This window comes from Ambystoma mexicanum, chromosome 1q (genome assembly GCF_040938575.1).
Source record: "Ambystoma mexicanum isolate Mex_15411 chromosome 1q, UKY_AmexF1_1, whole genome shotgun sequence".
NCBI lineage: Eukaryota > Metazoa > Chordata > Amphibia > Caudata > Ambystomatidae > Ambystoma > Ambystoma mexicanum.
The window spans coordinates 1549156448-1549433944 of record NC_090922.1 but is presented as its reverse complement, the minus strand read 5'-3'; the positions used below and the strand labels follow the sequence as shown (position 1 = coordinate 1549433944).

Sequence of the window (277497 nt, the reverse complement as noted above, 5' to 3'; positions counted from 1 at the left end):
TATAGACACAGGCATGCATACATGTGTGCGTTCCGCATGATGCATTGTAACACATACACCATCCATGTGGGTCATGCCTGACTGGACTCACATACAGCCCCATCATGTCCCTGCACACACACTGCAACATGCCCTTTTTTAAATGGGAATGCATGGCCACTTACCACTCGACTCCAGACGGGCCTACATCCTGAGGATCTGGTGGTGAAGCACCGGACGAATGTGGTCCAGGACCCTCATCTGATGGGTGGTAAGCTGGACCCGGCACCCCACTGCATCCGCTGCCTCCAAGAGGTGCCAGGTCTTCTTGAGGGTCCTGGACTTGTAGTCCTCCCAGCGCTTCTGGACATGTTTGATGTCGTGGGGTGCCACCCCCTCCGTGTTGATGGCACCCACTATGTCCTTCCAGATCCTCTTCCATCCTTCCTTGTCGGCGCGCGATGGTGTGAAGGATTTTGAACCAGAGGAAACTCTGCCTCTACAATCTGGTTAATGGGTCTCATGTCCAGAATTAAATGCCACGACCCCTCTTTTGATTTTTTTTTCAGATACACTGCGGTATTACATGGTGACTCTGACGTCACCAAAATGCCTTATTCCATCATTTTAATGTTGAAGAATATTTGTACTGCACACTATCACCACTGGAGTGGTGCCCTGGTTCTCTGCTGGATCTGAAACAAAAGGGGGGTAGGTTAGGGCGTGTTAGTAGGACAATGTTTGGAGAAGAGCAAGGGAGCTGTGAAGTACTGTAGGCAGCTTCAGTTTGGTTAACAGCATTCGCCGAGCTTATAGGTGTGGTATTCAGTTCTGAGTCTGTTGTGTGCTGTTGTGTGAGGGTCTGTGTGGTGTGTTTTTTGTTGCAGTGTGGTGAAGTGTGTGCAGGTTGCTGCAGTTTTAAGAGGTGTGGTTGTGTTTAGTTAGAGTGTGAGAGGTGTGTGAGGAGTGGTGAGGTCTTTAGAAGTTTTCTGGGGATGGTTAGCAGCCTTGTTGTTAGGAGAAATGCATACTCCTATTGTGTGTCTTTCGGGATTTAGAGGAGGTTGTCTTCCTTTCAGTGATTAAGTATCAGCATGATAAGGCTGTCTCATCTCTCTGTCGTTATGTTACGTTAGCTAGTCTTTGTGTTTCTATCTTTGTATTTGGACAACCCTACATCCCAATTTGTGGTTGGTGCAAACTAGTCCTTTCGGATCGATTTACTTGCAACCTATGCCCGCACCCTATGCTCTTTCTGAGTGGGTAAGGTTGGAGGTAGTCCCTTTGTGTTAGGCATGTTTGCTATTTGTCTGTCCTCATGGGGTTGTTGCTTGTGTTCTGTAGCATCTTCTCTCTCGTTTCTTGTAGGAGTTCCTCTTAGTCAGTCCTAGGTGTAGGTATAGGTCATGGCTGATATAGGGCCTCATCAGGACTTTGGCGGTAACCCTTAAATCCGGCGGTCGCGCTATTACCGCCGGATTTAAGGATTTCGCCCCAGCTTTGAGCTGGGGCAAATCCGCTGAAAATTTGTGCTATTACCGCCGGCGGGAAATCAGCCGGCGGTAAGAGCGCTAAAATTCCCCATTGAGCCCAATGGGAAATGGGACATTCCTGAATGGGCTCAATGGGGAATTACTTTACCGCTGAAAACCTGATCCGGCGCTATTAGCGCCGGGGTGTTCGGCGGTAGGGCTAATACCGCCGGCGGTACTGCCAAAGTCGTGATGAAGCCCATAGTCTTAAAAATGTCCTGGTCTGCCTCTCGAGACATATTATACTGCCTTGCTTGAGGTAACATTGCTCCTGGTTACAACTTAATCTTACCTTCTCCACCCCCTTCAACAGGCCTACGTCTTAGGTGCCCGTAGTCCATAAAGAGGTTGGCACTGTTTCCATGTCTTCATCAAAAAATGTGGGAAACTGCTGCACTATCACCATTCGCTGTGGGATTTCCCTTCTTTCTATCTTGATCCAATAAGTAATGCTCATTTCGAACACCACTTCATCATCTGATGGATAGTCTTTAAACATATCTTTGTCAGTGGCATCAGTCAATCTGTACCCTTGACCCAAAGGCAATCACTGTTCTCCAGGGCCTGCCCACATCATCAAATCCTTCGAGCATGGCCAATTCACCTTACACTATGGCTGCCTGCAATTCTAGGGGAAATAATATGTCCCCCCTCTTCGTCCATAGGTATCTGTGGCCTGAACAGAAATTCGTCATGCATTCTCATAATCTTGCCCACTAAACCGGGTAGCTATGTTTACAAAATGCATATCCCATAGTGAAAAACCTCCGGCTCTAACGTTGTTCCTCGCAGAGCTATTTGTCCTGTAAATGCCATGATAAATGTGCCCACATTTAAATAATGTATTCCTGGCGTGGAACACACTATGCCTTTGTCAGTGAAAGAAATCGTCATATTTAGCTTCGACATTAAATCTCGGCCCAAAATATTAACTGGTGTCTGCCTTGAATACAATAATGGGACAGAGATATCATACTCTCCTATAGAGAGTGGCAATTTCTCAGTGAAAGGAACTCTACTTGTAGCTCCAGAGAACCCTTGAGCATTCATGGCATTTCCTGACAATGAAAATGTTCACTCTCGTATACATGAGCGAGTTGCCCCAGTGTCTACTAAAAAAGAAAATGATATGACTCCTATGGTAACACCAACCCGTGGTTCCTCATGAGGATTTGGTGTCACGGATAGTACTGAACACATCAAGTCAACCTGTGAGCTGTCCTATGTGGGTAGATGCTTATTCCCGTACTGGTAAAAGGATTCCCTCCCACTACAGTGACACCCCCTACTCTAGGAGTCAATAACTGTCCTGTGTTTGCACTCTGCTGTATCTGCATGGGTGTGTGCTGCGACTGCCCTTGCAGTGGATTCAATGGTGCATGCTGTGGTTGTACAGCCTGTTGCATTTGCTGTACTTTTGCTTGATACACTGATCTTGGGCGAACCCATCCCTACTTCGTGGGCTATATGCTGAAGGATAAGCTGTCCTCCCTCTTGAGAATTGCCCATTGTGTACATAACCTTGGCTCCAAGATGTTTGCACAATGTGCCCTGTAATTCCACATGTCCAACACACAGGAGGGAGTCTTCTAATTTGCCCTCCCTGCATGCCTTGAGTATCATTCTGCATATTCTGAAAACCAGCATGGTTATTCTGAAAGCCTCCTTGATTATTCTGAATGCCTCCTCTTCCTCGGAAACCTGTTCCCCTGCCTCTCAGCATGAAACTATTCCCTGCTTGATCCAATTGTCTTTGATTGCTGTGTCCCCAGCCCCTCTCTGTTTGTCAACATCACTCCTTCTATAGCATTTTTTGACAATTTCTTCTGAACTTACTTGGCTTCCTCAAGTTTTCTAGCATCTTCCGTCTTCCGATTTTTCTCATTCAACAATCTGCAATAGTGCGCAATGGTCAGCTGTATTTCTGCCCACAGTTTTGCTTCCTGCTCTGGTAGTCTCTGACACAGACTATGATAGATTACAGGTATTGATTTCCCACAAGGCTATTGAGTTTCTAAAGACCACCGTACCTTAAAATTCTGAATATAAGCAAGTAGGTCTTTCGCCTTCCTGCATCTTACATGCCATAATTGCACCCCTATCCGATGCATCAGGATATTGTACTCTAAGCACTTTCCAGACTATCACTCTGCAATCATTAAACAGTGCTCCATCAAGCGTTGTGTTCTGTGCTGTGATGCTTGAGTATCCTGCTCTCGTCCAAATGTCGTCAGCCGTTTCCTCAGGGATAGTTGCTAGAAGACCCTTAATATCCCCTATAGCTAAAGTATTTCCTCGTCTCATTCTTTCTAATTCATTAATTCATTTCCCTGCCCCTGCTGTCAAGCTAGGCTATTTGCATAATAAATTATCTTTATCCATTTGGATATACTGCTTCTGGCCCATCCTTTCTCTAACAAATGGAATAGCGAAATCCTAAAATTGCAATCGGCTCCCATTGTCTGTCTATCCATAGTAGGGACAATGGTTCCTGATTGCCTTCTTCCTGGTAATGACCTCAGTCTGCTCACATATGGAAGTGATTCCCCCCTCTCACTATGAGATCCCCTTTTCAGTCTCTCTGGGTATGCCATAGGCTCTGCCATACTTTCTTCAGGTTGGTACAAATCTGACCATCTTACTTCCTTATCTGTCTTGAAACATCCCTCAGGACCGCATGCACTGACACCCTTCTCACGGAAGATTTCCCTGTCTTCGTCTGACATGTCGTGTCCCCAAATAGTATGGCTATCATCTTTCTCGTCTCTGTTTAGAGTCAGCCTGTCCAAAGATAAGGCTCGATGCTTGAGACTAAACAAGCTTCCTTTCTTGCCTCGTGACTGGGCAATTTCAGATCAAACTTCTTTCCCTCTGTTCCTTAATTCACCTTTTGTCCTTATCTCCTGATAAGCTTTTTCGATTCTGTCTCTGATGTTTCCTATCATAAAATTCTCCTCTAGGTCTACCCTGAAGGGTCCTGGTATTGCTTCTCTTGGGAGAAACTCCTCTATGTCGCCCCATAATACTACTGGACTTGGTTCCATTAGCTCTTTCTTGATGCGATCAATATCACGTGCCTTCTGCCTTCTCTTTCATTTCATTTCCTCATCAAATTCCGTTTGTTTCTTTGCTTCCCCTCTAACCCTTTCCCCTTCCTTTTTTTTCGATTCTCTCCTTTCATTTGCCCTAAGCACCTCTTCGTCCCTTTGTCTTTGCATTCTTTTATCTCTTGATTTCTGTTCTTCCTCTTCGTCCCTAATCTATCCCATTCTTCGATTGCTCTTTGACTATTGTCATGTTTTCTTTGCTCTTCTGCTCTTTCTTCCTTTCTTAACTGTTCTTCCTGATACATTGGTTCTCGTCTTTGTCTACTCTTTCTTTTATACTCGTCTTCCTTCATTCGTTTTTCTCATTTCCTGTCTTTTTTATTCTGATCATCTTGATCTTCCTCTTGCCTTACTTCCTCGATGCTATTCTCATTAAGTTTGAGCAATATCTGACCACCCATCCATTCGTTTTGTATAAGCGCTATGTCATCAGCTTTGATTTTTGTCCTTTCCATCTCTTAATTCCCCATTCTATGTCTAGGGTCACACTCGGCCGTTCACTTTTCGCTTTGTCCTGGAAGTCTTTAGAGATCACTTGCCTTTCTGGAGTGCTGCTATAAGCTGCTATAAGCAGGCGGTTAATGCATCAGATTACTATATCCTGTCGCTGCTTTTAATTCCCTTAATGGATACAATCCTTCATCTTTTGCAATATCGCCATTTACTTCAGGCGCGGTAGGGGGAGCAGACTGCTCAACAACCCCCTCTTTACACTGCTTAAGTATCCAGTCTTCAGGCGGGGGGTCTTCCCGTTCCTCCAGGTACATCTTCCAAAGCTCTAAGCTGGCTAACCTTTTCTGCAATTTCTTTCCCCTATATGCAGCGTGCAAATATGTGGTCATGTGCTGCAAAACCACTTTTGACAGTGATCCCACTTGTGGCCATGGCATGAACATTTTATCTGCTGTGCCCTTAACCCATTCTGCAATATAGTGCTTAAGCTTGGGTGCGTGTTTTGCCAGTTGCTTACATAGGTGCATAAGTGATGTGTCATCCCCCATCATGACAAGTACCATTCGACTGTCGATACTTACCGTTATTTTACACAAAAACGCTTTTCAGAAGAACAATAAAATAAGAGCGTGCACCAATCGTCACTGCTCCAAACCTCTATGTCCAACTTTACTTCAGTATACCTATTCAGTCGATACCATCAACGACTAAATAAATAAATAATTTACTCTCAACCTCTTAACACAACCCATTACTGTGCCTGAGAATAAAAGGGAGTGTGGCATGATCTTATGTTTTGGTTTCGGTGTAGCTCGAACCACAGTCTATTTCCATATGACCATGTGACCGGAGAGCATGTTTTCGAGCTTTTCGCTGCATAAAATACTATTAAATGATGAACTCTCAGCACCTCCAGTGTTTTTCCATTTCACCTCAAACAGAAGTTTGTTTCTTTCTCACGTTCATGTAGCTTCTTGACAGACAACTAGGCTATCGGTGGCCTCGACTCTTGGTGCTGGGACAGCCAGCCTTTTTGGATTCTCTTTCACCATCAGCTATATTCAACTGTGCCACACTTCAAGCCTTTTCCATTTACAGACTTTAAATTTGCTAAAGTGCATTGTGAAACATCCAGATTCTATACATTCCTATGAGTATACAATGGCACATCACGCAATCTATTCACTAGTTAGCCAGCCTCAGGGTGACTTCTGTACAATTGTGAAATGATTTTGCATTTTCTTCAGTATTTCTTCACATGAGCATCTTCATTTTGATCGTAAAATGTTGCTTTACTTTGACTCCTCATTCTCAGATCTTATAGAATGTCTATATTCTTTCTTCATTTGTGTCTTTTCTGGGTGCATCAGCTCTGTTTTGTGTGATGTCACCTGTCTTTTTTCTCATTCATTTTCATGCTTCTTCCGTGACTCTTTCCAGAGGACCGTTATTTCTTCGTGAATGTATATAGGGTTTTCTTAATGGATACCTTGTCTCAAGGATTCTTTGCGGTATAGGCACCCTCACTGGTAATGCGCATGTTGCAATTTCCTGTTCCCAGCATATAGGCAACTTGGGGGCATAGCTTTTAGCAGGGGTATTTGACTCCTCCTCTACACTTTAATGAAATACCCATGGGCTGCCTAAACCTAACTTGAAAGCATAATATTCCGAGACGTGAAAATCCAGTTATTCAAGTCCACCAAGATGAGAGACGCAAAATGTTTGCTGGAAGCGTCCAGGATCGTAATGGCCTGTACTTGGATGGAATGGTTGGATCCCCTTTTTTAAAAATAGGAATAATTTAGGGCGGAAATATTTTCTGTGTTACCTGTGCACCAGATGTTTGGTTTTGCTGCTCCAAGTTGGTTCCAGGAAGATTGCAGCACTGTGCCTTTAATTCCAACTACCAGCTACATAAACTCACGCCTGCGTGAAGTGCGGGTGCAAAGTGAGAGCGGAAAGTGTTTCCGTGTTTTGGGAGTTTGGGGACTGGTGCTGTTTCAACACTGGAGCGATAACTGTGAGCAGTCTAGGAACACAGTGGGGCTCATTACAACATTCGGCACTGTTGTTTCTGGACCAGCAAAGTACAAGTCTGCCCGGCAGGTCTGACTTGCCGGGTGGAACGGCACCCGCCTGCAGACTTTCACAGAAGCACCGGCATCATTGTTAATGGTGCCGGTGCTTCCAAGGTCTCCACTCCCATAGAGTCCTATGGCACTCTATGGGACTGGGGATCAAGTTTTTACTGGCGCCTAATTTACTGGACCACCAAGGTTGTAATGCCCTGGTGTTTCCAGCAAGTCAGGCGCCAGTAAATCATTACGGTTGGGAGGCTACCTGCTGGTTTTACCAACACGGTGCAGGCCAATCTTTTTAATCATCAAAGTTTTATTAACATTGAAACTCCTGAATATATGCTTGAGAGCTGACTGATTCTGGCAATTCAATGAAGAGTAACTCGGTTGAAGCAGTAAAGTTACTTTGAGATCAGCTTGACCGGGCTGCAAAGGAATTGTGTGGATGTGTTGTTTCTGGTGAAAGCAACTCATGACAAATTGTCCATGCGTTGGATGGACGCGGACATTGATGTGAACTACAAAGTAGGGGAGTTTGAAGCACATTTTGGGAGATGTGTGGGTAAACGTGGGTATATATGAGAGGACTATATTTGCTACTGTTGCATATGTCGGCATTTTTTGGTAATCAGACAATTGCAAATGTTGATGACAAACTTTTTACAGTACTTTTTAGGCAGAATGCCTGCTACAAAAAGAAAATATCAATTAAAGAGTGCCACCAGAGCACTGTGCAGCTAGAGCACTGTGCAGCCAGAGGACTGCGCAGCCAGAGTACTGCGCAGCCGGAGCACGGTGCCGCCGGAGCACGGTGCCGCCGGAGCACGGTGCAGCCGGAGCACGGTGCAGCCGGAGCACGGTGCAGCCAGTGCACGGTGCCGCCAGAGCACAGTGCCGCCAGAGCACAGTGCCGCCAGAGCACTGTGCCGCCAGAGCACTGTGCCGCCAGAGGACGGTGCAGCCAGAGCACGGTGCAGCCAGAGCACTGTGCAGCCAGAGCACTGTGCAGCCAGAGCACGGTGCAGCCAGAGCACGGTGCCGCCAGTGCACTGTGCCGCCAGAGCACTGTGCCGCCAGAGCACTTTGCAGCCAGAGCACGGTGCCGCCGGAGCACGGTGCCGCCGGAGCACGGTACCGCCGGAGCACTGTGCAGCCGGAGCACAGTGCCGCCAGTGCACGGTGCCGCCAGAGCACGGTGCCGCCAGAGCACTGTGCACCCAGAGCACTGTGCACCCAGAGCACGGTGCCGCCAGAGCATGGTGCCGCCAGAGCACTGTGCAGTCGGACATTGACTATCGGTGTAGGAAAGACACTCAGTAATAAAATCAAAAGCAAATTGCAATCCAAGGGGGCAGCTGTGGCCTTAATACAACCTGTGTGCAAAAAAAGAGGCAAACCATAGGCCGAGGAGAAATCACTGACCTTTTAGAACCGACTATACATAAATCTTCTCCTCTCACCTTTACGAATACGCCCCTAATTGCATGTCACCATCGGAAGCTCTGACATTAATAGAACATCAGAATTGGACCCGATAGATAACAATTCGCTCTTAAACTTTTATTTGAGTCTGAGGCGCGATACAATCATAAAAAATACAATAGCCCCATTAGAAATGATTGTGAATCCTATTGAGCTTACTACTATGGACATCCAGACTCAGCCAGATCGCCGGATTTAGTTAAAATGGCAGCATGGAGGGGTCACCATTCTCCACTGCAGGTTCATCGGGTGAAGATGATGACAAGGAACCTGAACATTTAAGAATTGTAAAAGCATTGTTCACGTTGTGTTAATCAATGTATAGAGAACAGCAGTCACTCAAAGAGGGCCTCATTAAATTGGTTGATGTGATTTTGTGTAATACAAAATGGCTACAGTTATTTACAGCTATTGAAGGCTGACCAAATAGGGGATGAAAGAAAGAAACTGAATAGCAACACAAGTGATTTCTCTTATGCAGTATGTAGGGAAAATGACTATTTTAACATTACACAAGGATATGTCAATATCCCGTGTGGCTATTGCTGAGGAGGAGAGTCAGAGAATTACTAAAGATTCCCAGGCAGTGAAAGGAAAGAAATGTTTGAGTAAAAATAAATCATGTAAAAATAAGATGCAGGAATGAGTGCTGAAAGATATCTCAGACTTTAATTGAAATATCCTCAAAGGCTGTACAATGTAAAGAAACACACAGAAATCCAATTGGTTGAACAAAAATTCAAACTAATAAATAAATAAAAGGGAAAATAAGAGTAGGCAGCAGGGTCCTTTGGTAGCATGGTTAAAGAATAAAGCATGTACCCGAATAGACACTAATCAGGGAGGCGATCTCAACAAATAGATGAAAAGAAACAGCCCGAAGATGAAAAGGAGTCGCTAGATTGCACGGAGGATGAATAAGATTGCACAGAGGATGAATAAGATTGCACGGAGTATGAATAAGATTGCACGGAGGATGAATAAGATTGCACGGAGGATGAATAAGATTGCACAGAGGATGAATAAGATTGCACAGAGGATGAATAAGATTGCACGGAGGATGAATAAGATTGCACAGAGGATGAATAAGATTGCACAAGGGATGAATAAGATTGCACAGAGTATGAATAAGATTGCACAGAGGATGAATAAGATTGCACGGAGGATGAATAAGAATAAGATTGCACAGAGGATGAATAAGATTGCACAGAGGATGAATAAGATTGCACGGAGGATGAATAAGATTGCACAGAGTATGAATAATATTGCACAGAGGATGAATAAGATTGCACAGAGGATGAATAAGATTGCACAGAGGATGAATAAGATTGCACAGAGTATGAATAAGATTGCACAGAGGATGAATAAGATTGCACGGAGGATGAATAAGATTGCACAGAGTATGAATAATATTGCACAGAGGATGAATAAAATTGCACGGAGGATGAATAAGATTGCACAGAGGATGAATAAGATTGCACGGAGGATGAATAAGATTGCACGGAGGATGAATAAGAATAAGATTGCATGGAGGATGAATAAGATTGCACGGAGGATGAATAAGATTGCACAGAGGATGAATAAGATTGCACGGAGGATGAATAAGATTGCACAGAGGATGAATAAGATTGCACAGAGTATGAATAATATTGCACAGAGGATGAATAAGATTGCACGGAGGATGAATAAGAATAAGATTGCACGGAGGATGAATAAGATTGCACAGAGTATGAATAAGATTGCACAGAGGATGAATAATATTGCACAGAGTATGAATATGATTGCACGGAGGATGAATAATATTGCACAGAGGATGAATAAGATTGCACAGAGTATGAATAAGATTGCAAGGAGTATGAATAAGATTGCACGGAGGATGAATAATATTGCACAGAGGATGAATAAGATTGCACAGAGTATGAATAAGATTGCACGGAGGATGAATAATATTGCACAGAGTATGAATATGATTGCACGGAGGATGAATAATATCGCACAGAGGATGAATAAGATTGCACGGAGGATGAATAAGATTGCACGGAAGATGAATAAGATTGCACGGAGGATGAATAATATTGCACGGAGGATGAATAAGATTGCACGGAGGATGAATAAGATTGCACGGAGGATGAATAAGATTGCACGGAGGATGAATAAGATTGCACGGAGGATGAATAAGATTGCACAGAGTAAGAATACACTGGGCCTCATTACGACCAACATTACGACCCAGGCGGTAAGTTACCGCCTGGGTCGTACTCTTACCAATGTTTACACCATGGTGGATGGCGGATTTACCGCCCCATTTACCCTTCCCCATTCCCATTTTTGCCCCATAGGGCATAATGGGAGTGGGGAAGGCGCTAATTACGCCACCGTAAATTACGGTGGCGTAATTAGCACCATGGCCCCTTAGCGCCATGGATTTTAACGCCTGCAAAAAGCAGGCATTAAACTCACCATGGCGCAAAGGGACCTCGGAATCAGGCGTTAAGGGTCGGCGTTAAGTTAACCCCTTAAAGCCTGACTCGTAATGAGGCCAACTGAATCTGCGTTTGATCCTCAAATCCTGCTTCTCTCGCACTGGAATTTCTGGAGAAAAAAACGAATCATTGAGGCTAGGCACAGACAATGCAGGCGTGGAGTTCGATGGATTGCAGATGGCAAGGGAGATCTGCGCAAGTCAACTGTGGTGATAGCAGTGGACTCCATTTGCGAGGAGTTGACAATGGGCCTCATTACGACCCAGGCGGTAAGTTACCGCCTGGGCCGTGACTTTACCACCATGGCGTAAACTACGTTTACGCCATGGTGGTTGGCGGACTTACCGCCCCATTCCGAGGTCGGCGGGGCGGTAAGTCCCCAATCCCCATTTACCCTTCCCCATTCCCATTTTTGCCCCATAGGGCATAATGGGAGTGGGGAAGGCGTTAATTACGCCACCGTAAATTACGGTGGCGTAATTAACATCAAGGTCCCTTACCGCCATGGTTTTTTACACCCGCTAGAAGCAGGTGTAAAATCCGCCATGGCGGAAAGGGAACTCGTGATTGGCGGTAAGGGGTCGGCGCAGCTAACGATGGCGCTAACCCCTTACCGCCAGGGTCGTAATGAGGCCCAATACGTGGCTCCACCTCTTTTGCCCCATCCGCAATCACTGGCAGATTTGGCACCCCATCCCCATTGTCACCCCCTTGTGAAGCAGGGAATGGAGAAGTTAATGAGAAATGTTTCCCCAGGGGATTGGAGAGGCGAGCTCTGCTAACAATTCCGCCACTTGAGAAGAATGGTTGTTCAGTTTCCAATTAGCTTTATTGTTTAGAGAGGATTGAATGCGCGCAATGGCCTGCGATAACCTTAGGGCCCACATGGAGCTTGACATTGTCTTGGGAGTTTCAACCCCTTCATTTCCCTTAGGGTTGTGCAGCAAATGACTCATAGGCACTTGGGAATTCTTTCTGAATGATGACGATCACCTCGAGCCCCTCATTCTCCAATGGATCGATCGAATTAGTCTCGGCCCTCGATGATGTATTGGAGGGCGGGGGTACTCATTTCAATAGATGTGATGCATTTGGGGATTGAAAGCCCAGTCCCTTTCCTTCCATTGGGGGGACGGGAACAGACTCTTTTGCCACTGGGCTTCCCAAAATGTCCCCTCCTTCAGGGTTCTGAGGTAATTGTGGAAAGGCAGCCCCCCCACCCCTCCACACCAAGCATCTCCTCATCGGTAATATCTAGGTGGGAAGTCATTGATGTTTTAAGTAGTTCAAAGAGTGTTGCCTTGTTAAAAGCTGTATGGGACGATAGGGTTTTGGGGGGCCAGTGGGGGGGACTCACCTCTCTGTCCGGGTGTGCGATGGATGTGATGGCTTGATCATCTATTCGGGGTGTAGAAGCGGGGGTAGATAGACACTTCCCTTTGGATTCGGGTCTGTCGTCTTGTTTGGGCTCGTGTCAAATCTGGGTCGACATTTTCTTTGTGCCGAGATCACTAATGCCAATGCCCATAGCGGAGCAGCCGGGATCACCTCCCGCCACCAACTGCCACTAACTGCTAGGCTCAGCAGACTCTGCGGCACTCCGTGTCTGAAGGCAGGTTTTGCACTGCCTCCTTGCAGTACCAACAAACAGCCAGAGAAAACAGACTGCAGCACCAGCACATTCTTGCCAATCCTACTGATTTAGGCAGTAGACTACCGCTTTTTAAGCTGTCCTACCACCTACATTTTGGGCAACAGATGATACTGCTTTTTACAGTGGCAGGTAAAGTATGTGATTCTAAGCCAATTCATTTGACTGTGCCGCGGGCGGGTAAGTGATACATTTGAGTGATGGGCTCATATCAATCCATTGACCTGACAGATACATGACTCTGCCCTGCACTCTTGACAGGACAGACCCTAGGGTGCACCACCAGTGAAGGCAACTAGCAGAGTGTACCACCAACACACAGCATCTGCCTATCAGACTGAGGAGGGTATCAATCTCCATGTCATTCAGTCTTCACCTTGCACTGCAGGAATACATATGTACTGCCCGGGCTGCTGCTACAGAGCAGTGGCAAGCGTTGCCTTACCAGTTAAGTGTGATTACCTTCTGTAAAGTTGGTTAATTGAATGCGGTGTTAACTTGCCAATCACAAATATACATGTTAAACATTTGAGCATCTTTCCATGTTGTGCTGTTTATGGGTTGTACATTTTAGAATGCTCCAATGGTGCCAACAATGTATGTTTTGTAATTTCCTGGGATGTCATTGTTATCCTAAGTATTATTTTTGAAACTTAAAAAATCCTACATATTTTTGGTCATAAAGTGTTGGCAGGTATGCCACGTTCCGACTCCACTAACTGCTAGACTCAGCAGACTCTATTGCAACCTATGGGAAGATTAATTTCTCGCACTTTCTGTGGTGAAATCTTCCTCCCACATGCCCAGAATGTTGACATTCTCTTTCAGATAATTGTGTTGATATTGTATTGTGCTGGGGTGACTTCTGAGTCTGCCCTGGGGCATCACTGCGCATGCTCTACCCCGCCTCTCCTTACTGCGCATGCGCAGATCTCATAGTCAAGCAGTGCGCATGTCTGTGGCTATCTCCATAGATCATGATGGAGAGCTCAGTGATCTCCGTGAGGGTCTGAGTGAAGATCCTGTTTCATCACCGCGCATGCGCTTTCACTAACCCCTATATGCGCGTGCTCCGATCAGGGTTTCTCAGCACTGCGCATCATGGTTTATAGAAATAATGCATTTTGGATCATATTAGTGTCTCCTCTGATGCCTGCCTTTCCCGTACGGATGATTTCCGAGTCTAATTTAGTAGTAGTGCGTCAATGGGCATGCTACTCTCAGAACCCAATTTCTGCGCATTGCGCACTTTTGCAGTGAGAACATGATATGATGGCATTAATAACGCGCCTATACAAGTGTTTCGAGGCGCGACGAGGCAATGCAGTGGGCAAGAAGTGGCAGGTATTGGTTGAACAGCCAGGGAGAGTGGTTAGACCCCTCGGGAACACCACAGGTAGAGATAAAGATAGAGGAGAGGAAGGCCCCAAGTTGGACCTGGGAGGGTTGATCAGAGAGAAAAGAAGTCAGCCAAGCCAGGGCCTGATCAGTGATACCCAGGTTATCACGGAGACAGTTGAGCTAGATGGCATGGTTGACCGTGTCAAAGGCAGAAGAGAGACGAGGACGCAGGGGGTGTTGGAATCAAGGTTGGAGAGCAGGTCTACACAGATTTTCATGAGAGCAGTTTATGTGCTTCTGGCAGCTCTGAAGTCAGACTGATGGTCATGGAGGCAACCAACAGATTCGTTGTGAAGATTAAGCTGGGAGATGGCCAGCTTTTCCAGGTGTTTGCCCAGGAAAGGAGTGATGGAGATTGGGCGATAGTCGGCAGAGGGTTTCTTAAGAAGAGGGTGCACAGGGAGTGCTTCAGGGGGAAGGGAAGACTCCAGTGGCGAAGGAGTGGTTGCAGAAGTCAGCCAGAGCAGGAGTTAGGGGATCTATGTGGGCCTTCATGATTTTGGAAGAAGAGTGGTGAACCTGTTTTGATGAAAAATTCATAGACCAGACTTGTCTAGAAATCTCGTCTGGGGATAACAGGGGAAAGGCAGAGAAGGAGGGAGGAGAGATGGCCAAAGAAAGGCCAGAGGAAGAGCAGGGAGTAGAGGTAGGAGGGGGAGAGGAAGAGAGAGAGCCAAGATGTCCTGAGTTTTAGAGATGAAATGGGAAGTCAGAACCGTGCAGAGGGCTTGGCAGGGGACAGCAGAGGTAGAGACTGCAGCGTGATTTGCCAGCACCTTGCAGATTTTAAAGAGTTCGGCCAAGTTGTTAGAAACCGCACAGACGCTGGCTTGGATGTGAGCTCTCTTCTTGATGCGGACAGAGAGCCGGTATTGCCTTTGGAGCAGGCGGCAAACCAGTTTGCCAGAGGATGTACGGGAAGCACGCCATTTCCTCTTAGCCACCCTGCACTTGCATTTGAGGGTGACGAGGTTTGAGTCGTACCAAGAGTTGCACTTGGCTTTGGGCTTCAATCGGATCCTCGTGACACGGGCAAGAACATCAAGAGTATCAGATATAGCAGAGTGGAGCATGGAAAGAGCTGTGTCAGGGTGTGAGTCAGCTGAAGTGGGAGGGGAGTGAGAAAGTGGCGGCAAAAGCCTCAACTGACACACGCTTCATGGTTTGGATAACCGAGAAGGTGGGTGGCAGTGCTGGAGGTGGCTTGGCCTGAGGGGTAGAGAGGGTGAGCTGGGAGGAAATGTTAAAGTGATCACTCCAGGAGAGAGGAGTGGTGAGAGGGACAGAAAGGGGAAGGTCTGAAGAGATCAGAACATCCAGAGTGTGCACTGCAGAGTGAGTCAGGCCAGAGGGGAGAATAGAGAGTGAGAGAGAGTCATAGATGTCACAAAAGAGTCCAGAGGAAGGACAGGAAGCATCCAGGTGGATGTTAAAGTCTCCAAGAAGGAGGAGGTGAGCGGTTGAGACAGGAGGGAAGAGGTCCACCCACCCAGAGAGGAAAGAGGAGATCTGACCAGTTGGCCGATAGATGGTAACCACAGGAAGGGAATGGCCAGGAGAGAGAGAGAGCCTGCAGATGAGGCATTCGAAAGAAGAGTAGGCCTACGTAAGAATGACAGAGGCAGGAATCCACTCGGGGAAGATCAGGGCTACAGCCCCTCGGGAACAGTTGGACCTGGGTGCAGAGAGGATCTTGTGGCCGTCAGGGAGTAGAGTGTCATAGCTTGTGACAGAGCTGGCCGTGAACCATGTCTCGGTGAGACCGAGGATATCGAGGTCAAGTTCTTCCAGGAGGCGGCAGATGTCAGAGGAGTGTTTGACAGCTGAGCGAGAGTTAAGAGTGGCAATATAGAGAAGGTTGCGGTCCTTGAAAGACTTCCGGGGAGGGAAACAGATCAGAGGTACGCACTGCGGAGGTGTAGAAGAAGCCTGGGGGGGCAAAAGAGGAAGGAGGAGAGGGCAAGGTAGCCAATCAGAGGGAGGCAAGGAAGCCAGGGGGAGGAGAAGAGGGGACAGCAGGAGCAAGAAGGAAGTTGTTGAGGCGTGTTAAGCATCTATCAAAGAGGAGACGACTTGCCTGAGGGCCTTGGACCAAGACAGTACCATTCAGGTAAACATTTATGATGACCTTAGAGGAGTCGAAGGAGGTCAGGAGCGCCTCACACCGGTAGCCACCATTACTGGAAGAAGAGAGAGGAGAAGCACAGATACCATATGTAGAGTTAATAACTCTGTCGAGGGAACGACAAAGAGGATGTCGGTGAGGGTTTGCCTAGAAGAGGAACTGGTATAGGTGTCAGCGAAAGGGAGGCCTGGTTTGAAGACCAGGATTTCCCTTTTAAACTTCTTCCTACCAGATTTAGAGTGGAGAGCAGGGTAGTCGATAGAGAAGCAGTTGGAAAAGATAGGAGAGACAAAGAACACCATAGAGTAGGTGGGGAGAGAAGGGAAGAGGAATGGGGGAGAACACTACAGAAGGACACAGGGAGTGGCGCAGGCAGGCTAGACAGAGAGAGACAAGAAAGTTGGACAAGATGACATGCGCTCCGACAATGGTAGAAAGTTTGCTAGTTGAATGCCTTGCTAAGAAATCAGAACCCCAGAGTGGCACCACTTTCACAATTTAGTTTAGATACTGGAGATAAAACACACCTAAGTCTGAGAGTCCGTATAGGAGGAAAAGGCCTACGTTTCACAATGCAATTTCAAATACTTTCAGAATACAATTTTGTTTTAACTACTGGAGAAACACACCTAAGTCTGAGAGTCGCTATGTGGCAGGGTTGTCCAGGTAGATAGCAGGCTCTATTCCTAACCTGGGCAACTCCTAACTTGCTTAGTCGCTGCTGGTTGACGGCTGGTCACTGGCTTCCCATGCAGATACCTGCAGACACGATAAGGAACTGCCTCTGCAGGAGCTGCCCTGTGCCTTGGGGCCCTTTGCATAGGCAGGGAGCTGCCCTGGGGAGTTCGTTAAGTGGAGCAACCAGGCCAATAGGGGGAGGAGGGAGGGGCAGGAGGAAGGAGGGGAAGGGAGCCTAGGTGGAAGAGGATTGGGGAAAAAGAAGGTGGCTGCCAGGGCTGGGGGCCTCTCACACCTTTACAAATATGGGCAATCAAGACCCTGGAGGGTCGGAAAAAGCGCAGCACTCACCTGGAGGACCAGGCCGAAATGCTGTTCTCGTGGATGTGCATCGTCTTTTCAGGATGCAGCCTCCCTTTCACCACCCACCATTCACACCTCTTAAAGAACGTGCCCAGCTACACATACCCCTCTCGTTGCCTGCAAACAAGGCGGGGCCTGCAGCCATTCATACGCAGATTGCTGTAATGCAGTGCTTTGTGGCTGCCTGGGAGTGGGTACAATCTATTGAAATAAATAACCCCGAATCCAGCACCTTTAGATAGCTCAGTCCGCTGGTGCACTGGTTTGCTTTCCTCTGGGCTCTGGTTCGAGTCCCCTGTGTATAGTTGAAGTAAACAACAAAGTATTATTTTTAAGTTGCTTTCCTGGAACAGTATTCTCAGTTGCATAAAGTATGGGAACGATGAAGGATTGCACAGGAAAGTAAGGGAATGGCATACCCTTTAGTTCTCGCCCACTTTGACCTCTGAATGGAGGGGGTGTTATAATAGTGGGGGCAGGAGGTGGAGGGTGAGAAACACAACTCTTTCTTTAAACATTTCAACAATATATTTTCTCTGTCATGTAAGTGAATGGGGTATTTAATTAAGATCGTTCTTATTGTACCTGAATTAATCATAAGATAATGTTTGCTTTCTCCAGACCTGAACACTTTACTGTTGTGTCCTCGTGTTCAGCAAAACGTCAGGATCACAGGCTGCAAAAGGTAAACAACTTATGTGATATATGTTTTTCTCTCTGATCTTAGTGTCTGAAGTGGCTTGTTTCCTGGCCTACGTACTCGTGCCCTCATTGTCTCCTCTTCCCTCTCTGTACAGTAACCCCCCGCCCCACCTATCTTACCCTATCCGTGGACTAGTAACCAAAACACGCCCTGGAAATTCTTTTCATAGAAGCATAACAAACAATCCCAACCCTCAAGAGAAAGTTTGAATGAGAGCAATAGTATGGATTTCAAATATGTTTAACTTATACTGGGTGCCCCTTAGAGACCCATTTCTCTTTCCACTCAATCAAACGAAATGTAGAGATCTAAAAATCTGTCATCTTACAGTCAAGACTTTGGGCCTCATTCCGAGTACGGCGCTAACCAATGGCGCTATTAACGCCTTGGTTGACGCCGTACCCGGACCGGCAGCGCCTTGGTGGTTGGCGGAATTACCGCCCCATTCCAAGGTTGGCGGGGCGGTAATTCCCCAATCCCCATTTACCCTTCCCCATTCCCATTCTTGCCCCATAGGGCATAATGGGAGTGGGGAAGGCGTCAATTACGCCACCGTAAATTACGGTGGCGTAATTAACATCAAGGTCCCTTAGCGCCATGGTATTTAACGCCTGCTAAAAGCAGGTGTTAAAAGCACCATGGCGCTAAGGGAACTCGGAGTATGGCGGTAAGGGATTACCGCCACCGCTCTCGTTAGCGGTGGCCGCTATCCCTTACCGCCATGCTCGGAATGAGGCCCTTTGTGTGTGCAATTTATAAATGGTCACTAATATATATATACTATTTGAGTAAAGTCACACTCTATATAGGGGGTCCCAAAATGTGAGTTTTTACCCATAGACGCAATGGAAAAATATTTGGTCACACCTACAGCTGAAACCGCTGAATGGATTTTCACCAAATTGGCGGCAGGAGCAGCGGCCTGGTCCCGAAATCGTGCTTTTGTAAATTTGTCGTCCAGTAGTTTTTTTCAAAATGACCAAAAAGTAGGTAACTTTTTTTGGGATATCTGGGTTCGGTCTGCATACTCACTTCCCTTTTCGGTCCACGAACGGGCCTCCGATTGATACAGGGGCCAGCATGAGGTCTGCGGACATCGGACGCTCCCACTGATTGGATGGTGAAAAGCATGAGGTGCGTCAGAATTTTGGAAACACCCGCCCTTGTCTGCGAACATCACAGTAAAAACATATAAAAAAACACAACATTGCACTTGTCAAACTTATCAAACAATCTCTGGGGAGATGAGGGTGGTATGGGATATGGTCTTAAAAAAAACAAACAACTGGTGTTTTTCTTCCCCGATGTCTGCTAACGATCCAGGACATTCCTGTGATGTCCGTGAACATCTTGGATGTTCCGGGGCTTCTATGCTTATTTGTGAATTACATGGTTGGTGAAAAGCAGATTTTGGATGGCTTATAACTTTGGCGCCACTCAATGAAACTGCATGACATTTTGGAATTTCATTCTAGCCCTGATTCTGAATGATATTGGAAAGTGTGGTGCTGCTTTGTGAAGAGTGAACAAAAATTAGAGGGGGTGTTCCAAATATTGTAAAGGCTTATAATCTGGTGCCATTTCACAAATCTGTACAAATGTTTGCAAAAAGGTTTTAGATCTAGATATAAATGTTTTTGCAAAGTTTGGTGGGATTATGTCAAGAGAGGGCAACATTAGAGGGTGGGATCCCAAAATATTGTGAATGCTTAGAAATGTGGGGCCATTTGACTAATCTGCACACAAGTTTGCAAAAAGGTTTTAGATCTAGATATACATGTTTTTGCAAAGTTTGGTGGGATTTTGTCAAGAGGGGGCTAAATTAGAGGGAGGGTCTCAACATTGTTAGATGGCTTATAACTTTGTTGCCAATTGACTAATGTTGACACAAGTTTTCAGAAAGATTATAGGCCAACCTTGAATGTTTGTGCAAAGTCTGAATGGATTTTATCAAGTGGGGGCTAAGTTATATGACTATTGTATGTACATACATTTTTACACTTTTGAAAAAATAAAACATGGACAGATTTTCAGCAAACCCATGTAAGGAGCATTGGCAAGGACCTGAAAGCATGCTATTGCACATGTGTCCGTGCATTATGTTATGTAGGGGCTGTCTGTGTAATGCTGTCTTGCTGTGAGCCTGTGATGTCACATGGAGTGTCACTGTGTGGATGGTGGAATGTTTATCTGAGGGTTCCATACTGAGGCAGTTAGAGCTCCCCTGCCTGGGTGATGGGGCCAGTGCTGATATATTGATATATAGTCCATACTCTCATGTATTTATCCTTCCTGTAATTGTGTCCTTAAGTTCCTGTAATAAACCTAAGAAGTAACACAAGAAAGCCTGGAAGTCACTTTACAACATTGGCGACGAGGAGGTCTTTCAAGAAGAACCTGCGCACATAATAAGAAGTTGAAGTCTGAAGGAGCCTGGTGGGTGTTTGTTTGTTTGTTTGTTTGTTTTATTCGTATTTATATAGCGCACAACAGCCCGTGAACATCGTGGCACTTGTTACAGGAACAAAGCTTAGTTACATACAATATAAAATAGACATTTGTTACATATTCGGCAATTGAGTGCAGAGGTGCAATATATATACAAGGATTACATTCTAATATATTACATGTGAGTTTATATTACAAATGACATGTTAGGGGCACAGGCAATGGTAGAAGTATTAGTTAAGGAGAGTGGTCTTAAGTTTATTGTGGAAGACAGAGATGGAATTTTCAGCTCTGAGGGTGGCTGGGAGTGAGTTCCATAGTTTGGGCGCAATGTAAGAAAAGCCTAGCCCTCCCGCTGTGGCTCTCTTAATGTGTGGTATGTGTAGCTGGCTGGAGTACTGAGTTCTGGTAGGGCGCGTGGATGTGGTTCTTGATATGGCTTCAGATAGGTATGTGGGAGCAGTGTTGTTGATGCATCTGTGCGCGATAGTAAGGATTTTGAGATTGATGCGGTCTTTGACCTGTAACCATTGTGCTGTTTGTCTGGCTTGGGATATATGGTCTCTTATGGGGATGCTCATAGCAGCTCTTAGGGCATTGCTTTGTGTGGTTTGTAGTCTGTGGATGTTTTTAGTGGAGGTGCCAGCTAGGAGAGCGTTGCAATAATCGAGTTTGTGGCCTATCGTTGCTCTGGCTATTGCCAAACAGTTGGGAGCAGACAGGTAGGGTTTAATGGCATTGATAAGTTTGGTGCTGTAGGCTGATGCCGAGGCTATGGCGCTGACATGTTTGTTCATCGATGAGTTTGCGTCAATGTAGACACCTTAAGTCTTAACGGAGGACGATATAGTGATGGTGGAGTTATCTATGTTAAAGTTGGCGTATTGGTGGTTTAGCTTTGTTATTGTGTTCTTCTGGCCTAGGATAAGGATTTCAGTTCTTTCCCTGTTAAGACATAGGCCATTGACTGCCATCCATGCTTGGATGGTTGCATAGATGTCGTGAAGGGCAGTGGCGTCTTGGTGATAGAGACCCGATAGAGGTATGAGTACTTGTGTGTCGTCTGCATAATTGGTATATGCAACACCCAGTGCGTCAAGTAGGTCGAAAAGGGGTTTTGTGAAGAGGTTATAGATGGCGGGAGCTGTGCTTGATCCTTGGTTGACACCGCAACTGATGGTGGTAGGGTCGGCGTTAGCTGTGTTGGGGAAAACCTTCATGGCTCTACCTTTGAGGAAGGATATGATCCATGATGCTGCTTGTTTAGAGAAGTTTGCTGCCTGAGTGAGATGGGTAGTTAGTGTTTTGTGGTCTACCAGGTCAAAAGCTGCTGATAGATCGAGAAGGAGGAGTAGTGCAGGTTTTCCTTTGTCCATTATATGTGCAATTTGATTTTTTAAGTCAAGCAGGGCTGATTCTGTTCCATGCCCCGCTCGGAAGCCAGATTACCTTTTACCCAGTATGGAATGGGCTTCAATGTATGATTGTATCTGGTTATGGGCTGCCTTATCCAAGATTTTCGGAAGGAACGGAAATGTCGTTATAGGCCTGTAGTTGTTGGGCTGCACTGGGTCAAGTGTTGTTTTTTTGAGGAGGGGTCGCACCCACGCTTCTTTGAGACTATTTGGTACAGATCCTGTTTTGAATGATGCGTTAATGAAGGCAGTAATCAAGGGGGCTAGTTCGTTAGCACACACCTTGATAATTTTAGGGGGGAATATGTCTCCTTTGCAAAGAGATGGTTTGAGGTTTTTGATAAGTTCAAGGACCTCGGATTCGGTAGTATCTCTGAAGGCGAATTGGGTGTGTGTGTGGTTACTACTCTTTGCTTGAGTTAGGTGGTTGGCCTTTTGTTTAGGGAGGGCTTTGCAGTGGTTGTGAATTTTATTTTGGAGGAGCTTTATTTTATTTAGCATAGCAGACTGGACGCTGTCGCACCAGGCCTTGTCTTTAATTATCTCGTCTGTGGTTGCTGGGGGTGTGACTAATTCGTTAAAGATTGTGAATATTTCTTTGGCTTGCGAGTTTGCAATCCTCTCGTTAAAATAGTTTGATTTAGCTGTGATGATAGCTTTTTTATAAAGTAGTGCTATCTGTTTGAAGAGACTCTTATTGAGGTCACTAGCCTCAGTTTGCCAGTTTTTTTGTGATTGACGCTTTTGTGCGTGTAGCGTCTGGAGTTCGTCTGAGAACCAAGAGTTGCAGTGAAATGATTTTTTTTCTTTCTTGCTTTCAAGTGGTGCTATTGAGTTTATGGCATTGGTGAGAGTGTTGTTGAAGAAGTCTGATAGCACATTGGGATCCTGAGAGAAAGGGGGTGCTAAGCAAGGTGAATTGAGGTGGGGTCGGAGGTTGTCTGCATGAAGTTTTTTTGAGCTTCTTGTTGTTGCAGTTGGCACGTGAGTGAGAGATTTGGGGATAGGGGTAGTGGGTGTGAGGAATTCAATGCAAGTGTGGTCTGTCCAAAGATAGGCAATGTTGAGATAATGTTGGAAGCACAGTTGTGATCCATGACCCAGTCGAGGGTGCAGCCCTTAGAGTGGGCTGGGGTGAGTACTCCTTGTGAGAATCCTAAGTCTATTAGTTCTTTTGCTAGGGTTGCGGCAGCTTTAACTTTAGGGTCATTATATCCTAAGTTTAGGTCTCCTAGTAGGAGGATCTTAGAAGAATTTTTGATGTTGTTACTGAGACCGTGAGAGAGGTGCTCTTGGAATACGCTGGGAGTCCAGGAGGTCTATACAAGATGTGGATATTAATTACATTGTTTGGAGAGAGCGTAAGCTTAACTTAGAGGATATCTGCGTTTCCATCCCATGTACTAGGGTCTGATAGCCTGATGGATAATCTAGTCTTGGTGGGTAAGGGCGACTCCCCCTCCAATCCTGTCCGGTCTGTCTTGTTTTATGATGGCATAGCCTGGGGGAAGGGCTAGTGCAATAGCTGGGCAAGATGCATCATTTAGCCATGTTTCTGTGATGCTTAGTAGGTCAAGATCGTGGGTAGATAGTAGGTCATTTATCTCTAGGGCATGTGCAGGTAGCGAGCGTACGTTTAGTAGTGCACATTTGAGAGGTGGGTATTGTGTACCTATAAGTATGTTTGTATTAGGGAGCGATGTTGTGTGTTTGTTGTGGTATGCTGTATTGTGGGGTTTGGTATGTGGTAGTGCTGCGGCAGGTTTAAATGGTGATGAAGTCGAGGCAGTGTTTTTGCCTGTGTTGGTTTGATATGTTGGCGTAGAGCGGGTCCCCAGTCTGGAATTTCTTAAGGTGATGGTCGTGGGTGTTAGGGAGAATTCTCTGTTTAGGCTGAATTTCCTAACCTAGTGAGTCCCCCAGCAGCTTTGCTGGATTTCTGAGTTTGTTTTTTTCCATCCTGCCAAGAGTGAGACTCTTTTCTCCTACTCTTGGACATGAATGTGGTTAATTCCTTTGAATGTCCATGTATTCTATGGGCTATGGGGTCTTTTACTCCATAGGGTCTCATATGTTTTGCTATGTGTGTTACACAGCACCCTCCGTGCCGTAACACCGGGTCATCCTAGAGGACCCCCACCATAGACTCCATACCCTGGGACTGACTACTGTCTCCCAGGGCATGTAAAGTCACCATTGGCTTTACTAGACCTAAATTTACTAACAGAACTAGTACAAATCATCCTATTGTGGACATACTGTTAGGGGTAATTCGATTACCCCTGGGTCTGTTATTCGAGGGGGCACTGTCCCGTCCCCCCTCGTCGAGTTTTGGCTGGTGGCAGTGGAAACTACTTGTTATATTCGACCCCGAATATAACTCTATGGGATTCTTCCCATTGTTGGAGGTTAATACTTTTTCTCGTTAGTCTCTAACATACCACCGGTTTATTTGTCTTAAACAAATCTATCGGTTAGTATTTTCTGCCAGAACTCGGTTTTTAAAATGGCGTCTGTGTTCGTCTCTGTGACTCCTAAACCAAAGGTTGAGCCCTTTGTTCCACTTTTGGCGGGCTTTTGCACAGAAGCTCTACAAAGTGGTGCCATTCTGTCTGGGTACCACAGGGGGTGTGGGAGGGGGTTTAGGCACCCTGGACTGAGTTGCCTTGCCAACTTAAGTCGCACTCTGGTGTGATTGGCCCAAGTGGTGAGCCGTTTTGATTGACAGCTAGGCTGAATGAATGGGGGGTTTTCTGCATAAAAGCAGGGATTTTGGGACTGGATCTTCAGAAGTCGCCACAGGACCTAAGAATTTGACGAGGGTAAAGCTGAGCAGACCTGCAACGACGACACCTCCGGTGGAGCCCTGCTGAACCGAATCACCACTGCCCGACGACAGAGGAGATCTCCCAGCCGGAGAGTCTTCTTCCCCTGACTGGTGGGCACAACCAGTCCCCCTTTGCTTTTTCTTCGCTTCCAGGGCGTAGTGGTCGAATTGCCCGTGCTGAGCACCCCGGCAACCGGATAGCCACTAGCCCATACCATGACCAAAAGGTGGTGCCTTGTGAAGGAGCACTCCACGGCTGGTCTCTTCCCTGGTGGTGCAACGATCTTCAACTTTCCTTCGACGACGAGATCATTTCTTCTCTTGGCAAAGCCCCGACTTGCATCCACCACCAGGAACAACTGCCCCCGCCGGAGCTGTCTCTCCACATACAAGGTACCGTGTCCGCCTGGCTTCCCTCGTGACGGGTAGCGTGAGGTGTCTTAATCCTCGCCTCTCCATTGGGTCGCCTCCAAGCTTTCTTAACTTTCTGTTCTGAACTGGTCCAGTCTTTCAATAACAATTTGCGACAAAGACTCGAAGTGCATTTCCACTGTGATACTTTTTTGGGACATATCGTCTTGCCTCTCTCCAAGTGGGCCTGGCCTCTGAACTTTGCGGTCTACAGTAGACCCTGCCTTACTTGCCTTGTATTTGTTCGTAAAAGTGTTGGTACCGAGTTGATTTCATACCCTGCCTTTTCTCTCCCATCCTAACGAATATTAGAGTGCCATCTAGGTTAAAGCATTCACCTCTGTCTGCAAATAAGTGGTGCCGTTGAACCTAGACTTGTCGAACTATTGCTAGGGGGATTGATTTACTTATAGTAATTGTAATTGAAGTTGTTTGCCGTATTAGTGCCAGAGTGTTTTCCATAGATGTGTTGTTATAAATAAATACCTATATATCTTTACACTCGAGCTCTGTTCCGTGTTTGCTGTTCTACTGTGTAAATTGCCCTATTTTGTATACTCCACATACTGCCTAACTTTTCTTGAGAGAGGTCTGACTGCTCAGCCACAGCTACCAGGTGAATCTGAGTGGTACAGACAGCTACCAAGCGGGTTTACTGCCAACACCTGTAAGCCTAAATCTTTTGCAGTGGTCCCAGAGGGAACTGCACAGGTTTTCCGCTTAACACTGGTGTACAGCGGTGGGATTTGTATCGAGTATACAGTTTAGAGTGCTTTTCAACACTTTAGGATAACTAACCACAAAGCTTAGCACTAAAAAGCAACTTTCAAAAAACATGTCTACTATGGAAGTTTACAGTCAAGAGTCCTTGTCAGGTGAAAATACTGAGAGTTTGAGAGCTCTCTGTAGACAAGAGAATCTTTCGGTAAGAGGCAAGAAAGTAGAACTGATAGCAAGATTGCTGGAAAAACAAAGTCTGGGTACCGGTTCAGAGGAGCCAACTTCTCCAGCAAATGTAGATAACAGTAATGGTGTTGATCTAAATCAAAGTTCTGATGATAGCGATGAAGAGGCTGAAGAGGAAGGAGAGGCTAACGAAACTGTCTCCCCTGCTCCTCTGTCTGCCTTACCAGCTGTACCTACAGGGCCTATAACAGGTCCCACAAGCCCTTGAACTAGAACAAATGAAAATAGACTTGGAATTCAGAAGGATTACTGCTCAAACTGAACAGAAACACCAAGAAATGCAACAAATTCTTAGGCTCTGAGAAATGGAGCTCAAGCATGAGTTAGAAATGAAAAAGTTGTCTGTCGAAACTGCTTCTGTCTCTGGCTCCTCTAGAAGTTCCAGTCCCAAAAGACCCCGGATGCCGAAGGAATTAATTGGTATGTATGAACCAAAGTTGGATGTGGTGGATTGGCTGAGTTTGTTTGAGTACAATCATGGGCTCCAGAACATCACAGGTAATGAGTTGCTTACCTGGTTGTTCTCTAGGCTCCCCCCTGTTGCAACTGATGTGGTAATGGAGTTGGGGGAGGAGGATAGGAAAGAGTATGAAAGTGTGAAACTACCTTTGATAGCTAGATTTGGGAAGACCCCTTCCCAGTATCTTAAGAGATTTAGAACCCTCAAAAAGCATGATGGTACCCCTTGGGCTACCTGGGTGAGTGAAGGGTTGAAAAACCTAGAGGGATGGATTAAGGGTTACAAGGTGAACACTTATGAGGGTATGAAGAATCTTTTTATGTTGGAGTCTATTTATGATGCCTGTTCTCCTGAGCTCAGACAGCACTTGGCTGAGTCGAAGGAATTGGATTCCCGGAAGCTAGCTAAGGCTGCTGACTTGTGGGTTGCCAAGAGGGCTACTCATAAGGATTCTGGGGCAACTCAGAAAAATGATGAGGGAAAACAGCCTAAAAAAGACTCAAAAGAGAATTCTAATAACTCAAATTCCAAAGAAGGCCCCAAACAAAACCAGAAGGGTAAGCCATAAGGAAAACTGCAGCAGAATAGTGTGCCTTCTGGTGCCAAACTGGGAGGAGGCCAGAACAAGCCACCATTCCAGAAAGCATTCAGTAAATGCTTTGTTTGTGGCTCGACTGACCACGTGAAAGGAGATCCCAGATGTAAGGGTAAACCTTCAGGGGTCCAGCTTGTCTCCTTAGCCTTCGCTCCAGAGGAGGAAGTCCAAATGGCAATTGGAAACTTTCTACTGCTGGCTGATGAACCCATTGGAGTCTCAGCCAGTGTTTCTTTAGTGTCTGTGGTGTTGTGGGAACAACAGAATTTAGATGTCTATAATTCTATCCCCGATAATACTAAAGAGTATTATAAGGACAGTGGGGGTCATTACGACCCAGGCGCTAAGTACGCCAACTTTACCACCATGGTGTAAACTATGTTTACACCATGGTGGATGGCGGATTTACCGCCCCATTCCAAGGTGAGTGGGGCGGTAAATCCCCATTTCCCATTTTCCCTTCCCCATTTCCATTTTTGCCCCATAGGGCATAATGGGAGTGGGGAAGGCGCTAATTACGCCACCGTAAATTACAGTGGCGTAATTAGCATCATGGCGGGTTAGCGCCATGGATTTTAACGGCTGCTAAAAGCAGCCGTTAAAATCAGAATCAGGCGTTAAGGGTTAACGACGGCGTTAACCCTTAACGCCTGGGTCGTAATGAGGCCCAGTGTCCAGGTGAATGGTCAGGAGACTCCTGCCATTAGGGACACTGGGGCCAGCATAACTGTGGTGGATAAATAGTTTTTTCAGGCTGAGGATGTTGCAAAGGCACCCAAACGCCTCACCAAGTTAGCTGGAGGGCCTTTGCAGATGCTTCCCCAATTACCAGTTCTCATCCAGTGTAACGACATGACTGTGAAGATACCTGTCAGCATACAGAGTGAGGTACCGGGATGCGTTCTGTTGGGTAACGATTTGAAAACTCTCTGAGTTGTGTCGCATACCCCCAGACCTCCTAGTAAACGGTTACAGGAGCTAACCAGACCTGCAAGGGAGAGAACCATGTGAGGAACTCTCCAGGAGATGATGAAGAAAGATATCACTCCTGCTCCACTGGAATTGTCAGCTGTTGTCTCAAAGAAATCAGAAGCGAAAGGGAAACCTAAGACTTCTATACCAAAACCAGCAGCCAGCATTTCCGTGCAGCTAACAAGTACTTTCCCGCGGTTGTCCAAAGTTACACCCGTAACTCCACCTCCAGCTGCGGCTGAGAGGGAGGTACAACCCTGTGTGGTAGAGTTAGACTCTGAAGAAGAGCTAATGGAAGGCCAGGAACTCATTGGAGATCTGGATCCTGTTGACCATCCTGAGCTGCAGTCGTACTGGCAGAAGGTGGACCCAACCGGGCAGACTTCAGTAAGGGACAGAGGGAATGTCCAACTCTGGAAGGTCTTCACCACCAGGCAGAAGCTCAGGCTGAAGGGCAAGAGCCTGGGAAATACAGGTTGCCTTGGGAAGATGGCCTCTTCTACAGTGAACCGACCGAGTCTGCACCTGGAGACTACAAACGACTTGTAGTACCCCAAGAGAACAGACCACAGTTCTTGTAGTTAGCCCACAAGATTCCTTTGGCTGGTCACTTGAGTTTCAAGAAGACCAAGGAAAGGCTATCTCTCTAATTTTATTGTCCAAAGATAGTGGCCGAAGTAGAAAAACACTGCAGGAGCTACCACACCTGCCAGACCTCTGTTAAGGTTGGCGCCAAGAATGTGGCACCTTTAGTGCCTCTCCCAGTTGTGGGAGTCCCATTTGAGAGAGTAGGGATTGACATTGTTGGTCCCCTTGATCCTCCAACCTCCTCAGGCAACAGGTTTATACTTGTTGTAGTAGACCATGCTACTAGGTTTCCTGAGGCAATTCCTATGAGGACTGTTACAGCTCCGGGTGGCTAACGCCCTTCTTGGTATTTTTACCAGGGTCGGGTTTCCTAAGGAAGTAATCTCTGACAGGGGGTCAAACTTTATGTCCCACTACAAGAAAGCCATGTGGAAAACCTGTGGAGTTACGTACAAGTTCTCAACGGCGTACCACCCACAAACCAATGGGTTGGTAGAACGCTTCAACCAAACCATGAAGAGCATGATAGGTGCTTTAGAAGAACCCCTTAAACGAAAGTGGGACCTTCTACTGCCATGCCTTCTCTTTGCTTATAGAGAAGTGTCCCTCAGGAGGGAGTAGGTTATTCTCCCTTTGAACTTCTTTATGGCCATCCCGTCAGAGGTCCATTGGCCCTGATTAAGGAGGGGTTGGAGAGTGCTCCTTCCCCCAAGCCAGTCAGAGTGACTGACTATGTGAAAGGTATCCGGAGGAGAATGTCACACATGATGACAGAAGCAAGCGATAACTTGAAAGCTGGACAAACCTTGGCCAAGCACTGGCATGATCAAAAGGCTAACATGGTTGAGTTCACTCAAGACCAGCTAGTTCTCGTTATGATCCCAACAAGGCAGAGGGCCTTGCAAGACAAATGGATGGGACCCTTCAGAGTTGTGGGTAAACTCGGAGAGGTCAACTATCTGGTGGACTTGGGCAATCCCAAGGAGGCTCCGACAGTCTTCCACACCAACCGACTCAAAGCGTATGTCTCGAGACCTGATGTAGGAGCGTTGCTTCTAGCATCATCCGAGGAAGGAGAAGAGAGTGAAGCTCTTCCTGATCTCCTCAGAGGCTTACCTTTAGATGAAAAAATTGAAGGAGTAAATCTCTCTTCAAATCTGACACCTGAGCAACAAGAAGAGTGCAAATCTATGTTGAATCAGTTTGCCTCTCTGTTCTCACTTTCACCAGGCTTGACCCCTTGGGGCCAGCATGACATACTCACTGGTGACTGTCTGCCAGTCAAAAGCAGAGGATACCGAATGTCAGAAAACGTACGAACCCACATCAAAGGTGAGGTCAGCAAGATGCTTGATCTCGGGGTAATAGAGCCCTCTACTAGTCCATGGTCTAGCCCAGTTCTGTTAGTACCAAAGGCCGGATCTAAAGAACTTAGATTCTGCGTGGATTATAGAGCTCTTAATGCAGTCACCAAGACTGATGCCCACCCTTTGCCAAGAACAGATGAGTTGGTGGATAAACTTGGCGCCGCCAAGTTCCTCAGCACATTTGACTTGACGTCAGGCTATTGGCAAATAGCCCTGACAGACCATGCCAAGGAGAAAACTGCATTTTCTACCTCCGTTGGCTTATACCAGTTTAAGGTAATGCCTTTCGGACTGAAGAATGCACCTGCTTCATTTCAACGGATGCTAAACCAGGTTCTGAATGGGATGGAGGACTTCTGCATGGCATACTTGGATGACATAGCAGTGTTCAGCAATTCCTGGGAAGAACATGTAACCCACCTAAGAGATGTTTTGCAGGCTCTTGGACGAGCCAATCTGACCATAAAGGCGAGTAAATGCCAAATTGGACAGAGTAAGGTAGTCTATCTTGGACATGAGGTAGGAGGTGGAAAAATAAGGCCTTTGCTCGGTAAGATTGAAGCTGTGCAAAATTGGACAACACCTACTACTCAGACCCAGGTGAGAGCCTTCTTAGGACTCACTGGGTATTACAGGAATTTAATTGAGAACTATGGGACCATAGCTTCTCCTCTGAATGTCATCTCCTCGCCCAAATTTCCTAAAAAGGTTAGATGGAACGAGGAGTGCAATCAGGCTTATGAAAACCTGAAAAAGGCTCTTTGCCAAGCCCCAGTACTCAGAGCTCCTGATTACCGCCAAACTTTCATTGTGCAGACAGATGCTTCAAATGTAGGAATAGGTGCAGTACTCAGTCAACTGGATGGGAAAGGTAGGGAGCACCCTGTTTGCTTCATCAGCCGCAAGCTGAAGGATCCTGAAACAAGGTGGGCAACAATCGAAAGAGAGTGCTTTGCTATCGTGTGGGCTCTGAAGAAGTTTAGGCCATACTTGTATGGTTCTACTTTTGTCATTTAGACTGACCACCAACCCTTGAGCTGGTTAATGCAAATGAAAGGGGAAAACCCAAAACTACTGAGATGGTCGATCTGCCTGCAAGGGTTTGATTTTACCATTGAGCACAGGTCAGGGAGTCACCACCAAAATGCTGATAGTCTCTCTAGGATGTATGTCATCGACTAGAGGTATGAGATTCATCCAGGAGTGGATTAAATCCTCCTGTCCCTTAGTCTGGGAGGGGGGGCGAGTGTTAGGGAGAATTCTCTGTTTAGGCTGAATTTCCTAACCTAGTGAGTCCCCCAGCAGCATTGCTGGATTTCTGGAGTTTGTTTTTTTCCATCATGCCAAGAGTGGGACTCTTTTCTCCCACTCTTGGACATAAATGTGGTTAATTCCTTTGAATGTCCATGGGCTATGGGGTCTTCTACTCCATAGGGTCTCATATGTTTTGCTATGTTACACCGCACCCTCCGTGCCGTAACACTGGGGCGTCCTAGAGGACCCCCACCATAGACTCCATACCCTGGGACTGACTACTGTCTCCCAGAGCATGTAAAGTCACCATTGGCTTTACTAGACCTAAATTTACTAACAGAACTAGTACAAACCATCCTATTGTGGACGTACTGGTAGGGGTAATTCGATTACCCCTGGGTCTGTTATTCGAGGGGGCACTGTCCCGTCCCCCCTCGTCGAGTTTTGGCTGGTGGCAGTGGAAACTACTTGTTATATTCGACCCCAAATATAACTCTATGGGATTCTTCCCATTGTTGGAGGTTAATACTTTTTCTCGTTAGTCTCTAACATACCACCGGTTTATTTGTCTTAAACAAATCTATCGGTTGGTATTTTCTGCCAGAACTCGGTTTTTAAAATGGCGTCTGTGTTCATCTCTGTGACTCCTAAACCAAAGGTTGAGCCCTTTGTTCCACTTTTGGCGGGCTTCTGCACAGAAGCTCTCCAAAGTGGTGCCATTCTGTCTGGGTACCACAGGGGGTGGGAGGGGGTTTAGGCACCCGGACTGAGTTGCCTTGCCAACTCAAGTCGCACTCTGGTGTGATTGGCCCAAGTGGTGAGCCACCCCGCTCATCACTTAGCGTGTTTTGATTGACAGCTAGGCTGAATGAATGGGGGTTTTTCTGCATAAAAGCATGGCTTTTGGGACTGGATCTTCAGAAGTCACCACAGGACCTAAGAATGCCATGAGGGTAAAGCTGAGCCGACCTGCAACGATGACACCTCCGGTGGAGCCCTGCTGAACCCACTCACCACTTCCCGACGACAGAGGAGATCTCCCCGCAGGAGAGTCTTCTTCCCCTGACTGGTGGGCACAACCAGTCCCTTTGCTTTTTCTTTGCTTCCAGGGCGTAGTGGTCGAATTGCCCGTGCTGAGCACCCCGGCAACCGGATAGCCACTAGCCCATACCGCGACCAAAAGGTGGTGCCTTGTGAAGGAGCACTCCACGGCTGGTCTCTTCCCTGGTGGTGCAACGATCTTCAACTTTCCTTCGACGACGAGATCATCTCTTCTTTTGGCAAAGCCCCGACTTGCATCCACCACCAGGAACAACTGCCCCCGCCGGAGCTGTCTCTCCACATACAAGGTACTGTGTCCGCCTGGCTTCCCTCGTGACGGGTAGCGTGAGGTGTCTTAATCCTCGCCTCTCCAATGGGTCGCCTCCAAGCTTTCTTAACTTTCTGTTCTGAACTGGTCCGATCTTTCTATAACAATTTGCGACAAAGACTCAAAGTGCATTTCCACTGTGATACTTTTTTGGGTCATATCGCCTTGCCTCTCTCCGAGTGGGCCTGGCCTCTGAACTTTGCGATCTACAGTAGACCCTGCCTTACTTGCCTTGCATTTGTTCGTAAAAGTGTTGTTACCGAGTTGATTTCATACCCTGCCTTTTCTGTCCCATCCTAAAGAATATTAGAGTGCCATCTAGGTTAAAGCATTCACCTCTGTCTGCAAATAAGTGGTGCCGTTGAACCTAGACTTGTCGAACTATTGCTAGGGGGATTGATTTACTTATAGTAATTGTAATTGAAGTTGTTTGCCGTATTAGTGCCAGAGTGTTTTCCATAGATGTGTTGTTACAAATAAATACCTATATATCTTTACACCCAAGCTCTGTTCCGTGTTTGCTTGTTCTACTGTGTAAACCGCCCTATTTTGTATACTCCACATACTGCCTAAATTTTCTTGAGAGAGGTCTGACTGCTCAGCCACAGCTACCAGGTGAATCTGTGTGGTACAGACAGTTACCAAGTGGGTTTACTGCCAACACCTGTAACCCTAAATCTTTTGCAGTGGTCCTAGAGGGAACTGCACAGCTTTTCTGCTTAACAGTGGGTGAACAAAGGAGATGTCTGGGAAGTGTTTGGGTTCTAAGTCTATGAAGTCTGACTGTTGGAATGGGGGGCTGAGACTGTGTGCTGTTATCGACTGGTAATATGACGTGTGAGTTCAATGCAGTGCCGTGATTGTGGTGTACCAGGTGTGGGTGAGGAGGAATGGGGGCCATTATTGTGAAGGCTAAAGCGATGGTTGTTAGAATGGTTAGTCTGAGTGTGGCACAGGGAGAGAAGGTGAGTGGCTCTTTATTGTGAATGGAGTATGGTAGCTTGGGCAACATGATAGTGGGGGAGTCACTGAGGTGAGTGCGTGCAGCAGGTGTGTGGCGAGAGAGATTAGTGTGATAATGTATCTATTGGAGTGGAGGAACAGTGGTGGAAGACTGCTCGGTTGGAGTGGGAGGGCTTGTCTGTATAGCACTAACAGCGCTGCCTAGAATCTTTATTCAGTGCTGGCAGGAAATGCTATGTAGTGGTAGGTCATAGATACATTTATACCAATGCCTAGATTTGAATTTCAGAGTATAGGCAGGACAAGCTAAGTATTGTCACAAGTACAGTGCCTAGATACGAATTTCAGACTATAGGCAGGACATGCTAGGTAGTGTCACAAGTACAGGTTTAACATTTCTACAGTACCTAGATACAATTTTCAGCATATAGGATCAAAATGCCAGTAGTGGTCGGTAACAGATGCATTTATACCACTGCCTGGATACAAATCTAGGAGTATGGGCTGGAGGAATTCAAGCGGATAGGAAATAATAGTGGCAATCCACTCGGGCAATCGAGAAGGGGCTTCCTTTCAAATGTTAAATCGACCTGCTGGTTCACATATGTGGCAGTGGGCATCTAACACAGTACATATTTGTCAGGCATAGTGTCGTAAGCAAGTGTTATAGGCAAGTGTACATCAGGGATGAATAGCAATAAACGTCAGGCGGGTTCAGTCTAGTGGCCGGTATTCTAGCTCCAGATAGATGCCGTGGGCCAGTATGTTAAGCTTTTTCGCTTGCCGGTATGTTCAAGTGATGGAGGTTATGGAACACAGTCGAGCACTTTGGCTGAGCAGTTTTACTGTGATTGGGTTGGAATGGGTGAGCATCCGTCACATGGCTGCTAGTGCCCGCTCAGTAGAGGGGCATAAACTGGTCACACGAGCGAGTTAGGGAGTGTGTGGAGGTACGAAGAGGCAGCGTACCGTTGCCTTGCGTCGGTTGCGCACGGTCAGCACCGACTTGTCCTGACTTGGTCACTGTGAGGGGGTCAGATGTGTATCAGTAACAAAGAGCATGGCGGCATTGGCACGAAGGCTGTGGTCTGGCCAGGTGTAGGTGAGGGGGAACATCGGCAGGTTCATGGAGACAAATGGGCAAATAGACCGGAGCAGGCTCCAATCACACACAGGGCAGTAATCTCAGCGGACACTGAAAGGATACTAAACATTCACCACATTACAGGGCCAGGCACCTGCGAGAAAGAGTTTGTGCGGAGCTGATGGGTGGTGGAGGGGGGAGCCAGGGCTGGCTGTGCACGGCCCTGGGGAGAGTGAGAGACAGGCCTTTTAAAAATCATTCCTGGGCTTAGCAAAACATGGCGTTCGGGACGGCACAAAATGGAGTCTCAGTGTAAAGTCTTTGGTCATTCCGAGTTGGGTGGTTAGGGGTTACAGGTGCCGGTAAGGATGCCGGTGCCGGTAACCCCTTACCGCCCTATTCCGAGGTTCCCTAACGGGACCCGCTAAGGACGTCTGGTCCTCAGCGAGTCCGGTTAGGGAACTAGGGCGCAAATAACAGGCTCGCTATTTGCAGGCCCGTTATTAGCGCCTTCCCCATTCCCTTTGAGCCCTATGGGGGTCGAATGGGAATGGGGAATGGTTTTCAGAATGGGGAATTTCCGGGTCGTTCTAGGTTGGAATGACCCGGAAAGTCCCCATTCTGTCTACGCAGACCCGGACCCGGACCCGGGTTTGGAGGCAGCTATGGTGCTAATAGCACCATGGCTGCCTCCAAACTCGGAATGACCCCCTTTGTCTCTTGCTTTTGTTTATAATTTTAGTATTAAGTCTGAATTAAGCACGCAGACAAACAGGGGGGGGGGGTAGTCTCCCACCTTTAGTTGACCCCATTTTACGCTGGAATGTCAAGGAGGGTGGGAAGGACCACCTCTCCCTAACATGAGTAGGAATAGGTGTAGGAGCTGTGCAAGGGTACATTTTGAGCTTATAAGTTCCTAGATCAGTAGTAAATGCAGTTCAGAACTGTCCACAAAGTACGTACCTGATTGCAAACACGTCAACATGCCCCACGTGAGGTCACGTGAGACGGTCCGGAAAGTCTGCGATGATGTCAGAAGTTTGCGCATGTCGACAAACTCAAAATCCATGGAAAAAGTTGCAAAAAGTGTATGGAAGTGTTAAAAATGATGCCAAAAGGTGGGAAATGGCAACGTTTTAAGGTGACATTTTGTAAATTGGACAAAAATGTGTTATATTGGTGTAAGTATGAAAGTAGGAAGTTGGAGGAAATTAGCATGCGCTGGTGAAAACCCATTTAAATCACTGAAAAAACTTTGTTAAAGGGACGTTATGGTTAAGTTACACTAATAACCTATGAAATTCACTGAAAAAACTTTGTTAAAGGGACATTATGGCTACAAGTAAAAATGAAAAACCTCAGAAGTCAGGCAGTTATGGTAAGCTAAGCAACCATAACTCGCGCCACCACCGTGCACTGCTAAAACTAACACCCAGGACATCAAAAATGACATCACAAATGTCATTGATGACATTGCTGATGTCATCACATGTGAAATTAATTTTGCTGAAAAGTCCCTACAAAGTCCCTGTTTATTTGAGCGCGAGCAGCCGGCGATAGTATAGACATGGGGATGGATTCTAATAGGTCTTTTAGGCCCTGCTCTTCACCCTGTTTTTGTGCTTGATAGAGGGCTCTGTAAAACTGCACAAACACCTCATTAATGGCCTGCTCCGAGTGGCGCTGCACCTGGTGTTCATCCCTAACACCCACTATATGGCACCGGCCCCCTTCTGGTCTTACCATATTAGACAGAGTTCTTCCCGGACTCTCTCCTTCGACCTATCGTCTCGCTGCAGTGGGTCTGGCAAAATACTTAATTTCCCTGTCTGCCAACTTCCAGAAATCCTCTAATTGAGTTTTAAATGCAGCTAGCTCCAGGGTTTTAAGCTGGTCTTTGTTGTCTGCTATGTCCCTACGTATAGTGCGCAGTACCCAAAAATCACGTGATATAGCCATGCACCTAATGTATACCTTGAACATTTACCATAGCACTGGAAGTTGGGGCAGAGAGCGGCAATGCGGTGGGCACCAAGTGCCAGGTATTGGTTGAACAGCCAGGAGGAGAGGTTAGACCGCTGGGGAACACCACAGGTAGAGATGGAGATAGAGGAGATGAAGGACCCAAGTTGGACCTGCGAGGGTCGATCAGAGAGGAAGGAAGTCAGCCAAGCCAGGGCCTGATTGGTGATACCCAGGTTATCACGGAGACGGTTGAGCAGGATGGCATGGTTGACAGTGTCAAAGGCAGAAGAGAGATAAAGTAAGATGAGGACACAGGGGGTGTTGGAATCAAGGTTGGAGAGGTCTTCACGGTTTTTCAGGGGAGCAGTTTCTGTGCTTCTGGCAGCTCTGAAGCCAGACTGATGGTCGTGGAGACAACCAACAGATTCAGTGTGAAGATTAAGCTGGGAGATGGCCAGCTTTTCCAGGAGTTTGCCCAGGACAGGAGTGATGGAGATTGGACGATAGTTAGCCGGGCAGGAAGGGTCGCAGAGGGTTTCTTAAGAAGAGGGTGCACAAGGGAGTGCTTCAGGGGGGAGGGGAAGACTCCAGTGGCGTAGAAGTGGTTGCAGAAGTCAACCAGAACAGGAGCCAGGGTGTCAATGTGGTCCTTGATGGTTTTGGAGGAACAGGGATGCATTTGTTTTTACAAGACTTTCATAGATCAGACTTGTCTAGAAACCTCGTCTGAGGAGAACAGGGGAAAGGCAGTGAAGGAGGGAGGAGAGGTGGCCGAAGAAGGGCCAGAGAAAGAGCAGGGAGTAGAGGGAGGAGGGGGAAAGGAAGAGAGAAGACAGGATGTCCTGAGTTTTAGAGATGAAATGAGAAGCCAGGGCTGTGCAGGGGGCCTGGGAAGGGACAGGAGATGTAGAGACTCCAGCAGGATTGGCCAGCTCCTTGCAGATTTTAAAGAGGTCGGTCAAGTTTTTAGATGCCGTGGAGATGCAGGCATGGATGAGGGCTCTCTTCTTGGTGCGGACGGAGAGCCGGTATTGCCTGTGTAGCAGGCGGCAGGGCAGTTTGTCAGAGGATGTACCGGAAGCACGCCATTTCCTCTCAGCCACACTGCACTGAATTTAAGGGTGACGAGGTCTGAGTCGTACCAAGAGTTGCACTTGGCTTTGGGCTTCAAGCGGATCCCCATGACAGAGGCAAGAACATCGAGAGTATCAGATATAGCAGAGTGGAGCATGGAAAGGGCTGTGTCAGGGTGTGAGTCAGCCAAGGGGGGCAAGGGGGTGAGAAAGTGGCAGCGAAAGCCTCATCTGACACACGCTTCATAGGGTTAGCAAGTCTGTGTTGAGTAGGCACATCCGATGGTGTATCTGGGTCTGATTACTAGTTTGTGGTGGAATTCAGCTGGCGTGGACTCCACCCCATCTCCACCATTCACCAACAGTTGGGGGTGATTGGTATGTTAGCCTCAATGTATGCCACAGCCTCCTCTGGAATCATAAAAAACTAAATTTTACCCCAGTGCTGTATGCAAACCTTGCCGGAAAAAGCATTGCATAGGAAGTGGCCATCTCACAGAGCATGCACTTAACACCCATGAAAGATTTTCGTTCCAGCTGGGCTGCAGCAGAGAAATCCAGGTAGATGTGTATTGTCGTGTTTTCATAATTGAGAGGACCCTTCTCCCTGGCAAGCATCACGGTCCTGGTAATTCAGGAGCTTTGCAATAATTGCCCTGGGGGGGGGGGGTGGGGCTCCAGGCAAGCCTGTACAGTTGGTCTTCTATGGGCACATTCAACAACACACATAGCGGAAAAGCTCTGGTCTCCAAGCAAGTCTTTGAGCAGTTTTTCAATAACCATTTCGATTGTGCCGCTGCCAAAGTCTTCCAACCGTCCCACGATGCGTATGTTACTCCTCCTTGATCCAGACTCGAGGTCGCTTTAGATAGGGCCTTCTTTAGGTCTGTGGCAATTGTCTTCACCTGGGACTTAATCATATGAACATCCTCAGCTGTCACAATTCACGTTTCAGCCTCCATCATTCTGGCCCATACACCTTACATTTTGCAATTGAGGGTGTTTATGTTTGTTGGAATGCCATCTAACTTGTCCGTCATGGAGGCAAAGCCAGCTTGCATGCTTTCCATCAGCTATTGAACGTTTGGGGCATCAGCAGGCGGATCCATGTGGCTCGCTGTCACCTGGGTCGCAGGGGATGCCTCTGCCTGGGGCTGGCTAGATTGACACACAAATGCCTCTATTTTATTTTGCTTCCTCTGGCTGACTCCCCCCTTGGTCATGGTTACGGGTGTAGGTTTGTAGATGGGCAGGCAGTTGCAAAAGTATGGGGTCTGACATTTCAAGAGGTCCTCTGCCACAAGCAGTACAATGTGAGGCATCAGCATCACCTCACTGATGATCCCCAACAAGGGTGAAACACGTGTATGGGGTTGCTGGTGGTACTCTCGTTCAGATTGGAATTGCCATTGTATTTCGGTGCTGGACTGCCCCTGGGCAGGACAAAGACTGATATGCAAATGGATATTTCCCATCTGTGAAAGGCACAGTGAGTAAAAGCTGTGGCTGCGAACTCTCAAGTGGTTAATAACCACTGAACAGGTTATCATGTCTGTTCTTGCGAGAGAGGGGCGCCCGCTACCATTGTAATACTATTTGTTAAGGAACCTGGGATTGGTAACCCTAGGTCTCCTGGGGCAACCAGACGTGGTCTCCCTCTCACTGTGCTTAGAGAGGCATCAGCTTCACCTCACTGATGATCCCCAACAAGGGTGAAACACGTGTATGGGGTTGCTGGTGGTACTCTCGTTCAGATTGGAATTGCCATTGTATTTCGGTGCTGGACTGCCCCTGGGCAGGACAAAGACTGATATGCAAATGGATATTTCCCATCTGTGAAAGGCACAGTGAGTAAAAGCAGTGGCTGCGAACTCTCAAGTGGTTAATAACCACTGAACAGGTTATCATGTCTGTTCTTGCGAGAGAGGGGCGCCCCCGCTACCATTGTAATACTATTTGTTAAGGAACCTGGGATTGGTAACCCTAGGTCTCCTGGGGGCAACCAGACGTGGTCTCCCTCTCACTGTGCTTAGAGAGGCATCAGCTTCACCTCACTGATGATCCCCAACAAGGGTGAAACACGTGTATGGGGTTGCTGGTGGTACTCTCGTTCAGATTGGAATTGCCATTGTATTTCGGTGCTGGACTGCCCCTGGGCAGGACAAAGACTGATATGCAAATGGATATTTCCCATCTGTGAAAGGCACAGTGAGTAAAAGCAGTGGCTGCGAACTCTCAAGTGGTTAATAACCACTGAACAGGTTATCATGTCTGTTCTTGCGAGAGAGGGGCGCCCGCTACCATTGTAATACAATGTGATGCCCAGTTCCAGTCTGCCAATCTTCTAGTCCTCCCCCTCAACGTTGCTTGGACTAGATGATACAGCCACCAACAGCTTGCCCGTGGTCCTAATCTGCAGCCCCAAGTAACACCCACTGCAAAATCAGGAGCAACTTCAGAGCATGCGTGTACCTGGTGTCCCCGCAGCTGGGCCAGTAAATTGTGCCTCAACTCAGAGATCCAGCCTGCCCGCATACGTTTGTGTCACTGAGAGGGCAGGGGGCTGTGTCAAGCATCCGGCTCACACGATAGCCCTTCCAACAAGCAGCTGTGTAGCGTCTCAATTGCATGCCAGACAGTCTAGCTGGAGCGTTTCCTCGCCCGCGTTTTACTCTGGTGGAGGGCCACTGGGGTTCTCCTTCCACACAGGCATATAAAGTAGCTGGGATATGTGCAGCACCCAGCTAGAGCGCAATCTCTCTGCCTGTGCCTCTTTCCCCACAGCAGCCACGGACCTTGGCCTCCTTTGCGTTCCCCACCAGGCGGCAGGAGTCTTCGCACCGCACCGGTCCCCAGAGTCGGCTGCCACGTCACCAGCCTGCAGGCCACTCAGACCATTTTACTGAGAGTGGCAAGGCACACCAGCCCCCGGGAACAGATGTTCACCAAAGTTTCAGGACACAAGCAGTGAGTCTCCCAGCATCGGTGGCACGTATTATATCACCCCTCCGACCCCTCTAAGCGGAATCCACAGCACATTATGCAAGCGGCATGTTCCGGTGCTCAGGGAAAGGCAGCCATCTTATGGCTGCTCAACAGCGCCCCCATTTGTAGAACATTCTTAAGTGGCAGTTGGTTTGTGGAAGTTGACTATGTTGATAGGCTTTCATATAGAATCTGTTTAAGGTATCAGGTAATAAAATTGCAGCAAAAATGTCACCAGTAAAAATAATTGCGGCAAAAATGCTGTGGTTTGACCCGGTAAAGGTGTACCCCATTATACCATTTAAGGTGAGCGGGCGTTACATGGGTGTCCCCTGCTCACCTTAAATGGCATAATGGGTCCAGGGGTTGCAGGGGTGTCCCCTGCACCTTTTAAATGATCGTGGCAGCAAAACCACAGCATTTTTTGCCGCAATATTTTGTATACACGGCCATTATTCCCGTGATTTTAAGACATGGAACCTTGTTTAACTGATTAGTGGATATTTGTGTGACTGTAAGCAGGCAATGAGGGAGTGTTACAAACATAACAGTAAAAAGGGTAGACGGGCTGTCTTCTGCGATGGTGTGCACGTGCAATCCGGGTTTTTAATGATGCACGGAGTGGAGAGGGAATAGTGCAGAGACTGAGGATAGTCATAAAGGTGCATGGATTATGGTCCTTGTATGCTAGAGAAATGTGTTTGGGACAGAAAAGGATTTCTGTGCTTTTTTCTCTTTCTGTACTATGCAATTGTCTATTATTCCCATTAGCATAGTATAACATGCTAATGGGAATGTTGGAGAATCCTGAGTCAAACATCTGTACCGAAAAATGTAAAGTAGATGGAGAATTATTTTCATGAAGATGGAGTTCATTTTACAGATGTCAGAAATGTGTTTTTTCTTTACAATGTTAGGATTGCATTGAAAACGTTCCTGTAAGAAAATTGTAAGGGAAGATTTACAGTGTACAGTAATACTGTACATAAAAACAAAAAAAAGGCTAAACGGTATTTGTTAACAAACCCCAAAAAACAAAGGTTCTTCTGAGAGCCACCACTAAATAATAAATAAATGAAATTGAGTTTAACCCCCCCAACTCCTTTGAATGGCGGCCCTGATGATTAACATATTCTCTTAACCTGATTGTCACCCACAATGTTTTTTGTCCTTATGTTCTTGGATGATAACATCTTCAGAATAAATAAAATACTCACTATTTCTACTGCATGTCATCTCTGTCACATGACATGTTATCATTGGAGCAACACTACTCTGCCAGCTATCGGGGTGCCTGTCCCCAACAAATGGCACTCTATTATTCAAAGTTGTGTTAGTTACTATGTGAGCAACTAATGCACAACATTGTTACTGAGAACCCGTCTGCCTGTGACATGTGATGCCGGCAACTGTGAACGTGTTGAAACTAATATTGTGCTTCTCCTTTTACTTCAATAGGTGATAGATGGCCCAGAACACGCAACAACAGTGATTGTTAAATTCCCTGGACTATTAAAGAGCAAAGCTTCAAACCAGCATTACAGACTGATGATGGCAACAGTGTTTGATAATGATGGCAAAAGTGTTTGAAAACGATGGCAACAGTGTTTGAAAACGATGGCAACAGTGCTTGCTAAGAATAGCAACAGTGCTTGATAAGGATACCAACAGTGCTTGATAACGATGGCAACAGTGCTTGCTAAGAATAGCAACAGTGCTTGCTAAGGATAGAAACAGTGCTTGATAAGGATACCAACAGTGCTTGATAACGATGGCAACAGTGCTTGCTAAGAATAGCAACAGTGCTTGCTAAGGATAGAAACAGTGCTTGATAAGGATACCAACAGTGCTTGATAATGATAGCATCAGTGCTTGCTAAGGATACCAACAGTGCTTGATAATGATAGCAACAGTGTTAGATAATGATGGCAACAGTGTTAGATAATGATGGCAACAGTGTTAGATAATGATGGCAACAGTGTTTGATAATGATAGCAACAGTGCTTGATAATGAGAGCAACAGTGCTTGATAATGATACCAACAGTGCTTGATAATGATAGCAACAGTGTTAGATAATGATGGCAACAGTGTTAGATAATGATGGCAACAGTGTTAGATAATGATGGCAACAGTGTTTGATAATGATAGCAACAGTGCTTGATAATGAGAGCAACAGTGCTTGCTAAGGATAGCAACAGTGCTTGATAATGAGAGCAACAGTGCTTGCTAAGGATAGCAACAGTGCTTGATAATGATAGCAACAGTGCTTGATAATGAGAGCAACAGTGCTTGCTAAGGATAGCAACAGTGCTTGATAATGAGAGCAACAGTGCTTGCTAAGGATAGCAACAGTGCTTGATAATGATAGCAACAGTGCTTGCTAAGGATAGCAACAGTGCTTGCTAATGATACCAACAGTGCTTGATAATGATAGCAACAGTGTTAGATAATGATGGCAACAGTGTTAGATAATGATGGCAACAGTGATTGCTAAGGATAGCAACAGTGCTTGCTAAGGATAGCAACAGTGCTTGATAATGATAGCAACAGTGCTTGCTAAGGATAGCAACAGTGTTAGATAATGATGGCAACAGTGTTAGATAATGATGGCAACAGTGATTGCTAAGGATAGCAACAGTGCTTGCTAAGGATAGCAACAGTGTTAGATAATGATGGCAACAGTGATTGCTAAGGATAGCAACAGTGTTTGATAATGATAGCAACAGTGCATGCTAAGGATAGCAACAGTGCTTGCTAAGGATAGCAACAGGGCTTGATAATGATAGCAACAGTGCTTGCTAAGGATAGCAACAGTGCTTGATAATGATAGCAACAGTGCTTGATAATGATAGCAACAGTGCTTGCTAAGGATAGCAAGAGTACTAGCTAAGGATAGCAACAGTGTTTGATGTGCAGAAAAGAAAAGGTTTTTGGTTTTGCCTATTATTTCAGAGAGAACACATACGAGTGCTAGTTTATATACATTCAGAGTGTAAGGCTAGTTTGTTTCAATAATTGTTTTGAAACACCAGTAAATTTAACATACCACTATCCATGCGCTGAATATTTTAAAAGGTTCAGTCAGAGGAAAAAGTGTGTTTGTCACCAGAAAGGATCTACAGATGAAATAGCTCACCTGTGCCCTGAATTTGAGGAAGGGTTCAGTGAAAAGGTTTCACTGGACAAAATAAACTGACGAGTAACCTTACATGTGCACAGAATGTGGAGACGTTTGCCATCTGAAGAACATACGTATTGCCCACATCAAGACCTAGGTGAAAACCCTTATCGGTGCACTGAATTTGAGAATACTTTCCATTTGCATAATGCATTTATCTGCCAACCACAAGTACATACAGGCCAGAGACCTCATGTGTGCACTGAATGTGGGAATGAGTTTCCTGATGAGGGACATCTTACTCACCACCAGAGAACACATACAGGTGGCAAACCTCATGTGTGCAGTGAATGGGAAAGGGTTTGCTCAGAAGGGACATCTTATTCACCACCCGAGAACACATACAGGTGAGAAACCCCATGTTTACATTAAATGTGGAAAAGGTGTTGCTAAGAAGGGAAATTGTATTAAGCACCAGAGAACACATACAGCTGAGAAACCTCGTGAGTGCACTAAATTTGGTAAAGGGTTTGCTCAGAAGGAACCTCTTATTAGCCTCCAAAAAACACATACAGGTGAGAAAGCTCATGTGTGCACTGAATGTGGGAAAGGGTTTCCTGATGAGGGACATCTTACTCGCCACCAGAGAAAACATACAGGTGAGAACCCTCATGTGTGCACTGAATGTGGGAAAGGGTTTTCTCAGAAGTCAGATCTAACTATCCACCAGAGAACACATATAGGTATGAAACCTCATGAGTGCACTGAATGTGGGAAAGGGTTTGCGCACGAGGAAGGTCTTATTATGCACCAGAGATTACATACAGGTGTGAAACCTCATGTGTGTACTGAATGTGGGAAAGGGTTTGCTCAGGTGGGACATCTTATTAGCCACCAGAGAACACATACAGGTGAGAAACCTCATGTATGTTCTGAATGTGGGAAAGGGTTTGCTCGGGTGGATAGTCTTAGTATCCACCAGAGAACACATAAAGGTGAGAAACCTCATCTGTGCATTGAATGTGGGAAAGGGTTTGCTGATAAGAAAGATCTAATTAACCACCAGAGAACACATAAAGGTGAGAAACCTCATCTGTGCATTGAATGTGGGAAAGGGTTTGCTGATAAGAAAGATCTTATTAACCACCAAAGAACACATACAGGTGTGAAACCTCAAGTGTGCACTGAATGTGGGATAGGGTTTGCTCAGAAGGGGCATCTTATTAACCACCAGATAACACATACAGGTGAGAAACCTCATGTGTGCACTGAATGTGGGATAGGGTTTGCTCGGATGGATAGTCTTAGTATCCACCAGATAACACATACAGGTGGGAAACCTCATGTGTGCACTGAATGTGGGAAAGGGTTTGCTCGGGTGGATAATCTTAGTATCCACCAGAGAACACATACAGGTGTGAAACCTTATGAGTGCACGGAATGTGGGAAAGGGTTTTCTCAGAAGGGAGATCTTAATAGCCACCAGAGAACACATACAGGTGAAAACCTTATGAGTGCAATGAATGTGGGAAAGGGTTTGCTGAGAAGGAACATCTTGCTAGCCACCAGAGAACACATATAGGTGAGAAACCACATGTGTGCACAGAATGTGGAAAAAGCTTCAGTCTGTGCAGTAACCTTATTAGGCACCAGAGTAAACATAAACTTGAGTATTCATTTCAGTGTACCTAATATGGGAAATACCTCTGTGCACAGGATGTTCTTATCCACCAGGAGGGAGGACATGTGGGTGGTGAAATCTCTTCTGCAATTGAAAATTCAGAGAGGAAGCAGTGATTCTTCAATAGGACAGCATTTGGCTATTTACTAAAACTGTTATGAGCCTGCCTCCACAGCTGTTCCCAGTTTCCTTTAGCACGCAAATAGTGGCTAATTATGGTTGAATCTCTGCTGGTTGAAAATCATCCCTTCTGGAATATTCCGAAAGGAGGCTGTACCATCTGTGTTAAGGTACCCATCCTATGGAACACTTTGCCTAAATTAATGTGCACCAACATTTTGAAAAAGCTTATAGACTCAGTCGTTGAATCAATGACTATAGGCCCTCATTGGATATATGGCGCAAACTGTTCCATGATTTGTAGAGACTCTGTAAAGAACAAATGCATATTTTATTTTACATGAATTGTTATATGTAGTGAAGCGTGAATTACAAAGATGTTGCATTTTCTATTACTTTAAAAAGGGCCTCTATTGGGAATGAGAATTCAATTTTTACACCACTACAACATTCCAAATGATGCCCTCTATCACAGTCGGAGAAGGTTGTATTCTCACATGGCTAATTAGACTAAGCTTGGCACATCACATGGGAAAAGGCAACGTTTATCAGGGAGAAAACATGGAGAATGGAATCCATAAAACTGGAATTTCCAATATTTCTATGAATGGCACACCTGGAATGCCCTGCGCGCTAAACGCTGCAGTCTTCCACTTTTACAACAAATTGTAGGGCACTAGACTCTTTTCCGGGTCCCCTCTAGTGTCTTACACTATTGCCTATCTCTAGTGAAACACCTTTCATCCCCAGCTCCCCTCTAGTGTATTAGACTATTGCCTATCTCTAGTGAAACACCTTTCTTCCCCAGCTCCCCTCTAGTGTCTTACACTATTGCCTATCTCTAGTGGAACACTCTTCTCCTCTCGATCATCTCTAGTGTATTACAATATTGCCTATCTCCAGAGGAACACTCTTCTCCTCAGCATCCCCTCTAGTGTATTACACTATTGTCTGTCTCTAGTGGAACACTCTTCTCGATCATCTCTAGTGTCTTACACTATTGCCTAGCTCTAGTGAAACACCTTTCATCCCCAGCTCCCCTCTAGTGTATTAGACTATTGCCTATCTCTAGTGAAACACCTTTCTTCCCCAGCTCCCCTCTAGTGTATTACACTATTGCCTATCTCTAGTGAAACACCTTTCTTCCCCAGCTCCCCTCTAGTGTCTTACACTATTGCCTATCTCTAGAGCAACACTCTTCTCCTCAGCATCCCCTCTAGTGTATTACACTATTGTCTGTCTCTAGTGGAACACTCTTCTCGATCATCTCTAGTGTATTACACTATTTCCTATCTCCAGAGGAACACTCTTCTCCTCAGGACCCCCGCTAGTGTCTTACACTATTGCCTATCTCTAGCGAACACTCTTATCCTCAGCATCCCCTCTAGTGTATTACACTATTGCCTATCTCTGTGGACACCTTTCTGCCCCAGCTCCCGTCTACTGTCTTACACTATTGCCCATCTCTATTGGAGCACACAATATTAGTAGATAGTTGCCTGGCCTGGGGTCAGCATGTGGAGATACAATTGCATAAGGGAGGCTGCATGGCCACTCTCAAAGCACAGTTTTAAAAGAAAGAGCATGGAATAGATGTCAAGTGTCACATTCACATGTAAGTTAATGAATTAAAAAAGGTAACATTTTATGAATAGAGTAGAAAGGGCGAATAGAATTCTTCACTGAGTTGTTAGACAATAAACCCATGCACATTCGGAAATGAAATGGTGCCTTTTAGTCTAAAATGAAAGTGTTGTGGGTGTAACAATATCATAGCCATTATCTCTGAATTACAAGAAGGAAGAGTGAACACAATTGTTTACTAAATAAAATTAGTCCTGGATAAGCTGACACGTCGAATGTAAACCTTACCTGTGTTCATGAACTGAATGAAATGCTGATTAAAAGAATATTGAACTTCAGCTTATATGTAAAAATACATTGTTAGTAGTACCTCCATTTATATGTTAAATCTTTGGAATAAACTTCTTCCTGGAACACAGGCACGTTTATTTGTTTTAAGTAGTGTGGTGGCCATCCTTTACTTTTAAGTACTTTAGATGTAAAATACGCACAACATCTTCCCCTGGTTCCTCTTCCCTCAATTCCCTCCCAACCTTACTTTCTGACCTCTCCTGCAATAAAAAAAAGGTTCCTTTATGAACCACCTCTCACAATTAAAAAATAGACTAAAAGAAATAATCTTATAGACTCCATGTACTTTACATTTCTCAAAAAAGTAGATAGACTCAATAAGATTCTCCAACAATTACCGGGTCAACGGGGTAGTAATACCCCGGTGATTCCGGCAATCACGAAGGCGGTAATTCACTACGAGTCTGGCAGCAGCCTGCCGGTTTTTTCGGCACGGCTTCCGCCGGACTCGTAATGAGGCCCAATGTGTGAATGCAGTTCATGCGCCCAGCTTCTGTGGGTGCCCCTTTCCTGTGAATGCTGCTCCTGCACCCAGCTTCTGTGGGTGCCCCTTTCCTGTGAATGCTGCTCCTGCACCCAGCTTCTGTGGGTGCCCCTTTCCTGTGAATGCTGCTCCTGCACCCAGCTTCTGTGGGTGCCCCTTTCCTGTGAATGCTGCTCCTGCACCCAGCTTCTGTTGGTGCCCCTTTCCTGTGAATGCTGCTCCTGCACCCAGCTTCTGTGGGTGCCCCTTTCCTGTGAATGCTGCTCCTGCACCCAGCTTCTGTTGGTGCCCCTTTCCTGTGAATGCTGCTCCTGCACCCAGCTTCTGTTGGTGTCCTGAATATTTGATTGAATTCTGAAACCTTTGTGTTGAATGCAGATCCAGGACCCAGCTTCTATTGGTGTCCTGAATATATGATTGAATTCTGAAACCCTTTGTGTTGAACGCAGCTCCTGTGGATGTCCTAAATACCTCATTGAATTCTGACCCCTTTGCTGTGAATGCTGCTCCTGCGCCCAGCTTCTGTGGATGTCCTGAATATTTGATTGAATTGTGAACCCTTTTCTGTGGTTGCATATCCTGCGCCCAGTGTTAGGGAGAATTCTCACCCAAGTGCTAAATTCCCTCTACCTTAGAGTCCTCCAGCTCTTTTGCTATATTTTGGGACTTTGAACTTTTCATTTTGATGTGTATTTTACTTTTGTGTTCTTTTATTATGTAGTTTTAAAACAACTCCATAGGCTTCTTTTTCTTGTGTGTCACCCAGCACCTTCAGTGCAGTGGCCCAGGGAAGTCTTTCAGACTTCCCAAGGTTTAAATACCTTCTCTGGGACTGACTACTGTCTTCCAGAGCATGTAAAGTTAAATTGGCTTTACTAGTCTCTTTAAATTTACTGACCCAGCACACACTATCTTCCTATAGAGTGCTGGAGGGGTTGCCTAGCTTCCCTGATTCAAAACACTCCTGTAACAGTCAAATGTTACCCTTTGCTACTTTATATGGCTGGTGGCAGGGGTTTAGATCAACTACCGTGATTTTTCCCGACTGCTAACAACGGTAGCAAAAAATCAGGTCAGCCATATTTTTCAATATGGCGCCCATACCTATCTGTAAAAACTGACTCTGATCATCTTTTTTCGCCATTTCTTTTAGGAAAGGTGTAGGGAGAATTCTCTGTTTAGGCTGAATTTCCTAACCTAGCGAGTCCCCCAGCAGCTTTGCTGGATTTCTGGAGTTTGTTTTTTTCCATCCTGCCAAGAGTGAGACTCTTTTCTCCCACTCTTGGACATGAATGTGGTTAATTCCTTTGAATGTCAATGTGTTCTATGGGCTATGGGGTCTTTTACTCCATAGGGTCTCATATGTTTTGCTATGTGTGTCACAACGCACCCTCCGTGCCGTAACACCGGGGCGTCCTAGAGGACCTCCACCATAGACTCCATACCATGGGACTGACTACTGTCTCCCAGGGCATGTAAAGTCACCATTGGCTTTACTAGACCTAAATTTACTAACAGAACTAGTACAAACCATCCTATTGTGGACGTACTGGTAGGGGTAATTCGATTACCCCATGGTCTATTATTCGAGGGGGCACTGTCCCGTCCCCCCTCGTCGAGTTTTGGCTGGTGGCAATGGAAACTACTTGTTATATTCGACCCCGAATGTAACTCTATAGGATTCTTCCCATTGTTGGAGGTTAACACTTTTTCTCGTTAGTCTCTAACATACCACCGGTTTATTTGTCTTAAACAAATCTATCGGTTGGTATTTTCTGCCAGAACTGGCGTCTGTGTTCGTCTCTGTAACTCCTAAACCAAAGGTTGAGCCCTTTGTTCCACTTTTGGCGGGCTTCTGCACAGAGGCCCTCCAAAGTGGTGCCATTCTGTCTGGGTACCACAGGGGGTGTGGGAGGGAGTTTAGGCACCCTGGACTGAGTTGCCTTGCCAACTCAAGTCGCACTCTGGTGTGATTGGCCCAAGTGGTGAGCCACCCCGCTCACCACTTAGCGTGTTTTGATTGACAGCTAGGCTGAATGAATGGGGGTTTTCTGCATTCAAGCAGGGCTTTTGGGATTGGATCTTCAGAAGTCGCCACAGGACCTAAGAATCCGACGAGGGTAAAGCTGAGCCGACCTGCAACGACGACACCTCCGGTGGAGCCCGCTGAACCGACTCACCACTTCCCGACGACAGAGGAGATCTCCCTGCCGGAGAGTCTACTTCCCCTGACTGGTGGGCACAACCAGTCCCCTTTGCTTTTTCTTCGCTTCCAGGGCCTAGTGGTCAAATTGCCCATGCTGAGCACCCCGGCAACCGGATAGCCACTAGCCCATACCGCGACCAAAAGGTGGTGCCTTGTGACAGAGCACTCCGTGGCTGGTCTCTTCCCTGGTGGTGCAACGATCTTCAACTTTCCTTCGACGGCGAGATCATCTCTTCTCTTGGCAAAGCCCCGACTTGCATCCACCACCAGGAACAACTGCCCCCGCCGGAGCTGTCTCTCCACATACAAGGTACTGTGTCCGCCTGGCTTCCCTCGTAACGGGTAGCGTGAGGGGTCTTAATCCTCGCCTCTCCATTGGGTCGCCTCCAAGCTTTCTTAACTTTCTTTTCTGAACTGGTCCAATCTTTCTATAACAATTTGCGACAAAGACTCAAAGTGCATTTCCACTGTGATACTTTTTGGAACATATCGCCTTGCCTCTCTCCGAGTGGGCCTGGCCTCTGAACTTTGCAATCTACAGTAGACCCTGCCTTACTTGCCTTGCATTTGTTCGTAAAAGTGTTGGTACCGAGTTGATTTCATACCCTGCCTTTTCTCTCCCGTCCTAATGAATATTAGAGTGCCATCTAGGTTAAAGCATTCACCTCTGTCTGCAAATAAGTGGTGCCGTTGAACCTAGACTTGTCGAACTATTGTTAGGAGGATTGATTTACTTATAGTGATTGTAATTGAAGTTGTTTGCCGTATTAGTGCCAGAGTGTTTTCCATAGATGTGTTGTTATAAATAAATACCTATATATCTTTACACCCAAGCTCTGTTCCGTGTTTGCTTGTTCTAATGTGTAAATTGCCCTATTTTGTATACTCCACATACTGCCTAACTTTTCTTGAGAGAGGTCCGACTGCTCAGCCACAGCTACCAGGTGAATCTGTGTGGTACAGACTGCTACCAAGTGGGTTTACTGCCAGCACCTGTAAGCCTAAATCTTTTGCAGTGGTCCCAGAGGGAACTGCACAGGTTTTCCGCTTAACAAAAGGTCCTTCTTGTGTTTGTCTCTGTCCGCCAAACCAGCTTTGGTCCCTTTGTTCGTTGGCCTTTGGCGGGCATCAGTGCTGAAGCCCTTCTCTGGCGCCTGAGTGTCTGGGGTGGACAGAATGTGAGGGAGGTGCCCGAAACTCCCTGTGCTTAGTCTCCTAGGAGACCTGAATGCACTCTGGTGTGACTGGCCGGCTGGCTGTCCGGCAAGGACAGTGACCCTGCTATGTGAGTGACAGCCAGGCTGAAATAAATGGGAGAAAACTGTTTAAAAGCAGGTCTCTGGGACTTGGAAAGCAGAGTCGGCCACTGGAACGTAACAACCGAAGACGAGTTGAAGGAAGAGGACTGCTGCAACTCCTGGACGACCGGTGAAGCCCTGCTGCATTTCCAAATTGCCTAAAACTCCATCGACAGAGAAGCCCTTCAAGGTTAACTTCTTGCCTTGAGTTTGGTGGGAACAACCAACTCGCAAGCCACCTGACGCCCCACCCAACTGGTTAAATTTTCATCAGAGTGCTGTTGAAAACCGGATAGCCAGAGGGAAGAAAACCAGCTCCTGGACTTTAAGGCACTCACACCATAAACCAGCGTCTTGCTACAGCTTTTGGCCTCATCCCTGGAGAGTGCAGGAACCTCCCGACGTCTTCCTTCTTGTCCCCATGACTGAAGCTCAGGAACAGCGAGATTTGCTCGAACTGCCAGGAACAACTGCCTCAGCTACAGCTCTTCTTCACTAACAAGGTACTGTGCAAATGCGGTCCGGAAATCTTTTCGGCCAAGGCGCACGTTTGTGGAAACGTTCTCAACTTCGCAGGTTTGTCCTTCCCTAAACATTCGTCAAACTTTTTGCCTAGCCAAATTCTTCTAATCTCCGTGGCAAAGACTTAACCGTTATCTACCAGAACTGTGCTATCTTATACAAAGGGCCTCATTACGACCCTGGCGGTATGGGGTTAACTGCGCCGGTAGAGCTGCCGGCGCCATTAACCCCATCCCGCCTCATTACGAGGCCCGCTCGCGGGACCCGCTCTGGATGCCTGGTTTTACCAGACGTCCTTAGCGGGTCCCGTGAGTGGCCCAGCATGCTAACAATGGGCCCGTCATTAACAGGCCCGTTGTTAGCATGCTCCCCATTCCCATTGAGCCCTATGGGGACTCGAATGGGAATGGGGATGTACCGGGTCCGGGTTTCCTGGATGGGGAAATACCGGGCCCTCCAAGGTCAGAATGGCACTGTATTTCCCCATTCAGGTAACCCGGACCCGAGTTTGGAGGCCCAAAGACTCTGAACCATTGACTTTGGCCCAGGCCTATTGAGAAGAATTGCTGGTTGGATTTACTTGTGTGTTCTACAGCACCCTCAGTGCAGTGACACAGGGGTGTCGTAGCGACCCCCAAAGATAGACTCCATACCCTGGTACTGACTACTGTCTCCCAGGGCATGTACAGTTACCATTGACTTTACTAGTTAATAGTTATGAACAAAACTAGTACAACCCATCTTACTATGGAAGTACTGGGAAGGGTTAATAGTTTTTCCCTGGTATTCATTTTCGAGCGGGTACCGTGCAGTCCCTCTCTCCAAAGTTTCTGGCTGGTGGCAGTGGTTACTACCGTAAATATTCGACTGCAAATATTTACCTCTGGGACTTTCCCATTGTTCGAGGCTACCACTTTTACTGACAGCCTCTAACATACCGCCGGTTTAGTTTAATATTAACTTTACTCCGGTAGGTTTTTATTGCCAGAACTTTAACATTATTTCTTTCTTGTGTCTTTCTCTGAAATCCTAACCCAGGTCGGGGATCCTTTGTTCGTCCTTTTGGCGGGCTTCTGCACAGCAGCCCTCCTCTCGGCGCTACTGAGTCTGGGGTAGACAGGATGTGTGGGAGGGGGAATAGGCACCCTGAACAGGGTTACCTAGGCAACCCAAGTCGCACTCTGCCCTGATAGGCTGGGGGGTTCTCCCGCCAGGAGAGCCACCCCACTGTGTGAGTGACAGCTAGGCTGTATGAATGGGGGTCCTGCTGCATAAAAGCAGGATCCTGGGGACTGAAGGACAAGACGTCGCCACTGGAACTAAGAAGCCGAAGAGGAGAGAAGCCAAAGACATCTGCAACGACTGAACCACCGGTGAAGCCCTGCTGCAGATCCTCACCACTTTTCTCCAACGACTCGACAAGATGTTCACCTGCAAGAGTCTTTTTCCCTTGAGCTGGTGGGGCCAACCTGTTCACCAATCGCCTCCCAGGACCTGCCTTGGTCGAATCGCCAGTGCCAAGCACTAGGAGACCGGATAGCCAGGCATCCGTCCACCACGACCTTGATTTAAAGGAGCGTACCTTTTATTCCGTTTTGGCATCACTGCGGCCGGCTTCTTCCTTGGGCAGTGCAGAGATTCGAACCTTCCTCCACGACGAGAGCCTCTCTTCCTCTGCAGGAACTGCCAGGAACTACTGCCACCACCGGAGCCTCTTCCACTATTCAAGGTACATTGTTCTGCCAGGCCTCCCGTTTCGATGAGTATTGCTAAAGGTGTTTTAAATCCTTTACTTACCTTCTGGGCTGGCCACCTTTTTGTCTAACATTATTTTTCTATGTCCTGCAACCGCCTTTTTCAACGTTTAACAAAGACTTGACTGCAGCTACTAGAACATTTTGCACCTAGGCACTTTGCCTTGTGCCACTGACTCTGGCACAAGCCTCTTTACTCTGGCTAGATCTGTTACAACTGCCTTCTCTAGATTGTTTCTCATCAAGAAATGTGTTGGTGCACCTGCTGAAACTCTTATAACCACCTTTCCTTCCCCTGTATGTATTGCTAAAGTGCCATTTTGCTCGGTTTTCACCGAAGTATTGCTGATGCTAAAGTACTGCCTTGCATAACTTGTTCACAATCCAATTGGGAAGTGTTGCTGGTGTGTTTAGGAGTCTAACCCTGTATAACTTGTTCTTTCCCTCCCTCTGAAGAAATTGTTAGAGTGCCATTTCTGCTGGTTTTCACTGTGCCGTTTTGCTCAGTTTTCACTCTTGCTCAAACTTGTCTACAATTTAAATAGGGAGTTGTGTATACTTTTCAATACTGTTTTAACTTACTTTAAAGATAGTGATTTGTGTGTAAACTTAAGAGTGTAAAATAAATATATATTATTTTTGATACAACGCTTTGGTCAGTGTTTCCTTGTTCCATAGTACTGTAGTCCTAATGTGTAAACCCTGAATACTGCTCATCTCCCTCTTGAAATAAGTCTGACTGCTTAGCCACAGCTACCAACTAAATCTTTGTGGTACAGACTGATACCAAAGGGGATTTATTGCATATACCTGTAGTCTTAATCTTCTGTAGTGCTCCCTAAGGGAACTGCACAGGATTCTGCCTAACACCCAGCTTTTGTGGGTGCCCCTTTCCTGTGAATACAGCTCCTGTGCCCAGCTTCTGTGGGTGTCCTGAACATTTGATTGAATTCTGACCCCTTTCCTGTGAATGCAGCTCTTGCGCCCAGCCTCTGTGGGTGCTCCTTTCTTGTGAATGCAGCTCTTGCACCCAGCTTCTATGGGTGCCACTTTACTTTGAATGCAGCTCCTGTGCCCAGCTTCTGTGGGTGTCCTGAATATTTGATTGAATTCTGACCCCTTTCCTGTGAATGCAGCTCATGGGTCTAGCTTCTGTGGGTGTCCTGAATATTTGATTGAATTCTGACCCATTTTCTGTGGATGCAGCTCATGGGTCCAGCTTCTGTGGGTGCCACTTTCCTGTGAATGCAGCTCCTGTGCCCAGCTACTGTGGGTGTCCTAAATATTTGATTGAATTCTGACACATTTCCTGTGAAAGGAGAGCCTGCTGTTTCAAGATCTAAAACTAAATCTAAGAGGAAGCGTAAGCATGTACAATGCTTTGCCACAACCCCCCCAACTAGGATAGCTGAGACCCCTCTAGGTCTAAGGGATTTCTTTATAAGAACGCCTTTAAAAAACTATTGTAGGTTCAAAAGTAATGTGTTGGTTTCAGCAGGTTATTTCTGCTAGCATAATTGTATGAGGCTCCCCCAACTGGGTCTTGCTTCCCCTGACTTGCTGTGAGCCTGTCCAAAATAAGTCTGCATTAGGTCGTTGCCTACCTAGAATAACTGAGTCATTCAGTAAAGTGTAACATTGTTTTTTGCTTTGCCTGTGCTGTTTAGACAGACACAAAAGAGTCGTAGGTTTATACCTGCCCCAAGTTGCTGATAGCTCCTTGAAAAAGTATAAGGGTTTTACTTACCTTGTGTTAGCTGTGTGCCATCCAAAAATAAGTTACCAGAGTTATTGCTTATCTCAATCTGTGTTTCACTGATCTCAAAAGCACCTGCAATTGAATATTACATCCTTAGGTTTTTACTCACCTAGTATAACTGTTATCACAAAAGCAGTTATATGTTATATGTTTTTACTGTACCTAGAATAAGTCCCAGGAGGATAGCTCAGCGGCAACGTGCTCACCTTGGAAGCAAGACAAAACGGAGCAACACTGGTTCGATCCCCGGGTCCGCCCTTAGAAACCTCTGGGTTTTAAGTGCGTTATAACTAACCTATCATAGCATATCATATCAAGTGTTCCACTATTCACAAAACGTATACTGTCCAGTTGACTGATTATATGATTTGCTGCTGAGTGTCATGGTGCAACTGGTAGGGTCTACTACCCTTGAATTGCTGAATGTAATCTGAAAGTAACCATTGGTTTTTCCTCCCAAGAAACGATGTGACCTATACCGAATGTGTATGAAAAGATTTTTACTTCCCTAGAACTACTGTTAGGTGTTCCAAATAAGGTTTATGCTTTGGTCTGTGTGCCTTCAAGCATAGTATTGTGGTTACATATAATGTGTTAGTACTTGTTTACCCCTAGATTTATCTGGGCCTACTTTTATTTAATTTTACATACATAGTGTTTCAGTGTTTCTTTGGACCATTTGTATTACAATTTAATTTGAACTGATTCTACAGCCCTCTCTCCCTCCTAAGATAAGCCTGGCTGCTCTGTCTACTCTACCATGAACTTAGGTGGTACAGCCTTATACTAAGAGTGGAGTCATGTACTGCCTCAGTTGAATGGTTTTACTAAACCCTTAGTTGGACTTCAGAAAAATGGTCCTAACATATCATACGCCCCAACATGTGATAGTGTTTCTCCAAATCTTTGAGGGTAGCAGACACTATACTGTCGCCTTCTGACTTGCCACCACCCCGTTGGGTCCCCAGCAGCTGTCCGGCACCCTGTGTACCTATTGTTGTGGTCCGCAAAGTGTTCTGGCTCCTCCTTCGGGGGCGCCTGTAGTCTACCACAGGACCTTGCCAGCTCTCTGGGTCTTCCTTCCATCTGCCGTGTCTCCACAGTTCAATTTTCCTCCGGGCAGCATGGCTTTTCCTCCACACACTTCTCAAACTTTATGAACACCGGGAGCTTTTCTCCGCCAGCTCGCCATGTGGTCCTTCCACTTTGGACCAGCCCTGGTCCTTCCTGCTCCCTTCCCGGTGTCCCGGTACGCCAGTTACTTTTCTGTTAGATCATTCGGAAACTTCAAGGCCTAAGAATGACTACTGTTTTCCCTTGCCCCCTTGCCCCCTTCCTGCCTTGACGCGCTTTGAAGCACTTCACTTGTGTATAAGTGCTGTACAAATAAACAATGACAATTACAATTCCTGCACTGTGTTGCTGTTGCGGTTCCTCCTGGGAGGGCGTTAAATGACTTCTTCCTGAGTCGCTCTTCCTTTTCTATTCTACTTGGACCTCCAGATGGGACACCATCCCTCAGCCCCCCTCACCTGAGACACCCCCCCACAGGCAGCCCTCCTCTAGATGGGACACCCCCCACAGGCATCTCCCCTCACCTGTGACACCCCCCACAGGCAGCCCCCTCCAGACGGGATACCCCCCACAGGCAGCCCCCTCCAGATAGGACACCACCCTCCAGCCCCCTCACCTGTGACACCCACCACAGGCAGCCTCCTCCAGACAGGTCCCCACCCCAGTCCCCTCACCTGTGACACCCCCCCACAGACAGCCCCCTCCAGACAGGACACCCCCCCAGCCCCCTCACCTGTGACACCCCCACAGCAAGTCCCCTCCAGACAGGACACCCCCCACAGGTAGCCCCTTCCAGACAGGACACCCCCCACAGGGAGCCCCCTCCAGACCGGGCACCACCCCCATTCCCTCGGCTGTGACACCCCCCACAGGCAGCCCCCTCCAGATGGGACACCCCCCACTGGCAGCTCCCCTCACCTGTGACACCCCCCACAGGCAGCCCCCTCCAAACTGGACACCACCCCCCAGTCCCCATCACCTGTGGCACCCCCACAGACAGCCCCCTGCAGACGTGATACCTCCCACAAGCAGCCCCCCCATACAGGACACCACCCCCCAGCCCCCTCACCTGTGACAGCCCCCACAGGAAGCACTCTCCAGATGGGATACCCCTCACAGGCAGCACGCTCCAGACAGGACACCACCCCCCAACCCCCTCACCTGTGACACCCCCCACAGACAGCCCCCTCCAGACGGGATACCTCCCACAGGCAGCCCCCTCCAGACACGACACCACCCTCCAACCCCTTCACCTGTGACATCCACCACAGGCAGCCTCCTCCAGACAGGACACCACCCCAGTCCCCTCATCTGTGACACCCCCCCACAGGCAGCCTCCTCCAGACAGGACACACCCCTAAGCCCCCTCAACTGTGGCACCCCCACAGGCAGCATCCTCCAGACAGGACACCCCCCACAGGCAGCCCCTTCCAGACAGGACACCCCCCACAGGGAGTCCCCTCCAGACCGGGCACCACCCTCATTCTCTCGGCTGTGACTCCCCCCACAGGCAGCCCCCTCCAGATGGGACACCCCCCACAGGCAGCTCCCCTCACCTGTGACACCCCCCACAGGCAGCCCCCTCCAGACTGGACACCACCCCCCAGTCCCCATCACCTGTGGCACCCCCACAGACAGCCCCCTCCAGACGCGATACCTCCCACAAGCAGCCCCCCCAGACAGGACACCACCCTCCAGCCCCCTCACCTGTGACAGCCCCCACAGGTAGCCCTCTCCAGATGGGATACCCCTCACAGGCAGCCCGCTCCAGACAGGACACCACCCCCCAGCCCCCTCACCTGTGACACCCCCCACAGGCAGCCCCCTCCAGACAGGATACCCCCCACAGGTAGCCCCCTCCAGACAGGACACCACCTCCCAGCCCCCTCACCTGTGACACCCCTCACAGACAGCCCCCCCAGACAGGACAAACCCCACAGGTAGCCCCTGCCAGACTGGAAACCACCCACATGCAGCCCCCTTCAGATGTGGCACCACCACCCATCCACTCTGCTGTGACAACCCCCTCAGGCAGCCCCCTCCAGATGGGACACCATCCCCCAGCCCCACTTCACCTGTGATACCCCCCACAGGCGGCCCCCTCCAAATGGGACATACCCCTTAGCCCCCCTCACCTGTGACACCACCCAGAGTCAGCCCCCTCTAGCCAGGACCCCCCACACGCAGCCCCCTCCAGACTGGCCACCCCCACAGACAGCCCGCTCCAGACTGGACACCCCACACAGGCAGCCCCCTCCGGACTGGACACACCCCACCAGCAGCACCCTCTAGACGGGACACCCCTCACAGGCAGCACCCTCCAGACGGGACACCCCTCACAGGCAGCCCCCTCCAGATGGGACACTACCCACAGGCAGACCCCTCCAGATGGAACACCCCCCACAGGCAGACCCCTCAAGACGGGACAGCCCCCACAGGCAGCCCCCTCCAGACGGGATACCCCTCACAGGCAGCCTGCTCCAGACAGGACACCACCCCCAGCCCCCTCACCTGTGACACCCCCCACAGGCAGCCCCCTCCAGACAGGATCCCCCCACAGGCAGCCCCCTCCAGACAGGACACCACCTCCAAGCCCCCTCACCTGTGACACCCCCCACAGGCAGCCCCCTCCAGATAGGATACCCCCCACAGGTAGCCCCCTCCAGACAGGACACCACCTCCCAGCCCCCTCACCTGTGACACCCCACACAGGCAGCCCCCTCCAGACAGGACAACCCCCACAGGTAGCCCCTGCCTGACTGGAAACCCGCCACATGCAGCCCCCTTCAGACGTGGCACCACCACCCATCCCCTCTGCTGTGACACCCCCCTCAGGCAGCCCCCTCCAGATGGGACACCATCCCTCAGCCCCACCTCACCTGTGATACCCCCACAGGCAGCCCTCTCCAGATGGGACACCCCCACCGTCAGCCCCCTCCAAATGGGACATACCCCCACCCCCCTCACCTGTGACACCCCCCACAGGTAGCCCCCTCCATACAGGAAAACCCCCACAGTCAGCCCCCTCCAGCCAGGACCCCCCCACACGCAGCCCCCTCCAGACTGGCCACCCCCACAGGCAGCCCCCTCCAGACTGGACACCCCCCACAGGCAGCCCCCTCCAGACTGGACCCCCCCCACAGGCAGCCCCCTCCAGACTGGACACCCCCCACTGGTAGCCCCCTCCAGACTGGACACCCCCCACTGGTAGCCCCCTCCGGACTGTACATACCCCACCAGCAGCACCCTCTAGACGGGACACCCCTCACAGGCAGCACCCTCTAGACGGGACACCCCTCAAAGTCAGCCCCCTCCAGATGGGAGACCACCCACAGGCAGACCCCTCCAGATGGAACACCCCCCACAGGCAGACCCCTCAAGACGGGACACCCCCCACAGTCAGCCCCCTCCATACAGGACACCACCACCCAGCCCCCTCACCTGTCACTCCCCCCACAGGCAGCCCCTTCCAGACTAGACACCATCCCCCCACAGGCATCCCCCTCCAGATGGGGCACCACCACCCAACCCCTCTGCTGTGACACCCCCCACAGGCAGCCTCCTCCAGATGGGACACCATCCCCCAGCCCGACCTCACATGTGTCACCCCCCAACGGCAGCCCCCTCAACATGGGACAGCCCCCACCGCAGCCCCTTCCATATGGGAAACCCCCCCACAGGCAGCCCACTCCAGATGGGGCACCACCACCCATCCCCTCTGCTGTGACACCTCGCACTGGCAGCCCCCTCCAGCCAGGACAACCCCCACAGTCAGCCCCCTCCAGACTGGCCACAGCCACAGGCAGCCCCCTCCAGACTGGACACCCCCCACAGGTAACCCCTCCAGACTGGACCCCCCCCCACCAGCAGCACCCTCCAGACGGGACACCGCTCACACGCAGCACCCTCCAGACGGGACACCCCTCACAGGCAGCCCCCTCCAGATGGGACACCACCGACAGACAGACCCCTCCAGATAGAACACCCCCCACAGGCAGATCCCTCAAGACGGGACACCCCCCACAGGCAGCACCCTGACAGTCAGACACATTACCACTGCAACTCATGTCTGTTGCTCACCTAAACGTCTGTGGTGTGACAGCACCATGAATTGCAACATGAAAATGTATCCGGCAAATCTGAACTGGAATCACTGGAGGTCAACCCATGAGTGGAGCATTTGCTCACACACCCTTCCCGGCCTTGATCATCCCCCAACATACACATGACAAGTAAGTGCAAAAGCATGTGTTTGCTGCGCATGCCACATTGCCAAGGCATCAAAGCACAGTGATAGAATGCGTGCACATGACAGAAGCAAACATACCAAAATTTGTTGCAAGAGCCACAAACAATGGCCAGGCGTGTCACAGCCTGAGCATGTGTTAGCTAAGTGGCAAAATACCTGTCAGGGAACTATCACATGACCAGTCCATGCATGGGTGATGGTAGGGCAGTCAGAGAGAACATGACTCACAGAGACTGGTGAATTGTGCAGCCACTCAGGATAATCAAATATGTGTCACTACTGATTTCCACTGGTAGAGGTTGACCAACACATGAGAGAAGGCATTGTGTGACTGCACATGCTGTTGAAGGTGTATGCATGACATGTGTTTTACACAGCAATAATAAAGTAATGGGCTATGAACGTGACCATGGAACACCCACACAGTGAGCCCACCTCCCTCCACCCCAACCACACTGATATCAACCAGAGAGTGATGCAGCACAGGTCAATGCAAATCCAAATATACAGTGTACTCCTATTCATCTAATGGACACACCACCACATGTTAGGCACCTGTGCATCCTGCCATCCGCAACCATCCCAGCAACAACAATACACAAGCCTGCACGCAACAAGATGCATGACTTGCAATGGAGAGATGCACTGGCTGAAAATAGAACTAGCAAACATGTCGACACACAAATCTACTGCACAAAGCGTGGAATTCACCAACAGAATGATATATATTGAAGAAATATGTACAGAAAAAATCTTCAAATGAAGGTAAAAATAGTCCATGTAAAATATGTTCTAAAAAGAAATCCTTAAGCCTAAAGAACTATATACAGTAAAATCGGAGAAGGAATGTCTGAAAATTCTGGATAAAATAATTAATAAGAAAGGAAACCTACACCTAAATAACTATTGACACAGGCAGCGGGCTAATCCAACTCCTCCTTGCCAATCTCACTCAGGCTCTCTACCAGGGCTGAGTCCAGCGCCACGTCCTCACTACTCAGGCGGAACTCCGTTCTTGCCTGGAGGGTCTCCAGCATCTGTGTCTCTATCACCTCGGCTTCCCTGCAAGTGGCCTCCATAATGGCAGCCCACCTCCTCGCCCGGCCGCAGCACAATCCCAGCCCTGGCCAACACAATCCTCGCTTCCCGAGCCCGCTGCCTCTATGCTCCGATCTGCTGCCCAAATCTCCGGAACACGGAACAAAATCCTGTCCCTCCGGTCCACGGGTTTCTCCTGCCTCACATTGCGCACCTGCCCCCTTTGGATGCTGTGCCCTGAGAATTGTAGCCTCCTCCTGATTGCCATCTGCTGCCACAGTGCCCAGTGCCTGCTTTGTGTGTACGCTCTCTGGCTGCCTGTTGTTGGTTTTGTCTCAAGGCAGCATTCTCTTGTTTGAGTTGTTGAACCTCTGTGGCCAATGATTGTACTGCAGCTATCAGCTGCTGGATCTGCTGTTGCTGTTGCGGATCCATCCTTTGGAATTCTCTGTTTCCGATCCAATAGCTTAAGGGCAATCCGACAAAAGTGTTGCGCAGTCTTTTTGGGCGTTGCCACTGTTACTGTTATGTTAAAATCCCCAATTTATCTTGTTATATTAATATCCCAAACCAAATGGAACAGAAGCAAAGAATCACCTACCTGGAATGTGTGTAAGGTAGGTTCTTGATCCGATTGAGGTTTGAAGTATACATCTGATTGAGTCAGTGGACTCAATTGTTTCCCAGCTGAATTAAGAAATCCCCCGAAACCCACTCTGTGGCCCGACACACAGGCTTGGCCACCGAGTGGCTCACAGGGAAACCCTCACAGGGAATAAAACCCTGCGAAGAGCTGCTGGGGTGCGTTGTCTCCACGAGATGACCAGGGGTGAAATGGAGGTCACTCTCTAAACTCTAGTCTAATATGCACTGATCAATGACTTGATAGGAGACGAGAGAAAGGAGAGAGTTCAGTATAATGTACTAGCCTGACACCAAGTGAAAATCTAAAGTTAGAGATATTGGGGTTTTACCACTGGAGGTAGTATGTCAGAACAGTCTAGTTGCTGGAAGACGTGTACATTGGGTGATAAGGAGAACTGAGGGACAATCAGAATAGAGTAAAGAACAAGTACAAGAAAGGAACAGTATTAGAGGAATAATAGGGGTGAGCAGAGTCCTACCAGCCAGACACTTACATGAAAGTTCTCGACTGTTGAACGCAGAGACACAGCTTCCCACCTGGAGCTTTCTTTCAGAGCGCGAGGGACTGCTCGGAAAGTGAAAGTAAATTGCCTTCCGTGAAAAATGATGTGAATGAAGGCACAGAGTGGATCGGGGATAATGCGGTCTTATGTGGGGAAACCTGACCTGGATTGTAACCACAAAACGAAGCCGAATATAGTCGCGCACACAAGGGGCGTGGCTTGTTCCTTTCAGTTTCTAATGTCCCGTGTTGATCTAATGCAACGTTCTGAGGAACAATCAGAGTAAAGAATGAAATAGAAAGGATATAGGAAGTGTAGATAGAAAACGTTTTAAAGTTATATGGAGTATATAAGGTGGCAAAACGAATCCTATACTCACGCAGCGTTTGTATACTCCTATGAGAGTAGCAACGCGGTGATCTCCTGGGATTCCCTGCTGATATGCAGGAAAGGAAGTGACCTCAGCGCCCTGCATTGCATCCTGGGAAAGAATGACTGGTCTGTTGATTGTGATGTGGCCACATTCAGGGGCGGCCATGATGGAATATGTCTGATGCGGGCAATTAGCCTTAATGATCATTACACTTCCTCTCTGAATGGGCCAACCTCACCTCTTCTCTCCTGACGTTCACCTCAAAGCTTCTCCTCCTCAGAGACCACAACATTCATCTTGACTCTTCACATGCGGCCACTGTACACTCCCGTGAACTCTATGACTCTCTTTCTCTCAGCATTCTTCCCTCTGGTCTGACTCACTCAGGCAGACACACGTTGGATGCACTCATCTCAGCAGACATCCCTATCTCTAACCCTCTCACCTCTCTCCTGGTCTGACCATGCTCTCCTCTCCACTCATCTGCAGTTCCTGGGTTCCCCGGCTCAGCCTCCGCCCGCACTGACAGTCTCCTTCTCTGTCATTCTACCGATGAAAAGAGTGTCAGTCACTGCTTTTGCCACCACTTTCACCCCCCCTCCTGCCCCTGCTACTGACTCTCCCACCAACATAGCCCTCCCTAACCTTCACCTCTTCATCTCCAACACCGTTGACATCATTGCCCGTCATGAGGATATCCATGAAGCCTGCCTCTAAGCGCAACAGCTGGTATGATTCCAACCTAACTTCTCTGAAACACAAGTGCAGAGTTGCTGAACGGAAAGGGCAGGCCTCCAGCACATCCACTGAAAAACTGGCCTGTCGCCTGTTCCAAAGACAATACCGTCTCTCCATCTGCTCCAAGAAGAGGGCCCATATCCAAGCTCACATCTCTGGGACCACCAACAATATGGCTGAATTGTTTAAAATCTGTAAATAACTCGCCAATCCTACTGCAGTTTCTACCGTTCCCCTTCCATCCCAAGCCCTCTGTACTGCAATGGCCTCCCATTTCACAACCAAAACCCAGGACATCCTGTCCTCACTCTCCTCTACTCCCCTCCCTACTCCCCCACCTGAACTCAGGCCTCTCTTGGCCTACCTCGCTCCCTCCCTCCCCTTTACTCATCTCCTTCTTGCCTATAGCCCCGGACGAGGTCTCTAAAGTTTTCGGCTCTATGAAAGTCTCCCCCAAAAAGGTGCTCAACTGCTCCTCCAGAACTATTAAGGACAATATTTCCTCTCTCGCTCTTGCCCTGGCTGATTTCTACAACCACTCCTGCACCACTGGATCCTTCCCACTATCACGCAAGCACTCCCTTGTGCACCCTCTCCTAAAAAAGCCACTTGCCAGGCCCTCCTGTCTGGCTAACTACTGCCCTATCTCAATTAACCCCTTTCTGGGCAAACTCTTGGAGAATTCGGTCATCTCCCAACTGATCCACCAAACTGGATCTGTTGGCTCTCTCCATGACCATCAGTCTGGCTACAGAGGATCCTGAGACACAGAACATGCTCTCTTGAACACGCGGGAAGACCTGCATTTCGGTGCTGGACTGCCCCAGGGCAGGACAAAGACTGATATGTTTGGGATTTTTCTCCTCTCTGAAAGATAGTGAGCTAAAGACTCTGGGTAAGGCTCTCGTAAGCAGGACTAATGGCCAGCAGAGGGAGTCCCAGGGCCCCCCTTGTTTTTGCATGATTTAAGTAACTTTGGGTCTCACCCTAAGTTATTAGGGGAATCCAGATGTGGACCCCTTGCTCACTATTCTTAGAGAGGCACAGCTCCACCCTACTGATGAGGTCGAACCAAACCGAAACATGTGTCTGGGGTTGCTGTTGGTACTCTTGTTCAGAGGAGAATTGCCTAGCATTTCGGTGCTGGACTGCCCCAGGGCAGGACAAAGACTGATATGTTTTGGATGTTTGCCCCCTGTGAAAGATAGGGAGCTAAAGAATCTGGATAAGGCTCTCGTAACAGGGACTAATGTCTGACACAGGGACTCCCAGGACCCCCCTTGTTTTTTGCTACCCATACATAATACAATGAGATTCGACATGAAGAATGAGAAGTAGATTACATTGTTCATATTAGCAATCAAGTGAAACAGCATTCAGTGCAGTTGAATATAGGCCCCGCCGTTCCCCAATGGTTAGCAGAAAACACATAGTACATCCAAATCATGAGGCAAGACAGTAGTCAACACAAAACATTGATGTTTGTGTTACGTAGAAACATTGTCATGTTTAACAAATACATAAAAAATCGAAAGGGTTGGAGAAGGAGCACCAGTAGAGAGGGAAAAAGAAAAGATAGGGAGAGAGAGAAAAACAGAAAAATAAAGCAATATGATGGTCAAGTGCACATATCATTGATAAAACACATAAGTTGTCACAAGCTCTTTATGTGCCATGACCAGTGCCCCACGTGCGAGCCCGTCATCTATTAGACCTGGGGCACTACTAAATCACCAGGAAACAAGATCTAATGTTCACACTACACTGTTGTGTCCTAAGTGATAAAACGACTGCGTTGTCAAAGGATATCGTGGGTGTTAAGTGTATCTGCTAATTACAATCTTCCCTGTATCACTAAATGCCAACACCCAGACCACAGTGTGACCCCCTAGTCTGAGTGCCCGACGTTTGTATCGCTCTCCTGGCAGCTACTACTGTTTTAAAAATATATATATATATATATATATATTAGTTTATTACAAACTTTTAAAAGCGAAAAAAACAGCACACTCAAAAATCACAACATAAAATCTGTTATGCCCTAAGACATTCGAACATCCTTATTAGTAAGTTGGTATAATCAGTTCTTGCCTTTTTCTATATTTCCTTTTTTGCTTTTATTCTTGATTCTCTCAGGACTTCAATGTTTCCTCTGCTTTATTGCAGAATCTACATACAAGTTCGTTTCCCACAACTTAATTCCTCACATTTTTGATTTCGTTAGTGGGGAAGAGGTTCAGTCTGAATTTCAGAAAAGTTGTTCGCATTTGCTTACAAGGACATTTTTCCATATATTTTGGCAAGCTGTTCATTGCTTTTGCTTCTGGTGCTTTATTCCTCACACGCCTGTGATCAGCTCTCTGGTAGATGGTATCAATCCAATCTTGTTGTACACGTTTTCTTTTGACGGCATTTGGATTTTGCACCAATGTTTTTTTGTCCGTTTTTAATTGCTGCAAGATCTCTTTACATTTTTGTTGCCATCTACACAGCAGTAACTCGCTCTCCTGAGACCCATGCGTCAGCCTGAATTGGGGTAGATCGAAGGCTCCTAGAGTCTTCCTATACAGGGCAATTATATTCCAGGCAACCCTTGCATTAATAGACATTAAGCTCAGTTCATAACGAATACATGCCATTGGAAATCCTTGTGGGAGCTGCAGGATTCTTTTCCAAAATATATTTTCACATTGTGACCAGATTCTGTAAGAGCATCCAAGCATACTTTCTGCTCCATGGATTAATGCTGGGACAACTTTGCTCTTATAAAAGCTTATCAGGGCTTATATGAGAATTTTCCGTACTTCTGGATCACTGCACCTTGAGCTGCCAATTTCTACATTTGCTAATGATTTTTTTAGTCATGGGCATATCATTGATGCTTGAGTTCACAATAGTTCCCAAGTACTGAGTATATAGAACTCATTCCAACTTCGCTTTTCCCAATGACCATTGAAATCTTTCGTTTTTGCCTTTAGATCGTTTTAGATTTTTTAAGATCAAGATGTCAGATTTTGCAATGTTGATTTCCAGGCCATAACGATTGATATAGTTTTTCAGGGCATTTAGTTTCCACTGAAATCCTATCAGAGTTACATCGAGAAGCCCAATGTCATCGGCATAAAGTATCCGGCTGATATGAGTTCCATTTAATTTTGGTGGAAACGAGGGCACAGCCTCTAATGCCTCTCGAACATCGGCTATATAGAAGTTGAAAAGTGTGGCTTCAAGGGTGCACCCCTGTTTCACTTCTTTCGATGTTTTTATCGGCGCAGAGAGATGCCCATTTCGGTCCAAGCAAATTTGAATTTTGCTGTCAGAATATAGTTCTTTTATGGCCAAGATTAAACTGCCAGTGCAACCTCTTTTCTCCAATTTGGACCATAATAAGCTGCGATCTACCCCATGAAAAGCGTGTGCCAAGTCTGCAACGCCAGGTAGATTGTAGTACCTTTTCTGATGGCTTCCATTTTTAGGATGTTAAGGATGAAGAGGTTCAAACCACAGCCCACTCCTCTGATGAATCCTGTTTGTCGGATATCAAATGCACCGGTTGTCTTAATTCAAGATGTTAGTTGGGCCATGATTACTTTATGGGACGAGATCCAGTTTTTATATTGCATCTGTAGTTTCTTTTTCATCTTGATTTGATTTACTCCATGGTTTTTGCTGATGTTTCTGATGCTTTTTCGCAGTTCTCTTTTTTTGTGACAATTTCCGGATCGCACACACGTTTCATGAATAGCAGTTTTTTCGACCCCATACTTCGTACTATGTGACAGTATTCTATGTGGTCTTTTTTTGCATTCACACCAGTAGTCCTTAGTTTGGAAGTCATGTTAGTGATTTTCATGCTATCCAGTCTCAAGCGGTTTCGGCCTTGTTCCAGATTTATGTCCTGCTTCCATAGATCTGCAGGATTGATGCTTCCTTGTCTCCAGGAGATCTTGACTAGGTTATGATCACTTTGCGGCGTCTTGATAACTGTTAAATCAATGATTTCACTAGCCATTGTTTCAGAGACAAAGAAGTAATCAAGGATGGATTTTTGGTTTCCTCTTTCCCAAGTTGTCATGGGAGGTATGTCTCCTTGTACATTTCCATTAATTAGGTGCATACTTCTGGTATCCATTTCTTCCATCCATATATTTTTCAAACATTTTAAGGCCTTTTTACTGTTATTTTTCTGCCTTAGATGCATTTTTGTTCCAGTTAAGTCAATATTCAAGTCTCCGCACAATAGGATGTTAGGATTCACTTGTTTACTTAAAATTCTAGTCTACAAATTCTGAGCTCCCGGTGGCCTGATGGTTCCAATAAACATGAATGATGTAAACCTTTGTATTAGCCGTCCCTGCTTTTGATTTTGTTTCCACCGTAGACAGATGAGTATATGGTGATGGATTATATGAGTTGGTTATTTGGAATCCACTATCCCGCTTGACTAAGGTGAGTAGGCCAGACATTGGTATGCCTTTTCTCTCTAGTATAGCTGTGTTTATCACTATCGCAAATCCATCAATACATGGCATTGTTGACAACCAAGTCTCTTGCAGACAGATAATATTGCACGATTTCAGATCATTAAAGGGCGCATGTAACAGGTGGACAAAGCCCCTAGTATTCAAAGTACTGAGTGTAGTTTACAACCGCTGGGCAGGGAGTTAGCTTTCCAAGTTGCCATTTAAGGTTTCAGCTACCCAGCTCCAGGTGTCATCAGATTGTTTTTTTTGTAGCAAGATCTTTGCGGTTGCTATAACTATTTGAGTCTCCCTTACTAGTTTGGAAAGTTATTTTTATTTGTTTTCTCATGGTTTCTGAAGGATAGCTAGAGGGGCTCTCTTCAGATACACTCATGGTATGGAATTCCTCCTCCGGTTTCTTCCTACTTCCTCCGATTTGTTCTGCCTTTGGGAGATATTCTTGTCTGTCCAGCTCATAGTTTGTAAATCTCTTTCACCAGTATGTGCTTTGAATGATGCATCATCGCCAGTGTTGTTCACTTCAAACATTCAAAATCCTACTTTAAGGATATCTTGTTTGCAATCTAAAATTAGACTGCAAATGGATCTAGAGTACATAGGGAGTAACACTCGGCCGAGAGTGTCCTCCTGGATGAATTCAACTCTTTTTATGTCATTGGACTTTATGGACTTTAGTGCCAGTTCGTGATGGAGCAATTGTAGAACATTTTACCTATTGAAGATTAGCCCATCTCCAGACTTCATGACCCGCTCCAAGACTATATAATATTCATGATATTTCATGGAGTTCTTATACGAGTTTGTGCGTGGCGTTTTATCCATCACGCTGTTGTCTATTCTCCAATTTGTTCCATTGAGCTCGTCATCTTCTGGTTTGCGAGTATTCGTGACTTTTGAATGCTCTTTAAGTGAGGGATCTCTTATTGCAGTTCTTGAGTTATTTCTCTCAGAGTACGTTTGTTTACTGCATCGTTCTTGTGTGTTTTTTTTTTGCGGTCTTTGATTGTACAAAGAAACTTTTCTTCGCAATTTGGTGGATTCTCAGTATTGTTTTGTGTCATATTTTTCTTGGGTGAAGGGGAGACAGAACAAACACATTTAGAACCTATGGGGTAAGCCAGAGCCACTTTTAGTTGTGATATGTCTTCCACGTCCGTCTCCTCGTCAGAATACAAAGGCTGATTACTCCACCTCCTCATCCTCGTCGACAGTGCTGTTATAAGTCGACAAGTTCATCAAGTCCTCAGTGGTTATGTTCTCTTCACTTACAAGTATAATATGATTTCTGTGATTATCCTCCATGTTAGCATCTTTAATTTCAAACTGTTTGGTTAGAGCCGCGGCTTCACCCGGATGGCCATGAGGCTTTTGCTCTATACTTTGGATTGTTACATTTAGGGATTTGATGTTTCTAAAGATCTCAGATGTGTTCTTCGCGTTCATGTTTTTTTGTTTGGGCATGTTTTTTTGTTTTTCTTTTACATTTCCCTTGTTTAGTTGAATTTTCCATCATTTTTGTGCAATTGGAGTTTTTGTTGTTGTGTCTTCTCGAATATCGAATAGGATTCTTTAGATTTTGTTGGAAGAATATCCTCTTGTACCTTAGCAATGCCCAGATCCGTACGCAGACCCTCTGCGGTTGCGGACATCGATGGAGTCGGCTCTTGTGATGAGCCGGCAGGCTTTTCGATAGACAGTAAGAAATCAGCTCTAGCCATCTCAAGGGTCAGTTGTGCAGACATTGGTTCATTATGGCACACCGCCTCCTCATTCATTAGAATAGGACCAATGACCGGTAGCCGATTAGAACTACTGCTCGAATCACTATCATTAAACCCATTAGGTGACAACTTTGAGCTAATGTTTCTCCCAGGACTTGTTCCTCTGCCTTTTGTCTTTCTATTTTGACTTGCACCATGTCACAACTCAATCGGTCAATCTTAGCTCTTGACGCCTGTTCTTTTTTTAAGATTGCAAAGGCTTCACGTGCGACCTCGGCGAGTAGTCATTTGTCTTCACAATTATTTTTGAGCGTGTCTTTCAGCATAGTGATTGAGATATCATTTTTAGTCTGACTGACTGAATTTTGATGGGTCATTTCTATTGTCAACCTCTGTTTATTCGTTTTTACAAGTAAACATACATTAATACATGTAAACCAAGAGAAACAAAATGTTTGTAAGTACGAAACTAATCGGGATGTGGAAAAGACATGTAGGACAGTGATTCCCCCTTAGTGTGTCTCCGACCATAGTTCTTGCTTGCCGTGAGGATCATTGACCAATTCTCCCAAGATTGGCTGAGGGACCGGGGGGGGGGGGGTCGCCGCAGGAGCTGCTCCAGGATTTCCTCAAAGCGGTGGCCTCTGGAAGGGTTGGCCAAAGTTTGTCTTTTGTAGGCTGCACATTCCAGGCGACAAAGTTTGGCGAGTGTAGTGACCATTCGGTGTCTGTCAGCGGTTGAATTGCTTTCCAGTGAGTGAGCAGCAGTTTCCTAGCCGCGAACATGATGAGGGAGATTAGTTTGTTTGTGTGGGTCTTGGTGCCAATCTGTGCCATCGTCCCCCAGTACCATAGCCAGTGGGGAGAAGGGAACATCTGCTCCATCTATTGTGTTAAGTGTCCGGCTCACCCGTTGCCAGTGTGTAGCGATCTTTGGTCATGACCATAGCAAGTGGCCCAGGGTCTCTATGCCCTCACAGTTCCTCCAGCATTTGTTGGTAGGGTGTATTCCCAGGTCATTTCAAGTAAATTAATTTCCAACTTTGTGATTTTTGTATTCAGAAAGGCTAACAGAGTGTTTTGGTCTCTGTAGTTTTCATTGAGTTGCTCATATAACTTTGTGAAAGGGGCCACCGCAATGGACGTAGCAGACATTAGGTTTGGCTTGAGCTCATTTACCACCCTTTCTATCATTTCAGACATATAGGGATTATCTTTTTGCGTCCCAAGCTGCATTTGGCTTTTTCATGATGGGGGCCGTCTTGGTTTCGTGTAATGCCTCAACCTCATCTCTCCATCTGAGGAGGACGATGATTCTTCGGTCGAAGATGGTTGATCTTTTATTTGGCTATCCTTATTCTGACCAGCCATCCCCTTAGAAGCTAGCCCTTTATTCTGTAGTTTATTGGTTGGCTTCCCAAGTCTTTTCTGTGAACAGCAGATCTCAAGCTCAGAGCTGGACTCAACTCTCCCTCTTTTCGAGGGCTGTCCTTTTCTCTCTTGGATGACAGCCTCTTCAGTCATACTGTTCTTTGATCCATCCATGCATTCCTGCTTCTCAGAGGTCTGTTCTTGTTCTGTGTTACTTTCTTTCATTGAGACTGACATTTGTCTTTCAATATTGTTCACTGTTTTAAAGGCCTTTGAATTCAACAAAACCTTTGCATTTAGAAGAGCCAGATCTTTAATCAGTTGATCGGCAACTGCAATTGAGTCGCAACAATTTTTGGTGTGAGGCGGAGTTCGTTCGCTCACTATTAATCATTGCGTTGTTATTTTCCTCCGTGATGGCCATGCCGAATGCCTCAGTGGATGCCCAGACTAAATCGTCACAGGACACTTGTAGTTGAATAGCAGAATATCTCTCATCGTTATCTGGCCTCGGTCCATCTGCGTCATTCTTGGTGTGAGGCTCTGTGATGTTTTTATCCAAAAAGGTGAGTTTGTTTTCAAGTTACCAACTTCTCTGCTTACCACAGCATTTAATCACTTGTGGCTCACCTCACCACCATCAATCAAAGAGGTGAAGTTGAGGTTGTGATTACTGCTCGTCTCTTTTTGGGAGATTTCATATTCGAGATTCCAACCAATTAACACATCGGGAAAGACTTCATTTGTCAATGCATCTGCGCGAAGGTTGCCACTTTCACACCTCTCAACGACTTTCCATGCGAATATCCTCAGCTGCGGTATTATATTCTTCACACACCTACCCCATGATGGCTCAAAGGTTGTCGATGTAGACTGGGGTACCGCACAATCAAAGGGGGCAGGGACAGGTGTTCTCTCCAACCAGGCCATTGCCTCGGAGACACTCATTACAGCGCATCTCATACAACTTTCATTCAGGTTATTGTGCAGCTTTTTATTTGAGTGCGTTGTACGAGCCGCTCCAATGGCACACTTACCCCTTGGGCAGTTCATGTCCAATGCAGCTATTGCGCTCAAGCTTACAGCTAAAGCGTCCAAGCGCGTAGCTCCGGAGTCGCCAATATTTAGGGTATTATGTAACTTTGAGCTATTAGCGTTCGAATTACAGCTCGGGATTCTAACGTGCTTCTCCTGCACAGATCTAATTTCCAAAGCACTGCTCTCAGCAAGTGAGTTACTACTGGAGTTGTGTGTCATGGTATGCAAACAAGCCACCTCACTTACTTGTTTAGATGCATAGCAAGACACCGGCTTCTCGCTGAAGTGCCCCGGCAATGTTGGCGGTGCTTGATCCGAAGTCGCGTTGCTTCGCTTCAGCTGAGCGTGGGTTAGCGGTTGCATGCCAGTTCTTTTCTCCATGGAGTCCCTTGTCCCACACGCCCCACACGGAACACAGGGAACACTCCTGCCACACTCCACGATGCTCCGCATCTGAGTGTGTATTTTGAAGTATAGACTCCGCCTTCTCCACCACAATGGAAAAAACACTGCTTATCGTTCACCTCAAGCAGTGTACCGAACACAGGGAGCACTCCTGCCACACTCCGCGATGCTCCGCGTCTGAGTGTGTATTTTGAAGTATAGACTCCGCCTTCTCCACCACAATGAAAAAAACAATGCTTATCGTTAACTTCAAGCAGTGTACCGAACACAGGGAACACTCGTGCCACACCCCGCGATGCTCCGCGTCTGAGTGTGTATTTTGAAGTATAGACTCCGCCTTCTCCACCACAATGGAAAAAACACTGCTTATCGTTAACTTCAAGCAGTGTACCGAACACAGGGAACACTCGTGCCACACCCCGCGATGCTCCGCGTCTGAGTGTGTATTTTTAAGTATAGACTCCGCCTCCTCCACTGCAAACGAAAAAACACTGCTTCTCGTTCACCTCAAGCAGTGTACCGAACACAGGGAACACACCTGCCACACTCTGCAGCTACTACTGTACTGTGAGTAGCAGAGGAAGCTCTTATAGAGCTTTTCAAGTGCCCTCTCGTCCAAACACCAGAAGTATAAGCTGCTTCTTAGTAATAAGCACATTGCCCTTCTTTTATAATTCCCTAAATAATGGGTACTTGCTTGTACTCTACAGCATAGTAACACACATAGGGCCTCATTACGACCTCGGCGGGAGCCATGCCGCTATTGGCGGCATGGCTGCCGCCGAAAGAGCATCCGGGTCCGGGTTCCCAGAATGAGGAATTACCGGGCCATTCCGAGTTTGGAGGGCCCGGTAATTCCTCCCTCCAAGGACCCTGACCCGGACCTTCCCCATTCCCATTTCAGCCCCCATAGGGCTGAATGGGAATGGGAGAGGGAGCAAACACCGGGCCGATTACGAGTGGCTCGTTGTTTGCTCCCTCTTCCCCTCGCGGGACCCGGTAAGCACGCCTGGTTTTACCAGTTTACTGGTTTTACCAGGCGTGCTTACCGTGTCCCGCGAGGGAACCTCATAATGTGGCGGAACGGGTTTAACGGGTCTGCATCCTTTTGCGGCACCCGTTAACCCGTTCCACCAGGGTCCTAATGAGGCCCATAGTATAATAGTTCCATGCAAACTGGTTACAAAACATGAGGAAAAAGCAGAAAGAAAACCATGGGCCTCATTACGAGTTGGGCCATATCTTGGCGGTAAATCGGATGTATACTAATTGACCTTTTCACAATTGACTTCGGGAGATTTGACCTCGGGAGAATTTACCTATTTTAGAAGGTCAATTAGGACACATATGCGGGGGAGGCAACCCCCTGAAAACCCCCCACCCTATCCAAAACCTGCTGCAACCCCCCACCCAATCCCCTTATATTATTTATAATACAAAACCAACCCAATACATATATAAAATAACAAAAATAATATTTAGTTCAATTGTGTAAAAGGTCAATTTGGGTAATACCGGTAAATCTGCCGGAATACTTACCGTGAGTTGGAGGATTTACCTCCAGGATATTTCTGGAGGCAAATCCTCCACTCCAGGCCCAAACCCGTAATTTGGCATAGTGGTAAAGTTGGCGGTAACCAAACTCGTAATGAGGGCGCATGTGTGGTCTGAGAAAAAAAATGCCTTTCTGCTTCGACTCATCCACGCACATGAAAGAGGAGTCAGCCTGCCGCTGAGTCTTTTGTATATGGAACCGTCAAAACAGGCCCAGAGATCCCCTGCGTGTCAAGAGTTTTGCCTGATAGCAGGAATATGCCTGATGCCGCATTTTCCTCTCCCGAGTCCACTATGACATGATATAATAGGTTATCTCTAAAGATATCGATAAAGATGAAGTGGTTGTTCCCTATCTCTGCCCCCACCAAGGGTTCCTCTTCTGGGTTTAGGGTCATTGACAGGACTGGACAGGCAAGTGCTATCTGTGGGAATTCCTAGTCAGGATAGGTGTCTGTTCCTGGGAACGAAAAAGGGTTTCCCCCCCACCACTGTAGCACCTTGGAATGGGACCACCGTACCATTGGGTGCGCTACCGAAGGCATTTGCGTTCCCTGCCAGCTGCATGTTGGGGTGGGGCTGGTAATATTGCATTACCTGTTGGCGGTGTCACTGTGGGGAGGGCATGAGATCTGTGGGGGTAATTGAGTGTAAGCTTGGTGAGTCTCGTATGGTATCAAGGTTATTCTGGAAGGCAGTCTTTGAGGGGTTCCTTGGGGTGGTGGGCCAAAGTTCTGTTGGTCATAGCGACATCCCCTACCTTGTCTACTCCTGCATTGCCTCGAGAAATGCCCCCACTTCCCAAAAGTCCAACATTGCCTGTTCCTTCTCCTCTAGGTCCCATTTCCTCAAATCGCCCTACCCTTGATCCTCTGAGCCCACCTCATCCTTGCTGCTGTCCTCCTTGCAACAGCGGTCCCTGGAATTGTGGGTTTCCATCCCACTGTCCTTGTCCTCGTTCAGCCCACACTGCGGTTATTCTAGCATTGGTGAAGCTAGGGGTATGTTGTTAGGAAAGATTTCATAATTATATGTCATTTTTCCTTCCATGTGTCAACCCCCAAACGTTTTCCTGCTGTTTAGACACCATTGACTGACTTTGCCAGAGAAGCACAGCCTTCAGCTGCACTCTTCTGGGCTTTTACTCACTTTTCATGGGGACACTGACATGCCCTTAAGGCAGTCAGTACTGGGAGACTTTGTTTCCCTTAGTCCTTTCCTCATGTTGCAGCTTTTGTGCAACATGTAACAAGTGTGGAATGTATCTTACCATACAGCACACTTGGGTCTCTAGTCATTTCCAAAGGCCCTAGAAACGTTCGCTGGACTTTTTATGAACTGTGCAGATGTGTCATGGTAGCTATCTTTTCGCATTATTTTTAACCCTTTTCTGTCATATTAACCGCGTTAAGCGCGTTTGTTACGAACAGGTGGCCTGGCTCCAAAATTGCCATGCCACGAGGTTCTTTGTCCAGTCCTTTGGCCATCTTGCCCCTTCACCTTCCCCAGGTCGAGTCGACCCGGGTGAGTGCTTATTTGGACATGCACTTTCCCGTGAATCCCAATGCTTTCGTGGGCTTCTGCATGCCTTGTGTGTGTGTCTCCAGGATGTGGGCTGGGATGTCTGTTCCCAATACACATCCTGGGTGCCAGAGAGTCTGGAATGCCCTGAATGCCTGGGACCACCCTGGTCCGTGATTGGTCAACGTATGGAGTGTGTGTTTGTGAGCAGATCTCCCATTGGGTCCTCTCCATTTTGGCACCAAGGGAACTTTGGATAAGAGGAGGCTGAAAACACCACTACCATGTCGATCTCCTGAGTTCACACCGAACAAAGGATAGGAGCCAAGTATCCTGCAACAAGAAGCCAAGTCGAGGAAACGCTGGTGATCCGCTGGAAGGGTTGGCACCCTGAGACCGCTGTCGTCCCATGGGACCCCTTTGCATCTGGTCATCCTAGAAGGTCTGCAAAGATGCTTCGACCCATTGGAATAGTGGGACCAACTATCCTCGGCACCTTCATCAAACCCTACAAGTAAGCCTCCTCGGAAGCGTCCCTGGGCCAACCAGTGGGATGACCAGTTTATGCAGGACCTTTGCTCTGTCAACGCTGCCGTTTCAAGGAGGCCCTCGAAACTTGGTATACTGCTAGCTCTGTGTCCATGGCACCCTCACATCGAATTTCGTACACTTGGCATTCCCAGGTCTGAAGTGAGACGAGTGCGCCAGTACCGGAGTAAACGCGGTTACCGTGTTGCCCTGCCATGGCAACGACCTGAGCAAGTTCTCTGCAATTGTGACCCTCTTGCACCCAAAGCCTGCTGCAGTGAAACTGGAGCGATTCCTCCACCCGGAGTGGAGAAATCGCCACTGTCCCATTTGGGAATCATTGCTGTATCTGGAGAACTACAAGGTGCAGAGACTTCCTTTTTGCCGCATTCGAACCTGCCTGTCACAATGTGCAAAAGTTCCTGCCCCCTGAGACTCCTCACCTGGTTCTTCAGCAGGGTTTGAAGACTTCGGTCTCCTTCTTCTCTCCGTTTGTAGACTTTCTCTTTCTTCACTTGACTGAATAGTCCTTCTTCCCTTCCTTCGTTCGAAGAGATAGGGGCGGTCTCCCCCCGAGGCCACCTTGCCCGCCTATAGATCTGGCAGTCAGGTGGACCCAGGGGAGTCCGCTCCTCAAACAGGGAAAAAGCCTGATAAGGCAGAAAAAACCCTGTGTTTCAATTGGGGCTCTTGATATGTCCGATGTGAAGACTGGAGAGGCTGGCGTAGTCCGGTATCAGTTGTAAATGCAAGCTCAAGGTTTGATCCTTATAGATGAGGGTTTGGCCACTCTCGGGAAGCGAAGAGAAAATCCAACCGGAGGCTAAGGAGTAGTTAGACGCAAAAGAATCCTGGACCAAGGTAAGAGAGGAAATAGAACGAGAGGCTACGAGCGTGAGAGAGTGAGAGTGTGTGAGCGCGAAAGAGAAAGAGAGGATGCGAGTGCGAGAGAGAAAGGGGAAGTGAGAGCGATAGCGAAAGAGAACGGAAGAGCGAGAGAAAGAAAGAATGAAAGAGGGATAGACAGAGAGGGAAAGCGAGCGTCAGAGAGAGAAAGAGTAATCGGCGCGGGAGTGGCACGGGTCAGCTGACACCGAACACACCGCGAAAGAAAGATAGAAAATCCAAGCAGGTACAACAGGGAGGAACGAGAGAAGAGGAATCAAGCGAGGGCTGACAGAAGTAGAGAAAAATCGGTCAAGACGCTAAGGATAGCGAAATAACAGATGAAGCAAAAGTAATAAGATTCGCTTGACGGGGCACTGCAAGCAGACGAAAGTCAGGAGACTAACAAAGCGAGTTGCAACGCAAGTTGCAGGGGGGCGTGGTCTCCTATTATACCTGCCGGTCCTAGACGACTAGACCGTCAGGCGGACCGCTGTAGAGACTCAACACCGCCTCCATCTTGCCCAGAGTTTCCACGGCCGCGGTGTGACAGTATGCCCTCTCTTCATCGACTCTCCCCCAGGTTTTCCCGGATGTAGGCGATGGAACTGTCTTAAAAGTTGTGGGGCGTGAATATGCCTTCTGGGCTCCCAAGACCGTTCTGCGATCGAATACCCCTTCCACTGCACCAGGTATTGTAGAGATCCATGTCGGTAACGTGAATCCACCAGCCTCTCCACTTCATATTCTTCCGGTTCTGGTTCTTGGAGTTTAGAAGAGGGTATATGACGGTTCATGGGATCAGGATGATAAGCCTTCAGAAGGGAAGTATGAAAAACGGGGTGAATCCTTTTCAGCCTGGATGGAAGACGTAATCGAAAAGCCACAGGGTTTACTTGAGACAAAATGGGAAAAGGGCCTATAAAGCGGGCTGAGAATTTCCCTGGATGAACCCAACGTGGGAGATATTTGGTTGACAACCAGACCTTGGTTCCCACTTCCCATTCGGGGTTTTGAGATCTCTTTTTATCCGCATATTTCTTGTATCGAGCTCTACTTGCCTCCAACTGCTGAGTAGCATCCTTCTGGATGGATCGGAGCTCAAACAGGCGTTGATCTACCGAAGGGACTGAAGTTGGAGGTATTCCAAAGAGAGGTATATGTCTCGGATGATATCCGTAGGTAAAGTAGAAAGGGCTGCAACCAGTTGCCGAATGTACAGTGTTGTTGTAGGTGAATTCTGCTAGAGTTAGAAAGGATTTCCACCTATCTTGTTCCTGATGGCAAAAACAACGGAGATATTGTTCAAGGGTGGAATTTAGGCGTTCTGTCTGTCCGTTGCTTTGGGGATGATAACCAGAGGATAAAGCTCTCTTTATTCCTAGAGTACTACATAAAGCCGACCAGAATCGGGATGTGAATTGGGAGCCCCTGTCGGACACTATGGTCCGAGGTAGACCATGCAGTCTTACTATTTCTTTGAGGAAAACTTCAGCCGTTTCGGATGCAGATGGCAGGCCAGGCAAGGGAGAAAAATGAGCCATCTTGCTCAAAGTATCCACCGTAACCATGATAGCCGTTGATCCCATTGAAAGAGGGAGATCCACGATGAAATCAGTGGAAATGTGTTCCCAGGGTTGTGATGGTAGAGGTTCTTGTTGGAGTAACCCCATGGGCCGATGAGTAATGGGTTTATTGGCCGCACAAACCGGACAAGCCTTCACGTATGTTCTGACGTCCTGGTCCATAGTCGGCCACCAGAAATATCTGGATATCAGATGGAGGGTTGCTTCTTGGCCCTTATGTCCTGCCGAAGGGAGATCATGGCACCAGAATAAGGCTTGTGTCTGAAGTTTCTCAGACGGTAAATACAGTGATCCTTGATGAAAGAATAGTTTCCCTCTCCTTTCCATACTGGTCCTATGGTCAGAAGAGACACCAGGGAAATTAGTCGAACGCTCAACTTCTTGTATGAAGGAATTGATAATTCCTAAGATTCTCTTACCAGGAAGTATCTCACCCAGGCTCTGTTCTTCCTTGGGCTCCAGACTGCGGGACAGAGCGTCAGCTAAGGTATTCTCCTTTCCTGGAAGGTAGGTTATTTCAAAGTCGAACTGGGAGAAAAAATACGCCCAGCGGGCGTGACGAGAATTACGGCATTCCATCTGTTGCAAAACCTTGAGATTCCGGTGGTCCGTGCGAACCAGAAAGGGATGGGCAGCCCCCTGCAGTAAATGTCTCCACTCTATACATGCCTGACGAATAGCCAGTAATTCTCGTTCCAGAACAGAGTAGTTCCTCTCACTCGGTGTAAGAGTTCTGGAATAGTAGGCCACCGGATGTTCTGCTCCATCCTTGCTTGCTTGTAGGAGAACAGCTCCTATGGCACCTCCGGAAGCATCCGTCTCCACCACAAAAGGAAGAGACTGATTTGGTTGCACTAGGATGGGAGCGGTGGTGAAAGTCTTCTTAAGTAAGAGAAAGGCTTGATCCGCCTCCTTATCCCAATCGAACTTCTGACCCTTCTTAAGCAAACGGGTTATTGGTAGTACAATATCCGAGAAGTTGGGAATAAACCTTCTGTAAAAGTTAGATAGTCCCAGAAATCTCTGAATATCCTTGGGATTCCTGGGAGTAGGCCATAGGAGAACTGCCTTAACCTTCTCCGAATCCATCTGTACTCCTTCCTTAGAAAGGATGAATCCTAAATAGGATACTGAAGAGGTTTCGAAAACACATTTCTCAGGTTTGACCAGTAGTTGATGTTCTCTCAGCCTTTGAAGGACCTGCGTGACGTGTCTTCGATGTTCAGAGAGGGAGGAAGAGAAAATCAAAATATCGTCTAAATAGACAACCACAGAGATGTATAACATGTCTGAGAAGATCTTGTCAACAAACCTTTGGAACACGGCAGGAGCATTCACTAGTCCGAAGGGCATTACCCGATACTCAAAGTGTCCCATGGGAGTCCTAAATGCCGTCTTCCATTCATCTCCTGCCCTTATTCTCAACAAATGATAGGCTCCTCGAAGGTCTAACTTTGTAAAGATAGAGGCTCCTTCCACAGCTTCAAGTACCTCCTTGATGAGAGGCATGGGGTACCTATCCCTGATGGTCATGCTATTCAGCCCACGGTAGTCTATACACGGCCTTAATTCAGTGGTTCCCTTCTTGGGAATGAAGAACATTGAGGCTCCTGCTGGGGAACGGGATTCTTGTATTAAACCGTTTTGCAGATTGGCATCCAAGTACTCCTTCAAGGCTCTTCTTTCCGGAAGGGACATAGGATACATACGACCAAAAGGAACAGATGACTCGGGCTTTAGGTCGATACCGCAGTCCTCTGCTCGATGTGGGGGTAAAGAACGAGGTAGCCTGTCTTCAAAGATTTCAGCATACTCCTGATAATGCGGTGGAATCGTTTGGACCACTGTAGTGCATGTCGATTGTGCTTTCCCCTTCTTCATCAAAGGAGAGGGTTGTGGTAGACATTCCTTTGAACAATACTGTGACAAAAAACAGACGGTATTTGCGGACCAATCAATCCTGGGATTATGTTTCCGTAGCCAGGGTATGCCTAGGATGATTGGGAAATGGGCTGCTCTTATAACATCAAAGACAATCCGTTCTTGGTGTTGAGACAAAGACATGTTAGCCGGAACTGTCTCCTTAATGATGGGACCGGATGAAAGGGGTACACCATCGACTCCTTCTACAGGCAAAGGGCAGGCCTTCTGACGTAGGGGTATGCCTTGTTCTTGAGCCCACTGGATGTCAATAAAGTTACCGGCCGCACCACAATCCAACATAGCTAGTACTTCAACAGATAGGGAGGATTCAAATGTTAGACGCACAGAAAACACCATAAGACTGTTGTTATCCGCAGAGGGATCCTGGTGAGTAGAATTGCAGGGATTCCTTGATCCTGCCCGGTTCCTTTCCCTGCTCAAGACCGGGGAGGCGCGTTTCCCGGACGTCTCGGGGGCACATCTGGACAGGTTCGGAGCAAATGTTTCGAAGATCCGCAGTACATGCAGAGACCCAGGTCTCTGCGTCTCTTGCGTTCCTCGGGGTTCAAAGGACCTCGGGTTGTTCCTATTTGCATAGGCTCTTCCTGTTGTGGTCTGTTAGGAGAACCTATCGAGGGATTCCCTCCTATGGGATGGAGTCTGAATCTCCTTCTTTCCAACCTTCGTTCATGCAATCTGTACTCCAGTTGCAGGGATAAAGTCACCAACTCTTGGAAGGAGGTAGGACGCGCCATTCTGGCCAGCTCATCCTTGAGTTCATCCTGTAAACCTCGGCGAAAAAGGGTCTGTTGAGCCGAATCTGGCCATCCGGAGTCTGTGGCCAGTTTGGTAAAGGTAGAGGCATAAGTCTGTACATCTTGATTGCCTTGACGGAGATCTAGGAGGGTTTCATAAGAAGAATATTGGACTTCTGGTCTCTCAAACCTGGCACACAACAGTTGAGTGAACTGAGCGTAATCCGCTAGCGCAGGGTCTGCGAGTGTTATCAGTGGGGTTGCCCAAGCCAGAGCGTTACCCGTAAGGTTGGAAACAAGAAACCCTACCTTAGTTCTATCCAATTCATATGCCCTGGGCCGAAAAGTGAAGTAAACCATACAGGCATTCAGGAATTCCTTTAGGTGTTTCGGATTACCATCGTACTTCCCAAAAGAAAAGGTCAGAGGAGGTAGATCGCCTCGGGATTCTTCTCGTGTCGCAACCTGTTGGCGTAAGTTAGCGTTCTCGGTCCGGAGATTCTGTACCTCGGCCTGAAGGCCCTGAATAGCTGTAACCATCTCCTGGAATTGTTCTAAGGAGGCCATGCCGGTAGTTGGGCGTTGCAATCTGTCACAATGTGCAAAAGTTCCTGCCCCCTGAGACTCCTCACCTGGTTCTTCAGCAGGGTTTGAAGACTTCGGTCTCCTTCTTCTCTCCGTTTGTAGACTTTCTCTTTCTTCACTTGACTGAATAGTCCTTCTTCCCTTCCTTCGTTCGAAGAGATAGGGGCGGTCTCCCCCCGAGGCCACCTTGCCCGCCTATAGATCTGGCAGTCAGGTGGACCCAGGGGAGTCCGCTCCTCAAACAGGGAAAAAGCCTGATAAGGCAGAAAAAACCCTGTGTTTCAATTGGGGCTCTTGATATGTCCGATGTGAAGACTGGAGAGGCTGGCGTAGTCCGGTATCAGTTGTAAATGCAAGCTCAAGGTTTGATCCTTATAGATGAGGGTTTGGCCACTCTCGGGAAGCGAAGAGAAAATCCAACCGGAGGCTAAGGAGTAGTTAGACGCAAAAGAATCCTGGACCAAGGTAAGAGAGGAAATAGAACGAGAGGCTACGAGCGTGAGAGAGTGAGAGTGTGTGAGCGCGAAAGAGAAAGAGAGGATGCGAGTGCGAGAGAGAAAGGGGAAGTGAGAGCGATAGCGAAAGAGAACGGAAGAGCGAGAGAAAGAAAGAATGAAAGAGGGATAGACAGAGAGGGAAAGCGAGCGTCAGAGAGAGAAAGAGTAATCGGCGCGGGAGTGGCACGGGTCAGCTGACACCGAACACACCGCGAAAGAAAGATAGAAAATCCAAGCAGGTACAACAGGGAGGAACGAGAGAAGAGGAATCAAGCGAGGGCTGACAGAAGTAGAGAAAAATCGGTCAAGACGCTAAGGATAGCGAAATAACAGATGAAGCAAAAGTAATAAGATTCGCTTGACGGGGCACTGCAAGCAGACGAAAGTCAGGAGACTAACAAAGCGAGTTGCAACGCAAGTTGCAGGGGGGCGTGGTCTCCTATTATACCTGCCGGTCCTAGACGACTAGACCGTCAGGCGGACCGCTGTAGAGACTCAACACCGCCTCCATCTTGCCCAGAGTTTCCACGGCCGCGGTGTGACACTGCCAGCGAAGTGGACTGTACTGGCGAAGCTTGGGTCTGCCTGTGTTGGGGACTGGTGAGTAGTCCTTACCCCAACCGGTGGCCCCTAGCGCAGGAGCCAATTTTTACGTACGAGTGGCCCCTGAAGTGTCCTTTCGTTTCCACAGCTATTGCGAAATAGTGACTCTATCCCGCACTCTAAAACTGCCTCTGCCCTCAAGTGGAGATCCTTACTGAATAGTGGGAACTTGTTCTGCATTGTCTCATCCAGCTTCCTGAGCTGCTAGAGACCATTGAAGAGACCCTATCCTGCCCATTGGCACAAGCGCAAGCATGTACTATTGAGCACAAGGCTCCTCTCTTCGTAGGGCTTTGACTGCCTGTTGGTTAGGTGTATTATTGATGTGGAACTGGGTCTAAAGATTACCTGCACTGCCTGTTTTCTTCCCCTCTAGGTTGTCAACATATTTTGGGCGTTTTATCCTTTAGACCCTCCTGGTCTTGTATATATATATTGTATTGATTGTGATGTGTTGGTTTAATTAGTGTTACTGTGATTCTTTGCTATGGTCTAGGTTACAAAGGCCTTGTAATAAATGTGTCTATATTTTTAATATAACACCTGTCTGGAGTAATTTGTAAGTGTCCTTGCTTTGTATGCTCATTGAGGTCTTTCAGTCACCCTCACCCCTTCTGAGACTTAGGGCCTCATTACGACCCTGGTGCTCCCGTAATTAAGGGGGTCGGTACGGGACAGGCCCCCTTCATTATGGCAGCGCCTATTATGAGTTTCCCTTTGCAGGACCCGGATCAGGCGTCTGGTAAAACCAGACATCTTTTCCGGGTCCTGCGAGGGGAAGAGGGAGGTAACAACGGGACACTTGTAATGTGCCCGTTGTTACCTCCCTCCCCATTCCCATTGAGCCCTATGGGTGCTCAAATGGGAATGGGGAATGGTTCCTGCAAGGAGGAATTACCGGGTCCTCCTATGTCGGAATGACCCGTTAAGTCCCCATTGCAGGAACCCAGTAATGGAGCCCGGTTTGGAGGCCCTTAGTCTTGACTGCCTGCCATAGCTCCATGTCCAGAGGTTACCCTGTTCCAAGAAACTAGGTTGGCCTTCTGAACCTCTGCTCCTCCAGAACAGAGTTCAGAAATTCTTCTTAACAAATGTCCTCCCTCCTCTATCAGTGTTGTCGTCCGTCCCGATACCATCACAGTTACTTTGGCTAATGTATTATTTACCAGTTTCGCTTCCTCTGCCTCTTGCCTCTGAAGTGTTTCTTTCTCGCGCTCTTTTATTCTCCTACAATGATGGACTATGATGTTTTGAATTTCAGGCCACTCCTTCGTCTCGACCTGTATGATTTTGTTGAGGGGCTTCTGTACTTCTTTGGGCAGGGCCTGTTTTACTATAAAATAGAATAAGGGTATTGACTGGTCCCAGGCGTTACCCGTTTCTGCCCTGCACTTCTCTTGGATCTTAAGACTGACTTATGCGGCGTCCTCATCGTCACGCATTGTACATTGCACGATGGATTGAAAATCTGGCATGTCTGCGAATGCTCGCCGCAGCGCATTACAAAACTTTGCTCTGACCTTGATAAACGATGAACCATTGTGGAGGTCGTTGATCAGTGTTACTCCCGGGTACTCCGCCTTTACCCACACATCGGCAGCCTAATCCCCAACTATGGCCACCAATAGGCTTTTCATATCCCCTCTTGCTAAGTGTACTCCAGTGGTGTGCTTTTAAAAAGCGTATATCGATATCCCCATGCCTGCTGTGAGGGTCGGGGGTGTCTTTATTAGTTTATTCTTATCCATCGGTGCATCTCCTTATATGCACACACTAAGTATATGCGTCTCTAATTCATACAATATGGTGTTCATGCCAAATTTCTTACCAAGGCCCACTCCCCCCGGTACATCGCACGTCTATCTATGGGACCCACTTCACTCTAAATTGCATGGGGAGTGGAAAATGCTCATTTACTTCCCAACAGATTTGAAAGGATCGCGGTTATCATTCCGGAACGCTTCATTTTTGGGGAATCTTGAAGCTTTTAAGCTTTTAAGATTTAGCAGGTTAATAAGCCAGTTCCCAAAATAACCTATTTGGGACCTTTTTGGAGCCTTTTCAGAAATGTATACACCCTCAAGAAAACAAGGACACTCTTACATGCCCAATGACATTACTGCTCTAAAGTTGAGTCTACCCTCCTGAGGAACCAATGGATAATATTGGAGAAACACGTGCCGAGGGATCATAAGAGGGACCATGAGACTAATAAGCTTGTCTGATGTGAAGTAACATTTGAGAGTCCAAGAGATTATTTTTGTTATGCAGAGAAATTCGAGATATTATATGAAGAGGACATAATTGTCTGTTATAATAAACCAGCAAACTGTGAAATTATTATTGCATTCAACGATTATTCCTTTGACTTCAACTTTAAGCATTGAGGCCCATTATTAAGGTGATTGCATTTGTCAAACCAACAAAATCGTGGCCTACCCATACCTTTCAATGAGAAGGGAGGCTAGAGATCATGGCCTGTCTGTACCTTCCCATGAGAAGGGAGGTTAGAGATCATGGCCTGCCTGTACCTTCCCATGAGAAGGGAGGCTAGAGATCATGGCCTGCCTGTACCATCCCATGAGAAGGGAGGCTAGAGATCATGGCCTGCCTGTATCTTCCCATGAGAAGGGGCACTAGAGATCATGGCCTACCCATACCTTCCCATGAGAAGGGAGGCTAGAGATCATGGCCTGTCTGTACCTTCCCATGAGAAGGGAGGTTAGAGATCATGGCCTGCCTGTACCTTCCCATGAGAAGGGAGGCTAGAGATCATGGTCTGCCTGTACCTTCCCATGAGAAGGGAGGCTAGAGATCATGGCCTGCCTGTACCTTCCCATGAGAAGGGAGGCTAGAGATCATGGCCTGCCTGTACCTTCCCATGAGAAGGGAGGCTAGAGATCATGGCCTGCCTGTACCTTCCCATGAGAAGGGAGGCTAGAGATCATGGCCTGCCTGTACCTTCCCATGAGAAGGGAGGCTAGAGATCATGGCCTGCCTGTACCTTCCCATGAGAAGGGAGGCTAGAGATCATGGCCTGCCTGTACCTTCCCATGAGAAGGGGCACTAGAGATCATGGCCTACCCGTACCTTCCCATGAGAAGGGAGGCTAGAGATTGTGGCTTACCCGTACCTTCCAATGAGAAGGAGCGCTAGAGATCATCGCCCATCCTACCTTCCCATGAAAACGGAGGCTAGATATCGAGGCTTACCTGTACCTTCCAATGCAAAGAGGGAGCTAGAGATTGTGGCTTACTCATACATTCCCATGACAAAGAGGGCAACAGATCGTGGCATACCCATACCTTCCCCTGAGAACGGAGGCTAGAGATCGGGGCTTACCCGTACCTACCAATACAAAGAGGGAGCTAAAGAATGTAGCCTACCCCTATCTTCCAATGAGAAGAGGGGCTTTTGATTGTGGCCTACCCGTATCTTCCTATGAGAAAGGGCGCTAGAGATCGTGGCTTCCCATGAGAAGAGGAGCTAGAGAGCATGGCCTACCCGTACCTTCCCGTTAGAAAAGGCGCTAGAGATCGTGACCTACTCGTACCTTCCCATGAGAAGAGGCGCTAGAGATCATGGCGTACCCGTATCTTCCAATGAGAAGGGAGGCTAGAAATGTTGTCTTACCCGTACCTTCCAATGAGATACTCTTATGCGACCCATGGATTTAGGTAAACACTTGTACTCATTATGTGTGTTTCTGGGCACCTGTTTGTTACCCACAGAGTAGGGTATGCGCTGGTGGCAGCTGCACGCTGACTTGGCAGTGGCTTTGAGTGTCCTCCATTTTTGGGACACCCAGGCCCTGCCATAGGAATCATTGGATTCCTTAAGGATGACAAGATGGCCACTTTCTATTGCCTTTGACCTTGTTTCACAAATTCCTGGGGAACACTGCCTCTGTTCCTTCCCACTGACTGGCTGTTGGGTGGAAATACCATATATGGCTCTGGGGCTGCCTCCCATCAGACTGACTTGAGCCTTGCCAGGAGCTGTGTGTTGTGGGTACACCTTATGGGTGGGCCCTGTGTGAATGGAGTCTGACGTGTACTCCAATTCTGTGTTGTGTGTGTCTGGTTTCTATATGTGTGAGGCAATGAATGAGACAGCCCTGACTGAAACTGACAGGAGTGCAGTGTAGTGTGTTGAAAGTCTGGGTACTTGCCCCAATCCACATTGTTTGTTATGGGTGTCTTGGTGGAGTGAATGGTCTGGACGCCTGTGAGCCTGATTGGCTGCCTGCCTGCTTGAATGCCCTTCTGCATGATTGGCTGACTGAGCCTGACTCAGCCAGAGTGAATGGGGAACAGATGTGTATATCTGGGGACCTCTTACTTACCATTTTGTTCAGAAGCTAAAATGGAAGCTGAAGAAAGAAGAAGCAGTTCCTTGAAGCCCAGCCGGAGGAAAAGTCTTCTGCTGCATTTTGTTCACAAGATCTGAAAGCTGCTCTGTTCTTCCAAGGACTGATCCAGAGAGGACCTGCAAAGGGTACCTCTCCTAGAGCTACGAGGGACCATTGCGCAACCTGCTACTCTTCATCAGAAGTACCCTGGAAGCCAGTCCTGTGTACCTGCCATCTGGAGGAGGGGTCTTTGTGAGTCCTAAAGAGGAGTGTCGGGACATCTCGAGTCGAAGCAGTCCATTGATGTCGGCCAGGGTCCGCAGGTGCGTTTTGTGACTGCTGGAAGCTGTTGCTGTCTACCGCTGCCCAGAAGAGGGGGTACCCTGGCATAGTGCTGCTGAATACCCATAGCTGAGAAAGTTCCAAACTGCCTAAGAACATTTGAAAGGACATCCTTGCAGAAACGACTGACTCCTTTTTCCCCAGAGTCCAGAGTCGCTGAGTTAGGAAGAATGTCTGTCGGTGGGTTTCCTGCCACCAGAAGCTAACAAAGACATCCTGAGAGTCCAGACTTGCTGAGGGTCCGAGGTCCACTTCAGTGGTCGAGTCCAGGTCAGCAGAAGCCGTCCAGATGTCTGTGCTGTGACTGCAGCACCGAAGAACTGAAAGTCAGAAATCTGCGATATTCTGAAACCCAACACCAAAAGTTACCTACGCGTCTGTCGCCGCCAAAGCCATCCAAGGGTCCAAGGGGTCTTACTCTCATCTGCCAAGCCTTTAAGAAGCCCACAGCAAGTTTAATCTTCACAGGATATGAGTTCTTCGAATTTTCATCAGGAATAGGCTCACCCACTGACTCTGACAGCCACAAATAAGGTACTTTACCTTCAATTATCGCTGAGTTACGTGCAGGCGTAATCTGCACTGATGTATTTCAGTAGCTTGCCCGCATGAGTAAAGCTGGGCCAGGCCAATAATGAATTCCGTTTTCTAATCCTCACTAAACTGTCTATCAGTTTTATAAAAGGATCGAGTGGCTTCAAGCCACTGCAAATAATGTGAGCAAAATGATCCTTAGCTATTAGAATAGTTACACGAGTTACTAAGGTGAATGTTTATATGTCTCACTGTTAGGCAGAAACCTGTGCAGTTCCCTTGGGGAACACTGCAAAAGATTTAAGACTACAGGTAGAGCAGTAAACCCCTTTGGTAGCAGTCTGTACCACCCAGATTTACCTGGTAGCTGTGGCTGAGCAGTCAGACTTCCCTCAAGAAGAGTTAGGCAGTATGCAAAGTATACACAATATGTACCAAAACACAATAGCACAAGCAAACACTGACCAGAGCTTGGTTTCAAAAGTATATAGTTATTTATTTAAAATACACATAAGTTAAAAACACTCTAGCAAAAATATAGTAAAAGCACTTCAACACAGTTATAATGAAAGTAGATTCAATCCTTTCTCCTATCTAGACAACTCTAGGTAAACACCACTTAATTAAAACAGAGGTGAGTGCTTAACGTTAGATGACACTCTAGTAGTTTCCAAGAAAGGGAGAGAAAAAGCAGAAATAGGTTAGACACACCACTCTAAGGTCCAGAACACTTGCAATAGGCTTAAAGAAGAATAAAGTCACAGGTGAGCAAAAGTCACTAGGCAGGGCCCACTCTTAGAGTAGCCGGAGCGAAAATGTGCCCAAGATCACACTGTTAGTTAGAGATTCAAAGTCTTGCAAAGAGTCAAAAAGAGTTTAGAGTGGCTCAGAAAGTTTAGCCAAAGTGTCCCAGGCACTCCCAGGTTCGAAAGCCGGGGACTAAATCTACCCCGTACAGTCGGTAGCAAGGGAAGCCAGGCGGAACACAGTACCTTAAGCGGAAAGGATCCTCCAGCGGTGGCAGTTGTTCCAGGCAGTGGCAGCAGGGCTCGACGTCGGTCAGGGGAGAAGAAGTTCTCGCTGAAGAGCAGAAGAAGAGGGTCGTTGCACTGCCCGGGAAGAAACCAGCCGCGGAGTCCTCCGGTTAAAGGGTTGGTACCGACTTTCGCGGTATGGGGGTAAAGTGTGGTATTCCGGTTGCCGGGGTGCTTGGCACAGGCAAGGCGACCACGAGATACCTCAAAGAACGGAAAGAAGGCGAAAACTGGTTGTCCCCACCAGTCAAGGGAAGGAGCCACTCCGTTAAGAGTTCTCCTCGGTCGTCGGGAAAAAGTGGTGAGACGGTTCAGCAGGGCTCCACCGGGTGGTGTCGTCGAAGCAGGTCGGCTCAGCTCTTCCCTCGTCGGATTCTTGGTCCTGTGGCGACTTCTTAAGTCCCAGTCCCCAAAGCCCTGCTTTTATGCAGCAAACCCCCATTCACCCAGCCTAGCTGTCACTCAAACATGCTAAGTGGTGAGCCGGGCGGCTCACCACTTGGGCCAATCAGGACGGAGTGCGACTTGAGTTACCAAGGTAACTCAGTCCAGGGTGCCTAAATCCCCCTCCACCCCTCCTAAGTACCCCAGACAGAGTGGCACCACTTTGGAGGGCTTCTGTGGAGAAGCCCGCCAAAAGTGGAACAAAGGGCTCCACTTTGGGTCAGAGTTACAGAGGCGAACACCAACGCCATTTTAGAATCAAGTTTTGGCAAAAAGTCCCAACCGGAGTTATAAAAATAAATATATAAACCGGCGGTATGTTTAAGGCTACCGTAAATAAATAATTAAATGTGTTAGCCTAAAACAATGGGAAATCCCATAGGGAAATATTCGCGGTCGAATATAAAAAGTAGTTTCCACTGCCACCAGCCAAAACTCGATCAGGGGGGACGGAGACGTGCCCCCTCGACTAACAGACCCTGGGGCAATCGAATTGCCCCAGCCAGTACGTCCACAATATGATGGTTTGTACTGGTTCTGTTCAGGATTCAAGACTAGCAAAGTCTTTGGTGACTTTACATGCCCTGGGAGACAGTAGTCAGTCCCAGGGTATGGAGTCTATGTTGGGGAGTCCCTAGGACACCCCTGGGTCACGGCACAGAGGGTGCTGTGTGACCCACATCACAAAAATACATGAGGCCCTATGGAGTAAAAGACCCCATAGCCCATTCAACACAAGGTTTAACCAAGAAAACACACTTCAACATGTCCAAGAGTGAGGGTAAAAGAGTCTCACTCTTGGCAGGAGAAAAAATTAAACCCCAGAAATCCAGCAAAGCTGCTGGGGGACTCACTAGGTAGGGAAATTCAGCCTAAACAGAGAATTCTCCCTAACACTCGCCCCCCCCAGACTAAGGGACAGGAGGATTTAATCCACTCCTGGATGAACCTCATACCTCTAGTCGATGATATACATCCTAGAGAGTCCATCAGCATTTTGATGGTGACACCTTGACCTATGCTTAAGGGAGAACTCAAAGGTTTTCTTTTGCAAGCTAAAGGACCTACAAACCCTTTGAGGAACATCAGTCTTTTTGTTATAGGGGATCTGGTTGACCAGTCCCTCAGAAGTTGGTACAACTTCTGAACCTATGTTAGGCTTTTTCAAGGGGTCCTTATAAAGGATTCCCTGAGATCTAGAGGGGCCTCCAAGGTTCCTCACCACCTCTCTTGTGGGAGCAGGTTGGGTCTTAGGCCTCTTGGTTGGAGGGGTTGGGGTTAGGCACTGCACCTGCTTCCCCTTCCTCTTAGATCTACCCTTACCTATTTTAGGAGTTTCCCCCCTAACATTAGGATTTGAGTTGGGGTCTTCAGTAGAAGGTCCAACAGTCTGAAGGTTTTTGGCCTTAGACTTTTCTTTTCTGGTTTTCCACCAGCACTGAGAATTACCAGTTCTCTCAGGTCCAGATAGGGGCCTAGTTGGTCTATCCACCTCTTCCTCAGAAGCAGGGGGAGTCAGAGACTCTGAGACTAGGGGAACAATGATGGAGCTTGGTTGGGGCACCCATGTTCCTAGCATACTATCCTGAAATGTGCCTGGGTTAGAGGTCAACTTACTAACACCAGGGCTTGTAGTGGGGTTCTCAGTAGAGGGTCCCACAGGCTTGGAAGGGTCCTTCAAGGTAGCCTTTCTAGCCAATTTGGTTAAGTTCTGCTTCTCCATACTGGGAGGCCTGGGGGTATGTGACACTACTCCTAGAGTTCTTAGGTCATTCCCTAACAGGACCTTCCCAGGTACCTCAGTCTGAACACTGACAGGGATCCTCACTGTCATGTTGTTACACTGAATGAGGGCTGGTAGAATAGGAACCATTTGGACAGGGCCTCCAGACATCTTAGTGGGACCTTTGGGTGCTTTGGCCACATCCTCAGGTTGAAAGAAGCTTTCATCCACTACTGTTCTGCTGGCCCCAGTGTCTCTCCTGGCAGGAGTATCCTGGCCATTGACAAGAACACTGTCCACATAATACACCTTAGAGTTAACAGGTAGGGAGTTATACACAACCCTATTCTGGGGACTAACCAGACCCATAGGCTCTAAGTTTACAGTTGCTTGAAGACCCAAGGGTTCTTCAGCAAAGAGTTCAAAGTGGGCACTAGCCATCTGTACTTCATCCTCAGGAGTGAAGGCTAAGGAGACTGTGCTGATCCCTGCAGGTTTACCCTTGCACTTGGGATCTCCTTTGATATGGTCAGTACCCTGACAGACATAGCATTGTCCAAATGCTCTCTGGAAGGGTGGCTTGCTCTGACCTCCTTCTGGCTTGTGGCCAGAAGGTACACTAGCCTGATTCGGTTTACCCTGGGGCTTACCCTGGTTATTTGGTTGTTTGTGGCCCTCTTGGGTATGGGAGGTATTAGAATTCTCTTTGGGGTCCTTTTTAGGCTGTTTCTCCCCATCCTTCTTCTGAGTTACCCCAGAATCCTTGTGAGTGGCCCTGTTGGCAACCCACAAGTCAGCAGCCTTAGCTAGCTTCCTAGGATCCAATTCCTGTGAATCAGCCAAGTGCTGTCTGAGCTCAGGAGAGCAGGCATCATAAATTGACTCCAACATAAAGAGATTTCTCATCCCCTCATAAGTGTTCACCTTGTAACCCTTAATCCATCCCTCTAAGTTTTTCAAACATTCACTCACCCAGGTAGCCCAAGGGGTACCATCATGCTTTTTGAGGCTCCTAAACCTCTTAAGATACTGGGAAGGGGTCTTCCCAAACCTAGCTATCAAAGCTAGTTTCACACATTCATAGTCCTTCCTATCCTCCTCCCCCATCTCCATTACCACATCAGTTGCAACAGGGGGAAGCCTAGAGAACAACCAGGTGAGTAAGTCATTTCCTGTGATGTTCTGGAGCCCATGATTATATTCAAACAGAGACAACCAATCCAACACATCCAACTTAGGCTCATACATACCAACCAATTCTTTAGGCATCCGGGGTCTTTTAGGACTGGAACTTCTAGAGGAGCCAGAGAGAGAAACATTCTCAACAGATAATTTCTTCATTTCTAAGTCATACTTGAGCTCCATTTCCCTTAGCCTTAGTTCTTTGTCAGTTTGAGCATTCAGTTTCTTATACTCCAATTCTAGCTTCATTTTCTCTAGTTCAAAGTACTGAGGACTAAATGTGGGACCTGGTAAAGGTCCAGTAGGCACAGCAGGTAGAGCAGGCAGAGGCCTAGGGGGGACAGTTACAACAGCCTCACCCTCCTCTTCTGACTCTTCCTCAGAATCATCAACATTTTGCTCCATGTTAATTTCAACACTGTCATCTACAGTTGCTGGAGTGGTAGGTTCCTCTGAACCATCACCCAGACTTTGGTTAGCTAACAATCTTTCAATCAGCTCCATTTTCTTGCCCTTAGTCAGGAGATCCTTATGTTTACAGAGCACTCTTAAACAATCAGCAGTTTTGGCTGCAAGGGACTCTTGACTATAGCTTTCTATAACTGACATGTTAGAGGTTTTACTTTTTCAGTGCTAAGCTTTGTGGTTAGTTGCACTAAGGTATCTAAAGCACAATAAAATGTATACTCAATACAAATCCCACCGCTGTACACCAGTGTTAGGCAGAAACCTGTGCAGTTCCCTTGGGGAACACTGCAAAAGATTTAAGACTACAGGTAGAGCAGTAAACCCCTTTGGTAGCAGTCTGTACCACCCAGATTTACCTGGTAGCTGTGGCTGAGCAGTCAGACTTCCCTCAAGAAGAGTTAGGCAGTATGCAAAGTATACACAATATGTACCAAAACACAATAGCACAAGCAAACACTGACCAGAGCTTGGTTTCAAAAGTATATAGTTATTTATTTAAAATACACATAAGTTAAAAACACTCTAGCAAAAATATAGTAAAAGCACTTCAACACAGTTATAATGAAAGTAGATTCAATCCTTTCTCCTATCTAGACAACTCTAGGTAAACACCACTTAATTAAAACAGAGGTGAGTGCTTAACGTTAGATGACACTCTAGTAGTTTCCAAGAAAGGGAGAGAAAAAGCAGAAATAGGTTAGACACACCACTCTAAGGTCCAGAACACTTGCAATAGGCTTAAAGAAGAATAAAGTCACAGGTGAGCAAAAGTCACTAGGCAGGGCCCACTCTTAGAGTAGCCGGAGCGAAAATGTGCCCAAGATCACACTGTTAGTTAGAGATTCAAAGTCTTGCAAAGAGTCAAAAAGAGTTTAGAGTGGCTCAGAAAGTTTAGCCAAAGTGTCCCAGGCACTCCCAGGTTCGAAAGCCGGGGACTAAATCTACCCCGTACAGTCGGTAGCAAGGGAAGCCAGGCGGAACACAGTACCTTAAGCGGAAAGGATCCTCCAGCGGTGGCAGTTGTTCCAGGCAGTGGCAGCAGGGCTCGACGTCGGTCAGGGGAGAAGAAGTTCTCGCTGAAGAGCAGAAGAAGAGGGTCGTTGCACTGCCCGGGAAGAAACCAGCCGCGGAGTCCTCCGGTTAAAGGGTTGGTACCGACTTTCGCGGTATGGGGGTAAAGTGTGGTATTCCGGTTGCCGGGGTGCTTGGCACAGGCAAGGCGACCACGAGATACCTCAAAGAACGGAAAGAAGGCGAAAACTGGTTGTCCCCACCAGTCAAGGGAAGGAGCCACTCCGTTAAGAGTTCTCCTCGGTCGTCGGGAAAAAGTGGTGAGACGGTTCAGCAGGGCTCCACCGGGTGGTGTCGTCGAAGCAGGTCGGCTCAGCTCTTCCCTCGTCGGATTCTTGGTCCTGTGGCGACTTCTTAAGTCCCAGTCCCCAAAGCCCTGCTTTTATGCAGCAAACCCCCATTCACCCAGCCTAGCTGTCACTCAAACATGCTAAGTGGTGAGCCGGGCGGCTCACCACTTGGGCCAATCAGGACGGAGTGCGACTTGAGTTACCAAGGTAACTCAGTCCAGGGTGCCTAAATCCCCCTCCACCCCTCCTAAGTACCCCAGACAGAGTGGCACCACTTTGGAGGGCTTCTGTGGAGAAGCCCGCCAAAAGTGGAACAAAGGGCTCCACTTTGGGTCAGAGTTACAGAGGCGAACACCAACGCCATTTTAGAATCAAGTTTTGGCAAAAAGTCCCAACCGGAGTTATAAAAATAAATATATAAACCGGCGGTATGTTTAAGGCTACCGTAAATAAATAATTAAATGTGTTAGCCTAAAACAATGGGAAATCCCATAGGGAAATATTCGCGGTCGAATATAAAAAGTAGTTTCCACTGCCACCAGCCAAAACTCGATCAGGGGGGACGGAGACGTGCCCCCTCGACTAACAGACCCTGGGGCAATCGAATTGCCCCAGCCAGTACGTCCACAATATGATGGTTTGTACTGGTTCTGTTCAGGATTCAAGACTAGCAAAGTCTTTGGTGACTTTACATGCCCTGGGAGACAGTAGTCAGTCCCAGGGTATGGAGTCTATGTTGGGGAGTCCCTAGGACACCCCTGGGTCACGGCACAGAGGGTGCTGTGTGACCCACATCACAAAAATACATGAGGCCCTATGGAGTAAAAGACCCCATAGCCCATTCAACACAAGGTTTAACCAAGAAAACACACTTCAACATGTCCAAGAGTGAGGGTAAAAGAGTCTCACTCTTGGCAGGAGAAAAAATTAAACCCCAGAAATCCAGCAAAGCTGCTGGGGGACTCACTAGGTAGGGAAATTCAGCCTAAACAGAGAATTCTCCCTAACACTCACAAATTAAAACCATGCAGGGGAAATATACACAATAATACGTAGTAACACTGCTATGTTTATTTATTTACGAATACTTTGAAGTTTTTCCTTTACTTACATTGAATTTTGTTTTTTCTTGTTTTTATTTTTTCCCTCCCCATTTCCACCTGACTTTTTCTCCTGTTCTCTCGCTGTGTTTACCTTCTCCCCCAGGCCTTCTCTGCAATTAGATTTGCTTTTGTCAAATAATTACTGCATCAATTATTATTGTATTTACACCCTGAAGACAGCCTAGTTAGGTTGAAACACGTGTTGGCGTGACAAAGTTCCTTTACATGATTGTTTAATTGACCTTTGTAACAATGTATGGAATCAATATCATCGCTAATTGTTTTTTGTTGTGGTAACAATGTATGGAAACAATACAATTGCTTACTATCGTATCTAAATACAGGCACTTTATTTCACATACTCATTAACTGTCTTTTATACTTATTTGCTTACTGCAAATCCCATTAAGTAATACGACACTGTTATATATCATGGTTGTATGAGCGCAGTATGTGTGGCTAGCATCTTTCTCAAATACAGTTTATTTATGGGTGATAGTGGAAAGTCACCAGCCCAACCACACGGCTGCAGCCGCCCCTATACTGCACTTATTCACTAAGGTTCATTTTCACGTTAGTGGTGTGCATTTACAACCCCCCAAGGGGCTCCCTTTCCACAAAGCTTATCACTTTAATAGCTTTCATATCCAATGTTGTCATGAAGTCCCCTTGTTTCAGCAATGGGATCACCTCCTGCAGTGTTACCATGCGAAACTTCTGGGGCTTTATGAATTTGTTCGCTAGGCGCAGGTCTAGAACAGGACGCATGGTGAGATCCTTTTTGGGTACAAGGAAGTACACTGAATAGATCCCCTCATTTACCTGAAGAATCAGGGCGGCTTCTATAGCGTCCTTTCCCAGCAGAGCTTCCACCTCTTGGATCAGGATTTGCAGATGGTCCGGTGAAAGGCGTCGTGATCGCGGCGGTCTGAACTGTGTAGGTCGGGTGAGTTCCACACAATAACCGTGGGCGACCGTCTTTAAGACCCACTGGTCTGAAGTTATCTCCTCCCATGCCTTGAGGAAAGATGTTAATCGCCCCGACCGGGGAGACATGGGAGGGGACCTGGACTTGGTGGTTATTTCTGACCCGAGGCTGAGGCTCCCCTGGGATTGGGGTCTCTGCCTCTACCTCTGCCGCATTTCTGACCCCTTGGGGGGTAGTAGGTAGGGCTTCCGGAAGATTGATTCGTGTTGAAGTTACCCGTGCCGTAGTTGTTCTGACCGGCACAGGTTTGTCCTCGAAAGGACCGCCGAGAATTATTGCCCCTCTGGGAGGAGGGTTTCTGTGTAATCTGCTGCAAAGACTTAATAGTCTTGTGCTTCTTCTTGGCAGTCTCCAACGCTTCATCTACCACTTTCCCGAAGAGGTTAGTCTCTTTAACGGGTTTGTTAATAAGAGAGGCTCTCAGGCCTCTCAGGCCTGAAGCCCAAAGTGCGCAGCCATGCGTGTCTTTTTAGAAGAGTACCTTGTGCAAGAGACCTGCCGTTTCTGCAGTGTCCAGGGTGTTCTTCACCACATTCTGATTAACCAGTTTTCCCTCCGCAACAATGGCGAGAAGCTTTCTTTTGGCTGGTTCAGGAACCTCTTGGAGGCCTTCTTGGAGCAAGTTCCATTAGGCATCAGCATAGCTTGCTAGCAGCGTAGTGTTGTTAGCAACCCGAATGGTATAAGCAGCTGCTGACGTGACCCGTTTGCCTAAGGCATACAATTTCTTGGACTCCTTGTCCGGAGGTGACTCTCCCGTGGCAAGGGGAACACCTGCCCTCTTAAGAGTGGTGGTCACTACCAGTGAGTCCGGGATGGCATGCCCTTTAATATACAGAGGGTCGGTGGGAGAGGGCCGAAATAACTTTTCGACTCTCAGTTTCACTGCCCTTGTCTGGGCAGGTGTGACTAAGGATGGAGCTATCTGCCTCTTAAGAGAGTTAAGGAGGGGAATGGATTGACTTGCCAGAGCTTTTTCTTCAATAATGTCCTCCACAAAATCCTACTCAGGCAAAGCCTCTTGAGTGGCAATCTTGAAGAATTCTGCAGCTTTTTTCAACATGGAGTTGAAAGCCATTTGGTCATCCACAGGGGAGGCCTGGCGAGCCGGGGTGGAAGGAGGAGAATCAACACACAAAATATCAGAGTCCTGATCTTGATGTGACCAAGGATCCTGATCCTGCTCTTCCTGCTGGGTTTCCTCCCAGTTGTCCGTTGCTGTTGATCTTCTTCTTAATTTTAAAGAAAAGAGGACTCTTCTTCTTCAGTGTAGATGTCCATATATGTGTCCATCTGGACCACGTCTTCTTGATGGAAAACTTGGGGCTGAACATCTTGTATTTGAAGGTTAGGGTCTACCCGAGCCTTTTTCGGTGGAGGCTGATCAGAAACACTGATACACTGCTCCAGCCGATCCACACACCCCTCGAATTTCTCTGTAGTCCATTTAGAGGATCCAAATGGACCTAGATGAGAAGAAACAACGTTCTCCGACCTATGGTGACGAGAGGAGCTTCTCAGGGCATCTGAGAGGGGCTCTTGGCTATCCTCGTAAGTTTCATCGGAATCGCGGCCCAAATCCGTCAAAAACGTTTCCGCGGATTGGCCCATAACTTTCGGCGGAACTGGCATAAGGACCACTGCTGCTGCGATCCTACTGATGCTCTTTCGGATAGAAGCCGAATCGTCGTGAGACAAAGCCTCCGATGATGCGTCGGAAGCAGAAACACCGTCCATGGTACCAGAAGGCCCAGCGGCCGGTTTTCCGGGTAGAGGCCTAGCCGTAGTTTTCGGGCCTAAAGAGGCCTTGGAAATCATCGAAGTTTCTGGTGCCGAAACATCGGCATGTGTAATTTGGGGAGTAGCGCCCTTATTATGTTTTGTTTGCCCAGTCGTCAGACGCTGTTGCAGATGCAGGGAAGGCTTTGGATCTGAACGATCCGAGGGAACCGTCGAAGTTTTCGACGGGCCCGTTGCCGCTTTCGCTTTTTTTTAAAAAGGTGTCCAAGATGGCGTGTGGGTTGTGTGTTTAGCGTGTTGCGATTGTACGCCCCTGTCGCCGGGTGTGGTCCCTGTAGCAAGACCGGAGTCAAGCCTGGTGTGAGGAATCTGATTTGGGGTAGAGGACAGCGCTTCTTGTCTTCCAGGAAGCGATAAACTACATTTCCCATCAGGCGTTGGGATGCGTGTAGTTCCTCTTTTGCGCGGTACGCCAGCTGCTCATTAGCAGTAACTTGCTGCCGCCCGTGCCTCGGTGCAGGTAATTACAGATTATCAGCACGGGCGGCGGCAGCTGAAGAAGCAAGGGCATGCACGGACGCCGAAGGACTTTTGGAGCTTTCCCCGGGCCGCGACGGTGATTAGCAGACTAAACAGGAGAAAAGCAGTTGCGGGCCGTGGCGGTGAATCAGGCTCCTTCCCAAGTGTTGGGCATCGAACTTCAGGGTCCGGATGTCCTCGTGAGGCATCCGGACCATCAGTTAAGTTTTGTACAACATTGTTCATGTTTTACAGTGTGCTTATTTTCGCTTGTTGATTTATGATACTAACACGGCGGTGAGTGTGTGATGAAACACGCCATGTGGATACACGCCATGTGTGAGGAAACACGCTATGAATCTCACAGAACTGACAAAACAGGGCACTGGGAAAATAGGAGACTATCCTTTAAAGCGCACTTGTTTTGGATTCATTCTTTAGGGTGCACACAGCACAAGGGCATGTGTTTTGTGTGTTTGTGCTAAACCCTTATTTGTTGCTTCATTGTGCCCAGCGGGCCATGAGTCTTGTATCTTCATGAAAAGGGACACACCTTGGTTTGTGCCATTTTGCTCATATGCAACCCTATGTGTTTTCAAGAAGTATATGTCCCAAGGCGCAAGTTATGTTATGTTCAAGTTCTATGTTAAGTGTATAATCCTATGTTTTGTGGTGTGCAAATTGGAGTCTTTTAGGACCACTAATGAGGTGCACTACTGTGGGTATGTAGCAGGTTCATTACATGTATAGGACGGTAGGCTAGGTGTTCAGGAAGTAGAGGTACAGGTATAGGAGTATTGCGTATATTGTATGTACTTGCTTGTTTTTGTTCCCTTCCTTTCCTTTGTCACTCCATCCCCTTTCCCTAACTCCATCTTCCCCTCATTGGCTGCCACGTGGCTACCTGTGATATCAGTTTCAGGTGCCCGTGCCAACCACAGTGGGAAAGGTCAATCTTTTTGGCTTCTGTGGTTTGGAAGAGGGGATCGAGACCCCTATTTTCTTATAAGTTTGACACCTGGAAGGGTTGGGGACGGGCGTGGCAGACCTAGAAGTGTCCACCTCAAGGTCTATAACATCCGCATTGGACGTTTGGTCATCCGAAGTACCCCCGTCACTTTCGGCTGGTGTCGCGGTACGGGAGGGAGGCTCCACGCGTGACATGCCGTACGCACCCCACTGCTTTACCCGGCGATCCTTAAGGGTTTTAGGCTTAAGGAGTTTACACGCCGAACACCGCTTTTTGTCATGCTCTAGGGGGAGACAGGCGTTACATGTCCTGTGTTCGTCCTTCCAAGGATATCTGACTCTACACACAGGGCAGAATCTAAAGGGAGTCCTTTCCATAGCAAAAGGGAAGGATGACCATACCGAAAGGGAAAACAGTGGAAAGGAGGAACCAATATGGCCACACCAAACCCACTCTCCCAACTGTATAGATCGGCCAGAGGGCCCGACCACGTGGAAATCCGGACGCCGGATCTTAGGCACCGAAACCCACAGCCGTAGACGATTCCCCCGTAGTCTTCGTCGAAGATGTTCTTATTGGGCGAAGTGACTTAACGGGGAATAAACCGACAATTCGGTAAAGATAAACAATGTCTCTAGTAAGAGCTCCGCTATAGGGCGACCAGTATCTGGGCAGAAAAAAACAATCTGAGCGACCTCGGCGCGTGAGGGATTTTGGGTACTACACACGTCACGATAGGGATAGTGTTACAGACACGCCTATGCCGACGTCCCCTTTCGGTCCCCAAAAGACAAGATGCAATACTCTGCGGTTACCACTGGATGTCGGACCATATGCACAGCATTTGATTCTAAGCAGATTAACAAGCATCAGAACTAACATTATTACATTTAATCAAAATAGAAGGAGAATAAGATCTAATAAATGGAGTCTGGCAGGGACAAAAATTGAACGGTTCTATCTATCAAGCACTTCGGATATAATCTTTGTAACACCTCCCCCATTACCATGTGGAAAAAGGCTGTAATGGATAACATTAAACCCCTCTGCTCACATATGAAGATTATACATGCTAGGTATTGCCCATTTTTAAATGTCAGATTAATAAATCAGGGCTCCTGGAAAAACCCCATTCTGCCCAGGAGGGCTTCATGAGAAACAAAGATACAAGTGAATGGGTCGGTGGCACTGGTGCACGCCCTTAACTGTTCAATCACCGTTAAAGCAGAAAAAAATTGAGTACTGCACCTGGATGTATCAAATACTGTTTTTTATATGTGACAGCATCTATTTTTGTATTGTTTTTGGTACAGTGCTAAACATCACAAGTTTCAAAGTAAAGTCATACAGTTTTGAGGTCTTGAAAGACAATGGGAAACTAGCCCTGCTACTACTCCTAGACCTTTCTGCAGCCTTTGATCTGGTCAATCACCAAATCCTATGCCGACACTTTAATTCTGCTGCCCACTTCTCTGACTCAGCCACGGCATGGATCAAATCCTTTCTGAGTAACAGATCTATGAGGGTCTTCTCACCCTCTGCAGCCGCTGACCCTGCTCCAATTCACTGTGGAGTCCCTCAAGGTTCCTGCGTGTCACCAACACTCTATAACGTCTTCACGAAACCTCTCTTTGATGTACTTGACTATCTGGGTGTCTCCTACACTAATTATGCTGACGACACCCAGATACTCATCCCCATCACTGGCGATTACATGGCTGATACCAAGGCCTTGAACGACGTCTATGTGGTCATCCAGGCTTGGATGGCCCAACACGAATTATGTCTTAACGACAAGACGGAGCTCCTCATCTTGGGCTCCTGGCAACGTCTCAACAAACTAGATCCATCCTACCAGTCATTCATCATAGATGGAAATATCATTAAGGTCTAAAAAGACACAAAAACATTAGGTTTCTATCTTGACGCCACTCTGTAACTGTCACGACAAACAAATGCAGTTAGATCAGCCTCTGCTTACACCTGTAAACGTATTGCAGCTTGTAGACCTTTTCTGACTACTCCGAACAGCATCACCCTAGCCAGAATGCTCATCATGTGAAAAATTGACTATTGTAGTGCCCTCTACTTGGGGACTAGTCAAGGGAATTGAATAAACTACAAATCACCCAGATCAATGCCATCAGGGCAGCTCTAAACATTCCCAGAAACCACCACATTTCTGAAGCCAGAACTAACCTACACTGGTTACCTGTCAAGCAGAGAATCTCACTGAAAACACTTGCCCTCACTCACAAATGCCTGGCGAACAAGGCCCCCCTCTACCTCTGCAACCAACTCTCCCTCCACACTTCCACCCGACCTCAAAGAACCGCCCAGACCCACTGCCTATCGATCCCAAGGTTCAAACATCAAAAAGCGGGTGGCGTGAGCTTCCCTGTACTAGCATCTAAGCTATGGAACACTCTCCCTGCTGCCGTGAGATCCGAGGACTCATTTAACACCTTCAAGTTGAAAGTAAAATCATGGCTCCTTGCTCAGAACTGAGACATTCCGCTATTGCTCCATGCACCACAGTTCGCAGTCACCTGCTTCTGCCTCTGACTCCATGTTAATTTATGGCATATTCTACTAGCCAAACTTGTTAAGACTATGACCGTCGTCTATTCTCCCTGTTATAGTCTGATCCCAATGCAATGACCCCTGCTCGTTTTACATGTCTGCCTTTATATCTTATCACTACAACTACTGCTGTAAATACTTGTATGTAATTATGTATGTAAATAATTGCAAAGATTTGCGCCCTGATGCCCCTGGGCCGGATGGTGCGCGTTACAAATAAATAAAATACAAAAATAAAAAATGTACATAAGACAACAAAACATCAGGTCAAAAGTTACTTAAACAGTGAACAGAGTGCAAATCGCTACTGTCGATGTATAGCGACAGGGGTAAAAAATAAACGATTGAGACAAATATACAGAATGGATTTGTGTATAAAACAGTGTAGAAACATTGGTAACACTGTTACCACGAGCAACAGGCCATTCAGGTCTGCTGGCACTTCCAGAGCACTTCAGGGCCATTGGGTGCTGGGGCATGGCACCAGCAACAGGCCATTCAGATCTACCGGCACTTCCGGAGCTCTTCAGGGCCATTGGGTGCTGGTGCAGGGCACCAGCAACAGGCCATTCAGGTCTACCGGCACTTCCAGAGCCCTTCAGGGCCATTGGGTGCTGGGGCAGGGCACCAGCAACAGGCCATTAAGATCTGCCGGCACTTCCAGAGCCCTTCAGGGCCATTGGGTGCTTGGGCAGGGCACCAGCAACAGGCCATTCAGGTCTGCCGGCACTTCCAGAGACCTTCAGGGCCATTGGGTGCTGGGGCAGGGCACCAGCAACAGGCCATTCAGGTCTGCCAGCACTTCCAGAGCCCTTCAGAGCCATTGGGTGCTGGAGCAGGGCACAAGCAACAGTCCATTCGGGTCTGCCGGCACTTCCAGAGCCCTTCAGGGCCATTGGGTGCTGGCGCAGGGCACCAGCAACAGGCCATTCAGGTCTACCAGCAATTCCAGAGCCCTTCAGGGCCATTGGGTGCTGGGGCAGGGCACCAGCAACAGGCCATTCAGGTCCACCAGCACTTCCAGAGCCCTTTGCGGCCATTGGGTGCTGGGGCAGGGCACCAGCAACAGGCCCTTCAGGTCCACCGGCACTTTCAGAGCCCTCAGGGCCATTGGGTGCTGGGGCAGGGCACCAGCAACAGGCCATTCAGGTCTACCGGCACTTCCAAAGCCATTCAGGGCCATCGGGTGCTGGGGCAGGGCACCAGCAACAGGCCGCTGCCAAAGGTCAATTGTATTGGGGGTTGCACAGTCTCATCCAGTGGGTAGCGGCACCCAGCTCCCACCTCCTTGCTTTCTGTGGTCTGCGGGTAACAAATCAGCCATACCATATGTGGTGTCCTTGATGGCACCTGTTCATGTTCAATCAAAAAAGGGTTCTAGCTCCGAAGCAGGGCAATTGCTTCTGTCTGTCAGCTCGGCACTTCAGCATAGGTTGGTTCATGTCAGAGGGCCAGTTCCAGCCACAACAGATTTCCTAGGCCATCAGTATTGTATCCGTAAGCAAGAGCTATTCCTTCGGAAAGGTCAACTAATCATTCCCAAATCACTGGAGGGGACTAAGGGGCTGCACCTTTGTTATGTTGAGTCGTGCAAACCTCTTCAGCCAGCATTCCGCTGTGGTCCATCCACATGTTCACTTCCTTCAGGCGGAAAATGTGTCTTTCTGTCATGTATTACTTTCAATCTAGCCGGGTACATGAGCATGTATTTGATGCCCGTTTGTTAGGCAGAATTATATGCAGTACCCTTTGGGAACACTACACACAATTCACTATTATTAAGCAGTTAGAAAATCACGTTACTCATGCACTACACCGCACCCAATAGATTCTGTACAAGTTAGGCTCAAAATGAAGTGTGAGCAAAATGGCACTCCAGCAATTTAAAAGGGAGGGAAAGACAAAGGTTAGGCAGAAATTGAGCAGCACCAACAAGTTAATAGAGCAGGGCAATCTAGAAAAAGGAACTACAATGAGTAAATCAGATTCAGGGGACCTGGCCCAAAGTCAATGGAACAGAGTCTTTGCTCAAGATCACACAGTTCAGGGCGGTTTGCAGTTAAGTCTTTGCCAAGTGTTCAGAACGAAGTTTGTCAGACGAAAAGTTACTTTAAAGAATGGAGAAGGACAAGCCCTCGGATTGGCGAAAGGTTTCACACGCTTTCACCGCGGCTGGACGAAACGAACGACCGGATTTGAACAGTAACTTAAATGAAGAAGAAGGCTGTAGCTGAGGCCGATGTTCCTGGCAGGTCCTGCAGGCTCACGGGTCCTGAAGCGACTGTCGGACTGACACGAAGTAAGAAGACTGGAGGGTCCTGCACTGCCCAGGGAAGAAACCAGCAGCAGAGCAAAGCAACAAATAAAAGGTGCGCTCCTTAAAACGCATGCAGGGTCCGCTCCTCCTGGCTATCCGGTTCACTGTAGCTCGGTACAGCAAATTCGACCAGAGAAGGGAGACCTGGCGAGCAGTTTGGTGAACTGGTTGTTCTCACCAGCTCAAGGGGAGAAGATTCCTGGAGGATCTTCCCTGTCGTTGGAGTATGAAGATTGAGACCTGAAGCAGGGCTTCACCGGGCAGTTCAGTCGTTGTAGGGGTCCTCCTCCTTCAGCTCCTCTTCGGTTCTTTTGTTCCAGTGGCGACTCTGACTTCCAATCCCAAGAGACCTGCTTTTTATGCAGTTTTCCCCCATTCACACAGCCTGGCTGTCAATCACACAGCAGGGTGGCTGTCCCGCTGGGACAGTCACCTCAGGCATCATGCTAGAGTGTGACATGGGTCTCCAAGGAGACCCTGTGCAGGGAGTCTCAAACACCTCCCTCACATCATGTCCCCCTCAGACATTCAGGCGCCTAAGGAGGGGTTCTGTGCAGAAGCCCGCGAAAGGACGGCGAACAAAGGAATCAACCCCTGTTTGGCACGCAGAGAAGAACACAAGACTTTTACAAAAAGAAATGGCGAATAAACCCATCCGGAACCGTACAAAAATCCATATGGACCAGCGGGTTTAAGTTCGAGGCTACTAAGATAGCCTAAAACACTACCAGGGCTATTTAAGATAACCGCAGTAGGAAATATAGGCGTAGTTACCACTGCCACCAGCCATAGTTACCACTGCCACCAGCCAAGTCTTAATGAAAAGGGAACTTAACAATGCTCCATGAGAAATAGACAATAAGGGATAACTATTAACCCTTTCCAGAACTCTATGTAAGATAGTTTGTACTGGGTCTGTGAGATTTAAGACTAATAAAGTCAATGGCAACTTTGCATGTTTCTAGGAGACAGTAGTCAGTCCCAGAAAATGGAGTCAGAGTTGGGAAGTCTGAAAAAGACAACCCTGTGTCACTGCACTGAAGGTGCTGTGTAACACACTTTAACATGATGATGCATATGGAGTAGGTGAAGCTCCACAGTCCAAGAACACAGCAAAACACATGTAAGAGTGGGGAAAAAAGGCTCACACTTTTACCAGGTGAAAATAAAATCCTAGAAATTCAGCAAAGCTGCTGAGGGACTCAGTAGGTAAGGGAAATTAGCCATTCTGGAGAATTCTCCCTAACCCTTGCCCCCCACCCCACACCCAGACTAAGAGACAGGAGGATTTAATCCACCCCTGGATGATTCTCTACCTCTGGTCAGTTAAAAACATCCTAGAAAGACCATCAGCATTTTGGTGGTGACATCCTATTCCCAGGCTCAATGGTGAAATCAAACCCTTGCAGGCAGATAGACCAACTTAGAAGTTTTGGGTTTTCCCCTTTCATTTGCATTAACCATCTCAAGGGTTGGTGGTCAGTTTGAATCACAAAAGTAGATCCATACAAGTATGGTCTAAACCTCTTCAAAGACCACAAAAAAATATTGCTGCAGTCTGGGCATGTGAACATTTCCACAACATTCACGCTCTATGGTTGCCCACCTTGTTTCTGGTTCCTTCAGTTTCCTACTGATGAAGTAAATGGGGTGCTCCCTACCTTTCTCATCCAGTTGACTAAGGACTGCACCTATACCTGTATTGGATGCATCTTTCTGCTCAATGAGGGTTTGGTGGTAATCAGGAGCTCTTAGGACTGGAGCTTGACAAAGGGCTACTTATCAGGCCGTGATATGATATATGGGATTTATAACGCGCCTGTACACAAGTATTTCAAGGTGCGAAGTGGTGGAACTTTCTCAAAGGCAGGCGAGTAGTAAGTGGCCAAATAGCTAAAAACAAAACATGAACAAGTATCGGAAACATATGGAAAATGAATGTCTCCTGATTTATTCTTTTGTACTAAACAAGTAGGAAAGACTCAACGAGCCCTACCTGGAATCCTGCGTAGTGACCCTCACTGGGCACAAGGAAATAATCCTTTATTTTTATGAGTTCAAAAAGAGGACTTCCCCCTTCAAACAGGGCATACAGATAATATACTACTTCTGTGTGAGTGGTCAATGCATAAATACAATTTCTTATCATATAGATGGCTGTACTTACCTTTGCAGGTATTCTAGTCAGGTGTATGATATGGCTAGAAAAAGGCCACCAGAACATGAGGCATTCTCATGATTTCAATTGTGTTTCAAGACGCACGCCCGCCCCCCATCTTTTACCGCTATGAGAGACAGTATCAATGTGCAGGAGACTGAATCAAAACTTTAGACCTGGTGCTCAATATTTCAGAAGCAAATTACCTCCCTAATGAATAGCAAGTGAAATACAGGTAGCCTGTAAGTGGTAACTTACCACAACTTTTTTGATAGCTTTGCAATGCACCATTATCTGAGTGTGTGTACCGTCATCATAGTTATGTTGTAAACATGCGTAAGGAAGCTGGCATGTAAGAAACAATGGACCTCATTACGAGGTATGCGGTAGAGGGATAACGGGGCCGGTAGGGATGCCAGCCCCGTAATCCCTCTACTGCCCAATTACGAGGTCTCCTCGCGGGACCCGCCAAGGACGCCTGGCTTTACCAGGAGTCCTTAGCGGGTCCCGCGAGCAGACCAGGATGCAAACAACGGGCCCGTCATTAACGGGCCCGTTGTTTGCATCCTCCCCATTCCCACTGAGCCCTATCGGGGCTCGAATAGGAATGGGGATGTACCGGGTCCGGGTTCCTGGGATGGGGAATTACCGGGCCCTCCAAGGTCGGAATGGCCCGGTACTTCCCCATTCTGGGATCCCGGACCCAGTACCCGGAATGGGGGAAGCCATGCCGCAAAAAGCGGCATGGTTACCTCCTTCCTCGTAATGAGGCCCAATGTATCAAGAATAAAAGGCTGTTACACCGGCATTAAGCAATGAAAGATTTTATTGTAGATCTCGATCTATGATGTAAATCTGCATAAAATAGAACAGCATTCTAATTGTGTAGTACAAGTGTGTTAAAATGATATGATAAATGCCTACCAGTTCATAGATGTGTCTATTCAAGTTTATCATTTAACCCTATAGTGTGGCTTTTATTAAAAAAAAAAAATGTTTTTAATTAGTTAGATTGCACTCTGCTACAAATGTGTCATTGTCAACGTTTTTCTTAAGATCTGTCCAGTTCAAGCCATTCCTTGTGATGGTGCCTTTCTGGAGCAGATCTCATGCACCCTTCTTCATGACTGTCTTGTTAACCGAGATGTAGGAGTGGTTGAACTGCTGAACTTCATGTGCTGTAAACTCTGTTACAGAGGAGTTGAAGATAGTTGTGTAACATGCTGGAGGAAGGGGCACATTCTACCTCCTTCCCATCTGTACAATGGTAACTCAACCCAGTCAGGATCCCTGCTGCTGGAGTAGTGAGCTGGTCTAGGTCATGAAGGTGGTTGTCAGCCTGTTACCTCGATCTAACCTTGTACTGGGCCATGAGCACATCTGGAACAAGACCAGAGTGTAGGAAAGACGGAGGGAGCTGGGGATCTCAGTCTTACTGGAATTAAGGCAGAGATTGTTAGCAGTGGACCATGCCTGAATAGCAGACAGACAGTCAGGAATGGGAGAGGAAGTGGAGGAGACAGAGGAGAGAAGATTGAATAGAGCTGAGCGTCATCCGCCAACACTGGAAGTTTGGTGAGAAGGCTAGAGGGGCAAGGTAGATGTTGAAAACCCAAGGTGAGATGTTATAGCCCTCAGGGAAACCACAGGTAGAGAGTGAGACGGAGGAGAGAAAAGGGCCCAGTCCAGAGCCAGGTCCGTGATACCAAGGGTATCACAGAGCCGATTTGTAAGGGTGGCATGATTGACTGTATGAAAGGCAGAGGAAAGTTCAAGAACAATGAGAACGGAAAAAGAGTTGGAATCGAGATTAGAGAACAAGTCTTCACAGGTGTTCAGACTGATATTCATGAAGAGAACCAAAAAAGTCAGTGTGGTGGATAAGCTGGGAGATGGACAGCTTCTCCAATAGATTGCCCAGGAAGGGGGTAATGGAGATAGAGTGGTATATTGCTAGTCAGAAAGCCTTTATGGTGAGAGGATGCACCAGGGAGTGGCTGAGGAGTAACAGGAGGGATCCAGTGGCAAAGGAGCGATTGCAGAAATCAGCCAAGGCTGGAAGAAGGGTGTCAATGTTGTCCTTGATAGTTCTAGAGGAGCTGGGGAGCACCTGTTTTGATGAGGCTGTCATAGAGCGGACTCGTCTAGAAACCTCATCAGGTGATATAGGAGAGTAAGAGGCGAATAGAAGTGGGGAGCAGAGGCAAATGTATATGGTATGTAACATGTATATGTTTTTTCACATATACATGTTACATACATACATATGTTTTTTCACCAGTATGATCTCTCTGATTTATCAATAGACAACATTTCAGCATAAAAGCTTTATCACATTCAGAACATGAATATTGTTTCACCCCAGTGTGATTTCACTGATCTATCACACAAGCTGATCATTTCAATTGAAAGCCTTATCACATTGAGGACATGCATAGCATCCTCCCAGTGTGACTCCTCCGATGTCTCACTAGGTTACTCCTTTCACTGAAAGACTTACCACATTCAGAAGATGCATATGGTTTTACACCCGTGTGATTCCTCTGATGTCTCCCTAGGTTAATCTTTGCAGTGAAAGCCTTATCACATTCAGAACATGCATGTGGCTTCCCCCCAGTGTGATTCATCTGATGTTTCAATAGTTCACCCTTTTGCTTGAAAGCCTTATCACATTCAGAACATGCATATGGTTTCATACCCAGTATGACTTCTCTGATGTCTCACTAGATCACCCTTTCCCTTGAAAGCCTTATCACATTCAGAACATTCATATGGTTTCCCACCAGTGTGATTCCTCTGATGTCTCACTAGGTTACTCTTCACAGTGAAAGCCTTATCACATTCAGAACATGCATATGGCTTCACCCCAGTGTGATTCAGTTGATGTATCAATAGTTCACCCTTTCGCATGAAAGCCTTATCACATTCAGAACATGCATATGGTTTCTCACCAGTATGATTCCTCTGATGTCTCACTAGGTCACTCTTCCAAGTGAAAGCCTTATCACATTGAGAACATGCATATGGCTTCACACCAGTGTGACTTCTCTGATGTATCAATAGATGACCCTTTTGCTTGAAAGCCTTATCACATTCAGAACATGCATACGGCTTCTTACCAGTATGATTCCTCAGATGACTCACTAGGTTACTCTTCACAGCGAAAGCCTTATCACATTCAGAACATGAATATGGCTTCACCCCAGTGTGATTCATATGATGTATCAATAGTTTACCCTTTCGCTTGAAAGCCTTATCACAGTCAGAACAAGCATATGGTTTCTCACCCGTATGATTCCTCTGATGTCTCACTAGGTCACTCTTCCAAGTGAAAGCCTTATCACATTCAGAACATGCATATGGTTTCTCACCAGTGTGACTTCTCTGATGTTTCACTAGATTACCCTTTTTCTTGAAAGCCTTATCACAGTCAGAACAAGCATACGATTTCTCACCAGTAGGATTCCTCTGATGACTCACTAGGTTACTCTTCACAGCGAAAGCCTGATCACATTCAGAACATGCATATGGTTTCAAACCAGTATGACTTTTCTGATGTATCAATAGTTCACCCTTTCGCTTAAAAGCCTTATCACAGTCAGAACATGCATATGGCTTCACCCCAGTGTGAGTCATCTGATGTATCACTAGTTCACCCTTTCGCTTGAAAGCCTTATCACATTCAGAACATGCATATGGCTTCTCACCAGTATGACTTCTCTGATGTCTCACTAGATCACCCTTTCCCTTGAAAGCCATATCACATTCAGAACATGCATATGGCTGCAGCCCAGTGTGACTTCTCTGATGTATTAATAGTTCACACTTTTGCTTGAAAGCCTTATCACATTCAGAACATGCATATGGCTTCACCCCAGTGTGAGTCATCTGATTTATCAATAGTTCAACATTTCGCTTGAAAGCCTCATCACATTCAGAACATGCATATGGTTTCTCACCAGTGTGACGTCTCTGATGTCTCACTAGATTACCCTTTTGCTTGAAAGCCTTATCACATTCAGAAAATGCATATGGCTTCTCGCCAGTGTGACTTCTCTGATGTATCAATAGTTCACCCTTTTGCTTGAAAGCCTTATCACATTCAGAACATGCATATGGTTTCATACCCAGTATGACTTCTCTGATGTATCACTAGATCACCCTTTCCCTTGAAAGCTTTATCACATTCAGAAGATTCATATGGTTTCCCACCAGTGTGATTCCTCTGATGTCTCACTAGGTTACTCTTCACAGTGAAAGCCTTATCACATTCAGAACATGCATATGGCTTCACCCCAGTGTGATTCAGTTGATGTATCAATAGTTCACCCTTTCGCATGAAAGCCTTATCACATTCAGAACATGCATATGGTTTCTCACCAGTATGATTCCTCTGATGTCTCACTAGGTCACTCTTCCAAGTGAAAGCCTTATCACATTCAGAACATGCATATGGTTTTACACCAGTGTGACTTCTCTGATGTTTCACTAGATTACCCTTTTTCTTGAAAGCCTTATCACATTCAGAACATGCATACGGCTTCTTACCAGTATGATTCCTCAGATGACTCACTAGGTTACTCTTCACAGCGAAAGCCTTATCACATTCAGAACATGCATATGGCTTCACCCCATTGTGATCCATATGATGTATCAAGTTTACCCTTTCGCTTGAAAGCCTTATCACAGTCAGAACAAGCATATGGTTTCTCACCCGTATGATTCCTCTGATGTCTCACTAGGTCACTCTTCCAAGTGAAAGCCTTATCACATTCAGAACATGCATATGGTTTCTCACCAGTGTGACTTCTCTGATGTTTCACTAGATTACCCTTTTTCTTGAAAGCCTTATCACAGTCAGAACAAGCATACGATTTCTCACCAGTAGGATTCCTCTGATGACTCACTAGGTTACTCTTCACAGCGAAAGCCTGATCACATTCAGAACATGCATATGGTTTCAAACCAGTATGACTTTTCTGATGTTTCAATAGTTCACCCTTTCGCTTAAAAGCCTTATCACAGTCAGAACATGCATATGGCTTCACCCCAGTGTGAGTCATCTGATGTATCACTAGTTCACCCTTTCGCTTGAAAGCCTTATCACATTCAGAACAGGCATATGGCTTCTCACCAGTATGACTTCTCTGATGTCTCACTAGATCACCCTTTCCCTTGAAAGCCATATCACATTCAGAACATGCATATGGCTGCAGCCCAGTGTGACTTCTCTGATGTATTAATAGTTCACACTTTTGCTTGAAAGCCTTATCACATTCAGAACATGCATATGGCTTCTCGCCAGTGTGAGTCATCTGATGTATCAATAGTTCAACATTTCGCTTGAAAGCCTCATCACATTCAGAACATGCATATGGTTTCTCACCAGTGTGACGTCTCTGATGTCTCACTAGATTACCCTTTTGCTTGAAAGCCTTATCACATTCAGAACATGCATATGGCTTCTCGCCAGTGTGACTTCTCTGATGTATCAATAGTTCACACTTTTGCTTGAAAGCCTTATCACATTCAGAACATGCATATGGTTTCTCACCAGTGTGATTCCTCTGATGTCTCACTAGGTTACTCTTCACAGTGAAAGCCTTATCACATTCAGAACATGCATATGGCTTCACCCCTGTGTGACTTCTCTGATGTATCAATAGTTTACACTTTTGCTTGAAAGCCTTATCACATTCAGAACATGTATATGGTTTCTCACCAGTGTGATTTCTCAGATGTATTACTAGTTCACAATTTTGCTTGAAAGCCTTATCACATTCTGAACATGCATATGGCTTCTCGCCAGTGTGAGTCATCTGATGTATCAATAGTTCACCATTTCGCTTGAAAGCCTTATCACATTCAGAACATGCATATGGTTTCTCACCAGTGTGATTCCTCTGATGTCTCTCTAGGTTACCCTTTAAAGTAAAAGCCTTATCACACTCAGAACATGCATATGGCTTCTTCCTTGTGTGATTCTTCTGATGGATCAATAGATGACTTGTTTCTTTAAAAGCCTTGGCACATTCAGAACGCTTATGTTCTTTCTCTTCAGAGTGAAATGTCTTCTGTTTCCATCGAGGACTCGTTTCCTTGAAAGGAGCTTCACATTCTGTTAAATCAGAAGGTTCCTCCATTTTTAGGATGTTATCTTTAAATTGTAATTCTCTGAATTTGTATAATGATCTGACTCTCGCTGTTGGTCTCACCAGGTCAAGTGCATTTCTTCACACAAGTGTCAAGAATGAACCGCAATCCTCAGCCAGAGCAGGCAAGTCCGAAAATAGACAAAGGCTTGTGTTTGTACCCTTTCTATGTCCAGAGCACAGTTTCTAGACTTATGGTTTTTGGGCTTTAAATGCTGCCATATTTTACGGAAACATCAGCAACTACTGACTAGCTCCACAGCAGGGCTGTTATTGATTTTGAAGCATCAATTGCAAAGTTGGTGTTGAGCACCTTTTTCACACTGAATGTGGTACACCAGTGTCTTGCCTTAGACAACAATGTGTAAAGAGTGTCTACAAGTCCCAATGCATGAAGGTACAAAGACTCTACTTCAAAGTGGGTGCAATTTCCCTCTTGTGTGTCCATTCATATTCTCTCCTCTCTCTGGTATGGATTCAGTGGTCTACCGTTACATGGCGCTATGTCCTGGAATACTTGTCATAGCTGGCCATTTGTATTGCATGTTTTGGCATGTGCGGGCACTTGTAAGGTGCCTTTTGTTAGCCTCTCCTTAGTGTATTCTTTAAAGTCTTCACAGAGGAGGAGGCATCCCATTTAGAACATTTCTATAGACTCTCTGGGGCTTAGTATCTCCTGCGTGTATGTTCCCATATGCAGTTACTTATCTCTACGTTACAGAATGCTACATTGAGCATATTGGTACAACCTTAATTGTGAATATAATGTGATGGCTCGAAGACGCTTTGATGGAACAGAGATATCATATGGGTTGGACAAAGAAGACCTGCCAAGTGACTGGTATTGACTGGACATAGGAACCAGATATTTCCACTAAAAAGATAAACAATTGCAGTCTGTGGAATATTTGTCCCATGGTTAGAAGCTATACGTTGGGGCTGGCTGTCATGATGAAGCAGACTTTCCCAAGTCCCAGCTATCAGAGTAACCTTTCTTTTTTTAACAGAATCTTTTCACAACATGTTATTGTTTTCCATTCTTGCTTTTATGGCCCTGTTTGAAGGAAAAAAGAAACACAGGATTAGTCTTCCACAAGTGACACATACATTCTCGTTTGAAAAAGCAAATAGGCATGTTTTCACTTAATACAAATCCTGGAACACTACTGAATTGTAAAGAAGACACTTGTTAAATGGGTAGCATAACTGATCCACAATCTCATGAACAGGATTAACACAGATATCATGAAATGTGTGGCCCACTGACCATTTCCACATTATGCTTTGGCACTGAAATCAATAAAGAAGTGCCACACTGGCCAACAGCCAGGATTGACAGAGGGTGGTGAAGCTCGGTCACTGAGGATGAAGGCCATCCTGTCAGCCGGTCATGGCTGGTTGTGGTCAGCTGACACGCTCTAAGGTGCACAGAAAAGATGGTGGAACAGGAACTAAGGAAAAGAAAGCTTGAATGCAGTGTACTGAAAAAAGGATGCTGGCCGTGGCCAATTTGCTGAGATCCTCTCTGTCGATACCGGAGGAGGATCTTTGGCTTCCTGTAGTGTCCAGCAGAGAAGGAGAGACTAGGTTAGCCATTCCAAGATGCAAAGCAAAGATGAACGGTGAAGATAGTGATAGCCCGTGTAGGGGAACAATGAATAGGGAACAGTAGAGAAGCAGATACTTTGCAGTTAGCCATAATAAGAAGCCATAAAGAACAGAAAGTGTCCTGATTATAAGAAAGTCTTCACACTATAATTTCATGAGCAGAAAGGTTTTGCTTAAACTGTTTTGTCTCGGAACCATAGCATCCACCAATAGTGTTCTACATCATAGGGTTAGTCACAGGTCCTGCAGATCAGTGGCAACTATGACATTGGCATTGGCATTAGAACAGAGGGAGGATATTGTGTTGGGATCTCTCCTTGAGGCGGTTGTGCCCCATTCAGTAGCCTGCCTGCTTCTGCAAACCACACAACATATTCAGATTCTTGTTACGCTTCTGGAGTAGCTCAAGACTTGGTAACTCTGGAAGCACAGGGGATGTCGAACACCAACGTGATCTTATTCAGGCAGGAACTATGAGAAGAGTATATGGATAAGTATGTTCCTGTCTGAGCCAGACACCTTGTGGTAAATGATCGAAAATGTCAGCAAGTTATACAAGAAAAAACAGGATCCTAACCCAGCAAAAAGTGCAGGTTGCCCTTATTGAGGGTATTGATGAGACCCTGTTGGCCTCCGTCCAGATCAAACTGGAGACTTGTCCAGAAATGCAATGGGTATGTGTAGGAATCTTGTGTGTGATGCAATGACGTACTGGCAGCAAGTGCAGAGACCTCCTGGCTTTAGTTGTGCGATCTCTGTTGTTCTTTCCAAAAACGGCCCCATTCTGAATCACCTGCAATGTTCTAAGGTTGTTTTCAATGGTGCCAATCATCAAACTGTTGCAATAATCAAGACGGAAATTAACCAATGCTGAGGAAACTGATGCAAGGTTGGTGGTTGTGAGATGGGGTTTGATTTGGCGCTAAAGTTTATTTACATAGGAAAAGGAGGCCTTGATCTATAGGACATGTTTATGTAATTCTTTTGAGCTGATTAGTTGGGCCGACAAGCATGAGCTCGATTTTATCATTGTTCAAAGCAAGTGAGTTCATGACCATCCAAGTTTGGACGATGTTATAGACTCTGTTCACATTTTCAGGATCGAGATCGTAGTTTCCAGAAAGCTCAAACACAAGCTGAGTTTAGTCAGCATAATTTGTATATTTTACATCTATACCATCAAGCATATCAAATAAGGGACGTACATAGATATTAAAGGCATACTCTAGTAAAAAATGTTATTGTCCCTATGGGTCGGCCATATTTTTTTAAGGCTAAGTGGCTCGATTTTAGAAAACTTTCCTATGGACCTTACCCGAGTTTTCGTCCATTAAACGCACGCGAAAACAAGCACCTGGGAGCCGCCATTTTCTGATAATCCTATCTTTTCCCCGATCGCCCTGGCTGACCTGCTTATGCGGCACTAAATCAATTCCCCCACCCCTGAGCCTGACATTATCAAAACATTCATATTCCCCGCCTCTCCCCGTGACGTTACTGTGCTGCGTAGGCAAACGCGCCCAGTCGTCTTCTGCGCGACTCCACACAGAACCCGGAAACCAACACAGATCAACATACAACACAGCGTGCCACAATTCGGAATATGAAACTGTACTTTACAATGAAACAGCAACACGGTACATTTGGTAAAGTAAATTTATTTGGCATCAAATGTTTAGAGAATATTCATATGAACTCCGGAAGCCATTTATTTTCTTTTATCTGTATCCGCAATAACTGTTCCGTTTCATCTTGAGTCACGCGCTGTTCCTTTATGGCACACAGGGTGTTCATTTTCGTAAAAAGAATCACTTTGGAAGCACGGTGAACCGCAAGGCTGTTCCATCAACTAAGCACTAGTCCAGCCTAAAGTTTGTTATGTTACTTCTAGCCACTAGTACAGCGTAAGGGCATGTGGGCCCTTGGCGATCGTCCCATAATATGGTGATCGTGCTCCAGTTGTTGACACGAAGCTGCAGGTGTCTGCCGAAGAATCCATCCGCCGGTGTCTCAAACAGATGGCAGTTGCAGAAAGGGATCAAATACCTGTTATGAAAACAAAAAAATGATAATTAGTCTCGCTAGCCGAACTTCATTAATATTACTCATTTAATTTATTACGGCCGATCAGAAACTATTTGCTTGCAAGGGTAGTTCAATGGAGTATGTTCTTCTCTAACATAAATGCGAAAAGTAACGAGATAAATCGAGGCCAACACACAATGATAAACGACAGTCTACATGCATGAGGAATGATATGATATATGATATGGCATTTGTAACGCACGTATACTCAAGTGTTTCTAGGCGTGACGAGGCAGGTGGGGAACAAGGGCAGACAGACAACGATCCTACTAGGCCAGGTGTCTTTCTGATCGCGCATGGGGATGGGTTGTACAAGGATAGTTGAATACAAATTAAATAATAGGGCCAGCTGGTGGCAAGTGCAAGGTAAATGCCGGGACAAGGGGCTGAAGGATACAGAGACAGTCCCGTAGTGCAGGGAAAAGTGGCTGGGCCAAGGAGCGAGATCGGTGAGACCAGTGAACCTGCATGCCCATGTGCCCACTACGAACAGTTTTACTTGCTTTTCCTAGCTCTTCATTCATTCATTTATTCATGCATCCATTCATTAAATCTTCATTCCAGTATGAAAGCGTGTAAAGATTTACTTACATTATATTTGAAATTTCCATTGTGTCTCTTCGTAATGCAGTCGGTAAAACGGACCGTGCTCTTGACAATGATTTTTCATATACTGACCTAAAACTGAAACTCGGTCTAGTTTCTGAATTTTCTGCCTTATCGTCTCTTACGTTATTGCGCACTCCCTTCAAATGTAGTTCTTTCGGCATGGTCCCTGTCTCAAGGTCAAAAAACAATAGACCCTTATACTTCCAGTGCGACTTGTGGGCCTCATCTGTGCACTGTCCTTCGCATTCTTTATTTGCAACATCACGTAGTGTAGGCATCTATGAGAACTTGAAGTTTAGAATCCGTCTATGTAGTGCGCCTCAATGTGCAAATGCGAACTGGCTTCTCTCCCAAATGCCACGGCCTGCTTGGCTGGCGCGTTCTAAGTGCCCCAATTTTGTCCCCGTTGTCTGCAAGCTTTGCAGCCCAAATTGAGACATTTAATTTTTTGCGGAAGGTCAGGGAAAGTATAAAGTACCACAGGAGTCGAGTTAAAAGTGAGATTTATTATTTGTTTGTTTGTTTTATTATTTGCAATACGCAAGCCTCCCCTCCGTTAACAGTGCGCAGCATTTACATTTACATGAGATGAGATATGAGAAAAATATATACATACACATATGTGAGGTGAATATAGAGAATTCAAAGATGACACCCAGCTTCTTCGCCACCCATGATGGTGAAGTTGGGGGTTAGGTTTACTGGTACACTGTACAATAACATTTATTTACAAAAATACAATCCTATTGCAATTATTTAAAACGTGATTTGTACTTTACAATCAGCTGTGCATCGGGTGGGCATGGCACAGTCGCAATGTTTGGTGGCAATGGATCACTGCTCTGTACAGAAACGTCCAAAATTCCATATCTGTGCTTCTCAAACACAGCAACAATAAGGCCTTTCACAAAGTCGAACTGCATTTCATCATAGACTGGTTTGATCACCCATTGCTTACTTCGTTTTGAAAACACCTTAGTGTAGCGAGGCATCCTTACTTTACCCCTAGTCCTAGATTGTTCACGTCCGACATTGCTGTTATGGGCCAAGACCGCTAGTAGAGTGCGATGTTTCATGCCCCGAAAGCTAAAATGCAAGCGCTTTGGCCTGTACTTTAGGCACATATTGTGGAACACCTCCAAATCTCCTGTGTGACAGAATTCTGTTAGTCCTCTCAAATCTCTTGATAGAGTTTTGTCGAAAACAATCTTCTCAATGGCTTTGTGTGTCGGTGATGATGGAATCAACCACTTCTTCTTCCGTGCCTCCTCTGGGGACAAAGGGCCATGTTCACATTGGTGGAAATGTTCATTTGCTGTCCAGCGGTGAACGTTGGTACAGTGGTGCATCAGTGACCGCCATTTTTCAAGTAGTATTTCCACTGACCCTTCACAAGTTTTTGAGCTCCACCAAAGATGGTTGGTGATAGAATGTGGCCACTGCAAAATACTTTCAAAACCTTTTTTTTTTCCTGCAGCCGAGATTTTCTTATTGATTGATTTAGCAAGATGCCATACGTCAAATTGATGTTTAATATGTGGGAACTGCTCTCTCATTGTCTTGGCAATTGAAACTTGTCTGTCCGTGGCTGTGAGGTCGATGTGCATTCCCCTCGATTGTAGATATTCCACTGATTTTATAAATCCTAGTTTCTCCATGGCCACTGAGGATGTACATTGTGTTACCTGCACGACCACCAAACTCACAATTTTCTTACTATCCATGTCCTGAAAGTGGTAGGTGCAGTACTTGGCAGAAAATCCAGGGCTATCGCACTGTCCATCGCCGGCTAGCCTGAATCGTTTGCCTTCGAATGTACTTGCTAGAGACAATTGTTCAATTCTCCAAGCATCACTAATGGCCGGAAACAGATAATCACGTTGGTATGTGTAGTACAGCGCACTAGAAATGAAATGGAGTCCCACAAACTGAAAGAAAGCCTCTAACTTTCTAAAACTGGAGCCACTAAAAAGTAATGCAGCTGCACACAGTAAATTGCCTGCTGGCATTTTCCCCAGCATTGGTTGTGCAGACCATGAGAACCTATGATTTAATATACAGGCAGCATTTATTTTGACGTTACTGCCTTTCATTTTACGAGTCACATTAATCAATGGCTTCCCACATACTTTCCCTCCAACGGAATGCACACATTTCAGCATACTTATAATTTCCATCAAGCAACTGTCGAATACAATGTATTTGCTCTCTTTCATTAGACTGTCATCCTGCGTCAATGTTGTTTCGGCCTTTGACGTTGTGGAGATGTCAACACGTTGGAAAGTAATATCGCTGATTTCAAGTATTGTTGCGTCTATGGATGCTGCGGCTGGTTCATTCTCTCTCATTTCAACATCTGCTAATTCAACATTGATGGAAGAACACAACAATGTCGACATGTTTTTTGGTGGCAATTTTTTGGCTGGTGTAGATTGTGTAAATTGATCTGCAACTACTTCAGAGCTATCTTCAATACATTCAATAACATCTTCTTGTGGTGGTCCGGTCGCACAGTAGCTATGGTCCAATGCAACTTTGCTGTAGTCTCCAAACAGAGCTAATTCATGTTCTGGCCATTGGACATGAGCATCTCGAGCCTGAACACGCCTCGCCTCAATTAATAGTTCCTCCATAGTGTACATGGTCTGGCAAGCCACATCTCTCATTCGCTTCACTGTCTGTGTGTGTAAAGTTCTGACGCTCACGGGTAACTGGAGGAGAGATTGGAAAAGGGATGTTCAGTTTAAACACAAGATGGAGTGTAGTATAATTGACTGGAAAAAAACATAAAATAGTCCCCACCACAAAAAATTTTTTAAAGTTATTAACTGTTTGTAACTAACCTTTTTTTTTTTTTCTTTGCAACTTTTTTGACTCGACCTTCAACATCTGCACGCTGTAGCTCCGATTCGTTTCCGCATGTCCTCCCTTCCTCTTGCGCTGCAAGGACTATATTTTCTGTATCCGCATAGCCAGCAAGGAATGAGGCTCCATCGTCTCCCTGAAACATAGTACTTTCATTACTATGTATCAAAATATTGTTAGCATAAAACACGTGAGGACGAACACACAGGTACATCTCAATAGCCAAATACGATTTAAACATTTTGTGCAACAATCAAACGACAAGTATTCGACCAGTGATGATCTATTTCGGTGGAACTGTTAGTATCCATACCTCTGGCTCTGCATGGACTGCCATGAATGGTTGTATTGGAGAGGAGGCATCCGCATCTCCCTGAAACACAGTACTTGGATTAGTATGCTTTTCAATATTGGAAACACAACACACACTTGGGGTCGACGGCACAGGTACATATAAAGAGATAACCGCGAAAGATGCATTGTCCAAAAGAATCAAGGAAAATCAAAATATGATCACATTTCATCGACTTATTTCAACGATTCCTTTACATCTGCATCATCTAAATGAGATGTTGTGATTGTGGTGGAAGCTTCGTCGTCACCCTGAAACACAGCACTTGCGTTAATAGGGAAGAAAGTATAGCAAATGGAATCACGTTATATGATCACGCATGCTGGAGCTGTCAGTATCCATACCTCGTGCTGCTGAAGAATATCTATGGATGTTGCAAATGTAGTGCGCACTTCCGAAAGCTGTTGCGCCGATTCGTATACTTGAATGTCAGGCTCTGCATCAAGTGCAGGGGTTTGACGCTCCATCAACTGCCTGAAACATAGTACTTGCATTAGTGAGGTTTACAATTGTGAAAACATAACATACACCTGGGGTTGACAGCACAGGTACATATCAACGGATAACCACGAATGAAACATTGTGTAGAACAATCAAACGACAGGAATTCCGGCTCTGATGATGACGCTCGATGGAGCTGTCAGTATCCATACCTCGTGCTGCTGAAGAATATCTATGGATTTTACAAATGTAGTGCGCACTTCCGAAAGCTGTTGCGCCGATTCGTATACTTGAATGTCAGGCTCTACATCAAGTGCGGGGGTTAACGCTCCATCAACTGCCTGAAACATAGTACTTGCATTAGTGAGGTTTACAATTGTGAAAACATAACATACACCTGGGGTCGACAGCACAGGTACATATCAACGGATAACCACGAATGAAACATTGTGTAGAACAATCAAACGACAGGAATTCCGGCTCTGATGATGACGCTCGATGGAGCTGTCAGTATCCATACCTCCTGCTGGTGAGGATCATCTAGAAACGTAGATGTGGCGGACGCTTCAGCATCTCCCTGAAAGACAGTACTTGCATTAGTATGGATAACACTAATTATAAATGAAAACAAACACCAGTGGACGATAACTAAGGTGTACATCAATTGGAAAGCAGTAACTATTACTTGACATGCATAAAACAAGTATGTAGCGGATTAGCCTAGTAAGATTACCTGATACGCGCTAGAAGGGGTTGATAACTGCGACCACGTCAAGGATGTAGAATGTTCTTGCTTCAGATTCAAGGGATAGTCAAGAAGTTGTAAAGGTCAATTAATGATTGATAGTGAAATGCCAATATTAAAAATAGCCATGTAAGGCGACAGAATACTTGAAAAATGCTCAATACAGCACAGTTCCTTGTCCCCATATATATATACATTGCGTTTGTGGGTTATGAAATCGAAAAAGAATATATTGATAAATGTCATTATTCAAAAAACTATACACTCATATCAATATCGAAATTGAACACCTACAATATCTATTAATCCATTCGGCTACACACTACCGCAAGGCCTAAAGCTACATCTGGACACTTGACTCACCGGTGGCGGAATGTGGACGAATAGAGTGGGAATAGCGTTTTCGCGCAATTTGCGCGTCGTTCGCCGTTTATTCTTCTTTGTTACCCAAGAAGTTGTGTACATGTCCAAGGAAAAGTGCCGGCTGCAGATGCGGTATCGATCACCCCTCTTGTCCTCTAAGACTTGTTGGACTCTACTTTCCAGCTCATCCAGTGGATATCCGCAATGTCTGACCCATTCTCTTATTCGATCAACAGTTTTCGGGAATACATGCATTGTAGTTCCTTCAGATTTCGCATGGGTCTTCGAAGGGCAACCGCTAATCGAACAGGCAGGCATTGTTGATAAATCTGAAAAGTAAATATCGACATTATTATACAATCTTCAAGAGTAAATATTTGATACAAAAGTAAATGAATCATACAATGATCAATGCAAGGTTTGTTTTGGTCGCAGGAACTATTCCAGTTCATTATGTGCTGCTTAGTATTTGCATAAGTTGTAGAAATGTATAATTCATGTGTCTGAAATCTGAACATGTGACTCGTCCCTTGGATGTTTTGTCTTGCATGAGAAGGAAACATGCTAACATTATTGACTGGACCCCCGAAGGATGCAATTCAATCACAATAGTCACAGATTAAAATAAATAGATCTATTGATAGCATAGCAATGGAAACTGAAGTCAATACCAATGAGACCAATGAACATTGCACTATTTTGTACTCTACTGGAAAATAGATAGAAATTTAAAAATCTGCGAAATATAACCAGGATACATGGCCTTACCTTGACCAACAAACAGTTGGGTTCAGCAAGCAGAGCAGTATGTTGCGGGAGAATAGGTGGATGGCCACAGGTAGCGCACTGATGGGTATGCTCGAAGCGGTCGGTCACAGAGTTCACGGATAGCACGACGACAAGCAGATTAGCATAGATCTCAGTGGTTCCCAGGTAGCACGTTCAAGAGTTGAGTTGCAAAGCACGAAGATGTTCTCATGAGACATATCGAGTGGTTTTTAAAGTATTAGAAACTGGGGTTTGTTTGTGAATGAATGACGTATGTATGTCGTGGTATTAGGGGGGCGGCCTGCCTCGGGGGAGGCCTGGCTGGAAACACGGGGTCTGAGGAGGCCATGTGACCGATGGCCCCTTGGCGTGGGACACCTTTTGAAGTGTACATGTAGTTTGGCACCTTGGCCTTTCGCGCCCCTGACAGCCCCCCATGCCAGCGAGCATCCACCGGCGCGAACCGCCTTTGATACAGGGGGGTGGGATGGATGGGCCTGGGGCGTGCAGATAAGGCACAGGAAGACTGTTGAATGGAGACACACTTATGTGGATTGCAGGGGGCGGCCTGCTTCAAGGGGAGGCCTGGCTGGAGACACGGGGTCCGAGTAGGCCATGTGACCGATGGCCCCTTGGCGTGGGACACCTTTTGAAGTGTACATGTAGTTTGGCACCTTGGCCTTTCGCGCCCCTGACAGCCCCCCATGCCAGCGAGCATCCACCGGCGCGAACCGCCTTTGATACAGGGGGGTGGGATGGATGGGCCTGGGGCGTGCAGATAAGGCACAGGAAGACTGCTGAATGGAGACACACTTATGTGGATTGCAGGGGGGCGGCCTGCTTCAAGGGGAGGCCTGGCTGGAGACACAGGGTCTGAGGAGGCCATGTGACCGATGGCCCCTTGGCGTGGGACACCTTTTGAAGTGTACATGTAGTTTGGCACCTTGGCCTTTCGCGCCCGACAGCCCCCCATGCCAGCGAGCATCCACCGGCGCGAACCGCCTTTGATACAGGGGGGTGGGATGGATGGGTCTGGGGCGTGCAGATAAGGCACAGGAAGACTGCTGAATGGAGACACACTTATGTGGATTGCAGGGGGGCGGCCTGCTTCAAGGGGAGGCCTGGCTGGAGACACGGGGTCTGAGGAGGCCATGTGACCGATGGCCCCTTGGCGTGGGACACCTTTTGAAGTGTACATGTAGTTTGGCACCTTGGCCTTTCACGCCCCTGACAGCCCCCCATGCCAGCGAGCATCCACCGGCGCAAACCGCCTTTGATACAGGGGGGGTGGGATGGATGGGCCTGGGGCGTGCAGATAAGGCACAGGAAGACTGCTGAATGGAGACACACTAATGTGGATTGCAGGGGGGGCGGCCTGCTTCAAGGGGAGGCCTGGCTGGAGACACGGGGTCTGAGGAGGCCATGTGACCGATGGCCCCTTGGCGTGGGACACCTTTTGAAGTGTACATGTAGTTTGGCACCTTAGCCTTTCACGCCCCTGACAGCCCCCCATGCCAGCGAGCATCCACCGGCGCGAACCGCCTTTGATACAGGGGGGTGGGATGGATGGGCCTGGGGCGTGCAGATAAGGCACAGGAAGACTGCTAAATGGAGACACACTTATGTGGATTGCAGGGGGGCGGCCTGCTTCAAGGGGAGTCCTGGCTGGAGACACGGGGTCTGAGGAGGCCATGTGACCGATGGCCCCTTGGCGTGGGACACCTTTTGAAGTGTACATGTAGTTTGGCAACTTGGCCTTTCGCGCCCCGGACAGCCATGCCAGCGCGCATCCACCGGCGCAAACCGCCTTTATATCAATATACAGTATATCGCCTTTATATCAATGATAGTATATCGTTGCTTATCAATAACAAATGCCACATACCGGAGATTCTTGTGAGCACAGACCCACACTTCAACCGGTGTATTATAGTGGCCAAGACCCTAAGGCCTGTATAATCCAATGGTAATTGATAGTATAGATATATGTGATTCATTTAAACAATCGAGACAAACGTTGTTAAAATAAATGTGGTGTTTTATTTTGTAACTTATTTTCATGACACAAAAATAGAAGACTTTAAAGGTTATACAGGTCAGGTTGCAGCACAGCGAGAGAAAATCCCCTGTACTGACCGCTGTCACTCGGGAACGTGTCTCTAATGGCACGAACGGCACAGGCGGGTATCACTCTTCGAACGCGGTGTCCAAGCCTCCCGTGAAGCCACCATGTAAAGGAACGATAGGCCACCAGCCTGTACCACCTGTGAAAAGGAATGAAACAAACTGTTTTTAAATGACCCAGATAAGTTTAATAAACGTTTGTTGTCAATGACAATTCTTGTAACTAATGGCATTTTACACGGACAAATGCTATCTAGACAATGCACACTATTGAATGACTTACATGCGTTACAATGATATGTAGATGTAATTTTGGATATAGTAGAAGAACATGAAATAGGAGTGGCATGACATGCAGAGTATACTTACTCGTTACTCGGATTACGGGGACGAACAGTTGCTCGAAGTTCGTGCATAAGCACCATCATGATTCTCAACACGGCCTGTGTGAGGCAGGCTGCCCTGAAGTCTGGCAGCTCGGTGATGCATTGCGGTCGTGGCTCGCCTTCCGAAATGTAGGCCAGGCATCCCGAGTTTTCTCGGCAGCAGCAGTTCTCGTCCTCGGTTGGCATTAGCTCGCACCGATTGCATGTGCACCAGGTGGAGATGCCGTCCATGCGACTAGGCCCAGGCTCTTCATCTGTTGAATCGTCCTCCCAACTGCCGTCCGAATCCCCATCGTTTTCGCGTGCTTCCCTTTCCAGTAGTTCCTCCTCGGTATACTCAGGCTCGTACATGTAGGGCATTATTGTAGCCATTGTGTGGTAAACAGAGTAAAATAATTTACCGAGATGGTACAGGTGTTCACACGGGCTACAAGCGGCGAAGGTAGCTGACCAGAGCACAGAAACGAGTCACAGAATACTCAAAGTAACACAGAGAGAGGAATGGAATCGAAAATCTGCTGCTGTGTGTTGTGAAACGGTCTGTTTATACTTATTGAGGAAAGAGGCGTCCTGCCATTTCCATGGCGACACGTCATTAGCTGAAGCGCAGCGAATGTTGACACGAGACGTGCTTTGGCGTTTGGAAATGGGCGGTACGAGTCTGCTGATGACAGGCTCAGGGGCGGGGAATTGATTTAGTGCCGCAAAAGCAGGTCAGCCAGGGCGATCGGGGAAAAGATAGGATTATCAGAAAATGGCGGCTTGTTTTCGCGTGCGTTTAATGGACGAAAACTCGGGTAAGGTCCATAGGAAAGTTTTCTAAAATCGAGCCACTTAGCCTTAAAAAAAACATGGCCGACCCATAGGGACAATAACATTTTTTACTAGAGTATGCCTTTAAATAAGGTAGGCGAAAGGCATGCACCTTGTGGGACGCCACATGCTAGGATCACTGGCTGTGACTGGAAGCCACCAATAGCAACCCTGGCTGATCTTGAACTGAGAAAGAATGTCATTCAATCTATAGTCCGCCCGGAGCAATCCCTGAGACTGCTCAGCCTCTCCAGCAGCTTGGAATGATCGAGAAAGTTAATGTCATGATCTCTGCTTCCAAAAGGTCAGGGTTTTCCCAACTCCCTTGGAAGCAGATCCATAACCCAGGTTCCGAGTGCCAACCAGTCCCAATTGGGACCTTTTGGACCCAGTCCTGGCGCCAGTGGCACCAGGCTCATAAATATGCCCAGTCCCAGCGCTGGAAGCGCCGGGCTCATAATGCTTGGGTGGACTTACCTGCAGCAGACCATGCTGCTTACTTACCTGCCAGTTGAGCCTCTGATCCTCTTCTGTTTGGAACTACTTTTCCTGTTGGGTGGGGCAGGAGCCACTCCCTAGATTCAGAACACTGGAACTCTTCTGGAAAGCAGGAACTCTTTTCTTACCTAGGCGTGGCTGTGGAAGGAGACACCTAAGCACTACAGGAGGCTATTTAAACCACACCCGATGGATGAATCTTGCTTTGCGTTATTCTGCATCCTCTGCAGCAGAACGCTCATCGTGTCTTCTGCATCTGATCCTGGGCCTAAGGAAAAAGGCTTACCATCCTGAATCCAGTCTTCAGCAACACCTATAAAGACAAGAAAGAACAGGTTAGCATTACTGTCTTCAGTGACAGCTCTTCACTTACCTGGTCCATCGGCTGTCACCAACGCCTCGCGCTGCATTCCGGCATCTGAAAGACAAAGGCTTACCTACTCTTCGTGCGCTCTGGAGGTCTTCACACTGCATTCCGGCATCTGAAAGACAAAAGCTTACCAACTCTTCGCACGCTCCGGAGGCCTTCGGCGCTGCATCCCGCATCTGAAAGACAAAACAAGGTGCGTTTAAAGACATTGGGGAACTTTCATACTCACGTGCCATTACTCCTTTCCACCTCTAACCCAGTGGGTATTCCGGCACCCTGCAGCCGCTCCGAACTTGTACCTGCAAAATAAAAAGACAGTTAGAGCGCATCGTGAAGCAGGCAACAAGCGCTTACTTACGTGCTTCCAGGCGCTTCTATTCATCACACGGGCTCCATCTTCAACTCACTTCAGCCCGTCATCCGCCATCGCCGGAACCCTGCAAAACAAGAGACATCATTACTAAAGACTTTAAAGACATTAGAATTACTCGAAACTTACCGTTCGTGCAGTAAACGACGGACAGCAGTCCTCTGAAGTCAAGAGGCCTGCTCCCCTTATCCAGTGAAGAAACTGGTTACAGCACCCTGCCCCGAGGCAGATGGAGAGCACAGCGTTCACTTACCTAAGGTGAGAGCGTTAACCTTTGGGGTTCTACAGGAGAAGAGAAAGGGAAGAAGAGAGAGACATTCAATAACCCAGTTCCTTAATCCCATATTTTCTATCTGCAGACATCTTACCCTTCGAGTCAGACATACAGTGCACAGAGGTCCAGCCCAAAGAGCCAGCCGTGTGTTACACATCACCTTTGAAGATACGGTATACGCCCAGTCAAGACCGGCGCCTCTACGGGAATCAGGTGAGTGTTACAGAACGCAAAGCCTACCACAAAACTCCCGTCCAGGCGCTATGGAAACCTCGGATACCGACCAGCTAGCCCAGTTACTTGGGGAACTAAGGGCAGAAGTGCATGCAGCCCGTCAGGAAACAAACGCTCTAAGAAGGGAACTGATTATTTCCAAGGAACTAAGGGCAGAAGTGCATGCAGCCCGTCAGGAAACAAACGCTCTAAGAAGGGAACTGATTATTTCCAAGGAGCGAACAGATGATCTCGCTAGACAATTGCTACAGTCACAAGCCGGACAGACCCCGTTACCCGCATCTGGGGGAAATCTTCCTTCTACATCCTCTATGAATCCAGTGCAGATCAACCTACCTGGGAATGTACCTCTGGCTCCGCCCGAACGTTTTTCTGGTGACCCAAAGAGGTTTGCAGTATTTATCAATCAGTGCCGGTTGCATTTCTTATGCCGGCCAGCAGCCTTTCCAACTGATCAAGCTAAAGTAGCTTTCGTGCTTTCGTACCTTAGTGGCAATGCGGCAGACTGGTCGATCCCTCTAGTAAATCAAGATGATCCGGTCCTCCATGATTTTCAAGCTTTTCAGCTCAGTATGGAAAAACTGTTCGCAAGACATTCACAGGGGCAGGCCTTGGACAATGAGCTTCTTTCGTTGCGACAAGGTAATCAAGACCTTTTGGCTTATATTGCGTCTTTCAACAGACTGATAGTGGAAACTCAATGGCCTGAGGACAAAAGGATTACGCTGTTTATAGAGGTCTACGTGGAGAGCTCAAAGATGTGTTAGCCCAAGTAGTGAATCCCCCACAAGATTGTTCGGACTATATAGACTTAGTCGTTCAAATAGATCACAGACTGCAGAACAGGAAGGCCGATCGTTCCAAGTTTGATGCTCGAGTATTTTCCAAACCGCCAACTCCTTCCAAAGGAGTAGATTCCGGGGAACCCATGCAAATAGGGGGTCTGAAAGGTCCTCTAACACAAAAGGAGCGGGAAAGGAGAAAACAGTTGCAATTATGCCTCTATTGCGGAAACTCAGGGCACTTTCTTCGAGACTGTCCGGTGAAACCTGCCAAGAAGGCAGTAGGAGCTGCAGTTACCAAAGTTACAAACTCTGAGCAGGGAAACGACCTCGCCCGACAAGAATAGAGGTCCTCTTGCCGAGCGTGAAAACCAGTTCCGTGACCTCGCATTTCGTGATACCTATGGTCCTCATTAGCCCTGATAATCCGGATCGATTACATGCAATTGAAGCTTACGTCGACAGCGGTGCCATCGGCAATTATGTGGATCATGAAATGGTTTTGAGGATGAGTCTAACTCTTTGTCCCAAGGCTGTAAAGGACGTCATTACTACGGTGGATGGTACGGAGATAGCCTCCGGGCCAGTAACGCATACCGCTCAAGAGGTGACGCTAGTAAGTCAAGATGGACACCATGAGAAGATCGTGTTCGATGTGATCAAGGCCCCTCAGTTTCAGATTATTCTAGGAATACCTTGGTTAGAGAAACACAATCCTCTGATCGATTGGCGAGCAAGAACGGTCCAGTTTCCAGAATGTGTCTCTACTTGTCACCCTCCACCTGGTGTTGCACTGGCAGCAATTTCTTCAGAGACTTCCCAGTTACCTCCCGAATACCTAGAATACCAAGATGTTTTCCGGAAGGATCAGGCTAACTCTCTACCTCCTCATAAGTCTTATGACTGCCAGATAGACCTGATACCTGGATCTACTCCTCCTTGTAGTAGAATTTATGCCCTCACCGAGCCTGAGAACCTTCACCTTCGACAATACCTGGATCAATACCTGGCAAGGAACAAGTTACTTACCTGTAACTGTTGTTCTCCAGCATGGTTCTGGCATGGATTCACATGCTCATGAATATTCCCCGTCGTCAGGCTGGGAATCCTCGGTAAAGAAAAAACCAGTATCAGTTTCGTTTCTGATCTGTCTTTCGTAGTAATAACCAATCACTGGTCTCTGCGTCATACTGACCACAGCCAATGACTGCCCTCTACCTAAGCACCGCCTCTGGCAGCCATCTTCAGATTTGGAAGCACGTGAAGTGGCAGTATGACCAAGTGAAGAGCCGCAGAGGGGTAGGCGGGAGGGTTCGCATGTGAATCCATGCCAGACCCATGCTGGAGAACAACAGTTACAGGTAAGTAACTTGTTCCTTCTCCAGCATGGGGTCTGGCATGGATTCACATGCTCATGAATAAAGAATACATAGCAGTACACACATGCACAACCACGGGAGGTGGCAAAGGCTCAACATTAAGCATTACATCAAACTCAACATTAAGCATCTTACCTCCTCACCAGGCTCACCTCAGGCGAACAGGTTGCGCAGCACTGCTTGGCCGACCCTGGACTCCTCCCTGGAATCCCGGTCGACGCAGTAGAATTTCGTGAAGGTGTGCGTCGACCTCCACGTAGCAGCCCTGCATATGTCCAGCAGGGGCACACCAGAAAGGAACGCCGTGGTAGCTGCGATCGCTCTGGTGGAATGGGCTCTCGGACGGCCAGGCAGCGGTCGGTTTGCCAACCGATGACAGTACATGATACAGCCGGAGAGCCCTCTGGAAATGGAAGCCTTCGAGAGAGCCTTCCCCTGATTGACAGGTCCAAAGTTCACAAAGAGTTGTGACGTCTTCCGAAAACACTTCGTGCGGTCCACGTAGAACTTCAGCGCTCTAGCCACATCCAGCGAGTGCAAAGTCCTCTCAGCCGGCGACGAAGGCGACGGGAAGAACACAGGCAACACCAAGGGTTCGTTGAGATGGAAGTCCGACGGTACCTTGGGCATGAAGGAGGGGTGCGTCCTGAGCACTACCCTCGTGTCTTGAAAAGTCAAGTACGGGGCCTTGCAGGAAAGGGCCTGGATCTCTCCCACCCGTCGTGCGGAGGTGATGGCCACAAGAAACGCTGTTTTCCACGACAGAAACTTCAATGGGGCCGAGTGCAGAGGCTCGAAAGGAGGTCCCATGAGCTTGGTCAGCACCACGTTGAGCTCCCACGCCGGGGCCGGAGCCTTCACCGGCGGGAACGATCTGAACAGTCCCTTCATGAACTCTTTCACCAGACGATGAGACCACAAGGACGTCCGGCCCGTAGTTCTGGTGTATCGGGAGATCGCAGCAAGATGAATCTTGATGGACGCGTGTGCCAGTCCAGCTTTGGCCAGCGTCAGCAGGTACGGCAGTACCTGGGGAGCCGTAATCCGTAGAGGGATAATATTCTGTGCGTGGCACCAGACAGAGAACCTCTTCCATTTGTGTCCGTAGCATTTAAGAGTCGAGGACGCCCTGGCCTTTGCAAGAACCTCTCTGCAGTCGGCCGGTATGTCGTATCCTCCAAACTCTAGCGCTGCAGGAGCCAGGCCTGCAAGTTCAGCGATTTCGGGTCGTGGTGGAGGATGGCGCATCCTTCCCTGGAGAGTAGATCCGCGTCCACCGGCAGCTTGATTGGCGGGGACGCTGACAAGTCCAGAAGGTCCGGGAACCATATCTGCCTCGGCCACGCAGGTGCGACGAGGATCATCCTGCACCGTGACCTCTTGAGCTGGTTGACGAGCCGGATTATCAGTGGCAAAGGAGGGAACGCGTAGAGGAACAGGCCCTCCCAGGGGAACGAGAAAGCATCGCCCATGCTCCTCGCCTGGGGAAACCTGCTGGCGAACCTCCGGCACTTGGAGTTCGTCGCCGTCGCGAACAGGTCGATCTGGGGTGTGCCCCACCGTCGGAAGAGGCGATCCACTAGATCCTGCCGTAGTTCCCACTCGTGGCACGAGTGCAGCTCCCTGCTGAGTGAGTCGGCGACGGTGTTTTTTTATCCCTGCCAGATGAAACGGCACCAGAAACATCCTTTGGGCGACGGCCCAATGCCACAGGTCCTGCGCCTCCTTGGACAGTGCTGGGGACCTGGTTCCGCCCTGTTTCCTGATGTAAAACATGGTGGTGGTGTTGTCGGTGAAGATCCTCACCACCTTGCCCTTGAGGGACGGAAGGAAGGACCTGAGGGCCCAGAACACTGCACGGAGCTCCAGGACGTTGATATGGAAGGACTTCTCCGTCGGGAGCCAAAGGCCTCTCGCGTGCAGATTTTCGGTGTGCGCTCCCCACCCTTCTAGGGAGGCATCCGTGGTCACTGTCTCCTGGTGGTCTGGGGTCTGGAAGTCCATGCCCGCCGTCAGATGCGCGCGGATGCCCCACCACCGGACCGCTCGGCGGAAACTCTCGTCGAGTGTGATCCTCTCCTCGAAGCCGCCTGTCGTTTGGATCCAGCGCGCGTCCAGGAACTCCTGCAACGGGCGCATCCGGAGCCTGCACAAGGGAATGAGGTAGATGCAAGAAGACATCATTCCGAGGAGGGACTTGATGGACCTCACCTTGGCCGCGTCGGAAACCAACATCCGCTGTACCTTGCCCAGGATGGACCTGGTCCTTTCCTCCGACGGGGAGGCCAGAAGGGACACTGTGTCGAGCTTCGCTCCCAGAAACAGTGCGTTTTGCGCGGGTACCAGGTGGGACTTGGCGTAGTTCACGGAGAATCCCAGGTCCGTGAGAAGTTGGACGGTCCTTGCCGTGTGATCCACGACGAGCTCCCTCGTCTTGGCTCGGATGAGCCAGTCGTCCAGGTAGGGGTAGACGTGGATCCCCTCGTGGCGCAGCTGCGCTGCCACCGGTGCAAGGCACTTGGTGAATACCCTGGGTGCCGACCGTAGTCCGAAGGGGAGGGCTTTGAACTGGTAGTGACTCCCTTGGACCACAAACCTGAGTAATTTTCGGTGCCCCTTTAGGATGGGAATATGGAAGTAGGCATCCTCCAAATCCAACGACGACAGGAAGTCTCCTTCCTTGTTCAGACGTCGCAGGTCCAGGATGGGGCGCCATCCCCCCGTCTTCGTCTTCACGAGGAAGTATCTCGAGTAAACTCCGGAGCCCCGAAGCCTCTTTGGGACGAGTTCGATGGCGCCCTTCCTGGCATCGCTTTTACCTCCAGGAGAAGTTGAGGGACGTGAAGTTCTTTCCTGGCCACGGGGGGGACGCGCGGGCACCTTCTCTGGAACTCGAGCGCGTGGCCCCGGGCCAAGGCGTCCAGCACCCAACGGTCGGTGGAGATGGACTCCCACACGCTGACGAAGCTCGCCAGCCGGCCTCCCACCGGGGTGCTTCGGTGGGGGCCCGACCCCACGGCCGGTTCAATCCTGCTTGGACGAGGCTTTGCCGCCTTGACCTCCTTGGCGACGACGGCGGGGTCCGCCAGACTTGCCTCGTCCTCTGTAGGCCTCCTGAGCCGACGAGCGGGCCGCTTGACGGTAGGTGGAGAAATCGCTGCCGGAACCTTTGGAGGCGCCCTTGCCTCCGCTGCTCCGAAAGGGCGTCCGTCGTTGTTGCAGAACTCCCAGGGCCCGGGCCGTCTCAGTGTCCGCTTTAATGGCCTGAAGGGAATCGTCCACTGTTTTGCCAAACAGGTTGTTCCCATCGAAGGGCATGTCCAGGACTCTGGTCTGAACGTCTTGACGGAAGTCCGTAGCCTTGAGCCATCCACGCCGCCTAAGGCAAACGCCGTTGCCCAACTGGCGGAACCCAGTGTCGGCGATGTCCGTCGCAACGGTAATGGCGTGGTCCGAAGCCACCTCACCTTCCTGCAGGATCTCCAGGGCCTCTGTCCTCTTGTCGTCCGGCAGGAAGTCCAGCAGGGGAGCCAGTTTGTACCAGAGCTCCCTGTCGTAGCGGGCCACGATAGCCAAGGCGTTGGCCGCTTTAATCGTCGTCGCTGCCGACGAGATGACTCTGCGTCCCATAGCGTCCAATTTCTTTCCCTCACCGTCCGGTGGGGAAGTCGATGTGGAGGCCGCACCCCCCCCCCGCTTTCTTCCTGGCCGCCGCGGAGACGACGGAGTCCGGGGTAGGCTGCGCCCGGAGGCACAGGGGGGCCGTGTCCGGGACCCGGTACTTCTTCTCGTACCGGTCTCTTCTAGCTGGCGTCGTGGAAGGGTTCTTGAGGAGGGTGAGGCCCTCATCCCAAATGTCGTCCAATAGAGGCACTGAGAGGACCGTCTTCCTCTTGGCCTCGCGCCGCTGATAAAGGAAACCTTCCTTCTTCTTCTCCTCAGGGCAGAGTTGAAAAAGCTCGGATGCCCTGGTGATCATGGAGTGGAACGATCCAATCTCGTCGGGCAGAGAAGCCCTGGTGGGAGGCGACGACGGTACATCCTCGTCGTATACCTCGTCGTCCGTACCCGTTGCTGCCGTGTCAGTCCCCGTATCATCCCCTCGGGTGGACGGGGAGGAGGGCTGGAAGGGGCGCGACGGCTGAAAAGGAGGCGGAGGGTGGATCCTTCTTTTCTTGGTAGGGGGAACCCCAGAAGGTCCCGGTTCTGGGTCCCGCGACGGGAGAGGTTCCGTCGGCAACGGTAGTCTCGTCCTTATCTCTGAGCATAAGGACTGTATAGCCAACAAAATGGCCGCCGAGTTGTCTCGCGGCGCTGGCAGAGGGGAATCCGACGGGCGATCAGGGGCCCCGTCGGTACCCTCGACGATGTCGTCGTCACCTGTGTCGGGATCCATCCCGACGGGTCGGTCTTCTTCCACGCCGAGGCCGTGGCTTAAGACTTCGACCAGCTCCTCCTCCGAGGTTGAGGCCGAATCTATGACGACGCCCTGCCCCCCCTTTTCCTTCCCCACGGGGGATTTCACGGGGGTCCTATCGATGGGCACAAAAGATGACTCCCTCCGAGGTGGCAGGGAGACTCTAAGCCCCGAGGTCGCCACCACTGGTGTAGCCTGCACAGGCTGAGCCAGGGCCGCCGCGACAGTTTCGATAGAGGGCTTGGCCGGATGGATTAAGGCCTTCACCACCTTAGGTGCGCTCACTGCCCTATCCTTGAGGGGGGGGGACACCGCCTCGCTCCCCCTCCGATGGGGCCTTCGAGCTCGACCGGGGCCTCTCCAGGAGCTTCGCCGGGTGCTCGGCCTTCCTCTTACCCGACCCAGAGCGTTGGCTCGTGGTTGATGGTGCCGGGGAGGGTGCGCCCTGCCTGGCGCCCGTAGAGCCCGACCGTTCGGCGCTCCCGGTGCCAGCGGACTCGCGGTGCTTGGCCTTATGTTGGACCCCCGTCGCCGGGGCGTCCTCAAAGGTCTTAGAAGACCGCTCAGATTTCTTCTTCTTCTTCTCGCCGGACGGGCTCTTCCCTTCTAGCCAGTTGGCGAGACGTTGATGGCGGTCCTTCATGGTCCGCTCCGACATGTTGCCGCAAAACGCACAGTCCTTCTCCACGTGCGTCTTGTCCTCATGTAGGCAGTAGAGACAAAAAGAGTGTTCGTCCTCCTGGAAGACGTTCTGCAGCTGGCCTCCAGGGCAGACCCTGAACAGCTTTCCGGGCGTCGAGCTTCCCTTCTCCTGGGCCATGACCGGGCCTGAGAAACTTCTGGAGTCCTCCAAAAGCGTAGCTCGACGAATCTTCACCCTTGAGGGGCGCAGATGAATCCGACACGGGTCCCCGTTGGTCGGATAGAGAGTCGGTGGAGCTTGAGGCTCTTTTGACCGAAAAAACGAAGTTTTTGAGAAAAAACGTGAAAAAAATAGCACTAACGCTCGAGAGCAATAGCACGAGGATCCCAACACATGAACGTGCGGTAAAAATCTGAAGATGGCTGCCAGAGGCGGTGCTTAGGTAGAGGGCAGTCATTGGCTGTGGTCAGTATGACGCAGAGACCAGTGATTGGTTATTACTACGAAAGACAGATCAGAAACGAAACTGATACTGGTTTTTTCTTTACCGAGGATTCCCAGCCTGACGACGGGGAATATTCATGAGCATGTGAATCCATGCCAGACCCCATGCTGGAGAAATGGGTTTATTCGTCCTTCCAAGTCCCCTGCTTCTTCAGCTTGGTTCTTCGTTCCAAAAAAGGAAGGAGACCTTAGAACTTGTATAGATTATCGCTCCCTGAACCAGATCACCGTTAAGAATAGATATCCGTTACCTTTGATCCCTGAACTCCTGGACCAAGTCAGAAAAGCATGCATATATACAAAGCTGGATCTTAGAGGAACTTACCACTTGGTACGAGTAAAAGAGGGCGATGAATGGAAGACGGCCTTCCGCACCAAGTATGGGCTATTTGAATATCAGGTCATGCCCTTCGGACTTTGCAATGCCCCGGCCGCCTTTCAATATTTTATGAACGATGTCCTCAGAGAGCTCATAGATGTGTGTGTTGTTGTTTACATTGACGACATCCTTGTTTATTCTTCATCGGAATCTGAACATCGGAAACATGTGAAAATGGTCCTCGACAGATTGCGTCAACACAAACTTTTCGCTAAGTTGGAAAAATGTGTTTTCAACGTGACTGAAGTTGAATTCTTGGGATTCATATTATCACCTGGCGGAGTGCGTATGGATTCAAAGAAGGTCGATGCAGTTCTCAAATGGCCATCACCATCCTCCGTAAAAGGTGTGCAAAGCATGTTAGGCTTCGCTAACTTTTACCGCAGGTTTATCCCCGAATTCTCTGGAATAGTCCAGCCCATCACTGCCTTGTTAAAGAAAAACAAACGTTTTGAATGGTCTACCGAGGCAGAACAAGCTTTCCAGGAGTTGAAGACTAAATTTATCTCTGCACCAATCTTAAAACACCCTCGCCCCGAACTCCCCTACATCGTGGAAACTGATGCTTCAAGCCTTGCCATGGGGGCAGTTCTATCACAAAAGGACCCGGTAACCAATCAGTTGCATCCAGTGGCATTTTGGTCCCGCAAATTCTCGCCTCCTGAAATCAATTACACGATTACTGACAAGGAACTTCTGGCTATCAAGTCTGCCTTTAAGGCTTGGCGGCATTATCTGCTGGGGGCCCGACACACCGTTACTGTGATTACGGATCACCGAAACCTGCAATATTTGAAAACCGCAAAAGCCCAATCCTCTAGACAACTCCGTTGGGCATTATTCTTTGCCGAGTTTGACTTCATAATTACCTATCGACCTGGTACAAAGAACGGTAAAGCTGATGCCCTTTCTCGGATGGGAGTGGAAGAACACTTGATCAACCCTAAACCTGTACCAATCATTCCCGAACAAAGAATTCTGGGTGTAATCGCCACAGAATCCATAGAGGAAGTTAAGGATAAAGCCAGGCAACTTGTAACTCCAGCAGACATACAGAATTGGCATCTGCAGGGAAAGGACTTTGCAGTAAAGGACAACTTATTGTATTTCCAAGAACGATTATACCTACCCAGCACAGATTTACAGAAAAAAGTAATCTCTTGTTATCACGATTCTTTAATGGAAGGACATCCCGGTATGGCCAAGACCTCAGAAAAGATCAAGCGCTACCTCTGGTGGCCGTCTTGGAAAAAAGATATCAGAGACTTTATAATGTCCTGTGGAGTATGCGCCCAAAACAAGAGTCAAAAGGAAAGACCAGCAGGCCTCTTACGCCCTATTGACATCCCACCTCGCCCTTGGCATACGCTTTCTATGGACTTCATCACCGATCTACCTCCATGCTCCGGATACAATACGATTCTAGTAATCGTGGACTTATACTCCAAGATGGCGCATTTCATTCCACTCGAAGGCTTGCCAACAGCAGCAACTCTGGCCCGAGAATTTCTCGAGAACATCGTCCGACTGCTCGGTTTTCCTTCGGTTCTAATTTCGGATCGAGGTAGTCAATTTATTTCTCATTTTTGGCGAAGTTGCTGTCGGTCGGCTCAAATTGATGTGAGACTATCGACCAGTCACCACCCTCAGACCGACGGACAAACCGAGAGGACCAATCAAACTCTGGAACAGTATTTACGCTGCATGCTGCAACAAACTGAAAAAACTTGGAAAGACATCCTTTGGATAGCCGAATATGCCTACAATAACTCTGTCCATTCGGGAACTGGGAAAACCCTGTTTTTTCTTTTGTACGGCAGTCACCCTCGAACCTCGGAGTTGGATCCCCTCCAAGATCTTGAAACACCAGCAGTAGACTACCTGCATTCTACAATCACCCAAGCCTTTAAGGAAGCTGTTTCTCACCTTCAAAGGGCTAAAGAACAAAACAAGAAAGGAGCAGATCAACATCGGAAGGAAGCCCCTCAATATCAAGTAGGGGATCAAGTCTGGTTATCCACCAAATATCTACCTCTAAAAGGGCCACGCACATTCAACCCGAGATACCTTGGTCCCTATTCCATCACTACCATAGTAAACCCAGTAGCGGTCAAGTTGGACTTGCCCCCGCACATGAAGATACATCCGGTCTTCCACGTCTCTCTATTAAAACCCGTGCAACCTCAAACCCGACTAACTAAATCTCCAAAACCTATCCTAGTTGATGGAGAACTTGAGTTTGAAGTCAAAAGCATTCTGGACTCCAAGATCTCCAAATCTAAACTATTTTACCTAATTGACTGGAAAGGCTACGGCCCCCAAGAGAGATCCTGGGAACCTGCTGAATATGTCCACGCTCCTCGCCTAATCAAAAGATTTCACCGAACATTTCCTGACAAGCCAAAACCCCCGGAGAAGCCCGGTTTGGGAGGGGCCTTGAGGGGGGGTACTGTCATGATCTCTGCTTCCAAAAGGTCAGGGTTTTCCCAACTCCCTTGGAAGCAGATCCATAACCCAGGTTCCGAGTGCCAACCAGTCCCAATTGGGACCTTTTGGACCCAGTCCTGGCGCCAGTGGCACCAGGCTCATAAATATGCCCAGTCCCAGCGCTGGAAGCGCCGGGCTCATAATGCTTGGGTGGACTTACCTGCAGCAGACCATGCTGCTTCCTTACCTGCCAGTTGAGCCTCTGATCCTCTTCTGTTTGGAACTACTTTTCCTGTTGGGTGGGGCAGGAGCCACTCCCTAGATTCAGAACACTGGAACTCTTCTGGAAAACAGGAACTCTTTTCTTACCTAGGCGTGGCTGTGGAAGGAGACACCTAAGCACTACAGGAGGCTATTTAAACCACACCCGATGGATGAATCTTGCTTTGCGTTATTCTGCATCCTCTGCAGCAGAACGCTCATCGTGTCTTCTGCATCTGATCCTGGGCCTAAGGAAAAAGGCTTACCATCCTGAATCCAGTCTTCAGCAACACCTATAAAGACAAGAAAGAACAGGTTAGCATTACGGTCTTCAGTGACAGCTCTTCACTTACCTGGTCCATCGGCTGTCACCAACGCCTCGCGCTGCATTCCGGCATCTGAAAGACAAAGGCTTACCTACTCTTCGTGCGCTCCGGAGGTCTTCACACTGCATTCCGGCATCTGAAAGACAAAAGCTTACCAACTCTTCGCACGCTCCGGAGGCCTTCGGCGCTGCATCCCGCATCTGAAAGACAAAACAAGGTGCGTTTAAAGACATTGGGGAACTTTCATACTCACGTGCCATTACTCCTTTCCACCTCTAACCCAGTGGGTATTCCGGCACCCTGCAGCCGCTCCGAACTTGTACCTGCAAAATAAAAAGACAGTTAGAGCGCATCGTGAAGCAGGCAACAAGTGCTTACTTACGTGCTTCCAGGCGCTTCTATTCATCACACAGGCTCCATCTTCAACTCACTTCAGCCCGTCATCCGCCATCGCCGGAACCCTGCAAAACAAGAGACATCATTACTAAAGACTTTAAAGACATTAGAATTACTCGAAACTTACAGTTCGTGCAGTAAACGACGGACAGCAGTCCTCTGAAGTCAAGAGGCCTGCTCCCCTTATCCAGTGAAGAAACTGGTTACAGCACCCTGCCCCGATGCAGATGGAGAGCACAGCGTTCACTTACCTAAGGTGAGAGCGTTAACCTTTGGGGTTCTACAGGAGAAGAGAAAGGGAAGAAGAGACATTCAATTACCCAGTTCCTTAATCCCATATTTTCTATCTGTAGACATCTTACCCTTCGTGTCAGACATACAGTGCACAGAGGTCCAGCCCAAAGAGCCAGCCGTGTGTTACACATCACCTTTGAAGATACGGTATATGCCCAGTCAAGACCGGCGCCTCTACGGGAATCAGGTGAGCGTTACAGTTAAAAGCTGCTGAGAGGTTGGGCAGCATCAACAGAGCAACTTTACCCCTTTCAGTGATCTCAACAAGATTCTCTCTCAAATTTAACATGGCAGTCTCCGTCACATGCATGGCACGAAACCCTGACTGGTGAACACCTAGTTCATTATGATCATCAATAACTTTCAACAAAAAAGGATCGGTAGTAATTGGGCATTAATTCCCAACTATCTCAGGATAAAGTGTTATTTTATGGAGAACGGGAGTAATCCAGACCTCCTTAAGACATTCAGGTACCGCCGCACATGAACCGGAGGAGTTAACGAGTTCAATAACTAGAGGAGCAAGACATTTGGATGCAGTCCTTGACAACAGGACCTGGACAAACGTCACCAGGGCAAACAGTGGGTTTCAAACCTGAGATAATGTCAAGGAGAGGATCTCCAGGACCAAGAGAGAATGATGGAATGGCAACAGAGATTAGAATGGGATCCTTAATAGACACATCAAAAAACCCATAGCGACACCGCTGCCTACTTCCTGATCGCTATGAATAATATTATCCCTGATATTTATTTCTGAGAAGGGGGGGTTAAGCACCAAAGTGTGACCACAAGCAGCCGATATAATGATAATTTTATGTTTTATTTGTTTTAGTTGTGATACATTTTCAAATAATACACATGTTTTCCAATCTCCATCTGAATACACAACATAACAATACACTGGTGGCGATGGTTTCCCACTGATGCGGTCGTCAGATTTCTCCCTCCAAATTTGGGTTGTCACATATAACTGAATGCGCTATCAGGCTCCCTCTGTAGCTCAAATAGCCCCAAGTCAGTCTCCTGTGAATGAAATGAGGATAAGGTTTACATTGAATGCTGAGATACCAGTCTGCCCTGTTATGATGGACATACGGTGTCACACAGATCCACCATTGAATGCTGAGATACTGGTCTGCCCTGTTATGATGGACAATCTGTGGCAAACAGATCCTTCATGGAATGCTAAAATACTGGTCTGCCCGATTATGGACATTCTGTGTTAAACAGATCCACCATTGCATGTCGAGACACTGGTCTGTCCCGTTATGATAGACAATCTGTGTCAAACAGATCCTCCTATGGAATGCTGAGTTACCAGTCTGCCCTGTTATGATGAACATTCTATGCCAAACAGATCCACCATTGAATTCTGAGCTACCGGATGCTGCTGGGGAGTCAGTGTGGCTGTGCGAGAGCTGGGGAGACGTGTGAATATTTCAGTGGGTGGAGGATGAGTCTGGTTGCTGCCTTTGGTATGGCTTGCAGGGGGGCACGGATGCTGCTGGGGAGTCAGTGTGGCTTGGCGAGAGCTGGGGAGACGTGTGAATATTTCAGTGGGCGGAGGATGAGTCTGGCTGATGCCTTTGGTATGGCTTGCTGGGGGGCAAGGATGCTGCAGGGGAGTCAGTGTGGCTAGGTGAGAGCTGGGGAGATGTGTGAATATTTCAGTAGATGGAGGATGATTCTGGCTGCTGCATTTGGTATGGCTTGGAGGGGGCACGGGTGCTGCTGGGGAGTCAGTGTGGCTTGGTGAGAGCTGGGGAGATGTGTGAATATTTCAGTAGGTGGAGGATGAGTCTGGCTGCTGCCTTTGGTATGGCTTGCAGGGGGCACGGATGATGCTGGGGAGTCAGTGTGGCTTGGCGAGAGCTGGGGAGACATGTGAATATTTCAGTAGAGGGAGGATGAGTCTGGCTGCTGCCTTTGGTATGGCTTGCAGGGGGGGGGGCAAGGATGCTTTCTGGGAGTCAGTGTAGCTTGGTGAGAGCTGGGTTGATGTGTGAATATTTCAGTGGTTGGAGGATGAGTCTGGCTGCTGCCTTTGGTATGGCTTGCAGGGGGCATGGATGCTGCTGGGGAGTCAGTGTCGCTTGGCGAGAGCTGGGGAGATGTGTGAATATTTCAGTGGGTGGAGGATGAGTCTGGCTGCTGCCTTTGGTATGGCTTGCTGGGGAGCAGGGATGCTGCTGGGGAGTCAGTGTAGCTGTGCGAGAGCTGGGGAGATGTGTGAATATTTCAGTGGTTGGAGGATGAGTCTGGCTGCTGCCTTTGGTATGGCTTGCAGGGGGCACGGATGTTGCTGGGGAGTCAGTGTGGCTGGGTGAGAGCTGGGTTGATGTGTGAATATTTCAGTAGGTGGAGGATGAGTCTGGCTGCTGCCTTTGGTATGGCTTGCAGGGGGGCATGGATGCTGCTGGGGAGTCAGTGTGGCTGGGCGAGAGCTGGGTTGATGTGTGAATATTTTAGTGGGTGGAGGATGAGTCTGGCTGCTCCCTTTGGTATGGCTTGCAGGGGGAAAGGATGCTGCTATGTATTGAGTAGGCTGGGCGAGAGCAGGGGAGATGTGTAAATATTTCAGTGGGTGGAGGATGATTCTGGCTGCTGCCTTTGGTACCGCTTGCAGAGGGGCACAGATGCTGCTGGTGAGTCAGTGTGGCTGGGTGAGAGCTGGGGAGACGTGTGAATATTTCAGTAGGTGGAGGATGAGTCTGGCTGCTGCCTTTGGTATGGCTTGCAGGGGGGCAAGGATGCTTTTTGGGAGTCAGTGTAGCTTGGTGAGAGCTGGGTTGATGTGTGTATGTTTCAGTAGGTGTAGGATGAGTCTGGCTGCTGCCTTTTGTATGGCTTGCAGGGGGCAAGGATAATGCTATGGATTGAGTAGGCTGGGCGAGAGCTGGGGAGATGTGTATATATTTCAGTGGGTGGAGGATGATTCTGGCTGCTGCATTTGGAATGGCTTGCAGGGGACACAGATGCTGCTGGGGATTCAGTGTCGCTTGGCGAGAGCTGGGGAGATGTGTGAATATTTCAGTGGGTGGAGGATGAGTCTGGCTGCTGCCTTTGGTATGGCTTGCTGGGGAGCAGGGATGCTGCTGAGGAGTCAGTGTGGCTGTGCGAGAGCTGGGGAGATGTGTGAATATTTCAGTGGTTGGAGGATGAGTATGGCTTGCAGGGGGCAAGGATGCTGCTATGGATTGAGTAGGCTGGGCGAGAGCTGGGGAGATGTATAAATATTTCAGTGGGTGGAGGATGATTCTGGCTGGTGCATTTGGAATGGCTTGCAGGGGGCACGGATGTTGCTGGGGAGTCAGTGTGGCTGTGTGAGAGCTGGGTTGATGTGTGAATATTTCAGTAGGTGGAGGATGAGTCTGGCTGCTGCCTTTGGTATGGCTTGCAGGGGGCACAGATGCTGCTGGGGAGTCAGTGTGGCTGTGTGAGAGCTGGGTTGATGTGTGAATATTTCAGTAGGTGGAGGATGAGCCTGGCTGCTGCCTTTGGAATGGCTTGCAGGGGGTCAAGGATGTTGCTGGGGAGTCAGTGTGGCTTGGTGAGAGCTGGGGTTATGTGTAAATATTTCAGTGGTTGGAGGATGAGTAGATGCTGCCTTTGGTATGGCTTGCAGGGGGCAAGGATACTGCTATGGATTGAGTAAGCTGGGCGAGAGCTGGGGAGATGTGTAATTATTTCAGTGGTTGGAGGATGACTATGGCTGCTGCCTTTGGTATAATAATAATAATAATTATAATTTGGCATTTATATAGCGCTACACACCCTGAGGTATCTGAGCACTGCTTATTATTACACGGTGTGTGGTGCTCATTTATCGACCTCGGAAGGATGAAAGGCTGAGTTTGGCCCCGCCGGGATTCGAACCTGCGTTAGCAGGCTCTGCACGGATGTCAAAGCGAGCGCTCTACTCGCTGTGCTTGCAGGGGGGGCATGGATGCTGCTGGGGAGTCAGTGTGGCTGGGCGAGAGCTGGGTTGATGTGTGAATATTTCAGTGTGTGTAGGATGAGTCTGGCTGTTGCCTTTGGTATGGCTTGCAGGGGGCACGGATGCTGCTGGGGAGTCAGTGTGGCTTGGCGAGAGCTGGGTAGATGTGAGAATATTTCAGTGGTTGGAGGATGACTCTGGCTGTTGCCTTTGGTATAGCTTGCAGGGGGCACGGATGCTGCTGGGGAGTCAGTGTCGCTTGGCGAGAGCTGGGGAGATGTGTGAATATTTCAGTGGGTGGAGGATGAGTCTGGCTGCTGCCTTTAGTATGGCTTGCTGGTGGGGCAGGGATGCTGCTGGGGAGTCAGTGTGGCTGTGCGAGAGCTGGGGTTATGTGTGAATATTTCAGTGGGTGGAGGATGAATCTGGCTGCTGCCTTTGGTATGGCTTGCAGGGGGGCAAGGATGCTGCTGGGGAGTCAGTGTGGCTTGGCGAGAGCTGGGGAGATGTGTGAATATTTCAGTAGGTGGAGGATGAGTATGGCTGCTGCCTTTGGTATGGCTTGCAGGGGGGCAGGGATGCTGCTGGGGAGTCAGTGTCGCTTGGCGAGAGCTGGGGAGATGTGTGAATATTTCAGTGGGTGGAGGATGAGTCTGGCTGCTGCCTTTAGTATGGCTTGCTGGGGGGGCAGGGATGCTGCTGGGGAGTCAGTGTGGCTGTGCGAGAGCTGGGGTTATGTGTGAATATTTCAGTGGGTGGAGGATGAATCTGGCTGCTGCCTTTGGTATGGCTTGCAGGGGGGCAAGGATGCTGCTGGGGAGTCAGTGTGGCTTGGCGAGAGCTGGGGAGATGTGTGAATATTTCAGTAGGTGGAGGATGAGTCTGGCTGCTGCCTTTGGTATGGCTTGCAGGGGGGCAGGGATGCTGCTGGGGAGTCAGTGTCGCTTGGCGAGAGCTGGGGAGATGTGTGAATATTTCAGTGGTTGGAGGATGAGTCTGGCTGCTGCCTTTGGTATGGCTTGCAGGGGGCAAGGATGCTGCTATGGATTGAGTAGGCTGGGCGAGAACTGGGGAGATGTATGAATATTTCAGTGGGTGGAGGATGATTCTGACTGCTGCATTTGGAATGGTTTGCAGGGGGCACGGATGTTGCTGGGGAGTCAGTGTGGCTGGGTGAGAGCTGGGTTGATGTGTGAATATTTCAGTAGGTGGAGGATGAGTCTGGCTGCTGCCTTTGGTATGGCTTGCAGGGGGGCATGGATGCTTTTTGGGAGTCAGTGTAGCTTGGTGAGAGCTGGGTTGATGTGTGTATGTTTCAGTAGGTGTAGGATGAGTCTGGCTGCTGCCTTTGGTATGGCTTGCAGGGGGAAAGGATGCTGCTATGTATTGAGTAGGCTGGGCGAAAGCAGGGGAGATGTGTAAATATTTCAGTAGGTGTAGGATGATTCTGGCTGCTGCCTTTGGTATGGCTTGCTGGGGGGGCAGGGATGCTGCTGGGGAGTCAGTGTGGCTGTGCGAGAGCTGGGGTTATGTGTGAATATTTCAGTAGGTGTAGGATGAGTCTGGCTGCTGCCTTTGGTATGGCTTGCAGGGGCAGGGATGCTGCTGGGGAGTCAGTGTGGCTGGGCGAGAGCTGGGGAGATGTGTGAATATTTCAGTGGTTGGAGGATGAGTCTGGCTGCGGCCTTTGGTATGGCTTGCAGGGGGCAAGGATGCTGCTATGGATTGAGTAGGCTGGGCGAGAACTGGGGAGATGTATGAATATTTCAGTGGGTGGAGGATGATTCTGGCTGCTGCATTTGGAATGGCTTGCAGGGGGCACGGATGTTGCTGGGGAGTCAGTGTGGCTGGGTTGATGTGTGAATATTTCAGTAGGTGGAGGATGAGTCTGGCTGCTGCCTTTGGTATGGCTTGCAGGGGGAAAGGATGCTGCTATGTATTGAGTAGGCTGGGCAAGAGCAGGGGAGATGTGTAAATATTTCAGTGGGTGGAGGATGATTCTGGCTGCTGCCTTAGGTATTGCTTGCAGGGGGGCAAGGATGCTTCTTGGGAGTCAGTGTAGCTTGGTGAGAGCTGTGTTGATGTGTGAATATTTCAGTAGGTGTAGGATGAGTCTGGCTGTTGCCTTTGGTATAGCTTGCAGGGGGCACGGATGCTGCTGGGGAGTCAGTGTCGCTTGGCGAGAGCTGGGGAGATGTGTGAATATTTCAGTGGGTGGAGGATGAGTCTGGCTGCTGCCTTTAGTATGGCTTGCTGGGGGGGCAGGGATGCTGCTGGGGAGTCAGTGTGGCTGTGCGAGAGCTGGGGTTATGTGTGAATATTTCAGTGGGTGGAGGATGAATCTGGCTGCTGCCTTTAGTATGGCTTGCAGGGGGGCAAGGATGCTGCTGGGGAGTCAGTGTGGCTTGGCGAGAGCTGGGGAGATGTGTGAATATTTCAGTAGGTGGAGGATGAGTCTGGCTGCTGCCTTTGGTATGGCTTGCAGGGGGGCAGGGATGCTGCTGGGGAGTCAGTGTCGCTTGGCGAGAGCTGGGGAGATGTGTGAATATTTCAGTAGGTGTAGGATGAGTCTGGCTGCTGCCTTTGGTATGGCTTGCAGGGGCAGGGATGCTGCTGGGGAGTCAGTGTGGCTGGGCGAGAGCTGGGGAGATGTGTGAATATTTCAGTGGTTGGAGGATGAGTCTGGCTGCTGCCTTTGGTATGGCTTGCAGGGGGCAAGGATGCTGCTATGGATTGAGTAGGCTGGGCGAGAACTGGGGAGATGTATGAATATTTCAGTGGGTGGAGGATGATTCTGGCTGCTGCATTTGGAATGGCTTGCAGGGGGCACGGATGTTGCTGGGGAGTCAGTGTGGCTGGGTGAGAGCTGGGTTGATGTGTGAATATTTCAGTAGGTGGAGGATGAGTCTGGCTGCTGCCTTTGGTATGGCTTGCAGGGGGGCATGGATGCTGCTGGGGAGTCAGTGTGGCTGGGCGAGAGCTGGGTTGATGTGTGAATATTTCAGTGGGTGGAGGATGAGTCTGGCTGCTGCCTTTGGTATGGCTTGCAGGGGGGCAAGGATGCTGCTATGTATTGAGTAGGCTGGGCGAGAGCAGGGGAGATGTGTAAATATTTCAGTGGGTGGAGGATGATTCTGGCTGCTGCCTTTGGTACCGCTTGCAGAGGGGCACAGATGCTGCTGGTGAGTCAGTGTGGCTGGGTGAGAACTGGGGAGACGTGTGAATATTTCAGTAAGTGGAGGACGAGTCTGGCTGCTGCCTTTGGTATGGCTTGCAGGGGGGCAAGGATGCTTTTTGGGAGTCAGTGTAGCTTGGTGAGAGCTGGGTTGATGTGTGTATGTTTCAGTAGGTGTAGGATGAGTCTGGCTGCTGCCTTTGGTATGGCTTGCAGGGGGAAAGGATGCTGCTATGTATTGAGTAGGCTGGGCGAGAGCAGGGGAGATGTGTAAATATTTCAGTAGGTGTAGGATGAGTCTGGCTGCTGCCTTTGGTATGGCTTGCAGGGGGCACGGACGCTGCTGGGGAGTCAGTGTGGCTTGGCGAGAGCTGGGTAGATGTGTGAATATTTCAGTGGTTGGAGGATGACTCTGGCTGTTGCCTTTGGTATAGCTTGCAGGGGGCACGGACGCTGCTGGGGAGTCAGTGTCGCTTGGCGAGAGCTGGGGAGATGTGTGAATATTTCAGTGGGTGGAGGATGAGTCTGGCTGCTGCCTTTAGTATGGCTTGCTGGGGGGGCAGGGATGCTGCTGCGGAGTCAGTGTGGCTGTGCGAGAGCTGGGGTTATGTGTGAATATTTCAGTGTGTGGAGGATGAGTCTGGCTGCTACCTTTGGTATGGCTTGCAGGGGGGCAAGGATGCTTTTTGAGAGTCAGTGTAGCTTGGTGAGAGCTGGGGTTATGTGTGAATATTTCAGTAGGTGTAGGATGATTCTGGCTGCTGCCTTTGGTATGGCTTGCTGGGGGGGCAGGGATGCTGCTGGGTAGTCAGTGTGGCTGGGCGAGAGCTGGGGAGATGTGTGAATATTTCAGTGGTTGGAGGATGAGTCTGGCTGCGGCCTTTGGTATGGCTTGCAGGGGGCAAGGATGCTGCTATGGATTGAGTAGGCTGGGCGAGAACTGGGGAGATGTATGAATATTTCAGTGGGTGGAGGATGATTCTGGCTGCTGCATTTGGAATGGCTTGCAGGGGGCACGGATGTTGCTGGGGAGTCAGTGTGGCTGGGTGAGAGCTGGGTTGATGTGTGAATATTTCAGTAGGTGGAGGATGAGTCTGGCTGCTGCCTTTGGTATGGCTTGCAGGGGTGCAGGGATGCTGCTGGGGAGTCAGTGTGGCTGGGCGAGAGCTGGGTTGATGTGTGAATATTTCAGTGGGTGGAATATGAGTCTGGCTGCTGCCTTTGGTATGGCTTGCAGGGGGAAAGGATGCTGCTATGCATTGAGTAGGCTGGGCGAGAGCAGGGGAGATGTGTAAATATTTCAGTGGGTGGAGGATGAGTCTGGCTGCTGCCTTTGGTATAATAATAATAATAATAATAATAATAATAATAATAATAATAATAATAATAATAATATGGCATTTATATAGCGCTACACACCCTGAGGTATCTGAGCACTGCTTATTATTACCCACGGTGTGTGGTGCTCATTTATCGACCTCGGAAGGATGAAAGGCTGAGTTTGGCCCCGCCGGGATTCGAACCTGCGTTAGCAGGCTCTGCACGGATGTCAAAGCGAGCGCTCTACTCGCTGTGCCACTTGACCGGCTATGGCTTGCAGGGGGGGCATGGATGCTGCTGGGGAGTCAGTGTGGCTGGGCGAGAGCTGGGTTGATGTGTGAATATTTCAGTGTGTGGAGGATGAGTCTGGCTGCTGCCTTAGGTATTGCTTGCAGGGGGCACGGATGCTGCTGGGGAGTCAGTGTGGCTTGGCGAGAGCTGGGTAGATGTGTGAATATTTCAGTGGTTGGAGGATGACTCTGGCTGTTGCCTTTGGTATAGCTTGCAGGGGGCACGGATGCTGCTGGGGAGTCAGTGTCGCTTGGCGAGAGCTGGGGAGATGTGTGAATATTTCAGTGGGTGGAGGATGAGTCTGGCTGCTGCCTTTAGTATGGCTTGCTGGGGGGGCTGGGATGCTGCTGGGGAGTCAGTGTGGCTGTGCGAGAGCTGGGGTTATGTGTGAATATTTCAGTGGGTGGAGGATGAATCTGGCTGCTGCCTTTGGTATGGCTTGCAGGGGGGCAAGGATGCTGCTGGGGAGTCAGTGTGGCTTGGCGAGAGCTGGGTAGATGTGTGAATATTTCAGTAGGTGGAGGATGAGTCTGGCTGCTGCCTTTGGTATGGCTTGCAGGGGGGCAGGGATGCTGCTGGGGAGTCAGTGTCGCTTGGCGAGAGCTGGGGTTATGTGTGAATATTTCAGTAGGTGTAGGATGAGTCTGGCTGCTGCCTTTGGTATGGCTTGCAGGGGGGCAAGGATGCTGCTGGGGAGTCAGTGTGGCTTGGCGAGAGCTGGGGAGATGTGTGAATATTTCAGTAGGTGGAGGATGATTCTGGCTGCTGCCTTTGGTATGGCTTGCAGGGGCAGGGATGCTGCTGGGGAGTCAGTGTGGCTGGGCGAGAGCTGGGGAGATGTGTGAATATTTCAATGGTTGGAGGATGAGTCTGGCTGCTGCCTTTGGTATGGCTTGCAGGGGGCAAGGATGCTGCTATGGATTGAGTAGGCTGGGCGAAAACTGGGGAGATGTATGAATATTTCAGTGGGTGGAGGATGATTCTGGCTGCTGCATTTGGAATGGCTTGCAGGGGGCACGGATGTTGCTGGGGAGTCAGTGTGGCTGGGTGAGAGCCTGGTTGATGTGTGAATATTTCAGTAGTTGGAGGATGAGTCTGGCTGCTGCCTTTGGTATGGCTTGCAGGGGGGGGCAAGGATGCTTTTTGGGAGTCAGTGTAGCTTGGTGAGAGCTGGGGTTATGTGTGAATATTTCAGTAGGTGTAGGATGAGTCTGGCTGCTGCCTTTGGTATGGCTTGCAGGGGGCACGGATGCGGCTGGGGAGTCAGTGTGGCTAGGTGAGAGCTGGGGTTATGTGTAAATGTTTCAGTGGTTGGAGGATGAGTAGCTGCTGCCTTTGGTATGGCTCGTAGGGGGGCAAGGATGCTGCTGGGGAGTCAGTGTGGCTGGGTGAGAGCTAGGGAGACGTGCGAATATTTCAGGAGGTCGAGGATGATTCTGGCTGCTGCCTTTGGTATGGCTTGCAGGGGGACAAGGATGATTTTTGGGAGTCAGTGTAGCTTGGTGAGAGCTGGGTTGATGTGTGTACATTTCAGTAGGTGTAGGATGAGTCTGGCTGCTGCCTTTGGTATGGCTTGCAGGCATGGATGCTGCTGGGGAGTCAGTGTCGCTTGGTAAAAGCTGGGTTGATGTGTGAATATTTCAGTGGTTGGAGGATGAGTCTGGCTGCTGTCTTTGGTATGGCTTGCAGGGGGCAAGGATGCTGCTATGGATTGAGTAGGCTGGGCGAGAACTGGGGAGATGTATGAATATTTCAGTGGGTGGAGTATGATTCTGGCTGCTGCATTTGGAATGGCTTGCAGGGGGCACGGATGTTGCTGGGGAGTCAGTGTGGCTGGGTGAGAGCTGGGGTTATGTGTAAATATTTCAGTGGCTGGAGGATGAGTAGCTGCTGCCTTTGGTATGGCTTGCAGGGGGCAAGGATACTGCTATGGATTGAGTAGGCTGGAGGAGAGCTGGGGAGATGTGTAATTATTTCAGTGGTTGGAGGATGACTCTGGCTGCTGCCTTTGGTATGGCTTGCAGGGGGGCAGGGATGCTGCTGGGGAGTCAGTGTCGCTTGGCGAGAGCTGGGGAGATGTGTGAATATTTCAGTGGTTGGAGGATGACTCTGGCTGCTGCCTTTGGTATGGCTTGCAGGGGGCACGGATGCTGCTGGGGAGTCAGTGTCGCTTGGCGAGAGCTGGGGAGATGTGTGAATATTTCAGTGGGTGGAGGATGAGTCTGGCTGCTGCCTTTGGTATAGCTTGCTGGGGGGCAGGGATGCTGATGGGGAGTGAGTGTGGCTGGGCGAGAGCTGGGTTGATGTGTGAATATTTCAGTGTGTGGAGGATGAGTCTGGCTGCTGCCTTTGGTATGGCTTGCAGGGGGGAAAGGATGCTTTTTGGGAGTCAGTGTAGCTTGATGAGAGCTGGGGAGATGTGTGAATATTTCAGTGGTTGGAGGATGACTCTGGCTGCTGCCTTTGGTATGGCTTGCAGGAGGCACAGATGCTGCTGGGGAGTCAGTGAGGCTAGGTGAGAGCTGGGGAGACGTGTGAATATTTCAGGAGGTCGAGGATGAGTCTGGCTGCTGCCTTTGGTATGGCTTGCAGGGGGGCAAGGGTGCTGGTGGGGAGTCAGTGTCACTTGGCGAGAGTTGGGGAGATGTGTGAATATTCCAGTAGGTGGAGTATGAGTCTGGCTGCTGCCTTTGGTATGGCTTGCAGGGGGGCACGGATGCTGCTGGGGAGTCAGTGTCGCTGTGCGAGAGCTGGGTTGATGTGTGAATATTTCAGTAGGTGGAGGATGAGTCTGGCTGCTGCCTTTGGTATGGCTTGCAGGGGGGCAAGGATGCTGCTGGGGAGTCAGTGTCGCTTGGTGAGAGCTGGGGAGATGTGTGAATATTTCAGTAGGTGGAGTATGAGTCTGGCTGCTGCCTTTGGTATGGCTTGCAGGGGTGCAGGGATGCTGCTGGGGAGTCAGTGTCGCTTGGCGAGAGCTGGGGAGATGTGTGAATATTTCAGTAGGTGGGGGATGAGTCTGGAAGCTGCCTTTGGTATGGCTTGCAGGGGGGCACAGATGCTGCAGGGGATTAAGTGTGGCTGGGTGAGAGCTGGGGAGACGTGTGAATATTTCAGGAGATCGAGGATGAGTCTGGCTACTGCATTTGGTATGTCATGCAGGGAGGCAAGGATGCTGCTGAGGAGTCAGTGTGGCTGGGTGAGAGCTGGGGAGACGTGTGAATATTTCAGGAGGTCGAGGAGGAGTCTGGCTGCTGCCTTTGGTATGGCTTGCAGGGGGGCAAGGATGCTGGTGGGGAGTCAGTGTCACTTGGCGAGAGTTGGGGAGATGTGTGAATATTCCAGTAGGTGGAGTATGAGTCTGGCTGTTGCCTTTGGTATGGCTTGCAGGGGCAGGGATTCTGCTGGGGAGTCAGTGTGGCTGGGCGAGAGCTGGGGAGATGTGTGAATATTTCAGTGGTTGGAGGATGAGTCTGGCTGCTGCCTTTGGTATGGCTTGCAGGGGGCAAGGATGCTGCTATGGATTGAGTAGGCTGGGCGAGAACTGGGGAGATGTATGAATATTTCAGTGGGTGGAGGATGATTCTGGCTGCTGCATTTGGAATGGCTTGCAGGGGGCACGGATGTTGCTGGGGAGTCAGTGTGGCTGGGTGAGAGCTTGGTTGATGTGTGAATATTTCAGTGTGTGGAGGATGGGTCTGGCTGCTGCCTTTGGTATGGCTTGCAGGGGGGCAAGGATGCTTTTTGAGAGTCAGTGTAGCTTGGTGAGAGCTGGGGTTATGTGTGAATATTTCAGTAGGTGTAGGATGAGTCTGGCTGCTGCCTTTGGTATGGCTTGCAGGGGCAGGGATGCTGCTGGGGAGTCAGTGTGGCTGGGCGAGAGCTGGGGAGATGTGTGAATATTTCAATGGTTGGAGGATGAGTCTGGCTGCTGCCTTTGGTATGGCTTGCAGGGGGCAAGGATGCTGCTATGGATTGAGTAGGCTGGGCGAGAACTGGGGAGATGTATGAATATTTCAGTGGGTGGAGGATGATTCTGGCTGCTGCATTTGGAATGGCTTGCAGGGGGCACGGATGTTGCTGGGGAGTCAGTGTGGCTGGGTGAGAGCTGGGTTGATGTGTGAATATTTCAGTAGGTGGAGGATGAGTCTGGCTGCTGCCTTTGGTATGGCTTGCTGGGGGGCAAGGATGCTGCTGGAGAGTCAGTGTGGCAAGGTGAGAGCTGGGGTTATGTGTGAATATTTCAGTAGGTGTGGGATGAGTCTGGCTGCTGCCTTTGGTATGGCTTGCAGGGGCAGGGATGCTGCTGGGGAGTCAGTGTGGCTGGACGAGAGCTGGGGAGATGTGTGAATATTTCAGTGTGTGGAGGATGAGTCTGGCTGCTGCCTTTGGTATTGCTTGCAGGGGGGGGGGGCAAGGATGCTTTTTGGGAGTCAGTGTAGCTTGGTGAGAGCTGTGTTGATGTGTGAATATTTCAGTAGGTGTAGGATGAGTCTGGCTGCTGCCTTTGGTATGGCTTGCAGGGGGGCAAGGATGCTGCTGGGGAGTCAGTGTGGCTTGGCGAGAGCTGGGTAGATGTGTGAATATTTCAGTGGTTGGAGGATGACTCTGGCCGTTGCCTTTGGTATGGCTTGCAGGGGGCACGGATGCTGCTGGGGAGTCAGTGTCGCTTGGCGAGAGCTGGGGAGATGTGTGAATATTTCAGTGGGTGGAGGATGAGTCTGGCTGCTGCCTTTGGTATGGCTTGCTGGGGGGGCAGGGATGCTGCTGGGGAGTCAGTGTGGCTGTGCGAGAGCTGGGGTTATGTGTGAATATTTCAGTAGGTGGAGGATGAGTCTGGCTGCTGCCTTTGGTATGGCTTGCAGGGGCAGGGATGCTGCTGGGGAGTCAGTGTGGCTGGGCGAGAGCTGGGGAGATGTGTGAATATTTCAGTGGGTGGAGGATGAATCTGGCTGCTGCCTTTGGTATGGCTTGCAGGGGGGCAAGGATGCTGCTGGGGAGTCAGTGTGGCTAGGTGAGAGCTGGGTTGATGTGTGAATATTTCAGTGTGTGGAGGATGAGTCTTGCTGCTGCCTTTGGTATGGCTTGCAGGGGGGCAAGGATGCTTTTTGAGAGTCAGTGTAGCTTGGTGAGAGCTGGGGTTATGTGTGGATATTTCAGTAGGTTTAGGATGAGTCTGGCTGCTGCCTTTGGTATGGCTTGCAGGAGGAACAGATGCTGCTGGAGAGTCAGTGTGACTGGGTGGGAGCTGGGGAGATGTGTGAATATTTCAGTGGGTGGAGGATGATTCTGGCTGCTGCATTTGGAATGGCTTGCAGGGGGCACGGATGTTGCTGGGGAGTCAGTGTGGCTGGGTGAGAGCTGGGTTGATGTGTGAATATTTCAGTAGGTGGAGGAGGAGTCTGGCTGCTGCCTTTGGTATGGCTTGCAGGGGGGCATGGATGCTGCTGGGGAGTCAGTGTGGCTGGGCGAGAGCTGGGTTGATGTGTGAATATTTCAGTGGGTGGAGGATGAGTCTGGCTGCTGCCTTTGGTATGGCTTGCAGGGGGAAAGGATGCTGCTATGTATTGAGTAGGCTGGGCGAGAGCAGGGGAGATGTGTAAATATTTCAGTGGGTGGAGGATGATTCTGGCTGCTGCCTTTGGTACCGCTTGCAGAGGGGCACAGATGTTGCTGGGGAGTCAGTGTGGCTGGGTTGATGTGTGAATATTTCAGTAGGTGGAGGAGGAGTCTGGCTGCTGCCTTTGGTATGGCTTGCAGGGGGGCAAGGATGCTTTTTGGGAGTCAGTGTAGCTTGGTGAGAGCTGGGTTGATGTGTGTATGTTTCAGTAGGTGTAGGATGAGTCTGGCTGCTGCCTTTGGTATGGCTTGCAGGGGGCAAGGATGCTGCTATGGATTGAGTAGGCTGGGCGAGAGCTGGGGAGATGTGTATATATTTCAGTGGTTGGAGGATGACTATGGCTGCTGCCTTTGGTATAATAATAATAATAATAATAATAATAATAATTTGGCATTTATATAGCGCTACAAACCCTGAGGTATCTGAGCACTGCTTATTATTACTGTAACGCTCACCTGATTCCCGTAGAGGCGCCGGTCTTGACTGGGCGTATACCGTATCTTCAAAGGTGATGTGTAACACACGGCTGGCTCTTTGGGCTGGACCTCTGTGCACTGTATGTCTGACTCGAAGGGTAAGATGTCTGCAGATAGAAAATATGGGATTAAGGAACTGGGTTATTGAATGTCTCTCTCTTCTTCCCTTTCTCTTCTCCTGTAGAACCCCAAAGGTTAACGCTCTCACCTTAGGTAAGTGAACGCCGTGCTCTCCATCTGCCTCGGGGCAGGGTGCTGTAACCAGTTTCTTCACTGGATAAGGGGAGCAGGCCTCTTGACTTCAGAGGACTGCTGTCCGTCGTTTACTGCACGAACGGTAAGTTTCGAGTAATTCTAATGTCTTTAAAGTCTTTAGTAATGATGTTTCTTGTTTTGCAGGGTTCCGGCGATGGCGGATGACGGGCTGAAGTGAGTTGAAGATGGAGCCCGTGTGATGAATAGAAGCGCCTGGAAGCACGTAAGTAAGCGCTTGTTGCCTGCTTCACGATGGGCTCTAACTGTCTTTTTATTTTGTAGGTACAAGTTCGGAGCGGCTGCAGGGTGCCGGAATACCCACTGGGTTAGATGTGGAAAGGAGTAATGGCACGTGAGTATTAAAGTTCCCCAATGTCTTTAAACGCACCTTGTTTTGTCTTTCAGATGCGGGATGCAGCGCCGAAGGCCTCCAGAGCGTGCAAAGAGTTGGTAAGCTTTTGTCTTTCAGATGCCGGAATGCAGTGTGAAGACCTCCGGAGCGCACGAAGAGTAGGTAAGCCTTTGTCTTTCAGATGCCGGAATGCAGCGCGAGGCGTTGGTGACAGCCGATGGACCAGGTAAGTGAAGAGCTGTCACTGAAGACCATAATGCTAACCTGTTCTTTCTTGTCTTTATAGGTGTTGCTGAAGACTGGATTCAGGATGGTAAGCCTTTTTCCTTAGGCCCAGGATCAGATGCAGAAGACACGATGAGCGTTCTGCTGCAGAGGATGCAGAATAACGCAAAGCAAGATTCATCCATCGGGTGTGGTTTAAATAGCCTCCTGTAGTGCTTAGGTGTCTCCTTCCACAGCCACGCCTAGGTGAGAAAAAGAGTTCCTGCTTTCCAGAAGAGTTCCAGTGTTCTGAATCTAGGGAGTGGCTCCTGCCCCACCCAACAGGAAAAGTAGTTCCAAACAGAAGAGGATCAGAGGCTCAACTGGCAGGCAAGTAAGCAGCATGGTCTGCTGCAGGTAAGTCCACCCAAGCATTATGAGCCCGGCGCTTCCAGCGCTGGGACTGGGCATATTTATGAGCCTGGTGCCACTGGCGCCAGGACTGGGTCCAAAAGGTCCCGATTGGGACTGGTTGGCACTCGGAACCTGGGTTATGGATCTGCTTCCAAGGGAGTTGGGAAAACCCTGACCTTTTGGAAGCAGAGATCATGACAGTACCCCCCCCTCAAGGCCCCTCCCAAACCGGGCTTCTCCGGGGGTTTTGGCTTGTCAGGAAATGTTCGGTGAAATCTTTTGATTAGGCGAGGAGCGTGGACATATTCAGCAGGTTCCCAGGATCTCTCTTGGGGGCCGTAGCCTTTCCAGTCAATTAGGTAAAATAGTTTAGATTTGGAGATCTTGGAGTCCAGAATGCTTTTGACTTCAAACTCAAGTTCTCCATCAACTAGGATAGGTTTTGGAGATTTAGTTAGTCGGGTTTGAGGTTGCACGGGTTTTAATAGAGAGACGTGGAAGACCGGATGTATCTTCATGTGCGGGGGCAAGTCCAACTTGACCGCTACTGGGTTTACTATGGTAGTGATGGAATAGGGACCAAGGTATCTTGGGTTGAATGTGCGTGGCCCTTTTAGAGGTAGATATTTGGTGGATAACCAGACTTGATCCCCTACTTGATATTGAGGGGCTTCCTTCCGATGTTGATCTGCTCCTTTCTTGTATTGTTCTTTAGCCCTTTGAAGGTGAGAAACAGCTTCCTTAAAGGCTTGGGTGATTGTAGAATGCAGGTAGTCTACTGCTGGTGTTTCAAGATCTTGGAGGGGATCCAACTCCGAGGTTCGAGGGTGACTGCCGTACAAAAGAAAAAACAGGGTTTCCCAGTTCCCGAATGGACAGAGTTATTTGTAGGCATATTCGGCTATCCAAAGGATGTCTTTCCAAGTTTTTTCAGTTTGTTGCAGCATGCAGCGTAAATACTGTTCCAGAGTTTGATTGGTCCTCTCGGTTTGTCCATCGGTCTGAGGGTGGTGTCTGGTCGATATTCTCACATCAATTTGAGCCGACCGACAGCAACTTTGCCAAAAATGAGAAATAAATTGACTACCTCGATCCGAAATTAGAACCGAAGGAAAACCGTGCAGTCGGACGATGTTTTCGAGAAATTCTCGGGCCAGAGTTGCTGCTGTTGGCAAGCCTTTGAGCGGAATGAAATGCGCCATCTTGGAGAATAAGTCCACGATTACTAGAATCGTATTGTATCCGGAGCATGGAGGTAGATCGGTGATGAAGTCCATAGAAAGCGTATGCCAAGGGCGAGGTGGGATGTCAATAGGGCGTAAGAGGCCTGCTGGTCTTTCCTTTTGACTCTTGTTTTGGGCGCATACTCCACAGGACATTATAAAGTCTCTGATATCTTTTTTCCAAGACGGCCACCAGAAGTAGCGCTTGATCTTTTCTGAGGTCTTGGCCATACCGGGATGTCCTTCCATTAAAGAATCGTGATAACAAGAGATTACTTTTTTCTGTAAATCTGTGCTGGGTAGGTATAATCGTTCTTGGAAATACAATAAGTTGTCCTTTACTGCAAAGTCCTTTCCCTGCAGATGCCAATTCTGTATGTCTGCTGGAGTTACAAGTTGCCTGGCTTTATCCTTAATTTCCTCTATGGATTCTGTGGCGATTACACCCAGAATTCTTTGTTCGGGAATGATTGGTACAGGTTTAGGGTTGATCAAGTGTTCTTCCACTCCCATCCGAGAAAGGGCATCAGCTTTACCGTTCTTTGTACCAGGTCGATAGGTAATTATGAAGTCAAACTCGGCAAAGAATAATGCCCAACGGAGTTGTCTAGAGGATTGGGCTTTTGTGGTTTTCAAATATTGCAGGTTTCGGTGATCCGTAATCACAGTAACGGTGTGTCGGGCCCCCAGCAGATAATGCCGCCAAGCCTTAAAGGCAGACTTGATAGCCAGAAGTTCCTTGTCAGTAATCGTGTAATTGATTTCAGGAGGCGAGAATTTGCGGGACCAAAATGCCACGGGATGCAACTGATTGGTTACCAGGTCCTTTTGTGATAGAACTGCCCCCATGGCAAGGCTTGAAGCATCAGTTTCCACGATGTAGGGGAGTTCGGGGCGAGGGTGTTTTAAGATTGGTGCAGAGATAAATTTAGTCTTCAAATCCTGGAAAGCTTGTTCCGCCTTGGTAGACCATTCAAAACGTTTGTTTTTCTTTAACAAGGCAGTGATGGGCTGGACTATTCGAGAGAATTCGGGGATAAACCTGCGGTAAAAGTTAGCGAAGCCTAACATGCTTTGCACACCTTTTACGGAGGATGGTGATGGCCATTTGAGAACTGCATCGACCTTCTTTGAATCCATACGCACTCCGCCAGGTGATAATATGAATCCCAAGAATTCAACTTCATTCACGTTGAAAACACATTTTTCCAATTTAGCGAAAAGTTTGTGTTGACGCAATCTTTCGAGGACCATTTTCACGTGTTTCCGATGTTCAGATTCCGATGAAGAATAAACGAGGATGTCGTCAATGTAAACAACAACACACACATCTATGAGCTCTCTGAGGACATCGTTCATAAAATATTGAAAGGCGGCCGGGGCATTGCAAAGTCCGAAGGGCATGACCTGATATTCAAATAGCCCATACTTGGTGCGGAAGGCCGTCTTCCATTCATCGCCCTCTTTTACTCGTACCAAGTGGTAAGCTCCTCTAAGATCCAGCTTTGTATATATGCATGCTTTTCTGACTTGGTCCAGGAGTTCAGGGATCAAAGGTAACGGATATCTATTCTTAACGGTGATCTGGTTCAGGGAGCGATAATCTATACAAGTTCTAAGGTCTCCTTCCTTTTTTGGAACGAAGAACAAAGCTGAAGAAGCAGGGGACTTGGAAGGACGAATAAACCCATTTGCCAGGTATTGATCCAGGTATTGTCGAAGGTGAAGGTTCTCAGGCTCGGTGAGGGCATAAATTCTACTACAAGGAGGAGTAGATCCAGGTATCAGGTCTATCTGGCAGTCATAAGACCTATGAGGAGGTAGAGAGTTAGCCTGATCCTTCCGGAAAACATCTTGGTATTCTAGGTATTCGGGAGGTAACTGGGGAGTCTCTGAAGAAATTGCTGCCAGTGCAACACCAGGTGGAGGGTGACAAGTAGAGACACATTCTGGAAACTGGACCGTTCTTGCTCGCCAATCGATCAGAGGATTGTGTTTCTCTAACCAAGGTATTCCTAGAATAATCTGAAACTGAGGGGCCTTCATCACATCGAACACGATCTTCTCATGGTGTCCATCTTGACTTACTAGCGTCACCTCTTGAGTGGTATGCGTTACTGGCCCGGAGGCTATCTCCGTACCATCCACCGTAGTAATGACGTCCTTTACAGCCTTGGGACAAAGAGTTAGATTCATCCTCAAAACCATTTCATGATCCACATAATTGCCGATGGCACCGCTGTCGACGTAAGCTTCAATGCATGTAATCGATCCGGATTATCAGGGCTAATGAGGACCATAGGTATCACGAAATGCGAGGTCACGGAACTGGTTTTCACGCTCGGCAAGAGGACCTCTATTCTTGTCGGGCGAGGTCGTTTCCCTGCTCAGAGTTTGTAACTTTGGTAACTGCAGCTCCTACTGCCTTCTTGGCAGGTTTCACCGGACAGTCTCGAAGAAAGTGCCCTGAGTTTCCGCAATAGAGGCATAATTGCAACTGTTTTCTCCTTTCCCGCTCCTTTTGTGTTAGAGGACCTTTCAGACCCCCTATTTGCATGGGTTCCCCGGAGTCTACTCCTTTGGAAGGAGTTGGCGGTTTGGAAAATTCTCGAGCATCAAACTTGGAACGATCGGCCTTCCTGTTCTGCAGTCTGTGATCTATTTGAACGACTAAGTCTATATAGTCCGAACAATCTTGTGGGGGATTCACTACTTGGGCTAACACATCTTTGAGCTCTCCACGTAGACCTCTATAAAACAGCGTAATCCTTTTGTCCTCAGGCCATTGAGTTTCCACTATCAGTCTGTTGAAAGACGCAATATAAGCCAAAAGGTCTTGATTACCTTGTCGCAACGAAAGAAGCTCATTGTCCAAGGCCTGCCCCTGTGAATGTCTTGCGAACAGTTTTTCCATACTGAGCTGAAAAGCTTGAAAATCATGGAGGACCGGATCATCTTGATTTACTAGAGGGATCGACCAGTCTGCCGCATTGCCACTAAGGTACGAAAGCACGAAAGCTACTTTAGCTTGATCAGTTGGAAAGGCTGCTGGCCGGCATAAGAAATGCAACCGGCACTGATTGATAAATACTGCAAACCTCTTTGGGTCACCAGAAAATCGTTCGGGCGGAGCCAGAGGTACATTCCCAGGTAGGTTGATCTGCACTGGATTCATAGAGGATGTAGAAGGAAGATTTCCCCCAGATGCGGGTAACGGGGTCTGTCCGGCTTGTGACTGTAGCAATTGTCTAGCGAGATCATCTGTTCGCTCCTTGGAAATAATCAGTTCCCTTCTTAGAGCGTTCGTTTCCTGACGGGCTGCATGCACTTCTGCCCTTAGTTCCCCAAGTAACTGGGCTAGCTGGTCGGTATCCGAGGTTTCCATAGCGCCTGGACGGGAGTTTTGTGGTAGGCTTTGCGTTCTGTAACGCTCACCTGATTCCCGTAGAGGCGCCGGTCTTGACTGGGCGTATACCGTATCTTCAAAGGTGATGTGTAACACACGGCTGGCTCTTTGGGCTGGACCTCTGTGCACTGTATGTCTGACTCGAAGGGTAAAATGTCTGCAGATAGAAAATATGGGATTAAGGAACTGGGTTATTGAATGTCTCTCTCTTCTTCCCTTTCTCTTCTCCTGTAGAACCCCAAAGGTTAACGCTCTCACCTTAGGTAAGTGAACGCCGTGCTCTCCATCTGCCTCGGGGCAGGGTGCTGTAACCAGTTTCTTCACTGGATAAGGGGAGCAGGCCTCTTGACTTCAGAGGACTGCTGTCCGTCGTTTACTGCACGAACGGTAAGTTTCGAGTAATTATAATGTCTTTAAAGTCTTTAGTAATGATGTTTCTTGTTTTGCAGGGTTCCGGCGATGGCGGATGACGGGCTGAAGTGAGTTGAAGATGGAGCCCGTGTGATGAATAGAAGCGCCTGGAAGCACGTAAGTAAGCGCTTGTTGCCTGCTTCACGATGCGCTCTAACTGTCTTTTTATTTTGCAGGTACAAGTTCGGAGCGGCTGCAGGGTGCCGGAATACCCACTGGGTTAGATGTGGAAAGGAGTAATGGCACGTGAGTATTAAAGTTCCCCAATGTCTTTAAACGCACCTTGTTTTGTCTTTCAGATGCGGGATGCAGCGCCGAAGGCCTCCGGAGCGTGCGAAGAGTTGGTAAGCTTTTGTCTTTCAGATGCCGGAATGCAGTGTGAAGACCTCCGGAGTGCATGAAGAGTACGTAAGCCTTTGTCTTTCAGATCCCGGAATGCAGCGCGAGGCGTTGGTGACAGCCGATGGACCAGGTAAGTGAAGAGCTGTCACTGAAGACCGTAATGCTAACCTGTTCTTTCTTGTCTTTATAGGTGTTGCTGAAGACTGGATTCAGGATGGTAAGCCTTTTTCCTTAGACCCAGGATCAGATGCAGAAGACACGATGAGCGTTCTGCTGCAGAGGATGCAGAATAACGCAAAGCAAGATTCATCCATCGGGTGTGGTTTAAATAGCCTCCTGTAGTGCTTAGGTGTCTCCTTCCACAGCCACGCCTAGGTAAGAAAAGAGTTCCTGCTTTCCAGAAGAGTTCCAGTGTTCTGAATCTAGGGAGTGGCTCCTGCCCCACCCAACAGGAAAAGTAGTTCCAAACAGAAGAGGATCAGAGGCTCAACTGGCAGGCAAGTAAGCAGCATGGTCTGCTGCAGGTAAGTCCACCCAAGCATTATGAGCCCGGCGCTTCCAGCGCTGGGACTGGGCATATTTATGAGCCTGGTGCCACTGGCGCCAGGACTGGGTCCAAAAGGTCCCAATTGGGACTGGTTGGCACTCGGAACCTGGGTTATGGATCTGCTTCCAAGGGAGTTGGGAAAACCCTGACCTTTTGGAAGCAGAGATCATGACAATTACCCACGGTGTGTGGTGCTCATTTATCGACCTCGGAAGGATGAAAGGCTGAGTTTGGCCCCGCCGGGTTTCGAACCTGCGTTAGCAGGCTCTGCACGGATGTCAAAGCGAGCACTGTACTCGCTGTGCCACTTGACCGGCTATGGCTTGCAGGGGGGCATGGATGCTGCTGGGGAGTCAGTGTGGCTGGGCGAGAGCTGGGTTGATGTGTGCATATTTCAGTAGGTGGAGGATGAGTCTGGCTGCTGCCTTTGGTATGGCTTGCAGGGGGGCACGGATGCTGCTGGGGAGTCAGTGTGGCTGGGCGAGAGCTGGGGAGATGTGTGAATATTTCAGTGCGTGGAGGATGAATCTGGCTGCTGAATTTGGTATGGCTTGCAGCGGTGCAAGGATGCTGCTGGGGAGTCAGTGTGGCTGTGCGAGAGCTGGGGAGATGTGTGAATATTTCAGTGGTTGGAGGATGAGTCTGGCTGCTGCCTTTGGTATGGCTTGCAGGGGGACAAGGATGCTTTTTGGGAGTCAGTGTAGCTTGGTGAGAGCTGGGTTGATGTGTGTATATTTCAGTAGGTGTAGGATGAGTCTGGCTGCTGCCTTTGGTATGGCTTGCAGGGGGACAAGGATGCTTTCTGGGAGTCAGTGTAGCTGTGCGAGAGCTGGGGAGATGTGTGAATATTTCAGGAGGTCGAGGATGAGTCTGGCTGCTGCTTTTAGTATGGCTTGCAGGGGGGCAGGGATGCTGCTGGGGAGTCAGTGTGGCTGTGCGAGAGCTGGGGAGATGTGTGAATATTTCAGTGGTTGGAGGATGACTCTGGCTGCTGCCTTTGGTATGGCTTGTAGGGGGGCAAGGATGCTGCTGGGGAGTCAGTGTGGCTAGGTGAGAGCTGGGGAGACGTGTGAATATTTCAGGAGGTCGAGGATGATTCTGGCTGCTGCCTTTGGTATGGCTTGCAGGGGGACAAGGATGATTTTTGGGAGTCAGTGTAGCTTGGTGAGAGCTGGGTTGATGTGTGTACATTTCAGTAGGTGTAGGATGAGTCTGGCTGCTGCCTTTGGTATGGCTTGCAGGCATGGATGCTGCTGGGGAGTCAGTGTCGCTTGGTAAAAGCTGGGTTGATGTGTGAATATTTCAGTGGTTGGAGGATGAGTCTGGCTGCTGTCTTTGGTATGGCTTGCAGGGGGCAAGGATGCTGCTATGGATTGAGTAGGCTGGGCGAGAACTGGGGAGATGTATGAATATTTCAGTGGGTGGAGTATGATTCTGGCTGCTGCATTTGGAATGGCTTGCAGGGGGCACGGATGTTGCTGGGGAGTCAGTGTGGCTGGGTGAGAGCTGGGGTTATGTGTAAATATTTCAGTGGCTGGAGGATGAGTAGCTGCTGCCTTTGGTATGGCTTGCAGGGGGCAAGGATACGGCTATGGATTGAGTCGGCTGGAGGAGAGCTGGGGAGATGTGTAATTATTTCAGTGGTTGGAGGATGACTCTGGCTGCTGCCTTTGGTATGGCTTGCAGGGGGGCAGGGATGCTGCTGGGGAGTCAGTGTGGCTGGGCGAGAGCTGGGTTGATGTGTGAATATTTCAGTGTGTGGAGGATGAGTCTGGCTGCTGCCTTTGGTATGGCTTGCAGGGGGGCAAGGATGCTTTTTGGGAGTCAGTGTAGCTTGGTGAGAGCTGGGGAGATGTGTGAATATTTCAGTGGTTGGAGGATGACTCTGGCTGCTGCCTTTGGTATGGCTTGCAGGGGGCACGGATGCTGCCGGGGAGTCAGTGTCGCTTGGCGAGAGCTGGGGAGATGTGTGAATATTTCAGTGGGTGGAGGATGAGTCTGGCTGCTGCCTTTGGTATAGCTTGCTGGGGGGCAGGGATGCTGCTGGAGAGTCAGTGTGGCTGGGCGAGAGCTGGGTTGATGTGTGAATATTTCAGTGTGTGGAGGATGAGTCTGGCTGCTGCCTTTGGTATGGCTTGCAGGGGGGCAAGGATGCTTTTTGGGAGTCAGTGTAGCTTGATGAGAGCTGGGGAGATGTGTGAATATTTCAGTGGTTGGAGGATGACTGGCTGCTGCCTTTGGTATGGCTTGCAGGAGGCACAGATGCTGCTGGGGAGTCAGTGAGGCTAGGTGAGAGCTGGGGAGACGTGTGAATATTTCAGGAGGTCGAGGATGAGTCTGGCTGCTGCCTTTGGTATGGCTTGCAGGGGGGCAAGGGTGCTGGTGGGGAGTCAGTGTCACTTGGCGAGAGTTGGGGAGATGTGTGAATATTCCAGTAGGTGGAGTATGAGTCTGGCTGCTGCCTTTGGTATGGCTTGCAGGGGGGCACGGATGCTGCTGGGGAGTCAGTGTCGCTGTGCGAGAGCTGGGTTGATGTGTGAATATTTCAGTAGGTGGAGGATGAGTCTGGCTGCTGCCTTTGGTATGGCTTGCAGGGGGGCAAGGATGCTGCTGGGGAGTCAGTGTCGCTTGGTGAGAGCTGGGGAGATGTGTGAATATTTCAGTAGGTGGAGTATGAGTCTGGCTGCTGCCTTTGGTATGGCTTGCAGGGGTGCAGGGATGCTGCTGGGGAGTCAGTGTTGCTTGGCGTGAGCTGGGGAGATGTGTGAATATTTCAGTAGGTGGAGGATGAGTCTGGAAGCTGCCTTTGGTATGGCTTGCAGGGGGGCACAGATGCTGCAGGGGATTAAGTGTGGCTGGGTGAGAGCTGGGGAGACGTGTGAATATTTCAGGAGATCGAGGATGAGTCTGGCTGCTGCCTTTGGTATGGCTTGCAGGGGGGCAAGGATGCTGCTGGGGAGTCAGTGTCGCTTGGTGAGAGCTGGGGAGATGTGTGAATATTTCAGTAGGTGGAGTATGAGTCTGGCTGCCGCCTTTGGTATGGCTTGCAGGGGTGCAGGGATGCTGCTGGGGAGTCAGTGTCACTTGGCGAGAGCTGGGGAGATGTGTAATTATTTCAGTAGGTGGAGGATGAGTCTGGAAGCTGCCTTTGGTATGGCTTGCAGGGGGCACAGATGCTGCTGGGGAGTCAGTGTGGCTGTGCGAGAGCTGGGGAGACGTGTGAATATTTCAGTAGGTGGAGGATGAGTCTGGCTACTGCATTTGGTATGTCTTGCAGGGAGGCAAGGATGCTGCTGAGGAGTCAGTGTGGCTGGGTGAGAGCTGGGGAGACGTGTGAATATTTCAGGAGGTCGAGGAGGAGTCTGGCTGCTGCCTTTGGTATGGCTTGCAGGGGGGCAAGGATGCTGGTGGGGAGTCAGTGTCACTTGGCGAGAGTTGGGGAGATGTGTGAATATTCCAGTAGGTGGAGTATGAGTCTGGCTGCTGCCTTTGGTATGGCTTGCAGGGGGGCACGGATGCTGTTGGGGAGTCCGTGTCGCTTGGCAAGAGCTGGGGAGATGTGTGAATATTTCAGTAGGTGGAGGATGAGTCTGGCTGCTGCCTTTGGTATGGCTTGCAGGGGGCAAGGATGTTGCTGGGGAGTCAGTGTGGCTGGGTGAGAGCTGGGGAGATGTATAAATATTTCAGTGGTTGGAGGATGAGTAGCTGCTGCGTTTGGTATGGCTTGCCGGGGGCAAGGATGCTGCTATGGATTGAGTAGGCTGGGTGAGAGCTGAGGAGATGTGTAAATATTTCAGTGGGTGGAGGATGATTCTGGCTGCTGCATTTGGAATGGCTTGCAGGGGGCACAGATGTTGCTGGGGAGTCAGTGTAGCTGGGTGAGAGCTGGGGGGATGTGTGAATATTTCAGTAGATGGAGTAGGAGTCTGGCTGCTGCCTTTGGTATGGCTTGCAGGGGTGCAGGGATGCTGCTGGGGAGTCAGTGTCACTTGGCGAGAGCTGGGGAGATGTGTGAATATTTCAGTAGGTGGAGGATGAGTCTGGCTGCTGCCTTTGGTATGGCTTGCAGGGGGGCACAGATGCTGCAGGGGAGTAAGTGTGGCTTGGCGAGAGCTGGGGTTTTGTGTAAATATTTCAGTGGTTGGAGGATGAGTAGCTGCTGCCTTTGGTAAGGCTTGCAGGGGGCACAGATGCTGCTGGGGAGTCAGTGTGGCTAGGTGAAAGCTGGGGAGATGTGTGAATATTTCAGTAGGTGGAGGATGAGTCTGGCTGCTGCTTTTGGTATGGCTTGCAGGGGGCACAGATGCTGCAGGGGAGTAAGTGTGGCTTGGCGAGAGCTGGGGAGATGTGTGAATATTTCAGTAGGTGGAGGATGAGTCTGGCTGCTGCCTTTGGTATGGCTTGCAGGGGGGCAAGGATGCTTTTTGGGAGTCAGTGTAGCTTGGTGAGAGCTGGGTTGATGTGTGAATATTTCAGTGGGTGGAGGATGATTCTGGCTGCTGCCTTTGGTAAGGCTTGCAGGGGGCACAGATGCTGCTGGGGAGTCAGTGTGGCTAGGTGAGAGCTGGGGTTATGTGTAAATATTTCAGTGGTTGGAGGATGAGTAGCTGCTGCCTTTGGTATGGCTTGCAGGGGGCAAGGATACTGCTATGGATTGAGTAGGCTGGGCGAGAGCTGGGGAGATGTGTGAATATTTCAGTGGTTGGAGGATGACTCTGGCTGCTGCCTTTGGTATGGCTTGCAGGGGGGCATGGATGCTGCTGGGGAGTCAGTGTGGTTGGGCGAGAGCTGGGTTGATGTGTGAATATTTCAGTAGGTGTAGGATGAGTCTGGCTGCTGCCTTTGGTATGGCTTGCAGGGGGCACGGATGCTGCTGGGGAGTCAGTATCACTTGGCGAGAGCTTGGGAGATGTGTGAATATTTCAGTAGATGGAGGATGAGTCTGGCTGCTGCCTTTGGTATGGCTTGCTCGGGGGCAGGGGTGCTGCTGAGGAGTCAGTGTGGCTGTGCGAGAGCTGGGGAGACGTGTGAATATTTCAGGAGGTCGAGGATGAGTCTGGCTGCTGCCTTTGGTATGGCTTGCAGGGGGTCATGGATGCTCCTGGGGAGTCAGTGTCGCTTGGTGAGAGCTGGGATGATGTGTGAATATTTCAGTGGTTGGAGGATGAGTAGCTGCTGCCTTTGGTATGGCTTGCAGGGTGGCAAGGATGCTGCTGGGGAGTCAGTGTAGATTGGCGAGAGCTGGGGAGACGTGTGAATGTTTCAGTAGTTGGAGAATGAGTCTGGCTGCTGCCTTTGGTATGGCTTGCAGGGGAGCAAGGATGCTGCTAGGGAGTCAGTGTGGCTAGGTGAGAGCTGGGTTGATGTGTGAATATTTCAGTAGGTGGAGTATGAGTCTGGCTGCTGCCTTTGGTATGGCTTGCAGTGGGGCAGGGATGCTGCTGGGGAGTCAGTGTCGACTGGCGAGAGCTGGGCAGATGAGTGAATATTTCAGTAGGTGTAGGATGAGTCTGGCTGCTGCCTTTGGTATGGCTTGCAGGGGGCACGGATGCTGCTGGGGAGTCAGTGTGGCTTGGCGAGAGCTGGGGAGATGTGTGAATATTTCAGTAGGTGTAGGATGAGTCTGGCTGCTGCCTTTGGTATGGCTTGCAGGGGGCACGGATGCTGCTGGGGAGTCAGTGTGGCTTGGCGAGAGCTGGGGAGATGTGTGAATATTTCAGTGGGTGGAGGATGAATCTGGCTGCTGCCTTTGGTATGGCTTGCAGGGGGGCAAGGATGCTTTTTGGGAGTCGGTGTAGCTTGGTGAGAGCTGGGTTGATGTGTGAATATTTCAGTAGGTGTAGGATGAGTCTGGCTTCTGCCTTTGGTATGGCTTGCAGGGGGCACAGATGCTGCTGGGGAGTCAATGTGGCTTGGCGAGAGCTGGGGAGATGTGTGAATATTTCAGTAGGTGTAGGATGAGTCTGGCTGCTGCCTTTGGTATGGCTTGCAGGGGGCACGGATGCTGCTGGGGAGTCAGTGTGGCTTGGCGAGAGCTGGGGAGATGTGTGAATATTTCAGTAGGTGGAGGATGAGTCTGGCTGCTGTCTTTGGTATGGCTTGCAGGGGGGATGGATGCTGCTGGGGAGTCAGTGTCGCTTGGCGAGAGCTGGGGAGATGTGTGAATATTTCAGTGGGTGGAGGATGATTCTGGCTGCTGCATTTGGAATGGCTTGCAGGGGGCACGGATGTTGCTGGGGAGTCAGTGTGGCTGGGTGAGAGCTGGGTTGATGTGTGAATAATTCAGTGGGTGGAGGATGATTCTGGGTGCTGCCTTTGGTATGGCTTGCAGGGGGGCATGGATGCTGCTTGGGAGTCAGTGTGGCTAGGTGAGAGCTGGGGAGATGTGTGAATATTTCAGTAGGTGGAGGATGAGTCTGGCTGCTGCCTTTGGTATGGCTTGCTAGGGGGCACGGATGCTGCTGGGGAGTCAGTGTGGCTAGCTGAGAGCTGGGGAGATGTGTGTATATTATAGTAGGTGTAGGATGAGTCTGGCTGCTGCTTTTGGTATGGCTTGCAGGGGGGCAAGGATGCTTTTTGGGAGTCGGTTTAGCTTGGTGAGAGCTGGGTTGATGTGTGAATATTTCAGTAGGTGTAGGATGAGTCTGGCTTCTGCCTTTGGTATGGCTTGCAGGGGTCACAGATGCTGCTGGGGAGTCAATGTGGCTTGGCAAGAGCTGGGGAGATGTGTGAATATTTCAGTAGGTGTAGGATGAGTCTGGCTGCTGCCTTTGGTATGGCTTGCAGGGAGCACGGATGCTGCTGGGGAGTCAGTGTGGCTTGGCGAGAGCTGGGGAGATGTGTGAATATTTCAGTAGGTGGAGGATGAGTCTGGCTGCTGCCTTTGGTATGGCTTGTAGGGGGCAAGGATGCTGCTGGGGAGTCAGTGTCGCTTGGCGAGAGCTGGGGAGATGTGTGAATATTTCAGTGGGTGGAGGATGATTCTGGCTGCTGCATTTGGTATGGTTTGCAGGGGGGCACAGATGCTGCTGGGGAGTCAGTGTGGCTGGGTGAGAGCTGGGGAGATGTGTGAATATGTCAGTGGTTGGAGGATGAGTCTGGCTGCTGCCTTTGGTATGGCTTGCAGGGGGCACGCAGGTTGAAGGGGGGTCAGTGTGGCTTGGCGAGAGCTGTGGAGATGTGTGAATATTTCAGTGGGTGGAGGATGAGTCTGGCTGCTGCCTTTGGTATGGCTTGCAGGGGGGACCGATGCTGCTGGGGCGTCAATGTGGCTGGGCGAGAGCTGGGGAGATGGGTGAATATTTCAGTGGTTGGAGGATGAGTCTGGCTGCTGCCTTTGATATGGCTTGCAGGGGGGCAAGGATGCTGCTGGGGAGTCAGTGTGGCTAGGTGAGATCTGGGGAGATGTGTGAATATTTCAGTAGGTGGAGGATGAGTCTGGCTGCTGCCTTTGGTATGGCTTGCAGGGGGCAAGGATGCTGCTATGGATTGAGTAGGCTGGGCGAGAGCTGGGGAGATGTGTGAATATTTCAGTAGGTGTAGGATGAGTCTGGCTGCTGCCTTTGGTATGGCTTGCAGGGGGCACGGATGCTGCTGGGGAGTCAGTGTGGCTTGGCGAGAGCTGGGGAGCTGTGTGAATATTTCAGTGGGTGGAGGATGAATCTGGCTGCTGCCTTTGGTATGGCTTGCAGGGGGGCAAGGATGCTTTTTGGGAGTCGGTGTAGCTTGGTGAGAGCTGGGTTGATGTGTGAATATTTCAGTAGGTGTAGGATGAGTCTGGCTTCTGCCTTTGGTATGGCTTGCAGGGGGCACAGATGCTGCTGGGGAGTCAATGTGGCTTGGCGAGAGCTGGGGAGATGTGTGAATATTTCAGTAGGTGTAGGATGAGTCTGGCTGCTGCCTTTGGTATGGCTTGCAGGGGGCACGGATGCTGCTGGGGAGTCAGTGTGGCTTGGCGAGAGCTGGGGAGATGTGTGAATATTTCAGTAGGTGGAGGATGAGTCTGGCTGCTGCCTTTGGTATGGCTTGCAGGGGGGCATGGATGCTGCTGGGGAGTCAGTGTCGCTTGGTGAGAGCTGGGTTGATGTGTGAATATTTCAGTAGGTGGAGGATGAGTCTGGCTGCTGCCTTTCGTATGGCTTGTAGGGGGCAAGGATGCTGCTGGGGAGTCAGTGTCGCTTGGCGAGAGCTGGGGAGATGTGTGAATATTTCAGTGGGTGGAGGATGATTCTGGCTGCTGCATTTGGAATGGCTTGCAGGGGGCACGGATGTTGCTGGGGAGTCAGTGTGGCTGGGTGAGAGCTGGGTTGATGTGTGAATAATTCAGTGGGTGGAGGATGATTCTGGGTGCTGCCTTTGGTATGGCTTGCAGGGGGGCATGGATGCTGCTTGGGAGTCAGTGTGGCTAGGTGAGAGCTGGGGAGATGTGTGAATATTTCAGTAGGTGGAGGATGAGTCTGGCTGCTGCCTTTGGTATGGCTTGCTAGGGGGCACGGATGCTGCTGGGGAGTCAGTGTGGCTAGCTGAGAGCTGGGGAGATGTGTGAATATTATAGTAGGTGTAGGATGAGTCTGGCTGCTGCTTTTGGTATGGCTTGCAGGGGGGCAAGGATGCTTTTTGGGAGTCGGTTTAGCTTGGTGAGAGCTGGGTTGATGTGTGAATATTTCAGTAGGTGTAGGATGAGTCTGGCTTCTGCCTTTGGTATGGCTTGCAGGGGTCACAGATGCTGCTGGGGAGTCAATGTGGCTTGGCAAGAGCTGGGGAGATGTGTGAATATTTCAGTAGGTGTAGGATGAGTCTGGCTGCTGCCTTTGGTATGGCTTGCAGGGAGCACGGATGCTGCCGGGGAGTCAGTGTGGCTTGGCGAGAGCTGGGGAGATGTGTGAATATTTCAGTAGGTGGAGGATGAGTCTGGCTGCTGCCTTTGGTATGGCTTGTAGGGGGCAAGGATGCTGCTGGGGAGTCAGTGTCGCTTGGCGAGAGCTGGGGAGATGTGTGAATATTTCAGTGGGTGGAGGATGATTCTGGCTGCTGCATTTGGTATGGCTTGCAGGGGGGCACAGATGCTGCTGGGGAGTCAGTGTGGCTGGGTGAGAGCTGGGGAGATGTGTGAATATGTCAGTGGTTGGAGGATGAGTCTGGCTGCTGCCTTTGGTATGGCTTGCAGGGGGCACGCAGGTTGAAGGGGGGTCAGTGTGGCTTGGCGAGAGCTGTGGAGATGAGTGAATATTTCAGTGGGTGGAGGATGAGTCTGGCTGCTGCCTTTGGTATGGCTTGCAGGGGGGACCGATGCTGCTGGGGCGTCAATGTGGCTAGGTGAGAGCTGGGATTATGTGTGAATATTTCAGTGGTTGGAGGATGAGTCTGGCTGCTGCCTTTGGTATGGCTTGCAGGGGGGCAAGGATGCTGCTGGGGAGTTAGTGTGGCTGGGCGAGAGCTGGGGAGATGGGTGAATATTTCAGTGGTTGGAGGATGAGTCTGGCTGCTGCCTTTGATATGGCTTGCAGGGGGGCAAGGATGCTGCTGGGGAGTCAGTGTGGCTAGGTGAGATCTGGGGAGATGTGTGAATATTTCAGTAGGTGGAGGATGAGTCTGGCTGCTGCCTTTGGTATGGCTTGCAGGGGGCAAGGATGCTGCTATGGATTGAGTAGGCTGGGCGAGAGCTGGGGAGATGTATAAATATTTCAGTGGGTGGAGGATGATTCTGGCTGCTGCATTTGGAATGGCTTGCAGGGGGCACGGATGTTGCTGGTGAGTCAGTGTGGCTGGGCGAGAGCTGGGTTGATGTGTGAATATTTCAGTGGGTGGAGGATGAGTCTGGCTGCTGCCTTTGGTATGGCTTGCAGGGGGCAAGGATGCTGCTGGGGAGTCAGTGTCGCTTGGCGAGAGCTGGGGAGATGTGTGAATATGTCAGTGGTTGGAGGATGAGTCTGTCTGCTGCCTTTGGTATGGCTTGCAGGGGGGCACAGATGCTGCTGGGGAGTCAGTGTGGCTGGGTGAGAGCTGGGGAGATGTGTGAATATGTCAGTGGTTGGAGGATGAGTCTGGCTGCTGCCTTTGGTATGGCTTGCAGGGGGCACGCAGGTTGAAGAGGGGTCAGTGTGGCTTCGCGAGAGCTGTGGAGATGTGTGAATATTTCAGTGGGTGGAGGATGAGTCTGGCTGCTTCCTTTGGTATGGCTTGCAGGGGGGACCGATGCTGCTGGGGCGTCAATGTGGCTAGGTGAGAGCTGGGATTATGTGTGAATATTTCAGTGGTTGGAGGATGAGTCTGGCTGCTGCCTTTGGTATGGCTTGCAGGGGGGCAATGATGCTGCTGGGGAGTCAGTGGCGTTTGGCGAGAGCTGGGGAGATGTGTGAATATTTCAGTAGGTGGAGTATGAGCCTGGCTGCTGCCTTTGGTATGGCTTGCAGGGGGCAAGGATGCTGCTGGGGAGTCAGTGTCGCTTGGCGAGAGCTGGGGAGATGTGTGAATATTATAGTAGGTGTAGGAGGGGTCTGGCTGCTGCCTTTGGTATGGCTTGCAGGGGGCAAGGATGCTGCTGGGGAGTCAGTGTCGCTTGGCGAGAGCTGGGGAGATGTGTGAATATTATAGTAGGTGTAGGATGAGTCTGGCTGCTGCCTTTGGTATGGCTTGCAGGGGGGCATGGATGCTGCTGGGGAGTCAGTGTGGCTGGGCGAGAGCTGGGGAGATGTGTGAATATTTCAGTGTGTGGAGGACGAGTCTGGCTGCTGCCTTTGGTATGGCTTGCAGGGGGGCAAGGATGCTTTTTGGGAGTCAGTGTAGCTTGGTGAGAGCTGGGTTGATGTGTGAATATTTTAGTAGGTGTAGGATGAGTCTGGCTGCTACCTTTGGTATGGCTTGCAGGGGGCATGGATGCTGCTGGGTAGTCAGTGTGGCTAGCTGAGAGCTGGGGAGATGTGTGAATATTTCAGTAGGTGGAGGATGTGTCTGGCTGCTGCCTTTGGTATGTCTTGCAGGGGACAAGGATGCTGCTGGGGAGCCAGTGTTGCTTGGCGAGAGCTGGGGAGATGTGTGACTATTTCAGTAGGTGGAGTAGGAGTCTGGCTGCTGACTTTGGTATGGCTTGCAGGTGTGCAGAGATGCTGCTGGGGAGTCAGTGTCGCTTGGCGAGAGCTGGGGAGATGTGTGAATATTTCAGTGGGTGGAGGATGAGTCTGGCTGCTGCCTTTGGTATGGCTTGCAGGGGGCACGGATGCTGCTGGGGAGTCAGTGTGGCTTGGCGAGAGCTGGGGAGATGTGTGAATATTTCAGTAGGTGTAGGATGAGTCTGGCTGCTGCCTTTGGTATGGCTTGCAGGGGGCATGGATGCTGCTGGGGAGTCAGTGTGGCTTGGCGAGAGCTGGGGAGATGTGTGAATATTTCAGTAGGTGGAGGATGAGTCTGGCTGCTGCCTTTGGTATGGCTTGCAGGGGGGCACGGATGCTGCTGGGGAGTCAGTGTCGCTTGGCGAGAGCTGGGGAGATGTGTGAATATTTCAGTGGGTGGAGGATGATTCTGGCTGCTGTATTTGGAATGGCTTGCAGGGGGCACGGATGTTGCTGGGGAGTCAGTGTGGCTGGGTGAGAGCTGGGTTGATGCGTGAATAATTCAGTGGGTGGAGGATGATTCTGGCTGCTGCCTTTGGTATGGCTTGCTAGGGGGCATGGATGCTGCTGGGGAGTCAGTGTGGCTAGCTGAGAGCTGGGGAGATGTGTGAATATTATAGTAGGTGTAGGATGAGTCTGGCTGCTGCTTTTGGTATGGCTTGCAGGGGGGCATGGTGCTTCTGGGGAGTCAGTGTAGCTTGGCGAGAGCTGGGGAGATGTGTGAATATTTCAGTGGGTGGAGGATGAGTCTGGCTGCTGCCTTTGGTATGGCTTGCAGGGGGGCAAGGATGCTTTTTGGGGGTCGGTGTAGCTTGGTGAGAGCTGGGTTGATGTGTGAATATTTCAGTAGGTGTAGGATGAGTCTGGCTTCTGCCTTTGGTATGGCTTGCAGGGGGCACAGATGCTGCTGGGGAGTCAATGTGGCTTGGCGAGAGCTGGGGAGATGTGTGAATATTTCAGTAGGTGTAGGATGAGTCTGGCTGCTGCCTTTGGTATGGCTTGCAGGGGGCACGGATGCTGCTGGGGAGTCAGTGTGGCTTGGCGAGAGCTGGGGAGATGTGTGAATATTTCAGTAGGTGGAGGATGAGTCTGGCTGCTGCCTTTGGTATGGCTTGCAGGGGGGCACGGATGCTGCTGGGGAGTCAGTGTCGCTTGGCGAGAGCTGGGGAGATGTGTGAATATTTCAGTGGGTGGAGGATGATTCTGGCTGCTGTATTTGGAATGGCTTGCAGGGGGCACGGATGTTGCTGGGGAGTCAGTGTGGCTGGGTGAGATCTGGGTTGATGCGTGAATAATTCAGTGGGTGGAGGATGATTCTGGCTGCTGCCTTTGGTATGGCTTGCTAGGGGGCATGGATGCTGCTGGGGAGTCAGTGTGGCTAGCTGAGAGCTGGGGAGATGTGTGAATATTATAGTAGGTGTAGGATGAGTCTGGCTGCTGCTTTTGGTATGGCTTGCAGGGGGGCATGGTGCTTCTGGGGAGTCAGTGTAGCTTGGCGAGAGCTGGGGAGATGTGTGAATATTTCAGTGGGTGGAGGATGAGTCTGGCTGCTGCCTTTGGTATGGCTTGCAGGGGGGCAAGGATGCTTTTTGGGGGTCGGTGTAGCTTGGTGAGAGCTGGGTGGATTTGTGAATATTTCAGTAGGTGTAGGATGAGTCTGGCTTCTGCCTTTGGTATGGCTTGCAGGGGGCACAGATGCTGCTGGGGAGTCAATGTGGCTTGGCGAGAGCTGGGGAGATGTGTGAATATTTCAGTAGGTGTAGGATGAGTCTGGCTGCTGCCTTTGGTATGGCTTGCAGGGGGCACGGATGCTGCTGGGGAGTCAGTGTGGCTTGGCGAGAGCTGGGGAGATGTGTGAATATTTCAGTAGGTGGAGGATGAGTCTGGCTGCTGCCTTTGATATGGCTTGTAGGGGGCAAGGATGCTGCTGGGGAGTCAGTGTCGCTTGGCGAGAGCTAGGGAGATGTGTGAATATTTCAGTGGGTGGAGTATGAGTCTGGCTGCTGCCTTTGGTATGGCTTGCAGGGGACACAGATGCTGCTGGGGAGTCAGTGTGGCTGGGCGAGAGCTGGGGATATGGGTGAATATTTCAGTGGGTGGAGGATGAGTCTGGCTGCTGCCTTTGGTATGGCTTGCAGGGGGCACGGATGCTGCTGGGGAGTCAGTGTGGCTTGGCGAGAGCTGGGGAGATGTGTGAATATTTCAGTAGGTGTAGGATGAGTCTGGCTGCTGCCTTTGGTATGGCTTGCAGGGGGCATGGATGCTGCTGGGGAGTCAGTGTGGCTTGGCGAGAGCTGGGGAGATGTGTGAATATTTCAGTAGGTGGAGGATGAGTCTGGCTGCTGCCTTTGGTATGGCTTGCAGGGGGGCACGGATGCTGCTGGGGAGTCAGTGTCGCTTGGCGAGAGCTGGGGAGATGTGTGAATATTTCAGTGGGTGGAGGATGATTCTGGCTGCTGTATTTGGAATGGCTTGCAGGGGGCACGGATGTTGCTGGGGAGTCAGTGTGGCTGGGTGAGAGCTGTGTTGATGCGTGAATAATTCAGTGGGTGGAGGATGATTCTGGCTGCTGCCTTTGGTATGGCTTGCTAGGGGGCATGGATGCTGCTGGGGAGTCAGTGTGGCTAGCTGAGAGCTGGGGAGATGTGTGAATATTATAGTAGGTGTAGGATGAGTCTGGCTGCTGCTTTTGGTATGGCTTGCAGGGGGGCATGGTGCTTCTGGGGAGTCAGTGTAGCTTGGCGAGAGCTGGGGAGATGTGTGAATATTTCAGTGGGTGGAGGATGAGTCTGGCTGCTGCCTTTGGTATGGCTTGCAGGGGGGCAAGGATGCTTTTTGGGGGTCGGTGTAGCTTGGTGAGAGCTGGGTTGATGTGTGAATATTTCAGTAGGTGTAGGATGAGTCTGGCTTCTGCCTTTGGTATGGCTTGCAGGGGGCACAGATGCTGCTGGGGAGTCAATGTGGCTTGGCGAGAGCTGGGGAGATGTGTGAATATTTCAGTAGGTGGAGGATGGGTCTGGCTGCTGCCTTTGGTATGGCTTGCAGGGGACACAGATGCTGCTGGGGAGTCAGTGTGGCTGGGCGAGAGCTGGGGATATGGGTGAATATTTCAGTGGTTGGAGGATGAGTCTGGCTGCTGCCTTTGGTATGGCTTGCAGGGGGGCAAGGATGCTGCTGGGGAGTCAGTGTGGCTAGGTGAGATCTGGGGAGATGTGTGAATATTTCAGTAGGTGGAGGATGAGTCTGGCTGCTGCCTTTGGTATGGCTTGCAGGGGGCAAGGATGCTGCTATGGATTGAGTAGGTTGGGCGAGAGCTGGGGAGATGTGTAAATATTTCAGTGGGTGGAGGATGATTCTGGCTGCTGCATTTGGAATGGCTTGCAGGTGGCACGGATGTTGCTGGGGAGTCAGTGTGGCTGGGTGAGAGCTGGGGAGATGTGTGAATATTTCAGTAGGTGTAGGATGAGTCTGGCTGCTGCCTTTGGTATGCCTTGCAGGGGGGCATGGATGCTGCTGGGGAGTCAGTGTCGCTTGGCGAGCGCTGGGGAGATGTGTGAATATTTCAATGGGTGGGGGTTGAGTCTGGCTGCTGCCTTTGGTATGGCTTGCAGGGGGCACAGATGCTGCTGGGGAGTCAGTGTGGCTGTGCGAGAGCTGGGGAGACGTGTGAATATTTCAGTAGGTGGAGGATGAGTCTGGCTACTGCATTTGGTATGTCTTGCAGGGAGGCAAGGATGCTGCTGGGGAGTCAGTGTCACTTGGCGAGAGTTGGGGAGATGTGTGAATATTCCAGTAGGTGGAGTATGAGTCTGGCTGCTGCCTTTGGTATGGCTTGCAGGGGGGCACGGATGCTGTTGGGGAGTCAGTGTCGCTGTGCGAGAGCTGGGTTGATGTGTGAATATTTCAGTAGGTGGAGGATGAGTCTGGCTGCTGCCTTTGGTATGGCTTGCAGGGGGCAAGGATGCTGCTGGGGAGTCAGTGTCGCTTTGCAAGAGCTGGGGAGATGTGTGAATATTTCAGTAGGTGGAGGATGAGTCTGGCTGCTGCCTTTGGTATGGCTTGCAGGGGGCAAGGATGTTGCTGGGGAGTCAGTGTGGCTGGGTGAGAGCTGAGGAGATGTGTAAATATTTCAGTGGGTGGAGGATGATTCTGGCTGCTGCATTTGGAATGGCTTGCAGGGGGCACAGATGTTGCTGGGGAGTCAGTGTAGCTGGGTGAGAGCTGGGGGGATGTGTGAATATTTCAGTAGATGGAGTAGGAGTCTGGCTGCTGCCTTTGGTATGGCTTGCAGGGGTGCAGGGATGCTGCTGGGGAGTCAGTGTCGCTTGGCGAGAGCTGGGGAGATGTGTGAATATTTCAGTAGGTGGAGGATGAGTCTGGCTGCTGCCTTTGGTATGGCTTGCAGGTGGGCACAGATGCTGCAGGGGAGTAAGTGTGGCTTAGCGAGAGCTGGGGAGATGTGTGAATATTTCAGTAGGTGGAGGATGAGTCTGGCTGCTGCCTTTGGTATGGCTTGCAGGGAGGCAAGGATGCTTTTTGGGAGTCAGTGTAGCTTGGTGAGAGCTGGGTTGATGTGTGAATATTTCAGTGGGTGGAGGATGATTCTGGCTGCTGCCTTTGGTAAGGCTTGCAGGGGGCACAGATGCTGCTGGGGAGTCAGTGTGGCTAGGAGAGAGCTGGGGTTATGTGTAAATATTTCAGTGGTTGGAGGATGAGTAGCTGCTGCCTTTGGTAAGGCTTGCAGGGGGCACAGATGCTGCTGGGGAGTCAGTGTGGCTAGGTGAGAGCTGTGGAGATGTGTGAATATTTCAGTAGGTGGAGGATGAGTCTGGCTGCTGCCTTTGGTATGGCTTGCAGGGGGGCACAGATGCTGCAGGGGAGTAAGTGTGTCTTGGCGAGAGCTGGGGAGATGTGTGAATATTTCAGTAGGTGGAGGATGAGTCTGGCTGCTGCCTTTGGTATGGCTTGCAGGGGGGCAAGGATGCTTTTTGGGAGTCAGTGTAGCTTGGTGAGAGCTGGGTTGATGTGTGAATATTTCAGTGGGTGGAGGATGATTCTGGCTGCTGCCTTTGGTAAGGCTTGCAGGGGGCACAGATGCTGCTGGGGAGTCAGTGTGGCTAGGTGAGAGCTGGGGTTATGTGTAAATATTTCAGTGGTTGGAGGATGAGTAGCTGCTGCCTTTGGTATGGCTTGCAGGGGGCAAGGATACTGCTATGGATTGAGTAGGCTGGGCGAGAGCTGGGGAGATGTGTACTTATTTCAGTGGTTGGAGGATGACTCTGGCTGCTGCCTTTGGTATGGCTTGCAGGGGGGCATGGATGCTGCTGGGGAGTCAGTGTGGTTGGGCGAGAGCTGGGTTGATGAGTGAATATTTCAGTAGGTGTAGGATGAGTCTGGCTGCTGCCTTTGGTATGGCTTGCAGGGGGCACGGATGCTGCTGGGGAGTCAGTATCACTTGGCGAGAGCTTGGGAGATGTGTGAATATTTCAGTAGATGGAGGATGAGTCTGGCTGCTGCCTTTGGTATGGCTTGCTCGGGGGCAGGGGTGCTGCTGAGGAGTCAGTGTGGCTGTGCGAGAGCTGGGGAGACTTGTGAATATTTCAGGAGGTCGAGGATGAGTCTGGCTGCTGCCTTTGGTATGGCTTGCAGGGGGGCATGGATGCTCCTGGGGAGTCAGTGTCGCTTGGTGAGAGCTGGGATGATGTGTGAATATTTCAATGGTTGGAGGATGAGTCTGGATGCTGCCTTTGGTATGGCTTGCAGGGGGAAAGGATGCTGCTATGTATTGAGTAGGCTGGGCGAGAGCAGGGGAGATGTGTAAATATTTCAGTGGGTGGAGGATGATTCTGGCTGCTGCATTTGGAATGGCTTGCAGGGGGCACAGATGTTGCTGGGGAGTCAGTGTGGCTAGGTGAGAGCTGGGGTTATGTGTAAATATTTCAGTGGTTGGAGGATGAGTAGCTGCTGCCTTTGGTATGGCTTGCAGGGTGGCAAGGATGCTGCTGGGGAGTCAGTGTAGATTGGCGAGAGCTGGGGAGACGTGTGAATGTTTCAGTAGTTGGAGAATGAGTCTGGCTGCTGCCTTTGGTATGGCTTGCAGGGGAGCAAGGATGCTGCTGGGGAGTCAGTGTGGCTGGGTGAGAGCTGGGGAGATGTGTGAATATTTCAGTAGGTGTAGGATGAGTCTGGCTGCTGCCTTTGGTATGGCTTGCAGGGGGGCATGGATGCTGCTTGGGAGTCAGTGTGGCTGGGCGAGAGCTGGGGAGATGTGTGAATATTTCAGTGGTTGGAGGATGAGTCTGGCTGCTGCCTTTGGTATGGCTTGCAGGGGGGCAGGGATGCTGCTGGGGAGTCAGTGTCGCTTGGCGAGAGCTGGGGAGATGTGTGAATATTATAGTAGGTGTAGGATGAGTCTGGATGCTGCTTTTGGTATGGCTTGCAGGGGGGACATGGATGCTGCTGGGGAGTCAGTGTGGCTGGGCGAGAGCTGGGGAGATGTGTGAATATGTCAGTGGTGGAAGGATGAGTCTGGCTGCTGCCTTTGGTATGGCTTGCAGGGGGCACGCAGGTTGAAGGGGGGTCAGTGTGGCTTGGCGAGAGCTGTGGAGATGTGTGGTGGAGGATGAGTCTGGCTGCTGCCTTTGGTATGGCTTGCAGGGGGGACCGATGCTGCTGGGGCGTCAATGTGGCTAGGTGAGAGCTGGGATTATGTGTGAATATTTCAGTGGTTGGAGGATGAGTCTGGCTGCTGCCTTTGGTATGGCTTGCAGGGGGGCAAGGATGCTGCTGGGGAGTCAGTGTCGTTTGGCGAGAGCTGGGGAGATGTGTGAATATTTCAGTAGGTGGAGTATGAGTCTGGCTGCTGCCTTTGGTATGGCGTGCAGGGGTGCAGGGATGCTGCTGGGGAGTCAGTGTCGCTTGGCGGGAGCTGGGGAGATGTGTGAATATTTCAGTAGGTGGAGGATGAGTCTGGCTGCTGCCTTTGGTATGGCTTGCAGGGGGCAAGGATGCTGCTGGGGAGTCAGTGTCGCTTGGCGAGAGCTGGGGAGATGTGTGAATATAATAGAAGGTGTAGGATGAGTCTGGCTGCTGCCTTTGGTATGGCTTGCAGGGGGGCATGGATGCTGCTGGGGAGTCAGTGTGGCTGGGCGAGAGCTGGGGAGATGTGTGAATATTTCAGTGTGTGGAGGACGAGTCTGGCTGCTGCATTTGGTATGGCTTGCAGGGGGGCAAGGATGCTTTTTGGGAGTCAGTGTAGCTTGGTGAGAGCTGGGGAGATGTGTGAATATTTCAGTAGGTGGAGGATGAGTCTGGCTGCTGCCTTTGGTATGGCTTGCAGGGGGCAAGGATGCTGCTGGGGAGTCAGTGTCGCTTGGCGAGAGCTGGGGAGATGTGTGAATATTATAGTAGGTGTAGGATGAGTCTGGCTGCTGCCTTTGGTATGGCTTGCAGGGGGCAAGGATGCTGCTGGGGAGTCAGTGTGGCTGGGTGAGAGCTGGGGAGATGTGTGAATATTTCAGTGGGTGGAGGATGAGTCTGGCTGCTGCCTTTGGTATGGCTTGCAGGGGGGCAAGGATGCTGCTGGGGAGTCAGTGTGGCTGGGTGAGAGCTGGGGAGATGTGTGAATATTTCAGTGGGTGGAGGATGAGTCTCTGCTGCCTTTGGTATGGCTTGCAGGGGGCAAGGATGCTGCTATGGGTTGAGTAGGCTGGGCGAGAGCTGGGGAGATGTGTAAATATTTCAGTGAGTGGAGGATGATTCTGGCTGCTGCATTTGGAATGGCTTGCAGGGGGCACGGATGTTGCTGGGAAGAGATTGTGGCTGGGTGAGAGCTGGGGAGATGTGTGAATATTTCAGTAGGTGTAGGATGAGTCTGGCTTCTGCCTTTGGTAAGGCTGGCAGTGGGGCAGGGATGCTGCTGGGGAGTCAGTGTCGCTTGGCGAGAGCTGGGGAGATGAGTGAATATTTCAGTAGGTGGAGGATGAGTCTGGCTGCTGCCTTTGGTATTGCTTGCAGGGGGGCATCGATGCTGCTTGGGAGTCAGTGTGGCTGGGCGAGAGCTGGGTTGATGTGTGAATATTTCAGTGGGTGGAGGATGAGTCTGGCTGCTGCCTTTGGTATGGCTTGCTAGGGGGCACGGATGCTGCTGGGGAGTAAGTGTGGCTTGGCGAGAGCTGGGTAGATCTGTGAATATTTCAGTAGGTGTAGGATGAGTCTGGCTGCTGCCTTTGGTATGGCTTGCAGGGGGCACGGATGCTGCTGGGGAGTCAGTGTCGCTTGGCGAGAGCTGGGGAGATGTGTGAATATTTCAGTAGGTGGAGGATGAGTCTGGCTGCTGCCTTTGGTATGGCTTGCAGGGGGGCAAGGATGCTGCTGGGGAGTCAGTGTGGCTAGGTGAGATCTGGGGAGATGTGTGAATATTTCAGTAGGTGGAGGATGAGTCTGGCTGCTGCCTTTGGTATGGCTTGCAGGGGGCAAGGATGCTGCTATGGATTGAGTAGGCTGGGCGAGAGCTGGGGAGATGTATAAATATTTCAGTGGGTGGAGGATGATTCTGGCTGCTGCATTTGGAATGGCTTGCAGGGGGCACGGATGTTGCTGGGGAGTCAGTGTGGCTGGGCGAGAGCTGGGGAGATGTATAAATATTTCAGTGGTTGGAGGATGAGTAGCTGCTGCCTTTGGTATGGCTTGCAGGGGGCAAGGATGCTGCTATGGATTGAGTAGGTTGGGCGAGAGCTGGGGAGATGTGTGAATATTTCAGTAGGTGTAGGATGAGTCTGGCTGCTGCCTTTGGTATGGCTTGCAGGGGGGCATGGATGCTGCTGGGGGGTCAGTGTGGCTGGGCGAGAGCTGGGGAGATATGTGAATATTTCAGTGGTTGGAGGATGAGTCTGGCTGCTGCCTTTGGTATGGCTTGCAGGGGGGACCGATGCTGCTGGGGCGTCAATGTGGCTAGGTGAGTGCTGGGATTATGTGTGAATATTTCAGTGGTTGGAGGATGAGTCTGGCTGCTGCCTTTGGTATGGCTTGCAGTGGGGCAAGGATGCTGCTGGGGAGTCAGTGTCGTTTGGCGAGAGCTGGGGAGATGTGTGAATATTTCAGTAGGTGGAGTATGAGTCTGGCTGCTGCCTTTGGTATGGCTTGCAGGGGTGCAGGGATGCTGCTGGGGAGTCAGTATCGCTTGGCGAGAGCTGGGGAGATGTGTGAATATTTCAGTAGGTGGAGGATGAGTCTGGCTGCTGCCTTTGGTATGGCTTGCAGGGGGCACGGATGCTGCTGGGAAGTCAGTGTGGCTAGCTGAGAGCTGGGGAGATGTGTGAATATTTCAGTAGGTGGAGGATGAATCTGGCTGCTGCCTTTGGTATGTCATGCAGGGGGCAAGGATGCTGCTGGGGAGTCAGTGTCGCTTGGCGAGAGCTGGGGAGATGTGTGTATATTTCAGTGGGTGGAGGATGAGTCTGGCTGCTGCCTTTGGTATGGCTTGCAGGGGGGCAAGGATGCTGCTGGGGAGTCAGTGTGGCTGGGTGAGAGCTGGGGAGATGTGTGAATATTTCAGTGGATGGAGGAGGAGTCTGGTTGCTGCCTTTGGTATGGCTTGCAGGGGGCAAGGATGCTGCAGGGGAGTCAGTGTGGCTAGGTGAGAGCTGGGGAGATGTGTAAATATTTCAGTGGGTGGAGGATGATTCTGGCTGCTGCATTTGGAATGGCTTGCAGGGGGCACGGATGTTGCTGGAAAGTCAGTGTGGCTGGGTGAGAGCTGGGGAGATGTGTGAATATTATAGTAGGTGTAGGATGAGGCTGGCTGCTGCTTTTGGTATGGCTTGCAGGGGTCATGGTGCTGCTGGGGAGTCAGTGTGGCTTGGCGAGAGCTGGGGAGATGTGTGAATATTTCAGTGGGTGGAGGATGAGTCTGGCTGCTGCCTTTGGTATGGCTTGCAGGGGGGCAAGGATGCTTTTTGGGAGTCAGTGTAGCTTGGTGAGAGCTGGGGAGATGTGTGAATATTATAGTAGGTGTAGGATGAGTCTGGCTTCTGCCTTTGGTATGGCTTGCAGGGGGCACGGATGCTGCTGGGGAGTCAGTGTCGCTTGGTGAGAGCTGGGTTGATGTGTGAATTTTTCAGTAGATGGAGGATGATTCTGGCTGCTGCCTTTGGTATGGCTTGCAGGGGCAGGGATGCTGCTGGGGAGTCAGTGTGGCTGGGCGAGAGCTGGGGAGATGTGTGAATATTTCAGTGGTTGGAGGATGAGTCTGGCTGCTGCCTTTGGTATGGCTTGCAGGGGGGCAAGGATGCTGCTGGGGAGTCAGTGTGGCTGGGTGAGAGCTGGGTTGATGTGTGAATAATTCAGTGGGTGGAGGATGATTCTGGCTGCTGCCTTTGGTATGGCTTGCAGGGGGGCATGAATGCTGCTTGGGAGTCAGTGTGGCTAGGTGAGAGCTGGGGAGATGTGTGAATATTTCAGTAGGTGGAGGATGAGTCTGGCTGCTGCCTTTGGTATGGCTTGCTAGGGGGCACGGATGCTGCTGGGGAGTCAGTGTGGCTAGCTGAGAGCTGGGGAGATGTGTGAATATTTCAGTGGGTGGAGGATGATTCTGGCTGCTGCATTTGGTATGGCTTGCAGGGGGCACAGATGCTGCTGGGGAGTCAGTGTGGCTGGGTGAGAGCTGGGGTTATGTGTAAATGTTTCAGTGGTTGGAGGATGAGTAGCTGCTGCCTTTGCTATGGCTTGCAGGGGGCACAGATGCTGCTGGGGAGTCAGTGTGGCTGGGCGAGAGCTGGGGAGATGGGTGAATATTTCAGTGGTTGGAGGATGAGTCTGGCTGCTGCCTTTGGTATGGCTTGCAGGGGGGCAAGGATGCTGCTGGGGAGTCAGTGTGGTTAGGTGAGATCTGGGGAGATGTGTGAATATTTCAGTAGGTGGAGGATGAGTCTGGCTGCTAACTTTGGTATGGCTTGCAGGGGGCAAGGATGCTGCTATGGATTGAGTAGGCTGCGCGAGAGCTGGGGAGATGTATAAATATTTCAGTGGGTGGAGGATGATTCTGGCTGCTGCATTTGGAATGGCTTGCAGGGGGCACGGATGTTGCTGGGGAGTCAGTGTGGCTGGGTGAGAGCTGGGGAGATGTATAAATATTTCAGTGGTTGGAGGATGAGTAGCTGCTGCCTTTGGTATGGCTTGCAGGGGGCAAGGATGCTGCTATGGATTGAGTAGGTTGGGCGAGAGCTGGGGAGATGTGTAAATATTTCAGTGGGTGGAGGATGATTCTGGCTGCTGCATTTGGAATGGCTTGCAGGGGGCACGGATGTTGCTGGTGATTCAGTGTGGCTGGGCGAGAGCTGGGTTGATGTGTGAATATTTCAGTGGGTGGAGGATGAGTCTGGCTGCTGCCTTTGGTATGGCTTGCAGGGGGCAAGGATGCTGCTGGGGAGTCAGTGTCGCTTGGCGAGAGCTGGGGAGATGTGTGATTATTATAGTAGGTGTAGGATGAGTCTGGCTGCTGCTTTTGGTATGGCTTGCAGGGGGGCATGGATGCTGCTGGGGAGTCAGTGTCGCTTGGCGAGCGCTGGGGAGATGTGTGAATATTTCAGTGGGTGGGGGAGGAGTCTGGCTGCTGCCTTTGGTATGGCTTGCAGGGGGGCAGGGATGCTGCTGGGTGGTCAGTGTGGCTGGGCGAGAGCTGGGGAGATGTGTGAATATTTCAGTGGTTGGAGGATGAGTCTGGCTGCTGCCTTTGGTATGGCTTGCAGGGGGGCACAGATGCTGCTGGGGAGTCAGTGTGGCTGGGTGAGAGCTGGGGAGATGTGTGAATATTTCAGTGGGTGGAGGATGAGTCTGGCTGCTGCCTTTGGTATGGCTTGCAGGGGGGACCGATGCTGCTGGGGCGTCAATGTGGCTAGATGAGAGCTGGGATTATGTGTGAATATTTCAGTGGTTGGAGGATGAGTCTGGCTGCTGCCTTTGGTATGGCTTGCAGGGGGCAAGGATGCTGCTGGGGAGTCAGTGTCGCTTGGCGAGAGCTGGGGAGATGTGTGAATATTATAGTAGGTGTAGGAGGGGTCTGGCTGCTGCCTTTGGTATGGCTTCCAGGGGGCATGGATGCTGCTGGGTAGTCAGTGTGGCTAGCTGAGAGCTGGGGAGATGTGTGAATATTTCAGTAGGTGGAGGATGTGTCTGGCTGCTGCCTTTGGTATGTCTTGCAGGGGACAAGGATGCTGCTGGGGAGTCAGTGTCGCTTGGCGAGAGCTGGGGAGATGTGTGACTATTTCAGTAGGTGGAGTAGGAGTCTGGCTGCTGACTTTGGTATGGCTTGCAGGTGTGCAGAGATGCTGCTGGGGAGTCAGTGTCGCTTGGCGAGAGCTGGGGAGATGTGTGAATATTTCAGTGGGTGGAGGATGAGTCTGGCTGCTGCCTTTGGTATGGCTTGCAGGGGGCACGGATGCTGCTGGGGAGTCAGTGTGGCTTGGCGAGAGCTGGGGAGATGTGTGAATATTTCAGTAGGTGTAGGATGAGTCTGGCTGCTGCCTTTGGTATGGCTTGCAGGGGGCACGGATGCTGCTGGGGAGTCAGTGTGGCTTGGCGAGAGCTGGGGAGATATGTGAATATTTCAGTAGGTGGAGGATGAGTCTGGCTGCTGCCTTTGGTATGGCTTGCAGGGGGGCACGGATGCTGCTGGGGAGTCAGTGTCGCTTGGTGAGAGCTGGGTTGATGTGTGAATATTTCAGTAGGTGGAGGATGAGTCTGGCTGCTGCCTTTGGTATGGCTCTTAGGGGGCAAGGATGCTGCTGGGGAGTCAGTGTCGCTTGGCGAGAGCTGGGGAGATGTGTGAATATTTCAGTAGGTGTAGGATGATTCTGGCTGCTGTATTTGGAATGGCTTGCAGGGGGCACGGATGTTGCTGGGGAGTCAGTGTGGCTGGGGGTGAGAGCTGGGTTGATGCGTGAATATTTCAGTAGGTGGAGGATGAGTCTGGCTGCTGCCTTTGGTATGGCTTGTAGGGGGCAAGGATGCTGCTGGGGAGTCAGTGTCGCTTGGCGAGAGCTAGGAAGATGTGTGAATATTTCAGTGGGTGGAGTATGAGTCTGGCTGCTGCCTTTGGTATGGCTTGCAGGGGACACAGATGCTGCTGGGGAGTCAGTGGGGCTGGGCGAGAGCTGGGGAGATGTGTGAATATGTCAGTAGTTGGAGGATGAGTCTGGCTGCTGCCTTTGGTATGGCTTGCAGGGGGCACGCAGGTTGAAGAGGGGTCAGTGTGGCTTCGCGAGAGCTGTGGAGATGTGTGAATATTTCAGTGGGTGGAGGATGAGTCTGGCTGCTGCCTTTGGTATGGCTTGCAGGGGGGACCGATGCTGCTGGGGCGTCAATGTGGCTAGGTGAGAGCTGGGATTAGGTGTGAATATTTCAGTGGTTGGAGGATGAGTCTGGCTGCTGCCTTTGGTATGGCTTGCAGGGGGCAAGGATGCTGCTGGGGAGTCAGTGTCGCTTGGCGAGAGCTGGGGAGATGTGTGAATATTATAGTAGGTGTAGGAGGGGTCTGGCTGCTGCCTTTGGTATGGCTTCCAGGGGGCATGGATGCTGCTGGGTAGTCAGTGTGGCTAGCTGAGAGCTGGGGAGATGTGTGAATATTTCAGTAGGTGGAGGATGTGTCTGGCTGCTGCCTTTGGTATGTCTTGCAGGGGGCAAGGATGCTGCTGGGGAGTCAGTGTCGCTTGGCGAGAGCTGGGGAGATGTGTGAATATTATAGTAGGTGTAGGATGAGTCTGGCTGCTGCCTTTGGTATGGCTTGCAGGGGGCATGGATGCTGCTTGGTAGTCAGTGTGGCTGGGCGAGAGCTGGGGAGATGTGTGAATATTTCAGTAGGTGGAGGATATGTCTGGCTGCTGCCTTTGGTATGTCTTGCAGGGGACAAGGATGCTGCTGGGGAGTCAGTGTCGCTTGGCGAGAGCTGGGGAGATGTGTGACTATTTCAGTAGGTGGAGTAGGAGTCTGGCTGCTGACTTTGGTATGGCTTGCAGGTGTGCAGAGATGCTGCTGGGGAGTCAGTGTCGCTTGGCGAGAGCTGGGGAGATGTGTGAATATTTCAGTAGGTGTAGGATGAGTCTGGCTGCTGCCTTTGGTATGGCTTGCAGGGGGCACGGATGCTGCTGGGGAGTCAGTGTGGCTTGGCGAGAGCTGGGGAGATGTGTGAATATTTCAGTAGGTGGAGGATGAGTCTGGCTGCTGCCTTTGGTATGGCTTGCAGGGGGGCACGGATGCTGCTGGGGAGTCAGTGTCGCTTGGTGAGAGCTGGGTTGATGTGTGAATATTTCAGTAGGTGGAGGATGAGTCTGGCTGCTGCCTTTGGTATGGCTCGTAGGGGGCAAGGATGCTGCTGGGGAGTCAGTGTCGCTTGGCGAGAGCTGGGGCGATGTGTGAATATTTCAGTGGGTGGAGGATGATTCTGGCTGCTGTATTTGGAATGGCTTGCAGGGGGCACGGATGTTGCTGGGGAGTCAGTGTGGCTGGGGGTGAGAGCTGGGTTGATGCGTGAATAATTCAGTGGGTGGAGGATGATTCTGGCTGCTGCCTTTGGTATGGCTTGCTAGGGGGCATGGATGCTGCTGGGGAGTCAGTGTGGCTAGCTGAGAGCTGGGGAGATGTGTGAATATTATAGTAGGTGTAGGATGAGTCTGGCTGCTGCTTTTGGTATGGCTTGCAGGGGGGCATGGTGCTTCTGGGGAGTCAGTGTAGCTTGGCGAGAGCTGGGGAGATGTGTGAATATTTCAGTGGGTGGAGGATGAGTCTGGCTGCTGCCTTTGGTATGGCTTGCAGGGGGGCAAGGATGCTTTTTGGGGGTCGGTGTAGCTTGGTGAGAGCTGGGTTGATGTGTGAATATTTCAGTAGGTGTAGGATGAGTCTGGCTGCTGCCTTTGGTATGGCTTGCAGGGGGCACGGATGCTGCTGGGGAGTCAGTGTGGCTTGGCGAGAGCTGGGGAGATGTGTGAATATTTCAGTAGGTGGAGGATGAGTCTGGCTGCTGCCTTTGGTATGGCTTGTAGGGGGCAAGGATGCTGCTGGGGAGTCAGTGTCGCTTGGCGAGAGCTAGGGAGATGTGTGAATATTTCAGTGGGTGGAGTATGAGTCTGGCTGCTGCCTTTGGTATGGCTTGCAGGGGACACAGATGCTGCTGGGGAGTCAGTGGGGCTGGGCGAGAGCTGGGGAGATGTGTGAATATGTCAGTGGTTGGAGGATGAGTCTGGCTGCTGCTTTTGGTATGGCTTGCAGGGGGCACGCAGGTTGAAGAGGGGTCAGTGTGGCTTCGCGAGAGCTGTGGAGATGTGTGAATATTTCAGTGGGTGGAGGATGAGTCTGGCTGCTGCCTTTGGTATGGCTTGCAGGGGGGACCGATGCTGCTGGGGCGTCAATGTGGCTAGGTGAGAGCTGGGATTATGTGTGAATATTTCAGTGGTTGGAGGATGAGTCTGGCTGCTGCCTTTGGTATGGCTTGCAGGGGGGCAAGGATGCTGCTGGGGAGTCAGTGGCGTTTGGCGAGAGCTGGGGAGATGTGTGAATATTTCAGTAGGTGGAGTATGAGCCTGGCTGCTGCCTTTGGTATGGCTTTCAGGGGGCAAGGATGCTGCTGGGGAGTCAGTGTCGCTTGGCGAGAGCTGGGGAGATGTGTGAATATTATAGTAGGTGTAGGAGGGGTCTGGCTGCTGCCTTTGGTATGGCTTGCAGGGGGCAAGGATGCTGCTGGGGAGTCAGTGTCGCTTGGCGAGAGCTGGGGAGATGAGTGAATATTTCAGTAGGTGGAGGATGAGTCTGGCTGCTGCCTTTGGTATTGCTTGCAGGGGGGCATCGATGCTGCTTGGGAGTCAGTGTGGCTGGGCGAGAGCTGGGTTGATGTGTGAATATTTCAGTGGGTGGAGGATGAGTCTGGCTGCTGCCTTTGGTATGGCTTGCTAGGGGGCACGGATGCTGCTGGGGAGTAAGTGTGGCTTGGCGAGAGCTGGGTAGATCTGTGAATATTTCAGTAGGTGTAGGATGAGTCTGGCTGCTGCCTTTGGTATGGCTTGCAGGGGGCACGGATGCTGCTGGGGAGTCAGTGTCGCTTGGCGAGAGCTGGGGAGATGTGTGAATATTTCAGTAGGTGGAGGATGAGTCTGGCTGCTGCCTTTGGTATGGCTTGCAGGGGGGCAAGGATGCTGCTGGGGAGTCAGTGTGGCTAGGTGAGATCTGGGGAGATGTGTGAATATTTCAGTAGGTGGAGGATGAGTCTGGCTGCTGCCTTTGGTATGGCTTGCAGGGGGCAAGGATGCTGCTATGGATTGAGTAGGCTGGGCGAGAGCTGGGGAGATGTATAAATATTTCAGTGGGTGGAGGATGATTCTGGCTGCTGCATTTGGAATGGCTTGCAGGGGGCACGGATGTTGCTGGGGAGTCAGTGTGGCTGGGCGAGAGCTGGGGAGATGTATAAATATTTCAGTGGTTGGAGGATGAGTAGCTGCTGCCTTTGGTATGGCTTGCAGGGGGCAAGGATGCTGCTATGGATTGAGTAGGTTAGGCGAGAGCTGGGGAGATGTGTAAATATTTCAGTGGGTGGAGGATGATTCTGGCTGCTGCATTTGGAATGGCTTGCAGGTGGCACGGATGTTGCTGGGGAGTCAGTGTGGCTGGGTGAGAGCTGGGGTGATGTGTGAATATTTCAGTAGGTGTAGGATGAGTCTGGCTGCTGCCTTTGGTATGGCTTGCAGGGGGCACGGATGCTGCTGGGGAGTCAGTGTGGCTTGGCGAGAGCTGGGGAGATATGTGAATATTTCAGTAGGTGGAGGATGAGTCTGGCTGCTGCCTTTGGTATGGCTTGCAGGGGGGCACGGATGCTGCTGGGGAGTCAGTGTCGCTTGGTGAGAGCTGGGTTGATGTGTGAATATTTCAGTAGGTGGAGGATGAGTCTGGCTGCTGCCTTTGGTATGGCTCTTAGGGGGCAAGGATGCTGCTGGGGAGTCAGTGTCGCTTGGCGAGAGCTGGGGAGATGTGTGAATATTTCAGTAGGTGTAGGATGATTCTGGCTGCTGTATTTGGAATGGCTTGCAGGGGGCACGGATGTTGCTGGGGAGTCAGTGTGGCTGGGGGTGAGAGCTGGGTTGATGCGTGAATATTTCAGTAGGTGGAGGATGAGTCTGGCTGCTGCCTTTGGTATGGCTTGTAGGGGGCAAGGATGCTGCTGGGGAGTCAGTGTCGCTTGGCGAGAGCTAGGAAGATGTGTGAATATTTCAGTGGGTGGAGTATGAGTCTGGCTGCTGCCTTTGGTATGGCTTGCAGGGGACACAGATGCTGCTGGGGAGTCAGTGGGGCTGGGCGAGAGCTGGGGAGATGTGTGAATATGTCAGTAGTTGGAGGATGAGTCTGGCTGCTGCCTTTGGTATGGCTTGCAGGGGGCACGCAGGTTGAAGAGGGGTCAGTGTGGCTTCGCGAGAGCTGTGGAGATGTGTGAATATTTCAGTGGGTGGAGGATGAGTCTGGCTGCTGCCTTTGGTATGGCTTGCAGGGGGGACCGATGCTGCTGGGGCGTCAATGTGGCTAGGTGAGAGCTGGGATTAGGTGTGAATATTTCAGTGGTTGGAGGATGAGTCTGGCTGCTGCCTTTGGTATGGCTTGCAGGGGGCAAGGATGCTGCTGGGGAGTCAGTGTCGCTTGGCGAGAGCTGGGGAGATGTGTGAATATTATAGTAGGTGTAGGAGGGGTCTGGCTGCTGCCTTTGGTATGGCTTCCAGGGGGCATGGATGCTGCTGGGTAGTCAGTGTGGCTAGCTGAGAGCTGGGGAGATGTGTGAATATTTCAGTAGGTGGAGGATGTGTCTGGCTGCTGCCTTTGGTATGTCTTGCAGGGGGCAAGGATGCTGCTGGGGAGTCAGTGTCGCTTGGCGAGAGCTGGGGAGATGTGTGAATATTATAGTAGGTGTAGGATGAGTCTGGCTGCTGCCTTTGGTATGGCTTGCAGGGGGCATGGATGCTGCTTGGTAGTCAGTGTGGCTGGGCGAGAGCTGGGGAGATGTGTGAATATTTCAGTAGGTGGAGGATGTGTCTGGCTGCTGCCTTTGGTATGTCTTGCAGGGGACAAGGATGCTGCTGGGGAGTCAGTGTCGCTTGGCGAGAGCTGGGGAGATGTGTGACTATTTCAGTAGGTGGAGTAGGAGTCTGGCTGCTGACTTTGGTATGGCTTGCAGGTGTGCAGAGATGCTGCTGGGGAGTCAGTGTCGCTTGGCGAGAGCTGGGGAGATGTGTGAATATTTCAGTAGGTGTAGGATGAGTCTGGCTGCTGCCTTTGGTATGGCTTCCAGGGGGCACGGATGCTGCTGGGGAGTCAGTGTGGCTTGGCGAGAGCTGGGGAGATGTGTGAATATTTCAGTAGGTGGAGGATGAGTCTGGCTGCTGCCTTTGGTATGGCTTGCAGGGGGGCACGGATGCTGCTGGGGAGTCAGTGTCGCTTGGTGAGAGCTGGGTTGATGTGTGAATATTTCAGTAGGTGGAGGATGAGTCTGGCTGCTGCCTTTGGTATGGCTCGTAGGGGGCAAGGATGCTGCTGGGGAGTCAGTGTCGCTTGGCGAGAGCTGGGGCGATGTGTGAATATTTCAGTGGGTGGAGGATGATTCTGGCTGCTGTATTTGGAATGGCTTGCAGGGGGCACGGATGTTGCTGGGGAGTCAGTGTGGCTGGGGGTGAGAGCTGGGTTGATGCGTGAATAATTCAGTGGGTGGAGGATGATTCTGGCTGCTGCCTTTGGTATGGCTTGCTAGGGGGCATGGATGCTGCTGGGGAGTCAGTGTGGCTAGCTGAGAGCTGGGGAGATGTGTGAATATTATAGTAGGTGTAGGATGAGTCTGGCTGCTGCTTTTGGTATGGCTTGCAGGGGGGCATGGTGCTTCTGGGGAGTCAGTGTAGCTTGGCGAGAGCTGGGGAGATGTGTGAATATTTCAGTGGGTGGAGGATGAGTCTGGCTGCTGCCTTTGGTATGGCTTGCAGGGGGGCAAGGATGCTTTTTGGGGGTCGGTGTAGCTTGGTGAGAGCTGGGTTGATGTGTGAATATTTCAGTAGGTGTAGGATGAGTCTGGCTGCTGCCTTTGGTATGGCTTGCAGGGGGCACGGATGCTGCTGGGGAGTCAGTGTGGCTTGGCGAGAGCTGGGGAGATGTGTGAATATTTCAGTAGGTGGAGGATGAGTCTGGCTGCTGCCTTTGGTATGGCTTGTAGGGGGCAAGGATGCTGCTGGGGAGTCAGTGTCGCTTGGCGAGAGCTAGGGAGATGTGTGAATATTTCAGTGGGTGGAGTATGAGTCTGGCTGCTGCCTTTGGTATGGCTTGCAGGGGACACAGATGCTGCTGGGGAGTCAGTGGGGCTGGGCGAGAGCTGGGGAGATGTGTGAATATGTCAGTGGTTGGAGGATGAGTCTGGCTGCTGCTTTTGGTATGGCTTGCAGGGGGCACGCAGGTTGAAGAGGGGTCAGTGTGGCTTCGCGAGAGCTGTGGAGATGTGTGAATATTTCAGTGGGTGGAGGATGAGTCTGGCTGCTGCCTTTGGTATGGCTTGCAGGGGGGACCGATGCTGCTGGGGCGTCAATGTGGCTAGGTGAGAGCTGGGATTATGTGTGAATATTTCAGTGGTTGGAGGATGAGTCTGGCTGCTGCCTTTGGTATGGCTTGCAGGGGGGCAAGGATGCTGCTGGGGAGTCAGTGGCGTTTGGCGAGAGCTGGGGAGATGTGTGAATATTTCAGTAGGTGGAGTATGAGCCTGGCTGCTGCCTTTGGTATGGCTTTCAGGGGGCAAGGATGCTGCTGGGGAGTCAGTGTCGCTTGGCGAGAGCTGGGGAGATGTGTGAATATTATAGTAGGTGTAGGAGGGGTCTGGCTGCTGCCTTTGGTATGGCTTGCAGGGGGCAAGGATGCTGCTGGGGAGTCAGTGTCGCTTGGCGAGAGCTGGGGAGATGAGTGAATATTTCAGTAGGTGGAGGATGAGTCTGGCTGCTGCCTTTGGTATTGCTTGCAGGGGGGCATCGATGCTGCTTGGGAGTCAGTGTGGCTGGGCGAGAGCTGGGTTGATGTGTGAATATTTCAGTGGGTGGAGGATGAGTCTGGCTGCTGCCTTTGGTATGGCTTGCTAGGGGGCACGGATGCTGCTGGGGAGTAAGTGTGGCTTGGCGAGAGCTGGGTAGATCTGTGAATATTTCAGTAGGTGTAGGATGAGTCTGGCTGCTGCCTTTGGTATGGCTTGCAGGGGGCACGGATGCTGCTGGGGAGTCAGTGTCGCTTGGCGAGAGCTGGGGAGATGTGTGAATATTTCAGTAGGTGGAGGATGAGTCTGGCTGCTGCCTTTGGTATGGCTTGCAGGGGGGCAAGGATGCTGCTGGGGAGTCAGTGTGGCTAGGTGAGATCTGGGGAGATGTGTGAATATTTCAGTAGGTGGAGGATGAGTCTGGCTGCTGCCTTTGGTATGGCTTGCAGGGGGCAAGGATGCTGCTATGGATTGAGTAGGCTGGGCGAGAGCTGGGGAGATGTATAAATATTTCAGTGGGTGGAGGATGATTCTGGCTGCTGCATTTGGAATGGCTTGCAGGGGGCACGGATGTTGCTGGGGAGTCAGTGTGGCTGGGCGAGAGCTGGGGAGATGTATAAATATTTCAGTGGTTGGAGGATGAGTAGCTGCTGCCTTTGGTATGGCTTGCAGGGGGCAAGGATGCTGCTATGGATTGAGTAGGTTAGGCGAGAGCTGGGGAGATGTGTAAATATTTCAGTGGGTGGAGGATGATTCTGGCTGCTGCATTTGGAATGGCTTGCAGGTGGCACGGATGTTGCTGGGGAGTCAGTGTGGCTGGGTGAGAGCTGGGGTGATGTGTGAATATTTCAGTAGGTGTAGGATGAGTCTGGCTGCTGCCTTTGGTATGGCTTGCAGGGGGGCATGGATGCTGCTGGGGGGTCAGTGTGGCTGGGCGAGAGCTGGGGAGATATGTGAATATTTCAGTGGTTGGAGGATGAGTCTGGCTGCTGCCTTTGGTATGGCTTGCAGGGGGGACCGATGCTGCTGGGGCGTCAATGTGGCTAGGTGAGTGCTGGGATTATGTGTGAATATTTCAGTGGTTGGAGGATGAGTCTGGCTGCTGCCTTTGGTATGGCTTGCAGTGGGGCAAGGATGCTGCTGGGGAGTCAGTGTCGTTTGGCGAGAGCTGGGGAGATGTGTGAATATTTCAGTAGGTGGAGTATGAGTCTGGCTGCTGCCTTTGGTATGGCTTGCAGGGGTGCAGGGATGCTGCTGGGGAGTCAGTATCGCTTGGCGAGAGCTGGGGAAATGTGTGAATATTTCAGTAGGTGGAGGATGAGTCTGGCTGCTGCCTTTGGTATGGCTTGCAGGGGGGCAAGGATGCTTTTTGGGAGTCAGTGACGCTTGGTGAGAGCTGGGTTGATGTGTGAATATTTTAGTAGGTGTAGGATGAGTCTGGCTGCTGCCTTTGGTATGGCTTGCAGGGGGCACGGATGCTGCTGGGAAGTCAGTGTGGCTAGCTGAGAGCTGGGGAGATGTGTGAATATTTCAGTAGGTGGAGGATGAATCTGGCTGCTGCCTTTGGTATGTCATGCAGGGGGCAAGGATGCTGCTGGGGAGTCAGTGTCGCTTGGCGAGAGCTGGGGAGATGTGTGTATATTTCAGTGGGTGGAGGATGAGTCTGGCTGCTGCCTTTGGTATGGCTTGCAGGGGGCAAGGATGCTGCAGGGGAGTCAGTGTGGCTAGGTGAGAGCTGGGGAGATGTGTAAATATTTCAGTGGGTGGAGGATGATTCTGGCTGCTGCATTTGGAATGGCTTGCAGGGGGCACGGATGTTGCTGGAAAGTCAGTGTGGCTGGGTGAGAGCTGGGGAGATGTGTGAATATTATAGTAGGTGTAGGATGAGGCTGGCTGCTGCCTTTGGTATGGCTTGCAGGGGGCACGGATGCTGCTGGGGAGTCAGTGTGGCTTGGCGAGAGCTGGGGAGATGTGTGAATATTTCAGTAGGTGTAGGATGAGTCTGGCTGCTGCCTTTGGTATGGCTTGCAGGGGGCACGGATGCTGCTGGGGAGTCAGTGTGGCTTGGCGAGAGCTGGGGAGATGTGTGAATATTTCAGTAGGTGGAGGATGAGTCTGGCTGCTGCCTTTGGTATGGCTTGCAGGGGGGCACGGATGCTGCTGGGGAGTCAGTGTCGCTTGGTGAGAGCTGGGTTGATGTGTGAATATTTCAGTAGGTGGAGGATGAGTCTGGCTGCTGCCTTTGGTATGGCTCGTAGGGGGCAAGGATGCTGCTGGGGAGTCAGTGTCGCTTGGCGAGAGCTGGGGAGATGTGTGAATATTTCAGTGGGTGGAGGATGATTCTGGCTGCTGTATTTGGAATGGCTTGCAGGGGGCACGGATGTTGCTGGGGAGTCAGTGTGGCTGGGGGTGAGAGCTGGGTTGATGCGTGAATAATTCAGTGGGTGGAGGATGATTCTGGCTGCTGCCTTTGGTATGGCTTGCTAGGGGGCATGGATGCTGCTGGGGAGTCAGTGTGGCTAGCTGAGAGCTGGGGAGATGTGTGAATATTATAGTAGGTGTAGGATGAGTCTGGCTGCTGCTTTTGGTATGGCTTGCAGGGGGGCATGGTGCTTCTGGGGAGTCAGTGTAGCTTGGCGAGAGCTGGGGAGATGTGTGAATATTTCAGTGGGTGGAGGATGAGTCTGGCTGCTGCCTTTGGTATGGCTTGCAGGGGGGCAAGGATGCTTTTTGGGGGTCGGTGTAGCTTGGTGAGAGCTGGGTTGATGTGTGAATATTTCAGTAGGTGTAGGATGAGTCTGGCAGCTGCCTTTGGTATGGCTTGCAGGGGGCACGGATGCTGCTGGGGAGTCAGTGTGGCTTGGCGAGAGCTGGGGAGATGTGTGAATATTTCAGTAGGTGGAGGATGAGTCTGGCTGCTGCCTTTGGTATGGCTTGTAGGGGGCAAGGATGCTGCTGGGGAGTCAGTGTCGCTTGGCGAGAGCTAGGGAGATGTGTGAATATTTCAGTGGGTGGAGTATGAGTCTGGCTGCTGCCTTTGGTATGGCTTGCAGGGGACACAGATGCTGCTGGGGAGTCAGTGGGGCTGGGCGAGAGCTGGGGAGATGTGTGAATATGTCAGTGGTTGGAGGATGAGTCTGGCTGCTGCTTTTGGTATGGCTTGCAGGGGGCACGCAGGTTGAAGAGGGGTCAGTGTGGCTTCGCAAGAGCTGTGGAGATGTGTGAATATTTCAGTGGGTGGAGGATGAGTCTGGCTGCTGCCTTTGGTATGGCTTGCAGGGGGGACCGATGCTGCTGGGGCGTCAATGTGGCTAGGTGAGAGCTGGGATTATGTGTGAATATTTCAGTGGTTGGAGGATGAGTCTGGCTGCTGCCTTTGGTATGGCTTGCAGGGGGGCAAGGATGCTGCTGGGGAGTCAGTGGCGTTTGGTGAGAGCTGGGGAGATGTGTGAATATTTCAGTAGGTGGAGTATGAGCCTGGCTGCTGCCTTTGGTATGGCTTTCAGGGGGCAAGGATGCTGCTGGGGAGTCAGTGTCGCTTGGCGAGAGCTGGGGAGATGTGTGAATATTATAGTAGGTGTAGGAGGGGTCTGGCTGCTGCCTTTGGTATGGCTTGCAGGGGGCAAGGATGCTGCTGGGGAGTCAGTGTCGCTTGGCGAGAGCTGGGGAGATGTGTGAATATTATAGTAGGTGTAGGATGAGTCTGGCTGCTGCCTTTGGTATGGCTTGCAGGGGGGCATGGATGCTGCTGGGGAGTCAGTGTGGCTGGGCGAGAGCTGGGGAGATGTGTGAATATTTCAGTGTGTGGAGGACGAGTCTGGCTGCTGCCTTTGGTATGGCTTGCAGGGGGGCAAGGATGTTTTTTGGGAGTCAGTGTAGCTTGGTGAGAGCTGGGTTGATGTGTGAATATTTTAGTAGGTGTAGGATGAGTCTGGCTGCTGCCTTTGGTATGGCTTGCAGGGGGCATGGATGCTGCTGGGTAGTCAGTGTGGCTAGCTGAGAGCTGGGGAGATGTGTGAATATTTCAGTAGGTGGAGGATGTGTCTGGCTGCTGCCTTTGGTATGTCTTGCGGGGGACAAGGATGCTGCTGGGGAGTCAGTGTGGCTAGCTGAGAGCTGGGGAGATGTGTGACTATTTCAGTAGGTGGAGTAGGAGTCTGGCTGCTGACTTTGGTATGGCTTGCAGGTGTGCAGAGATGCTGCTGGGGAGTCAGTGTCGCTTGGCGAGAGCTGGGGAGATGTGTGAATATTTCAGTGGGTGGAGGATGAGTCTGGCTGCTGCCTTTGGTATGGCTTGCAGGGGGCACGGATGCTGCTGGGGAGTCAGTGTGGCTTGGCGAGAGCTGGGGAGATGTGTGAATATTTCAGTAGGTGTAGGATGAGTCTGGCTGCTGCCTTTGGTATGGCTTGCAGGGGGCATGGATGCTGCTGGGGAGTCAGTGTGGCTTGGCGAGAGCTGGGGAGATGTGTGAATATTTCAGTAGGTGGAGGATGAGTCTGGCTGCTGCCTTTGGTATGGCTTGCAGGGGGGCACGGATGCTGCTGGGGAGTCAGTGTCGCTTGGTGAGAGCTGGGTTGATGTGTGAATATTTCAGTAGGTGGAGGATGAGTCTGGCTGCTACCTTTGGTATGGCTCGTAGGGGGCAAGGATGCTGCTGGGGAGTCAGTGTCGCTTGGCGAGAGCTGGGGAGATGTGTGAATATTTCAGTGGGTGGAGGATGATTCTGGCTGCTGTATTTGGAATGGCTTGCAGGGGGCACGGATGTTGCTGGGGAGTCAGTGTGGCTGGGGGTGAGAGCTGGGTTGATGCGTGAATAATTCAGTGGGTGGAGGATGATTCTGGCTGCTGCCTTTGGTATGGCTTGCTAGGGGGCATGGACGCTGCTGGGGAGTCAGTGTGGCTAGCTGAGAGCTGGGGAGATGTGTGAATATTATAGTAGGTGTAGGATGAGTCTGGCTGCTGCTTTTGGTATGGCTTGCAGGGGGGCATGGTGCTTCTGGGGAGTCAGTGTAGCTTGGCGAGAGCTGGGGAGATGTGTGAATATTTCAGTGGGTGGAGGATGAGTCTGGCTGCTGCCTTTGGTATGGCTTGCAGGGGGGCAAGGATGCTTTTTGGGGGTCGGTGTAGCTTGGTGAGAGCTGGGTTGATGTGTGAATATTTCAGTAGGTGTAGGATGAGTCTGGCTGCTGCCTTTGGTATGGCTTGCAGGGGGCACGGATGCTGCTGGGGAGTCAGTGTGGCTTGGCGAGAGCTGGGGAGATGTGTGAATATTTCAGTAGGTGGAGGATGAGTCTGGCTGCTGCCTTTGGTATGGCTTTTAGGGGGCAAGGATGCTGCTGGGGAGTCAGTGTCGCTTGGCGAGAGCTAGGGAGATGTGTGAATATTTCAGTGGGTGGAGTATGAGTCTGGCTGCTGCCTTTGGTATGGCTTGCAGGGGACACAGATGCTCCTGGGGAGTCAGTGGGGCTGGGCGAGAGCTGGGGATATGGGTGAATATTTCAGTGGTTGGAGGATGAGTCTGGCTGCTGCCTTTGGTATGGCTTGCAGGGGGGCAAGGATGCTGCTGGGGAGTCAGTGTGGCTAGGTGAGATCTGGGGAGATGTGTGAATATTTCAGTAGGTGGAGGATGAGTCTGGCTGCTGCCTTTGGTATGGCTTTCAGGGGGCAAGGATGCTGCTATGGATTGAGTAGGCTGGGCGAGAGCTGGGGAGATGTATAAATATTTCAGTGGTTGGAGGATGAGTAGCTTCTGCCTTTGGTATGGCTTGCAGGGGGCAAGGATGCTGCTATGGATTGAGTAGGTTGGGCGAGAGCTGGGGAGATGTGTAAATATTTCAGTGGGTGGAGGATGATTCTGGCTGCTGCATTTGGAATGGCTTGCAGGTGGCACGGATGTTGCTGGGGAGTCAGTGTGGCTGGGTGAGAGCTGGGGAGATGTGTGAATATTTCAGTAGGTGTAGGATGAGTCTGGCTGCTGCCTTTGGTATGGCTTGCAGGGGGGCATGGATGCTGCTGGGGAGTCAGTGTCGCTTGGCGAGCGCTGGGGAGATGTGTGAATATTTCAGTGGGTGGGGGATGAGTCTGGCTGCTGCCTTTGGTATGGCTTGCAGGGGGCACAGATGCTGCTGGGGAGTCAGTGTGGCTGTGCGAGAGCTGGGGAGACGTGTGAATATTTCAGTAGGTGGAGGATGAGTCTGGCTACTGCATTTGGTATGTCTTGCAGGGAGGCAAGGATGCTGCTGGGGAGTCAGTGTGGCTGGGTGAGAGCTGGGGAGACGTGTGAATATTTCAGGAGGTCGAGGAGGAGTCTGGCTGCTGCCTTTGGTATGGCTTGCAGGGGGGCAAGGATGCTGGTGGGGAGTCAGTGTCACTTGGCGAGAGGTGGGGAGATGTGTGAATATTCCAGTAGGTGGAGTATGAGTCTGGCTGCTGCCTTTGGTATGGCTTGCAGGGGGGCACGGATGCTGTTGGGGAGTCAGTGTCGCTGTGCGAGAGCTGGGTTGATGTGTGAATATTTCAGTAGGTGGAGGATGAGTCTGGCTGCTGCCTTTGTTATGGCTTGCAGGGGGCAAGGATGCTGCTGGGGAGTCAGTGTCGCTTGGCAAGAGCTGGGGAGATGTGTGAATATTTCAGTAGGTGGAGGATGAGTCTGGCTGCTGCCTTTGGTATGGCTTGCAGGGGGCAAGGATGTTGCTGGGGAGTCAGTGTGGCTGGGTGAGAGCTGGGGAGATGTATAAATATTTCAGTGGTTGGAGGATGAGTAGCTGCTGCGTTTGGTATGGCTTGCAGGGGGCAAGGATGCTGCTATGGATTGAGTAGGCTGGGTGAGAGCTGAGGAGATGTGTAAATATTTCAGTGGGTGGAGGATGATTCTGGCTGCTGCATTTGGAATGGCTTGCAGGGGGCACAGATGTTGCTGGGGAGTCAGTGTAGCTGGGTGAGAGCTGGGGGGATGTGTGAATATTTCAGTAGGTGGAGGATGAGTCTGGCTGCTGCCTTTGGTATGGCTTGCAGGGGTGCAGGGATGCTGCTGGGGAGTCAGTGTCGCTTGGCGAGAGCTGGGGAGATGTGTGAATATTTCAGTAGGTGGAGGATGAGTCTGGCTGCTGCCTTTGGTATGGCTTGCAGGGGGGCACAGATGCTGCAGGGGAGTAAGTGTGGCTTGGCGAGAGCTGGGGAGATGTGTGAATATTTCAGTAGGTGGAGGATGAGTCTGGCTGCTGCCTTTGGTATGGCTTGCAGGGGGGCACAGATGCTGCTGGGGAGTCAGTGTGGCTAGGTGAGAGCTGGGGTTATGTGTAAATATTTCAGTGGTTGGAGGATGAGTAGCTGCTGCCTTTGGTATGGCTTGCAGGGGGCAAGGATACTGCTATGGATTGAGTAGGCTGGGCGAGAGCTGGGGAGATGTGTACTTATTTCAGTGGTTGGAGGATGACTCTGGCTGCTGCTTTTGGTATGGCTTGCAGGGGGGCATGGATGCTGCTGGGGAGTCAGTGTGGTTGGGCGAGAGCTGGGTTGATGAGTGAATATTTCAGTAGGTGTAGGATGAGTCTGGCTGCTGCCTTTGGTATGGCTTGCAGGGGGCACGGATGCTGCTGGGGAGTCAGTATCACTTGGCGAGAGCTTGGGAGATGTGTGAATATTTCAGTAGATGGAGGATGAGTCTGGCTGCTGCCTTTGGTATGGCTTGCTCGGGGGCAGGGGTGCTGCTGAGGAGTCAGTGTGGCTGTGCGAGAGCTGGGGAGACGTGTGAATATTTCAGGAGGTCGAGGATGAGTCTGGATGCTGCCTTTGGTATGGCTTGCAGGGGGAAAGGATGCTGCTATGTATTGAGTAGGCTGGGCGAGAGCAGGGGAGATGTGTAAATATTTCAGTGGGTGGAGGATGATTCTGGCTGCTGCATTTGGAATGGCTTGCAGGGGGCACAGATGTTGCTGGGGAGTCAGTGTAGATTGGCGAGAGCTGGGGAGACGTGTGAATGTTTCAGTAGTTGGAGAATGAGTCTGGCTGCTGCCTTTGGTATGGCTTGCAGGGGAGCAAGGATGCTGCTGGGGAGTCAGTAAGGCTGGGTGAGAGCTGGGGAGATGTGTGAATATTTCAGTAGGTGTAGGATGAGTCTGGCTGCTGCCTTTGGTATGGCTTGCAGGGGGGCATGGATGCTGCTTGGGAGTCAGTGTGGCTGGGCGAGAGCTGGGTTGATGTGTGAATATTTCAGTGGGTGGAGGATGAGTCTGGCTGCTGCCTTTGGTATGGCTTGCAGGGGGCAAGGATGCTGCTGGGGAGTCAGTGTCGCTTGGCGAGAGCTGGGGAGATGTGTGAATATTATAGTAGGTGTAGGATGAGTCTGGCTGCTGCCTTTGGTATGGCTTGCAGGGGGACATGGATGCTGCTGGGGAGTCAGTGTGGCTGGGCGAGAGCTGGGGAGATGTGTGAATATTTCAGTGGTTGGAGGATGAGTCTGGCTGCTGCCTTTGGTATGGCTTGCAGGGAGGCAGGGATGCTGCTGGGGAGTCAGTGTCGCTTGGCGAGAGCTGGGGAGATGTGTGAATATTATAGTAGGTGTAGGATAAGTCTGGCTGCTGCTTTTGGTATGGCTTGCAGGGGGACATGGATGCTGCTGGGGAGTCAGTGTGGCTGGGCGAGAGCTGGGGAGATGTGTGAATGTGTCAGTGGTGGAAGGATGAGTCTGGCTGCTGCCTTTGGTATGGCTTGCAGGGGGCACGCAGGTTGAAGGGGGGTCAGTGTGGCTTGGCGAGAGCTGTGGAGATGTGTGAATATTTCAGTGGGTGGAGGATGAGTGTGGCTGCTGCCTTTGGTATGGCTTGCAGGGGGGACCGATGCTGCTGGGGCGTCAATGTGGCTAGGTGAGAGCTGGGATTATGTGTGAATATTTCAGTGGTTGGAGGATGAGTCTGGCTGCTGCCTTTGGTATGGCTTGCAGGGGGGCAAGGATGCTGCTGGGGAGTCAGTGTCGTTTGGCGAGAGCTGGGGAGATGTGTGAATATTTCAGTAGGTGGAGTATGAGTCTGGCTGCTGCCTTTGGTATGGCGTGCAGGGGTGCAGGGATGCTGCTGGGGAGTCAGTGTCGCTTGGCGGGAGCTGGGGAGATGTGTGAATATTTCAGTAGGTGGAGGATGAGTCTGGCTGCTGCCTTTGGTATGGCTTGCAGGGGGCAAGGATGCTGCTGGGGAGTCAGTGTCGCTTGGCGAGAGCTGGGGAGATGTGTGAATATAATAGTAGGTGTAGGATGGGTCTGGCTGCTGCCTTTGGTATGGCTTGCAGGGGGGCATGGATGCTGCTGGGGAGTCAGTGTGGCTGGGCGAGAGCTGGGGAGATGTGTGAATATTTCAGTGTGTGGAGGACGAGTCTGGCTGCTGCCTTTGGTATGGCTTGCAGGGGGGCAAGGATGCTTTTTGGGAGAGCTGGGGAGATGTGTGAATATTTCAGTAGGTGGAGGATGAGTCTGGCTGCTGCCTTTGGTATGGCTTGCAGGGGGCAAGGATGCTGCTGGGGAGTCAGTGTCGCTTGGCGAGAGCTGGGGAGATGTGTGAATATTATAGTAGGTGTAGGATGAGTCTGGCTGCTGCCTTTGGTATGGCTTGCAGGGGGGCAAGGATGCTGCTGGGGAGTCAGTGTGGCTGGGTGAGAGCTGGGGAGATGTGTGAATATTTCAGTGGGTGGAGGATGAGTATGGCTGCTGCCTTTGGTATGGCTTGCAGGGGGGCAAGGATGCTGCTGGGGAGTCAGTGTGGCTGGGTGAGAGATGGGGAGATGTGTGAATATTTCAGTGGGTGGAGGATGAGTCTCTGCTGCCTTTGGTATGGCTTGCAGGGGGCAAGGATGCTGCTATGGGTTGAGTAGGCTGGGCGAGAGCTGGGGAGATGTGTAAATATTTCAGTGAGTGGAGGATGATTCTGGCTGCTGCATTTGGAATGGCTTGCAGGGGGCACGGATGTTGCTGGGAAGATAGTGTGGCTGGGTGAGAGCTGGGGAGATGTGTGAATATTTCAGTAGGTGTAGGATGAGTCTGGCTTCTGCCTTTGGTAAGGCTGGCAGTGGGGCAGGGATGCTGCTGGGGAGTCAGTGTCGCTTGACGAGAGCTAGGGAGATGAGTGAATATTTCAGTAGGTGGAGGATGAGTCTGGCTGCTGCCTTTGGTATGGCTTGCAGGGGGGCATCGATGCTGCTTGGGAGTCAGTGTGGCTGGGCGAGAGCTGGGTTGATGTGTGAATATTTCAGTGGGTGGAGGATGAGTCTGGCTGCTGCCTTTGGTATGGCTTGCTAGGGGGCACGGATGCTGCTGGGGAGTAAGTGTGGCTTGGCGAGAGCTGGGTAGATCTGTGAATATTTCAGTAGGTGTAGGATGAGTCTGGCTGCTGCCTTTGGTATGGCTTGCAGGGGGCACGGATGCTTCTGGGGCGTCAGTGTGGCTTGGCGAGAGCTGGGGAGATCTGTGAATATTTCAGTAGGTGGAGGATGAGTCTGGCTGCTGCCTTTGGTATGGCTTGCAGGGGGCAAGGATGCTGCTATGGATTGAGTAGGCTGGGCGAGAGCTGGGGAGATGTATAAATATTTCAGTGGGTGGAGGATGATTCTGGCTGCTGCATTTGGAATGGCTTGCAGGGGGCACGGATGTTGCTGGGGAGTCAGTGTGGCTGGGCGAGAGCTGGGGAGATGTATAAATATTTCAGTGGTTGGAGGATGAGTAGCTGCTGCCTTTGGTATGGCTTGCAGGGGGCAAGGATGCTGCTATGGATTGAGTAGGTTGGGCGAGAGCTGGGGAGATGTGTAAATATTTCAGTGGGTGGAGGATGATTCTGGCTGCTGCATTTGGAATGGCTTGCAGGTGGCACGGATGTTGCTGGGAATATTTCAGTGGTTGGAGGATGACTCTGGCTGCTGCCTTTGGTATGGCTTGCAGGGGGGCAGGGATGCTGCTGGGGAGTCAGTGTGGCTTGGCGAGAGCTGGGTTGATGTGTGAATATTTCAGTGGATGGAGGATGAGTCTGGCTGCTGCCTTTGGTATGGCTTGCAGGGGGCACGGATGCTGCTGGGGAGCCAGTGTGGCTAGGTGAGAGCTGGGGTTATGTGTAAATATTTCAGTGGTTGGAGGATGAGTAGCTGCTGCCTTTGGTATGGCTTGCTGGGGAGCAGGGATGCTGCTGGGGAGTCAGTGTGGCTGTGCAAGAGCTGGGGAGATGTGTGAATATTTCAGTGGTTGGAGGATGACTCTGGCTGCTGCCTTTGGTATGGCTTGCAGGGGGCACGGATGCTGCTGGGGAGTCAGTGTGGCTGGGTGAGAGCTGGGGAGATGTGTGAATATTTCAGTAAGTGTAGGATGAGTCTGGCTGCTGCCTTTGGCATGGCTTGCAGGGGGCAGGGATGCTGCTGGGGAGTCAGTGTGGCTGGGGGAGAGCTGGGGAGATGTGTGAATATTTCAGTGGGTGGAGGATGAGTCTGGCTGCTGCCTTTGGTATGGCTTTCTGTGGGGCAGGGATGTTGCTGGGGAGTCAGTGTGGCTTGGTGAGAGCTGGGTTGATGTGTGAATATTTCAGTGGTTGGAGGATGAGTATGGCTGCTGCCTTTGGTATGGCTTGCAGGGGGCCAAGGATGCTTTTTGGGAGTCAGTGTAGCTTGGTGAGAGCTGTGTTGATGTGTGAATATTTCAGAAGGTGGAGGATGCGTCTGGCTGCTGCCTTTGGTATGGCTTGCTGGGGGGCACGGATGCTGCTGGGGAGTCAGTGTGGCTAGCTGAGAGCTGGGGAGATGTGTGAATATTTCAGTGGTTGGAGGATGAGTCTGGCTGCAGCCTTTGGTATGGCTTGCAGGGAGGGAAGGATGCTGCTGGGGAGTCAGTGAGGCTAGGTGAGAGCTGGGGAGATGTGTGAATATTTCAGTAGGTAGAGGATGAGTCTGGCTGCTGCCTTTGGTATGGCTTGCAGGGGGGATTGGATGCTGCGGGCGAGTCAGTGTGGCTGGGCGAGAGCTGGGGAAATGTATAAATATGTCAGTGGGTGGAGGATGATTCTGGCTGCTGCATTTGGAATTGCTTGCAAGGGGCACTGATGTTGCTGGGTAGTCAGTGTGGCTGGGTTGATGTGTGAATATTTCAGTAGGTGGAGGATGAGTCTGGCTGCTGCCTTTGGTATGGCTTGCAGGGGGCACAGATGTTGCTGGGGAGTCAGTATGGCTAGGTGAGAGCTGGGGTTATGTGTAAATATTTCAGTGGTTGGAGAATGAGTAGCTGCTGCCTTTGGTATGGCTTGCAGGGGGCAAGGATACTGCTATGGATTGAGTAGGCTGGGCGAGAGCTGGGGAGATGTGTGAATATTTCAGTAGGTGGAGGATGAGTCTGGCTGCTGCCTTTGGTCTGGCTTGCAGGGGGGCAAGGATGCTGCTGGGGAGTCAGTGTGGCTAGCTGAGAGCTGGGGAGATGTGTGAATATTATAGTAGGTGTAGGATGAGTCTGGCTTCTGCCTTTGGTATGGCTTGCAAGGGGGCATGGATGCTGCTTGGGAGTCAGTGTGGCTTGTCGAGAGCTGGGGTTATGTGTAAATATTTCAGTGGTTGGAGGATGAGTAGCTGCTGCCTTTGGTATGGCTTGCAGGAGTGCAGGGATGCTGCTGGGGAGTCAGTGTCGCTTGGCGAGAGCTGGGGAGATGTGTGAACATTTCAGTAGGTGTAGGATGAGTCTGGCTGCTGCCTTTGGTATGGCTTGCAGGGGGGCATGGATGCTGCTGGGGAGTCAGTGTGGCTGGGCGAGAGCTGGGTTGATGTGTGAATATTTCAGTGTGTGGAGGATGAGTCTGGCTGCTGCCTTTGGTATGGCTTGCAGGGGGGCAAGGATGCTTTTTGGGTGCCAGTGTAGCTTGGTGAGAGCTGGTTTGATGTGTGAATATTTCACTAGGTGTAGGATGAGTCTGGCTGCTGCCTTTGGTATGGCTTGCAGGGGGCTCATATGCTGCTGGGGAGTCAGTGTGGCTTGGCGAGAGCTGGGGAGATGTGTGAATATTTCAGTAGGTGGAGGATGAGTCTGGCTGCTGCCTTTGGTATGGCTTGCTAGGGGGCACGGATGCTGCTGGGGAGTCAGTGTCGCTTGGCGAGAGCTGGGGAGATGTGTGAATATTTCAGTGGGTGGAGGATGAGTCTGGCTGCTACCTTTGGTATGGCTTGCAGGGGAGCAAGGATGCTTTTTGGGAGTCAGTGTAGCTTGGTGAGAGCTGGGTTGATGTGTGAATATTTCAGTAGGTGTAGGATGAGTCTGGCTGCTGCCTTTGGTACGGCTTGCAGGGGGAACGGATGCTGCTGGGGAGTCAGTGTGGCTTGGCGAGAGCTGGGGAGATGTGTGAATATTTCAGTGGTTGGAGGTTGACTCTGGCTGCTGCCTTTGGTATGGCTTGCAGGGGGTACGGATGCTGCTGGGGAGTCAGTGTCGCTTGGCGAGAGCTGGGGAGATGTGTGAATATTTCAGTGGGTGGAGGATGATTCTGGCTGCTGCCTTTGGTATGGCTTGCAGGAGGCAGGGATGCTGCTGGGGAGTCAGTGTGGCAGGGCGAGAGCTGCGGAGATGTGTGAATATTTCAGTGGTTGGAGGATGAGTCTGGCTGCTGCCATTGGCATGGCTTGCAGGGGGCAAGGATGCTGCTATGGATTGAGTAGGCTGGGCGAGAGCTGGGGAAATGTTTAAATATTTCAGTGGGTGGAGGATGATTCTGGCTGCTGCCTTTGCTATGGCTTGCAGGGGGCATGGATGCTGCTGGGGAGTCAGTGTGGCTAGGTGAAAGCTGGGGTTATGTGTGAATATTTTAGTGGTTGAAGGATGAGTCTGGCTGCTGCCTTTGGTACCTCTTGCAGGGGGGCACAGATGCTGCTGTGGAGTCAGTGTGGCTTGGCGAGAGCTGGGTAGATGTGTGAATATTTCAGTGGTTGGAGGATGAGTCTGGCTGCTGCCTTTGGTATGGCTTGTAGGGGGCAAGGATGCTGCTATGGATTGAGTAGGCTGGGCGAGAGCTGTTGAGATGTGTAATCATTTCAGTGGTTGGAGGATGACTCTGGCTGCTGCCTTTGGTATGGCTTGCAGGGGGGCAGGGATGCTGCTATGGATTGAGTAGGCTGGGTGAGAGCTGTCGAGATGTGTAATCATTTCAGTGGTTGGAGGATGACTCTGGCTGCTGCCTTTGGTATAGCTTGCAGGGGGGACCGATGCTGCTGGGGCGTCAATGTGGCTAGGTGAGAGCTGGGATTATGTGTGAATGTTTCAGTGGTTGGAGGATGAGTCTGGCTGCTGCCTTTGGTATGGCTTGCAGGGGGGCAAGGATGCTGCTGGGGAGTCAGTGTCGTTTGGCGAGAGCTGGGGAGATGTGTGAATATTTCAGTAGGTGGAGTATGAGTCTGGCTGCTGCCTTTGGAATGGCTTGCAGGGGTGCAGGGATGCTGCTGGGGAGTCAGTGTCGCTTGGCGAGAGCTGGGGAGATGTGTGAATATTTCAGTAGGTGGAGGATGAGTCTGGCTGCTGCCTTTGGTATGGCCTGCAGGGGGCAAGGATGCTGCTGGGGAGTCAGTGTCGCTTGGCGAGAGCTGGGGAGATGTGTGAATATTATAGTAGGTGTAGGATGAGTCTGGCTGCTGCCTTTGGTATGGCTTGCAGGGGGGCATGGATGCTGCTGGGGAGTCAGTGTGGCTGGGCAAGAGCTGGGGAGATGTGTGAATATTTCAGTGTGTGGAGGACGAGTCTGGCTGCTGCCTTTGGTATGGCTTGCAGGGGGGCAAGGATGCTTTTTGGGAGTCAGTGTAGCTTGGTGAGAGCTGGGTTGATGTGTGAATATTTTAGTAGGTGTAGGATGAGTCTGGCTGCTGCCTTTGGTATGGCTTGCAGGGGGCACGGATGCTGCTGGGGAGTCAGTGTGGCTAGCTGAGAGCTGGGGAGATGTGTGAATATTTCAGTAGGTGGAGGATGAGTCTGGCTGCTGCCTTTGGTATGGCTTGCAGGGGGCAAGGATGCTGCTGGGGAGTCAGTGTCGCTTGGCGAGAGCTGGGGAGATGTGTGAATATTTCAGTAGGTGGAGTATGAGTCTGGCTGCTGACTTTGGTATGGCTTGCAGGTGTGCAGGGATGCTGCTGGGGAGTCAGTGTCGCTTGGCGAGAGCTGGGGAGATGTGTGAATATTTCAGTGGGTGGAGGATGAGTCTGGCTGCTGCCTTTGGTATAGCTTGCAGGGGGGCAAGGATGCTGCTGGAGAGTCAGTGTGGCTGGGTGAGAGCTGGGGAGATGTGTGAATATTTCAGTAGGTGTAGGATGAGTCTGGCTGCTGCCTTTGGTAAGGCTGGCAGTGGGGCAGGGATGCTGCTGGGGAGTCAGTGTCGCTTGGCGAGAGCTGGGGAGATGAGTGAATATTTCAGTAGGTGTAGGATGAGTCTGGCTGCTGCCTTTGGTATGGCTTGCTAGGGGGCACGGATGCTGCTGGGGAGTAAGTGTGGCTAGCTGAGAGCTGGGGAGATGTGTGAATATTATAGTAGGTGTAGGATGAGTCTGGCTGCTGCCTTTGGTATGGCTTGCAGGGGGGCATGGATGCTGCTGGGGAGTCAGTGTGGCTTGGCGAGAGCTGGGGAGATGTGTGAATATTTCAGTGGGTGGAGGATGAGTCTGGCTGCTGCCTTTGGTATGGCTTGCAGGGGGGCAAGGATGCTTTTTGGGAGTCGGTGTAGCTTGGTGAGAGCTGGGTTGATGTGTGAATATTTCAGTAGGTGTAGGATGAGTCTGGCTTCTGCCTTTGGTATGGCTTGCAGGGGGCACAGATGCTGCTGGTGAGTCAATGTGGCTTGGCGAGAGCTGGGGAGATGTGTGAATATTTCAGTAGGTGTAGGATAAGTCTGGCTGCTGCCTTTGGTATGGCTTGCAGGGGGCACGGATGCTGCTGGGGAGTCAGTGTGGCTTGGCGAGAGCTGGGGAGATGTGTGAATATTTCAGTGGGTGGAGGATGAGTCTGGCTGCTGCCTTTGGTATGGCTTGCTAGGGGACAGGGATGCTGCTGGGGAGTCAGTGTGGCTTGGCGAGAGCTGGGGAAATGTGTGAATATTTCAGTAGGTGGAGGATGAGTCTGGCTGCTGCCTTTGGTTTGGGTTGCAGGGGGGCACGGATGCTGCTGGGGAGTCAGTGTCGCTTGGTGAGAGCTGGGTTGATGTGTGAATATTTCAGTAGGTGGAGGATGAGTCTGGCTGCTGTCTTTGGTATGGCTTGTAGGGGGCAAGGATGCTGCTGGGGAGTCAGTGTCGCTTGGCGAGAGCTGGGGAGATGTGTGAATATTTCAGTGGGTGGAGGATGATTCTGGCTGCTGCCTTTGGTATGGCTTGCTAGGGGGCACGGATGCTGCTGGGGAGTAAGTGTGGCTAGCTGAGAGCTGGGGAGATGTGTGAATATTATAGTAGGTGTAGGATGAGTCTGGCTGCTGCCTTTGGTATGGCTTGCAGGGGGGCATGGATGCTGCTGGGGAGTCAGTGTGGCTTGGCGAGAGCTGGGGAGATGTGTGAATATTTCAGTGGGTGGAGGATGAGTCTGGCTGCTGCCTTTGGTATGGCTTGCAGGGGGGCAAGGATGCTTTTTGGGAGTCGGTGTAGCTTGGTGAGAGCTGGGTTGATGTGTGAATATTTCAGTAGGTGTAGGATGAGTCTGGCTTCTGCCTTTGGTATGGCTTGCAGGGGGCAAGGATGCTGCTGGGGAGTCAGTGTCGCTTGGCGAGCGCTGGGGAGATGTGTGAATATTTCAGTGGGTGGGGGATGAGTCTGGCTGCTGCCTTTGGTATGGCTTGCAGGGGGCACGGATGCTGCTGGGGAGTCAGTGTGGCTTGGCGAGAGCTGGGGAGATGTGTGAATATTTCAGTGGGTGGAGGATGAGTCTGGCTGCTGCCTTTGGTATGGATTGCTGGGGGACAGGGATGCTGCTGGGGAGTCAGTGTGGCTTGGCGAGAGCTGGGGAGATGTGTGAATATTTCAGTAGGTGGAGGATGAGTCTGGCTGCTGCCTTTGGTATGGCTTGCAGGGGGGCACGGATGCTGCTGGGGAGTCAGTGTCGCTTGGTGAGAGCTGGGTTGATGTGTGAATATTTCAGTAGGTGGAGGATGAGTCTGGCTGCTGCCTTTGGTATGGCTTGCAGGGGGGCATGGATGCTGCTTGGGAGTCAATGTGGCTGGGCGAGAGCTGGGTTGATGTGTGAATATTTCAGTGGGTGGAGGTTGAGTCTGGCTGCTGCCTTTGGTATGGCTTGCTGGGGGGCAGGGATGCTGCTGGGGAGTCAGTGTGGCTAGGTGAGAGCTGGGGAGATGTGTGAATATTTCAGTAGGTGGAGGATGAGTCTGGCTGCTGCCTTTGGTATGGCTTGCTAGGGGGCACGGATGCTGCTGGGGAGTCAGTGTGGCTAGCTGAGAGCTGGGGAGATGTGTGAATATTATAGTAGGTGTAGGATGAGTCTGGCTGCTGCCTTTGGTATGGCTTGCAGGGGGGCAAGTATGCTTTTTGGGAGTCGGTGTAGCTTGGTGAGAGCTGGGGAGATGTGTGAATATTTCAGTAGGTGTAGGATGAGTCTGGCTGCTGCCTTTGGTATGGCTTGCAGGGGGCACGGATGCTGCTGGGGAGTCAGTGTGGCTTGGCGAGAGCTGGGGAGATGTGTGAATATTTCAGTAGGTGGAGGATGAGTCTGGCTGCTGCCTTTGGTATGGCTTGTAGGGGGCAAGGATGCTGCTGGGGAGTCAGTGTCGCTTGGCGAGAGCTGGGGAGATGTGTGAATATTTCAGTGGGTGGAGGATGATTCTGGCTGCTGCATTTGGTATGGCTTGCAGGGGGCACAGATGCTGCTGGGGAGTCAGTGTGGCTAGGTGAGAGCTGGGATGATGTGTGAATATTTCAGTAGTTGGAGGATGAGTCTGGCTTTTGCCTTTGTCAGTGTGGCTGGGCGAGAGCTGGGGAGAAGTGTGAATATTTCAGTGGTTGGAGGATGAGTCTGGCTGCTGCCTTTGGTATGGCATGCAGGGGGAAAGGATGCTGCTATGTATTGAGTAGGCTGGGCGAGAGCAGAGGAGATGTGTAAATATTTCAGTGGGTGGAGGATGATTCTGGCTGCTGCATTTGGAATGGCTTGCAGGGGGCACGGATGTTGCTGGGGAGTCAGTGTGGCTGGGTGAGAGCTGGGTTGATGTGTGACTATTTGAGTAGGTGGAGGATGAGTCTGGCTGCTGCCTTTGGTATGGCTTGCAGGGGGCACGGATGTTGCTGGGGAGTCAGTGTGGCTTGTCGAGAGCTGGGGAGATGTGTGAATATTTCAGTAGTTGGAGAATGAGTCTGGCTGCTGCCTTTGGTATGGCTTGCAGGGGGCAGGGATGCTGATGGGGAGCCAGTGTGGCTAGGTGAGAGCTGGGGTTATGTGTGAATACTTCAGTGGGCGGAGGATGAGTCTGGTTGCTGCCTTTGGTATGGCTTGCAGGGGGGCACGGATGCTGCTGGGGAGCCAGTGTGGCTAGGTTAGAGCTGGGGTTGATGTGTGAATATTTCAGTAGGTGGAGGATGAGTCTGGCTGCTGCCTTTGGTATGGCTGGCAGGGGGGCATGGATGCTGCTGGGGAGTCAGTGTGGCTGGGCGAGAGCTGGGTTGATGTGTGAATATTTCAGTGGGTGGAGGATGAGTCTGGCTGCTGCCTTTGGTATGGCTTGCTGGGGGCAGGGATGCAGCTGGGGAGTCAATGTGGCTAGGTAAGAGCTGGGGTTATGTGGGAATATTTTAGTGGTTGGAGGATGAGTCTGGCTGCTGCCTTTGGTACCGCTTGCAGGGGGGCACAGATGCTGCTGGGGAGTCAGTGTGGCTAGGTGAGAGCTGGGGAGACGTGTGAATATTTCAGTAGGTGGAGGATGAGTCTGGCTGCTGCATTTGGAATGGCTTGCAGGGGGCAGGGATGCTGCTGGGGAGTCAGTGTGGCTTGGTGAGAGCTGGGTTGATGTGTGAATATTTCAGTGTGTGGAGGATGATTCTGGCTGCTGCATTTGGAATGGCTTGCAGGGGGCACGGATGCTGCTGGGGAGTCAGTGTCGCTTGACGAGAGCTGGGGAGATGTGTGAATATTTCAGTGGGTGGAGGATGAGTCTGGCTGCTGCTTTTGGTATGGCTTGCTGGGGAGCAGGGATGCTGCTGGGGAGTCATTGTGGCTGTGCGAGAGCTGGGGAGATGTGTGAATATTTCAGTGTGTGGAAGATGAGTCTGGCTGCTGCCTTTGGTATGGCTTGCAGGGGGGCAAGGATGCTTTTTGGGTGTCAGTGTAGCTTGGTGAGAGCTGGTTTGATGTGTGAATATTTCAGTAGGTGTAGGATGAGTCTGGCTGCTGCCTTTGGTATGGCTTGCAGGGGGCACGGATGCTGCTGGGGAGTAAGTGTGGCTTGGCGAGAGCTGGGGAGATGTGTGAATATTTCAGCAGGTGGAGGATGAGTCTGGCTGCTGCCTTTGGTATGGCTTGCTAGGGGGCACGGATGCTGCTGGGGAGTCAGTGTGGCTAGCTGAGAGCTGGGGAGATGTGTGAATATTTCAGTGGGTGGAGGATGAGTCTGGCTGCTGCCTTTGGTATGGCATGCAGGGGGGCAAGGATGCTTTTTGGGAGTCAGTGTAGCTTGGTGAGAGCTGGGTTGATGTGTGAATATTTCAGTAGGTGTAGGATGAGTCTGGCTGCTGCCTTTGGTATGGCTTGCAGGGGGCACGGATGCTGCAGGGGAGTCAGTGTGGCTTGGCTAGAGCTGGGTAGATGTGTGAATATTTCAGTGGTTGGAGGATGAGTCTGGCTGCTGCCTTTGGTATGGCTTGCAGCGGGCAAGGATGCTTTTCGGGAGTCAGTGTGGCTGGGCGAGAGCTGTTGAGATGTGTAATCATTTCAGTGGTTGGAGGATGACTCTGGCTGCTGCCTTTGGTATGGCTTGCAGGGGGCAGGGATGCTGCTGGGGAGTCAGTGTCGCTTGGCGAGAGCTGGGGAGATGTGTGAAAATTTCAGTAGGTGTAGGATGAGTCTGGCTGCTGCCTTTGGTATGGCTTGCAGGGGGGCATGGATGCTGCTGGGGAGTCAGTGTGGCTGGGCGAGAGCTGGGTTGATGTGTGAATATTTCAGTGTGTGGAGGATGAGTCTGGCTGCTGCCTTTGGTATGGCTTGCAGGGGGGCAAGGATGCTTTTTGGGAGTCAGTGTAGCTTGGTGAGAGCTGGTTTGATGTGTGAATATTTCAGTAGGTGTAGGATGAGTCTGCCTGCTGCCTTTGGTATGGCTTGCAGGGGGCACGGATGCTGCTGGGGAGTCAGTGTGGCTTGGCGAGAGCTGGAGAGATGTGTGAATATTTCAGTAGTTGGAGGATGACTCTGGCTGCTGCCTTTGGTATGGCTTGCAGGGGGCACGGATGCTGCTGAGGAGTCAGTGTGGCTGTGCGAGAGCTGGGGAGACGTGTGAATATTTCAGGAGGTCGAGGATGAGTCTGGCTGCTGCCTTTGGTATGGCTTGCAGGGGGGGCATGGATGCTGCTGGGGAGTCAGTGTCGCTTGGTGAGAGCTGGGATGATGTGTGAATATTTCAGTAGTTGGAGGATGAGTCTGGCTTTTGACTTTGTCAGTGTGGCTGGGCGAGAGCTGGGGAGAAGTGTGAATATTTCAGTGGTTGGAGGATGAGTCTGGCTGCTGCCTTTGGTATGGCTTGCAGGGGGAAAGGATGATGCTATGTATTGAGTAGGCTGGGCGAGAGCAGGGGAGATGTGTAAATATTTCAGTGGGTGGAGGATGATTCTGGCTGCTGCATTTGGAATGGCTTGCAGGGGGCACGGATGTTGCTGGGGAGTCAGTGTGGCTGGGTGAGAGCTGGGTTGATGTGTGAATATTTCAGTAGGTGGAGGATGAGTCTGGCTGCTGCCTTTGGTATGGCTTGCAGGGGGCACGGATGTTGCTGGGGAGTCAGTGTGGCTTGTCGAGAGTTGGGGAGATGTGTGAATATTTCAGTAGTTGGAGAATGAGTCTGGCTGCTGCCTTTGGTATGGCTTGCAGGGGGCAGGGATGCTGATGGGGAGCCAGTGTGGCTAGGTGAGAGCTGGGGTTATGTGTGAATACTTCAGTGGGCGGAGGATGAGTCTGGTTGCTGCCTTTGGTATGGCTTGCAGGGGGGCACGGATGCTGCTGGGGAGCCAGTGTGGCTAGGTGAGAGCTGGGGTTGATGTGTGAATATTTCAGTAGGTGGAGGATGAGTCTGGCTGCTGCCTTTGGTATGGCTTGCAGGGGGGCATGGATGCTGCTGGGGAGTCAGTGTCGCTTGGCGAGAGCTGGGAAGATGTGTGAATATTTCAGTAGGTGTAGGATGAATCTGGCTGCTGCCTTTGGTATGGCTTGCAGGGGGCAAGGATGCTGCTATGGATGGAGTAGGCTGGGCGAGAGCTGGGGAGATGTGTATATATTTCAGTAGGTGTAGGATGAGTCTGGCTGCTGCCTTTGGTATGGCTTGCAGGGGGCAGGGATGCTGCTGGTGAGTCAGTGTGGCTTGGTGCGAGCTGGGTTGATGTGTGAATATTTCAGTGTGTGGAGGATGATTCTGGCTGCTGCATTTCGAATGGCTTGCAGGGGGCACGGATGCTGCTGGGGAGTCAGTGTCGCTTGGCGAGAGCTGGGGAGATGTGTGAATATTTCAGTGGGTGGAGGATGAGTCTGGCTGCTGCTTTTGGTATGGCTTGCTGGGGAGCAGGGATGCTGCTGGGGAGTCATTGTGGCTGTGCGAGAGCTGGGGAGATGTGTGAATATTTCAGTGGTTGGAGGATGAGTCTGGCTGCTGCCTTTGGTATGGCTTGCAGGGGGCAAGGATGCTGCTATGGATTGAGTAGGCTGGGCGAGAGCTGGGGAGATGTGTGAATATTTCAGTAGGTGGAGGATGAGTCTGGATGCTGCCTTTGGTATGGCTTGCAGGGGGGCAAGGATGCTTTTTGGGAGTCAGAGTAGCTTGGTGAGAGCTGGGTTGATGTGTGAATATTTCAGTAGGTGTAGGGTGAGTCTGGCTGCTGCCTTTGGTATGGTTGCAGTGGGCAAAGATGCTGCTGGGGAGTCAGTGTGGCTAGGTGAGAGCTGGGGTTATGTGTAAATATTTCAGTGGTTGGAGGATGAGTAGCTGCTGCCTTTGGTATGGCTTGCAGGGGGGCACGGATGCTGCTGGGGAGTCAGTGTGGCTGTGCGAGAGCTGGGGAGACGTGTAAATATTCAGTAGGGGGAGGATGAGTCTGGCTGCTGCCTTTGGCATGGCTTGCAGGGGGGTACGGGTGCTGCTGGGGAGTTAGTGTCGCTTGGCGAGAGCTTGCTATTGTATTTGGACTATGGGGGACAGAAACAGGGGACAGGGAGAGGTAGATGAGTGTTGCAATAATGCTCCCAGGATCAGCCAATGATCCAAAATAATGAAGCGGACCAAGGAGCACGGCCAGAAGAAGCTACCAAGACATTCTCAAAACGCCCCCATCAAGCCAGGGGATATAAACCAAAAACCCATAACATTTACATCATCATACAACACAACATTCTAACGTAACGATTATTCGCTATAATCTAAACCCCTATATAGCCCTATACATTGGAATCTACCGTTGGTCAACACCTAATGTCCAACCCCGCCCAGGTCCATCCTACTTGATGCGGGATCACTTGGCGAAGATCATCGGGGTAACTTCTTGTTGGTTGGCACATCAATATACTGACAATGTAACAACAGTGTTGTGCCATTGGTCAATTCTTACTCATGCAGCCCAATTAGTGTTTGATGTAAGGGGAGAGATTGAAACCTAGCTTTGGAAAGAACAAGAATACTTCCTTGTCCTTTTCCCATGCCGGGCCCCAAGAGCCCCAAGAGCCCCAGGCAGTTTCCTAACCTTGCACCGTTCATCCTGTCCTCCCATCTCGATACACGAACCTCCCATCTCGATACACAAACCTTGGACCGTTCATCCTGTCCTCCCATCTCGATGCACGAACCTTGGACCGTTCATCCTGTCCTCCCATCTCGATGCACGAACCTTGCACCGTTCATCCTGTCCTCCCATCTCGATACACAAACCTTGGACCGTTCATCCTGTCCTCCCATCTCGATACACGAACCTTGGACCGTTCATCCTGTCCTCCCATCTCGATGCACGAACCTTGCACCGTTCATCCTGTCTTCCCATCTCGATGCACGAACCTTGCACCGTTCATCCTGTCCTCTCATCTCGATACACGAACCTTGGACCATTCATCCTGTCCTCCCAGCTCGATACACGAACCTTGGACCATTCATCTGTCCTCCCATCTCGATGCACGAACCTTGCACCGTTCATCCTGTCCTCCCATCTCGATGCACGAACCTTGGACCGTTCATCCTGTCCTCCCATCTCGATACACGAACCTTGGACCGTTCATCCTGTCCTCCCATCTCGATGCACAAACCTTGCACCGTTCATCCTGTCCTCCCAGCTCGATACACGAACCTTGGACCGTTCATCCTGTCCTCCCATCTCGATACACGAACCTTGGACCGTTCATCCTGTCCTCCCATCTCGATACACAAACCTTGGACCGTTCATCCTGTCCTCCCATCTCGATACACGAACCTTGGACCGTTCATCCTGTCCTCCCATCTCGATACACGAACCTTGGAACGTTCATCCTGTCCTCCCATCTCGATGCACGAACCTTGCACCGTTCATCCTGTCCTCCCATCTCGATACACGAACCTTGCACCGTTCATCCTGTCCTCCCATCTCGAAACACGAACCTTGCACCGTTCCATCCTGTCCTCCCATCTCGATACACGAACCTTGCACCGTTCATCCTGTCCTCCCATCTCGATACACGAACCTTGGACCGTTCATCCTGTCCTCCCATCTCGATACACGAACCTTGGACCGTTCATCCTGTCCTCCCATCTCGATACACGAACCTTGGACCGCACATCCTGTCCTCCCATCTCGATGCACGTTGGTGCCTGCAGGTGCATAATCTAGTTAGGTCATGGAAGGCATAGCTACTTCATTAAAAACGTGGTGAGTGACCAGTGTGCAAAACCAATTTCTCTCATTTATTAGTCTTGCCACTGCATTCTAACGTGTGTGCACTGGTACTATTTTACCATTAGGGGTGCTGTGTGTACATCTCACTGTTGCATTCTAACACATGTGCACTGGTACTATTTCACCATTAGGGGGTGCTGTGTGTACATCTCGCTGTTGCATTCTAACGTGTGTGCACTGGTACTATTTTACCATTAGGGGTGCTGAGTGTACATCGCGCTGTTGCATTCTAACGTGTGTGCACTGGTACTATTTTACCATTAGGGGCGCTTTGTGTACATCTCGCTGTTTCATTCTAACACATGTGCACTTGTACTATTTTACCATTAGGGGCGCTGTGTGTACATCTCGCTGTTATGATATGATATGATATATGATATTTTATTTATATCGCACTCGTACACAAGTGTTTCAGAGCGTGACCAGGAGAGGGGAGGGGAACAGGGGAGAAGCAAAAACAACGATCTTACTAGGCCAAGTGACATTGAGAACACCCGAGTGCAAGGGGAAGAGGAATAGGGGGAAAGTGCATGGGGAAGGGAAAAAGGGGGAAAGTGCAGAGCATAAGAGAGAAACAAAATAAATAGTAAGTAAATAAACAATTAAATAGAGTGTTAGCGGTGGTAGTGCAGCATGTAAGAGGCAAAGGTGCTAGGTTAGTCAGATAGGGTGTATCTGATAAGTGCAGAAGAAAAGTGGGTGGTGAACCGTATGGGTACAGATACAGGCCCCAGTGCAAGGGGTGGCCCAGGGGCAGTGCAGGAGGATGGCAGGGTGAGCAGGTACCTGGGCCCGAAGGACAGAGGGTGGCCAGGTGGACAGTTCCGAGGGATAAAACAGATCAGCAGGGGAGAAGCGGGGCAAAGGCAGAAGCGAAGAGGAAGGTCTTGAGGAGCTTCCGGAACCGTAGATGGTTCTCCTCAAGTTTCAAGGTGGCAGGGAGGCAGTTCCAAAGGGAGGCCCCGGCCGAAGACAGAGATCTACCTCCAGCTCGTATCTTTGAAAAACGACCGACCCTGAGGGAGTTAGAGGTAGAGGAGCGAAGGGCTCGAGAGGGGAGGTATTTACGGAGGGATAGTTGAAGGTATTTTGGACCCAGGCCCCAGAAAGCCTTGTGGACAATGCAAAGGTTTTTTTTTTTTTTCCAACATTATTTTTATTGGTTTTGGCCTAACAAGCCATACAGATTTAAAATGTTACATACATTGCGCGCTTGTTATAGCATTTAAGAGAAGAAAACAGCTCTGGATATAACAGAGTTCGCAGATCGCACCTTTCCTTCGAAACTAAATTATTAATAACAACTGAAAAGGGGGGGAGGGGGAACAGGAGCTGTATACATGTTAGGAACAGAAGACTGCTTAGTTCAACATTGGGGTAGTGTCCCAGGTTCGGGGTGACTCTTTGGCTGGGTTTGGGATGGGTTTCTTTGATGTCAGCCCTTCAAGGCTGGAACGTCTAGCTTGGACAGTTTTTATCGACTCGGAGCTATGCAGGGGCTTTTCAACCCTTCGGACCTGGCTTCTGTTCCGTTCTCCTCAGTCCTGGGTTTCCATCCAGCGCAGTGCCGGGGGCTGTCTTGCCACCCCAGGGAATTGTTGCACGTAGTCCAGAAAGGGGGCCCATATGCGCTCAAATTTAGGCTTATTGTCTAATCTGATAGCCATGACTTTCTCAGCAGCAACAATCTCCCAGCATTTGGACCACCACATTTGTGTGGACGGGCCCTCCGGGTTTTTCCAGAGTCTGGCGATGGTGATTCTAGCGGCTGTGAGCAGGTGGGAACAGAGGTCCGCCAGACAGCCCATGAGGGGGAATTGGCCGTCTCCTGTCACCCCTAACAGCACGATTCCTGGATCCCAGGGGATGGTGAGCCCTGTGATTGCTTTGATTTGTTCCAAGATGTTCTTCCAGAATCGGGTGACTTTCGGACAAGTCCAGAAGAGTTGGAACAGGGTTCCGCGGTCTGGGCAGCCCCTCCAGCACTGAGTCGCTGAATTGCATTTGTTTAGGATTACGGGGGTCTGGTACCACCTGTAGCAGACTTTGAAGGCATATTCTTCACACATTTTGAACTTTTATGTGCGCGGGCCCAGATATGGAGCCATTCCTCAGGTTCAATCGTCTTTCCGAGATCCTCTTCCCATTTCAACATATAAGGTTCTTTTCTGGTGGAGTCCGTTCTGTCTAGCATTTTGTACAGTTTGGAGATTTTCCCCCTCGGAGGGGTTGCAGAGAGAGTGAGTTCTAATGCCGTTAGTTCTCTACTGCCCTGTTTCCTGACCTGCTGGTTCGATAACCAATGCCTCAGTTGCGTATAGCGGAACCTTTTAGGTTCCTGAATCTTGAATTTTGCTTTACACTCCTCGAAGTTTAACGGGAGGCCATTCTCGAAGAAGTCTGACATAGTCACTAAGCTCCCCGCTCTCCACTCCGTGAACAGGTTTGGCGAGATTCCCGGGGAGAAGTCTGGATTGTCCCAGATTGGTGTCAGGGGTCCCATTGTGCTTCTGCATTGCCACCGGCGGGCTGCCTTTTTCCAGCTCGCCACCGTATTTCTTGTTGCTGGTAGGGGGCCCAGGGCTTGGGTCTCCTTGGTTTCTTTGCGGTGGGGAAGAGATTCAATCGGGGCCTTACTCCAGTCTTCTTCCAGTTGTAACCATCGGGGCGGTTGACAGGGAGCCTCCAGGCGAAAGCTGGGGCTAATTGGGCTGCAAGGCAGTACCTCTCCACGTCTGGGAACCCTAGTCCCCCCAAGGCAGCACTTCGGAGCATGATGCGTTTCGGGATGCGTGATTTCTTTCCTTCCCAGACGAAGTTTAGTATTTCTCCCTGCAGCTTTCGTAGGGCCTTTTCCCGGATTACCACAGGCAAGGCTAGTGCGAAGTATAGCAGCCGTGGGGTTAGATTCATTTTTATCACCGTGATACGGCCGAACCATGAAATTTCTTGTTTTCTCCATCGTCCAATGTCTTTTTTCAGGTCCCCGAAGAGTGTCAGGAAGTTCGCCTTGTACAACTTCAGTTTTGTTGGGTAGCTGAACTCCTAAGTAACTGATGCTGCTTCTTGCCCAGGGGATCCGAAACTCGGCTTCCAGAGAGGCTTTGAGCTTACTTGGGATGTTGATGCCCAGTGCCACCGATTTGGAGATATTTATTGTGAACCCTGAGGCTGCACGGAATTCTTCCAGGGTTTGTCATAGGGCTCTTATTGATTCTGCAGGTCGGGTGAGTGTGAGGAGCACATCGTCAGCGTAAAGGGCAATTTTGTAGGATTCTTCCTTAATCGTACAGCCTTGTATTGATGGATCTCGTCAGACCCTGTCCGCGAATGGCTCCATTGATAGGGCAAAGATAAGTGGGGAGAGTGGACAGCCTTGTCTCGTGCCTCTGGTTATGTTTATTCTGCCGGATTTGGCTCCGTTTAGGCGCAGGGTCGTAGAGGGGTTTCGATAGATGGCTAAGACCCATTTTACGAAGTTTGGGCCAAAGCCGAAATGTCGTAGGATTTCCTCCACGTAGCCCCAGTCGAGCATGTCGAATGCCTTGTGGGCGTCCAAGGAAAGGACTGTCAGTTTTGAGCCCAACCTGTTCGCTGACTCTATTATGTTGACGGTTCTGCAGATATTGTCTTGGGTGCCTCGCCCCGGGATGAAGCCTGTTTGGTCCGGGTGGATGATCTCTGGGACGGATGGGGCCAGCCGATTTGCCAGAATTTTGGCGAATATTTTCGCATCATTGTTTAGAAGCGTTATGGACCTGTATGATGCGCATTGTTTCCGGTCTTTCCCTGGCTTTGGGATTAGCACAGTTATTGATTCGTTCATAGACGCCGTTGTGGAGCCAGAGGAGAGGAATGAGTTGTACAGGTTGCGAGGTGTGGAGATAGCAGGTGAGCAAACTTCTTGTAGAATTTTGAAATGAGCCCGACCGGCCCAGGCATTGAGCTTTTCAGATGGCGGATCGTGTCGCTAACTTCCTCCGCTGAGATTGGCCTTCCAGGTCGGACATTGATGGGGACGGCTGTATCTTTGGGATAGGGGCCAAGAATCGGACGATGGCTGGGGCTAACGTCGGAGGTCCTGCCATGATTTCCTCATGGTGCTGCACCATTATTTCAAGCTTTTCAGGGTCCAGGTGGTGTAGAGAGCCATTTTTGTCCAGCAGGACTTGGATGTGGGTCCTGGTGTGGAGCTTTTTCAGCTTATGAGCTAGGAGCCGGTTTGCTTTGTTACTGTTAAGGTAATAGTACTGCTTAGTGTAGAGTAATGCCCTAGCGGCCCAGTCTGCTAGGTGGATTTCCAGCTCTCTTAATTCTTTTTAGTTCTCGGTGCGTTGTTTTCATGTAGCGTTGTTTGAGCTTGTTTTCTAGTGCTGCTAGACTTTCTTCCAGCTTTCGTTTCTTCATCAGATTTTGGCGCTTAAGTCTGGCTGTTGAGTCCATTGCCACCCCACGGATTACCGGCTTCATGGCATCCCATACTGTTGCCATTAAGGAGTCAGGGGTAATATTCTCAGTGAAGTAGTTCTGAATCACCTCCTCGAGGTCGGAGCTGGCCACTATGTCGGAGAGGATGTAGTCTTGCATCTTTTATTTTATTATTATTATTATTATTATTATTATCTTCCATTGCCGCCGGGTAGGTTCAGGAACTCCGTGGAGAAGCAGCGTTGTCGTGACTGGTGCGTGATCCGAGATTGCGATAGGACCGATTTGGACCTCCCCCACACAGGGGGCCATAGTATTGGCGACTAATAAGAGGTCGATCCGCGAATATCCTCTGTGCACATGCGAAAAGAAGGTGTAGTCCCTTTCTCCCTGGTTGCGTAGTCTCCATATGTCTATGGTCTCGGTTTCCAGCAGGAACTCCGCCAAGGCCAAGGATTTGCTGAAGTCTTCCCTAGAGGCTGGGAGCGTTTTGTCCACACTCGGGTCTGGGGGGAGGTTAAAGTCTCCTCCGATTAGTAAGTGGCCAGCTGAGAAGGCTGTATCGTAGGCAGAAGGCTGCAGAGGAATTGGTCTTGCTCTTTGTTTGGCCCATAGATTGCCACAAGGGTGATCGGAAGTTCCACTAGGAGACCTTTTAGGAGCAGGAATCTACCCTCCGGGTCTCTTTTGATCGAGTTAATGGGAGGTCTTGGCCTAGCAAGATTGCGACTCCTCTCTTTTTCTGTGCGGCTGAGGCGAAGTAGCATTTCGGAAAGCGTCGGAAACAAATTCTCTTCTCATCCTCTGCTGTCAGGTGGGTTTCCTGGAGGTAGACGATATCAGCTGCTAATTGGTCAAGCTTGTGCTCCACCGATTTCCGCTTTCTTGGTGCGTTGAGCCCTGTACATTCCAAGTCGAGATAGTGAGTGTTTTGTTTAGCGAACCCATCCTCTGAGTCTAAAGTAGGTCGGTCCATAGTCTTCCTTGAAGGTATCTTGTTCCCCGTGTTCCAGCACTACATTCCCCTCTGTTCCCCCCTCCATGAGGCTCCCCCTTCCTCCTCGCCCCCCCCAACTCTTCCCTCCCCCCACCTCCCCCAACAATAACAAGGTTTCCGGACCAGCCTTCGACCAACGGGGCATTCGGCCAGACCGGTGCAACAACTCTGCTTGGAGGCCAACTGTGCCTCTTCTGTTGACCAGTAAAACTCAGGTTGAGGATGCAGGGCTCCAGTTCTTTGTCAACATTGAGCTCGGGGCGCAGGTTCCAGTGGTTTTCGAGTCTCTAATCCCAAACTAGGCAGGGCAGTGGGCCACCTGGGCCCCTTTGCTTGATGGGCCTGGGGGCAGACGGAAGGGGACATCCTGAGACCTTTTGGTATATCTTCTTGCGATGTAGGTGATCAGTCCAGGAGGGAGCACAAGGCCACCTCCCGCCCCCCGGCAGATGACCGTATGAGCCTCCCACTCAGCGGATGTTATCCCTTTTACTCTTGCTCGGTGGGCCTCGGGGTCTGCGTCTTCCCGATATCTTGGACCAGGTTCTAGAGGAGTCCCCGCGGGAAACCCCTGGGCCTCTGCGGCCTCGGAGGAGGCCCCCTCCTCGCCATTCGGATTCATGAATCGTTCTGCCTCTCTGGGGGAGGGGATTATCCGGGGCCTGCCTTCCCAGTTGAAGGTTAGGGCCGTAGGGAAGCCCCAGCGCTAGGTCGTCTTTCTCTCACGGAGCCATTCGTCCAGTGGTTTGAGGGCTTTTCTTTTGGCAAGAGTGGCCGCTGCTAAGTCCTGGTACAGGGATATCTCGGCATCTCGGAAGCCAATTCGGGCCGAGTTTCTGGCTTCCTGCATGATTTCTTCCTTGACTCTGTAGAAATGGATCTAGGACATCTGGCGTGGAGTTTGCGCTTTGTTTAGCTCTAACCCTGTGAACCCTGTCCAATTCCAGGGGGGCGTCGTCTGGGAGCGTTAGGATGAAGCGAAATAGGTTGATGACATAGGCGTTGAGTTCTTCATCAGAAACCGAGAGCGGGATTCCTCTCAAGCGGATATTGTTGCGCCTAGACCTGTTTTCGGCTTCCTCTTGTTTGTTCTCGAGGGCTTCGCATCTGGCCTCCAGCGCGGTGATTCTGTCCGACCCCTCCCCGATCTCGAAGTTTTGCTCAAACAAGGTGGTTTCTATTTCTTCTGTTCTGGTGTCAACTTCCCCCACTCTCTTGTCGAGGGACAAGATTTTGCTTTTTAGTTCTTCTGTGCCTTTTTGGTACTCCTTAGTTATGGCAGATAGGAGCTCCTGGAAGTCCGCTTTAGTGACTACTTGTGCCGACGGTTCGGTGATAGGGTCCAGAAATGATCCCACTGAGTCATTGCGCTCTCCTTTCTTAGTCTTTTCCCCCATGGTGGAGGATAGTAGGGTCGCTATGTCTGTTTGTTTGGTCGATTTCAGGTTCCTGGACATAGCTCCTTGGGGCTTAGACGGAAAGCGGACTGCCCCCACCCGGAGGGAGTACTGTTTTGGAGCGTCAGGAGGTTCTCCCCACCCCAGGCCCCTCAGCTGAGTGGGTTAGTCTAGGGGCCCCCCTGCAGGGAGCTCCGATTAGTTAGCTGTTATGTGTATGGATGTCTCGGGGCTCCAGTAGGGAGCAGCAAGGCCACAGGACCCCCCAGTCAGATTGCTTCTTTGGGGGCTGGACGGGGCCTCCTGGGAGAGAGTATGATGGGGTGCCCAGAGCTACGGGAATCAGTTTTGAGGGAGGGGCGCGTCCTCCTCTTCCAGTTCGGAACCAGGCCCCGCTGGATCCGGGGCCGCTGTGTGGTGCGGCAGGTGCCGCCCCACCTTCCTCCGGCGAGGGGCCGCACACTCCGGACTGCAGGCGCTGGGAAGCTGGCGGGTCCAGGCACCGCTCCCCTCTATGGCAGGGTTCACCCCTCTGCCAGCGTCCGATGCACTGATCCCCCCACACTGGGGCCTGAAGGGGATCTCTGGGCTCCGGCGAGGGGCTGTATTCGCTGCTCTGGGTCAGTCTGGGGTTGCCAGATTCCCAAGTCCTCGCAAGCACTCGTCCCGGGCAGCAGGCGGTGTGTGATCGGGGGCGGGTCTCGCTGTCCTACCACTGGTGGGCTCTGGTCCCTCCAGTGTCGGGCGCTGTGGATGCGGGTGCTTACCCCGGGCTGGGGACAGCGAAGAGTCGGTGGCCCCAGGAAGGGGGGGGGAGGAGAGCAGAGCCCTGCGCCAGCAACCTCTATGGCGCGGCCCCCCACACTGCCGCTGATGGTCTGCGGACCCGATGCCTCGCCTCCCCCAGGCCGGGGCGATGGCGGGGCTCACCAGGTGTGGATGAGGGATCTGCAGCTTTTCCGCTGTCGGGGTCTGCCCCGCCGCTGGTGCCCCGCTCTCCCGAGGGCAGTCGGTAGGCTCCGCTTCTTCACGCTTCTTCCTGGCACAGGGAAGTGGGCTGCAACAGGTCCTCCTCAGGGCTCCCGCAGTTCCAGCTCGGTTCAGGACTAGGAGGGAGGCCGGACTACGCAGCTCTGTAGCCCGCCATTTTGGGACCCCACCGATGTCGGCGCATCTCGCTGGGGATTCGCTTCAAAATCGGTCCAGCCCCAATTTAGGACGAAGAGATTGCGGCATGCGCTGCACCAGCCTCTCGGCTCTGCTGGGCACCGGCTGTATTTGCAGAAAACTAAGTTTTACTGGGGCATTTTAAGGTTGCAACACGGTCTCGGCCGGGAGCTCTCACCGGACCAGACCGCTCACCATGGCGCCAAGCCACGCCCCCATGCAAAGGGTTTTAAATTGAATCCTTGCATCCACTGGGAGCCAATGACGGGATTTCAGAGCTGGAGAGATACGATCCCCGGGATTGAGGCCAAGGACAAGTCTCGCAGTCCTGTTCTGGATTAGTTGTAAAGGGCGGAGAGTTGAGGCAGGTAGATTTATAAAGAGGCTGTTAGAGTAGTCCAACCTAGAGAGAATCAGAGCTTGGGAGACAGTGAGCTTCTGAGGGAAAGCGAGGAAAGGAAGAGTACCTCTAAGGAGGTGGAATAAGAAGTTTGACTTTTTAGAGACATCAGAGATGTGTGGGGAGAAGGAAAGTGTGGAGTCAAAGATGACCCCGAGGTTCTTAGCTTCGCAGGTAGGGACAGGAGGAGGGCCAAGGGAGGCTGGCCAGAGAGTGAGGGGAAAGAATGGAGAGGGTGTACCAATGAGGAAGATCTCAGTCTTGTTGGCATTTAAACAGAGATTGTTGGCGGCACACCAATTTTGAATGGCGATGAGACAGTTAGAGATGAGAGAAGGAGAGGAGGTGGCTGAAGGAAGCCTGAAAATGAGTCGGTGTCATCAGAATAGCACTGGAAATTTGAGCAAAAGATGGAAATGTAGTATGCGAGAGTTGCCAGGTATTGGTTGAAAAGCCAGGCGAGAGGTTAGACCCCTGGGGAACACCACAGGTAGAGAGGGAGATAGATGATAGGAAGGACCCAAATTGGACCTGGGAGGGTCGATCAGAGAGCAAAGAGGTCAGGCAGGCCAGAGCCTGAACAGTGATACCCAGGTTGTCACGGAAACGATTCAGCAGGGTGGTATGTTTGACTGTGTCGAAAGCAGAGGAGAGATCAAGTAGGATGAGGACAGAGGGAATGTTAGAGTCAAGGGTGGAGAGCAGGTTTTCACAGATGTTCAGGAGAGCAGTTTCCGTGCTTCTGGCAGCTCTGAAGCCAGATTGGTGGTCGTGGAGAGAGCCAACAGAGTCAGAATGAAGGTTAAACTGAGAGATGGCAAGATTTTCCAGGAGCTTACCCAAAAAGGGAGTTATGGAAATTGGTTGATAGTTAGCCGGGCAAGAAGGATCAGCTGTGGGTTTCTTGAGGAGAGGATGCATAAGGGAGTGCGCTTCAGAGAGGAGGGGAAAGACCCAGAGGCAAAGGAGAGGTTGCAGAAATCGGCAAGGGACGGAACAAGGGCATCGATGTGGTCCTTAATGGTTTTAGAGGAACAGGGATGGACCTGTTTTGATGAGGCTTTCATAGATCAGACTTGTCTAGCGACCTCATCGGGGGAGAAGAGAGGAAAGGAGGAGAAAGAGGGAGGGTGGTTTGCTGAGGGTAGGTCAGCAAGCAGAGAAGAAGAATGGAGAGGAGTGGGAGAGGAGGAGAGAGTGGACAAGAACCTTAATGTCTGGAGTGCCATCACATGGAATGTACTACAAATAAGGTCAGCATTTGCCCTTCTTAAGTTATTTCACGCATAATTATCTATTGAGTTTTTATGGACCCCATGTCACCACTCTTCGCAGGTAGTATCCTGTACCCTTTGGGAGAAGCCCTTTCCTTCTACATACGCTGCCAGAGGTTACACATCTTCTTGAATCCTTTATTCCAGTTGGGAAAGTATAGCCTAAACACAAGGTCAGCAGATTTTATTTGCTTCTTTTTCTTTCACCCGCATACTACACTACAGGATAAATTTTATGGAGCCTTCAATTCCACAGACAACTCCGAGTTGTTAATTCAAAAATGTATAGTGTTGGGATGATGACAAAGTAAAATAACTTCTTACTAGTCAACCATATTGTGAATTTAACATATTTGTTTGAGTTTTTGTTACATACAAGTTTCTGTTGCACAGTAGAACTTACTAAGTATTGTAATACGTTTCATTAATACTTTTTTCCACAATTTGTTTTATTTTTGTAGAAACTTTGAAATTGTCAATTTTGCCCCTGATGATGCCATCCGCCAGGCTGGCCGCAGCCGAGATTGGCGGTTGCTTCCGCGTTGGAGCTGGAGACGCGGAGGTAGAGTTTAGTCCCCTCTTTGTTTCCGCATCTCCAGCGATGCAGCGCAGCGCGGCCAGTCGTATTTAAAGCCCTGGATGTTTTCCTGCTTCCGGGTTAACACGCTGTGTTGTTTCTGTACTCCGGCTTCGGCTTTCTTACGGAAACTTTCCTACTTGTGCTGTTCGGTGCTTCCCTCTATTCTCTCCGGATCCTCTCCGTCGGCACCTTCCTTCCCCCGCTACGCGGAGCGGGGCTCTGCCGGTCTCTCTCTCTCTCCACTGCGGCACCCACCGCTTGTTTCCTTTTTCTCCTTCCCTCTCCTTACCTGGCCTCTCTGCTTTCCCTGAGGTTCTACCTCATCCAGCGGTCCCATTTCCAGGTCCAGCCTTCCTTCCTGCCTCATACTGGTCGCAGCTACCCGAACTCTGCTGCTCCTGCACTCCTGGCATCTGGACTATCCCTTCGCTACAGACACTGTACTCTGCCTCGGATTCGACCATTGCCAACGGTCTATAGTGACATCTGGATTGAAGAGCGTCACTGCTCCACTGCAGGGTTTTTTCCCCCTTGGGGGTTTTTCCCTGATTTCTGGCTTGGTTCCGGAAAGGAGTCGCGGGACAGCTGTTTTAACAGCAGTCACTGTGGCTTCCCTCCGTGACAAGCACCATCTTCCCAAAAAACAGAAGGACTACCTCGCGAGACGCCACCTGCAAGACCTTGACACTTCCAGCAGCTCAGGTGAGGAGAGTGTGTGTACTGGGAAGGCCGAGGTCGGGGTGCATACTAGATCACAGATGAAGAGTGAATACTCGAAACGCGTTGGGCCATCAAATTATGAATTAAACTGAAGTTCTGTTCATTATGAAAATTGTCATTTATTAATGATTTTATGAAAAATTTGTTTTTCATCTACTATATATGAACAGTATATATTATATTTAAATACCATAAACTACATATGGTGATTTGTATAACACATTGGGCCTCATTACGACCGTGGCGCTAAAGGGTTAACGGCGCCGTAAAAGGCTGTGGCGCCGTTAACCCATTAGCACCTGATTACGAGGTCCCTTTGCGGGACCCGACCTTAACGGCCCTATGGGGCAAAAATGGGAATGGGGAAGGGCCATTGGTGAATGGGGAAATACCGCCCTGCCAACCTCGGAATGGGGCGGTATTTCCCCATTCATCAATGGTGGATTTGTTATGATTCCGGCGGCAACCATGGCGCTAATAGCGCCATTGGTTACCGCCGGACTCGTAATGAGGCCCATTGTACAACACACACCATATGGCTAAATTATTGATCTGTTTTTACAGACCCTACACAGTGTGCAGGGGACGGGAGTTCCCCATTTTGGGAACATCCACCTCTTTCTTTGTACCTTGCATGGCAACAGTATTTCCATTGGCTGTTTCTCCTGCGCAGGAGTAGAGGGAGCATGAGATGGGGAAGATGAGGAAGGAGAAACGGGCAAGGTAGCCAAGGGAGGAGAGTAGGGTACAGCTGGAGATGAGAGGAAGTTGATGAGGCGAGTGAATCGCCTATCAAATAGAAGGAGATTGGCCTGAGGACCTTGCACCATGAAAGTGCCATTTATGATGACTCCGGGGGAGTCAAAGGAATCCATACGAACTTCCCAGCGGGTGCCACCATTAATGGGAGAGGAAGAGACAGGACAGAGCACAGAGATCATATGAGGGGTCCAGAGATCTGGCGAAGGAATGACAAAGAGGATGTCAGTGAGGGTTTGTCTGGCGGAAGCGCTGGAATAGGTATCAACAATGGGGAGACCTGGGTTGGAGGCCAAGATATCCTTTTTAAATTTCTTTTTACCAGTCTTAGTGAGAAGGGAAGGATAGTTGATAGTAAAGCAGTTTGAGTAGATAGGAGAAACAGATAGCGCCATGGGCAGGTAGAGAGAGGGGGCAGTGGGAGAGATAAGCAAATGCAGCGGTATGGTATAGTCACTGGGCTAGTAGGTTACAATTGAGGGCAAGTGCAAAACACGCCCAAATAGGACTTTCCAAAACACACCCAACACAGCCAAATTAGACTTTCTAAAACACACCCAAATGTGACTTTCTAAAACACACCCAAATTTGACTTTCCAAAACACACCCAACACACCCAAATTTGACTTTCCAAAACACACCCAAATTAGACTTTCTAAAACACACCCAACACACCCAAATTTGACTTCCAAAACACACCCATATTTGACTTTATAAAACACACCCAACACAACCACATTTGACTTTCTAAAACACACCAAAATGTGACTTTCCAAAACACACCCAACACACCCAAATTAGACTTTCTAAAACACACCCAACACACCCAAATTTGACTTCCAAAACACACCCAAATTTGACTTTCTAAAACACACCCAAATTTGACTTTCTAAAACACACCCAACACAACCACATTTGACTTTCTAAAACACACCAAAATGTGACTTTCTAAAACACACCCAAATTTGACTTTCCAAAACACACCCAAATTTGACTTTCTAAAACACACCCAAATATGACTTTCTAAAACACACCCAACACACCCAAATTTGACTTTCTAAAACACTCCCAACACACCCAAATTTGACTTTCTAAAACACACCCAAATTTGACTTTCCAAAACAGACCCAAATGTGACTTTTCAGTTTGAAACAGGCAGGGGGGAGAGTGAAGGTTCAAGAAGGGAAGAGAAAGTGTAAAAGAAGGCGGGATCAAAACCCAAGGAGAGGAAGATAAGGGAGTCTTGGTAGTCCAGTTACATGGCTGAGTGAGCTGGCAGCCCTAGGGCAGGTCTAGAGGGTCAGGCTGTTGTAGAGGCGTCATGAAGTGTCCCGGTAAAGCTGACAGGGAAGCTGACAGGGGCCTTAGAAGTGGGCCTTTGGTGACGGGGCCGGCTACAGCTTTCCGGTTCCTCAGTGGACAAAACGAGGTAGTACACCAGCCAATCACTGGCCAAGTAGTAACAGAGGCATGAAGCAAACACTGCCTTAGGTGTCGAGGAGGCCCGGGTGGCCCTCTTGAAGGCACCATGTGCCGCATGCCGACATGTTGCTTTGATATACCTAGCCCTACATGGTTCTTTATTGCATTATCAAACCTTGCTTAAGCTCTCCTGTCATATTGCTGATTTACCTGTGTCTTGTCACATCTAGCCCGAGGTGGCCCTATACGGGTCTATTGCATTTAGCCTATGTTGATTTGCCTACATTTTGATGCACCTAGCTCTAGGCTGTCCCATGCTGGATTAGGACCCTCTGGTACCCACTGGGTAGGCCTCCTCTGTTATTGAGTGCCAAAGATCACAACCGTGGCCCACACCAACTTCATAACTGTTGCGTACACGCAAGGTGCCCCTGCGCCTCCACTGACATTGACTCTGAACTGTTCTATGATCCCGTTGCGTCCTGTTCAATGCACTACTGAGCCACACTAGGCCGCTCCGAGTAGTGCATCGCACATGGTCATTACCTATTTGATTCAGCATACCTGCGCTTCCAGGTCTATACTTTATCCTGTCTCCAGCCGGCTCTAAACCTGCTATTGTATCGCGCGTATGTTGCATGACGTAACTAGTATTCAGCTGTTGCATTTGCACTGCCTCAGTAACTACGACTAAAACCGCCTTTGTGTCACTGCACTTAGTATGGTCCATACACTTTTGCAGACCCCCAGGCCACTGCCCATTTCTGTAGTCACTGCCGTTCAAAGTTAGCCCTCCCTAGTATGCCACTGAACTGCCCTGTATAGCCCCGAGAGCCTATGTTAATGCTGCCCTGCCACCACTTGGCTTGTTTTAAAGTACTCAGCACACCCTGCATATTGTGTTTCAGGCACACCTAGTGAATTTCGAATCTGCCTATTATGATCTGTATGAGAGCTCCTGTGTACCTGCATACTGTGACTCAAGCCTCCAAGTGAATTTCGAATCTGCCTATTATGATCTGTATGAGAGCTCCTGTGTACTATGCATACTGTGATTCAGGCCCTTCCTAGTTAAAATCGAACCTGCCTAATGCGATCTGTTCTAGAGCACTCTGTATACTGTGCCTCAGGCTTACTTAGCTAAAGCTGACCCTGCCTATTGCGATCTGCTCCAGAGCACTCTGTATACTGTGCCTCAAGCATACTTAGCTAAAGCTGACCCTGCCTATTGTGATCTGCTCCAGAGCTATTGTGTACCTTGCATATTGTGATTTATGCCCTCATGTGTACCTGCATACTGTGATTCAGGCCTTCCTAGTTAAAGCTGAATCTGCCTATTGTGATCTGCCTTAGAATATTCTGCATACTGTGTACTCCATGTCTTAGGCCCACTCAGATAAAGTTGAACTGGCCTATTGTGACCCATCTCTCACCACCAATATGCCAGGTCACAGCACCCTATATATTTTTACGACACTCTTCACTCGTCAACTGTTCACCGGTCTAGTAGCCCATCCTAACGCTACCCTCCGAGCTGAGAAGAAACTATCCCTTCCTACCTCCCATAGCATGGCACCTAAGCCTACTAGTCCTGATTATTCGAACTAACAGTCAATAGGAAAATATATCTCGATCCCTTGTACCATGTACACCAGAAATCTTAAACTGCGTAGTAGACTTCCCAAAATCTACGAGCCTCTTACAAGATCGTTACCACCTTCTAATAAGAAAACCAATTGCTACCATATCTCGTCACCTACCAGTGTCAAACGGCCCAGCACCCCACCCATTTGCAGTATATCTGATACTCAGACTCCCATACTCATGTCCAAGGCATTGGCCCCTAATAGCCCCACCTCCTGCCTTATTCCAATCAAAGAAGACAATCAACCCCTCAAAGGAGCTCTCCTTAACGCAAGGTCCCTGGTGGCTCATGCTATCGACATAGCCGACCTAATCACAGAAGACAGCCTAGATTTCCTAGCCATAACTGAATCATGGTTACATAGTGCCGCAGGACCGGCACTGTCGCTAGCCATCCCAGAAGGATATACCATTTTAAGACAGGACAGAGATGGCTCTCGAGGCGGTGGAATAGCTATCATATCCAGAGAGTGCCTATCTATGAGATCAGTAGCCCCACATGTCCTGCAATCATGCGAATCCCTCTCCATCAAGCTACCACTAAAGAACTCCCCATCACTGACCATGCATGTAGTCTACAGACCCCTGGGCCTATTGGCTCTTTTGAAGAGGATCTGCATAACTTAATTGCTAGCAATCTCAACCCCACCTCCCAAGTAATGTTGATTAGCGATTTAAATTTAGGCCTGAATGATACTTCAGACAAACAGGCCTTGCAAATAGTAAACTCCCTCAATGCTTTAGGATTAACCCAAAAGGTGAGTGCTCCCACCCATATCAAGGGTAGAACCCTGGACTGGGTAGCCGATCACAACTGCATAGCTAATATTTCCTCTATCTCTCCCCTATCCTGGACCGACCATTACCTCGTGTCCTTGACACTTTCCACTACCAAACAGAGACCCATAGTTCCACAAGTAGCGCCACCCTGTTCAACCAGGTTAAAAAAGAATATAACAGTGGATAGTGTGATCCCTAATATTCTACCCACCCTAAACTCTCTGTCAGACAGCCTGGACCCAAGCACACCGGTGCAAGAGTACAACAAGATCATGCTCTCCACTTTGGACAAAGTCGCCCCTCTCAAACTGAGAGCCAGTAAAGCTAAACTACACCTTAATAAGTGGTTCACCCCACAATTAAAGGACCTGCGGCTATTAAAAAGAAAATGTGAAACTGACTGGCGCCTTTGCCCCTTCCATAAGAACAAAAAGAAGCTAGCGTCCACTGCATCACATTACAAAAAATAAATCTGCCAGGCAAAAAGAAATTCCTATAACGAACGTATAGCCAACTCCAACTCTAGTATGAAAGAATTAATCACAATCCTAAAAGAACTAGAGTCCCCTATCTCTCCATCCGATATCTGCATTAAAGATAAGAATTGGTGCTCAGAGATACAACAAGCACTAACCAACAAAATCAACACTCTCCAAACTAAAACAAAAAACAAGAAAGTCTCTCTGAACATATCCCAACCTACTCACTACCCTCTACCAAATGCTAATATCTCTGATCTAAACACTACATTCTGCTTCACTAAAACAACGATCCTTGAAGTGGAAAAAACGATCCTTTCCCTCAAACCGTCTAACTGGAGATATATGCCCAGCCCATATCATAAAAGAGGCTGCGAGAGACCTCTCCCCTTTTATATCCAAACTGATTAATGCCACCTTTGCCTCCGGCACAGTCCCAGCTAATCTCAAACAATCATGGGTGCTCCCGCTTCTCAAGAAACAAACCTTAGACCCACTTATCGGAAACCAATTACGGCCCTATCAAAACGGTACAATTTTTTACTTCAAATCTTAGATAAAATTACATACCTACAGATCACAAAACACCTCGAACAGTACAAACTCCTAATGGTCGGAATCAGGATTCCGACCATTACACGGGACGGAAACTGCCCTGATAGATCTGAAGACTCAGATCGATGAGCTGAGAGACCAAGGGAAAACAGCATTATTGTTGCTACTGGATCTCTCAGCTGCATTCGACCTGGTCGATCATAAGGTCCTCTGTAGGCACCTCGAGACAGCAGCCCATTTCTCCACAGGCGCTGTTAAGTGGATAGAATCATTCTTGGGTGACAGAACTAGCAGAGTATTCTCACCATCTGCAGCTGCTGATCCCACCCCCATCTTGTGTGGGGTCCCTCAGGGCTCCTGTGTCCCCCCCACTCTCTACAACATATTCACCAAGCCACTGTTCGATGATCTGGACCTTCTGGGTGTCACCTACACTAATTACGCAGATGACACTCAGATTCTCCTCCCTCTTTCTGGGGATCATGGCAAGGACTTGGCGTTGGTGAGTAGAATCTATCTCATCATTCAGGCATGGATGGCCACTCACGGCCTATGCCTGAATGATGACAACACAGAGTTGATAATCCTCGGCTCCCCTTCCAACATTTCCAAACTATGTCACGAATATGCTTCTTTCGTCATTGACGGTAACAACACCAGTGTCTCCAAAGAGGGAAAAACACTTAGTTTCTACCTTGACGCAACGATGTCCTTCAATAAACAACTAAATTATCTGGCTTCTACCACAGCCTACACATGTAAGCTGATTAGAGCACGTAGGCCCTTCCTTTCTAATGACAGTTGCCTCATACTGGCTAGAGCACTAATTCTATCAGGGCTAGATACAATTAAAAAAGAATCACCTCACTGACACATAAAGCTCTCCACAATGTCGCACCGAGCTACCTAATCGACAGAATCGTTAGAAGAACCTCCAGTAGACCCACTAGAACCGTCAACACCAATTGTCTGGTAGTACCCAGATTCAAATCCTCTAAAATTGGTGGTAATAGCTTCCCTGTAAAGGCCGCTAAACTTTGGAACTCCCTGCCTCATCAGTTGAGAGCTGACCTGCCCTACTCTTTCTTCAGAAAGAACCTCATCACTCACCTTAATCTGACTGAGAATTAGTCTCCTGTGAAACCTTGGTACGTCAGGACGACCTGCTGATTGATTGTACATTTTGTACATCCCTACATACGAAGATGTAAATAACTCTGCCTTTCTGCAAATCTTGGTTTGTATATTGTATGTTGTATTATCTTCTTGTGTAATGTGAATATTTGTATATTGTCTGTACATTATGTAACTTTGTAAGCTTCGCATATCCTTGCTGCGCCCTGCTACTCCTGGGTCTGGTGCACTTTATAAATGTAATAAACAAACAAACAAACCACATGGTGCAAGTTGTTAAAGCACTGAAACACCACCAAAACACTGCTTAAACATACCAAGTGATAAGGGGCAAAGAACAAATCAGCCCTAAAGCGCAATGATGAGGCGCTGAAAGTCGGAATTTAAATGCCACCAAGAAAATATTTAAATTGTCATTCTTGCAGAAATTTGAGAAAAAGCCCAGTAAAATTCGGATTAGGAGCAGGGATGGAACACAGAGTTGCTCTTACCTCATAAAGATCCCAGAAAGCAGTGCTGCACCAAACGTGCACTCGAGGGAAAAACGAGCAGGAAGGTGAAGTGGAGTTGCAGACCTTGCTCTCCGTCATGTAGATGAACGTGTGTGCACTGGTGCTATTTTAGCATTAGGGGCGCTGTGTGTACATCTCGCCGTTGCATTCCAACGTGTGTGCACTGGTACTATTTTAGCATTAGGGGCGCTGTGTGTACATCTCACTGTTGCTTGCATTCTAACGTGTGTGCACTGGTACTATTTTAGCATTAGAGGCGCTGTGTGTACATCTCGCTGTTGCATTCCAACGTGTGTGCACTGGTACTATTTCACCATTAGGGGCGCTGTGTGTACATCTCGCTGCTGTATTCTAACGTGTGTGCACTGGTACTCTTTTACCATTAGGGGCGCTGTGCGTACATCTCGCTGTAGCATTCTAACGTGTGTGCACTGGCACTATTTTACCATTGGGGGTGCTGTGTGTATATCTTGCCACTGCATTGTAACATGTGTGCACTGGTACTATTTTACCATTAGGGGCGCTGTGTGTACATCTCGCTGTTGCATTCTAACGTGTGTGCACTGGTACTATTTTACCATTGGGGGCGCTGTGTGTACATCTCGCCGTTGCATTCTAATGTGTGTGCACTGGTACTATTTTACCATTGGGGGTGCTGTGTGTACATCTCGCCGTTGCATTCTAACGTGCGTGCACTGGTACTATTTTACCATTAGGGGCGCTGTACGTACATCTCGCCGCTGAGTCTTTGGCCACGGTACTGCATGCACCTGTCAATCAAAGCTTTGTGTGCTCATCTCTGCCATCGTCAGAAACGAAACTAATTTTTGCATATCTGGTCTCGAGCCCTGGGAAAGGCCAACTTGTGCAGTTTCAGGCAACTCTGTTGCATCCTCAGGCTTTATGAGTGCAATGAACCAACACAACTCTCTATCAATCCATTGAAACTCAAATGCTGTGCAATTCTAACTAAGGGCTTTGCGGGGCCTTGCTTGCACAATGGCGGTGCTAATGCTTGCTTCCTGCCACATATAATGTTCCCCTATGCACCCCATTGCACTATGCATGCCACCACCCAATGCTTTCCCTATCAGTGTACTCAGCACCCTAACCATGCCTATAATGCAGCAGACCTCATCACTAAAGTGTGGCAAAACGACATCTATCCTGCTTCTGCTAACACTATACTACAACATGGCGGCTGCACGAAGGGTTAGTTTACTTAGGCTGTGGGAAGTGGCTCTCAGCCCAAGTTAGTTAGAAGCTGCTGTTTTTAACATTGTTCTTCTTTTATGTGATTTTGTTTTTAAAGTATCTTCTTTTTAAAATTAGGCAAACGATCTAGTCAATCGCGGGGGGGAAGCTCATTAATTGTTTACCTACCTTTACTGCCACATCACATCCTTTTGTGTGCATTAATGTATGCACTCGAAACTCTGGGCAGAGCGTAAGCCTGGTGTAGTTTCACACGGACTTCGCTTCCCAGAAGCCCGAGTGCAGGTCGCGCTTGTTGCGCGTCATCAACGCTAGACACAGCCTTTAACTGGCTCACGTCAGTGTGAAGCGCTGACACAAAGGCTGTTTAGGCCTGTTTGCGGCGTGAAACGCTGCTGGTTTCAGTACAGCGGGGTTGTATAATTATATCTTGGAAGCCAAGCTTCAGAAGATGGAGTACTCGAAAGTGAAAGTAAGTGTTAGGGAGAATTCTCTGTAAAGGCTCATTTCCCAAACCTAGTGAGTCCCCCAGCAGCTTTGCTGGATTTTTGGGGTTTATTTTTTTCTCCTGCTAAGAGTGAGACTCTTTTACTCCCACTCTTAGGCATGATTTGAGTGTGTTCCTTTGACTTTAGATATGTTTAATGGGCTATGGGGCCTTTTACTCCATAGGGCTTCATGTGTTTTTGGTATGTGTGTTACACAGCACCCTCAGTGTAGTAACACAGGGGTGTCATAGTGACCCCCAACATAGACTCCATACCATGGGACTGACTACTGTCTCCCAGGGCATGTAAAGTCACCATTGACTTTACTAGTCTTAAATTCTGAACAGAAACAGTACAAACCATCATATTGTGGACGTACTGGTTGGGGCAATTCAATTGCCCCGGGGTCTGTTGTTCGGGGGGGCACGTCTCCGTCCCCCCTGATCGAGTTTTGGCTGGTGGCAGTGGATACCACTTTTTATATTCGACCGCAAATATTTCCCTATGGGATTTTCCCATTGTTCGAGGCTACCAACTTTAATAATTAATTAATATAGCCTCGAACATACCGCTGGTTTATTTATTTAATAATAATTCACCGGTTGGTATTTTTTGCCAGAACTCAGTTCCAAAATGGCGTTTGTGTTCGCTTCTGTGACTCCAACAAAGGTCGAGCCCTTTGTTCCACTATTTTGGCGGGCTTCTCCACAGAAGCCCCCAAAGTGGTGCCACTCCTTAGGAGGGGTGGAGGGGGGTTTAGGCACCCTGGACTGCGTTGCCTTGGCAACACAAGTCACACTCTTCTCTGGTTGGCCCAGTGGTGAGCCACAGCTAGGACTGATGAATGGGGTTTTTCTGCATAAAAGCAGGGCCTTTGGGACTGGAACTTGAGAAGTCGCCACAGGACCAAAGAATCCGAAGAGGGAGAAGCTGAGCCGACCTACAACAACGACACCACCGGTGGAGCCCTGCTGAATCGCCTCACCACTTCCCGACAACAGAGAAGATCTCCAGTCCGGAGAGTCTTCTTCCTTTGACTGCTGGGGATAACCAGCCTGCCTTCTTTTCCGCCTTCCCGGATCATTTCGTGGCCGCCTTGCCTGTGCCAAGCACCCCGGCAACCGGTATACCACAGTTTACCACTACCGCGAATAAAAGGGTAGTACCTTTTAACCGGAGAATTCCGCAGCTGGTTTCTTCCCTGGCAGTGCAACGACCTTCATCTTTCCTCCACGTCGAGACCTCCTCTTCCTCTGGATGAAACACCGACTTGCACCCGCTGCCAGGAACAACTGCCCCCGGTGCAGCGTTCTCACCATTTCAGGTACTGTGTCCCACCTGGCTTCCCTTGCGACAGATTGCACGGGGTGACAGTAAATCTTCGGCTCTCTAACCTGGGTTAGCCTGGGGCATGTTAACTAACTTTCTCTGAACTGATCCAACTCTTTTTGACATTATCTACAAAGACTTTTTGGGCATAACCCCACTGTGTGATCCTGGGCACATTTCACCTTGCTCTCTCTAAGAGGGGCCTGGCAATTGAACTTCCTTGCTCTCCAGTAGACTCTGCCTATCCTGCCTAAACTGTGGTGCTGTTTAAAGTATTGGTATTATATGCTTCTACCTTTGTTTTTCCTCCCTGTTTATGAAACTTATTAGAGTGCCATCTTTAGTTAAGCGCTCACCTCTGTCTGGAAATAAGTGGTGTTAACTAAGACTTGTCTAATTAAGTAACCAGGGGTGTATATCTATAATAGTGACTGTGTGTCGAACATACTTACCTTTTTGTGCTAGTGTAATTTACAAGTGTGTCTTTAAATAAATAATTATATACTTTTACACCAAAGCTCTGGTCAGTGTTTGCCTGTGCTACTGTGTCTCTGTACCTATTGTGTATACTCTATATACTGCCTAACTCTTCTTGAGAGAAGTCTGACTGCTCAGCCACAGCTATCAGGTAAATCTGGGTGGTACAGACTGGTACCAATTGGGTTTACTGCCAACCACCTGTAGTTCTAAATCTCTTGCAGTGGTCCCTAAGGGAAATGCACAGGTTTCTGCCTAACAGTCAGTTATACAGCGACACAGCTGAGATCTTGGAACTATATGCAGGGCCATTTGCACCTTAGATGTTTAAATAAAATCCGGCAGCATGGACTGGAAAGGGATACACAGACGACATGGCAGGAGGAGGAGCGTACTATAAAGTGGCTTCACTTAATGCACGCTCAGCAGTGGCACATGCTGTTGAAGTAGGAGAACGCATCCAAGAGTTAGACCTGGAGCTGCTATGTTTGACTGAAACATGGTTTACTGAAGGGTCTCAAGCTATATTTCACAAGCTGGTACCAGAGAAGTACACTATTCAGTTTGTCAATAGAGAGGACAGGAGAGGAGGGGGCATTGCTATAATATACAAGTCATCCATTGCCATCTCACATTTGGAGAGATTGGACTGGAATGACAATACCCAGTTTGGGGAATTGTCCATCTCTGTGTCACATACTCAAGCATTAAAAGTATTGCTGGGCTAAAGACCACCTGGACCCCTACAGAATGTTCTGGAAACTTTAGATGCTCACCTTACACTAATGGGGAGCAAATATTACGACCTATTATGCATAGGAGACTGGAACATTTGCTGGAGAGGGACAATTCTCCTCCTAACCACGCTGCCCCAATGGATCTCCTAATAATCATGATCTGGAGGTCATTACTAGGGAACTCTCTCATAAGAAGGCTCACTGCTTAGATCTCCTAGCAGCAAGAGGAGGAGTCGTTCAATTCAGTGAGACCATTCCACTTCTGTGGTCGGATCACTGTCTACAATTATTTACCGTTAGGGGAACGGGACCACAGAGGGGGAAAGGACGGGAGACCCCACCAATTTGGTGTCGGAAGGCGTCGGATCTAGAAAAACTCCCTGGGGAGGAAGTTGAAAATCGATTGGCATGCCTGGACATTAATCTGGCATGTGAAGAGTTTTTCAGTAATGGGGCCGATTTGCTAAAGGAAATCTGTGATAAATAAGCACCGCTTAGACTCAAGACCACCAAAAAATCCAAATCCTGGATTAGTCCAGCATTGGGTCTGATGTGTAACCAGGTACGCCAGGCTAACAAACTTTGGAGGTCCTCCAAACTAGATAAAGATGCTGAGAAGGCGAGAGCCTGCCTAAAGGAATATAAAAATGCCCTTTTTGTGGCAAAAAAGGATTTCCTCGAAGGAGAAATCAAGCTAGCAGGTAATCAGGCTAAAGCTCTATTCGACGTAGTGACAAGGTTTAGGAACCCTAAATGTATGGCAGCACCCACCGCCGACTCACAGGAGCAGGCTAATAAGTTCAATGTTTTTTTTTTTGAACAAAGAATCGTGGACATTCAGAAGAGTATTAACAAAGTGATGATTGCGGAAGAGTGGGAAGAATCTAGAGAAGAGCTAGAAGTGGTAGAAAACCAGGAAAATGAGGAGAGTTTCTGCTTCCAGTCCATTGAGAAGGAAGCAGTACAAGCACTAATACTCCAACTAAAACCCACAAAGGACCTGGCTTTTCCTATGCCAGCATGTACTGCCATTCGGTTGGCAGCTAATCTTACCCCATTTATAACTACCTTTGTTAATAAATCCTTAACAGAGGGTTATGTCCCATGTTTACTTAAGGGAGCGTTGGTAAAACCTCTATTAAAAAAGCCCAACTTAGAGCCTATGGTGTTGAAAAACTACTGCCCAGTGGCCAACTTATGCTGGCCCACTAAAATCTTGGAAAAAATTGTCTGCAACCAATTCCAGCAGTTTCTAGACAGTAAAAACATCTTAGATGAATATCAATCGGGGTTCCGCCCAAATCATGGGACAGAGACTGCCTTATTGGCAGTCCAGGATGACTTGTTGGAAGCTGCAGACAGGGGAAGCGATACGATATTACTGATGCTCGACCTGTCGACAGCGTTCGACACAATTAATCATAAGATCATCCTTCAACGGATTGGAAAAATAGGAAGAGCTGCCAAAGTAGTGGTGGACTGGTTTGACTCCTTCTTACAGGATAGAACCCAGCAGGTGATATTGGGAGCCTTCCTTTCAGAACTAATACAACTGAGATGTGGTGTCCCCCAAGGCTCAGCGCTTTCACCTCTGATCTTTAATCTGTATATCCGACCGCTATTTCATATTCTGAGGAAACAGTCTACGATTCCACTCATATGCTGACGACACGCAGATCTACATGGAGACAGATAATCTGCCTGAGGCATTTGAAGGGATCGACCGGTGCATGCAAGAGATAAAAAAATGGATGGCATGCAACCAGCTACAGCTGAAAGGAACTTAAACAGAAGTAATATTATTTAGATCAGAGAAAAAAAACAGAAAGGAAGAAACTAATATAACACTGCAGATCCTGGGTGTAGACATTTCGTTTTCAAAGAGAGTGAAGAACCTTGGGTGTATCTGGCAAGAAAATCTGGCCAGCGAAGCCCATATAGGGGCCAAAGAAAAAGCAGTGTACTACTCCCTGCGTAGGCTTAGGAATGTACTCCCGTTTTTAGCACCTCAAGATCATTCCATGGTTGCAGGAGCTCTGGTAAACTCCCATCTCGACTATTGCAATAGTCTGATGACAGGGATTCCTGTGAAACAGATGGCGAGACTCCAGAGGGCCCAGAATGTGGCAGTCAGGCTAACTTCTCATCTAGGAAAAAGGGAACATGTTTCCACATCTTGGCGAGCACTCCATTGGAAAGGTTCAGGAAAGAACTGAAAACCTTTCTATTCAAATAACTCTAAGTATCAAGGGCATATATAGTCCATCACAGCTAGAATTCGACTTGTAGTTAACATCTGCGCCCGAATGCAGTTTCTCTGCCTGGTGCGCGTAAGAAATAAACAATAAAATAAAACAAACAAACAAAGAACTATAACCAAACTGTTTTGCTTATTCTATGTTTCCGTTCTCGATTAGGGACTGCCGGGTGCGTGGTCTGGCGCGCCACTGGACTTATCTGCACCATCGCAGTATCATCGGGGTGCTGCCTCCACAAGCCCTGGAGATGCCTCGCCTGCACTGCTGGCCCTGGCAGATGGACAAGGACAGACAGCTTGTGTTCTTTTGGGCTTCACAGTGATCCTGTGAAGAGCCAGTTTCTGCTTTTACTTGGTTGGTTCCCCCATTTTCCCTGGGCAGAGTATCTCTGTGGTGTGGCGTTGATCTAGGATGGAAGGGTCGGCGCCCAAGTCTATGGGAACTACTTTCCAGTTGTGACAGTCCATCAGACCTGTTTTATCTTGGTGGCGGACATGGCATCAATGCAGAGTGGAAGCGATATTCAGTTATTGATGCCCTGGCTGGCATGCTCAAGGACTTTAAGGGGCTACTGAACAAGTATGACATAGTATTACCCAATACCAAATCCATGTTAGCATATTGCCCTCTTTGTGCAATTTTTTTTTTTTTAATTGAGTATATTTTCTTTTGAAGCCAATTTCTTTATGATTAAATCCACTTTTTCTAGATGGGCGTTTAAAGCTTCATTAGTACAATAGATGCCATCCGGTTACAGCCACCAATTTGGATTGCCTTCTTGAACGTTCTGTATCCCGCTTCACAATGTTCCTGTGCAGTTTCGGTAGCCCGAGGAATCCTTTTGAAACTGTCATGTTTCCCTTGCTATGTACATGTGGTGTATTTGGAATTGTCTAGGTCTAAGAGATGTGTGAAGAATTAACGACCCACATCTAACTCTGTTTTGTATCTGTGCCTCTGGAGGCTACTCACCAGCACGGAACTGTACAGATTGTGAACGCCTCTGTGTGTGTGCAGATCTTGAATAGCTGAACTGCTCCTAGTGCATTTATATAAAAAGATGCCAGTGCTTTATTCACAGGCTTTTCTATGACCAGTGTGCCCTAATAAAGCATTTATTCTTGGTTAGTACCTTATTGGCCTGGACTTGTGTTCTTTGTGTTTATATAAAGATATTAGAATGCGTATATGTTTAGATCCCACGTTGCGTTGTTCTTGAAGTCAGATTAAAGCAAACCAACAGGATTTATTGTTTGAAAATCGATGTAGCAAATGGGAAAAGGTTAGCAGATAGATGTGTTGCTTAGGGAATCTCCTTATCTCGTGCTTTCAGTATAAAAAGAAAGACTTTCATCACTCAATACCCCTCACTTACCAGCTCATCTGCTGTCTGGCACTCTATTTGGGGTCTCAGTGTCTCTGTGTTATGTTTATGGAGTATACCAAACAACTCCCATCATGCAATCCTTCACTCATTGGGATCACCACATTATGCATTAAGCACGCAAGGGCAGCGGGTGTTGGCAGCCACTGGGTGTTCGCGGCACGCGCCCTGAGAATTCCTTTCACTCCATTTACACTGCTCCATGCTTCATCTACACCTATAGGTACTTTATATGTACCCATGAAGCGTGGTGAAATGAACAAAGGGGAGCTGTTTGCTATAGCCTGTGGTCGGAGTGTATGTGTGTCACTCTGAGGTGATGTTACACATTCACACTTATCCACCGCCCGCCAAAATCCCGAGATTCCCCAGTCCCGCTTACATAGCCAACGGCAGCAGCGGCGGCTTACCCGGAAGCAGGGTCTACCTACTGGTAACTTGTGGCCATTCTTGCATTGGCAGTTGCCATGGCGATTCCCCCATGCTCAGCGGTGCCACGCGAGCATTCGGGGACTGTCACGTCATGTGATCAGGAAACAGCGGCCTCACATGATCCATAAGCAGCGGAAGCACGCAAGGCAACACCCATCACTGGCTACTACACGGAACACGTGACACGCTGCTCGCGGTCACGTGACTTGCTTCACGTGACAACCCTCGTATTCAAATGGATCGAGGGAACGCGAATGCCTCGCTTCACAGCTGCTTCTTCGGAGGACTGTTTGCTGTTTTGTTTTGCTCTTGTTTTTGGCTCCTTTCACGACCATGGGACGTTTTTTGGACTTTGTCTCTGGATTACCCTTGGATTTGACGCGCTGATCACTCTCTGGTAACTGACCTCGGATTGCTCCCTGATTCTGCATTCGGATTATTTCTGGACTCTGGCTGCCACCTTGTTTCTCGACCTCGGATTGCTCTACGGACTGATTACGGATCACGTTCTTGCTTTGCCTCTGCTCAGGTGTGTTTTCAGAGTGTCCACAAAATATCATCAGCCTGCTGCTGCTGCCGGTTGTTCTGCTACTACCCTGTTCTTCAGAGCCTCCCTCCATTTATTATTAGGTAAGCCCCTGGTGCTGTCCCTTTGTTGTTTGTAGAACGCCACTGCCATTGTTTAACCATCGTTCCTTGCCTTACAGTGGTTGGGGTTCTTCCGGCGTTCCTGGTTCCAGGCCTACGACACTCTACACCTGTGGCCTCAATGATTGCATGAGTAGTGGGTTTTCTTCTGCTCGTGTGGTACTTGGGGACGGAGGTATTTTATATCTGAACAACCATCAAGACAGAACAGGTGAGCCACCGAGCCGCTCAAGTAAATGCGCAGAACCGCTGCAAATAACGCAGGTCCACATGGAACACGTCCGGTCTAAACTCCTTTCTTTATTGACCATCACTTCCCCTCCCTTGGGTCCCGCCCCCACCCTAGCCCAACTTCCACATAACGATGTGGATGAACCATATGTCGGAACATGACAACCTTCGCCCTTTTAAAATACTGAGTCGGTGCTAACCTATCTCTTCAATGAGTCTTATGGGTTTAGTCTTTGCCAGGATGGGGTGGTTTGCCCTTCGCAGTTCTGGGCTGTATGGTGGGGGGGAGGGGGTCAGTCCATAAGTCACTCAACATCAACACCTGTGACCTCTCCGCCAGAGACCTCATCTCCCCAATACAGGTCCTCTGCATCAGTCCACGTCACTTGGTCTTCACAGTCCTGTTCCTCCTCCGAAGCTTACCAGGATGACATGTCCCCCCAGGACTCTTTGAAGTGTGACACGTTCCTTCTACTTGACTGTCCTGCATCCACTGCTGTGACCATGGTGCCTTTAACCTTAGTGACTGTGAGGGGGCTGGGTGCAAAGCGAGAGTCTCTTCCTTCTCTGGGCCTGACGTACCAGCACTCTTTTGCCGTCCTTGAAATTGTGTTCTCTGGCGCCCCTCTCTTCACCGGCCGCGTTCTTCATTTTCTGCTGTTTTGCCCTCAATTTGTCATCCTCCGGTGTGTTGTTGCCCTCCTGGGGTCTCTGCAGCAGTCTTGTCGCCAATCTGCAACCAAACAAGAGGTCTGCAGGGCATTTGCCAGTGGAGCTGTGGGGGGTGAGGCGGTAGTCACAGAGGAGCTGGTACCACATTTGCTCAACAGGTTTGTGGGACAGATGCGCCACCTGCAACACTCTCTTGAGATTGCCCATGAAGCATTCGGCCATGCCATTGGCTTGGCGTCAGAGAGCCGTAATTTTCTGATCTTTGAAGCCCATGTACTGGGCGAAGTTTGCAAAGCCCAGACTGGTGAAAGTTGGGCCATTGTCTGTCTTTATGATTTGAGGGATGCAATAGGCCGTGAGTATGTGGTTCAGAGAAGGGATGACCACTGTTGCCGGCCGTGGAAGGTACGATTTGTACTTCTGGGTACCTTGATTATTCGTCAATCACTACTAAGGGTTATGTGCAGTCTTGGAGGGGTCCAAAGAAGTCGACGTCCAGCTCCTCCCATATGCCCCAGGGAGTGGTGACATCTGCAGTGGGTTTGGGTGCGGGACTGGCACTATGGCGCTGCAGATTGCGCAGTTCTTTAGGGTGTCCTCCACTTGTTTGTCCAACCCTGGAAACCAGATCTTCTGTCCCAGAAGTTTTTTTGTGGAAGCTACACCTTTATGTCCTTTGTGGGCGAGATCGACCACTTGTTGTTGCAGTGACTTGGGCAGGACGATTTAAAACCTTTCATTATTATTTGTTCTTCTGTAGTGGTGTGTTCCTCTTTACTAGCAGCATCGCTTTTACATCCCCTTGCAGGGATTCCTCAAGGTGGTTTGTTCGTTCTCTTGCAGGCTTCGGCTTTCCTTGGCTGATGCACTGGGCGAGGATGGCCAGTACAGGGTGGTTAGATTTTAGCTGGTGCATGATGTACTGCAGGTTTATGTCTGCGATTGAATGTTCTGGGACTGGCGGCACTGTGGGGCGACGGGAGAGATAGTCGAGTGGGTTCTTGTCCTGGAGGCGGAGTCCCCACTTTTCTATCCGCAGGGGCATCTGGGCCTGGGGGTTGCCAAAAATGGTGAGGCAGGCTTTGTGGTCGGTGACCACAGTTAATGCTTTTCCGAACAAGAACAGATGGAAATGTCAAGTGGCCCAGATTAACGACAGGCTTTCCTTCTCTGCTTGCAAGTATTTTTGTTCAGTTGTGGAGAGGCTGCAGCTGGCGTATGACACAACTTTCTTGATGTGGGGGCTTCTGGGGTCCTATTGTGCCAATATCTGTCCAAATCCTCGGGGCCGGCATCCTCAGTGTCTTTGGCAGAGCTGAAGTAGGCCATGTCCGAGGTCGAGGAAATGCGGGCGCGAATGTCTGTGAAAACAGTCTCACATTCGGCAGTCCAGATTAATTCCTGGCCATTCCTGGTCAGCTCTCTCAGTGGGGCACTTACTGTCACAAAGTTTTTCAGGTAGCGCGAACAGCAGCTAGCTAGCCCTAGGAATGACCCGAGGTCCGACACGTCCATTGGCTGTGGGGTGTCTCGTAGCGCCTTGACCGTCTCCGGGTCTGAGCTCATGCCTTGGTCAGAGAATATGTGGCCAAAGAATTTGAGGGTTTGCTTTCCAAATTCGCACTTGTCCTTGTTGAGCGTGACGTTGGCTGCTTCCAGGGCCCTGCACACTTCATGTAGATTATTGTTAGGCAGAATCATATGTAGTACCCTTAGGGACCACTACATACAATTAAGACCACAAGTGATTTGGTACAAGCCTGTACTACACAGTAAAGTGGTAGCGATGGCTGAGCAGCCAGACTTATCTCAAGAGCAAATGAGCAGTAATAGGAATTACACAAAGGACTACAATTACTGTGACTCAAGCAAACACTGACTCAAGGTTTCTGGTTAAAAATATAAAGTACATTTATTTTTAAACCATCTGTTCACAAAACACTTCACTTCTATTAAATAAAACCACACTCTAAATATACTACACACAACCAATTCCCCTTGTTCAAGTCAATTCAATGTAGGTACATTAGGATTTGACAGACCGGTGTTTCGAAACAAATGTGTTACCGTGGGTTCTTACGCAATCACTTTTTGACAGTAATGACAGTTCGGTCTTACAAAAGAAAACCGTACCCGCGGGAAGAAATGTAACCGTAGTCAAACACACTTAAGACATAGAATTAAAACAAGGGAATAATGGATACAAATCATAGGCAATACTTTTGTCAAGGCAATAGAATCAAAGGACGTGTTCTAAGAGGCAGATAAAAGTCAATAGGCCTGCGCCAGTGTCAAATGGAGCAGGGCTCTGTTGTCGAGGATCACAAGGGGAGAACAGTTCAAGATTAATGTTGCCAGGAGTACTGGATATTGTCAAAGGGAGGCAAAAGTTATAAGACGGAAGAAAGAAAGGACAAACCTTCGGAGAGGAAAAGGGTTCACCCAGATTCCTCAAGGTCGGACGGAGAGAACGACCAAATGGACACAGTACCTTATTCGGATGAAGAAAGCTGGTGCTACAGCAGTTGTTCCTGGTAGTTCCTGCAGACTCACGGTTCCTGAAGCTTCAGTCGTGGGGACAAGACGGAGGACGTCTGGAGCGATCTGCACTACCCAGGGATGAAGCCAGCAGCAGCAAAGCAACGATGAATAAAAGGTGCGCTCCTTAAAAACAGGAGAAGGCTCTTCTGATGGCTATCCGGACCACTACAGCTCAGTGCAGTGATTTCGACCCAGAAGAGGATTCTTTGGCTGTAGAAGGTGAGCTGGTTGATCCCACCAGGCTCAAGGGAAGGAGACTCCGGACTGGATCTCCTCTGTCGTTGAAGGGTAGATAGCTCAGGACTGCAGCAGGGCTTCACCGGGATCCAGGAGTTGCAGCAGCCGTCTTCTTGTCCACTTCTCTTCGGTTCTTGTAGTTCCAGTGGCAACTCAGACTTCCAGCCCAAGAGTCCTGCCTTTTATGCCAAACTCCCCCATTCACACAGCCTGGCTGTCAATCACACAGCAGGGGGGTTTTCCAGCCCAGACAACCACTTCAGCCAATGGACACAAAGTGCGACTTGGGTCTGAGACCCTGTGCAGGGGGTTACTAAACCCCTCCCTCACATTCAGCCCACCTAGACAGTCAGACGCCAAAGGAGGGCATCTTCGCAAAAGCCCGCCAAAGGACGGAGAACAAGGAAACCAAACTTGGTTTGGCGCGAAAAGCAAACAACAAGAAAGACCTTTCCAACACGAAATGGCGAAAAACCACTTTGGGACCCAAAATAAAAATTATATGGGGTAGCGGGTTTTATGTTCACGTCTGTCACCACAGCCAGAACTCTAACACGGGGATCCATGTAAAAATGATAGTTACCACTCCCACCAGCCATGTCGAGTCGGGAAGGGGGACACAAAGTGCCCCTTGAGGTACAGAAGGACAGGGGAAAGATATTCCCCTCCAGTACTCCATGGTAAGATGGTTTGTACTGGATCTGTATTTTAAAAGGACTAGTAAAGACAATGGTGACTTTACAGGTTTCTGGGGACAGTAGTCATCCCCAGAAATGGAGTTCACAAGGGAAGTCTAAAATACATCCCTGTGTCACTGCACTAAAGGTGCTGTGTGACACACAAGTAAAAAGATGATGCCTATGGAGTTGGTGACACTCCATAGCCATTGAGCACAAAAAGTACAACATACACAAAAATACACTGTAAGAGTGGGAAAAAAAGGTTCACACTCTTACCAGGTAGAAAAAAATAAACCCCAGAAATCCAGCAAAGCTGCTGAGGGACTCACTAGGTAAGGGAAATTAGCCATAAATGAGAATTCTCCCTAACAATTATCATTGTGCTCCTTGGTTGATTTCCCGAATACCAGAATGTCATCGCTGTAGTTCAGACACCCAGGAACGTGTTTGATCACCTGGTGGATCTCCTTCTGGAAGATTTTTTGCTGAAAACGATATGCCGAAGTTCAGTCGTTTGTAGCGGTAGAGCCACATGTGGGTTACACAAGTGGTAATTGTTTGGGACTCCCGTGCCAGCTCCATCTGATGGTAGGCCGAACTTCGAGAATATGGTGGCACCATTGAGGAGGTGGATCCTGTCCATTATTCGCGGTGTCTGGTGTCGCTCTCGTTGTATTGCCATGTTAGGGCGGCACATGTCTATGCACAAACAAAAGGAACACTCTGCTGATTTCTTAGGTACTGGTCCAATCGGGGAAACCCATGGGGTGGGCCCCCCAACCTCAATGATGTGGAGTTCTAGCAGGCGTCTCAGTTCTTCTTCTACTTGCCTTTGAATTGTTATCGGAATGCCCCTGTACTGCTGGGCATCTGGCTTGACCTCTGGATCAATGTGGAGTCTCACTTTGCAGCTGCGCAGTTTGCCAAGGCCTTTGAAGAGATTTGGGTAGGATTTTGTGACGTCTCCCTCAGGGGCCATATATTTGTGTGCCATCATTTTGTACAGGATATGGACAAGTCCCATGTCGATGACCGTCCTGAAACTCAAGATACACCTGCTGTTTGAATCTGTGGAGAGGACATGTAGTTGTATTTTGACTGTGCGCAATATGTGTGCACAGACCATTGTAAAAGTGCCTGTGCATGGCAAAGGTGTGTTGGAGCTGTAAGGAAAAATGTTGACTTGCAAGGGCCGCAGTTCCGGCTGGTGAAGCATGCAGTTGTAGGCCTCCTTGCTCAGGACATTGACGGTTACACCCTTGTCAATGAGGAATTCTGTTGGTGTGTTCTGTACTTGGAGTGTTAGGATGGGGGTGTGTTCCTTCGCTGTCTCATTTCCGAGTGCCCACACTTATCCTTTCCTCCTTTGACTGTCGTGTGAAGAGGAGGAATCGCTCCCTGACTGTGACCATTTCTCCATGTAGCGGATGCTGCTGCAGGGTCTGTTTCAGGTTCTCCTGTCCGGGGACCGGAACGATCTTCTGGGGTTTGGTGGCTGTTCTCGCCCTTCGCTGGGCGATATCTTCTGCGCTCGTGGCTCGCTCTCCTGTCGTCTGGTTGGGGAGCAGGTTGGTGTCTGCTGATCTTCAGGGAGGGTGTTGGGGCAGGCAGTATTGGGGCATTTCTGCATACTGCTCTAAAGTGGACATAACTCTTGCATGCTGCGCACTTCTGGACGATTGCTGGGCACGTGCCTTCATGGGGGAATTCATAGCTGTACTGGTAGTACAGTTCTGTTGGCTGTGTGGGTTTGTCACGCTGAGCTGGATTCAATTTCCTGACACTCTCCTAATCTCTGGTATCTGATCATATTTTTCCTGTCCTATGCCAATAACCTGCTGCGTGACTGCCGAGTCGGTGCTAGCCATCGCTAGTATTTCATCCAGGGTCCTCTGTTTCTGGAGCAACTTCCTTTTGAACTCAGCAGCTTCACACCCCACAATGACCTGGGAGCGCAAAGCTTTGGTATTCGAATATCGATGGAAGGCCCAGTGCTTCATGCGGGTTCGCAGTCTCATAACATAGTTGTCCATGGTTTCCCCTTTTCTTGCATGGTTGTGTGAAAGATGTGTGTTGCAGTCTACGTTGATGTGTGGGGGCAAAATAGGTGTCAAGTGCCTCTCAGATCACTTGGTACGTTGCTTTTTCCTCGTTATCCAGTTCATAGAGTATGTCTCTCACAGCAGTCCCCACTGCCGTCAGGATGTTCTTTTTTCTCTCTTCGTCCATGGGGTCCATTGCCCCCACGTACACTTTGAAGTCCTTCATCCATCTGACCCACCGGGGTCCTAGGTTGTCTGTGTCTCTGAGATCTGATGCCTATGGCAGTTGCCACTGGTTAGTCTCACCTTGGCCATGTGGGATGGCTTCTGAAAGCCGTGTTGGCACAGTGCTGGGGTGTCTTCCTCCAACATTCTCCTTTATCATGTTGCTCTTTTTGCAGGCAGAAGACTGGCTTGTGCTGGTAGCAGTGTGTGCTTGCTGTCCGCAGAGACCTTTCTTGGCTGGCTGCACGTGGGGTGGGCCACACCACACCCAACTTCTATGTGCAGGGTGTTCCTGTATCACACACCATTCTTGGAGGGATTGGGCCTTCTCCGTATGCTGGTAGCAAGTGCGGCCACCAGGAGGCCTTTGCAGCCTGTGTGCGCCCTCTCCTTAGGGTGAAGTCACCACTGTAGTTCCCGGACCTGTGTGAGCAAAGGAGGGAGGCTACGCCTCCTGCTGTCGTGCCGAGCGAAATTAGAATGCTCAGAGGGACCGGTCTGGGTCCTCCTCCTCGTCGTCATTGTCGCAGTGTATGTGCCTCCCTTGGGTCCCGCCCCCACCCTAGCCCAACGTCCACAGACCGATGTCGGAACATGACACCTGATATATAATAATTGCATGTCCTGAAGCCGTCAGGATGCTGTGAGATGTGGACTTCCTCCGTATTACTAATGGATAAAAAGATTTAAGGCGAGCTGTTCACCATTTCCAATGTGGGTAAAGGAATCTCATAATTTTGAAAATAGTGGCCCACTGTGTTTCACTGTCTTAAACAGAATTGTGGTCCAAATGGCGGGCTGCATCTTGTTTGTAAAAAGAGCAGAGTAAGGGAAGAGGTGACAGGCAGGGCAGGCGACAAGCTGTCTCATAAGCAAAGCACAATGTGTGCAGAGAGACAGACACATATCACAGCAGTTACTTACCCTTTGTAGTCTGTGATCCTGACTTTTTCTGAACATGAGGACACACCAATAAAGTGTTCAGGTCTGTGGAAAGCAAAATTATCATATGATTAATCTACAATAAGAATGATCTGAATTAAATACTCGAAGCATTCATATGACATTCAGAGAAAATATATAATCTAAATCCCTAAAGAGGAAGCCCCCTCATCACATGCACGGGAGAGAGGCCTGGCGGAGGTTCCCACCCCCATCACATGCACGGGACGGAGCCCTGACAGGATGTTCGTGTGGGAGCAGTAGCGCCAGGGCGACATCTCTCCTGAAACGAGAAGAGTGTGGGCTCTGCCTGTCCCTCACCCAGTGCTTTAAGTGGGCTGGGGCCTGCCTGGGCTTAGTCCCGCAGTCTCCAAAAAGTGAGGCCGAGCCGGGGCCCTCCAGGCCCAACACTTGACGGCCAGTCATTGTTATTTCATCTGCATAAACAGAACAGAGCTGAGAACGGACGGAGAAAACAACTTTGGCGTATCAGTGGCACCCAAGCGCACACACCACCTCTGCCCCGCTTCTCCCCTGCTCCCACCCTCTCTTCTTCACACGGTCATAACCGTCTCTTATTTCTTACACAATGCCCCCTGCGAGAGGACATGAGGGGTGGGAGGATACGAGAGCCCCCGGTAGTGCGCTTTCGTAGCCAATCTCCCACCTGTCACCTTACCCTGTCAGCGGCCCACCCACGTGCAGGCGCTGGGCTCTGCAACCATGCCCTGGCAGCATTGGGCAATGGCAGTAGTATACAAACTTTTTCATGTCAAGCCCCCTGAGTAGCCCCCCTCCCCGAATGCAAGGACTGCTTGCATTTTATATTAAAAGCAGTCAACTTTCTCTCTTTTTAAAAAGCCTCACCCTCAACAGTGCAATGAAATGATGTGCCCAGGATCACAGGTTTTGGGTGTAGCAGCAGTGTTGCAGTATGCGCTTAGTTATGTAGAGGAGACCACCCCTGTTCACGCCACGCCCCCAAATGAGCCCCCCTCAATACCCCACTTAAAGCACTGCCCTCACCTGCAGTCAATTATCATCCCATAATCACTGCCTCGTCCCCTGTGAAGCGCCTCCCACTGCAATATTCAGCTTTTGGGGTATAAATGAGGGGGAGGCGGGGGAGGGGTCACCTGCAAGAGCGCGTCCACCATCAGCAGGGCCTCGCGGGGAAGGAGGAAGGGGGGGAGGGGGGGGGTTTGCAGAGTTGCCAGCCCGGGACGCAGAGCCGAGGAACAGACCTGTGCATCACGGAGATATTTATCTCCTGCACATGCGCAGTGACGAGACATCATCTCCTGGATATACGCAATGACGAGAGACGGCTCTCCAGCACATGCGTAGTGGCGAGACATTATTTCCTACACATGCGCAGTAAAGAAGGCCGGTTCTCCTGCACATGCGCAGAGACGAGAGACGGCTCACCTGTACATGCATAGAGACGCCCCGTCATCTCTTACACATGCGCAGTAACGAAGGCCGAATCTACTGCACATGCGTAGTGACAAGACACTGACCTCGTGCATATGCGCAGTGATAATATACTGATCTCCTACACATGCGCAGTAACGAAGTCCGGCTCTCCTGCACCTGCGCATTGACGAGACGGCTTCTGAGAGTAGAGGCAGGAAGGGGTGACAGAAGGAGGATGCGCATTGCCAAGATACGGACCCGCAGCCCACGCGAAGAAAAGAGCGCGCTGAGAGGCGCATGCGCACTGCCTGCCGCCGTAGCCAATCAGGTGGCCAATATGACTGGACCCGGAAACGGCGCGAAATGTTCCTGCCCACTGCCTGCACCACTAGAATAATAGTGCTTTCAATCCATGCCATTATTATTATTACGGCGGCGGTGCCACGTTCATTTTGCTTACCATAGCTTTCAATTAATGCTATGGTAACCAAACTGAAGGCTACAACGACCGAGTTTACCTTTTTGACAGGTGGTGGGGCGTGTGGGTGGAGCCGTGTGCAAATGGGCGGAGTCTTGTGTGGCTGTGGGCAATTGGCGACGAGGAGTTGTTTTCATGGAGAGAGCCCCCGGGCACAGCGTGAGGACTGTGATACATGAAATGTACATTGATGCCGTATATCACCAGAAGCTGTGATAATGCTGAATACGATGAAGGGACTATACTAACAAGTAAGGAGGTGAGCGGCGCAACGAAAAAGAAAAGAACTGTTAATGCTAATACTCACTCGGAACGGCATTATACGGACGCTGCACGAGAGCGGACCAACCGTCTAGTGCATTAGAAAAAAGGACCTCAATGCGTGCTATGCGTGCCGCCATTTTAAGGCATCATTAAATGTGAAGGATTCACGCGATCAAGTGGAAAACAATATAGTGCACGCTGCGTGTGTGCGGAAGGAGCGGTTTACAGTGGAAGTTCACGTGATAAGAGAGGGAGATATGTGATAAAAAAAAAAAAAAAAAAAAAAAAAATTTTGCCATTGGGACTAATTTAAAATATGTGCAAGAGTGGATGCTTTGATAATTCGGAATAAGAAGAAAAAGGTAAAAGTACACCCAGTGAAGTTTTTGCCATTGCCGGGTAATCCAAATTGTCCATGGGAACAGTGGCAAGATAATTTCCAAGTGTATCTGAGGGCAATAGGAGGCTCAAGGTACAGTGATGATCAGAAGGAGGCTACACTTCTAAGTTGCATTGGTGCAGAGGCATTAAGAGTTTTCAGGACATTACCTGAATTGGAACATGATGAAGTGAATTGGGAAGAATCTTCGAGTGGAGCTAGGAAATATGACACAGCGATTGCCAAACTTAGCAAACATTTTGGAAACAAAACTAATATTGTACTGGAGAGATACAGATTTTTCACGAGGAAACAAAGTAAGGGAGAAAGCATAGACTCATATTTGGCTGCGCTAAGGGGTTTGATGGCTACCTGTGCCTTCACAGCGGTAGCGGATGAATATTTGAGGGATCAGATGGTGTTGCATGTGGCAGATCCTCGTATTTAACAACGTTTGTGGCAGGCAAAGAACCCCACATTGGACAAGACAATTGAGATAGCCAGGTCAATAGAACTTGGTGAAAAATGCATGAAGGAAGTCCAAAACAAATTGGAGAATGTAGAAATCAAATCGGTTCAAGACATGGAGGATGGGCAGCATGACATCCAGGAAGGCGAACTAATTGCCATGGTTAAGAGATTGGTCAGGTCAGAGACAAATAATGGGCCTAGACAAGAAAGAGCAGGAATGTTCAAACAACATACTAGATGTTCAAATTGTGGATGGTATAAACATGCCAACGCAGAAAAAGACTGTCCGGCAATGTCGGCGGAATGTTTCTGATGTGGACATGTAGGGCATTTTGGAAAAATGTGTCGCAACAATAGAGGAAGAGGTAGATTTAATAGCCGGTTTGGAAGAAATGCTGGACGATACAATAGAGGCAGAGGTGCAGCAATGACGAGTATAAAGGCATTGGAGGAAATGGGTGGTCCAAGCAACTTGGTGGCAGTCACGAATCAGCTTGAAGACAGAGTTCAGATACTAGCTGTTGCACCAGATGGAAAAAACGTGGGACCGTGGATCGCCATGGAGATAGATGGCATAACTTTACAAGTGATGGTGGATACTGGATCTCCTTATACGATGGTTGATGTGGAGACATATGTTACTGTATTAAAGAAAAGAATGGAAGAGCTACAGATGACAAGAATAAATGCAACAGGGTATGGTAAAACACCCATCAACATTATAGGATTTGTTTGGGTACATCTCAATTTTGAAGGGAGGAAAACATATTGCAGATTGTATGTGGCTGAGAATGGGTTTTCGATAGTAGGATGGTGGGAACAAGCATCCTTGAAAATGAGAATTCATCCAGGTGAAAATGTACCCATTTTGTGCATAACTGAGAAAAGTTGTGATACCGCAGAGAATTTGGCGAAGGCTTTCCCCAAAGTATTTAGTGATAAAATAGGGTTACTCAAAGGATTTGAACATCGGATTATACTCAAAAGAGGTGCAAAACCAGTGGTACATAAAGTGAGGAACATACCCATTGGTACCAGAGAGGCATTGAAGAGTGAATTAGAAAGATTATGCAAGCAAGATGTCATCGAACCCATTGAAAGCTCAGAGTGGTTATCCCCGATTGTAATTGTAAAAAAAACGGATGGATCCATCAGGATGTGCGTGGACTTAAGAGACTTAAATGCCAACATATGGGTAGATCGACATCCTTTGCCGAACATAGGGGAAATGTTGACCACCATGAAGCCAGCAAAGTATTTTACGACGTTAGATCTATCGTCAGCGTATCATCAAGTTGTATTAGAGGAAGAGTCTAGACACTTAACATCGTTTGTAACACCATTGGGAGCTTTTCGATACAAGAGAATGCCTTTTGGGTTGGCTTCAGCAGCTGCTGTATTCCAGAGATTAATGCATCATTTATTTGAAGGTTTACAAGGAGTACATTATTTCCAAGATGATATATTGGTATCAGGGATTTCTCAAGAAGATCATGATGCGAAGTTATTAGGTGTACTACAGGTTCTGCAACAGAAAGGAATGACACTAAAAATTGAAAAGTGCAAGATCAAGGATAGTGAGGTAACATACTTGGGTCATCGGATAAATGCTGATGGTATAATGCCAAAGGAATCATTGGTAGACACCATTCTAAAAATTTCTGATCCAAAAAACAAGGACTAACTCAGGAGTTTCATGGGTTTAACAGAATACTACTCGAAATTCATTGACCATTATTCAGATAGAACGGAGAAAATGAGAAGATTGATGTGCAAAGGTGTGAAGTTTATGTGGTCTGAGGATTGTAGGAGTGAATTTGAGCAAATCAAAACATTGATCAATAAAGCACCAGTGTTAAAGTTGTTTGATTCCAGTGCCAAGACAAGAATATCAGTGGATGCAAGTAATATAGGATTGGGAGGTGTACTAGAACAAGTGCAAGCAGGTGAAATTGTTCCCATTGCCTTTGCCTCAAGGACATTAAGAGGTGCTGAAAGACATTATTCAACGATAAAGAAGGAAGCTCTTGGGGTTAAGTGGATATTAGAACACTTCAAAAGTTTAATTTGGGGCATCCCAGTGGACATTAGAACGGATCATAAACCACTTATCCATGTTTTAAACTCAAAAAATCCTCACATGACATCTCCACGCATAAGGAGATGGACACTGATCATCATGCAGTTTAATGTGACCATAAAATACACTCCAGGAAAAAACAACGTGGTAGCAGATTGCTTTTCACGCCTGCCGTGTGAGGAGCTTGCGGGTGATTGTGAGCACAAAGATGAAGGCATGGAAGAAGAAAACATGGATTGCATTGTAGCTCAAGTACACCCGAGTTTCTCAAAGGAGGAATGGGTAAGAGCCAGAGAATGTGACCCGGAACAGGAAATGTTGAGAAGAGCCATTGAGAGTGGTTGGAAAGACATTGATGACAATGTAAAGTACTGGGAGAGATTTAAAGATGAGTTGTCTAGTGATAAGATATGTGTATATCGAGGAGAGCGTGTAATACCTCCGACAAACTTGAGGAAGAGGATTATGGACATTGCCCATGAAGGGCACGTGGGAAGGATGTTGACAAAAAGAAGAGTAAGGACAGCTTATTGGTGGCCTAATATGTGGGGTGAAATGGAATCTCTGGTTAGAGATTGTACTGCATGTGCAGTAAGTGACAAAAGTAAATTGATTAGGACAACCCCGTTACAGCCGGTGAATATTCCCAGTACAGTATGGACAAAATTGGCTATTGATATAGCTGGACCATATGGAACTTTGGAATCACAAAAAATATTCCTCATAGTGTTGGTGGATTATATGTCCAAATGGGTGGAATGTGGTATTGTTGAGGACTCTGTGTCGGCTATCAAGGTTGTGAAGTTTTTGGAAGAAATCTTTAACAGAGAAGGAGAACCACAAGAGTTAGTGTCTGATAATGGAGCTCAATTCATATCTGTGGAATTGCAAAAGTTTCTGAAAGATAGAGCAATTAAACACAGCACAACGGCCTTATATCATCCAATGGGGAACGGTTTGGTGGAGAGGATGAATCGCTTCATAAAAGGCATTATCCAATTGGCCATTATAAATGGTTTACCATGGAAAGAGACACTCAAGGAGGCTCTCAACACATACAAAGTTACTCCACATTCAATAACTGAAGAAGTTCCATTCACCTTGATGAGAGGAAGGTTATCTACAAATAGACTTAAGCCAGCGTGGATGATGAACAAAAGAAATACAGAGATAAATTTGGAAGACATTGTCATCAGAGTAAAAAAAAACAAGAAGAGTATAAAAGATACTATGATAAGCAAAAACATGTACAAGAAAGTCAAATTGTGAAAGGTGATTGGGTAAGAGTGAGAGAACCAAAACGTGTAATGAAAGGGGAGTCAAGATATCGACCTCTTCAAAGGGTGATGGAATGCTCAAAGAAATCCGTGATTTTAGAGGATGGCAAGAAATGGTCGTGTGATGATGTTGTTTTGGCAAAGGAGGAGGAGGTAATGAGAAGTAAAAGGGAATGGTATGGAGAAACATCTCAAGAGATGAATATCAAGAAAAAGAATGATTAGACAAGTGTGAAGAGCAAAGGAAGTACACAGGAAGAGAAAGTACAAGGAAATTCACATGAAGGAAGAAATGACAATGTTCAGTCGATACCAAGACATAGGAAAAGGATGTGGAACCGTAAACAAGATTTTGTGTATTATTGAGAACTGGAAACTGAGAAGTTGGACTGAGGATTTGGACCAGCTTAGATGTTACAATCGTGGTAACATTAAGATATGTATCCTTTATAATTTGTAGAAGTTAAAGTTGAGATTTATATATATATATAGTTATGTATGCATAGCATAGCAGAAATTGTATTTTAAGATATTCAAAAGTTTCCAATATTTATTATGTTTATTTAGAAAGGGAGATGTGAGGATATGTTAGGAATGCATGCACACAAAGTTCTGTAACCATGACAACATCTTCGTGTATGGTTCCAGAATGTTGATGAGACCATACACGAAGATGTTAACGAAAAGAAGTTGGCCTCCTCGGGGGTTCCTCCAATTAAACTAAAGATTCCCATCTATACTTGAGACTAGTTGTGTAATTATGTATGGATGGAATACATAACAGCGGGGCCCGCAAGGGAACCTCGTAATAGGGCTGTGATGTTGGGCCTATGGCGTCGCAGGGCCCGGCAGCAGAGAGGGTGTCTGGATAAGGCCGTGTGGCGCGTAATGATAACAGGACCACACGCTGTGTTGCATAAACCTGGACTGACTCGTGCCAGTTCTGGTGATGCCTTTATTTCCTTTTCCCCGCCCCTCACACGTGACCGGAGGATTCCGGCACGTGACACCACATTCCTCCCCAACTTGGAATAGTTTTCACAACATTTAACAGTATCACATCACAACAGGTGTAGTTCATTCTATTCTCTCAGATTGCGCCTGGTCAGGCTCACCTGCTGGTAGATCACGTCTACAACATTCCCTTGGAGGCGGGAGGATGGTCTTGGCCTTTCCCGCAGGTGGTATCGGGGGTGGTTTCTCTCTGGATCTTCCGCCGGGTGGCTTTCCGGCACGATTACCTCTTCGTGCCGGTTGGGTGTCCTTGGCTCTCGGGGCACTTTGTAAATTCCAGGTGTCACCTGGTCCTGTGGCCGACAGGGTGACCTAGTCTCTTCACTTGCGGCACTTGGGTTTTCTTCCCACAGTTCGGGCGGTACTTTCCTGAAGTGCGATATGTTCCTAGTCACTGTCTCACTTCCTCTGATGGCGGTGATCATGCTATGATTCGCAGCGCTGACTGTCCAGGGCTGGAACTCGAAATTCATGGACATCTTTTTGGGCGTGGCTCGATTCTTAACCAAGACAGTGTCTCCGGGCACTAGTTCCCGGTGGCTGGCTCGTCGAGTGAGGCTCTCTTGTTCGTTCCGTTTAGCCCTCCAGGCGTCTATGGCTGGGATGTCTGGCTCAGGTGCCACCCACTTTGGGTGCATGGGAATTTCTGCCTGTATGGATACCCCATACATAAGTGCTGTGTGGCTGATCGCTGTCGAGTAGTGCGGGGTCTGCCTGTGGGTCCTCAGGAAACGATATACTGCTTTTAGCCAGGAGTTTCCTCGTTCCTTTGCGATATGGATGACATTATTGCGCGACCCCATGAATCGCTCAGCATCGCCGTTTGCTTGTGGCCATCCTGGGGTGATCCGCTTGTGATGTATGTTGAGGTCCTGGAAGAATTAGCGTAGCTCTTGGCTGGTGAAGGGTGGCCCGTTGTTGCTTTTGATTTTTGATGGGATCCCGTGTATTGCGAATATTTTCTCTAATGCTAGAGTCATGGTCTCTGCGTTGGTGGACGCCACGTGTTCAACTTCGGGATACCGGCTGATATTCGGTATACCTGCTTGTCCGGGTGCTGATGATGGGTTCTGGGTTCTCGGCTCTCCTGGTAGCTTGGCTGGCCTCGCATGACCCCACTAGGTCCATCAATCGCTGTCGCATTTTGGGCATCCACATCCTGGACTTTAGGTACGCAGTAGTTTTCACAATTCCTTGGTGCCCGCTGTGAGCTAGCTTGAGGGCCCTTTCTTCTAGTGATGTGGGCAACACGATTCGGTGGCCTTTGAGTATCACCCCTTCGGGGGCTACGGTAAGTTCATGGCGATTCCGAACAGTGTTTGTAGTTTTTCTTGGGCGGATGTGGTGCGCTGAGCCATGGAGGTCAGGAAGTTCTTCCAGTTCCCTGATTGGATGGCGAGAGTGCTGTGTGTTAAAATGGCATCAGCCTCAGGCTCGTTGGCTATCTCTTGCAGGGGCAGGGCCCGTGGTCGGGCACAGGCTATCACGTGGCACACGTGTTCGTCAGTCTCCGCCGCATGGTGTTCCTCCTGATCGGTAGCATGCCACGGGTGGCGGGACAGGTAGTCGGCTGGGTTATCCGCACCCGCCCGGTATTCTACCTCTATGTTGTAGGGCTGAAGTTTTAGCATCTACTTTTCGATGCGTGCTGGGGGATGTGGCACCGACCATCTGAATATTGGAATGAGTGGCTTGTGGTCGGAGAACACCTTTGCTTGCTTGCCTAACGGGTAGACTTTGAAGTGTCTGCATCCCCACAGGATTGCAAGGGCCTCCTTTTCTATGTGTGCATAATTTTGTTCAGTTTTGGTTAGCGCATGACTGGCAAAAGCAATGGGGTGTATGTTCCCTTCTTTGTTTGGGTGAGCTCAGCCCCTAGGCCGACTGGGCTGGCATCGACTAGCAGTTCAGTGTGTCTCTCAATGTCAAAGAATGCCATTGTTGTGGCGGCGGACAGTGTGTCCTTGATTCGCTGGAATGCTTGTTGGTGAGTGGACGACCACTCCCACTTTTGGTCCTTTTTTGTTAGTTCGCGGAGGAGGCTTGCGATGGTAGCGAGGTCAGGGATGAATCTCGCGCAGTACGTTGCCATTCCCATGAAGCTCCTTACTTCAGTGGCAGACTGTGGGGCCTTAGTGCTGTTGATGTCGTTAACTTTGGCAGGATCCGGCGACACCCCTCTTGCGTTAAAGATGTATCCAAAGAAGCATAGTTCTTCCTTTCCGAATTGAGGTATTCTTTTTCGTTAGTGGCCTATACGATGATGTCGTCGCTAATGTTTGTTGTCCCTTCTAGGCCAGTGAGAACTTTGAGAATTTCGTGCTGAAATACTTCGGCAGCTGACGATAGGCACCATTCATTACGGGACCACCTGGGTCGTAATGAGGCACCAATGCATGATTAAAAAAAAAAGCATCGGCAATGCCAAACGGGTTGGCGTTTACTGCTGTGCTTTGCAATCTGCACCAGGATGCAAAGAAGGAGAGGTGCAAACTTTAAAAGGTGCAAAGTTTAAAAGGGCGATGCAATAACATACATGCCAACCCTCCCGATTTATGCGGGGGATATCCGATTTTTCAGTGAAAAATATTGCAATTTTCACTGTCTGCCACCTAAAATAACTGTAGTCCCAATGCATTTCTATGAAAAAATAGTCTCCCGATTTCCTTGTCGAAATCTCCCTCCCAGGTGCCCCGGAATGTTGGCATGCGATAGGGAGGATGCAGTTGCTGTGATTGGTGTCCTGGGCCTTATGCATCCTCAGGGCCCTGACCTTCCACAACCAATCGCCCATCTTCTGTCTACCCTCAGCACTTGCCTTGGCACACCATACACCCTGGAGGCTGGCACTTACACCCAACGCGGCTCCAGGCAGTGAAGCACTCACCATACCATGCACTTCATCTGTGGCTCACCCACAAACACGGACACTTCAGCACCTACACCCTCTGCCCTCTTCCTTGCTGCACTTGCACGTTCTGAATACTCACAAGGCATAGTAGATTCATTCTTTTTTACTTCTTCCCTCCACTCCCTTGTTCCCTCCATCCCCTGTGGGTGCTTTGAAACTGTATTTACTTGCTGTACAAGCACATAACAAGCGAACAATAAATAAATAAATTAACGGTGCAGGTATGCAATAGAATGAGAAGGGGAATAGAGCAAGGGAGGAAGTCATTGATAGAGCGTGCCATCAGTAAGAAATATGAGTGAGAAAGGGTGAGTGTGAGATGGTAAGAAATAAAGCGAGAGTGTTAGAGGAAGGATGAGCCAGACTAGGAAGATGGGGTAAAATGGGTGGGTAGAGGAATAGAGGAGATCATTAGGATGTGTGGGGATATAAGGGGTGTAGGGTGGGGTGAAGAGAGAGGTGGTAGCATTGAGTACAGAAATTGCTGTAAATTGCTGTGAAATAACGCTGTGGAGGAGAACGCTACCTTGGTTAAAGGTTCCTGGAATTCTAACGGTCCATTCCGCTTTACGGGCTGTGAACACGCCCATCCAGGAAGTGGGACCATAAATTTACCACGCCAGCACCCTTGCAGCGTTATGCCCGCTGAGGAGTAAAGGGCGCCTCTCTGCACTGTTTGGAGCTGTTTGGCGGGAAGCGGGATGCAAGATGCCTTTTTTTTACACTCCGTGAAGTCTCATCAAGCGCTCAAATCCTCCTCGTTGCACTATGATTGATTCCAAGTTAAGGAATTGTGGAGAGACCAGTGTGCATGAGTTATCACTCCTCCTGGCTATTCTTGTTTTGCACTCAACTTAGCCACTGCTCGGTATATTAAAGGGCGAGGGGGAGAGACGGACTCTGGCTGCTCCCTGAGCTGTCAGCTGTCAGGCATTCCTCGCCCTGTTTACCGGTACGGTTGGACTCACATAAGGCGTACTTTTATTTGTTTGTGACAGCAACTCTATATTGTTATTTACTTTTTGTTTTCTTTTTTTATAATAGTAATTTAATTACAAGGGGTTGCGGGGTCGCCTCTCCCCTTGATCTTTGAGTGAAATATACTTGCGCAGTCTTTCTGTTTATCTATTCTGGGAAGCTGTGAGAGCATCCACCCCCCTGTGCTTCCTGGGAACTCTCACTTCACATTGACTGCGGCAATAATATAGCAAGAGCCTGCAAGGTAGCCTCTCCCCTCTGAACTTTACTGTTATACAACACTGCATCCTAAAAAGCCTACTTACAATCTTTTTTATTACACGAGTTGCAAATAACGTTTTGCTTTCCGGGGCCTTGGATTTGGCTTCTACACCCATTTGATGATGTTTGATTAACATAAATATCTCCTTAGGAACGTAAAGTCCTTTTTTCTTCTTTTTTCCCAGCTCTTTGCTAATGTAATTTATTGGTTTTATCCAGCATTGGCTATTCTGCTTATAGCCTGCTGCTGTTTATACTGATATTAATAACTTTATGGTTGTATTCTAATGTGATTTCATTACTTACTTCTACTCAGACACAGCCTTTTTTAATCATTTTTAAGTACACTGTATTCCTTGTGTGAATGCACACTAATTATTGTACACTAAAATGGAACATTCCCCTGAAAACCTGTAGTCAATATTGGAGAACCTTGACAGGATTCACTCTGTGTAGACCCTACCAGCCAATAGGCTATAACGGGTCACTCTCTCTTTTTCTGTTTTCCCCTCTCTCTTTATTTACTATGCCCATATTTCTTTAATCTACCCACTGCCAGTCCTGGTCAATTGATGGTGGGTGCTCTTTTGGCCAGTGTATTATAGAGTGGGCAGTAAACTGTAATCCTCATTTCGTCTTGGGCCTGGTACGGGTGGGGCTGTTTGACCTTTCCTCTAATCTTAAAAGGGAATATCGTTATCTCTTACTATGGCCCGTACAAGCCTTAGAAGCCAACTGGTCACAGATGAAGCAAAAAGGTTTTAGTGGCCTGATAAATACCTCGACCGCGATGGTTACTAATGTCGGAACTCTCGATTTGTCTAGAGAAAACATCCCTCTAGCTGAGCAAGAGGTAGTAATAGAGGAAGGCTCGGGGATCCCTAATTTCGATACTGGGGTTCCACGGAATCATATTGGTTTGATTGTGGCCCAAGTGCACAATCAGAGAGATGGTGATCTTCCAGTCATTGATCTTCCCAAATCATGGGAAGTGGCGAGGGGCAATAGCTGTATCCTGCAAGGAAGCAATACTATTTCCAAGAATGATCAGGAGTATAGATTAGTGGGCAAACTGGCACAACATTTGGGGAAGGCAGTAGTTCCGCAAATAGTGAATATCGTGAGGGGCCGCAATGAGAAGGATGGGATCTCCATTATAGAAGCTTTGGAGACCCCAATTGGGCAAAAGGATAGTTTAACAGGTTTACTAAGGAAGCCATTAAGGCTATGCAGTCCCTCGACTATGATCAAAAAGGACATTCCAGGGGGTAACCATAGTAATATGGGACACAATACTAAAACTTGTAATTCCAAAAATTGGGCTTTTTTTAGTAAACCACCATTAAAATGTTTTCCATCAGTGAGAAAACAGAAGTCACTATCCGTTAAGAAAGACCTTGGGCCTCATTACAGGTTTGGCGGTTTCGCCGACAATAAATGACATCGTAGACTTTCAAGGCACGGTATTCCTTTTGAAACTGGACTCAAGAGCATGGTACCCTCATCTCGCCCTGCACCCAGACTCAAGGTATGTCACAACATTCACAATGTACAGGGCAGTCTAATGTTACAATAGACTCTGTTTTGAGGTCTCGTCAGCGGCAGAGGTGTTTGAAAACACTACAAGGGGCGTGTTGGCTGACCTCCAGGGGTTCTAAATATCAGCAATGATATTCTGGTATTCATGAAATCGGCGGTAGAAGGTCTGGCGAGACTTGAAAAACCACTAGAACGTACTCGATCATTTGGGTTTACACCCCACAATGAAAAATGTGAATCCCGATGGTGGAGAATTGAGTTCCTTGGGTTTGTGTTCCAGGAGGGTGGCATATCGGCAGACGCCAGCCAAAGTGAAGGACATTAAAGAAAGGAAGCAGCCTGAAAATATCCCAGAGGTTTGTAGTTTCCTAGGAACGGTAAATTACTACGGGTGCTTTATCAGGAACCTGGTCATGATTTCAGAGCTGCTCCGTAATCTAACCAAGAAAGACACTTTGTGCCGGTGGATGCCTCTGGAAAAGCCAGCGATTGAGGAAATGAAGGAGGCTCTTCATTTCACCAGCACCATGGCGTACTTCGATCCATCGAGAGCATATGCAAGTGGTGGTGGATGCAAGCCCTTTTAGGTTGGGGGCTGTGCTTACACAGGTGGATGCCAATGGGAATGTGAGGCCAGTAGCATTTGCAAGCAGGGCTTTATCAGGTACAGAGCAACGATACTCACAGATAGAGCAGGAAGCACTGGCAGTTCTGTGGGGCTGCAGGCATTTTCACCTGTACATCTTGTGATGAATCAGCAATGATTTCCCCAGAAAACCTGGCCTGAAGGCCCGGAGACTGTTGCAAGGTGGAGAGGTATCTGGTGCAGAGCGAGATGCCGAAGCGCTACCCCAGTGTTTGGTAAGGGTCAGAGTGTGGCAAGGGAGTCGGGTATCCAAGAAGCCAGGACAGTGAGCCCTGGAAAAAGGGCTGACTACAATTGGCCATGCAGAAGGCAAATGCTTGTTTCCCAGGGCACGAGAGAGATTCCAGGAATATCTGAGGGGCAGAAGGAGAAACCCAGGCCCCGATGGTGAGTGAAGCGGAGCCCTGTGAGCAGCAACGCAATGACCAGTGAGTTTCTGACAGCCAGGGAAACCCGTCATGCATGTGAGGCTGAAGCGGGAGAAAGTGAAGTTTAAAGACGTGCAAGCTGTACAGGAAAAAAGAAAAGGGACGTAATAAAGTGTGCAAGTGCCACGGGAAAGAAATAGCGAGATATGAAGTCAAGAAAGTGAAAATCAAGCAAAAGGGTGCAAGAAGCACAAGCAAAATGAAACAAAGTGAAAATGAAGGCTGCCAGAAGCACCAGAGGAAAGCAGAGCACAGAAAAGGACAGAAAGAATCTCAGCGTGGTCGTGCATAGGAAAAGTAAAGCTCTGCATTCTCGAATGTCTTGGATGTGCACAGTGCTGAACCTAAACCCTGGGGCCCGGGTTGCGCAACCTGTAGTGGGGTGGACTGTGCAGTCAGACAACAGCGCCACAACCCAGGGGGACCCCGCCAGGAAAATAGACTGTGAAACACCCTGCAATAGCAGTTGAACATATGGGGAAGGGAACCCTGAAAGGAGTAAGTGAAATAAAGTGAACTATGAGTGTAAAGTTGAACCTGGACTTTGAACGTGAACTTGTGCAGGCTTTTTAAAATTGAATTTTGGGAAACCGGTTGAATGGGAACCTGGTGAAATTATTGGAAAGTGAACTTGTACAGACCCAGAGGATCTGATGCTAAGGGGCTCCGAGTCTGGGTGAAGGGATCCTGGAAAAGCCAGTTAGAAGCCATTGGGAACTTTTGGAACATTGCTGAACTTTGGGTATCCCAAGTGGCTCGAACTTGGGGAAGGGTGCTGTGGAGAAGCTCCAGTGCCATCCCATTATTATTTCTACACCCTATTTTTCATTTGTCCAATTCCATGCACAATGTTGGATCACAGAGTGAGGGTAAGCATAGGTTTTGACAAAGACAGCCTTTTTGTTTGGACTGACAAGAGTATTTGTCCTTATATTTTAATGGTTGAGGCTTCTCCCTCTAACCTGCTAACCTATCTCTCTGCTCCTTTCCCTCTCTCCCTCCTTTTTCCGTACAGCTTGCTGACTTGGTGCTTGGTGCACCCCAGAGTCCCTATCACCCCAGCAGTCTTCCCGCACTCGCCTCTGGGCCCTGCACTCGCCTCACCACCACTGCACTTGATAAATGACCCAAGGGAGTGTCTCCTTCTGCACTTACCCCGGTCTCCACTGACTGGGTGCACTTGGATCTTCCCACCCTCATTACTTGTCCCACTTCACCTCCCCAGAGCCCTGTAACCATCTGTGCACTTGCACGATCCATGTGCACCTTGCTTGTAGATTGTCTGTCATTTACCCCCTGTCTACACTCCTTAATTGCACTTGAAAAATCTGCAGAATCATTGTCAGTCCCAACTGTTAATTGTATCATATGCACTTACTCTGCCTGTGCAAACTATTATAGCTTCAAAATGTCATGGGCTCTGACCGACTGTTGTTTTTCCCCAAGTTCCTACCCTCCTTGAGCGCTTTGAAACACTTGCCTGTGTATAGGCGCTATACAAATAAACATTACCATACTATACCATACTCCTATTTTAGGGCAAGTTAGGCATTCTCTACTCCTACGTAACCAAATAAAGGTTGTTGAAATTGCTGTCTTGTGTGTCTGTGGATCTCAGGATACCATGCCTTACTCACATATGGTGTCAGTGGTGGGATGCCACTCGACTGATTATAAGTTGGGAACTCCACCAGAATAAAGAAAAACACCTCTTAAAATGGAGCCCTCTTACAACAAGACCCAGGGAGGAAACAATAACATCATCCTCTCCACTAATAGGCCAAATCCCTATGTGAAAGAGAGTGAATTGCCCCATAGATACTTAGATTATAGAATGGGGATCTCCTTCCATCTCTTGGGCCTACCGGCTATTCTTCCGAATAGGAAGATGGTGGAAAGAAATATCTATAATTTTCAGTGTCCCCAAGACGGTCTAGTACCAGGGAGAAACAAGATCTTCATCTCTTTAGATTTACAAATGAGTTTTCCCACCAACTCAGCCATCTATGTGACACCCTGCAGAGAGAAAGTATTGAAAATACTACCCGTTCTCTTTTGCAGAGATGAACTTAGATTTGTTCTCTTCAATGTCTCTCCCTCTCCTATACGGATCGACAGGGGAGAGATAATGGAGAACCTTGTAGATGAAAGTATCTGGGAACCCATATTTAAGGAGATCAATAAAACCCCAAATATACTTGCCTTCAGAACGACCATCCTGACCCATTAAAGATACCATCTAACTATCCCCTCATTTCCTTAAAGGACCGAGATCCCTCATGAAAAGAATTGGGAGACCTTCCGAAATACTACCCTCTTGAGCATATGGAAAAGAGCCATCACCCTTAGAAATATCTCTCAATAGCCCATACAAAGGGGAAATTATAATGGAGTGTGAAAATACTGACCATTATAAGGGGCAGCAAAAGCAGAAAATTAGGAAACCCAACATGTGAAGTCCCATGGGAGTCATCCACTGGAAAGAATAAGGAAGAACAAACGGGATGACCAGCCCCTCCAAGAAACTTTCTTACCATCTGAATGTAAAGGAAATTTCAGTACTAGGAGAACGTCTTTTTAGGGACCAGACCCCATTACCCTCTTAGCCTGCCTCTGTTATATCGAGGATAGATCAAGAAACCCCACAGGACGACTCAACATCTATTCTCTTAGGGGATCAAAGGAGGAGAGAATCGCTCCCTGGGTTTGTTACCATTCTCAGATGAAGTAGAATCCTCCTGCTTAGAACACTGTTTGTTTTGTGGAGATTGGGGACATGTTATAGAACTGTGTCCAAAAAACCTGGCAGAGGAATTAATGGAGGCACAAGCTAGGGAGAAAGAAATCTTAACCATAAGAAAACCTCCTTATGAGACTCCTGCCTCAAGAACGCTGCCCGCTTCAGAAGACCCTCCTTTAGATCAAGGGGGGAAGGTTGTAGCTGTCTTTAGGACATCCCTAAATGATTCTCTAGAAAGAGAGAGATCAGTGGATGAGCCGATATGAGACTAGCAGGAGATGATTATAATCGCAGACTTCCCCGAGGATTATAGTGAAGGCCCACGCCTAAACGCTCACACCATAGAGAATAAAACCTGCTAGGAAAGAAGGGCCCAAGTTGATCTTGTAAGGGTAACAAATTTAATCTCACATGCAGATGAGAGCAACAGCAAAGAACTCTGCTGCTAAGAATGTACTGCCAAAGAGAGGTCAAGCAGAAACTTTAAAGGCACAGAGCGTCATGATGACACGACAACATACAGTAAAAACCCACATGGCTGATTGAATGGACCCTATACATGTACCACCTTCATCCATAAGGGATGGCAGTTTATTGGTCCCAACCCAGACCGTCCATCTTCCATCACATGAGTACTGCAGGGCTCAGCTTCTTCTCATGTAGAACATCAGAAAACAAATGAATAATACTCCTACTATACAGCTTGTTGTATCGCTCAAACTGTGCACTTGGCAGGCCTTAAAATGGACAGAGAGAAGGTTCTGGGCCACTCTAACCTTCACACACACATTTTACTCACTCCCTCCATGCCATCCTGCTCCAAGGTCTCCACCCTAGTTTTAAACTATATGTTTTCCCTTGCAGCAGCTCGCGATACGAATCACACGATTGTCACTTTGCCGATATGCCCTGTCTGTCCTCTTTGAACATTTCAGGACTTGTTACTTTGGCGTTGGTGGTCAAAGGGCACCTGGTGCCATAGATTTCAGGGTTCTTAGGGTTTAGTCAGTTATATGGTCTATAATTCTTGGTCACCCGGGAGTGAGCCGGGTCATGCTTTGGCCAGTGTGAGATAACATGCACACCAGGCGCCGGTGTCCGATCGCGGGCTTGTAGGGCACATTGCTCTTGAATGAAAAACACATCTTTGAAACGCTTTTGGAACAATGAATAAACGTTGTGGCAGGTGAGGGTCTGAACTGTCCTCATGTCTATCTATGATTACTAATATCTATGCAAAATAGCGATGCCGCTCGCTCCTTGGACCACATCATGTAGTTAGACCACCTTTGGTTATATTGAAATGTGGTCCTGTTAAACAGGAAGGTATCACTCTCACTGTTCCCCCTGCCCCCTGGCCCATCATAGTGCCTCGAATGCACCTCGCCTAAAGGACGGGGCTGTCCCCTTCCCTACATTTCCCCCTTTCGTTACTTCTACAGTGACACATTCTGGAATACTTCTGTACTTCTGTTCCTACATCTCTGCATCCACAAATGGCTGAGTCCCCTTTATTGGCACTCAGGCCATACACACTAATCGCAAACTCTCCCCCCTACGCGCGTACTCTTCAGGTGAACAAGTGATATACATGCTTCTCCATCCCCCGCCAGGTGCACCCAAACGTCTGTGTAATTTTCTGAATCAGGTGGTGGGGAAATGATAATGGGCCTCATTCCGGGTTTGGAGCTAACCATGGAGTAATTAGCTCTATGGTTGCTTCCGAAACCGTCCCAAATCCGGCATGGTGAATGGAGTAATTACCGGTCCATTCCAGGGTTGGAGGGACCGGTAATTCCCCATTCACCTTTTGCCCTTCCCCATTCCCATTTCTGCCCCATAGGGCTCAATGGGAATGGGGAAGGAGGTAATTACAGCACCGTAAATTACGGTACCGTAACTACCTCCGAGGTACCTTTGCGGGTCCCGTACTTAACTCCTGCTAAAAGCAGGAGGTAAAGAAGGACCCGCAAAGGGAACTCGGAATACGGAGGTAAGGGATTACCGGCATCAGTGCCCTTACCAGTGCCGGTAATCCCTTACCTCCAGCCTCGGAATGACCCCCAATGTGTTATAGATGATCAACTTCATCTCCATACCAGATGGGGATCATTTCATATTTCGGGCCACCCTGTGGGACATCGGTTTGCACTTCAATGTTTTTTGTTTTGCAAGGTGCTTTAGGAACCCCAATTGATAACATAATTCTTGCCCTATCAGGCGCTACAGTAGCAGAGCATCGAAGGACCAGCTGACAAGTGCAGAAAATGACCAGGATGAACACAATAATGGGCATTAACATCTTCACGATCAATCCTATCACAACGGTGCCCAGTTAAATGCCAGAGTCACCAAATCACTGTCCTGTATTCCTCACTACTCCTTCACGTGAACACCCTGGCCATGGACACCTGCAATGATGTGGGACAATGATGCCATTGGGTGATAAATCGAAGACATCTGTTTCTTGATTCCAAGTAGTGCTGTAACGTGTTGAAATAATGCATTGAAAAATGTGTGCCATTGTCTGACCTTAAAATCTCACACACACCCCATTGCAGGAATACTTCCCACACTAAAAACCTTGCAGCACTCTTGGCATCTGGGTGGGCACACAGTCATGCTTCCACCGACCTAATGAAAGGACAGACCACCACAATGAGGTACCAGGAGCCATTGCAACACTCACCAATATCAGCATAATGTGTGTGTAATTCACGGAACGACCCAGTAGGGTGGAGCAAGGTGCCCGTAACGTTTGTAGTGTCATCCATGTACTGAAACAGATCTTTGGTATGAACTGGATCTTTGGTATGAACTAGTCCTCCTGTACATCTGCTGCTATGTTCAGCTTCGAACTGTGGGATTGGTTGTGTAACTGTTCAAAGGCTACTTCTACCAGCTCCTGGGGATGGGGAGTGGTTACATGCTGCTCTCTGGTGGGAATAGATTTAAAGGCGGGTCTGAATGCAGCTGTGACGGGAAGCTCCTGCAGGGATGGGGAGTGGTTACATGCTGCTCTCTGCTGGGAATAGATTTAAAGGCGGGTCTGAATGCAGCTATGGGAGTGACGAAGGAAGCTCCTGCAGGGATGGGGAGTGGTTACATGCTGCTCTCTGGTGGGAATTGATTTAAAGCAGGTCTGAATGCAGCTATGGGAGTGACGAAGGAAGCTCCTGCAGGGATGGGGAGTGGTTACATGCTGCTCTCTGGTGGGAATAGATTTAAAGGCGGGTCTGAATGCAGCTATGGGAGTGACGAAGGAAGCTCCTGCAGGGATGGGGAGTGATTACATGCTGCTCTCTGGTGGGAATAGATTTGAAGGCGGGTCTGAATGCAGCTGTGACGGGAAGATCCTGCAGGGATGGGGAGTGGTTACATGCTGCTTTCTGGTGGGAATAGATTTGAAGGCGGGTCTGAATGCAGCTATGGGAGTTACGAAGGAAGCTCCTGCAGGGATGGGGAGTGGTTACATGCTGCTCTCTGGTGGGAATACATTTGAAGGCTGGTCTGAATGCAGCTATGGGAGTGATGAAGGAAGCTTCTGCAGGGATGTGGAGTGGTTACATGGTGCTCTCTGAGGGGAATAGATTTGAAGGCGGGTCTGAATGCAGCTGTGACGGGAAGCTCCTGCAGGGATGGGGAGTGGTTACATGCTGCTCTCTGGTGGGAATAGATTTGAAGGCGGGTCTGAATGCAGCTGTGACGGGAAGCTCCTGCAGGCACGGGGAGTGGTTACATGCTGCTCTATGGTGGGAACAGATTTGAAGGCGGGTCTGAATGCAGCTGTGACGGGAAGCTCCTGCAGGGATGGGGAGTGTTTACATGCTTCTCTCTGGTGGGAATAGATTTGAAGGCGGGTCTGAATGCAGCTATGGGAGTGACGAAGGAAGCTCCTGCAGGGATGGGGAGTGGTTACATGCTGCTCTCTGGTGGGAATAGATTTGAAGGCAGGTCTGAATGCAGCTGTGACGGGAAGCTCCTGCAGGGATGGGGAGTGGTTACATGCTGCTCTCTGGTGGGAATAGAATTGAAGGCGGGTCTGAATGCAGCTGTGACAGGATGCTATTGCAGTGATGGGAGTGGTTACATGCTGCTCTCTGGTGGGAATAGATTTTAAGGCAGGTCTGAATGCAGCTGTGATGGGAAGCTCCTGCAGGGATGGGGAGTGGTTACATGCTGCTCTCTGGTGGGAATAGATTTGAAGGCGGGTCTGAATGCAGCTATGGGAGTGATGAAGGAAGCTCCTGCAGGGATGGGGAGTGGTTACATGCTGCTCTCAGGTGGGAATAGGTTTGAAGGCAGGTCTGAATGCAGCTGTGACGGGAAGCTCCTGCAGGGATGGGGAGTGGTTACATGCTGCTCTCTGGTGGGAATTGATTTGAAGTCGGGTCTGAATGCAGCTATGGGAGTGACGAAGGAAGGTCCTGCAGGGATGGGGAGTGGTTACATGCTGCTCTCTGGTAGGAATAGATTTAAAGGCGGGTCTGAATGCAGCTATGGGAGTGACGAAGGAAGCTCCTGCAGGGATGGGGAGTGGTTACATGCTGCTCTCTGGTGGGAATAGATTTGAAGGTGGGTCTGCTTGCAGCTGTGACGGGAAGCTCCTGCAGGGATGGGGAGTGGTTACACGCTGCTCTCTGGTGGGAATAGATTTGAAGGTGGGTCTGAATGCAGCTGTGACGGGAAGCTCCTGCAGGGATGGGAGTGGTTACATGCTGCTCTGTGGTGGGAACAGATTTGAAGGCGGGTCTGAATGCAGCTGCGACGGGAAGCTTCTGCAGGGATGGGGAGTGGTTACATGCTGCTCTCTGGTGGGAATAGATTTGAAGGCGGGTCTGAATGCAGCTATGGGAGTGATGAAGGAAGCTCCTGCAGGGATGGGGAGTGGTTACATGCTGCTCTCAGGTGGGAATAGGTTTGAAGGCAGGTCTGAATGCAGCTGTGACGGGAAGCTCCTGCAGGGATGGGGAGTGGTTACATGCTGCTCTCTGGTGGGAATAGATTTGAAGGCGGGTCTGAATGCAGCTATGGGAGTGACAAAGGAAGCTCCTGCAGGGATGGGGAGTGGTTACATGCTGCTCTCTGGTAGGAATAGATTTAAAGGCGGGTCTGAATGCAGCTATGGGAGTGACGAAGGAAGCTCCTGCAGGGATGGGGAGTGGTTACATGCTGCTCTCTGGTGGGAATAGATTTGAAGGCGGGTCTGAATGAAGCTGTGACGGGAAGATCCTGCAGGGATTGGGAGTGGTTACATGCTGCTCTCAGGTGGGAATAGGTTTGAAGGTGGGTCTCAATGCAGCTGTGACGGGAAGCTCCTGCAGGGATGGGGAGTGGTTACATGCTGCTCTCTGGTGGGAATAGATTTGAAGGCGGGTCTGAATGCAGCTGTGACGGGAAGCTCCTGCAGGGATGGGGAGTGGTTACATGCTGCTCTCTGGTGGGAATAGATTTAAAGGCGGGTCTAAATGCATCTATGGGAGTGACGAAGGAAGCTCCTGCAGTGATGGGAGTGGTTACATGCTGATCTCTGGTGGGAATAGATTTAAAGGCGGGTCTGAATGCAGCTATGGGAGTGACGAAGGAAGCTCCTGCAGGGATGGGGAGTGGTTACATGCTGCTCTCTGGTGGGAATAGATTTGATGGTTGGTCTGAATGCAGCTATGGGAGTGACGAAGGAAGCTCCTGCAGGGGTGGGGAGTGGTTACATGCTGCTCTCTGGTGGGAATAGATTTGAAGGTTGGTCTGAATGCGGCTATGGGAGTGATGAAGGAAGCTCCTGCAGGAATGGGGAGTGGTTACATGCTGCTCTCTGGTGGGAATAGATTTGAGGGCAGGTCTGAATGCAGCTGTGACAGGAAGCTCCTGTAGGGATGGGGAGTGGTTACATGCTGCTCTCTGGTGGGAAAAGATTTAAAGGCGGGTCTAAATGCAGATATGGGAGTGACGAAGGAAGCTCCTGCAGGGATGGGGAGTGGTTACATGCTGCTCTCTGGTGGGAATAGATTTAAAGGCGGGTCTAAATGCAGCTATGGGAGTGACGAAGGAAGCTCCTGCAGGGATGGGGAGTGGTTACATGCTGCTCTCTGGTGGGAATACATTTGAAGGCGGGTCTGAATGCAGCTATGGGAGTGACAAAGGAAGCTCCTGCAGGGATGGGGAGTGGTTACATGCTGCTCTCTGGTGGGAATAGATCTGAAGGCGGGTCTGAATGCAGCTGTGACGGGAAGCTGATGCAGGGATGGGGAGTGGTTACGCTGCTCTCTGGTGGGAATAGATTTAAAGGTGGGTCTGAATGCAGCTATGGGAGTGACGAAGGAAGCTCCTGCAGGGATGGGGAGTGGTTACATGCTGCTCACTGGTGGGAATAGATTTAAAGGCGGGTCTGAATGCAGCTATGGGAGTGACAAAGGAAGCTCTTGCAGTGATGGGAGTGGTTACATGCTGCTCTCTGGTCGGAATAGATTTAAAGGCGGGTCTGAATGCAGCTATGGGAGTGACGAAGGAAGCTCCTGCAGGGATGGGGAGTGGTTACATGCTGCTCTCTGGTGGGAATAGATTTAAAGGCGGGTCTGAATGCAGCTATGGGAGTGACGAAGGAAGCTCCTGCAGGGATGGGGAGTGGTTACATGCTGCTCTCTGGTGGGAATAGATTTGAAGGCGGGTCTGCATGAAGCTGTGACGGGAAGATCCTGCAGGGATGGGGAGTGGTTACATGCTGCTCTCAGGTGGGAATAGGTTTGAAGGTGGGTCTGAATGCAGCTGTGACGGGAAGCTCCTGCAGGGATGGGGAGTGGTTACATGCTGCTCTCTGGTGGGAATAGATTTGAAGGCGGGTCTGAATGCAGCTGTGACGGGAAGCTCCTGCAGGGATGGGGAGTGGTTTCATGCTGCTCTCTGGTGGGAATAGATTTAAAGGCGGGTCTAAATGCAGCTCTGGGAGTGACGAAGGAAGCTCCTGCAGTGATGGGAGTGGTTACATGCTGCTCTCTGGTGGGAATAGATTTAAAGGCGGGTCTGAATGCAGCTATGGGAGTGACGAAGTAAGCTCCTGCAGGGATGGGGAGTGGTTACATGCTGCTCTCTGGTGGGAATAGATTTGATGGTTGGTCTGAATGCAGCTATGGGAGTGACGAAGGAAGCTCCTGCAGGGGTGGGGAGTGGTTACATGCTGCTCTCTGGTGGGAATAGATTTGAAGGTTGGTCTGAATGCAGCTATGGGAGTGATGAAGGAAGCTCCTGCAGGAATGGGGAGTGGTTACATGCTGCTCTCTGGTGGGAATAGATTTGAGGGCAGGTCTGAATGCAGCTGTGACAGGAAGCTCCTGTAGGGATGGGGAGTGGTTACATGCTGCTCTCTGGTGGGAAAAGATTTAAAGGCGGGTCTAAATGCAGATATGGGAGTGACGAAGGAAGCTCCTGCAGGGATGGGGAGTGGTTACATGCTGCTCTCTGGTGGGAATAGATTTAAAGGCGGGTCTAAATGCAGCTATGGGAGTGACAAAGGAAGCTCCTGCAGGGATGGGGAGTGGTTACATGCTGCTCTCTGGTGGGAATACATTTGAAGGCGGGTCTGAATGCAGCTATGGGAGTGATGAAGGAAGCTCCTGCAGGAATGGGGAGTGGTTACATGCTGCTCTCTGGTGGGAATAGATTTGAGGGCAGGTCTGAATGCAGCTGTGACAGGAAGCTCCTGTAGGGATGGGGAGTGGTTACATGCTGCTCTCTGGTGGGAAAAGATTTAAAGGCGGGTCTAAATGCAGATATGGGAGTGACGAAGGAAGCTCCTGCAGGGATGGGGAGTGGTTACATGCTGCTCTCTGGTGGGAATAGATTTAAAGGCGGGTCTAAATGCAGCTATGGGAGTGACGAAGGAAGCTCCTGCAGGGATGGGGAGTGGTTACATGCTGCTCTCTGGTGGGAATACATTTGAAGGCGGGTCTGAATGCAGCTATGGGAGTGACAAAGGAAGCTCCTGCAGGGATGGGGAGTGGTTACATGCTGCTCTCTGGTGGGAATAGATCTGAAGGCGGGTCTGAATGCAGCTGTGACGGGAAGCTGATGCAGGGATGGGGAGTGGTTACGCTGCTCTCTGGTGGGAATAGATTTAAAGGTGGGTCTGAATGCAGCTATGGGAGTGACGAAGGAAGCTCCTGCAGGGATGGGGAGTGGTTACATGCTGCTCACTGGTGGGAATAGATTTAAAGGCGGGTCTGAATGCAGCTATG

The 277497-nt window shown here is 49.5% G+C and overlaps 1 protein-coding gene and 1 pseudogene across 1 annotated transcript; both read right to left on the bottom strand.

Annotated features, from left to right (window-relative positions):
* Window positions 1–108344: 108344 nt before the first annotated feature.
* LOC138551992 (zinc finger protein 84-like) lies at window positions 108345–111676 on the bottom strand. Its single transcript, XM_069642513.1, has one exon. The coding sequence runs from the start codon at window positions 111674–111676 to the stop codon at window positions 110225–110227; it is 1452 nt and encodes a 483-aa protein (XP_069498614.1). The 3' UTR covers window positions 108345–110224.
* LOC138551976 (zinc finger protein 268-like) lies at window positions 111654–253598 on the bottom strand (annotated as a pseudogene).
* Between the last annotated feature and the right edge of the window lie 23899 nt (window positions 253599–277497).

What these genes read in the sequence shown, in the direction of transcription:
- LOC138551992 (XM_069642513.1), bottom strand. Translation starts at nt 111,676, where the DNA reads ATGAAACCATATGCATGTTCTGAATGTGATAAGGCTTTCAAGCAAAAG.